Source organism: Aquarana catesbeiana, linkage group LG01, assembly GCF_042186555.1.
Source record: "Aquarana catesbeiana isolate 2022-GZ linkage group LG01, ASM4218655v1, whole genome shotgun sequence".
NCBI classification, from domain to species: Eukaryota; Metazoa; Chordata; class Amphibia; order Anura; family Ranidae; genus Aquarana; species Aquarana catesbeiana.
This window is the reverse complement of record NC_133324.1, coordinates 286,981,989-287,207,036: the sequence shown is the minus strand read 5'-3', so window position 1 is coordinate 287,207,036 and position 225,048 is coordinate 286,981,989. Positions and strand designations below refer to the sequence as shown.

Below are 225,048 nucleotides of genomic sequence, written 5' to 3'. Positions count from 1 at the left end.
GGGGATGACAAGTCCGTCTCTGCACACTGTGCAGGGACGGACCCGTCAGAGAGACCGCTCTTCCCTATGGGGGGATTGCATGATTACGGACCGCCTATCCGTTTTCATCCGATCTGCCAGACAGATGGAAAATAGGACATCCATTTGTCTGGATTTAGCAGATCAGATCGTGGCGGATCGGTTGTCAGCAGGCATGTTACTGCTGACATCCGTCACTCCATAGAGATGTATGGATCGACAGTTCAGATCCGCCTGAAAAAACTGACAGGCGGATCTTAACGTTCCGCACATGTGAATGGGGCCTAATATATATATATATATTTAAAGTAAGATTGGTTTACAGTGAAACCAAAATCCATCCAAACACCAGAAAATAGTAAACCTAAAGATATAAGTGAACCAAAGACCCGGTGACAAAATACCAAACTAAACAACCTGAGTAAACAGAGTAACAGAAAGCCTAACTAGAGAACTACTATATATAATATACACAAATGGGGAGCACAAGCAGGGTAAAACTGGAGGTGCAGGGAACATATAGGAAGGGGGAAGCAAAACTGGGATCAGGAACAAAGGGGAGTAAGAACAAGGCAGCAGGGTTCAGGGTATAGGTACAAGGCAAAGCGCATGATCAAGAGGAGGAAAAAAGATAACTGGCTAGCAGTATCTGACAGCAAAGCAAAATACTGGAATGAGAGGGAAATGTACAGCAAAAACTACATGTCCTCCCAGAATCAGGTGCAAACTGATTACTGGGATCTGCTGGCTGCTGGGAGACAACCACTGGTGGACACCGGAACTACAACCTTCTGCCCTGGGAAGCACAGTTCCACCAGCAAGGTGATCCAGGTCCTGACAAAGGATCCTAACTACCACTGGATGCCTTTTCATCCTTCATACAGTGCCTTGAAAAAGTATTGAAATTTTCCACATTTTGTCATGTTACAACCAAAATGTAAATGGATTTTATGTGATAGACTAACATAAAGTGGCACATAATTGTGAAATGGAAGGAAAATTATAAATGGTTTTCAAATATTTTTACTAATATGTGAAAAGCGTGGTGTGCATTTGTATTCAGCCCTTTGTAGAACCACCTTTCGCTGCAATTACAGCTGCAAGTCTTTTTGGGTATGTCTCTACCAGCTTTGCACAATCTAGCCACTTAAAGCAGAGTTCCACCCTAAAGTGGAACTTCCGCTCATCGGATTCCTCCCCCCCCCCTCCGGTGCCTCAATTGGCACCTTTCAGGGGGGAGGGGGGTGCAAATACCTGTATAATACAGGTATCTGCACCCACTTCCGGGAATAGCTAGCCGCAAATGCCCGCCCACCCCCCTTGTGTTCTGGGAAATACACAGTTCCCACAACACAACTGGGACCAGTGTAGACGCGCAGAGCGACTCGCGCATGCGCAGTAGGGAACCGGGCAGTGAAGCCGCAACGCTTCACTTCCTGATTCCCTGACCGAGGATGGCGGTGGGGGCAGCCGCGAGACGATCGATCGGCTTCGGCTGCCAACATCGCTGGACCCTGGGACAGGTAAGTGTCCATTTATTAAAAGTCAGCAGCTGCAGTATTTGTAGCTGCTGGCTTTTAATATTTTTTGTTTGAGGGGACCTCCTCTTTAAGGACTAGACTCGTTTTGGATTTTAGGTGTTTACATGTTTAAAACAGTTTTTTTGCTAGAAAATTACTTAGAACCCCCAAACATTATATATTGTTTTTTTCTAACGCCCTAGAGAATAAAATGGCAGTCAATGCAATACTTTTTTTTTGCACCGTATTTACACAGCGGTCTTATAAGGGCACTTTTTTTTGGAAAAAATTCACCTTTTTGAATAAAAAAATAAGACAACAGTAAAGTTAGCCCAATTTTTTTTTATACTGTGAAATATAGTGTTACGCCAAGTAAATTGATACCCAACATGTCACGCTTCAAAATTGCGCCCGCTTGTGGAATGGCGTCAAACTTTTACCCTTAAAAATCTCCATAGGCAACGTTTTAAAAAATTCTACAGGTTGCATGTTTTGCATTACAGAGGACTAGAATTATTGCTCTTGCTCTACCGGTCACGGCGACACCTCACATGTGTGGTTTGACCACCGTTTTCATATGCGGGTGCTACTCACGTATGCGTTTGCTTCTGCGTGCGAGCTCGTCGGGACAGGGCGCTTTAAAAAATGTTTTTTTTTTCTTATTTATTTTACTTTATTTTTTTTATTTTTTCACTGTTTTTTAAGAAAAAAAAAAATTTGGATCACTTTTATTCCTATTACAAGGAATGTAAACATCCCTTGTAATAGAAAAAAAGCATGACAGGTCCTCTTAAATATGAGATCTGGGGTCAAAAAGTCCTCAGATCTCATATTTGGACTTTAATGCAAAAAAAAAAAAAAAAAGTAGTTTGAAAAAATGACAAAAAAAAAATGTGCCTTTAAGTCAAATGGGCGTTATGATGTCGCTTCCGCCCTCCTATGTTATGGAGACAGGTGGGGGCCATCTTAGCCTCACTCGTCTCCATACCCAGGAAGAGACAGGTCCCGATCGCCTCCGCCACTACCGACGGCTCCGGTAAGAGGCGGAGGGTGCGGGAGAGCGGCGGGAGGTGGGTGGCACCTCTCCCGCCGCTGATAATGGTGATCTCGCGGTGAATCCGCCACAGAGACCACCATTATCGTACACAGAACCACCGGCCCTAAAGATGGATACCTCGGTTGTGGCAGCAGCTTACCGAGATATCCATCTTCAAAGAAATGACGTATATATACAGTGGCCGGTCGGTAAGTGGCTAGAGAGTGAAATTTTGAAATTTTTGCCTATTCTTCTTTGCAAAATAGCTCAAAGTCTGTCAGATTGGATGGAGAGCATCTGTGAACAGTAATTTTCAAGTCTTGCCACAGATTCTTAATTGGATTTAGGTCTGGACTTTGACTGGCCCATTCTAACACATGAATATGCTCTGATCTAAACCATTCCATTGTAGCTCTGGCTGTATGTTTAGGATTGTTGTCCTGCTGGAAGGTGAACCTCCACCCCAGTCTCAAGTCTTTTTTGTGTAAACTTTGTTTATTACATTCAGTCACAGCTTTACAAACAGTAACGACATGTGCTTAACGGTGACAAACATTTTATCATTTCATTGGTAATAAAAGAAAAGGCAACATATAGAAACGGAGGTAGGTATGGCATTAAGAAGGTTACTTTAGTATTGGGGGCGTATGACCCTAGTGCTTCTGTCAACCATTTAACTGTAGCAGGCTCAAGGTTTCAGCCATCAACTGCATAGCGGCCGACTGGGCATGCTGTCCCTCTTCATGCTAGCTTCTTGCCCCATGTCGACCTCGGCCACTGGAGGGGGGCCCTGGGCTGACCCGGACCCCGCCCAGCCCAGGCTCCGCACCAAAGGAGGGGGTAACCAAGACCTCCATCTAACCTCCTCCAGCTCCCCACCCATGTCCAGGCTGCCGCCCGGGCCCACCCAGAGCCCCAGTGGGGGGGCATAACATTACCATTATTCATTAGGTGACTCTTATTCTAGCAGTAAGCCTTTGCTGTGCCAAACTATCTTATTAATCTTAGGGAACCTTTTATCAGGCCTTCAAACGGTATAACCTGTTAGCAATAAATAACTAATGAGGGGGTAAAGGGGAGAAAGAAAGTGAAAGTGAATATAGAGGGGAGATGGGGGAACAGAGAGAGTAGGATAGAGGGGAGAGGTCATAATCTCACCTTACGCTTATGAGGGTCCTCGGAGCCCAAACCGGACAGCCAGCCTCCAGGTAGTCGTGTCTTTCATCAGAACGTGAGTATGCAATGCTCGCAGTCTGCGCTCTGATCTAGGGGGAATGTATTTAGCTACTGTCGACGACAGTTACGGTGGCCCAGAGCTGGTTCTGCTAGTTTTAACAGCATCACGTCTAGGCTAGAAGGTACCTGGATGAGATCAGAAAAGTGATCTGTCCATAAGGACCACGTGGCAGTAAGCTTATCTCTATTGCCCTTACATGTTGCAATCCATTCCTCCGCTTCTCTGATCTCATTCAGTTTGCGTATCCATTCCTCCCTGCTCAGTACCTGTGCCTTCTTTCAGTAAATAGGAAGCAGCCTCTTGGCTGCATTCAGCAGGTAGGGTAGTGCGTTCTTTTTATAGCGACTTATTGGTATGGGAGGAATGTGCAAGAGGAAATGGATCGGGGAGAGGGGGACGTCTATCCCTAGAACTTCTTTAACCTGTTCCTTAACATCTTGCCAAAAAGGTGCAATCAGTGGGCAATCCCAGCACAGGTGTAACAGGGTTCCCCCGGCCTCTGCATCCCAGCCAACATGATTTGGAGCTGTTAGGGTACATCCATGCCAAATCCGCAGGGACTCTATACTGTCTGAAGTCTTTTGCAGACTCTAACAGATTTTCTTCTAAGATTGCCCTGTATTTGGCTCCATCCATGTTCCCATCAACTCTGACCAGCTTCCCTGTCCCTGCTGAAGAAAAACATCCCCACAGCATGATGCTGCCACCACCATGTTTTACAGTGGGGATGATGCATTCAGGGTGATGAGCAGTGTTTGTTTTCCACCACACAGCCTTTTGCTTTTAGGCCAAAAAGTTCAATTTTGATCTCATCTGACCAAAGCACCTTCTTCCACATGTTTGCTGTGTCCCCCACATGGCTTCTCGCAAACTGCAAATGGGACTTCTTATGGCTTTCTTTCAACAATGGCTTTCTTCTTGCCACTCTTCCATAAAGGTCAGATTTGTGAAGTGCACAACTGATAATTGTCCTGTGGACAGAGTCTCCCACCTGAGCTGTGGATCTTTGTAGCTCCTCCATAGTTACCATGGGCCTCTTGGCTGCTTCTCTGATTAATGCTCTCCTTGCTCGGCCTGTCAGTCTAGGTGGACGGCCATGTCTTGGTAGGTTTGCAATTGTGCCATAGGCTTTCCATTTTCGGATGATGGATTGAACAGTGCCTCGTGAGATGTTCAAAGCTTGGGATACTTTTTATAACCTAACCCTACTCTAAACTTCACCACAACTTTATCCCTGATCTGTCTGGTGTGTTCCTTGGCCTTCAGTATGCTGTTTGTTCACTAAGGTTCTCTAACACAGTGGTCATCAACCCTGTCTTCAGGGCCCACTAACAGGCCAGGTTTGCAAGATATCTGAAATACATCACAGGTGATATCATTTGCTCCTCAGTGATTGCAGTATTCTAGTCTGCATCTCCCCAAAGTAATACATAAAACCTGGCCTGTTAGTGGGCCCTGAGGACAGGGTTGATGACCACTGCTCTAACAAACCTTCGAGGGCTTCACAGGACAGCTGTATTTATACTGAGATTAAATTACACACAGGTGGACTCTTTTTACTAATTAGGTGACTTCTGAAGGCAATTGGTTCCACCAGATTTTAGTTAGGGGTATCAGAGTAAAGGGGACTAAATAGAAGTGCACGCTACACTTTTCAGATATTTATTTGTAAAAAGTTTTGAAAACCATTTATCATTTTCCTTCCACTTCACAATTATGTGCCACTTTGCATTGGTCTATCACATGCTGTAAAATCCCAATAAAGTACATTTACATTTTTGACTGTAACATGACAAAATGTGGAACATTTCAAGGGGTGTGAATACTTTTTCAAGGCACTGTATATGCCTACGTGGGCTTTCCAACAGACTGTTGGAAGTGCCCTTTTCTTTCTTTTTCTTGGTTGCTTCTATTCTGTACTGCTTAGTGCCATCATTAGAGAACATTCACACAGTGCTAAAATGTCATAATTCCTCAAAGTCCAAGAACGTGCATTTGCCAGTTATCAGTACTGGCTGTCGGTAATAATTGCACATTGACACACACCAGGCAAGTAAGGTCATTTTCGGGATATGCTTGACTGGTGATCAGTGTTATTATGTTGAATAAAAATTTGGTATGTATAGAGTTAAATGATTTGAGGCTAGTTCCCTGATTCTATTGTGTGGTACTATGTCAATGCCATGTGCTAAGGAACCAATAATCCAAAGACCAGCCTTTTTGATTCTGTCGTAAACATGAGTACTGCGTGTGGGCATATCCAAAAAAATAGAACATTTTTGCCGCTCCCAATGTGACATCCGTGCAGATTCACAGCCCTGAGCGCATCTGGAGTGCATTTGATGCTTTGCACCTGCACGGCTGTCACAGAGGGAGAAGCAGCTGTGTCTCTGCAGGCGCTGCATTCCAATTGACAGCTAGGGGACTGCCTGCACAAGGATACACGGAACACCTGTGCACCCCAATGCTGGTATACATGACCCTCACATGGAGCACAGATGCATACGCCTTGTGTGAATGAGGCCTAAATATTTAGATTCTAAGATACAAACTGCTGCCAGCAAGTCTTCTTTTTGAGTTGATTCAAAGATGGCAGCTGAGGAGGGCCTGTTACCCATTTGGTCTTCTGATTTCTACCACTTGCTGCACTATGTTTCATCTAATGTTTTTTTTGCTTCTCAGTTGTAATCATACTAGAATGCATGAATACTAGTGACGTTTTCTTTTTAATATTTGTGGATGTGCATGGACCAGCTTACGTTGACCTGGAGAATGCAAGACCTTTAATATTACCAGTGTAGCACAATCTAAGAATGTGACAAGGAAATTAAGTGAAACAGGTTTTATTACTTTAACCACATTTAATTATATGTATACATATAATTAGAAAGGTAAATTGATACATAATTATATACTGTACTTATATAAATAATGTAAAGTAGTCTAATGTATGTAATGACTATATATTATACAATAATATAAATATTTAAAAATATGAACGAGTGGAAAGAACTAATTAATACTTAATGTGAACTGTGCTATACACTGTGTCAGGGGATTTGCTAAAATGGTACTTATTTGGCAGAAAGGCACCATACAATATATTCCCTTTAATGTATTATTGGTCCCAGATTTTATTTTATTTTTTCAGGTATACAGTTTAGCTTTACTTCAGCCTAAAACAAAACACAAAGTTCTGCTTTCTTCAGCAAGTATGTCAGAGTCCAATGCAGTTGACTTTCGCTTAGGCTGGCCATACTTTATACAATTTTCTTGTTCAATTTTCCTTTAGATTTAACAAATCCATGTAATATGAGGTCATACCTAATCACTTTCTATTTGTATGCAATCAGGCAGAGCCATGCACTACATAGTTAAAGGTACTTGTAAAGGAAATTGAAGAAGAAAATTGCATAATGTATGACCAGCTTTAGCCTCAATAATTCCCAGTCTGGTGGATAAACTCTCCAAGTGCTTCTCGCACAGCAAAACAGTGTGTCAGTTTATCATCCAAACTAACAGCACAGCCCACTTCCTGTGAGGCTTCCCAGCTCTTTTAACAAGTCTGGTATTCTGGCACGTGGACTTGTTGACTGGGCAGCCCAGTTGCTGGCCCACCTAACTTTCTTCTGCAGCTCAAACTCTAGGTCCAACAGAGGAATCCAATGATCAGCTTGACCAGGCTCCCCTTGAGCCCACAATTTACAGCAAAATCCACATTCTGGGTGACGTGCCACCCATCCACCATTTTGTGTGCCATATTAGCCTAGACTATGTCACATACACTAGGTCATTGGATCATTTCACTGTAACTTTCCAAAATTTTTACCCAACATCCCCAAATCCCCTAGAAATGGAGCATCAGCGGTGATCTGTTGCTGTTCAGTTAACTCCAGTAACACATCTAGAGGAAACTTGTCAGTATTAGGAAAGTTTACTCCTGGCATCTGTACTTTTGAAGTATGTATGAAAGGTTCAAGAGAAAGCATAGCAGACATATCATTCGCATTACTGCTGTTCCCCCTGGCAGGGGACACCACATTTCTGACACGTTACACTCTTGGCAGTTTGGTAGATTCCCCACCTGGGTCAGCTTCAGACAATGTACTTGTTATCTTGGGAAAATGATCCTTCCAAACGCTCAGTTTCTCTGGACAACACAAAGGAGGCACCCTCCCACAATCTTCTAAACAAATGTAATTCGTTCCAGTTATTACTTTTTGTAACAGGCCATGGATCACATTATGGGTCACTTCCCCAACAGCCATTTCCAGAGTCACCTGGAGCGGTGGATTAGCTTTAACTGTTGCAATAAATACAGACAACCCTGATACTATGGATTTGCAAGTTTTTAGGTTTACCAGGCCTGCCTTGACCAAAGTGACTACACTGCCAGGGTCCAAAAGCACCAAAGAAAACTTCAGGTCAGGCTGCAATCCATGGGTTCCTCCAGGGTTTGACAAGAGGAAGTGAAGTCACCTGACTCACTGCAGTGCAAACAGTTCACGTAGGGTCAAGACCAGTTATTAGCCTCTGCAAACCCCCAGTGGGGAGCCGTTTCTGGCCCTGTACAGGTAAACTGCTGTTTGTGGAAACAAAGAAGAATGGCGGCACGGTAAAAGTAGTAGTAGAAGTAGAAGTAAAATCAAAAGGATTTATTGAAAGTCCATAAAATCAAGCGAACATGACAAACATCAATCCAAAAAAGGTGCACAGTGGACACGTTTCACACAGACGTGCTTACTCATCAGTGATGTCATCTCTCCCCGCTGGATCCCACAGCCTGAGTCTATCACAATACATAAAAAATGTAATATGTATTAACATAAATAATATAATACATCCTATATAATAATATACAGTAAATACAAACAAAAAAAAGATAAGAAATAAGAATTGACAACTCAAAACAATTAATCTTTAAAGTGGTTCTAAAGCCTAACATTGTTTACCTTAATGCATTCCTCACTCGATCCAGTGATGTACCCGTCTGTAGAGGCTCTCTATTCTTCTCTTTTTACAGACTTTGCTGAGGCAGCGGGATCCATTGACTACCACTGCTGTCTGTCAAATCCTGTGACAAGGGAGTGGGGCCGAGCTGCGCTGACTGCGTCTATGGATGCAGGCAGTGTGGCTCAGGATCGAATCTGCAGATGTGTCACCATAGGAAGTGGCTTCCTATGGTGGCACACAGTGAAGAGAAGGAGCCAGGAGCGCTAGCAGGGGACCCGAGAAGAGGAGGATCGGGGGTGATGTGTGCAATTCCATTGCACAGACCAGATAATTACAAACCTGTTATTAAAAAAATAAAAATAAAATAATAACTTTAAAGAAATCATAATTCTCCACAAATAATCTATACACCACCACTACTTAATGGTCTTGTAATTTATTGCTCATAAAATTGTGTTTTAAGGCCTCCTTGTAACATCCTACATGAGCTCCTAAACCTCTCCTTTTCCCTTTCATTTCCATTTGGAATGAGCAGTGCACGTTAGTTGCAGTCATGTGCACTGCTCTATGCATGTTACACATCCCTTAGTCCATAGTCCCTAGTCCATCTTGGGAGTGAGAAGGAGGGCATCTATGTTCCTACATACAGTGGTACCATGGAGAATGAATGTAACCACCCCCTAACATGAAGTCTATCACAGGGAGAGCGCAAAAGAAGGTACTTTTTTTTAGATAAGAATACAGTGGATATAAAAAGTCTCCACACCCCCCTGTTAAAATGTCAGGTTTCTGTGATGTAAAAAAATAAGACAAAGATAAATCATTTCAGAACTTTTTCCACCTTTTAATGTGACCTATAAACTGTACAACTCAGTTGAACAACAAACTGAAATATTTTAGGTGGAGAAAAGTAAAAATAAAACAATAAGGTTGCATAAGTGTGCACACCCTTAAACTAATACTCTGTTGAAGCACCTTTTGATTTTATTACAGCACTCAGTCTTTTTGGGTATGAGTCTATCAGCATGGCACATCTTGACTTGGCAATATTTGCCCACTCTTCTTTGCAAAAACACTCCAAATCTGTCAGATTGCGAGGACATCTCCTGTGTACAGCCCTCTTTAGATCAGCCCACAGATTTTCAATCGGATTCAGGTCTGGGCCCTGGCTGGGCCATTCCAAAACTTTAATCATTTTCTGGTGAAGCCATTCCTTTGTTGATTTGGATGTATGCTTTGGTTCATTGTCATGCTGAAAGATGAAGTTCCTCTTCATGTTCAGCTTTCTAGCAGAAGCCTGAAGGTTTTGTGCCAATATTGGTATTTGGAACTGTTCATAATTCCCTCTACCTTGAATAAGACCCCTGTTCCAGCTAGTGAAAAACAGCCCCAAAGCATGATGCTGCTACCACTATGCATCATTGTGGGTTTGGTGTTCTTTTGGTGACGTGCAGTGTTGTTTTTTCGCCAAACATATCTTTTGGAATTATGGCCAAAACATGCGTTTTTGCAAAATTTAGCCGGGCTCGGATGTTTTTCTTCATAAGAAAAGGCTTCCGTCTTGCCACCCTACCCCATAGCCCAGACACATGAAGAATACGGGAGATTGTTGTCACATGTACCACACAGCCAGTACTTGCCACATATTCCTGCACCTCCTTTAATGTTGTTGTAGGCCTCTTGGCAGCCTTCCCGACCAGTTTTCTTCTGGTCTTTTCATTAATTTTGGAGGGACGTCCAGTTCTTAGTAAAGTCACTGCTGTGCTATATTTTCTCCACTTGATGACTGTCTTTACTGTGTTCCATGGTATATCTAATGTCTTGGAAATGATTTTTTACCCTTCTCCTGAGAGATACTTTTTAACAATGAGATTCCTCTAATGCTTTGGAAGCTCTCTGCGAACTATGGCTTTTGCTGTAGGATGCGACTAGTTAAATGCCAGGAAAGATTTACTAGAACAGTTGAACTTTATTTGGGGTTAATAAGAGGCACTTTAAATGATGGCAGGTGTGTACTGACTCCTATTTAACATGAGTTTGAATGTGATTGCTTAATTCTGAACACAGCTACATCCCCACTTATAACAGGGTGTGCACACCTATGCAACCACATTTTTTTTTTTTTTTTTTACTTCTCCATCCTAAAAGATTTCAGTTTGTTTTTAAATTGAGTTGTACAGTTTATAGGTCACATTAAAAAGTACAAAAAGTTCTGAAATAGTTTATCTTTGTCTAATTTTTTTGCACAGAAACCTGGCATTTTAACAGGGGTGTGTAGACTTTTTATATCCACTGTATATACATGAATAAAATTCTTTTTTTTTTTTTTAAACCAGAGTTTAATGTCACTTTCAAGATACACTGATTGCATTTGCTGGGAGGTAAAAAAAGGACACATATAAAAGCTTCTTCTGTTTGGCATATGCTCATAATCTAATCTACTCAATAGTTTCAATACACGTGACCACAAAAATCTTTCCTCATCAGCCAATTCTATGAATATGCTCCACCCAGCTAGCAGAAGCTGTATGCAGGATTCTAGTTGCTTTTCAAAGATAACAGTCCTATCCCATTCAGTGGTTAAAGAATAACTCTAGTAATGGATATGTTATATATAGTTGCATTGTTCCAGCATGTAATGATGTATATGACGTACCTGGCCACTCCTCCTGGAAGCTAGAAATCACAGGCACCATTTAGAGAGTGCTTTGCATCCTCTGAATAAATGCAAAGGGTTCTCTGACTGAATGAGATGGAGATTGTGATGGCATCGCCCCGCTTCTCCACCTCATTCAAACAGAGAACACTTTGCATTCATTCAGAAAATGCAAAGCATTCTCCGAATGGTGCCCATGCCAAATGGCTAACCTCCTGTGTTCACAATGAAGAATAAATGCTCAACACGGCACACAGAAACAAGTGGAGCTCACTGAATTAGTGGTGCTTATTTATCTACAATGAATTACAGATTCTAGGGCAATCGGCCAGGTATTGTATATAGGAAATTACATTAATCCAAGCTGGACTAATGTAATTACAGTGCCTTGAAAAAGTATTCATACGTCTTGAAATTTTCCACATTTTGTCATGTTACAACCAAAAACGTAAATGTATTTTATTGGGATTTTATGTGATAGATCAACACAAAGTGGCACATAATTGTAAAGTGGAGGGAAAATGATAAATGGTTTTCAAATTTTTTTACAAATATATGTGAAAAGCGTGGCGTGAATTTGTATTCAGCCCCCCTGAGTCAATACTTTGTAAAACCACCTTTTGCTGCAATTCCAGCTGCAAGTCTTTTTAAGGATGTCTCTACCAGCTTTGCACATCTAGAGAGTGACATTTGTGCCCATTCTTCTTTGCAAAATAGCTATAGCTCTGTCAGATAGGATGAAGAGAATCTGTGAACAGCAATTTTCAAGTCTTGCCACAGATTCTCAATTGGATTTAGGTCTGGAGACTTCTGTGTTTACAAGGAACAGCTTTACCTTCAGCGGCTCCCAAATCTAACAGATTCCTGGAGCCATGTGGGGCATGGTGGGGACAGATCTCCAGAATATTAAGAGAAAAAATTATCTCCATGCAAATACACAGGTAGTAAAGCTGCCTACACAGGGTGGCTGTGTTGGGGTTACAAACTCAGTACACCCCTAAACCACAGGGTGGCTGTGCTGGGGTTACAAACTCAGTGCACCCTTAAACCCTGCACTCCGTACACAGCACACCCCTGGACCCTAAACTCTGTACGTAACGCCCTCCTGAACTCTGCACATAGTGCACTCCTGAACTCTGGACGTAAGGGAATCCTGAACTCTGCATGCAATGCATTCTGTACATAGCGTAGTCCTGAACCTTGCACTCTGTACGTAGTGCACCCCAGATACAACCGGCCCTTTAAGGGCAACCATATTACTGATGCACCCCGCAATGAAATTAAGTTTGACACCCCTGACCTAAATCATTCCATTGTAGCTCTGGCTGTATGTACACGCTATGTGTGGCAGAAAACTAACACTGCACATCACCCTGAACACACCATCCCCACTGTGAAACATGGCATCATGTTGTGGGGATGCTTTGCTTCAGCAGGGACAGGTAAGCTGGTCAGAATTGATGGGAAGATGGATGGAGCCAAATACAGGACAATCTTAGAAGAAAACCTGTTAGAGGCTGCAGAAGACTTGAGACTGGGATGAAGGTTCACCTTCCAGCAGGACAATGGCCCTGAACATACAGCCAGAGCTACAATGGAATGGTTCAGATCAAAACATATTCATGTGTTAGAATGGCCCAGTCAAAGTCCAGACCTAAATCCAATTGAGAATCTATGGCAAGACTTGAAAATTGCTGTTCACAGATGCTTTCCGTCCAATCTGACAGAGCTTGAGCTATTTTGCAAAGAAAAATGGGCAAAACGGCACTCTCTAGATGTGCAAAGCTGGTAGAGACATCCCCAAAACGACTTGCAGCTGTAATTGCAGCGAAAGTTGGTTATACAAAGTATTGACTCAGGGGCTGAATACAAATGCACACCACACTTTTCACATATTTATAAATAAAAAAATTTGCAAACCATTTATCATTTTCCCTTAACTTCACAATTATGTGCCACTTTGTGTTGGTCTGTCACATAAAATCCCAATAAAATACATTTACGTTTTTGGTTGTAACATGACAAAATGTGGAAAATTTCAAGGGGTATAAATACTTTTTCAAGGCACTGTAAGCCTCTGCAGTACGGTCCACTACAGTCCATTGGACATTGGCTGCTAGAGCTTGTGCCAACTAATCTCTCAGAAGAAGTTGTCCAGATAGCCCAGAATGGGTACTCCCCATGACTGAAGCAAAGAAAGCACATGGGCTAACACCGTGGTAAATACCCAAGGTGCAGTGGGTCTTGTCCTCTCCTCTGTGTGAATGAGTAACATAATCCCTCTTGTTACTTATTCACAAAAAGGGTGAGTAATAAAGAAAAGCAAAGACACCATGAAATAGTGCTTTATTATGAAAAAAATATGTATATATAAAAAATAAACATTACCCCCCCATGTAAATATATTGTCATTCACGATGAACAGCACCCCACTGCCTCTCCTGTCAAAAATGTCAGCCTCTCTGTGGTTCCTGAAAGGTAACCATGGTGCCAGGGAATCGGGGTGATGTCAATGATCATTTATGGTCCATATTTGGTTAATGATGTCACTTGGGGTCCCAGCTGTATCAAGAGAATTGCATGCACAGCCGTGTAAAAAGATATAGTTGGTATACCTGCACATAGTAAGAGCTATACACAAGTCAACACGCGTACACTAATGTGCACGTACATTAGTGTGGATGAGCGTGCATGTTGGGCACGGACGTTTTGGCACCTAGTGGCCTATTTAAAGCTGTACAGGAGTTTAGAAGATCGATGAGTGGTAGTCAGCTTCTCTGACCTGTGACCAGAACCTGTGCTTGCATTTGTGTTCTGACCCGGCTTCGTATTGACTCCGCATGATCCCGATTTGCCATTGTTGACCCTGGCTTGTGACCCCGATCTTGACTTCTGCCTTCCCATTAGTTATCTTTTCTGCTCGTGTGATACTGACCTAGTCCTGACTCTGCTTCTGCTTTCTGATTCTTCACTTCTGCTGCCTGGTTGTTGCTGACTCCTGTCTGCCTGATAATGCTTCAAGATCCTGTGTCTGCAAGCTTCTAGATTGCCTTCTCCATGGATTCCAGCCCTATCAGTGGGGGCCCGTCCATAGGGGGCACCCGGGCACCGCCCCCGCCCCCCACCCCCTCTACACAGTCACAAAAAAAAAATTTTAAACTGGCCCTTTAAAAAATGAAAAAAATTTTAAAAATTAAAAAAAAAAGGTCCATAAGTGCACTGTGTTCGGGCGCCGGATGCAGAGCACTATGGGAAGCGCCACGTCTATGTAATCACGAGATTGCAGACGCAACGCTTCATTTGCAGGGTTTTAACCCGCCTTGTGGCGCGATCCATCGCAGTAATGCATGGTGAGCCCACAGGTACAACACCCGGCCCCAAGTCCTTTTCTCACTATCCATTGCCTTTGTCCAAAAATGTACTTCTGTACTTTCTCTGTGCTGTACATGTTATAATTGTACATTATTTTGCCTTTTGCATGTTATTGCTTATATGTGTATGATTAATATCTATCTAGTATATTTATGTAGTATATCAGTCACTGCTTCACTTTGGTTTATCTAATTTTATATTAATTTTATATTAACCTATCATCTGTCTGGCTTTATCTATCTATCTATCTATCTATCTATCTATCTATCTATCTATCTATCTATCTATCTATCTATCTATCTATCTATCTATCTATCTATCTATCTATCTATCTAATCTATCTATCTATCTATCTATCTCACCCAGTTTCTGTCTGTCTGTCTATCTCTCCCACCCAGTGTCTATCTATCTGTAGGCCTTATTGCGGGCGAGGCCCCGGGGGGGGGGGGGTATGGGGTTGGTTGGGGCTTTGTTTGCCCCCCCCAAAAAATGGAGCACCAGCCGCCACTGAGCCCTATGCTCAATACTTCTCCTGCACTGCCCAGAGCGTCTTCTGGACAGGATCTTCTACAAGCACCCGTGCCACTCTGTGCCATGTTATACCCTATCATCAACCCCAGGGATAATGGGACAGGGGGTTAAGGGAAGCCCTCTTGCCCACTATGCCACTACCAGGTACAACAGGCTGGCTTGTTTTTCAATGTGAAACAAGCTGGCAGGCAGGATGCTGTCAGTTAGTGGAGGTAGTGACTAATCGAATAACATCTAGCTGCAGCAGCTGGAGGTTCTGACTTTTAGGCAAACTGGGCTAATGTTTTAGGCTACAGTCGAGGATTTTTTGTCATTTGGGTTGTGGTTGGCATGTTCTCGAAAATAGCACATTTTATTCTTCTCACAGCTCTTCCCTCTATCACAGCTGTAGCATCAATCTTTGCTCATTAAATTTTCACACTGCCTGGCTTGCCATCTCATATCTCAGACAGGGGAGTCCAGTTCACATCCTCGTTTTGGAAGGTGTTCTATAAATCTTTAAACATGTTTCCTCACTTTTTACATGCGTATCATCTTTAAACTAATGGTCAAGCAGGGAGATCAAACCCAACGCTGGAACCGTTTCTCAACTCTCTCATTTCCATCCACTATGACAATTGGGTCTCTCTTCTGCCTTGGGCTGGGTTCACCCATAATATTCTTGTAAATTCATGTTCCTGAGACTCTCCATTCTATGTGGTCTATGGTAAACACTCTCAAGTACCAGCACCCTTAGTCCCAGTTCTAGCCACCATGCAGGTGTCCTTCAATGCAATCTGGTCCCAAGTCCAGAGATGCCTCCTTGATGCTGCCTCCTAGAAAAAACAATTGCTGACTGTCAGATTCTCTTTCCCAATTTTAGTAGTCTCTCCTCATGCTGATTCTTTCCAGGAATACAAAAAACAGTGAATCCTTGATTTCAACATCTCAAGGGGCAAGCTGTATTATCTCTTGGATTGGAAAAGTTATGAACCAGAGGAATGTTCTTGGACCACTGCCTGAGATGTTTTGGCTCCTCACCTTGTATGAAAATGTATTCGCCAGTTCCCTTTGAAACCATGTCCTCAATGTCTAGTTTGCTATTGATGTCTAGTTTGCTATTGTCATGTCTGCTACAGTCCAGTCCTCTACAGTAAAGTCTACTACAGTCCAGTCAACTATAGTCAATTCCGCTACCGTCCAGTCTGCTAAAGTCTACTCTGCTACAGTCCAAATTCCTTCTAGTCTGCTCTTAGGCTTTCCAGGCACCAACCTACCTCAGCTTTTGTATCTGGTATTTCACCTGTATGTAGGTAGCTGCTTGAGAGGGTCCATGGTGGACAAGTGCTTTTTAGGCTCTATTCCCATTAGCGCGACTCCAAAGTTGTGTGATTTTGAATGCAACTTTACTCTTTCTGGCACTCAAGTCACAAGAAAGTTGCATCCAAGTAGTTCAGGAACCTTTTCTAAGTTCTAAATTTAATTTGCAAAGATTGTAACGGGTGCCATTGAAATCAATGGGCTGTGAACTGTCATGGTATTTATGTGTCTAAAGTCCCATGAGAAGTTGCACTAGTGGGAAGGGAGCCTAATGCCGCGTACACATGAGCGGACTTTACGGCAGACTTTGCCCGGCGGACTTTTCGACGGACTTTACGATGGACTTCCCGAATGAACGGACATGCCTACACACGATCAACCAAAGTCCGACGGATTCGTACGTGATGACGTACGGCCGGACTAAAAGAAGGAAGTTCATAGCCAGTAGCCAATAGCTGCCTTGGTTTTTGTCCGTCGGACTAGCATACAGACGAGCCGACTTTTCGACCGGACTCGAGTCTATTTCAAATCTAATGCCGCGTACACACGAGTGGACTTTCCGGCATACTTGGTCCGCCAGACAATACGATCGTGTTTAGGCTTCTGACGGAAAGATTTAAAACATGTTTCAAATCTAGGTCCGGCGGACTTTTGGGGAATAAAAGTCCGCCGGACCTAGATTTGAAACATGTTTTAAATCTTTCCGTCAGACTCAGTTCCTGACGGAAAGTCCGTTCGTCTGTATGCTGGTCCGACGGAAAGCCCGCTCGTCTGTATGCTGGTCCGACGGACCAGATACGACGCAAGGGCAGGGTATTGCATTTCGCGCTCGCTGCAATGGGAAAAACAAATTTTCCTATTGCGGCGAGCGCGGGGCATACCAGGCCCTTAGGTCTGGTATGGATTTTAAAGGGAACCCCCTACGCCGAAAAAACGGCATGGGGTCCCCCCTAAAATCCATACCAGACCCCGATCCGAGCACACAGCCCGGCCGGTCAGGAAAGGGGGTGGGGACGAGCGAGCGCCCCCCTCTTGAACCGTACCCGGTCACATGCCCTCAACATGGGGGGTGGGTGCTTTGGGGGGGCCCTGCGGGGCCCCCCCACCCCAAAGCACCTTGTCCCCATGTTGATGAGGACAAGGGCCTCTTCCCGACAACCCTGGCCGTTGGTTGTCGGGGTCTGCGGGCGGGGGGCTTATCGGAATCCAGGAGCCCCCTATAATAAGAGGGCCCCCCACCCTATGTGAATGAGTATGGGGTACATGGTACCCCTACCCACTTACCTAGAGAAAAAGTGTCAATAATAAAACACACTACACAGGTTTTTTAAATAATTTATTAGACAGCTCCGGGCGGTCTTCCTCCGGCTTCGGGGGTCTTCCTCCGGCTTCGGGGGTCCCTCCGATTCCTCTTCTCCCGGCGTCCGGTTGGTTCTTCTCCGCTCTCTCTGGCCTCTTCTCCCAGTGTTCCAGTTCTTCTGCCGGCTCCTCTGCTGTCTTCATGCCGCTCTTTTGCCAGCGGAGGCCCGGACTTCTGGCTTCTTGTCTTCTTGGCTTCTTCCCTCTTCTCGTCTCCAGATGTTGACACGACGGTCTCTCCGGCTGGACTGCTCTCTGAGCGCTCCGCTGTGACTTATATAGGCGGAGACCCCGCCCCCTTATGCTGTCACAGTCCCTGGGCATGCTGGGACTGTGACGTTTTAGGGGGCGTGGTCACCAGGTGATGTTGACCAGGCCCTTCAAGTCTGGTATGGATATTAAGGGGAACCCCGGCCAAAATTTTTTTAAAAATGGCGTGGGGTCCCCCTCAAAATCTATACCAGACCCTTCAGGTCTGGTATGGATTTTAAGGGGAACCCCATGCCAAAATTTAAAAAAAAAATGTCATGGGGTCTTCCCAAAAATCCATACCAGACCCTTAACTGAGCACGCAACCTGGCAGGCCGCAGGAAAAGAGGGGGGACGAGAGAGCGCCCCCCCTCCTGAACTGTACCAGGCCACATGCCCTCAACATTGGGAGGGTGCTTTGGGGTAGCCCCCCAAAACAGCTTGTCCCCATGTTGATGGGGACAAGGGTCTCATCCCCACAACCCTTGCCCGGTGGTTGTGGGGGTCTGCGGGCGGGGGGCTTATCGGAATCTGGAAGCCCACTTTAACAAGGGGACCCCCAGATCCTGGCCCTCCCCCCTGTGTGAAATGGAAGGGGGGTACAAAAGTACCCCTACCATTTCACAAAAAAAGTGTCAAAAATGTTAAAAATGACAAGAGACAGTTTTTGACAATTCCTTTATTTAAATGCTTCTTCTTTCTTCTATCTTCTTTCTTCTATCTTCTATCTTCTAATTTCCTTCGGTTTCTTCCTCTGGTTCTTCTGGTTCTTCCCCCGGTGTTCTCGTCCAGCATCTTCCTCCACGGCGCCAGCATCTTCTTCCATTCTTCTTCTCGGGCCGCTCCGCATCCACCATGATGGGAGGCTCCCGCTGTGTGCCGCAGAAGAAGATGCAAGAAAAAACCGAAGGAAGATAGAAGATAGAAGAAAGAAGATAGAAGAAAGAAGAAGCATTTAAATAAAGGAATTGTCAAAAACTGTCTCTTGTCATTTTTAACATTTTTGACACTTTTTTTGTGAAATGGTAGGTACCCCCTTACCATTTCACACAGGGGGGAGGGCCGGGATCTGGGGGTCCCCTTGTTAAAGGGGGCTTCCAGATTCCGATAAGCCCCCCGTCCGCAGATCCCCACAACCACCGGGCAAGGGTTGTGGGGATGAGGCCCTTGTCCCCATCAACATGGGGACAAGGTGTTTTGGGGGACTACCCCAAAGCACCCTCCCAATGTTGAGGGCATGTGGCCTGGTACGGTTCAGGAGGGGGGCGCTCTCTCATCCCCCCCTCTTTTCCTGCGGCCTGCCAGGTTGCGTGCTCGGATAAGGGTCTGGTATGGATTTTTGGGGGGACCCCACTCCATTTTTTTTTTAAATTTTGGCACGGGGTTCCTACCAGACCTGATATAGATGGTCTGGTATAGATTTTGAGGGGGACACCACGCCATTTTTTTTTTTGGCCGGGGTTCCCCTTAATATCCATACCAGACCTGAAGGGCCTGATATGGAATTTAAGGGGACCCCCCACGTCATTTTTTTTTTTTAAATTTTGTCTGGGGTTCCCCTTAATATCCATACCAGACCTGAAGGGCCTGGTATGGAATTTAGGGGGACCCCCCACGTCATTTTTATTTCTAAATTTTGGTTCAGGGTTCCCCTGTGGGGAATTCCCATGCCATTTTTATCAATGAACTTTTATGTGTATTGTCGGGCCGGCAATTCATTAATAGCCGCAAGTAGTTTTAAATTACTTTTTTCTCTTTTGAAATGTCATTTTGCTGTCAGACTGTTCTAAACACGGTACAAAATTCAAAGGAATATTACACTTTTATTGTTTCACTTTAAGCATTATTAAAATCACTTCTCCAGAAAAAACGGCCGTTTTTGAAACTTTTTTTTGCATTGATCCATGTCCCCTGTGGCAGGACCCAGGTCCCCAAACACTTTTTATGACAATAACTTGCATATAAGCCTTTAAAATTAGCACTTTTGATTACTCATGTTCATGTCCCATAGACTTTAACGGTGTTCGCGTGTTCGAACAAATTTTTTGCCTGTTTGCATGTTCTGGTGCGAACCGAACAGGGGGGTGTTTGGATCATCCCTAATGTTAAACATATAATACTAGAAACAGTGCTGGAGGAAGATGGTAGATGGTAGATGTTTCAAGATTGGTGGAAGAAACATCAACAGTCTTCAATATGGTAATGACATTATTCTAATAGCTAAAAGTGTATGTAAACTCTAAAAGTACATTTGTCTTATTTTCTCGCTATTCGTTTGCTAAATATTCAATTGAAAGCGTTTTGTTTTATCTGTTCATCTAGACAGAAATCTTATGAGCTGATAACTTCCTGTGTCTGCTTCTGCACTCCAGAAAAGACCCCAAATCTCTCCTTTGCACTTAAAAGTATTCAGATCGCTAAAATCAGCAATTCTGAATACTGTAATTTTTTTTAACCCGAGTGTTGGCTCGGGTCTCCTGGCTAACAACTGAGCAGCTTTTTAGCTGCATCGGTTGGTATCACTAAAAAGCCAATGACTGTCTCTAAAAAACAGTACCGGGGTGATGCCTGCAGCTGCAGGCATCACCCTGGTTTAACCCCTTCAAGCTATGAACACAAATTTGTGTATGGTCGGCGCGAAGGGGTTAATAACACTTACAGTGAGGGAAAAAAGTATTTGCTCCTCTGCTGATTTTGGACCTTTGCCCACTGACAAAGAAATGATCAGTCTATAATTTTAATGGTAGGTTTATTTTAACAGTGAGAGATAGAATAACAACAAAAATATCCAGAAAAACGCATTTCAAAAAAATTATAACTTGATTGCATTTTAATGAGTGAAATAAGTATTTGATTCCCTATCAATCAGCAATATTCCTGGCTCCCAGGTGTCTTCTATACAGGTAACGAGCTGAGATTAGGAGCACTTGATTGCATTTTAATGAGTGAAATAAGTATTTGACCCTTTTGCAAAACATGACCTAGTACTTGGTGGCGAAACCCTTGTTGGTAATCACAGAGGTCAGACCTTTCTTGTAGTTGGCCACCGGGTTTACACACATCTCAGGGGGGGATTTTGTCCCACTCCTCTTTGCAAATCCTCTCCTGATCTTTGGTAACTTGAACCTTCAGCTCCCTCCACATATTTTCTATGGGATTAAGGTCTGGACACTGGTTAGGCCACTCCAGGACCTTAATGTGCTTCTTCTTTAGCCACTCCTTTGTTGCCTTGGCTGTGTTTTTTGGGCCATTGTAATGCCGGAATACCCATCCATGACCCATTTTCAGTGCTCTGGCTGAGGGAAGGAGGTTCTCACCCAAGATGTGACGGTACATGGCCCTGTCCATCGTCACTTTGATGCAGTGAAGTTTTCCTGTCCCCTTAGCAGAAAAACACCCCAAAGCATAATATTTCTACCTCCATGTTTGACGGTGGGGATGCTGTTCTTTGGGTCATAGGCAGCATTCCTAGTCTTCCGAACACGGCGAGTTGAGTTGATGCCAAAGAGCTTGATTTTGGTCTCATCTGACCACAACACATTCACCCAGTTCTCCTCTAAATCATTCAGATGTTCATTACCAAACTCCGGGCCTGTACATTACCAGACAGGCCTGTACATGTGCCTTCTTGAGCAGGCGGGCCTTGCGGGCACTGCAGGATTTCAGTCATTCACGACGTAGTATGTAACCAATTGTTTTCTTGATGACTATGATCCCAGCTGCCTTGAGATCATTGACAAGATTCTCCCGTGTACTTCTGGGCTGATTCCTCACCATTCTCATGATCATTGCAACTCCACGAGATGAGATCTTGCATGGAGCCCCAGACCGAGGGAGATTGACAGTTATTTTGTGTTTATTCCATTTGCGAATAATCGCACCAACTGTTGTCACCTTCTCACCAAACTGCCTGGCGATGGTCTTGTAGCCCATTCCAGCCTTGTGTAGGTCCACAATCTTGTCCCTGACATCCTTGGACAGCTCTTTGGTCTTGGTCATGATGGAGAGATTGGAATCTGATTGATTGATTGTTTGCTTCTGTGGACAGGTGTCTTTTATACAGGTAACAAGCTGAGATTAGGAGCGAGTGCTCCTAATCTGAGCACGTTACCTGTATAGAAGACACCTGGGAGCCAGAAATCTTGCTGATTAATAGGGGATCAAATACTTATTTCAATCATTAAAATGCAAATCAATTTATAACTTTTTTGAAATATGTTTTTCTGGATATTTTTGTTGTTATTCTGTCTCTCGCTATTAAAATAAACCTACCATTAAAATTATAGACTGATCATTTCTTTGTCAGTGGGCAAACGTACAAAATCAGTAGGGGATCAAATACTTTTTTCCCCCACTGTATGCGGTAGTTAGTATTTACTTACACTTTAAAAAAGTAGCACAGACTGGCACTTGAGAGCCCATTCACACAGGGACGACTTGTCAGGCGACCTAGTCGCCTGACAAGTCGCCTCCCGTTCTGTGCTATGGAACTGTTCTAAGGGGAGCGACGCAAGTCGCTCCGACTTAAAAAAAGGTTCCTGTACGACTTCGGGGGCGACTTGGGGCGACTTGCATAGACTTCTATACAGAAGGCTGAGGCGACCTGCAAGTCGTGTTGCCCCTGTGTGAATGGGGTCTAAGGGAGTAAGGATAAAAGACCTAAAAAGATCTTCAAAGGTACTGATGTGTCTATAAAAGCAAAAATCTGAATTGCTCAGGCTATAGTATTTTCTGTCACTCACTAAGAATATCACAGACAGCGAAGAAAGCGAACTGAGCCCAACCTTTCACTAGAAGCTCAGATTACTAAACTAAAGCTGTCTTATTTTGGATATTATGAGAAAAATCAGCTCATTGAAAAAGCAGGATTATGATTTGAAAAGTTGAAAAAAAAATAATACAGCCAACAATAAAGTGGATAAATACAGGCATAGAAAATATGAGCATGCCATTGTAAACACTGAAGACCTAAATAGAACACACATAATTCTAGTGAAACACCAACCATGTGGTGGTGATCAAGCACGGACATAGACTTGGTGAGACTTAAAGAAACAGTACATTAGTCCAGCTTTGACTTTGTGTAACTATACATATACCATAACCGTGGGATCCCTCTATCTCCTAGATTGTAAGCTCTAACGAGCAGGGCCCTCTGATTCCTCCTGTATTGAATTGTATTGTACTTGTACTGTCTGCCCTAATGTTGTAAAGCGCTGCGTAAACTGTCAGAGCTATATAAATCCTGTATAATAATAATAATAATAAATAATAGAAGCTGGAAATCACTGTGGCTACCCTGGCCACTCAGCAGAGAACCTGGAAGCTAGTGGAGATAAACTTGAGGGTACCCTGCATCCTGTAGAACAGGGGTCTCCAAATTTTCTAAACAAAGGGCCAGTTTATTGTGCTTCAGACTTTAGGGGGGGCTGGACTGTGGTCATTGGGAGTAGAAAATGTTTTGGCATCAATGGGAGTAAACATTGTTCCATCTTTGGTATTAGGGGAACTATCAGTGCCCCATCGTTGGTGTCAGTGGGGGGAATAGTGCGCCTTCAATGGGAGTAAACATTGTTTCATCTTTGGTATTAGGGGAACTATCAGTGCCCCATCGTTGGTGTCAGTGGGAGGAATAGTGCGCCTTCATTAGTGTCAGTGTGAGAATTAGTGCCCCATCATTGGTGTTAGTGGGAGAAATAGTGCCCCATCATTGCTGTCAGTGGGAGAAATAGTGCCTTATCATTTCTGTCAGTGGGAAGAATAGTGCCCCATCATTGGTGTTGGTGGATGGAATAGTGCCTCATCATTGGTTTCAGTGGGAGGAATAGTGCCTTATCATTGGTGTCAGAGGGAAGAATAGTACCCCATCATTGGTGTTGTTGGAAGGAATAGAGCCCTATCGTTAGTTTCAGTGGAAGGAATAGTGTACCATTGTTGATGTCAGTGGAAGGAATAGTAGCCCTTTGCGCCATTGCACTCCCACATAAGAATAAGTAGGGGCCATTTACTAAGCTACTGAACTAAAAAAAAAAATAGGAAAAAGGCTTTTTTTTTTTTTTTTTTTTTACATTAATATGTAATGATGATAATACATTCAGATAATTTGTGCAATGGCACTACAGCCAATTGAGTTTACAGCTTTTTGTTTTTTTTTGCTTTTTTTTTTATATCTTAAAGTTGAACTTCTGTTGTAGTAGTGGGTGTGTGAAAAGCAGCATACAATTGACATACAATTTAATATATGCAAAGGACCCATTTAGGTCCTGTTTTACTATACTTAGATCTTCAAGCTTATACAAAGCTCTGAACCATTCTTTTCAGTGCTATAATTTGCATTGTTCTGTGTTTCAGCAAAGAAGAGCAGGGGTCACAAGATGTAAATGTGTAAGTAGGCAGCTGGGTGGGGGACACAAGCAGATTAAGGTGCCTTTCACATGGGCTTCTGTCAGTCCATTTTTTATTCCTCTATTTGTACATGAAAAACAGACAGTATTGTATTCCAGTGGGCATGTGAAGGTATACTTATGACCATCAGTATACATCCATGCCTATAAATAAAAACATTAATTAATTCATTAATTAATTTTGGGTCTTACATGGGCGATTCCATGCATAATAAATAAAATCAATCTGCACTAGGTCCAAATAAAAAATAAGCCTAACTTATAGGGTAAAGCTGCTGCTATACAATTGTGATACAAATTGTGCCACAGATGGAAAAAACCCTAAAAGCAGCTTTAAACCCACCTAAACATAAAGTGTCACAAAATAAAAATAGTTTTTAAACACTCCAAATATATAAATAGCTATAAATGCACATATAGATACAAATATTCAATATAAAGCATATAACGTGCTGAAAATTTCTGTGCAAGTGAAATATAGAGACCAAAATAAGTGCATATAGACAACGACAGTTCATGCGTTGACACACTGTGTGGGAGTGACGTCATCGCGGCCCTGACCACTCACACAGACGGAGCCTGTCCTGGATAAAGCACCTCCGTTCCCGGATGTTACCACCAAAAGGAAAGATACAGGTCCATATTGAAATATGTAAAAACTCTTGCTTTATTAAAAAAAAAAAATGGCCGTTTCATATACATATAAAAAGTTTAAGGCTCATAGCTACCGCAAACCACTATTCCCATAATAGCAGGTTGGTCATAGACACTGGGCTTCGGCTGGCATGCAAGCGTGAGGACGTCAAGTCATAGCCAGGCCCGATGTCGGAAATGACATTGATGGGCGAATAGGTGCATACACAAAATTCCAGTGGCAGTTGGAAAAAGCATCTTTCTGTGATTCCAAATGACCTAACATCAATGGATCCTTACGCCTCGTACACACGATCAGATAATGGTACGACTTATCGTTCACATTTTGTTGCATAATACTAACATCGAATTCAACAGTGGATTTTGCGCTCTACGAAATGTACGTTTTTTTTTTCGTACTATTCTGGAAAACCTTCCTGTTTGTGTAGCTTCATATCGGAAATGATGTCAAATACGTGTGACCCCTGTGTCTGCCACGCCTTTTGGCTATTTTCGTTCGTATTGTAGAGGCATATTCCTGTACATTGTGATAGACTGCAAATAATTTTCTGTTGGTATGTTGGAGCATTTTCCCATGGGAGAACGTAAACATGGTTTACATCCTCCCATCTCCTTCTGGGTTATTTTCGTGTTTACGATCATGTGTGGTGTTTGCCTATCGATCTTTAGCAGACGCATACTGTACCGATTTAACAATTGTCTGTGCTATCGCCCGAGCAAGGTTTTTGTGTTTGTCACTTCGGATATTGTTGGACGGTCTGTTGTGATCGTCTGTGGAAAGCTGTGTACTAATGATCAGACTATCGTGCGATCAATCTAAAAGCGATTTTTATCATCCAATTATCTGATCGTGTGTACGAGGGCATAAGGCCCCAAACACGCTATACAACTTTTGTTGTCTGATTTCCTTTTAGCCTTTTATTTATTATTATTTATTTACCAAAACCATGCAGTGCAAGGGCCTGTCTGATTGCACACAAATTGAAACTCTTAAAGTGTAAGTTCACCATTACAGAAAAATCTATAAGGTGAACTTACACCACAGGACCCCCTTCTCACCCCCGCCCCCAGTCCCGCTGACCTGGAGCGCGACGATCACCCACTAGGAGACATCGGGTCGCTGCCTCACCGGTCCAGGGCTTAGAAATCCCCCGCAGCTTAAATTCCAAAACGTGCGTCGTTAGGAGATACGTTTAGGAGCATTCTAATTGGTTGGCACCGACCAATCAGAACCCGCATAGCCTGTCCTGTCACCGCAGGTGAAGAGGAGAAAGCCGCAGGGATTTCAAACCCCCAGACCGGTACAGCGGCGATGTGATCTGTCAGTTCGAGGGGTCGCTGGACTCCAGGTTAGTGGAATCGGGTGCAATGGGAAAGGGGTCCAGTGTAAGTTCATCTTACAGATTTTCTGTAAAGGTGAACTTACACTTTAAGGTTTGACCTCATATTATATGGTTTTGGTAAATCTGAGGAAAAAAATCTACAGAAAATTGTATAGTGTGTATCCAGCTTTATGCTAGCCATACACCAGTAAAAAAATGGTTTAAATGCGTTTTCGATAAACGGATTCATGGTCGCGGGAGCAAACAATATTGCCATCATGTAATGACTGAATTTCAAAGACCCATTTCACACTGAGGCGCTTTTCAGGCATTTTAGCGCTAAAAATAGCGCCTGTAAAATGCCTCTCGTGCCTCCCCAGAGTGAAATCGCCTGAGTGCTTTCACACTGGGGCGGTGCGCTTTCAGGACGGGAAAAAAAGTCCTGCAAGCAGCATCTTTGGGGCGGTTTGGGAGCGCTGTATAAACGCCCTGACCATTGAAATGAATGGGCAACGGCACAACACTGGCACTTATAACCCTTTCTTTGGGTTCTAGCGGGGGTTAAAAGCACCCCGCTAGCGGCCGAAAAGCTCCACTAAAGCTTTACCGCTAACGCACCCCTGCCCCAGTGTAAACGTAGCCTAAGCATAAATCGTTCAATGGACATAAATTAATCCATTTCCTGTTTGATTTCTTTTGCTTCTTGGTCACATACGCGCAGTGTATTAAAAGGCGAGAAACACATTAACCTTTCAATTTATCGTTCGTTCGGCTGACGTGTTTAACAGGCGAGAAACACATTAACCTTTCAATTTATCGTTCATTTGCCAGACGGTTTCCAGACTTTTCCTTTGATTTTGTGGCTCAAAAACATCACAACCGATTTTTCGATTTGTGCCCATTAACTGAACAAAAAAAACGAATGAACTGTAGTAGTGACAGACTTTTCATCTAGTGTACAGCACCATTAGAATGCACGTGTTACATTTTTGCAAAATCTGTCTGCGCCATTCTTTCTGAATTCCAGGGTATGCGTCATAGGCGTGCGCACAGGGTGGGCACACCCTAATGTGTGTCTGGAGATCTGCTGTAAGATGCTGCAAGTGACTGTATAGGGAGCTGCCTGTGAGACAGTTTCCCATTGAGCAGTCAGGGAGGCATGTAAGAGCTGCTTAGTGCTTTAAACTGTAATGTAATGTCGCTGCTTGCAGATAGGAGCTGTCAAAACTTGGGGCTGATGTCGGGGGTGGGCGGGACCAAACAGCTAGCCTATCAAACACGCTGATGTCGAGGGCTGGGTGGGCCGCTCCGTGTATGTGGCTCCGCCCCCTTTCTATCAGCTATTAAACACCAGCCAATGATTGGGCTGCTTAAGAAAGGGGGCGGAGCCATATACATGGAGCAGCCCGCCCAGCCCCTATTCCTTTTGCTGGTGTTTGATAGCTGATAGAAAGGGGCAGAGCCACATACACGGAGCGGCCCGCCCAGCCCCTATCCCGTTGGCTTGTGTTTGATAGGCTAGCTGTTCGGTCCTACCCACCCCCGACATCAGCTCCGAGTTCTGACAGCTCTTCTCTGTAAGCAGTGACATTACATTACAGTTTCACAAACTGACCGGATCTTACATGCCTAGCTGACTGCTCAATGTGAAACTTCCCTTCTCCTACATCAGTACCAATCGGTGCCGCCTATTAATGCCCATCAGTACCACTTATCATTGTCAACCAATGCCACCTATCAGTGCCGCCAATCAGCGCCACCTGTCAGTGCCAATCAGTGCCCACCAGTGCCACCTGTCAGTGCCCACCAGTGCCACCAGTCAGTGCCAATCAGTGCCCACCAGTGCCACATGTCAGTGCCCACCAGTGCCACCTGTCAGTGCCAATCATTGCTCATCAGTGCCACCTGTCAGTGCCAATTAGTGCCCACCAGTGCCACCTGTCAGTGCCAATTAGTGCCCACCAGTGCCACCTGTCAGTGCCAACCAATGCCACCTATCAGAGACAATCCGTGCCACCTGTCAGTGCCAATCAGTGCTGCCAGTCAATGCCACCTATCAGTGCCAATCAGTGCCCAACAGTGCTTCCAATCAGTGCCACCTATCAGTGCCCATCAGTGCTGTCTATCAGTGCCCATCAGTGCTGCCTATCAGTACCCATCAGTTTTGCCTATCAGTGCCAATCCGTGCTGCCTATCAGTGCCCACCTGTGCTGCCAATCAGTGAAGCCTATTAGTGCCAATCAGTGCTGCCTATCAGTGCCAATCAGTGCTTCCAATCAGTGACAATCGGTGCTGCCTATCAGTGCTTCCAATCAGTGCCACTTATCAGTGCCCATCAGTGTTGCCTATCAGTGCCCATCAGTGCTGCCAATCAGTGTTGCCTAGCAGTGCCATCTATCAGTGACAATCAGTGCCTATCGGTGCAGCCTATCAGTGCCCATTAGTGCTGCCAATCAATGCCCATCAGTGCCACCTATCAGTGCTGCATATCAGTGCCGTCCATCAGTGCTGCCTATCAATGCCAATCAGTGCCACCTATCAGTGCCACCATGCAGTGCCTATTAGTGCTGCCAATCAGTGCTGCTTATCAGTGCCCATGAGTGCTGCCAATCAGTGTCACCTATCAGTGCCAATCAGTGCTGCCTATCAGTGCCCATGAGTGCTGCCTATCAGTGCTTCCAATCAGTGCCCATCAGTTCACTGCGTGCAGGGATAGGCAGTTGAACTCAGCAGCTAGGCACATTGTCTATGGGGGCCGGCCTGGTGGGGCACAACTGAAATCCGTCTGTTTATTAATGCCACATACCGATCTTTATTATAATAGGTAATCACCACACTACTATTTACAATAAACACCTGGAGGTAAAATAAAAACGTTTCAGTAAAAGGCCTGCCGCTAAGCACTGTTATGTGTTCCCACACCACAAAATAAAAAGTGCAGCGCTAACTTACTAATCAATAACTTAAAGTGGAGGTACACCACAAAAAAAATATCGCACCAAAAAATCCCTAAAAAATTGGAGGAAAGAAAAAAAATAAAGTTTAAACTCACCCGAAATGGCTGTTGCTAGACAGTCTTCCTAATCTGCCTCTTCCTACGCCGCGGTGATGTTCTGTCTTCTCCTCCCCGCGTTGTCTTCTGGGGAATGGGGCGCGGTGTGTTATGGGAACTGTGTATGTCCCACAACACATCGCGTCCCATTCACAAAGCGCTGCGCGACTCGCGCATACGCAGTAGGAAACGGGCAGTGAAGCCGTAAGGCTGCACTGCCTGTTTCCCTTAGTTAGGATGGCGGTGCCGAGACCCGAGAGCCCAGGGACAGGTCGGCCTCGGGCGGCGGACATCGCTGGCACCCAGGACAGGTAAGTTTACTTATTTAAAGTCAGCAGCTACAGTGTTTGTAGCTGCTGACTTTCAAAAAAAAATTTTCCTGGCCGGAACCCCGCTTTAACAATAATGGTGGAATCCTCTAATGTATGGAAATCTCAATAATCCTCAATATTACCACAGTACCGGTCTCTGTGATATGTAATGTCACATATAATACACATCACACTGAAAATAAGACATAAAAAATGAAACTTAGCAGGGATGGTGGAAACCCCTCCTATAGATATTTGCCATACAGATTAACTACAAGTGCAATAATTCCAGTGATATGTGATTTCACATGTAATACACATCAAATGATAATAAGACATCTTTTTTTTTTTTACTTAGCAGGGATGGTGGAAACCCCTCTACAGATAATTGCAATACAAATTAACTTCAAGTGCAACAACTTTTTATTTGGGAGGTTCACATCATTATAGCACTCTGGATTTTTTATTGTTTAGATTGTTACACTTAGTTTTATGTTTTAGTTACTATTATAATGTGAATTTTTGCGCTTAAAGTTAATTTTCAACCACCCTTCCTCATCCATGTCTTTATGGACCTTGCTTTGTGCACTGGTGTGCAGTCATGTTAGAACAGGAAGGGGCCATCCACAAACTGTTCCCACAAAGTTGGGAGCATGAAATTGTCCAAAATGTCTTGGTATGCTGATGTCTTAGGTGTTCCCTTCACTGGAACTAAGGGGCCAAGCCCAACACCTGAAAAACAACCCCACACCATAATCCTCCCTCCACCAAATGATTTGGACCAGTGACCAAAGCAAGGTCCATAAAGACATGGATGAGCGAGTTTGGGGTGGAGGAACTTGACAGGCCTTCACATTAAAGTGGAGACTGCGAGCCAAGCCTTCTCATCCAACATCAGTGTCTGACCTCACAAATGCTCTTCTGGAAGAATGGTCAAACATTCCCATAGACACTCCTAAACTTTGTGGACAGCCTTCCCAGAAGAGTTGAAGCTGTTATAACTGCAATGGGTGGGCCAACTCAATATTCAACCCTACAGACTAATGCTGGCCATACACTATACGAAAAATCGGCCGAAAAATCGTTCGTATAGACACTTCGTTCGTTTTTCGGCAAGTTAATGGGCACAAATCGATAATCGTTTGTGACGTTTTTGTGGGAAAAAAACGAACGGGAAGTTTGGAAAATTTCTGCCGAACGTACGATAAATTGCAAGGTTAATGTGTTTCCCGTCCGAACTGTCTGCACTAGGTATATGTAAAAAAACGAACAAAAAATTATTTATTCATGTCCACTGAACAATTTATCGGTCATTATATGATGGCACGATCGTTTGCGGTCACGGTCGAACGTTTGTTTTTCGAAAATGGGTTCGGCCGATTTTCTGTATAGTGTATGGCCAGCATAAGACTGGGATACCATTAAAGTTCATGTGTGTGTAAAGGCAGGCGTCCCAATACTTCTGGTAATACAGTGTATATGTGTATATATATATATATATATATATATATATATATATATATATATATATATATATACATACGCATGTGTGTTTGAGCTTTGGGGTGCACACCCTAATGCAATAGGCTGCGCACGCCTATGGTATGCGTTGATTTGAATGCAATAAAAAAGTGTATAAAAACACGACACATTTTCAAAAAAACGCATACCACTTTTTCTAATGCACAGGTAATATATTGTATGCCAAAAATCAATTCGTTCTTTCTACAATGGACAAAATCATAGTCGTGAAGACCCGTGCGTTCCGCTCAAACTGAACACAGGGGGAACGCTCTACATTGTGGAAATTGACTTGACAGACGCGCAGGCGCAATGAACGCATCACGGCTACTCCGTGGGCGGAGACAATGTACGGTCGCTGGAGCCTCTGACGCGCATGCGTTGTGTGGTTCTTGCCGTTCTCTCTTGCTCGGAGCCCGTGAGCTCCGGAACCGGAAGTTTTCCCGGGATCTTCCCGACCTGGAGTGCAGCTGGCGGCTCGGGAATAGAAGATATGTACAATGTGGGTATGCTGTGTGTAGAGGAATCAGTGTGCTTGTTGTCACTTCTCTGATGTATACAGTATGTGTGTGTACTGATGTCTGTGATAGGAGCCAGCACCTTCCCTGCCAGTGGCTCCTCTCCATGTACCGTTGGATGTTGTTGCGATGGCAGCACCCATTGGCATGCCAGGCTCTGCTGTCATCTCATAGGAGTTCTGTTCTATGTTATAAGAACACAGCTCATTTTGTTAATAGAAGTTGGCTGTTATGTTTTCTTGTATTTGTTGTTTTGTGTATTTTCTATTTCATTGAGATGATGATATCAATATCTTGTTATTGATCTGTGCGATTTCTAATCGATTTCATCCCACTGACATATGCGTAGTAGTTAAATCCCATCATATCCTCTAACTGGTTGATATGGGAAACAAAAATATACTTGCGTCTTTCTGATACTTTGTGCCGGAATGCAAAATAAATGGGTTTTTGTGGTTGTCCTTCCATGAATGGCATGGCATACATCCCGTCCCTTCGCTAGTCCTGATTACGTTCTATTCAACGCTCTTCAGTTTCAGAATTTCCATGCTGTCTGCTCAATCTGGTGTAGGAGTAAATGCGATTTCTAGTGGGAGTTTGCCGAATCAGCCAGATGATCATAAAAAGATGAGCTTTTTATTTGAAATGAATGTCTGTTAGTAAATTTGATTTAAGATACAACACAATCTCCTCCATAAACTAGGAGTAGTAAGCTCTTCTGTAGTCTAGACCAGAGGTCTCCAAACTATGACCCTCCAGTTGTTCAGGAACTACAATCCCCATCATGCCTAGTCATGTCTGTGAATGTCAGAGTTTTACAATGCCTCATGGGACGTGTAGTTCAGCAACACCTGGGGGGGAGGAGGGGCATAGTTTGGCAATCCCTGGTATAGACAGTGAGGCACCTTACACGCGGGGCTGTCCAGCTGCCGTGTTTTCTTCCCAGGGTATTAGTGAGCCCCAGGAGGAAAGGGTGTAACATCCAGCCCTGCAGCCACTCAAAGTCTATGGCAGACTGGGCTGAAGGCTGTTCCAAGTGGGACTTGTATTTAGGGACCTTATGTGTTCTAGGAGGAAGGTCCGGAACACAGGTCAGGTAGCTCTTTATTGGAGAAGAGACGTGCTATGTCTCTTCTGCAGTAATAGAGAGTGATAGGTGTCCCAGAAGCCGCACATCAAGTCAAACCCTGCTGTGTGATGGTGAATGGCCAGGCCACACTCCCAACACATTTCACCCTGCCCACCAGAGCTTACTCATGGGGATAGACTGAAATGTGTAGGTGGCATGGCCTGGCGGGCGTCCAGGCTGAGACTGCCATTCACCATCACACAGCAGACCTGATGTGGGGCTTCTGGGACACCTATCGCTCTCTACTAAGGATGAGCTCAGGTTTGTTCGCACAGCCCACGTGCCGAGCCCGCCAGGAAGTTGGCACTGCGCTAATCACAGGCAGTGAGACATTTCCCGATCTCTGCAGCTGCGCATCGGGACAGTGTCTCACTGCTTGTGATTAGCGCTCCGCAATGCCGACTTCCTGGCGGGCTCTGCACATGTTGAACACGCCTGAGCTCATCCTTACTCTCTACCATTGCCTGGAGCATAGGCGAGCTCCCTTTCCAGCCAGCACTCACAGCGGTGTGCACAGGACTTAATTCCCATAAAGCCTGAGTAGTTCACACACGTACCTTGGTTCTTCTGCAAAAACACACACACTTAGGCTCTGTTTCCACTACTGCAAGTTGTTGTGCGACTTGATACATGTCAAGTCGCATGACACATGTCAAGTCGCATGACAAGTCAAAACCCATGTATTTCAATGGCCCCGTTCTAATTGGTGCGACTCCAAAAAAGGTTCTTGCACTACTTTGGTGCGACTTGTTCTCGCTTGGCTTTCACTGGTCGCATGACAGCGCAACACAAATCGCAAAGCAAAGTCGCAGTGTAAATCGTGCGACTTTGGGGACGCAATAGGGAAACATAGCCTTATCTGCCTGCTCACAGTCTTCTGATCAATGTACACCAAGCTGTGCAATGTAGGGTGATGTCATCCTTTTCCAGTCAAGGTTCCTAAAACCCAACAGCTACAAATAGCCTGAGGAGAAGATGACAGCGGCTGGTGAGGGGTGTAACCATCACCTCACTGGAAAGTTAGGGGGGGGGGGTAAGTATTTTAGTTCCACTTTAAACGTGATGGCTGCATTGCTTTTTTGTTTAAACTTGTTTTTCTGTTTTCTTTTCACCTGGTGATCTGGCCAATAAGTCTGTTATTTTTCAACCTGCTTTAACAGACCAAGCTGTCCAATAAAAATGGCAGTTGGGATATTGAGACAAAACGGAGAGGGGTGCTTATAGTGGTCAGCTTTGAATAGTTTATGTAAAACCCTAATCCCAAAAGGAAAAAAAGACTTATAAAATGTAATATATTACAGCCTGCCAGCCTTAAGATGTGTTGGGGGAATTCATTTCTTTTAGTTTCACCTGGTGATTGTGCATCTTTTCTGTCCAACTTCTGTTTACTTGCTGTGCTGTATCTGGAGGCGCAGTGTTGTCACTCTAGGGCAGAAAGTGTGCCAAGCTAGACATACACACATAGATTTTTCTTGTTCATCCTTTGGCTGAAAAATAGAAATCCAATAAGCTCCAAGGAGCAGAGCCTCTGATTCCTCCTGAATTGTATTGTAACTGTAATGTCTGCCCTCATGTTTAAGGATGAGCTCAGACGTGTTCGCAAGCCGCACGTGCAGAGCCCTCCAGAAAGTCGGCACTGCACAGCACTAATCACAAGCAGTGAGACATTGTCCTGATGCACGCCTGCAGAGATCGGAAATGTCTCACTGCTTGTGATTAGCGCTGTGCAGTGCCGACTTCCTGGCGGGCTCTGCACGTGCGGCTTGCGCACACGTCTGAGCTCATCCTTACTCATGTTGTAAAGCACTGTACAAACTGTTGTAGCTATATAAATCTTGTATAATATTAATAATAGTTTACCCCATCCACACTAAATAGCCTGGACAGAAGAATCTTCTCTTGCTATCCGTTGTATTCTGACAGCTGGCTCCCACAGCTGTCTGAATATCCAGGAGGTTCGATCCCCCATACAGACTTGTGGCCGGGAGTCTGTGCATTGTGCCCATGATACACTGGTCACAGCTGCATTGTTCTGCGGGCTTCCAAAATGTAATAAATGCACTTTTTTTATTGTATTAAATTGCATTTTGTTAAATTCCTTGGAAAGGTTGACTATGCCTTTAAGAACCTGGAAACAAATCTTCAGTGCCAGTTCATTATATCGAGTACTATACTATCATATACCAGGAATTTCAGAGCATCATTTTCATAGGTTTGTAAAATAAATGTTTTCTTAGCTTTGCTACCTACTATGTGTGTTTTCCTTTGTATTGTGATAAATAATGACCTGAAGTGCTAAGATGTAAATACAGTATTTTGTGTATCATTATCACAGTGATCAGCGTGTGGTGTGTCAGACTCCGGGGGCATTATACCGATCTTGAATGCAGACGCAGTTGTTTGATTTTGGAAAGCTTTGTTGAGATGGGGGCTGGAAGGTCTCAAATGCTTTGTTAGGGTGGGGGTGGGATATCAGGTGGAGCTTGTAACATTAGGGGCACACAGAGCTAATGTATGATTGAGTGCTGGTATTGTACTCAGCAATTCTGTATACCATTTCACCCCCAAAGTTGGGGGGTACCCAGAGGTGTCAGAAATATGTGCCGAGCATCCTCTTCTAGAAAACACTGCAACCTCCTTCCATATGACTTCTTTGGTTCCAGAGATGGTGGAGCCGATCACTTATGTGTTTGGGACTGGCTAGGATTTCCTGCACTAGACTCAATGTGGTTTCTTGTGAACAGCAAAAGCAATGAGAGGCTGACAGCGAAGGCTGTTTGCATGTAATCAGATTTTCACCGATTTACCTGTAGATGATTTACCCAGGAGGCAAAAAGTCTGCTCATCCACAGGTAATTGCTGAATATCTGATTACATGTGGAAAATGGCTGCCTCTGCCTCTTGTTGCTTTATAAGGGGCTGTTCACAGGAAACTTCATTAAAGCCTCATATACACAATGAGATTATCGGGCGAATGATCATTGAAAATGAAGAGGTTACTTAACTTACCAAAATTCTCTTACAACAGAATACAACTTCGGAAGTGTTGTAATGCGCAGTAATGTATTTGCTTCCGAGCATACATGGTCTTGCTTTTCTGTTTTTTTTTTGTTTTTTTTTTAAAGACGAAATCTGTACTGATTAAACAAAAATGATACAATCTGGTATCGTACGAGAAGATCTTTCGTGTTTGTCCCGTCAAATCATTTTAGATCGGCTCTCAAAATTATTGTACGATCGCTTCGAAAGCTGTGTTTTTTTTCTTCCGATTTTCTGATCGCATGCACTAGGCTTAAGGCTCCTGAATCCCACAGGAAATTGTAGTCGGCCTCGAACGCATGGTGAATGAGATCTGTATTGTCGCACAATAAAGTGATATTAACGAGGTTGTAAACCGAAAAAAATCCCCCCCCCCCCAAAAAAAAAGTCCCTGCAAGACAAAAGCATAATGAGCTAGTATGCATGGCATACTAGCTCATTATGGATTACTTACCTTAGAACGAAGCTGTTGCAATGGTCCCCGCGCACTGCTGTCACGGCCAACATCTTTCCCAGAGTTTCTTCTGGGTTTGCGGGCTCCGGCGCTGTGATTGGCTGGAGCCGCGATGATGTCGAGCATACGCACGGAAGCCTCCGTTCACGGAACTAGCTCGGAAGGATCCGTTCTTTCAGCGCGCATGCACTAGTGATGTCACTGACTGCATGCACTGGAAATCTCATAAACTGTACAGGTTTAGGAGATATTTTCACTAACTATAGGTAAGCCTATAATAAGGCTTACCTATTGGTAAATGTCTGCAGAGGCAGTTTGCTTCCTCTTTAAAGGCTCATATTATTTTTTTTTTTTAAATAAGAAACATGTTATACTTACCTACTCTGAGCAATGGGCCCACTGGGTTGAACGAAAATAAAAAACCACTGCCTGTGTGTACCAGGCATTACATTCAGCATTGATTTCTAGTTGTGTCACATCAAGGTATTTTCTCACCTTAATCTCACCAAGAGGGAAACCCAAATGACCTTCTTTAGCCTCCTAGTGTAGCTGTAGAAGCTGTCTGAGTTTGGTGTCATGGTATTTTGTCTGTGAAATGACTTAGCTACATTCCAGCATGGAGCCACAATTCTAACCTCAGACAGTTAATTGGGGGAGGAGAGAGCTCCACTAACAAATAGATCCCATTTCAAATAATTTGTCCCACAGTCTCAAGTGAAACGGATATGACTCTTTTGTGGGAACGATTTCACGTCTATGGACCTGAGGACCTTCTTCATTTTAGTACCTGTTCCTGAAGCTCTGTACACAGTGGAATATTGAAATTCTTTTGGTCTTCTCTTGTAAACTATGACTGATGGAATTAGGGAGTAGGTGGTTTTTCGGTCATCTAGCTGTAGACGACACCTTGGTCACAGGTAGCTTGGTGGGTGGCCCAGAAGCACCTCAGATTCATGTATCTAAGATGAAAAACCTTGGCATGTATGATTTCTCATACAGATAAAGATTGACTGAGAAGCGCAGGCTCATGGTGATCACAATCTTCATAAAATTGGGGGAGGGGATCTGGTTTGTTCAACACAGATTAACGATTTCCTCCAGTACTTGAGGAACTGCAAGGGGAATGATGATTTTCCAACAGGAAGGCAGTACGTTTCCATGTACTAGAGCCCATATACATGTAGACTTGTGTCACTTGTGCAGACCTACGTTTCCATGTACTAGAGCCCATATATGTGTAGACTTGTGTCACTTTTGCAGACCTACGTTTCCATGTACTAGAGCCCATATACATGTAGACTTGTGTCACTTGTGCAGACCTACGTTTCCATGTACTAGAGCCCGTATATATGTAGACTTGTGTCACTTTTGCAGACCTACGTTTCCATGTACTAGAGCCCATATATGTGTAGACTTGTGTCACTTGTGCAGACCTACGTTTCCATGTACTAGAGCCCATATATGTGTAGACTTGTGTCACTTGTGCAGACCTACGTTTCCATGTACTAGAGCCCATATATGTGTAGACTTGTGTCACTTGTGCAGACCTACGTCTCCATGTACTAGAGCCCATATATGTGTAGACTTGTGTCACTTGTGCAGACCTACGTTGCCATGTACTAGAGCCCATATATGTGTAGACTTGTGTCACTTGTGCAGACCTACGTCTCCATGTACTAGAGCCCATATATGTGTAGACTTGTGTCACTTGTGCAGACCTACGTTTCCATGTACTAGAGCCCATATATGTGTAGACTTGTGTCACTTGTGCAGACCTACGTTTCCATGTACTAGAGCCCATATATGTGTAGACTTGTGTCACTTGTGCAGACCTACGTTGCCATGTACTAGAGCCCATATATGTGTAGACTTGTGTCACTTGTGCAGACCTACGTCTCCATGTACTAGAGCCCATATATGTGTAGACTTGTGTCACTTGTGCAGACCTACGTCTCCATGTACTAGAGCCCATATACATGTAGACTTGTGTCACTTGTGCAGACCTACGTCTCCATGTACTAGAGCCCATATACGTGTAGACTTGTGTCACTTGTGCAGACCTACGTTGCCATGTACTAGAGCCCATATACGTGTAGACTTGTGTCACTTGTGCAGACCTACGTTGCCATGTACTAGAGCCCATATATGTGTAGACTTGTGTCACTTGTGCAGACCTACGTTGCCATGTACTAGAGCCCATATATGTGTAGACTTGTGCCACTTGCGCAGACCACAGAAGGTTTCTTACCTTAACACAGAGAATGCCTTAAGGTAAAAAATCCTTCCAGCTTTACAACCACTTTAACACTTTTCAGCTGATGTATATGTGAAGTCCAGATTGAGAAATTGTATTGATTTATTTGCATCCCCTGAGGGCAGGGACTGGTGTAAATGTACATTATGTAAAGTGCTGTGTTAATTGTTGGTGCTATATAAATATCGGTAGTAGTAATAATAATAATTAATAATAAAAATTGTGTTTTTGTATGGTGGTGACATATTGTGCAGTGCACTGAAGAGTACTTCAGAGAGGCATTCCCATTGGGGTAACTTGCTCTAATTCCAGTGCAGGTTCCCGCATCTCATCTCAAACTACTCCCTGCGAACCGCTGCGGGTGTCAATGTAAAGTTAATGACACCCCCAGATCAGTTTGCAGATAACAGCATGAAATGTCAAATGGTACAGGAATTGGATCGCATGGGTGTACACGCCCATGCGATCCGATTCCAGTGCAGACCAAAAAAAAAGGGTCCTACACCATTTTGATGCAAATACGATGCGATTTCAGCCATACAGTTTGTATGGCTGAATTTGCATTGCACAGACATCGCATAATATGTGCACAGCGAATGTCTGTGATCGCACCAGTGTGTACCCAGCCTGAAGTAGAACTACACTGCATCTAAGCACCACAAACCAAAACACTATTTAATATATGTTTAAATCATTTTTAAAGCAGAGTTCCACCCAAAAGTGGAACTTTGCTCGTTGGAGGGAGGACAGGATACCTGTCTAATACAGGTATCATATTCCCACTTCCGGGAGTTTCAGTTGCGGGTATTGACATCACCGCGGGGCCCCCTCCTCCTTCCCCCGCCGCCGGGCCAGTAGAAGAGAGGAGCGCAGCCTCGTGCATGTGCAGTAGGGTTCCCAGCGTGAAGCCGCAAGGCTTCACTACCGGGTTCCCTAATTCGCAGTGCAGGTGGCATGCACCCGACAGCGGATGGAAACATCAGCTGCGGTGCTGACATCCCTGGACTGTAAGTGTCCTATTATTAAAAGTCAACAGCTACAGTATGTGCAGCTGCTGGCTTCTAATTTTTGCAGCGGTGGGCGGACCTCCACTTTAATATTTAAAGCAAACGCCCCCATCCATCAATGTCTCCATGCTTTATTTTGCTGAGAAATCACTTTGAAAACACCCCCTAGCATTTCTAGCCCTGACCAGCTTGAGTAAGGGCAGATGATTCATGTAGCATTTACTTCCAGGAATCCATCTGCCCTTAGCTCAGGCAAAAGGGTGTACTTAGCTGAGAAAACCCCTCCTTCCCTCCTGAAGACACCTGGGATGTATGACATCATTTGCCTAGGCCTGGAAACCAAAAAGTAACTGAAGAAATGTAAAAGAAAAAAGTTTTAAACGAGTAAGTATTAGGGGTCGACTGATTATCGGGACGGCCAATATTCACTTTTTTTGAAGCATCGGTATCGGTCACAAACTTACTGATTGTTACTGATATTGCTTCAAGGGGTTGTACCGGGGTGATACATACAGCTGCAGGCATCATCCCAGTACTGCTCTTTAGAGCGGATGGTCGGCTTTCTTGTAATAACAACCAATGAGGCTCAGCACTTATTACAAGCAGTGGGAAGGGACATCCCCTCCCTCCACTCTGCTTGGGAGGCCCGAACGACCAGCCGGCATGTTCGCTGGCTGGTCGAAGACCCGAACAAAGCAAATCGGCTTTGTTCGGGTCTCGTAACCCGGAAGGGACGTCATGACATCCCTTCTGGATTACTGGCATCCTAAAGGCACCAGTTTTAAAAAATAGAAAGTATTCAAAAATGCCGATCTTGACGTTTTGAATACTTTCAAGTGCAGATGAGGGGTTTGGGGTCTTATAGAACCCAGGTCCCTCCATAAAGAGTACCTGTTCTGCCTTTTACTGTCACAAGGGATGTTTCCAATCCTTGTGAAAGTAATAACAGTGATAAAAAAAAAAAAAATTAAAAGAACAGTATAAAAAGTTTAACCACCTCAATACAGGGCACTTTCACCCCCTTCCTGCCCAAGCCATTTTTCAGCGCTGTCGCAATTTGAATGACAATTGCACGGTCTTGTTACACTGCATCCTAATGACATTTTTATCATTTTTTCCCCACAAATAGAGCTTTCTTTTGGTGGTATTTGATCACCTCTGCGGTTTTTATTTATTGCGCTATAAACAAAAGAAGAGGGACAATTTTGAAAAAACACAATATTTTTTACTTTTTGCTATAATAAATATCCAATTTTTTTTTTTTTTTAACATTTTTTCCTCAGTTTAGGCCGATATGTATTCTTCTACATATTTTTGGTAAAAAAAATTGTGATAAGCGTATATTGATTGGTTTGCGCAAAAGTTATAGCGTCTACAAAATAGGTGATAGATTTATAGCATTTTCATTTATTTATTTTTTACTAGTAATGGCAGCGATCTGCGATTTTTATTGCGACTGCGATATTGCGGCGGACATATCGGACACTTTTGACACATTTTTGGGACCATTCACATTTATACAGCGATCAATGCTATAAAATTGCATTGATTACTGTGTAAATGTGACTGGCAGGGAAGGGGTTAACCACTAGGGGGCGATCGAGGGGTTAATGTATGACCTAGGGAGGTGATTCTAACTGTGGGGGGAGGGGATTGACTGGGGGAGGTGACCGATCGTTGTCCCTATGTACAAGGGACACGCCATCGGTCTCCTGTCCTCTCTGACAGGACGTGGATCTGTGTTTACATGCACAGATCCACGGTCCTGCTCTGTTACCCGGCGGACATCGCGGCCGCCGGGCACGCGCACCGGGTCCCGAGCGACGCAGCGGGCACGCGCGCGCGCCGGCGCGCGTCCCCTAGTGGCTCGGGAGGGCGATCACGTGATATGACGTCCGCCCAGAACAAGAGAAGCCTCGTCCCGCCGTCATATGACGGTGGCCGGTGGCTTAGTGGTTAAATCTACAGAATATCGGCACCTGATATTGGCTATCGGGATGAAAGGCAGCCGAAAAATCGCCTACTGAGCCGCCGGTGGTTACTGTCAGAATATTTGAACAGCGGCTGCACCTGAATGGCTAGGAGGGAGGAGGCCGTCAGGGCCACTCAAGAGGCAAATTTTGTCTGGCTCATCAGGAACCGGCTGAATTTCGCACAATGTATGGCCACCTTAAGGTTTTTGTAAAAGTAAGAAGACTTTTTTTTTTTTTCTGGTTTATAATATAAATGCTTATAATGCAGAGGTATAAATGGCAGGTTTGAGAAAAAAAAAACAACAAAGTAATCAAAGGCTTAAATGTTTTTTAATAGCTGTATGTGAGCCATCGGTACATGTTAATGGGCAGTTGTGTGTGTAAAGCATTGCGGATGCTGGGGTTTATTTTTATTGAGGTGTGCCTATTATTGTATAAGGCCGTAAGGTAACATGTTGTGTGAGCTCTGTGACTTGCTGCACACAATAATCCCTCTGTTGTCTTTGTCATTTATTACTGCCAATGTTTTTGTAGCTCTTTGAAGTGGCTTGTGGAGAACAAACCTCCCCCCACGCAGTCTTATGGCGGCAGGCACATTTCCTATCGGCTCAATCCCCTGTGGACACCTACTTGTACTTAGAAAAAATCAGGCTCTCCTTCCCCCACAGTGTAAAGATCAGCAGACAGATGTGTGTTATGTTGACTTCCAGCACACAAACCCATATAGACAGCTGTGTTGTACGATCACAAGGACGTTGCCTCTTCACCCAGCAGGTGACTTGACCACTCCTGATCCTTTTTTTTTTTTTTAAAGCATGTACCTATGCATTTTACTGCTTTGTCTCTATTCTTCTGTTTTTTTTTTTTTTATTTAACACAATACAGCAAATAGTTGGCTGTGATTCCATCCCTTGTTTGTGTTCTGGTGTGCTTTGTCTATTGGGATTTTTTCATGCGTATCTGTTCCTTTATTATGTGCGTGCAAAGGGATCGCTTGTTTGAGCCATTCACATCTATACACCATGTCACTGTTCTAGGCACTGTCCAACCAAAACCGTTTTCTCTACATAGCGTGAGGGAGGTTATAACCACTGTCAGGGTTTTCTTGCTGTCCATGCCCCTGTTGATTGGATTTTCTCCTTCACTTCCTGTTTTCTCTGTCATCTGTACAGGGAATCAGGGGAAATCTCTCCAGTAAGGATACAGATAGTAATTACACACAATCTGACACCCTTCTCCACTTTTCTAAAACGTATTTTATTTGTATTCAAGTTGGCAAGATATCCTCTCATGTTCTGTTCTGGCTGAGCAGAAATCTCCCAGATGGGGATTCAAATAGCAATGATAACCTTACTGCGTTGTTTTTCCAATTTTATAAAAAAAAAGTTTATGCGGAGTTTGACTTTTCAAACCATTGGTCTCCAAAAAAAAGCCGGATGTAGCCCTTTACTTGTCTTTTATCCAGCTCTTCGGTTACTATTCCACTCATTGATACAAGGCAATATTTCCTCCTAGTGGCACCTTTCTTTCCACCGATACCAACAGTGTGGCATAATTCCTCTCATTGATGACAACATTGGGGTCCTATTACTTCCACTGACACCAACAATAAACTAAATTTCCTTCCACTTTGATGCAGTGTGCGTCGTATGGTCTGGGCACTGACAGGCTGACCCCCCCATCCCTTCAACCTCTGAAGCAGCACTCATATGTCTATTTCCCAAAGACAACCTCTGGATATGACGCTGAGCACGTGCACTCAACTTCTTTGGTTGACCATGGTGAGGCCTGTTCTGGGTGGAATCTGTCCTGTTAAACCTCTGTATGGTCTTGGCTACCGTGCTGCAGCTCAGTTTCAGGGTCTTGGCAATCTTCTTATAGTCTAGGCCAGTGATGGTGAACCTTGGCACCCCAGATGTTTTGGAACTACATTTCCCATGATGCTCAACTACACTGAAGAGTGCATGAGCAACAATTCTTTTTTTGAGATACTATAAGTGGTGGAAAACTATTCCCCCCACTGACACCAAAAATGGAGCACTATTCCCCCCCACTGATACCAACAAAGGGACACAAATATCAACCAAACCGCTCTCTTGGGTCTTCCTAAGACCTTCTGCTCTCTAGCTCTCTTGTCACCTCCTCCCATGCTGGCCTCCAGGACTTCTCCCGAGCTTCTCCCATCCTTTGGGAGACTATATCCTAATATATTCATCTTTAGAGGATCCCTGAAAACCCTTCTCTTTAAAGAAGCCTGTCCTGCTTCTAATACACTGTGTTTTTACTTTCTCTATCAGATCATCACTTGACCCTCCCTCTTAGATTGTAAGCTCTAATGAGCAGGGCCCTCTGATTCCTTTTGTACCAAATTGTATTAAAACTGTAATGTCTGCCTTTATTTTGTAAAGTGCCATGTTTAGGCAAATTATCGAACTTGGCAGAATGTCGAACCCACATCACTTCCTGTGACGGGCATCAGTTGTTTCGCTAAACTGTGCATGCACAGCGTGTCATCGCTGGCCTTAGCGCTGACGTCGGAACATTGAGGAGTTTGCATGTCAAATTCCTCGACCAACGATATAGCTCATAAGCACATAAATACACTAACGCTTGTGAAATGCACTAACGTCTGCTTACATTTACAGTTATTTAACCACTTTAGCTCCGGAAGGTTTTACCCCCTTAATGACCAGGCCATTTTTTGCGATATGGGACTGCTTTGCTTTAACTGACAATTGCGCGGTTGTGCAATGCTGTATTCAAGCAAAATTGAGGCCTTTTCATTCCCACAAATAGAGCTTTCTTTTGGTGGTATTTGATCACCTCTTTGGTTTTTATTTTTTGCACTATAAACAAAAAAAGACAGACACATTTGAAAAAAAAAATTATATTTTTTACTTTTTGCTATAATAAATATCCAAAAAAAAATGTAGAAAAAAACAAATTTCTTCCTCAGTTTAGGCCAATATGTATTCTTCTACATATTTTTGGTAAAAATCTCAATAAGCGTATATTGGTTGGTTTGCGCAAAAGTTATAGCGTCTACCAAATGGGGGGTAGATTTATTGCATTTTTATTATAATTTTTAAAAAAATTTTTTATTTAATAGTAATGGCGGCGATCAGCGATTTTTTAGCGGGTTTTCGGCGGACAGATTGGACACTTTTGACACTTTTTTTGGAACCAGTGACATTTATTTAGCGATTGGTGCTAAAAATAGCCACTGATTACTGTATAAATGACACTGGCAGGGAAGGAGTTAACACTAGGCGATCAAGGGGTTAAATGTGTTCACTAGGGAGTTATTTCTAAAGGGGGGGGGGGGTGGACTGACTGGGAGTAGAGAGATTGCCATCCTTATCACTAGGAACAGCAGATCTTTCTCTACCTCCCTGTCAGAACAGGGATCAGTTTGTTTACACTGACAGATCCCCATTCTGGCTCTCTCTGGAGCAATCGCGGTTGGCAGGCAGGCATCGCAGCCACGCCTTGCGGGCCCTCTTTAGCCTTTAAAGGGACCGCCATACCGGTACAGCGATTTGCATAGCCGAGCCATTCTGCCGAAGTATAACTGTGGCGGCTGGTCGGCAAGCAGTTAAAGTAGAACTAAACCCTTCTATCCTTTGCAGCCTAGGAAGCTGCCATCTCGGCCTCTGCTTGATCTGCAGTTGCCATGGTGCTGCAGTGGTTTTGCACAGAGTGGTCCCGAACCTCCTCTTCTGAGGTCCCCTATCGACTCTCTGCTCCTCCTCTTTGGTTTCTCCACCTCCATAGCAAGCCGTGTGCTGTGGGATCACTTGTGCAGGTGCACTCCCAAGCTGGGCTGTGTACATCCTTAGACCTATGGCTCTCGCTGCTGTCTGAGTCTCCTGAGAGACCAGGAGGAGGGGAGAGAAGAGATGGAGCCAGGCACAGCACTGGATCAATAGAGGACTCAGCAAGTGGTAAAACATTTTCACCTTAATACAGGGAATGCAGCTTTTAAAAACACTTTAAGTGCACTTATCATTCTTGCTCTCTCCCCAAATGCATACTTAGCAATCTAGCCCACAGCCTCTGCGGACGGTTTTTAACTCCGCTGCCAGTGTTTAGAATGCAAGTCTCTCTGCTTCGATCAAACTCTTCATCAAGTTAGTGGCATCCTATGGGTGGACTAGGGCAGTGACATGTATGCAGTGCTGGCAGTTTGGCTGAGCATGCTAGGCATCGTTTGGTTCAGAAGAGGGGCAGCAGCTATTGGACTTTTTTTGTGGGAGACAAGGCCAGAGAGCAAAACCTGCTTTTATTTTTTTGTAAACAAGGGTTACTTCATACTCTAATGAATGGCGCTGCCTTGCACATACAGTGTAGATCCGTAGTGGAGTTTAGCTCCCAACATGCTTAGAATTGTGTAGATGGGAATTGCTTATAGTGGTTTGCATGGTAGCTTCACCATAGATGTGCTGTCACAGAGGAGGAAGAGAGAGGTGAGGTATCCCTGGTAAGGTAAGTAGTATAGTGGAGTTGGGGGGGGGGGGGGGGGGGCTGGGGGCTTTGCAGAAACAGTGGCCTGCAGGTATGTGCAGTCCAATGAGAGCAATAAACAAATGGCCAAAATTTTAAATAAGCTCACCTTTAAAAAAAAAAAAAGAATGCAAAAAGATGTGCATTTATATATATATATATATATATATATATATATATATATATATATATATATATATATATTTTTTTTTTTTTTTTAGGGAGCCCGTAAAGCATTGCACCCATGATTGGCAGTTCGTGGGTGCAGTGCAGGGCTCTTGCAGACTCTGTGTGTAAGCTGTTTGGTGGTACATCATACAGCAAAGCAGTTACACACTAACAGGAGGCATCAGTGAACTACCACAGCGCCCAGATAGTTCATTGAGAACTACAAGCCGACAGCCGCTAAGTCTGCTGGACCTTGTAGTATTCTATTCACAAAACTCTGTGAATGAATGACGTGGATTATTAACATGTTGTTATATGTTACCCTGAATATGGGTATAACATGTTGCAAAAGGTGAACTTATCCTTGAGGCTGCATTCACACCTGAGCGTTTTCAGCTCATAAAATGCCCAACAAGCAGAATCCCATTCATTTCAATGGCACCTTTTCACATCAGAGCGTTTTGTCACCTGAAGCAAAACGCCTGAAAAATGCCTTAAGCTTAAAAAAGAACATGAGCTTCTTTTGGGGCAGATTACAGGCATTTTTCAGTTTTTTTACATTGGTGACCTAAACAAAATTGTGGCTAAAACGTGCAGTTTTGAAACGCTCAGGTGTGAATGCAGCCTAATGGATACAGCCGATGCCAAATAAATTTGCATTCTAATTTTCTGCTTGGAATAGTTTCAGAAGGCAGGTTATTATAGGGTTAACAAGTACAGCACACTGTTTGGCACCTGAAACGTGTTTTTTTTTTTTTTTTTTTTTTTTCTCGATGACCCAATTTTTTATAAAGCTTGGACACTGTCACATTCGTTTTGGTGCTCTCAGTGGATTGTATATATGTGGATTCTCAACTCTGTTTTTTTTTTTTTGCCCGTTTCTAGGGGTTGCCCCCATTTTGCAGAATGCTGCAATAGCAGAGCCAGTGTGCCAAGTGATAATTCAACTGACCCATCAAATCTCTCCTTTAGCCCCTTTTACTTGTCTGGACTTTACCCTGCATGGAGCAAGGTTTCTAACAACTAAAAATGGTATTAAACTTGAAAGCAAACATTTATCATATTGCAGCTTACCTATTCTTAAATGAGATGGCTTCATTCATTTTCTTTTTTAGGCTTTTTTTTCCTTTTTTTTCACCTGGTGATCCTGCTAGTAAATCTGTTGTTTTTCAACTGAACAAGTGGTCCTGAAATTAGCGATTAGAGTGTTGAGACAAACCATATACTACTGTCTGGGGTGCTTACAGTGATCAGTTTTTATTTATTCATTTAAAACCTTTATCCGAAAAGAAAAAAAAACTGCTGTTAGTGCAGTGAGCTGGAGTTTTGATTAAACGTGTTATCTAAATCTGCTAGTACATCTAATACATCCCTCCCCCAGATTGACAATGCTGCTGTCTAAAGGTGCCCCCCGTGCTCATTCATCCAGAGTTGGGGGGCACTCTAATAGGTGTGTTACTGACCAGATCACAAAGTGAAAACAGAGGGGGAAAACAGTCTAATGCCGCATACACACGATCGGGATTTTGGTTGGAAAAAGATATGATAGCTTTTCTGACAGAATTCCACTCAAGCTTGCCTTGCATACACGCGGTCACACAAAAGTTCGCTGAACTTTTGACCGTCAAGAACACGGTGACGTACAACCCTACGACGAGCCGAGAAAATGAAGTTCAATGCTTCTGAGCACGTGTTGAATTGTTTCCGAGCATGCATAGGAATTTTGCGCGTCGGTACTGCTACAGACGATCACATTTTCGGATAGGAACTTTTTCCGACCGAAAAATTGAGAACATGCTCCCAATCTTTTGCTGGCTGGAATTCGGCCAGCAAAAGTCTGATGGAGCATACACACGGTCGTATTTTCCGACCAAAAGCTCTCATCGGTCTTTTGCTGATCATGTGTACGCGGCATAAGAAAAGAAAACGAATGCAGCCACTACATCTAACGATTGGTAAGCTGCAAAATCTTACATTTTTGTTTTGGGTTTAATACTGCTTTATTTTGTGCTAAATTTAAAGTAGAACTAAAGTTTTTAGTTCATTTTGTATAGGGTAAGGGAGGGTTCTTTCCATGTGTGTCTTGTTGGGGAGAATTCCCTTCACTTCTTGTCCCTTGGCCTAAACAGGAAGTGAAAGGAAATCTTGGCAAAGCAAGGGAATCCCTGGTTTTTACCAGGGTAACTAGAACTAGTGTCCCCATTGGAAGATTTCCCATCTATTATTATTCTGGGGACAACGCAAAACGCAGGATTTTCTTTTACTTTCGATGATAACGGTAAACAGGACAAATAGGGTGAATTTTCTCGAACAGGGACACAGACAGTAATAGGAACATGACAGGGGGTCTGTTCCCTCTCTACTCTATCCAAAACTAAAAGGCAAAACTTTTTTTTTTTTTTACTTCTTGCAGTTAAGAAAAGGCAGTGATAAATACCAAGCATATTAGGCTGGTAATTGGATGATGTCTTTCAACATATAGTGTACGCCTTCTGTTATCAAAGAAAACATCTTCTTGTGTACTCTATGTGAGTAATAATGGTTTGCTTAAAATAAAGTTTGCTCTGTGTATTTGTTTTAATAGCTTTGCGTGGGTAATGTTTGTCCAGCTAGAATTTCTGCTCTGCACTGCACTACATCAGGAAAAATGGCTGCAAGAAAGGTAAATAAAAGGGACGAAAAAAAAAAAAAAGTTGCCTTCCCACTTTTTCTGTGGTCACCACCACCCAGAGCATGCTCCTTCTTCTCCAGTGTCTTATGGAGAAAAGTCTAGATGGCTAACGGTCTTTGGTTTGTAGGGCAATGGTGTTCTACAATCACATTAGGGTGTTCTGCAAGCTTTGAGTGGATTTTTTATATATTGTTTTTGCTCTCGGTTGTTTTGTACATTAGCCATGGGAGCCAGTTAGCTTGGATTTTGTTGTCTCCATCTTGCAGGGACACATATCTTCCATTTCACAGATGTGGTTTAGTTCCATTATCCAGTCTCTGATTGGGAAAAACAGTTTGTTCTAGAAATTGCAACATTGATTATGTTTATAAGTAGAGATTGTTTGTATTTAAAAAAAAAAAAAGAAGAAGAAAAGGATTGGGTCTTCTAGTAGTGCATAGTTACTAAATTCTGGTATATTTGGATAATAGGCATCCGTAATTATTTAATTTGTTTCAATTTGCATATGTAAACCCAAAATCTGTGTTTTGGTATGTTTTGGCATCACTGTCCCAATACAATTTTTCTTTTTGTTAATCTGTTGCAAAGTTTCTTATCTGGAAATTCTGTCAGTGAACAACACTTCTGTTCGAGGCTGCCAACTCTAGAGGCTGGTACACACTGTCTGAATATTGCCCACTTCAGCAGAAACCGGCCAACATTCAGCCCGTGTGTACAGCAGCCTGGTCAGCTTTTATCGAATGGGCATGCTACAAAACCAGCATCCAATCTGTGCTTGCAGCCAATGGCTGGATTAAAAAAACTCCCTTTGTGTACATGGCATAAGCTACTACCTCACAATAAGCAGTAGAATTGTCCGGCTGCCGTGCAAGCCACTTGGCCATTGAGTCCCATATCAGGTATGCATATGACAACAAAGGAGGACACATGGCAGACTCACAACTCTGCTTTCAAGAAGTACTGTTGCTGCAAGAATGTCCAGGTAAGAAACTTGGTCACAGATTTACAAAAAGTCATTTACGAAACGTACTGTTTGAAGACTCTGGTCATTTGATGTGGGTCCCTGATATAGTTATCTAAACCTCAATAGAAATTCCCATCTATCAGCTATCAATAATTGATGTGCCTGTGTATTGCCTACAGTTTTCCAGTTCTGGTAGTTATTGGGGTGTATTCCTGGCTGAAAAGATATTATCGGAAAGGCAAAAGCAGTGATGACCAGAAAGACGTAGACCTGTTTGTGTGATTTATTTATTTATTTTTTTTAAATAGACTTTCATGGGACTCGTGTACCTTTTTGTCTCTGGCCTCGGGAGAGACCGCATAGAAATCTATGGGGCTGTAATGCTCCGGTTTGGCTAGGAGAGAGAAAAATGATGGCTCTGGGTTTAAACAGTCCCCAGAGGATGCAACCTTGGATCTCGATAAGTGCACATCTGTGGAGGGGGAGGATGGGATGGGATGGGGTCAGTGAGGTGAGTGCAAAGGGGGAAGAAAGGACAAGAGTAGTTTTGTTGTAAAGCCTAAGTTTACTCAAAGTATGCCTCCCATTCCGCTCAGCTCTTCTATTCATATAATCTGTAATTACTGCTGCTATGAATGAATTGTAATCTATGTATAGAGGATGGGCTGATGATTGCTCACTCCATTCATAGATCATGCTTCAGTCATAGAAGCTGTAGTACTGGCTTCTATGAATAGAAGAGCTGGCCAGAAAGGGCTTACATTGTCGGCCACTATTAAGTCCAGTGAATCCAACTCCAGAGTATTTGTCTTGATCTTTGGGAATGAATAACTTGACATTAAAGAAATCCAGCAAAAAAAGGAGAGGAATTGAGATTTGGGACTTTAAATGAGGACATAGCCTGGTAGGGTCAAATTCCTCCATCCCTGTCAATGTTGAAAAGGGGGGGGGGGTGTAAGAGGGGGGGATCGGGACTTTAAATGGAGCATGCGGGTGCGAATAAGTAGATGAGTAAATAAGTAAGTTGGGTATTTAATAATTCCTAAACAAAGTATATTATGGTAATAATATATCAAGGTCCAATTTGATTCATACTTGGTATAAAACAATTACAGTACAGAATTATGCCAGTATGATCTGGGGCCTCTCTAATCCCCAGCATTAAGGGTAAACCAATTATTACAATAGAGTGATACATAGTCCAATGCCTCACTGATCCCTATCATTGAATAAGTCGATAAACTATAACCATCCTATGAGGAATTGATATAAATACCCATGAAACCTATTGTCAAGGTAATATGCATAAAATATTTGTAAACGTTATAGTTAAAAAAACACAGCATCTATAGCTCAACCTGTTTCATGCCTGGGGCCAGTCTTCAGGAGCCAGGCACGTGATGTAGATCAAGGGTAGATAAAATATAATTGTATAGTTTCCCAAAAAGTGAGGCATTGTTAATAAATGACAACAATGGGATGGATATAAAATTCCCCAGAGGTGTGTTGCTTACAGGGTGTGATGATGGTACGGTGCTGAGGGCCATGAATCACCCAGGGATCCCCCCTTTTTTCCCCCCTTTTCAACATCAAAGAAATCTTGTTGCTTTGCATCTCTAATTCACACTTGAGTGTTTTTGTAGATTGAAGCTTAAGGCTTCATACTCACGAGGCGGATCCGCTGCCATGGAGTCCGCCTCTGTCTGTCAGCTCAGCGGGAGATCTGTCCGTTGATCTCTGCTGAGCCGGCGGATGACAGGTCCCTCTCTGCTCACTGAGCGGGGAGGGGCTTGTCAAGCGCCGCTGGTTTCTATGGAGAGATCGGACGAAAACGGACAGCATGTCCGTTTTTTTAATCAGATCTCACCCAATCCGATCTGAACGTAGAGGCATCCGTCTGCTTTTAGAGGATTGGACCGGGTGGGATGTCAGCGGACATGTCACTGCTGACATCCGTCGCTCCATAGACTAGCATGGAGCGCCCGTTCAGGTCCGCCGACAATACTGACAGGCGGACCTGAACGGTCCAACAGTGTGAAAGGGGCCTAAAGGTCCAAAATGCTCAACAACCAAAATACCATGATTTGTAAATTGTGCCAAGTTCAGAAAGGTGGGAGCACATGCATAAATGCCTGAAAATGAGCATTTTAAAAGACTAAACCACTTACTCCACCTCTCAGTAACCAGCTTTCCATTGGTAACAAAACAAAAGCGCTGAAGACTAAATATATCCGTAAAACACTCCAAAATAGCTTGTTCTCACACTTGTGTGTGAATGCCTCCACAGTTTCAATGTTTACCTAAAGCCGACCATACATGGATAAAAACTCAGCCGGACCGGCCTAATTTTGATCCATGTATGGGCTAGCTTGGATCATTCAGGTTTTTCCCTAACGATCTGTGCTGCCGGCTATAGCCAGCAACACTGATCACTGAATTGTATTGAGCCTTCCCTGCTGGAAGAACACAATAGTGCTTTGGGAAGGATTCCCTCATCACCAAGTGTGTTGATGGGGGATTCGGCACTTTTATTTATTTATTTTTTTGTTTGTTTAACCCCCTGGTTGAAAAAGAAAATATATAATATATGGCCTGCCTAAGACTGCAGATGTAAAAAGAAAACCCCTCTTAGATACACAGACTACTTGGAGCCTTGTGAAGGCTTTTACTCTTACTTTTTCCCCAACTCACATTGGCTTACTAGTTTGCTTATAAGAAACAACGAAGTTCCATCCCTATAATAAGGGAACCTATATTGAGAGGATATGGCTGTTACTAGTTCTGGCTGTCATGCTGAGCCAGTTTCGGAATCACTGACCTGGAACAAGTATGCTTTTCACAACCTTTTTCTTCTCTGACTTTCTAATCTTCATGCTGGTATTAGGACCTTCACTCAGAAAACATCAGGTCCAGAGACAGCCAAGAAACTAGTTCGTATCCCTAGTAGGAATGGCAGCCCCCCTGTATTTCTGTTAGCACAGCTTTCATTTAAAGTGGCTGTTTCTTTTTCCTTGATTGTGTGACTGTACAGTTATGTAATGTACATTTCACCATCCAGCACACATAGCTCAAAAAGCCATGTAACTGTGGTGGCACTGCCACAAATGAAAAGAAAAAAAAGCCAGCACTTTACAAGATGTGTCTGCTTACTTTGCCTAAAAGATTTCTGGCACTGCTTTTTGGATTTATGTTATGGATTGCTGGCCCTTCTTCCATGTGAATTTGTCTTCACTTTCACCTTTCCTCTTTGCCAGAGCCGTGTCCAGCCCAGGACCTGTGTACATGGGCATTTATAGTTTGCTTTGGGCACTTGCTTCAGAAGCACTTTTTAATGAATGTGGAACTCGTTGAATTTTTGGTTAGGATTTTCTAGAGCAGTGATGGTGAACCTTGACACCCCAGATGTTTTAGAACTACATTTCCCAGGATGCTCATGCACTCTGTAGTGTAGTTGAGCATCATGGGAAATGTAGTTTCAAAACATCTGGGGTGCCAAGGTTCACCATCACTAATGCTATGTACCCTTGTGTTTTTGTATTGCTCCTTACCAATCATTGTAAATGCATCCCATGCTGTTCCAGACTTATCTTGATTGCAAGCCATTTTCCTTACTTGCTTCTACAGCTGTAACATCCATGATTGCATTAAAGGGGCGCCTGTGGGTGTCAGAATACCCAAACAGTGCCTGCATTTGCCGCATGCAGGTACGTTTAAAAGGCCAATTGTGGTTAATTTGGATAGTATTTATTTATTACAGGTACTTCCACTCACCGGTCACGTTATTAGGTACACCTGTTCAAATGCTTGGTAACACAAATTGCTAATCAGCCAATCACATGGCAGCAACTCAAATGCATTTGGGCATCTAGACGTGGTGAAGACGACTTGGTAAAGTTCAAACCGATTTTCACGCACAACCATCTCTAGGGTTTACAGAGAATGGTCCGAAAAAAGAAAATATCCAGTGAGTGGCAGTTGTGTGGACGAAAATGCCTTGTTGATGTCAGAGATCAAAAGCAGACTGATTCTAGATGATAGAAAGGCAACAGTAACTTGAATAACCACTCGTTACAACCAAGGTATGCAGAATACTATCTCTGAATGCACAACACATTAAACCTTGAAGCAGATGGGCTACAGCCCCTCCTGTCAGCTAAGAACGGGTAACTGAGTCTACACACAACAAAAAATATTTAGCCCACTGAACTTTTGAAGTGTTACACCTTAAACCTAATATATAAAAAATATGAAAAAATTATTGACAGACATTTATAAACAACATACAATGCAATTTTTTTTTCGATGAACATCAATAAATGAATAATATTTCACTTGAAATGCGTATGAAGAACTTTTCCATGGAACCTATAACCTAAAGCGGTGTCTTTTTTCAACCTCACCTACTATGTAACTATATATACCATAGAAATAACCACCATCAATCTGGACCCACAGTGCTATTAGTCTCGACGTGTTTCGTGAGGAAAACCTTGCTTCTTCAGGAGAGGCACAGGAGAGTATAATTAGTAGCAAAGTACTGGCCAACTCGCACCATCATGGTGGTTGGGCTGCATGGTAGATATGGAGCTGGTATATGACCATATATATAGTAAAGAAAAACCAAAAAGAAGAAATTTCCAAGTGGTCCACTATTCTTCCCCCGTGAGATATGAAGGGGCGGAGAGGTGTAGAAAAAGTGATAAGCTCACAAACAGGAACCCTGGTAATGGATGTCGAATCCAGCAAGAGATAAGGATACGCCACACACCTTTGGAGGAAGACAAACAAAAGTGCTCAGTGGTCTGTTCACATGGCAAATGAAGCTGAGTCTACAATTCACACAGGTTCACCAAAATTGGACAATAGAAGATTGAGAAAACGTTGCCTGGTCTGATGAGTCCCAATTTCAGCTGCGACATTCAGATGGTAGGGTCAGAATTCAGCGTAAACATGAAAACATGGATCCATCCTGCCTTGTACCAACAGTTCAGGCTGGTGGTGGTGTAATGGTGTGGGGGATATTTTCTTGGCACACTTTGGGTCCCTTAGTACCAATTGAGCGTTGTTTAAATGCCACGACCTACCTGAGTATTGTTGCTGACCATGTCCATCCTGTACCTAATAAAGTGGCCAGTGAGTGTATATAGCGCTGTCATTTTACGCAGCGCTTTACATATATATTGTATAATCACATCAGTCCCTGAACCTCAAGGAGCTTACACGCTAAGGTTCCTAATTCGCATCCATACATACACATACTAGGGTGGTGTGGGAGGAAACCCACGCAGGCACAGGGAGAACATGCAAACTCCACACAGGTAGCCAAATGGGTGGGATTCAGAATGAATGGCATGTCTTATTGACTTATCATCCTAAAGTGATTTTTGCTGGCCAGCTAGTATAAGAGTCCCTAAAGCCTAGTAGGCATGATGAGGTTATCGGATGAATGATCGTCAGTTTTTTTTTTTTGGATGCTAATCTCCATATCTAAAATGTATAGGTTACTAAAAATCGGAAGTGATGTAATGTGTTGTAGTGTATTTGTATTGTATTTTTGGAGGAAAACTGTACTAATTAACCCTTTCATGCCTAAGCCTATTTCTGACATTTGCATTAAAATCTGTATTTTTTGCTAGAAATTTACTTAGAACCCCCAAACATTATATATATATATATATATATATATATATATATATATATATGTATATGTACAGTGGCTTGCGAAAGTATTCGGCCCCCTTGAACTTTTCAACCTTTTGCCACATTTCAGGCTTCAAACATAAAGATATAACATTTTTATTTTTTGTGAAGAATCGCCAACAAGTGGGACACAATTGTGAAGTGGAACGAAATCTTTTGGATTTTTGAAACTTTAACTAATAAAAAAATGAAAAGTGGGGCGTGCAAAATTATTCGGCCCCCTTGCGTTAATACTTTGTAGAGCCACCTTTTGCTGCGATTACAGCTGCAAGTCGCTTGGGGTATGTCTCTATCAGTTTTGCACATCGAGAGACTGAAATTCTTGCCCATTCTTCCTTGCAAAACAGCTCGAGCTCAGTGAGGTTGGATGGAGAGCGTTTGTGAACAGCAGTTTTCAGCTCTTTCCACAGATTCTCGATTGGATTCAGGTCTAGACTTTGACTTGGCCATTCTAACTCCTGGATACGATTATTTGTGAACCATTCCTTTGTAGATTTTGCTGTATGTTTGGGATCATTGTCTTGTTGGAAGATAAATCTCCGTCCCAGTTTCAGGTCTTTTGCAGACTCCAACAGGTTTTCATCCAGAATGGTCCTGTATTTGGCTGCATCCATCTTCCCCTCAATTTTAACCATCTTCCCTGTCCCTGCTGAAGAAAAGCAGGCCCAAACCATGATGCTGCCACCACCATGTTTCACGGTGGGGATGGTGTGTTGAGTGTGATGAGCTGTGTTGCTTTTACGCCAAACATATCGTTTTGCACTGTGGCCAAAAAGTTCGATTTTGGTTTCATCGGACCAGAGCACCTTCTTCCACATGTTTGGTGTGTCTCCCAGGTGGCTTGTGGCAAACTTTAGACAAGACTTTTTATGGATATCTTTGAGAAATGGCTTTCTTCTTGCCACTCTTCCATAAAGGCCAGATTTGTGCAGTGTACGACTGATTGTTGTCCTATGGACAGACTCTCCCACCTCAGCTGTAGTTCTCTGCAGTTCATCCAGAGTGATCATGGCCCTCTTGGCTGCATCTCTGATCAGTCTTCTCCTTGTCTGAGCTGAAAGTTTAGAGGGACAGCCAGGTCTTGGTAGATTTGCAGTGGTCTGATACTCCTTCCATTTCAAAATGATCGCTTGCACAGTGCTCCTTGGGATGTTTAAAGCTTGGGAAATCTTTTTGTATCCAAATCCGGCTTTAAACTTCTCCACAACAGTATTACGGACCTGCCTGGTGTGTTCCTTGGTCTTCATGATGCTTTCTGCCCTTTCGGCTGGGTTCACACTGCTGCGGTGGCAGACATCGTATGTGATTCGCAGCGCACTGCTGTTCACATCACATGCGATGTCTGTGCTGTGCGATATCAGCCATACAGATAGTATGGCTGATATCGCACCGCATTCGGTCCAAACTCGCACAGGACCCTTTTTTTAGTTCGGACCAGAATCGGATCGCATGGGTGTTCACACCTATGCGATCCGAAAATGTCCGAATTGTCAGTTCGCAGTGCGATATGTGGGCTGAACTGGGGGTGTCATTAACATTGTATGACACTCCCCAGCAGTTCGCATATGGCAGTGTGAACTGCCGTGCGAGTTGGTGCGATGCGGGAACCCGCAGTAAATTCGCTGCGTTCCCGCACTGCAGCAGTGTGAACCCAGCCTTCAACAGAACCCTGAGACTATCACAGAGCAGGTGCATTTATACAGAGACTTGATTACACACAGGTGGATTCTATTTATCACCATCAGTCATTTAGGACAACATTGGATCATTCAGAGATCCTCGCTGAACTTCTGGAGTGAGTTTGCTGCACTGAAAGTAAAGGGGCCGAATAATTTTGCACGCACCACTTTTCAGTTTTTTAATTGCTAAAAAAGTTTAAAATATCCAATAGATTTCGTTCCACTTCACAATTGTGTCCCACTTGTTGGTGATTCTTCACAAAAAATTCAAATTTTATATCTTTATGTTTGAAGCCTGAAATGTGGCAAAAGGTTGAAAAGTTCAAGGGGGCCGAATACTTTCGCAAGCCACTGTATGTAGGTGTGTGTATGTATATGTGTGTGTGTATATATATATATATATATATATATATATATATATATATATATATAATGTGTGTGTGTGTGTGTGTGTGTGTGTGTATGTATGTGTGTATATATTTTTTTTTTTTTAGCAGAGACCCTAGAGAATAAAATGGCGATTGCAATATTTTATGTCACGAGGTATTTGCGCAGCGGTCTTTCAAATGCAATTTTTTGGGAAAAAACACACTTTCACGAATTAAAAAAATAAATAAATAAACATTTAAGTTAGCCAAATTTTTTTGTATAATGTGAAAGATGATGTTACGCCAAGTAAATAGATACCTAACATGTCATGCTTTGAAATTGTGCACACTGGTGGAATGGCGACAAACTACGATACCGCATCAGTTGTTATCACTAAAAAGCCAACCGCTGGCTTTAAAAATTAGTACCGGGGTGATGCATGCAGCTACAGGCTTCAGCACATTTTAACCCCTTCAAGTAGGGTTGTCCAGATACCGATACTAGTATCGGTATCGGGACAGATACTGAGCATTTGCGCGAGTACTTGTGCTTGCACAAATGCTCCCGATGCCTTATCCGATACCTGGTCGGCGGGTGGAGTCAGCGTGTGGACAGAGAGGGCGGGCGGAGTCAGCCTGTGTAATGATACACATTACAAGGGGGTGTGTGTGAAGGGGGCGTGTCTTCTGCTGCCCTATACCTCGCTGTGACAGAGATTAAAGCTGAGTTTACTTTCACTTTCCTATCTCCTCCGGAGATCCAGGTACAAAACTACAGAGAGAGATCAGGGAGAGAGAGACATACGAGAGACATCAGAGAGAGAGAGAGATCAGAGAAAAAAGGGAGATAACAGAGAGCCGTCGGTGGCTGAACATCCCGACGCCCATCTTGGTATACCCTGCACTCGGCTGTAGTAAGCCAGCAGCAGACATCTTGTTACACCCAGCTCATATAGTTCGAGCTGGGTGTAACAAGATGTCTGCTGCTGCTTACTGCAGCAGGGTGCACCAACATGGGTGTCGCAGCACAGCATTTCAAAAATAAATCCTCTCCTCATGTCATTTATTGCTGCATTTCGGTGCCAGCCACTTGTCGGTGCCACCTATCAGTGCCATCTATCAGTGCCCATAAGTGCTGTCTATCAGTGAAACCCACCTGTCAGTGCCACCTATCGGTGCAAGCCACCTGTCAGTGCCCATAAGTGCTGCCTATCAGTGCCACCTATCTGTGCCAGCCACCTGTCAGTGCTCATAAGTGCCATCTATCAGTGCCACCTGTCAGTCCCCATCAGTCAGTGCTAGCCATCAGTCAGTGCCACCTATCAGTGCCCATCAGTCTGTCAACTGTCACATGACACAAAAAAAGTAAACAAAAATCAGACAATCTGGTATTGTACGAGAAAAATTTTCGTGTTTGTCCCTTTGGAAAATTTTGAATGACAGCTGTGTACTAACGATCAGAATTTTGTACGATCGCTTAGAAAGCGCTATTTTTTGTACGATATTCTGATCATGTCTATGGGGCTTAAGACCCCAGCATGAAGCATGAGACCATTTGCCAAATATTCCAGTATGTGAAACAAACTTAAGTCTTCGGTCACACTGAATGCGACGTTGAAATCGTGCGACTTCACTTGAAGCCGCATGATTTCAAAGTCAGATGTCAATGCAATACATGTGTGACTTATAAGACATCTATGCGACCTCATGCACAGATGTCTATGCAAGTTGCACTTGAGCTTGCAAAAAGTTGCAGGAACTACTTTCAAATAGAGTTGCGCCGATTTGACCGTTTCCATTACGGACAATAGGGTACGACTTCTCATGTGATTTGAAACGATCAGATCGCTTGCGAAGTCGCACTATTGTGACCAGGACTTACTATAGATCTGTTCATTGGTTGTGTACCGTGGAGGTGAAATTCTTCAGCGTTGGGCGATCTGTGATTCTGATAAAAGACAGAATTATGTTTTGTTTTTGTTTTTTTTGTTTTTTTTAGGCTGTACAGCATTTTCTTTTTTGTTGGCTGATAAAAACAACTGATACCAGACATCAGAACAGGCTGATTCCAGTTTTCCCTGGTTGGAAAGAATCAGTAAATGTGTGGTCTAGAAATGGAAGTAAAAGAGCTCTAGGAACAACGATGTGTGTTTTTTTTTTTTTTTTTTTTTTTTTTTTTTATGCTTGTGTTTTTTTTTTTACAGCCATCATACATAACGGTCTGTCTGTGCTGCCCAGATGTTCATAAATATATTTACTATTGGATGGCTGCTGTAGATGGGGGAGACCAGGATCCCTCTTTTGTCTGTCATTTCCAAGGAATTCCAAATATTAGGGACGTTTAATGCCTGTCAGGATCCCTGCAGTCTTATGGTAGATTCCAAATAAGGAAGATATGACCATGCAATGTGAGCAGGAGCCTCGGCATCATGTGCGTGGTTTAAACTTCAATCCCGTTACCTTTTTGACCCTTCCGATGTGGTTACACGGCCGATGACGTGCCATATTGAAAGCGTTTACTGATGCGAGTGTTGTGGCGTTCTATTGGATCGCTGTGATTATTTGAAAGGTGAGAGGGAGGGGAGTCGATGGTGAATTTATCCTGTAGTCTTCTAGTGGAGTGGTATCAGACATAGTCCAGAACAGCCTGTCTACATGTGTTCTCCGAAGAGCAACCAGCCTAACAGCAGGTACTCAATGCATTTTCCTTGTGTTTTATGTCTGGATACAGTATATGCCGATTCATATAGAGGGCAAGACTAGTGGTACAGATAGAATAGTATATGTTGTCTTCTTTCAGACGTAGCTGTCATTTATAGTACATGAATGTAAATTGTCCTAAAGTAACCAAAAGGGGCTGCCATTGCTGACCTCCTCCTGAAAATAGTAGCTGGCTGATTGTTAGTTTAACTTCAGTTACTTTTAAGTCCCTGACCTGAACTAAATGTGCACATCAGTAAGGGCTCTTTAACACGGACGCCTGAAAACACCACGTTTTTAGACATTCAGGCGTTTTTATTTTACTGATGTAAATGCAGCCCCTTCTTTCTAATGGGTCTGTACACATAGGCATGTAAACATGCACTGCATATAGATCAGTAAAAAAAAAAAAAAATTACAAAAATCGCCATTGCTGAACAGTATTATTTGCACATAGGGTACACCTCAGGAAAACCTAGAAGAATTTTTATGTGCGTGTTTTTACGCAGGAATTTTCTGCCAGGAATCTGGGGTTCATATGTTAGCCCTATGTGCAAGTACCCTAAAAAATGTCTTATCTGCATACCTGATCCCTGTAAATGACTGAAAGTGTTTATGCATGACAGCCAGGCAACTAGTTTTTTTCATAAAGCAAGATCAGCAATGACTCCTTTATGGCAGCTAAAGCTTGAAAATAAACCATCCCAGATTAGATCCTTTTTTTTTTGTATTATTTATTTAACCAAAAACTTGCACACTGGAGACAAAACATTGATCATATAGATACCAAGCCATGAGCCGTAACAGAGCGTCAAATATAAGTGTCAATTGCAGTCAAATGTACAAAAAAAGGCAGTACCCTCCCGTCTATCAGACAAATCAGGCACTCAGAGTATGCCACAAATAGAGGAACAGGCCTAAAAACAGAAAAATTGGGGGAGTCACCAATATTCAAGTAGATTTTCCAAGTTTAGATTGGCCACACAAAGTCAGGCTGTCCTTAGATCAGACATGTTAGATGACCTGAACGTATTGGTGACCATGTATTGGGAGGCTGTACCTTTTATGTCTGCTAAGGACGTTTAATTTACGTCATTGCCTATATCCTAAGTGGCCAATGATGTATAGTGAACGACATGCTGTCATGTTGCCAGCTTTATCGCCAACTCAACAGAGATGAAACTATTTTTCATTTTTTTTAGACCTTCATCTACCTGTTGCTTTTTACAAAAAGAACATCATGCAATATTTTATACCTGCAGCACCCTACTCAAGCAAAGATAAATAAGGACTATTGCAATGTATTAAATTATGTGTCAGCATCATTCTCACGAGGCGGATCTGCTGCCTCGGAGTCCGCCTCTTTCCGCCAGCTCAGCGCGAGATCTCTCCGCGGATAATTTTTTTGCGTTCCAAAAAAGCCTCTAAACTCAACTGCCCAGAAATGACTATAAACGACTCTGTGTACATGTACTGATAAGATAACATAGAGGAGAAGTTGAAAAAAAATGCCCAACTGCTCCTAAACGTCTGTTTACCATCAGCAGTGTACACGAGGCCTTAGGGTGGTCATAACTAAACATTGCAAGTTTTTATTAGAAATTTCCATTATGACTACTGGACCTCTTCTAATCTCCTAGGGGCAATAACTAGCACCTAGCATTGTGGGTTTGATCCTTTCTCTGGTTACATGATCTCTCTCTTTGTGATTCTCAAGCAAATATCAAGCTGTCTATAGCCATCCCTATGGTCCTATTCGGGCAGGTGTTTGAAAAGAGGCACTCATTCTCTACCTCACCCAAGTACTTCTCCTAAAAACTAAAAAGTGGGTCCTGAGCCAAAGTGTTTGCTGCCTTGGCATCATATTGAATTGACCTTTTAAAGGTTTCATGCAGCTTCCATAGTAGATCACGCCATTCCCATTTGCCGTTACACAGCTTCCACTGACAAAAGACCAATCCAAGGATCGCTGCCTCAAAGTTCTGTAGGTGCTGGATGTGCTTGCAAGGTGGGAGTTGGTCCTAGTGCATTGAGCTTAGCAGTGCCATCAACAGAAGGTTGCCTCCAGGAACAGTGGCTTTATGAAATAACTTTATAACTAGTAATATTAACTATTTGTCACTGCTAATCCTATTCGGAAAATACTAAATTGAAACCCAAGAGAGTTTATTGGCTATTTGCATAAGAAGCTCAAACTGCCTGGTTGTTGTGGATTTTAAAACTTTCCATACAAATACATAGGATGACTTGTACGTGTTTGTTTCTATGTTAGTTACAATGTTCTGTGTAGAAGCATCAATCTGTGTAATGATGATATCTCTTTTATCTGTAGTTTGGCATAGATCCATGAATACTATGCAGCTCTAATTAGCTGCATGTAGACAACAGGGAGCCTTGTAAATGTTTTGTAATCTGGCAGGCCACAACAGAGCTCTAGATGTTTTTATAAGGAGCAGTTGATGATGGGCCTGCATATATATATTTTTTAAACTGCCTCCTCAACAGCTTATCAGATCTATATTAAATCTTCGTTAGTAATGGCAGTCAATGTATCTGAATACACAGAAAGATCAAGGTATATCTGAATTGTAACGTGTATATTTCTGCAGCCATGGTATAGGCCTGTGTTTTAAAATTGTTTCACTGCATTCTGCAAGATGTTTTTTACAGGTACTTTTATAGTGCTGACTATATACACATCGCTTTACATGTATATTGTACATTCACATCAGTCCCTGCCCTCAAGGAGTTTATAATCTAAGGTCCCTAACTCACATTCATACACATAATAGGGTCAATTAACCTACCAGAATGTCTTTGGAGGGTGGGAGGAAACTGGAGTACCCGAAGAAAATCCATATGGTACAGGGAAAACTTGCAAACTCCAGGCAGATAGTGCTGTAGATGGGAATCAAACCGATGACCCTAGTACTGCTAGGCAGAAGTGCTAACCACTGTGCTGCCCGTAAAGAATGGGTCCCAGTGAAACGCATTGATTAGTATCTTGTAGTCTGCTTTATATACAGTATACCTAATCTAATACAGTATATACAGTCTGTGTGTTTGATATACAGTGTGTGTATGTGTACAGATACTCCTGAAGTCCCTAAAGAAGTTAAGCCAAATCGGAAAGGCACAGAATTTTATGGCTTATGAAAAATACTTTACCTTCTGTATCCACTCTTAGGCATGGCTTTTACATGTAAAGCTTTGTAGAGAAATAGTTTCCTAATAAATTGGACTTCTACTGAAATAATAAATTTACACTGTTAAAGGGGTTGTAAAGGTTCAGGGTTTAAAAAACAAAAACATATGTTTATATCTCATACTTATCTCCACTGTGCAGTTGGTTTTGCACAGAGTTGCCCGATCCTCCACTTCTGGGGTCCCTCAGCGGCGCTCCTGGCTCCTCCTCTTCTTGATTGCCCCGTCAAAGAAGCGCTCTCCTTCGTGGACACCCATTCAGGCATGCTCCCGTGTCCTGCTTCTCTGTCTATTCACATAGAAAGCAGGACTTGGCCCCGCCCCCCTGGTGCCCACGTCATTGGATTTGATTGACAGCAGCGGGAGCCAATGGCTGCGCTGTTATCAATCTATTCAATCAGAACACGAGACATCAGCCGGAGCTGGTGTGATCGTTCCCGTTGTGGTAAACCCAGGGCTCAGGTAAGTATAACGGGGCTCGGGGGGCTGCTGAGTGACAGAAGGTTTTTCATAGAATGCATTAAGGTGAAAAAAACACGAGGGTTTACAACCCCTTTTAATATTCTTGCTGGTATGGATAAATTGTTTCAGTATTTCCCCCTTTTCTGGGATAAATGCTTCTGTAAGCTCTTTGAATGCTGAAGGAAAGTATTTGTGTGTAGATGTCTGATGCTTCCTTTTGAAGATCCTCTTCCCAAATGCCTGGGTTTTTAATCGTGATCAGACATCAGGGAGTCTGAAGTGCCGTTTTTCCAGGAAAAATGTTTCACCCTTTTTAATCTCAACACGACTATTAACTTTTTATTATAGGTCCTCTTCATTATGTCTCAATCATTTTTCATAGTATTTCTAATCCAATATTCTGATAATTATGGTAACCACTCATCAAATATTAATCTAGTATTCTAGTCATCTAGCATCATGATGTATTTGCAACTTGGCACATTAAAGCTGAACTCCAAATATGGAATTTATTGCCTAGTTACGTTGGTCCTGCTTGGATTGGTGTAAGTATGCATATGCCATACCTGTAGGATCCCTGCAGAAGCAGGTAATCACTGTAGTAGCTACTGCTGCCTCAGTGATCTCTGCTATCTTCTGAGTCACTCAGTACAGGACCTGGGAAGACAGCAGTGGTCACATCTGTAACATCTCTAAAATTCGCCCCTTTAAGCTGATGAAACCACCAACTACTCATTCACTTCCTTCATATCTCTCGCAATTGTCTATTGCAACTTCCTTCTCATAGGCCTATCTCTCCACAAGCTATCCCCTCCTCAATCTATCATGAATGCTGCTGCCAGGCTCATCTACCTTTAGCAACAACTCAGTGTCTGCCACCCCTCTCTGCCAATCCCTCCACTGGCTTCTGATTGCCCAGACAATACAATTTGAAATACTAACCGCAACATACAAAGCCTTCTACAACTCTGCCCCGAGCTACATCACCAATCTTGTCTCAAAACCTCACCCAAACCGTCCTCTCTGCTCCTTCTTAGACCTCCTGCCCTCTTGTCTTTTCCTCCCATTCTCATCTCCAGGTCTTCTTCGGAGCCTCTCCCATCCTTTTGAAACTCTCTACCCCAATCTGTCTGGCTATTTCCTCCTCTGGCCACCTTTTTTAGGTGATACCTAAAAACTCGTAACAACCGAATATTTAATTCTTCCATCAGCTCATCACCCACAATTATCCTTTTTGTACCACTTGCCCCACCCTGTTAGATTGTTAGGCAAGTTATGAGCAGGACCCTTTTAAAGTGGTTGTAAAGGCAGAAGGTTTTTTTTTTTTATCTTGATGCTTTCTATGCATCAAGATAAAAGCCTTCTGTGTGCATCAGCCCCCCTAATACTTACCTAAGCCACATCTTGATCCAGCGATGTTGTAGGATTGTCTCGGCAGCCCGGGACTCCGCTCCTCGTTGACTGAGACAGCAGCGCAGTGCCAAAGTCAGTCAGCCAATGAGGAAAGAAAGGGGGCAGGGCCGGGGCGTGGCTCGGTGTCTGAATGGACACAGGGAGCTGTGGCTCAGCATGGCACTCGACAGGAAGGAGGGGCTTGGAGCACCAAAGAAGGACCTGAGAAGAGGAGGATCTGGGCTGCTCTGTGCAAATCCACTGCAACAGAGCAGGTAAGTATGACAGGTTTGTTATTTCTAATTAAAAAAAAAACAACACTTTACAATCACTTTAACCTTCTTGTATTTTATTCTATTGCAACTTTATTTTCTCCTTTTACATTTCTACTGTTGCCACTATATAAATCCTGAATAATAATAATGACTATAACAAAATAAGCCATACCTGGAATTCAGCTTTAATTAAACTGCCTGGGGATTTTGCTCATTGGTACCTTTTTTTTTCTTTTGGGATTCTGTAGCTTATTTGATCCTTGAACAGAAAATTGAAGGGTTGAAATTAAAACAAATAGGATCAAGAGATAGCTACAGTTTCTTATGTCTGAAATCTGTTGGGCTGTTTTCTTACAAATTGTAGTTAAAGAACATACATCTGCATGGATGGGACCTTTTCCTTTGCTAAGCAGAAAATCGGTTACATATATAATGGCAATCATAGTGATTGTAAATGGCGATCAAAGTGATTGTAAAGCTTTTTTTTTTTTTTTTTTCTATTTTTTTTTTTTTTAATAAATATGTTATACTTGCCTGCTGTGTGCAATGGTTTTGCATAGAGCAGCCCCAAACTTCCTATTCTGCAGTGTTAATTTCATCAAATATTTTCGTCATAATTTTCTTCGACTCCATGTTTTCAGTGACGAAAACTAAATGAAAATAAAATTCGAATTAAGTCAATTGACAAAAACTATGGTGAAATTCAATTCCAATTTTCATCAAATGAAAATGGAATGAAAATGTGAAGGAGGGACATTTACCCACCTGAACTTCCGCCTGTCAGCTAAAGCCTCAGCCCCCTGACAAACTATTGACTGAGAGAGACAGGCTCCCTCTGTCTGCCTGCTGCCTGGAAGTTCTGGAACAATGCCCTGCAAACCACATGGTGAGTGTTTCCCTTCCCAGCAAGGAGCAGTGCTTAGCACTGAGTAAAAGAACAGCCACCCCAGACTGTCCAGTTCTCTGCCCTGTGCAATCCCTCACTCCTATTTACGTTCCCATGTCCACTATCACGTTATTCGATTTTTACTCCAGAAGTATATAATAAGTTTGGAAATTCTAGAGAAATGCTTAAATAATGCATTACAATTTAACTTAACCCATTAGATTTAAGTCGACTAAAATGTACTGGACATTTTAGTTGACTAAAATGTACTGGAAATTTTAGTCGACTAAAATGCTCTGGAGATTTTAGTAGACTAAAATATGGCTAAAACATGTCTAAAACAAAATCAAAATTTGGTGTCAAAATTAACACTGCTCTTCTGTGGTCCCCCGCTGTTGCTCCTGGCTCCTCTCCTCTGCTGAAATCCCTATAGAGGCACTCGATCCCGACCCGGGCTGTTTGTGTCTATTCAGACACATAGCCCAGCTCGGCCCCGCCCCCGCTCTCTGCTCACAGGGTTGACTGACAGGAGCAGGAGCCAATGGCTCCCACTGATCTCAGCCAAGCCTGTGAGTCTGGGGTCAAGGGAGGAGAGCTGTGAAAAGCACTCAACTTAGAGGTTTTAAAAGAAGGAGACTCTGCATCCAACTCAGAGAGTTCACAGGTTTGAAGAGCTACCAGATCTTCTTGGTTTCCCTGGCTCCTCATAAGTCTACATGCTATGCAGGCTGATCTCTATGAATATTCCAGTAGTAAAATTGACTGACATACGTAAGAACCTGCAGTAATTCGTGTTGTAAGTAAGGGTAGATTAGGAACATTGACAATATTTATTTTGTTGAATTTAATATTATTCTTCCTCCTACACAGATTCAGCTGTAAATGCATCACAAACAGGGCTCCCAGGATGAGGAAAGCAAACAGGAGTGCAGGCTCCGTCCCCAAAGTACCTGCAACAAATAAACCACAAGGCACCGAAAGGGCAAAATCCGAGAGCAACGCACCTACTTCATCCAAGATAACTCGCCCAGGATCTTCTTTATCAAAGGTAAAAGAACAAGCTTTGCTCATGCTATGAGAATGCCTATGTACCAGAATGGGCACAGATTAAAATGTTTAGTGAAGATTCATTAGTTTTATATGGATCCTGCAATGACTGTTACCTATAACTGACAGGGCTCCTATTCTCTAACTCTAGAAACCAGTGCTAATTCTGGGGCAGGTATAGGACTATGCTTGATGCTTCCGAAGCATGCTCTGCCCTTCCACCATCATACCTTCCATGAATTGGACAACCTCCATCACTGTTTGGGAACTTTTAACTGTGACCCATTATGGCCTTTTAGATTACTCTTCTTCTTAGCTTGATGCATAACCAATCAGATACACATTTGCTAGGCAGGTATGATTCTGATTGGTGGATGTAAGGAATTTTTTTGTACTGATGGTTTATTCCATCCTTTCTGTATATGAGAGTTAGGCTTCGTGTACACTACAGCTCCTAAACTTGAGTTTAGGAGCTTTTGGTGTTTTTTTGCCAAAGCTCCTAAACTCGACTCCATAAAAGCCTATGTGTCCATGTACACATATAGTCTTTTAGGATTGTTTAGGAGCTGCTGTAGTTATGGGGGTTCAAACTTCCTCTTCTGAATGCAAAACTCGTTTAGGATAGGAATGTTTTGATCACTGGCTGCAAAACGGGGCAAAATCGCGCCACGAATTTGCTGCGTTTTCCCACGGCCTCGGTTATAATAGGCTATGTGTACATGAAGCCTAATGGGGCGTACACACGGTCAGACTTTTCGGCTACAAAAGTCCGACAGCCTGTCCGACAAACTTTTGGCGGACTTGCGGCGGACTTTCTAACGAACGGACTTGCCTACATACGATCACACAAAAGTCCGACGGATTCGTACGTGATGACGTACACCGGACTAAAATAAGGAAGTTGATAGCCAGTAGCCAATAGCTGCCCTAGCATGGGTTTTTGTCCATCGGACTAGCATACAGACGAGCGGATTTCTGGGTCCGGCGGAGTTTTGACGTAAAGATTTGAAGCATGTTCCAAATCTAAAGTCCGTCAGATTTGCGACTGGAAAAGTCCACTGAAAGTCCGGAGAAGCCCACACATGATCGGATTGTCCGCCAGATTTGGTCCGTCGGCGTCCGTCGGACTTTTGTAGCCGAAAAGTCCGACCGTGTGTACGCACCATAAGTCAGGCAGTGGGCATCAGTGGTTGTATTTGTACTATCTCTGTTCTTCCCTTGGCTACAGTAGAGATCCAATGCTGCAACTGGGGAGATAGAAAACTGCTGTTTTGCCACATAGTGGTCCTGTAGTATTCACAATGGGACCATTAATAACAGACAGCATTATGGTTCCTTCATTTCAAAGGAAGATATTCCAGAACTAACGTAAAAGTTACGTACTGAAAGCCATTAATGTAAGTTTAACTTTAGTTGTGCAAAACAATGAATACAAAGAAAATAGTGTCTTCTTAATATTCACCTTGTTTTCAGCACTTTGGTAAAACAGCATTGGTAACCCATAACATGTGAAATAAATTTAAGCCTCTTGCACTCAGTCACCTAAGGCAGTAGAACGTATAATTTGCGTGTATTTTTCCACCTGGGAGCCTCAGCTGCTGTGTACAGCTGCACATATTAATGCATCTGTATGCAGGAATTTAATACTCCTGTACCTCCGTAAGTATGTATATGGACGCACGCCCCCTGGACGTAGACTATCTCCATCCTGGGGCTTTCATCTATAGGTGTATGTACACAAGTACCAACATATTCACAGGTACAGCTGCATCCTGTAATTGATTTCTGTGAGCAGCTGTACGCAGCAGCTGTGGTTCCTGGGTGGGGAAATATGCTCACATTTTATGTCATTTGGCCCCACGTACCTGTAGCCTTTAGTTAGTAACAACGATGAACACTGAATAGCCTGAAGATTGGTTCACCTCTGTTTGGATTCATGTTTTTTGAGAAATGTATTCTAAGCACTGCAGGTGTGTAAGCTGATGCTGACTACTAGCTCAGAGGATGCTGCAAGCAACATCAAAAGTATCTGCAACTGAAATCTGATTCATACCCCAGCTGCCTGGGGACCACTCATAGACATTTCAGCAGCTGGTAGAATTCGCAGTCTAGTAAACATGTAAAATCTATAATGGATAAAATCCCGGTTTGTCTACGTACATTCTCTTGATTGGTATTAGGTGGTGACATGATTATGTGTTTATTCAATCCCCCCACCTCTGAATTTATTCACAACAATCATATTCTCAAAGACAATCAAAAGAGAATCCTCTTCAAGCAGTGCTTTTCTCACATACACTCACTTTCCAGATGATGTTGACCTCATGTTGGTATAGGATCAATATGTACTTCAGATAGTTGTTTAAGTGGGTTTTCCCCTTCCACAAAGCGATCCCTGTTCCCCGGTATGGTCCCGCCTTCTCCTCTGTAGCTCTCACCAGCTTGGATATCTGCTTTGGTGCCTGAGTTGCACAGATGGATTTCCAGTGTTACATAGAAAATACAGAAAGGGCACACAGGTGGTTCCACTACTGCAGTGATGGCAAACCTTGGCACCCCAGATGTTTTGGAACTACATCTCCCATGATGCTCATGCACTCTGCAGTATAGTTGAGCTTCATGGGAAATGTAGTTCCAAAACATCTGGTGTGCCAAAATTCGCCATCACTGCGCTAGTGCATTGAATCCTTTAGATTTCACTGTGCTAATGCAGTGCTATGCGCGCCTTTATGTTTTTTCTATATAACATTGGAAATGCACCTGTATGACTGAGACAGGAGAGCTGGTATGCTACTGGGAAATGGCTGTTGCCTCGTAGATGGGTAAAGTCTTCATAAACCACAGAAGCACATATTACCCATCATACTAACTTGAAGCCAACACCATCTGGTAAGTGACCCTTTGTGCACACTCAAAAGGGAGGAAAATGCAGAGAATATTTTAAGAAAGTGCTGCTTCTGTATTTGAAAAGTGTTGTGCTAGTTTGTGAAACAGCAGGCAAAATATTCCAGCTTTATTTTATTGTAGCTGACATTCTGTATGGTAAAAACATATATGTTTCTGCACTGCCTATTCAAACCAAATTCAATCTGCAGTGAATTGGTGTAAAATTAAACATATGACAAAAATTAGAAACTGCAGCGCTACAATAACATCTCCTATACAATAAAACATAAACATTAATCAGAATATTGTTCAAACTAAACACATTTAAAGAGTGCTAAACAATAAAAGGCCAGAAACTGAACAAGTCTATTCAATTTCTTCCCATTAACTGTCAACCAGTGAAGGCCTCAGAAACCTTAGTGATCCACCATTATAAAATGAGCTCCCTTAAAAAGGTTTCCAACCAACTGGAGAAAGCGCTCACCTTAAAGAGGAACTGCAGTCTGCTCACATAATTTGTAATAAAAATATCTTTGCCATTCTGAAGTTTCCGTGCAACCACTTTGCATATTATTTTATATATACTGTGATTCTGAGATTGCTGTAGAAATTTCCCTCCACTAAGTCTGGCTGCATCCATTTTAACTGTGGGCAGCTGAAGTTGCTGCCTGTTCACTTCCTGGATTTACACAAACCTCCAGCTCTGCAGCTCTCATTGACCCTCTTAAGACTCATCCCCCTCCCTTCCTGGCAAACTCTCAGGAGAGAGAGAGCTGTGCATAATGTCATACGCCTAGGCCTTTTTACCAGACAAGAAACAGGAAGTGGGCTGTATAAGGTATTTACTGGCAGAAAAAAAATGTTTTACTATCCAAAGTTAAAATGACAAGGGCAGAAGATTTAATAGATTAAAGATAAGACTGAAGTTCCGCTTTAAAGCAGAGTTCCACTTAAAAAAAAAAAAACTGTCAAAGTTGCCTATTTTCTAAACCGAACTGTCAAGCCATCAAATGGCTGGTGTTGTAACTGATCACGTGTGGTACCCAGACAACTGTAACTCACAGAGGCTAAAGATGGCAGTTTCCACCATCTAGGAGGGTTTAGTTCTGCTTTAACAGGCTACCGACAGTGAGGCTAAATAGGGCATCCGTGCCTTCTACTTGCAGCTAATCACCAGAGCCCCATGCATCTAGGCCAAATGCCCAGTGTGGATGGGATTTTACTCTTTTATTCAACAAACATTCAAATGAATCCACTTACACAGCAAGAGTGCTTCACAGCACTAGTGAAATGAGGCTTAAAGTGGAGCTTATCCCAGCCGTTTTCACCTCCTGTCTTCTGTCCCTGGTGCTGGCAACTATTGGCACCTAGATGTGACAGCTTGCGGCTTTACAGCCAGATGCCGACTGTGCATACACAAGCTGCGCATTGTGAATGGTCCCGCAGTCTTCTGGGATCTGTGACGTGTCTCAGAAGACTGAGGGGAGGGAGAGGGGGAGAACTTCCACTCTGATCGCCTATGCCAGGGGTATTGAATTAAAATCCATGAATTTAAATGAATATGAATTTATTGTCCGCCATTATTGGCACCTTTAGTGCAAGAAAAATGCATCCCCTTAAATTCTATGTATGTCTTCATACTAGTCCGTTGTGCTTCTGTTGTGGTGTTCAAAAATGCAGCAAGCAAGATTTTTTCAGTTAAAAAAAAAAAAAAAACGTACCAAAAACACACCTCCCGTTGAAATGCATTAAAAACTCAGCAATAACACATCAATACCGCACCCATGTTACATTTTTGATGCAGTTTTTCGAGTTACATGACCTATGAAAAATACACCATAAGCACAGTAAAATCGTGGCAAAATTGCGTGCGTTTTCTACACCATTATCGGCACCTTTTTCTTTATCGGCCAAATGCTGAAAAAAAAAAATTTTTGGATGCAATTTCAGTGCATCTAGGTAGGACTGTCATTTGGTCCATTTACAGACCGAAAGTGATGCTTGGCCTGGGCCGCTGGAGCAGAAGTGGGAGCAGGTACCAAAACCTCCCCAAAAGTGCATAAACAGGAGTAGAGGCCTAAAAGCAGCAGATCTCCCAACCCCTCCTGGGGGCTTTAACAGCTTAACTTCCTTGCTTCACAAAAGCCAGGCCTGTCACACTCCAGGATCATTGTGTGGTACACACCATAGCTCAACCAGACACATTCTGTCAATCAAGACTTTGCCAAAGACACCTTGGGGTTGATTTACTTAGGCAAACAGTCTGTGCATTTTTAGTGTTCTGCAAGTGAAGTTACGCTAGATCTGAGGGAAAGCTCTGCTGATTTCCATCAGCCATTCATGTGCAAGCATGTTCCCCTCAGATCTCGAGCAACTGCATAGATTATTTGCCAAAATCAACCCCCTTGTTCACTTCTTGGACTTTTTTCACTTATTGTTTTGCACCATTTAATTAATGTGGTTTCCACGATATTTTAGGTAATCTTTTTTTTTTTTAAATATCTATTTCTTATAGTATAGGATATTGTAGTGCTGCAGTTTCTAATTATTGTTAGATTACATTCTCTCATGCTATTTTTATGGTCCTCCTTAACAGCTTTTTGGCTCACGTCAACCTTGTTAACTTTCCCCCACTTCTCTGGTATGTATTCTATAAACTTCCACCTGCACACCCCCTTCCCATGAGATATGTTTTTTTTTTCAGCAAGGTTTTTTTTTCCAGTAAGGTGTTTTTTTTTTTTTTTTTTTTATATATATTATTTCAAATAATTTACAACGCATGAAGTTTCTTGGTAACATAGAACAACTTGCATTGTTATCATTTTTAAGAAAATTTCTTATTTGCTCCAAACCTTTTATGGGCACTGTTTTGTACAATTGTGTACCTAATGCACGTTTTACAATTTCTTTTGTGTTCCTGCACGGTAGACAAGCCACTAGATGGTGCTCCTGCCTTTGTTTTTGTTTTTTGGCTGTTGTAAAATTCGTCAGAGAATTTTGTATGGCTGAATATGCGTGCATACATACATCTATACAAATTCCTGGAACAGATAGCTAATGCACTTGAGACTTTTGTAAATGGAACCACATGCTCTTTAGCTTTGCTATGTTGGCTGCTGATTTGGTATGGTTGCAAGAAAGATTGCAATAAACTTCTTTTTTGTATTGTATTAGTTTGAGTGCTGTATGTCTTTCTTTGATATCCTGTGTGTATATGTTTGTGTGTGTGTGTAGATAGATATATATCTATACCATATCATCAAAAGTATTGGGACACCTGCCTTTACACACACATGAAATTTAAGGGCATCCCAGTCTTGGTCCATAGGGTTTAATTTTGAGTTGGCCCACCCTTTGCCGCTATAACAGCTTCAACTCTTCTGGGAAAGCTGTCCACAAGGTTACGGAGTGTCTATGGGAATGTTGCTGTCCACAAGCTTGAGGAGTGTGTCTATGGGAATGTTGCTGTCCACAAGGTTTAGGAGTGTGTCTATGGGAATGTTTGACCATTCTTCCAGAAGCGCATTTGTGAGGTCAGGCACTGATTTTGGACGAGAAGGTCTGGCTCGCAGTCTCCGCTCTAATTCATCCCAAAGGTGTTCTGTCGGGTTGAGATTGGGACTCTGTCAAGTTCCTCCACCCCAAACTCGCTCATCCATGTGTTTATGGACCTTGCTTTGAGTACTGGTGTGCAGTCATGTTGGAACAGGAATGGGCCATCCCCAAACTGTTCCCATAAAGTTGGGAGCTTGAAATTGTCCAAAATGTCTTGAAATGCTGATGCCTTAAGAGTCCCCTTCACTGGAACTAAGGGGCCAAGCCCAACCCCTGAACAACCCCACACCATATTTCCCCCTCCAGCAAATTATTTGGACCAGTGAGCAAAGCAAGGTCCATAAAAACATGGATGAGCGAGTTTGGGGTGGAGGAACTTGACTAGCCTGAAGAGAGTCCTGACCTTAACCTGATAAAACACCTTTGAGATGCAAGTCAGGCCTTCTCATCCAACATCGGTGCCTGACCTCATAAATGCGCTTCTGGAAGAATGGTCAAACATTCCCATAGACACTCCTAAACCTTGTAGACAGCCTTCCCAGAAGAGTTGAAGCTGTTATAGCTGCAAAGGGTGGGCCAACTCAATTTTGAACCCTACGGACTAAGACTGGGATGCCATTAAAGTTCATGTGTGCGCAAAGACAGGCGTCCCAATACTTTTGACAATATAGTACATTTATAAAGTATTTAGACCCCGCTTTTTTCAATTTTGTTATGTTGCAGCCTCATACTACAGTTATTTCAATTCCTTTTTTTTTTTTCTCTCATTAATCTACACTCAGTATTCCATAATGACAAATTGAAAACAGGATTTTTGAATTGTCTGTGAATTTATTAAAAAGAAAAAACTGAAATATCACATGTATGTAAGTATTCAGACTCTTTACTCCGTATTTTGTTGAAGCACCTTTGGCAGCAATTACAGCCTCAAGTCTTTTTGGGTGTGACTCGTCAAGCTTTACACACTGGGATTGGGGGATTTTCTGTCATTCTTTGCAAATCCTCTCAAGCTCAGTCAAGTTGGATGGGGACAGACATTTTTAGGTCCCCCCCAGCGATGTTCAATAGAGTTCAAGTCAGGGCTCTGGCTGAGCCACTCTAGAACGTTCACAGAGTTGTCCCTAAGCCACACCTCTGTTGTCTTGGCTGTGGAGGATATCTCTGTACTTTGCTCCATTCTGCTTTCCCTCAACCCTGACCAGTCTCCCAGTCTCTGCTGCTGAAAAACACCCCACAGCCTGATGCTGCCGCCACCATGCTTCACTGTTGGGATGATATTGGGCAGGTGATGAGCGGTGCCTGATTTCCTCCAGAAATAGTGATTTGAATTGAGGTCCAACAGTTCTTGGTTTCATCGGACCAGAGAATCTTGTTCCTTACAGTCAGAAGGGTCCTTCAGGTGTTTTTTGTTTCTAAATTCCAAGTGGGCTTTTATGTGTTTTGCACTGAGGATAGGCTTCCGTCTAGCTACTCTGCCATAAAGCCCATATTGCTGGAGGGCTGCAGTGATAGTTGTCCTTTGGAACTTTGTCCTATCTCCACACAGGATCTCTGGAACTCAGTCAGGTTGACCATCACTTCTTACTAAGGCCCTTCTCCCCTGATTGCTAAGTTTAGCTGGACGACCAGCTCTTGGAAGAGAATATGGAGGCCACTGTGCTCTTTAGATACTTCAGTGCAGCAGAATTTTTTTGTTGCCTTCCCCAGATCTGTGCCCTGTAGTAATACTGTCTCTGAGCTCTGCAGGCAGTTCCTTTGACCTCATGACTTTTGTTCTGATACAGTATGTATTGTCAGCTGTGAGGCCATTTATAGAGAGATTTGTGCTTTTCCAAATCATGTCCAATCAGTTTCATTTAACCACTTAAGGACAGGTTTTTACAATACGGCACTGCATTACTTTAACCGACAATTGCGCGGGCCTGCGATGCTGTACCCACAAATAGAGCATTCTTTTGGTGGTACTTGATCACCTCTGCGTTTTTTTTATTTTTTAAACTATAAACAAAAAAAAGACCATTTAAAAAAAAAAAAAAAAAAAAAAAAAAATATTTTTCACTTTCTGCTATAATACATATCCCCCCCCCCAAAAAAAATCTCAATAAGCGTATATTGATTGGTTTGGGAAAAGTTATAGCATCTACAAAATAGGGGATAGAGTTATGGCATTTTTATTTTTTTACTTGTGATGGCGGTGATCAGCAATTTTTAGCAGGACTGCGACATTGCGCCCGACAGATCCTGACACTTTTGACACTTTTTTTGAGACCAGTGACAAAATATCCACTGATCACTGTTTAAATGACACTTGCAGGGAAGGAGTTAACACTAGGGGGCAATCAAGGGATTAAGTGTGTCCTAGGGAGGTGTTTCTAAAGCCTCGCACACACGATCAGATTGTTGGCAGGGGATTGCCTGTTGACAGACTGTTGGCCTAAAATCTGACCGTTAGTACGCTCCTTTTGACAATTGTTGTCCAACTTTCTGCCAACAAATGTTGAATGACATGCTAGTAAATTTTCGGCGGACAAGGGTCTGTTGTCAGATTTTCTGATGGTAAGTACACAAGTCCGACACACATGTCGAAAGTACAAACATGCATGCTCGGAAGCAATGCTCACCAAACCCGACATTAGCAGAAGGGGCCCAGAAGTTGGCGCTTGAGCTGAAATTCCTTGTAGTACATCACTACGTTCGTGTTTGTTGGTGGACAATTGTGTACTGTTAGTATGCAAGACAAGTTCCTGGCACACGCCCTTTGGACAAAAATCAGATGCTCGGTTGACCAACAATCTGATCGTGTGTTCGAGGCTTTACTGTAGAGGGAGTGGATTGACTGGGAGTACAGAGAGAGAGCCGTTCCTGATCACTAGGAACAGACGATCTCACTGTACTCTCCTGTCAGAATGGGGATCTGCTTTGTTTACATTGGCAGATCCCCGTTCTGCCTCTCTGAGGAGCGCAATCGCGGGTGGCTGACGGACATTGCGGCTGCTGGACCCACGCATTGGTTCCCCCCGCTGTGCAGTATCTCGTGCACGAAACGACGTACAGGTATGTCATTTCGCGCAATTGGACTGCCCTGGCGCAGTATATATGCGGTGGGCGATCCTTAACCACTTACAGACCGGAAGGTTTTTGCTTAATGACCAGGCTATTTTCTGCAATACTTCACTGCATTGTTTTAACTGAAAATTGCGTGGTCGTGCGACGCTGTACCCAAACAAAATTGACGTCCTTTTTTTCCCACAAATAGAGCTTTCTTTTGGTGGTATTTGATCACCTCTGCGGTTTTTTAATTTTTGTGCTATAAACGAAAAAAAGAGCGACAATTCTGAAAAAAAATATATATAATATCCCCAAAAATGTTTTTAAAAAACAAATTTCTTCATCAGTTTAGGTCAATATATATTCTTCTACATATTTTTGGTTAAAAAAAAAAATCACATTCAGCGTATATATTGGTTTGCGCAAAAATTATAGCGTCTACAACAAACTGTGGGAAAGATTTATGGCATTTTTTTTAAATATTATTATTATTTTTTTTTTTTTTTTTTACTAGTAATGGTGGTGATTTGCGATTTTTTTAGCGGTATTGCGACATTGCGGTGGACAGGTCAGACACTTCTGACACATTTTTGGGACCATTGACATTTATACAGCAATCAGCGCTATAAATATGCAGGTAAATGTCACTGGTAGGGAAGGGGTTAACACTAGGGGGCGATCAAGGGGTTAAGTATGTCCCCCAGTTAGTGTTTCTTACTGTGAGGGGATGGGACTGACTGGGGGAGGAGACATATCACTGTTCCTACTTAGTAGGAACAAACGATCTGTTTCCTCTCCCCTGACTGAACAGGGAATTGTGTGTTTACACACACAGATCCCCCTTCTGGCTCTCTTGCCCGCAATCGCGGGTGGCCGGCGGTGATCGCGCCCGCCTGGCACTCGCATCTGGTCCCCTGCAGTGCAGCGCGCGCCCCTGGGGATCTTAAAGGAAGCGACGTGCCCATACGCAGTTTTGCAGGAACGTGCCACTTTGCTGACGTATATCGGCGTGAGCTGGTCGGCAAGTGGTTAACAGAGGATGTCTCAAATCGAGCTGTAGAAATCTCTCAGCAACGATCAAGAGAAATGGGAGGCACCTGAGCTAATTTCAAGTGTTGTTGCAAAGGGTCTGAATACTTATGTCAATGCGATATTGCAGTTTTTTTCTTTTTCATACATGTTAAACATTTCTAAAATCTTGTTCTCACTTTGTCTTTATGGGGTACTGAATGTAGATTATTAAAAAAGAAAAAAAAAAGAATTTAAAAAAAAAGAATTTAACTGTAGCATCGGGCTGCAACATAACATTGAAAAAAAAGTGAACGCTGTCTCAATACTTTATGAATGCTGTGTGTTTGTGTATGTGTATGTGTGTGTGTGTGTGTATATAATATATATAATGTGTGTGTAGACACACTACATTTCCTAATTGTACAGTATAGGACACAGGCTTCTTCAAATCATTACAGCTGGTTTGTATGCAGCTAATAGATCTTTTTTTATCTATTGGAAGAAGTCTACCTTATTTTAGGGAAGTTTTTTTCTTTCTTACGGAATGATTTCTTGGATGGGTTTCTTAAGGTTGCCTACACCAGCTAAGACCTTCCTGGTGCATGTGCTGGTTGAGCCTGTCCTATGTAGAGTTTGGCTTCATCCAGAGATATTTTTTTCATTGTGAAAAGATAATCAATTATTCTGATTCTGTTTGCTGTCGACAATTCAGGTTTGGAAAATTGGCCAGCAGAAATGCTCACTTGTCAGGGTCTGAATCAGGGGAAATAGGTTCTCCATCAGGAGGTCTTTTAAACCCTTTGCCACAGGTGGGGAACATCGGGATTGGATCTCCTGACATCTAGATTCAACAACAAACTAGCCATATTTGTCACCAGGTCCAGAAGCTTCTGATCTTCACATTGGGTGCTCTGCTGATGGTTTGGGATCTGTTCAACCTCCTGTCCCAAGGGCCAGCGTTCCATCTTACATCTCAGTTGCTGGCTTTGCAGCATGCATGTTGAAGCCACAGTCCTGAGGGGCAGGAGCCTTGTCCATACCCTTTTGAAGGCTAAGAAGTCGACTTCTCATGAAGTCTATCATCACACCTATGGGCCTATTTGTTTTTTAGGGACTTTCATCCTAGAAAATTCGTTCTGGACCAAAAATTGGCCCCGAGTGCAATTATGGGACAAATCTCGCCCTTGTCTGTTCTGTTTGAGATCGTTGGCCTCTCACTCTTTAGTTAAGGCCTTTGTTCTGGGGTATCTCACATCTCTCCCCCATTTGTTCCCCTTGTATCTCTTTGGGTTCCCAGTCTGGTTCTCTCGACTCTTCAGAATCGGCCCTTCTAGCATCTCAGGGATATTCCTTTGTCTGACCTTACCCCTACCTCAGAAAGGGGATTCTGTGAGTTATCGGCCTTGTCCTGTAAGGAGTCCTTCTTAGTGTTGGACAAGGTTGTCTTGAGGCCTAAAGCCTCCTTTCTCCTGAAGTTGTCCCTGTCTAATGCCCCGTACACACGATCCGAAAATCATACGAAAAATGCCACATTCGAATCGATCGGACGATAATCGGATCGTTAGTACAGAGCTTTCGAGACAGCGATCAGGACAGTTCATCCGATATTATTCTATCGGACATGCACGGAAATTTTTTTCATACGATACCAGATCGTACGATTTTTGTTTCATCAGTACACCTATCATTCGAAAATGCAATACAAATGCATTACAACACATGACATCACTTCCGAATTTTTATGCTGTCGTACGGGAATTTTCGTGACTTTAGTAAACTCATCAGATTCGACGTGAGATCAGCATGCAAAAAAAAAACGATCATTTCTCCGATAATCGGATCGTGTGTATGGGGCATTAATGTCTCTTAATGTGGTGCTTTCAGCTACTGTCTGTTTTAGGAAATTGGATTGATGTTTTGTTCTTCCTGAGGGTCTCCCTTTCTCTCATTCCACCCTTGTTAGGTGAATCAGACACATTATCATTATGACCTATAGTCTGGAGGATCGGGTACCTAACTTTCCTGTTCAAAACCCATTTTTCTAGGTCTGTTAGTGCTTCATGGGCGTTTAAGCATCAGACATCTGTTTCCGAGGTGTGCAACCTGGGCTTTTGTTCACGCATTTAAGTTTTACTGGGTGGATGTTCAAGCCTCTTCTGAGGCAACTTTCAGGCGCAAGGTGATCGCTGAGTCTGTCGATCCCTTTTTAATCTGTTTGTTATGTAAGCCCTTTTTGCTGTGTTGCCCACCCCTCAGTTGGACTTCATTTGGATGTCCCAGATGTAGTCTTAAAGAAGCCTGTATCCACTCCTGTACAATCATGAGAATTATTTTTATTTATTTATCAGTAAAAATTAGTTATAATTAGTTATAGGGTGATGTCTCTGCAACCTTTTTTTTGCCAGTGTCCAATCACTTGAAGGTAGCTGCATGTAACCCAATAATAATCATTGTAAATAGCCTGTGTGCTGTACTCCGAGAACAGAATTTACTGGTAAGTCAATATGCTATTTTTTTTTTTTTTAATTTTAAACTGGGTTCCTTCTTCAGTACATTTTCACATTTTAAGCTTTATGTAAACACTGTATAGGTTTTGCAGATATATTTTAAATTTTATTTATATTCTTTCTTTTTCTTTCCTTGATTGATTTGCCTGTAAAAATGCTCATTGTCAGTTGGGGTTCTTTCTTTGGTTTCTGAGCTGCTAAGTTGACAGCCCCACCACCTCCCTTTACTTCTTCGAGTATTGCATGGCTTGCCACAGAGGCCCTGTTCACATCAGTGTGCACCATTCACCCTGCACCACTGTGACAGAAGGTATAACCAATTAAGCAGTATGCATGTCTCTTGGTAGAAGTCAACAAAAGGTATCAGTAAAATGCCTTTCACTGCACTCCCACAATCTGTTGTAAATCGCATGAGCATGTGTGCATTGACATCTACTGTAACAATGCATGCTGCTTAATGCTAAATTTTTAAGCATGACAGAGCAAGCAAAGCTCAAAAAGTAGGATGATCTCGGCCAGTCCCTGCTGAACCGGCTGAGATTCCAACCATCTATGGCCGTCTTTAGTGATCTTACCATAATCCACTTGGGTTTTACATCTACCGTAGTAGAAAAATAAATTAATATCCAAACCTAACAGCAAAAAAATCTAATATATTGCAGCTTACAATTTTTTAGATGAGGTGGTTGTATTAATTTTCATTTTTCAGGCTACATACATTTTTTGGAAAAAATGCCTGTTGATCCTGATGGGAATCCAGGGTCCATGGAGCTGTGCACTGAACTGAAATCCCAAACAGTGTTATCAGTGTTCCTCTGTGAACTGCAAACCAACTCCACCTATGTAAAGGTTATGAGGAGAGGGGAAGGTGTTTGTAGGTCAAGTAAGAAGAGTAGTCTAGGGTTACAGTGCTGCTCCTCCATAGATACAGTACAGTGAGTGAGTGTTGTCACGCTAGCACAGGACAGGAAACCTGTTACAATGAGGGGGAAAAAGTATTTCACCCCTGCTGATTTTGTACGTTTGCCCACTGACAAAGAAATGATCAGTCTATCATTTTAATGGTAGGTTTATTTTAACAGTGAGAGACAGAATAACAACAAAAATATCCAGAAAACCGCAGTTATAAATCAATTAGTCAAAGTTATAAATTGATTAGTATTTTAATGAGTGAAATAAGTATTTGATTCCCTATCAATCAGCAATATTCCTGGCTCCCAGGTGTCTTCTATACAGGTAACGAGCTGAGATTAGGAGCACTCTCTTAAAGGAAAGGTATAAAAGACACCTGTCCTCAGAAGCAATCAATCAGATTCCAATCTCTCTCCACCATGGCCAAGACCAAAGAGCTGTCCAAAGATGTCAGAGACAAGATTGTAGACCTACACAAGGCTAGAATGGGCTATAAGACCATAGCCAAGCAGCTTGGTGAGTGGGTGACAACAGTTGGTGCAATTATTCGCAAATGGAAGAAACACAAAATAACTGTCAACCTCCCTCGGTCTGGGGCTCTCTGCTCCATGCAAGAAAACAATTGGTAACACACTACACTGTGAAGGACTGAAATCCTGCAGCGCCCGCAAAGGTCACCCTGCTCAAGAAAGCACACGTACAGGCCCGTCTGAAGTTTACTAATGAGCATATGAATGATTTAGAGGAGAACTGGGTGAAAGTGTGGTGGTCAGATGAGACCAAAATCAAGCTCTTTGGTATCAACTCAACTCGCAGTGTTTGGAGGAGGAGGAGGAATGCTTCCTATGACCCCAAGACCATCCCCACTGTCAAACATGGAGGTGGAAACATTATGCTTTGGGGGTGTTTTTCTGCTAAGGGGACAGGACAACTTCACCGCATCAAAGGGAAGATGGATGGGGCCATGTATCATCAAATCTTGGGTGAGAACCTCTCCTTCCCTCAGCCAAGAAAAATGGGTCGTTGATGGGTACTCCAGCATGGCAATGACCCAAAACACACGGCCGAGGCAACAAAGGAGCACATTAAGGTCCTGGAGTGGTCTAGCCAGTCTCCAGAAAATATGTGGAGGGAGCTGAAGGTTTGAGTTACCAAACGTCAGAATCTAAAGCTTAATAACTTGGAGAGGATCTGCAAAGAGGAGTGGGACAAAATTCCTCCTGAGATGTGTGCAAACCTGGTGGCCAACTACAAGAAACATCTGACCTCTGAGATTGCCAAGGGTTTTGCCACCAAGTAATAAGTTATGTTTTGAGAAGGGTCAAATACTTATTTCACTCATTAAAATGCAGATCAATTTATAACTTCTTTGAAATGCGTTTTTTTGGATTTTTTTGTTCTGTGTCTCTCACTGTTAAAATAAACCTACCATTAAAATTATAGACGGATCATTTCTTTGTCAGTGGTCAAATTTACAAAATCGGCAGAGGATCAAGTACTTTTCTCCCTCACTGTATTGGCACGATCACAGGTGAAAAGAAAAGGGAAAGAGAGCCTGAAATGCAACTATTACATCTAACTACTGATGAGCTGCAGTATGTTAGAGTTTTGGGTTATTCTGCAGGATTTATATAGCACAACAGTTTGCTCAGCGCTTTACGACGTGAGGGCAGACAGTACAGTTAGGCCTCATGTATGTTGCTGTTGCTAAACGGATGTTTAGGAGCAGTTGGGCATTTTTTCCAACTGCTCCTGAACTCTCCTCTATCTTATCTTATCGGTACATGTACACATGGTTGTTTATAGTCGTTTCTAGGCAGTTGAGTTTAGAGGCCTTTTTTGGAAAGCAAAAAAATGAGTTCAGACGCTCAGTTTAGAGGCATTTCAAGCTCCAAAAACTTCTAAACGTGGCTAAACGTGGTAACTCGCGTTTAGGCTGGTTTCGTTTACAGACTTTTTTTATTTTTGGTTGTTTAAAAAAAAAAAAAAAAAAATTATATATATATATATATATATATATATATATATATATATATTTTTTTTTTCAAACGCTTCTAAACGCGGCAAAACGGACGGTTTAAACGTGGGTTACTATCTGTCAAGTTAAATCGTTCAGGAGAGGTTGTAAAAACGTCCCGTGTACATAAGCCTTTACAATACAATTCAATACAAGAGGAATCGGAGGGCCCTGCTCGTTAGAGCTTAGAAAAAACTGAGAAAGTGGGATTGTGTGTGCTGAAATCCTGAATAATAATAATCCCTGAGGAGTAGAATTGGACAAGTCCTTACCAGAGTAAGGTTTAGAAATCTGGCATTCTTTATAGTAATACAGTAATGCTTACCAGTTTATTATCTGTTTTTAGGCTAAGAGTAATGATGATCTCCTGTCTGGAATGGCTGGTGTACCACCCACAAGCAACAGTGTAAAAGTGAAGAAAATCAGTGCTGCAACGAACCCGAGTTCTGGGACAACAATGAGTGGAACAGATGGAAGGGCCAAAAGCAGTGCAGGTAAAAAATATATACATGCTGAAATCATAGTGGTTTGCTCAGACCCTGATTACCTATGAATTGACTTCAGTTTTAACAGGCAATTTACAGCATTCAGAGCAGTAGAGAATTAGACCCTGTAATGTTGTTTAATTAATTAGTGCAAGTTGTTACAGATCAGCCAAACTCCTATTACCATAGTAAATGGTTGTAGTGGTTCTGTTAGAACTTTGTTATGGTAAAACTAACCATACTTTTAAATTGTGCTCCAATCCTTATTTGGGCACATGACACAGGCAGCAAGCAAATAGCTAAATCTGTTTGAATAATCAACACCCCTGCCAAGCATGCGAATTAGGTGCAGTGAAAAGTCACAAGTTTTACACAGCCATTATTTTTCTTTCCACCAAAATAACCATCTCTGCACCAAGGTCTGCTTGATTTATGTGCAGATTAGGCATAAAGTAGTAATACCGGTGGACTAGTAGTATGAGTTTATGTAGGACAAAATGTCAGCGCAGGTTGAGTGCATGCTTTATGTTTGCAGACTTTAAAGTAAACCTGTGCCCAGACTATTGACCGTAAATTATTTACATATTCTGACCTTTCTAGCTGCTTGTACTCTGTTCTGATATTTGAGATATTATTACATCAAAGACTGTAAAGAAAGGTATGTTTACTTTAGAAGGCTGGCAAGCTGTCATGTTTCTGCTCTTCAGAGAAAAGAAGGGAGGAGTTGTGATTTCAGTGCTTCTGTTGAAAGCTGTGACGATGAATCTATGCACAATGCATATTGCTACAGAGGTGAATGGGGGCTTGTTTTAAAGTACTTATACTGCCTGTTAGGAATATGTAAATACTGTACATAGTCTGAGCACAGTTTCACTTAAATATGCTAATTCATTTTGTACAATTTTGTTAAACTTTAGTGTGTGTCGTTTGTGCTTTTCATTTAGTATTGCTATGTTTGTCTGCTCCACACAGGTAGTAACTCCATCAGTAAAAAAAGTGGCTCATCTGGGCCGAAGGAAGCAGGATCTTCTCGAGAAAGGGTCAGAGACCGATCTCGTCTAAATGCTAGCAAAAAACCACAAGGATCTGGTGTTAACACAGGAGAAGTGACTGCCTCAGTTAAGAGATCTCGAGCTCGTGCAGAGTCAGATGTTCTTCGTATGAGTAAATCCAAATCAGATAACCAGATCAGTGATCGTGTTGCTCTTGAAGCCAAGGTGAAGGACCTGCTTAGTCTGGCCAAAAACAAAGATTCTGAGATTTTGCTTCTTCGTACTGAATTAAGAGACATCAAAGCACAGCTAGGTCATGACATCTCTGACAAGAGTCCTGAGGATCCTCCTGTAATGCAGTTACAAGAGCAGAACGCTGTAGTGCGGGAAGAACTGCAGCAGTTGAAAAGTGAGAACAGAATGCTTAAGGATCGACTAAATGCATTGGGCTTTTCATTGGGTCAACAAGTTGATGTTACAGAGAAGCTTTACTGTTACCAATCCATGGATATGGCTGCTGGCAGCCACAGTGACTGTGGAGGAGGCACATTGGCTTCATCAGTGGAGGGCTCTGCTCCTGGTTCTATGGAGGACCTCTTGAGCCAGGATGAGAGCACCCTGACTGGTGAGAGGAGAAGTAGTTCTATGGATAATTTAGATAGTGAATGCAGCGAGGTTTACCAGCCACTTACCTCTAGTGATGATGCTTTGGATGCCCCATCTTCATCGTCTGAATCAGAAGGCCTACCAAGCACTGAACGATCGCGAAAAGGTAGCAGTGGCAATGTGAGTGAGGTGTCAGTGGCTTGTCTAACAGAGCGGATTCACCAAATGGAGGAAAACCAACATAGCACTGCTGAGGAGCTGCAAGCTACTCTTCAGGAGCTGGCTGACTTGCAGCAGATCACACAGGAGCTAAATAGTGAAAATGAACGGCTGGGTGAAGAGAAGGTCATCTTGATGGACTCTCTTTGCCAACAGAGTGACAAGTTGGAACTGTTCAGCCGCCAGTTGGAGTATGCACGAGCACTTCTTGATGAGCACCATGTACAGTACTCCTTGGATGATGACCTCAAAAGTAGCCGTTACTTGGAACTCGAGCAGAGATATATGGAATTGGTAGACAGCAGTCGCTTTGAGCGAGAGCAGTTGTTGGGTGTCCAGCAACACTTGAGCAACACTCTTAAGATGGCAGAGCAAGATAACAAGGATGCTCAGGATGTGATTCGTGCACTTAAGGAGCGAAACCACCACATGGAGCGCATTGCTGAAGCTGAGCAACATGCAAAGCAAGCATTGGCAGCCACTCTAGAGGAGTATAAAGCATCCCTCAATGCCGAACAGGCTGAATGTACACGTCTTAAGTCCCAGTTAGAGCAGGAGAAACAACGAGTTGCAGAGCTATACTCTATTCACAGCTCTGATGATGCATCTCACATCCAGAACCTCCTGGAAAGTGTACGTTCCGATAAAGAAAAGGCAGAAACTCTGGCAGGGAACTTGCAGGAGGAGTTGTTGCATGTACAGAATGATCTCAGACGTATGCAAGATGCCTTTGACAAGGTAAGAATGTTGATGCTGGGTGGTATAAACGTTTTATAATGTTACATTTTCTATGAAATGGATAGGTGCCTTTACCTGTTCTCGATGTAAAGTGTTTTATTTTGTTAAGATGCGCTGTAGTACTTATTTGGCATTTGCTCCTGACCTTTTCTTATCAACTTCTTTAGCTGGAAGATGAATATAGAGCATTTCGTGAAGAAGCACAAAAGCAGGTGTCAGAACTAACACTGGCACTTGATAAGGTGAGGGGTGAATTGGAGGAAAAGGAGACAGAACGCAGTGACATGAAGGAGACCATTTTTGAACTGGAAGATGAAGTAGAGCAGCACAGAGCTGTGAAGCTACATGACAACCTCATCATATCAGATCTGGAGAGTAAGTTGTTTTTGCTTGCAAATTTGAAATTATTTCCATCCACATGGTCATTCCCATTCAATCTTAAAGTGATTGTAAACCTTTGTTTTGTTTAAAGCAGAACTCTGGGATTTTCAAAAAATCCCCCATTAGTACAACCCCCCCCCCCCACACACACACACACGCGCACGCACACAAAACACTAAACTGTTATTACGTTTGTGAAATTTCTTACTGTTTAAGAGATATGACTGATTTAATTTTCAGGAAGTCAGTTTTCTGATTTAAAAAATGCATCATCTTTTCTGGCAGTGATTGCAACATATCCTCTTCTCTCTCTCTAACTGTGATCAGACTACATTTCCCATGAATCCTTGGGATGGGAGTGAATGTGGGAGGTACACTAGGCTTGTACATGTAAATCTGAACTCACCCATTTCAACATAAATCATACCCCTCATTCTACAGCCAGAAAGCCATACATAACACACGGTATGATAGGTTACAGCCTTATAAATACAAAGCATTTTAATATAAATGCGTATTAATATAATATTTAATGCATTTAATATAAATGCAAACCAGTGCAGCTTATCAGGGTCCACCAGTGCAGCATGTCAGGGACCAGTGCCGCTTGTCAGGGACCACCATGTGGCCTCCATGTCAGTGACCACCATGTCAGGGACCACCATGTCAGGGACCACCAGTGCAGAGCGGGATTATCAGTAATCAGTTGTATGACACAGCGGGGATCTCCCGCGGTGTCAGGTATAGTATATGAGAATGCCGCTCGCTGATGCCCCGCCCCCCGCCGTTGTTATGATTGACAGCGCACTGTGCCAATAACGGCGGGGGATGGGAGATCAGCGGCGTTCTCGTATACTATATCTGACAGTGGGAGATCCAAAAATACAACTGATTACTGATGCTAATCCCGCTCTACACGGAGATAGCAGGCGGGGGGGGGGGTTGCTGGCAGAGAGTAGGAGGGAGGAGAAAGGGGAAGGAGGACACCTCCTCCATGAGTGGCACAGACCGCTTTACAAAGGACAGAACTGGGCGTGTCAGACCGCTGGCTTTGCTTAGCTTAGCAGAGGGATAGCAGCCAGCGGTCTTACAAACAGAAAGTCAGCAGGCAACAACAGTTTTTCAGCAAGTTCAGCAGCAAATTACAGAGGAACTACAGAGCTCAGAAGAACATGGATGGCAAACTTGGTGAAGGTAGGAGATCAGCAACAAGGACATGGAAAAAAAATTTGTCCGGAGTTCTGCTTTAAATAACAAATGCGTCATACTTGCCTCCTCTGTGTATGGGTTTTGCACAGAGTGGCCCCGATCCTCCTTTTCTAGGGTCCCCCCGGCAGCACTCCTGGCTCCTCCTCTTCTCGAGTGCCCCCACAGAGAGACGCTTTCCATGGGGGCACTCATGCGGGCATGCTCCCGAGTCCCGCTGCTGCATCCATTGACACAGACAGCAGGACCATGAGGGTTTACAACCTCTTTCACCTTTGTAAAAAAATTAGCAAAATCTTGATGCTTTCTTTTACTGTAGATGTCAACCAAAGAATTATATTTTGTCTTTAAAAACGCAAGTGCATCTTCCGTTTTTTAAAGCTGAACTCCAGGCAAACCGCTAAATACACAGATAAAAATTATATGGGAGCAGTCAAAGTTTTTCTTTTTCTGTCAATCCAGTTTTAAAATTTACACAGCTCTTCCATACAACATGGACTTGTCTGGCAGGGCAGGAGACTCAACCTGGCCATTTACTGAGCGAGCTTCAACCAGGTTCAAAAGAACTGGTCCAAAGTGGGTGGCCCCATCGGCTCATCTCTTTGTCACCCTGCTCTTTCTTCCTATCAGGCTAGTCTCTTGTTAGCACATTAGTACTGTGCTATACAGGTGATTTTGAGAGGCTGAAACCGGGTGAAATTCAGTTTATTGTGCTTCGTCCAAAAAATAATTACAGTTCACACTGATGCGGTGTGGAATTCGAAGCAATTTCTGTGCACAGCGCATCACAATCTCACTGCATTCATGCGAACCGCTGTGGGTGTCAGTGTTAAGTTAAGGGTACCCCATTATCGGTTTGCAAGACGCAGTGCTATTGGCTGAATCAGTTTGCATGGGTGTGAACAGGTGCCTGCACCTTTCGTGCAGGTGCGGTGCGACTTGAGACAAACAAAATCAATGGGCTCAAATTACACTGCAAAAAAATCTATGCCTGTCTGAGTCGCATGCAGTTTCCCGCTCTGCAATAGTGTGAACTGGGACTTAATTATATATAAATTACAGAACTGCATTCATTTTAATCTTTTATCTGCCCGGAGTTCAGCCTACATCTTTACAATTTTAAGGTGTCCATGGCAAAGTTTCTTTAAGGAGTTTTCACGAGTTCAAGTCTGCCCAAAATTTTCAGATGCTGTGCCTTGCAGGCCCTGAATAATTAAAACTGACACAAGAACACTTAGGGTTTGATTTATTAAAATTGGAGAGTGCAAAATCTGGTGCAGCTCTGCACAGAAACCAATCGGCTTCCAGGTTTTTTTACCAATTACCAAGCTGAAGGTACAACCTGATTGGCTATCATGCAGAGCTGCACCAAATTTTGCACTCTCCAGTTTTAGTAAATCAACCCCTAATAAAGCAGAGAAATGTGTCTTTCATAAAGATTCCCTGGCAATCAATCGCACCCATTGAATACACTTGCACAAGGATGGTTCTCCATCAGATACTATGAAAGTTTCACTGTCTATGCTTTATAAGTAGATCCAAGTGACTTGCACTGTAATTTATCAAGCTCACCACCAGGTAGCACTGTGGTTGTGTGTTGAGCATGCAGTTCCCAGTTTGGAAGTAATTGATTTGCAAATACATGTAAAAAAACAAACTGCAAAGTAATTTGTGTTTTTTAGTATAATTTAACCGGTAAGGGAAATTAACAAAAATAGGAGTGAAAAGCCATGTAACATGAGTTCATAAAGCCATGGCCCACATCTGTGTTATACTGCAGTCTGGGTCTTTTTAAAAATGAAAGCAGCAGCATTATGTGACATGAAACGTGTTGTAATATTTGGGTGCAGTCATTGCCCTACTATAGAATAGTCTCCCAATATCCGCTCTACACATATACTTTACTGTCTCATGTTTTAGGTAATCGTTTCAGCAGCATTTGTATAACTGCTTCCATATTGTGATGCACCTATTGAAATACTGGTTATTCATATATCACTGTCTCAAACCTTGTTGAGCAAAAATCCGAGATGTTTCCAGTGATGTTGTGCCAGTAATTGCCTCAGTATCTTGGTGTCAGTTACAGTATGTCTGATTGATGTCTGATTTATCTTCAGAAAAAGTAAGACAACATTTTGTTATTTTTATGGGATCAGAGGCTGAAAACTCATGTTCAAATGTAATGATAAATAAATACAAACAGACTATAAACTTGGATAAAAATGGCTGTGGTCCTTTATTATTGGCATAATAATAAATACCAATTAGCTTACTAAAATCATACCAAAACAATAATAGTTCAGCCATCAAAGCTCAAACTATATTCAAACCATTAATACCAATAGTTCAGCCATTAAAGCTCGAACTATCTATCTATCTATATATATATATATATATATATATATATATAGATATATCTATATCTATATATATATATATATATATATATATCTATATATATATATATATATATATAGATATATATATATATATATCTATATATATATATATATATCTATATATATATATATATACAGTATATATAACATTAATATACCAATACCCCTTACAGCAGAAGGGACCAGCCACATAACAAGAACCACGACATAGGGAGGGGGGAGGGATGCTTCTTCTTGAAGTGCTGCCGTTGGTCTGACGACCGTTAAACATCTCCTTTCTTCTTACTGGTTCTTCTAGTCACCTGACCTTTCTTAGAAACTTCCAGAAATTTTTTTTTTTTTTTTTTTTAAATAAAGTTTATTGATAACGGTTAAGTGATCAATATATTAATTTACAATAACTGCTGTTTGTTTCAGTCCCTGTTCCCATAGGCAGGGGACGCTAATGAGCTTCTCCTGCCTTTCATTCCATACGCTATAGGGTACAAAAAGTATGTATGCATACGGTTTACCTAAATTTCAGATATACTTTTAGTTTAAAGTGGTTGTAAACCCTTACATATACCCAGTGAAGTGACTGGCCTCAGGATACACAGAGATGAAACATTCCTCTTATAGAAGTTGTATCTGTCTATCTGCAGTCTGCTCTTCTCTACATCCATTTAAAGTGCTGAATTTATAAGCCTGTGTGAGAGTTCAGAAACAAGGTGGCACAGAGATGAAGGCACACACTGCAGAGTTCAGCGAGGAAGGCTGTGAGAGTTGATTGGTGGGAAGACACCCCCCCCCCCATCCCCCTTCACACAGCACACAGGAACAGAGCTGAGGCTGCCAATCAGATGGAGCTCCCACCCCTGTCACCATTTTTCTCTTGGTGTCAGGAAAAATTATCAGAAGTGTTTCATGCTGATAGCAGAGGAACAAAGCAGCAGACAGAAATGACACTTAGAGCTTTTAATTTAGACACACTACAGAGGGATATGCTTTGTTCATATTTCATGTTGAGTTTTACTACCACTTCAATTTTTTGTGTTTAGCTTGGCAATGTAGTGTCTTTACCTGTAACAGAATGCTAATTTGAGTAGGGTGAGCTTTAATTAGGTTGCATTAGTGCTACCAAGGACCACACTTCCCAAAATGGAATTTAGATATTATGAGGTTTATTTTTTTTTTAATTGGATCATTTGAGCTAAAAGGCTATAGCATCAGTGATCAGTGTAATAAAGTAATAACTATGTTAATACCCCCCTGCATCTAAAGTACTAATAGAATAACAGACTTCTGTCTGTTTAAGACTTTGTGGCTTATCCCGAGTCAGACAGCATTTACACCTTTTGCGGAACCGGAGACGTGTTCTCACTGACATATGCTGTGATCTCTTCTATAGAGCTAAATGACCATTTCCCTACTTGTACGTTGCCAGTTAACTCATTTAAAATCTGTGGAATATTTCCCCATCTCAGTTGTAGGCTGCACCAACCTTTCTAAAGATGATGTGGGTGCCCCAATTTTTGTATTTTCTACCAACTCCCTTGTATAGATTGCCCTTAAATACTTTATTAAAAACATCTTTAGGGGTCTAATCTAGAGACAACAACCCCCTAGAATGAGATTTGAACTACTACAATACCTCTATGCTTTATTTCAGCCCAACTTCAACACATGACTGGTTGGGAAAGGTGCAGTCCCTCTACTTTCTCCTTTATTATCCTTTTATCCTATCCATACTTCAGAACATGAGCCCATTGATAGCCAGGAAGTCCACTTCTTATAGCAAATTACAATCTCAATGTCCCACAGTGTTCCTGATGAGAAAAGTCCAGTTGACTGCTAAGAGCCTGTTAGAGATTATTGGCTATACCAGGTTCACACCCATAATGAAATCTGTGGGATAGATCCACATATGCTTCCTAATGAACATATAGGTAGTGCTATGTATGTTTAAACATGGTCTAGCTGAAGTGAAGTCTGTTATTCTGTTTGTGGCTTTGTTGAAAGTGTAAATTAAATGAAGGTTCAGGGGCCCTTCAGGGCCAGATCACTCCAGAACGAGGTGCATGATAGACACAATCCGCGTGCTTTTCTTGCACCGCGTTCCAGACGCAAGGCAATTGAGGTCTGCAGCGGTGTCAATGTTACCGACACTCCAAATGCAGGTCACAAATGCAGTGCATTTCCCTGCACTGGATTGCATGGTACACTAGTACTATGTGATCCAGTTGCTGTGCGTTTTCTACTAAAGTACTGCATTTACCCCAGGGCTGAGTCCATTGGTGATGGATAGGTTGCTTATAGGGTGAACCATGTTTACCGGATGGGTTGGGTTTGTTTGTTTTTTTATGTTCTTATTAATAGTATTGAGATATATGGATGCTCATTATATGTTTGGTCTTGGTTGAAAAATAATTATATTGTTTGTTAATGGAAGTGGAGAATGGAGTCTTGTACATATGTGCTTGATAATTTAATAGGCTGTTATAGCCTCTGTAAGAAGCTGTCTTGGAAGACTTGTATACTTGTTTGAAATATCTTGTATGCAAACTTTCTCTTTTCAATAAAAGCCATTTGATTAAAAAATAAAAAAAAGTATTGCATTCACTACTTTTGGTGCAGTTTGACTTGATTTCAGCCATTTCAGATGAATGGATCGCATATGAATCATACAGCAATGCACAGCATGAAAAGATGCTTTTTACCTTGCCCATTTAGGACAAAGTAAGTGTCTTTGCAAAGGATTTTCCTGGTGCTTGTTCACTCCCGGGCATGGAGGAGCACGTGACCTGCTCCCATATGACAGTTCTAGGGTCTAGCAGCCAATCACTAAGTCTGAGCACTGTCACATGACTTGGCAGCTGACACTGAGGATTTTTGTGCCAACTTTGATGGAGGAAGGAGCATTGGAGAAGCACTGGCAAGGTGAGTGTCAGTGGGTTGGGTGCGGGGATCCTTTGCAAAGACACTGAACTTTGCCCTGAATATGCAAGGTGACAGCATCTCTTTAACATGACTTGTAGAACGCGTGCAAAAATATATATCTGTAAATACTGTATTAATTATCAATGTGACAAATGTCCTCTTTGCACTAAACAAAAAAAAAAAAAGACTGGAGTGAAGCTTTAATTTACTGTAGGCCAAATGTATATTCACTTATCTCTTCAAAAGGCCATTGTCCTAATTACAGTGTTCCTGAAGCAGGGCGACAGCAGCTTATAATGACATAGTTACGAACGGTCTTTAGGTGACATCCTGTCCTGTACGTGCCACTTGTCTTAAGCTCATCTGTCTCCGTGACTAAAACAATAAGGTTGCAGCTTTAGCAACACTTGTCATCGGGCAGAAATGTTACCCAGAGGAGGTGTCAAGTCATGTTCCACATGTAGCTATTAGTGTAAATCTGAACATTTTCTACTTCCTTTTACACCTTTGTCTATATACATCTATCCCCAGGGTTTTAACTTTAGAAAAACATTAGCTCACTATAAGTGGATCACATGTACCATTGAAAATTAATTTACTGTTATGTGCATCCCCTACTTACTGTTTTTCCCTTTACCATACAGATACTGTAAAAAAGCTGCAGGATCAGAAACATGACATGGAGCGTGAAATAAAAATACTGAACCGGAAGTTGAGGGTAAGGACACCAGGCACTGCATTGTGATTGATGGCTAAAGGATCCATAAATATTGGCTACATGTGGCTGGATACTCCTGATTATTCGGCATTTCACTATCAGTGTACTTGAACACACAGACTTTTAGAGGAGTTTAGAAGCTGCAGTGTTTGGTGCAGGGGTCTCAAACTGGTGGCCCTCCAGCTGTTGGGAAACTACAAGTCCCATGAGGCATTGCAAGGCTAACCGTTACAAGCATGACTCCCACAGGCAGAGGCACAATGGGACTTGTAGTTTTGCAGCAGCTGGAGGGCTGCCAGTTTGAGACCCCTGGTTTAGAGGCATTCAAAGCTCCCCTTTCCTAAACACATAAGAATTATGTTCAGGAGAGGAGCTTTTGGGCATAAAAAGCACCAAATGAGGCTAAACGTGCCTAAATGCTAGGCACGTTTATTTCAATGGCCAGAATAAATGAAATGCCCAATGAAAAAAATAAAGCCTAAACGCGTTTGCAAAAATGCAGATTAGGTGTGTGGTTTTTTTTTTTTTGTTTTTTTTTTTTAATCTCAGATATTCTCCTATCAGGAGAAACAGTGTTTACAGTAAACCAGCGTTCTGGGTGGACGTCATATGACGGCCCTCCATAACGATCGATCTCGCGCGCCCGTGGGGTCGCGCATCATGGCGATTGTTGATCTCGGTAAAGAGCCTCTGACGGAGGCTCTTTACCACATGACCAGCCGTGTCCAATCACAGCTGATCACGATGTAAACAGGAAGAGCCGTTGATCGGCTTTTCCTCACTCACGTCTGACAGTCGCGAGTAGAGGAGAGCCGATCGGCTGCTCTCCTGACGGGGGTGGGGGGTCTGTTCTGATTGTTTATCAGCACAGCCCCCCCCTCGGATGCCCAGGACCACCAGGATGCCGCCAGGACCACCAGGGATGGCCACCACACTGGACCACCAGGTATGCCACCCTAGACCACCAAGGAAATGCCAATCAGTGCCCAGGCAGCTGCCAATCAGTGCCCATCCCAATACATGCCAGTGCCATTAGTGATGCCTATCAGTGCAATCTATCACTGCCCAGCAATGCCGCCTATCAGTGCCCATCAGAGCAGCCTATCAGTGCCGCCCATTGGTGCCACCTCATCAGTTCCACCTTATCAGAGCCCATCAGTGAAGGAGAAAACTTACTTATTTACAAAATTTTATAACTAAAACAAAAGAAACCTTTTTTTAAAAAAAATTTTAGGTCTTTTTTTTATTTGTTTAGAAAAAAATAAAAACCGCAGAGGTGATCAAATACCGCCAAAAGAAAGCTCTATTTGTGGGAACAAAATGATAAAAATTCTGTTTGAGTACAGTGTAGCATGACCGCGCAATTGTCGTCATTTAAACAGCGACAAGCTGAAAGCTGAAAATTGGCTTGGGCAGGAAGGGGGTGTAAATGCCTGGTATTGAAGTTGTTAATGGCCAGAGCAATTCTTTGTTTTATCAATGTCAGATTGTACTTTGATATTTATTCTACTGCTCCAGATATTAGTGTGAACTTTGGCATTATTTTTTGCTCAGTAGACTTATCTTCTGGTTTAATATGTGATCATCTATGAGCATAATTACATTTGTTATAAAGGGAAAAAAAATCATGAAAATGTAAAGATTTAAAGCGGTAGTAAACTCGGATAAAGAAACAACATTTAAGCAATATTTAAATTCCCCTAGTTATTTGCAATCTCCAAGTCATAAATAGTATGCTTAAAAACGTTTTACTGTCATAAACAAGTCGTTTCTAAACACTCCCGCTTGCTGTTTGACGCCGCCATTTCAACTCCTGTCTTCCGCGTCTGTTTAGCACTGTATTTCTGCCCTCAGTAGGTTTCCCTGTCCATAATCTCACGTATGCGCGTTGCTCCCGGTTTCCAAGCCTCGTTTTTGTTTCAGCTCACTATGAAAACATAGTTCAGCGAATCGGAGAAAATCTTGTTTCTGCCTCACTCAGAGTATCGTGGCTGATGGCAACAGAAGGAAAAGACGCTATTCTGATTGAATCCAGATGATGCTTTTTTCAGGGCTGCCAAGTGACACCCAGATCATTTGGTTATATGAGTGAGCATTGTCTATTGGACCTTTTGTTTTACACTGCACTCCTAATTGTTTTTTGGGTTTTTTTTTGATGATTGTCACAGGAGGAATCTGCTGAATGGCGACAGTTCCAGGCTGATTTGCAAACTGCTGTTGTAATTGCTAATGACATAAAGTCTGAAGCGCAGGAAGAAATTGGAGAACTTAAACGGCGACTACACGAAGCACTGGAAAAGAATGAAAAACTTACCAAGGAACTGGAGAATGCCGCATCTCGCAAGTAAGAAACACTAGTAGCATATGATCATAATAATTTTATAGTATAGTAACCTCTAAGAAAATTCATCATGTGTATATCTGCTTTTCTATTTATGCCCCTTTAGACAAGAGGAGGAGCGTGGTCGTGTCTATAATTACATGAATGCCGTGGAGAGAGATCTTGCTGCCTTGAGACAAGGAATGGGTCTTAGTCGAAGGTCTTCCACCTCTTCTGAGCCCACACCCACTGTTAAGACTCTTATCAAATCCTTTGATAATGCATCCTCTCCAGGTAATATTACCGATGCAATAAATATAACTGTCAGGTTCCATTTTCCATCTGTGTCCCAACGGGGTGATTTCCATTCAGTTCCCAACTTATACCTGCAAGTGAGGAAGTGAGAGAAATCCACTAGAATAGTGTTACCACTTGACGATATTTCCTGCTGTCCTATTCTGGTGACCACTAAAAATTTGGGATTTTCTTTCAGTGATAATGGTCATCAGGATAAAAAGGGGGACACAGACAGCAATAAAAAAAACCTTTTGGGTATTCTTATCCCACTCCAGTCTATCTGAAACAAAAAAATTGCATTCAGCTACTCTTTAAAGAGGAGCTACAGTCTCATAAGCAAAATTATAATAAAAACCTTATCGTGATGGGTTCTGATTTGCATCATCCACTTTGGATATTGCTTTACATGTCCACATACAATTTACTTACTAAATCAGTAATTATTCATTTTCTCCCTGGATTCCTGCTATGGCCATGGAAGATGTGGGCAACTGAAGCCGGCTTGCATTCATTTCTGTGTAGCTGGCTACCCAGCATGCATTTCCTGGTCTCACTCCAGGGTAGTAATGACACTGCGAGGTGCACTTAGTTGTTATAAAGTTGTTATAGCAATGGCAGCATCAACGAATGTTCCCGCCCTATTTTGGCAACCTTATTACAGCAGGGAACATGGAAGGAAGCAAGATAGGCAAGTGCGGTTATGGAAAGGATAAAGCCCTGCAATACTTTGCAGCCAGTCTCCTGATGAACGTGCCCGCACAGTATTCCAATAAATGCTCCCATGATGCTCTTCTTCAAAAATAGCGCCTAACCTCTCCCAATCTTGTTATCTCTAGGCAAGAAATAATGCAATAGTAGATGCCTGAAGACTCCTGGTATTGATAGCTTAGATATCCCAGGGGTCAATAAGGCAGGCTGATTACGTAGGTCACCTAGATGGCCGTGACTGGAAGTCCAGATGAACGCTATTAAAAAAAAAAACAAATAAAAGAAAAAGGTACTTTCTGACAACATTTACACCAAAAAATATCAACACTATGGGTGGACATCAAAATAAGTCGAAAAAAATGAGTGAAACTCTGCTTTAAGCAAATTTAGGTCATAACTCTCTCAAAACACTACAGAAAATGTTATTCTTTGTTTTATAGCTCCTGCTCCCGCAGCAGCAGTGGCAACAGCTGCAGCAGCAACCACCATTCCCCGCACACCTCTGAGCCCCAGCCCTATGAAGACACCGCCTGCCGCCGCTGTGTCTCCCATGCAGGTATCTACCAAACTGATATTTGGTTTGTATGTTTATTTTAATGTTATGTGTATTTATTGACTGTTCATGTATTTGGTTAACTAGTTTTCTAGCAAAAAAATGTTTTGTTTTTTTACATGTAGGAGAGGAATGTCAGAATTGGCTCTGACTGGAAGTGGTTAAAAAACAATAAAGTTCCAATAAGGGACTTGGCTATGCAAAGTAAATGTCTAAAAAAAAAAAAATGGCAGCATACACCTTGAGATGTTGCTATTTTCTAGGCTCTCTGATTATGGAGAATAGGCACATTTGAGAGATCGGACACAGGAAGTGCAAAGTCTAGGGCTTTAGCATGGATAAGGATATTAAAGTCTTCCTTCCTTACCAAACCTGTTGTACAGACATTTCCTTTAGCATCAAGCAGGGTTTTGCTCAAAAACATGCCAGCAGTAAGAACTGAAGGTTTGCCGTTTATATAGGGAACTGTTGTGTTCTACATTGTGTCTTCTGTACTGCCAGATATCCCTTCCCTTGTTTTTTTTTTCCCAAACAAGTTGGGAATTTAAAGATTTTCTTGATTTCATTGATTTAAATATTTTCATTTGTACTTGGCTATGCATTTGCAGTCTGGCCTCTAAATTGTTGTTCATTTTGTAGTCTAAATTATTTTGACGAAAACTAAACAAAAATGAAATTAGAATTAAGTCAATTGACGAAAATTTTGACGAAAACCAATTCCAATTTTAATTTAGTCAACTAAAATCTAATGGGTTTAGTTGAAATGTAATGCATTATTTAAGCATTTCCAAACTCATTATATACTCCTGGAGTAAAAATCTAATAACATGGTATTATTTATGGTATTAAGGTTTGAAACTGCACTATAGACACAAATTTAGCTCTTGTGATATTTAACGTCTTTATAAATAAAACCAAGTTTCATAAACAAACAAAAATATTGCATTATGACAAACAGAAGTGCAGCTTTAAAATATATTATAAAAAAAAACCCTGTAAACTCTATTGGCTGTAATGCCAGGCTGCAAGTGAGGATGGGGAAGTAAATGGGTGCATTATACATTGGGAATGGAAAGTAAATGGGAGTGAGGGAGTGCACAGGGCAGGGTGCATTATACTTTGGGGATGGGTAAGTAAATGGGAGTGAGGGAGTGCACAGGGCAGGGTGCATTATACTTTGGGGATGGGTAAGTAAATGGGAGTGAGGGAGTGCACAGGGCAGGGTGCATTATACTTTGGGGATGGGTAAGTAAATGGGAGTGAGGGAGTGCACACGGCAGGGTGCATTATACTTTGGGGATGGGTAAGTAAATGGGAGTGAGAGAGTGCATTATACTTTGGGGATGGGAAGGTGACCTGTAAGTGGGGATGGGGAAGTAAATGGGAGTGAGGGAGTGCACAGGGCAGGGAAATGGTCTGGGAAGGCTGTATTTTACACAGTGCTAAGCAGGGGAGGGGAAACACTCACCATGTTACATCTAGACAGAACTCCCAGGCAGACAGATGGAGCTTGCATCTCTCAGCCAATACAGCTTGCCGATAGAGTCAGGGGGCTGGGGCTTTAACAGACAGACCGAGCTCCAAGGAAAGTGGAAGTTAAATGGGTACTAGAGATTTTAGTCAACTAAAATAAGGCTAAAACTAAAATTCATAAATAAAATGAAATTCAGATGACAAAAATGGGACTAAATCTAAAATGGCATTTTAGTTAAAGGACTATGAATTAATCAAAATTTGACACTGCTCTGAATGGCCATTTTTGCAAAGGATCCTTGTGCGTGTTTATGCCTGCAAAGCTTGGAAGGGTGAGCTCAGTTTGTCTTATAGATATTTCCCCTCTCTACCATTCGAGTCTCAGCAGGAAGTGAACGGAAATCTCTGTAAAGTAAGAGGAAATCTACTCTTGTATAGATGCCTCCGAAGATTACCCCTCACCCTCCTGTTCCAGTGATTAAAATAAAAGTTTGAGTTTTCCCCATCAATTTGTGTTCTGTAGATGGTGAGTCTTCCCAGTGGACACCGACAACAGTAAATACGTGACAGGAGTTTTAGCACTTCCATACAAAAAAGGAGAAAAGTTATAGCTTTAGATATTTTATTAGCACTTGTTCTGGGTGATGTGTTCTCTGAGACTCTTTTGACATTTAGTTGTCTATTTATGGTTTCACTTAAGATTCACATAACTTTCACCCAAGATTCTCACATTTTCTGATTGTTCACGTGGAAGATATGCGAATCCTGGGTGTAAGTTATGGGAATCTGGTGTGAAAACATTCAAAAATAGACCCCTTAATTTGTTTGTGTCACTAGCACTCCTTTTAGGGAAAAATATCACAAGATCTTCATAAATGACAGCCTGTATTATGTTTTATATTACATTATCTACATTATCTATACAGACATGTTGCAAAACATAGCTCTCACGGTACATATTCTCTATCCATGTAGAGACATTCCATTAGTGGACCTATATCTTCTACTAAATCATTGCCAGGGTTGTCCGAAAAGAGACCAAGTTATGCTGAAATACCTGTACAAGGTACGTAGCCAGGAAAGTTTGAGCACTGTGTTGCACCATGCAATTTGGTCTCTGGGTGCATTGTAATAGAAGTCTGCACTAATAATCTCTCTCTTTTTTTTTTTTTTGCAGAGCATTTGTTAAGAACTACTGCTGGCAGCAGAACAGCAACAGCTTTACCTCGGGTCCCAACCATAGACAGCACAAAATCCATCTCTGGTAAAGTTATTGCTATGGTTATCATCATTTTGAAACTTCCTTTTAAATGACAGGGGAATACACCAAACATTCACTGCAGGTGAATCTGTTACTGTGATTTAAAACCTATTACCCAGAAGGATACATCTCCATTGAATGTTTGGTGAATGTCACATTTGATGCTTTGTAATATGTGCCTTAGTTTTTTTTTTGTTTGTTTTTATTTATTTATTTTTATTACAGGTGTTTAATTTATACAGCACTTTACATACTGAACATTTACATGAGTCCCTGCCCTCAAGGAGCTTACAATCTAAGGTCTTTATCTCACAAACACATACTAGGGCCAATATACATGGTACCTGGCCAGATAACTAACCATCATGTCTTTGGAGTGTGGGTGGAAACCAGAGTGTCCAAAGGGAACCCATACAAGCAGAGAGAGAACATGCAAACTCCATGCAGATGGTGCCCTGAACGGGATATGATGTCAAACTATTGTATATGTATGTTTTGCTACTTGTATGCAACCGTTGCTTTACAAATAAGCATTTTCTATAGCTAAAGAGTATTGCACAGGCACAACCATCTCCTCCCAGGCAGGCTAACAATCTAAAGTTTGACTGCTTCCCATTGAAACTGAGATGGTCATTAAAGCTGTGTGCTAGCAGTGTACCATGTGCATTGCAGAACATGTACAGTGGGGTAAATAATTATTTGATCCCTTGCAGATTTTGTAAGTTTGCCCGCTTACAAAGAAATGAAGGGTCTATAATTTTTATCATAGGTGTAGTTTAAATGATAGAGACCGAATATAAACCAAAAATCCAGAAAAAAAACACTTACAACAAATGCTATAAATTAAGTTGCAGCTCAGTGGATAAAATAAGTATGTGATCCCCAAGCAAAACACGACTTAGTACTTGGTGGAGAAACCCTTGTTGGTAAGCACAGAGGTAAGACGTTTCTTGTAGCTGGTTACCAGGTTTGCACACATCTCAGGAGGGATTTTGGTCCACCCTTCTTTACAGATCTTCTTACAACCCTTAAGGTTTCTTGGCTGTCACTTGGCAACTCCGTTTCAGCTCCATCCATAAATTTTCTATAGGTTTAAGGTCTGGTGACTGGCTAGACCACTCCATGGCCTTAATGTGCTTCTTGAGCCACTCCTTTGTTGCCTTGGCAATATGTTTTGGGTCATTGTCATGTGGGAAGATCCAACCATGAACCATCTTCAGTGTTCTGGCTGATGGAAGAAGGGTCTCATCCAAGATTTTACAATACATGGCCCCGTCCATTGGCTCCTCAATGCAGCAAAGTCAGCCTGTTCCTTGGGGGAAAATTTTGATGATGAACCACCATTTTGTGCTTTGTGCAGGCTCCTTACTTCTGTGTGGAGACTAAGTAATGTGTTTAAATAGCGAAAGCATTGAACATTGTGTGTGTGAACAAAATCGCAGTGTTGTACTGAGGAAAATAACTTGTTAACAAAATATGTTTCAAACAAAAATGTGGATGAATAATACGAAAATTGGGATGTTTAGGGCCCAACTTTTGTTTTTAGCCTCTGAAACCCAATTGTTGTTTGATTTGTGCTACAGTCTCTGGCGGTTGTTTACCAATAGAATTTAATAATCCTAGCTGTATTCCTGTACATGATTTTACCCAGACATGGTGTGGATTATTCTATTTAAACGTTTAGTCATAAATATAAAGTGTTAATTCTGTAAGTAAAACACCGCAATCCTATATCACATATTGTTGCATAAATAAATGACAAAGTGCAAATAGTGCTTAAAAATCAAGAAAGTGCTGGTATAATCTTTGTTGGTTAAAAAGTGACTTGTGCTTAGATAAAGTAAAGTGACTTGTGTGAAAAAAAACAGTGCTTATTGGAAAAGAAAATTTCGTTTGTTTCAAAAGTCTTTTTATATGGTTCAAAGGGATAAATCCTCTTTGGAAGACAATATTGTATAGGAAACTTCTTATCCAGGTGCTGGCTTGGTGATGGTGCTTCTTAAACATGCTCTTATTATGCTTGCACTCACCGGATAACCTTACCCCTGCAGGGGTGCGAGCAGTCACAGTATTTGCCACTGTGTAGCAACCCTGGATATCTCCTGTCTGTGCTTTAAGTGTTGTTTACCGATTTATATGCATTCATTATAAAAGAGAGAGGGAATGTCCATAGTGTAAAACCGTATGGAAAAGCTTTATTGTAACATAAGTAAAAGTTCGTACTCACATTTTACAACAATTGGGTTTCAGAGGCTAAAAACAAAAGTTGGGCCCTAAACATCCCAATTTTCGTATTATTCATCCACATTTTTGCTTTGAAACATATTTTGTTAACAAGTTATTTTCCTCAGCACAACACTGAGATTTTGTTCACACACACAATGTTCAATGCTTTCGCTATTTAAACACATTACTTAGTCTCCACACAGAAGTAAGGAGACTGCACAAAGCACAAAACGGTGGTTCATCATCAAAATTTACCCCACTAGAGCAGCGCCATATCTACACCTGCTTTCTATATACACTCCACCTAGGTGGAATTGTATCTGTAGAGGCAGCAGCTCTATAACTCAGTAGTACCCATATCCACTGCACGGATCTATCTCACACATTTCAGCCTGTTCCTTTAGCAGAGAAACAGCCCCAAAGTTGCATATTTCCACCTCTGTGCTTGGTGTTTTTAGGGTCATAGTCCACATTTTTTTTCCTCCAAACACGGCGGGTGGAGTCAAAGCCAAATTTTGGTCTCATCTGACCACAGCACTTTCTCCCAGTCCTTCTCTGAATCATTTAGATGTTCATTGGCATGACTGTACATGTGCCTTCTTGAGGAGGGGGACTCGCTGTGTTTGGAGGAAGAAAATGCTGACTATGACCCTAGGAACACCATCCCTACAGTCAAGCATGGAGGGGGAAACATTATGCTTTGAGGTTGTTTCTCTGGTAAAGGTACAGGCCAACTTTGCTGCATTGAGGGGCCAGTAGCCAGGGCCATGTATTGTAAAATCTTGGATGAGAACCTTCTTCCCTTAGCCAGAACACTGAAATGGGTCATTGATGGGTCTTCCAGCATGACAATGACCCAAAACATACTGTTAAGACAACAAAGGTGTGGCTCAAGAAGAAGCACATTAAGGTCATGGAGTGGCCTGGCCAGTCTCCAGACCTTAACCCTATAGAAAACTTATGGAGGGAGCTGAAACTTTGAATTGCCAAGCAACAGCCAAGAAACCTTAAAGTGGTGTTCTGGCCGAAATTATACTTTTTAAATAAAAATACCCCTATAATACACAAGCTTAATGTATTCTAGTAAAGTTAGTCTGTAAACTAAGGTCTGTTTTGTTAGTTTATAGCAGTAGTTTGTTATTTTATAAACTTACAGCAGGCCGTGGCCATTTTAAGTGTGGGCATCTGAAGCCAGACTGTATTTCTTCCTGGATCTCATCCTTGCAGTCCAGCACAAGCAGTGTAATAGGTTTCAGGTCAGGTTTCCATAGAACGGCAGTGTCAGAGGAAGTTGCCGCCCCTTCCCAGAAGGCATTGCAAACAGGAAATGATGCGATGGGCCATGGCCAGGGAGGAGGAAGTGAAAAATGAATACAGCAGATATACAGTAGGTGTTGAGAAAAAAAATGTAAAAATATCCAATTCGTTTACAGTGCACAGTTTAGTGAGGGATGCTGAAGAGTTGTAAAAGTGGGTGGAACTCCACTTTAAGGAGTTAGAGAAGATCTGTAAAGAAGAGTGGACCAAAATCCCTCCTGAGATGTGTGCAAACCTGGCCACTAACTACAAGTACTAAGTCATGGGGATCAAATACTTATTTTACTCACTGAACTACAACTCAATTTACAACATTTGTATTATGTGTTTTTTCTAGATTTTTGGTTGATATTCTGTCTCACCATTAAAAATACACCTATGATAAAAATTATAGACCCTTTATTTCTTTGTAAGTGGGAAAATGTACAAAATCTACGGGGGATCAAATAATTATTTTCCCCACTGTATGTGTGTGAATGAGCACTGTATCTCCAAAATACACTAAACTGCAATGTATAGATGTAAACCAGCCACATAGAAATGAATGGAGTTTCTGCTTTCAGTGCATTAAAATGCATGGGTTTTGCTTCATCAAATGGACAAGTGTGAATAGGCCCTAAGGCCTAAAGAATACATTGCTGCAGTGAGTCATTTTGGTGAAAGTGTACATTTCAGCTTGCACTATAAAGTTCTACAAACGGTGGACTTCTTTCTGTAAAGCTAAGGATACATTACTAAACATCTGAAATAAAACTACACACAGTAAGTTTTTTTTGTTTTTTTTTTGTTTTTTAATGCAGCCCACTGGGTAACAAAAAAAAAAGCCATTGGCTGCAAGTGCTGATCGGATGCCAAATTGGCTGCTGGTTTTCCAGCATGCTTGTTCGATAGAAGAGGAGCTATACACGTGGGCCGAAAGTCAGCCTGTAACTGCTGAAGTGACCGTTTTTAGTTGATTTTCAGCCCAGATTTACCTAGATTTTTTGTGCAAAAAATGGTGTGCTGTTCCCTTAAATGTTGATATAACGTGATAATTAATATGTGAATCACCAAAACAAGTGGGTATGCAAGAATAAAGTGCAAGTCCACAGATGAATAACAAACATATAATATTGAATCAAAAATATTAATAAATCATTAAACTCAAAGTCCATAGGATCCACTTATATCGCATATAAAAAAAAGGTAAACAGTCCAATGCAAATGTGTCAAATAAAGTGCTCAGTGCTAATGGACAAACATCCACTTTAAATGGTGCTCCAAAAAAAATGCCTCTTACCAGATTGTACAGATCTTGATTCCAGAGATCAAACAAGCCTGCATATAGTCTCCACATTAGAAGATTCAATAGTAAGGTGTTGCTGCCGTGATGTTATCACTGCTGGAAATGGACTCAAACATCCCCCGCAAGTGGCCACTCACCAAAATGGCATATATGAAGGTAAACAGGAAGAGAAACTCATAGCATAAACCAGTAAGATGTTTTTATTAAAAATAAACAGTTGCACTTACGGCGAGGCTGAAATCGCAAGCGGTATATCGAAAAACATGTCCAGCCACGATGACGTCACGTGTATTCTCCGTCCGAAGCGTTTCACCAAAAATACAGTCTTTTGGGATTGGAGGATAGTCCAGTGCTCTTTCAGTCTCACAAGACACCATTTTGGGGGTAACACATCAGGCGGAGAATACGCGTGACGTCATCGTGGCTAGACCATGGGTGACACTGCGGCCGGTCTGTTTTTCGCTATACCGCTTGTGATTTCAGCCTCACTGTAAGTGGATCCTATGGATTTGAGTTTAATGATTTTTTTAAATACTTTTTATTCAATATTATGTTTTTTAAATCATTTGTACACTTGCACTTTATTCTTGTATACCCACTTGTTTTGGTGATTCACATAATGATTATCACATGTTATATCAACATTTAAAGGAGCAGCGCACCATTTTTTTACACATTTTCAGCAGTCTAATATTCAGATTTATTGGGTTGCAGCAGTTCTCAATATTGGCTAAGCGCAATACTTTTTTTTTTTTTCTTTTGGTTTTAATATCTAGCTTTTACTTATATTTACCTTAATAAACCTATTTTTGATAAATGAAGGAAAAAATATAAATAAAACTATTATACATTTACTTTGAAGTTTTATGTTGTTAATAACTTTGCATTGAAGACCGGCAGAATTCCTTTATAACATACCCATAGGAAATTAGTATTAAAGTGTCACTAAACCCACATCATAAAAAAAACTTTCAATAAATGGTGTGTTACATGCTGTTCATACCCACTCGCTCTGAGATTAATTTTCTGTATTCTGCAAAGAAACTTGTTGATCCTGCTGTTCTCTATCTCCCCCTTCTGTCCAAGTCCTCAATGCAGTTGGGGATTTTGCAGAGCAGTGTTGGCAGCTCTGCACATGCTCAGTTTTCAGTGAGTTTCTATGCTGAGCATTTCCTCTCTATCACATCTGAGCAGCCCATGTGACTATAGAATCACACATCCCTCCTCCTTCATGCCCACTAACCATCTAAACACAATGGGGATGGGACATTGCATTAGAATGATGGAGGCTTCACCTCCCTCTTAGTCTAAGACAGGGATATGCAATTAGCGGATCCTCCAGCTGTTGCAAAACTACAAGTCCCATCATGCCTCTGCCTCTAAGTATCATGCTTGTGGCTGTCAGAGCCTTGCTATGCCTAATGGGACTTGTAGTTCTCCAACAGCTGGAGGTCCGCTAATTGCATATCCCTGGTCTAAGACATCAGCTGAAGGGGCATGACAAAGCCTGTGGCTGGCAGAAATCCGCCCACACCATTTTATTGCCAAAAAATAAAGATTTGATTTCAAATATATATTTGTATGATCGTTTAAAACAGTTTAATGATATTATTCTTTATTTTGACTCTGTATTCCAAAGGCTGTTTTTGACCAGCAGCAGAGGACTAGAGGTTCCTCCTACTTATGTTTCCCTGCAGACTGGCTAGGAAAGATCTGGGTCATGTGATAGTTGCATATCGATTAGGAAAAACATGCTTAGATATTTCTTTTAGTAAAATAAATAAAGTGCCATCAGTCACATACAGAAATTCAAAAATAGAAGGGACAATGTTAATTAACCACTTAAGGACTAAGCCTCTTTTTGAAACTTGTTGTTTACAAGTTTAAAATCATTTTTTTTTTGCTAGAAAATTGCTTATAACCCCCAAACATTAAATATTTTTTCAGACACCCTGGAGAATAAAATGGCGGTCGTTGCATTACTTTGTCACACAGTATTTGTGCTATTACCCTTTTTTGACTTAAAAAATAAGACAACAGTAAAGTTAACCCAATTTTTTTTTATATTTTGAAAGATAATATTACGCCGAGTAAATTGATACCCAGCATGTCGTGCTTCAAAATTGCACCCGCTCGTGGAATGGCGACAAACTTCTACCCTTAAGAATTATTGCTCTCACTCGAATGTCTTTTTTTTTTTTTTTTTTTTTTAAAGGGGGAAAATTTTTTTTTCCCCCTTTAAGACCTTTGGGGGGGCCATCTTTCCCTCACTCGGCTCCATGTCTCAGATGAGGAAGGACGTCCTCGTCTCCGCTGCTACCGACGGCTTTGGTAAGCGGTGGAGATGACCGGAACGCTGCGGGAGGATAAAAGTGATCTCGTGGCGAATCCGCCGCGGAGACCACTTTTATCTGAAAGCCAGCCGCTCGCCGTTGTTGAAAATACCAGGGTTATGGCAGCTAGCTGCTGCCATAACAACGATATTTAGCGTTAAAGTATCGACGTCCAATGACGGTGATTTTGCGCTAAGTGGTTAAACAGTATGTATTTAGTATCACTTTAAGGTTACTTCAATACATTTGAAGGTTTCAATTAAATAAAGGCAGTAACAGAGTTCACTATGTGTTAATGTAAAGAGAGTGCCTAATTTGCTGTAGGGAAATTATTCTTTCCAGTAACAATTGTCTGTAGAAGTTATGTAAGTAGCTTGCAAAGGAATGCTTCGGTATGTGTTCCTTGCTACATTAACCTACTTTACTAATGCATTTGTTTGCCTTCACCTTTTGTTTTGTGTCTGTCTTTTTTTTTTTTTTTACTTCCTGTGCTGAGAATAGAAACAATATTTCATAGGAAGTATCTAACCTGAACTTCCACCGGGATTTCCTGTGCTTGTTTGAGGTCTCATGAGGTGGATACAGAATAGAATTTGGATAATAATTGGTATGCTGTGAAAGTTGTTAGTTGGTATTCATCCAAGCCTTATTGTTGTAGTAAAAGAAAGCATTTTAAAATACATTCAGTACTGTCATTTCTGCACGTCTGTCATCTTTCGTTTATACTGTGGTCATCAAATTATTAGCCAAATTTGTATGAGAGAAATTGTATCATGTGCCCACATTGTTCTCTTGGTGCCATTATCTGACACTTAAAGCTGTTTCCTTTTATGCACTGTCTGTAAAGTTATTTTTGTCCTTTTTCTAGTGTCACGCCGTAGCAGCGAGGAACTGAAACGTGACATCAGTGTTCCAGATGGGAGTTCTGCTTCTCCTTTGATGTCAATGACTTCACCCTCATCACAGCTATCCCTCACCTCTTCCTCCCCTACCGCATCTGTCACACCAACTGCACGGAATCGAATCAGGTAAAAGTGTGACATGAAATAAAAAGAAAAGTTTGCGCTTAGTATAAATATTGTATCCAGAGCTGCATTCCCAACTGTGTGAATACATGTTGATAAATAATTTATATATACTTGGATTACGAGCATAATTGGTACCTTGGTTTACGAGCATAATTTGTTCCAGAAGAATGCTTGTAATCCAAAGCACTCGGAGAGGCTCGGAAACACTGGGTAACCCAGTGGCTCAGAGTGTCACCAGCGCCCCTGCACCTCTGGCCAAATGCGGTACTGCACACCACAGAGGCTTGAATCCTGCTCATTTTGCGCGACAAGGCTCGCAAAACGAGTCATGATTTTTAAAATATAATAGCTTGTATTGCGAAACGCTCGTTAACCACGTTACTCACAATCTGAGGTATTACTGTACAAATAATAACTGCGCATCCAAATAACTCACATAAAATGTATAAATATGATGAAAACAAAATGAAAAATTTCCAAAAACCCAGATAATAAAATCAAGCATTCCACAACAGTGAGTCCATCACAAAATACAAACACCTTGTGCCCACCACTGCAAATACAAGCCTCTTAACTAATTGTATTAATCTCTTGTGAGAGATCAATACAGCATGTTGCAAGCATTGTTCAATGGCGGTCTGATGTGGACTATCGCTGAGCGCCTGGAATAGTCTGTTTCCAAAATGCTGTATTGAGCTCTCACAAGGGATTAATACAATTCGGTAAGAGGCTTGTATTTGCAGTGGTGGGCACAAGGTGTTTGTATCCATTTATCCCAAGAATTGTTCACTTCATCGGTGGATGGTTGGAATTCCTCATGTAAATGTTTGCTTGATGGACTCACTGTTGTTCAATGTTTGACTCAAGATATTATTATCTGGGTTTTTACACACTTAAAGTAATTGTAAGGGCTCATTTAAAAAAATAAAAATAACAAACATGTTATACTTGCCTCCTCTGTGCAGTTGGTTTTGCACAGAGCAGCCTGGATCCTCCTCTTCTCGGGTCCCTCTTTGCTGCTCATAGCCCCTCCCTCCTTTGAGTGCCCCTCAGCCATCAGCTTGCTACAGGGGGCACCCAAGCCGAGTCAGAGCTCAGTGTATGTATTCAGACACGGAGCCCTGACCTTGCCCCGTCCCATCTCTCCCCTGATTGGCTGACTGACTTTGATTGACAGCTGCGGGAGCCCATGGCATCGCTGCTCTGTCTCAGTCAATCAGAAGAAGTGTCCTGGATGGCTGAGGGGTTGTGGACATCGCTGGAGAGAGAAGGGGCTCAGGTAGGTAATTAGGAGGGGCTGCTACACACAGAGGGTTTTTATCTTAATGCAAGAGATTTTCTCTTCCTGTTCAGCACTCCAGTGGATTTTTTGACATACAGCCAAGACAGCTGATTGGAGGAAAGGCACACACTCCCACTCCACATTGGCAAAGGAAGGAAGTAATGTGCAGGGCTGTGCTGTAAGAAGGCAAGCTTTTTACTAATCCTATTTATAGCAACCTCCCACAACACAAATTTCAGGCTACTTTTATCTTGTGTGATGGATAACTTGTCAGAAGTTATCTGGCTGATAACAGAGCTCCAAGCAGGAGAAAGCCACAGGTGCTTTGGAGAGAGGTAAGAAAACACTACAGATATATGTGCCCAGCTCAAATTTCATGAATTGGGTTTTCATCCATTTTAATATTGTTTTCATCACATTTATATGTTATTTGTGTATGTAAAAGTATGACATAGCAGCAAACAGGCTTGTCGATGATTAATTCATTTAAAGCTAAACTCTAGGCTGGTATAAAAGACCAGTAGTTATCTTGGACACATTCCATCTTGGAGGGGGTTGTGACTGGGGTATCTGCTTGTTCACAAGAGAGTTGCCCATTCTGCTTGATCCAGTTTCCACTGACATCTGCCTGTACACAGCAGCACCAACATTTAAACACTCGCTCTGTGCAATGTGCTCTGTGTTGTGACTGGCCAGAGAAAATTTATTTGGGATTCTACTCCCCACACTACCCCTCTTTCTTAGTTTTTTGGCACCATATTGTAAAATGTGCTGTCTCTGCACTCCCTCACTGCTTGTGGCTGTGTCTCTGCAGCCTCCTATTCCTCCTCTCATGTGGGGCTGTATCTCTGCAGCCTCCTATTCCTCCTCTCATGTGTGGCTGTGTCTCTGCAGCCTCCTATTCCTCCTCTCATGTGGGGCTGTGTCTCTGCAGTCTCCTATTCCTCCTCTCATGTGGGGCTGTGTCTCTGCAGCCTCCTATTCCTCCTCTCATGTGGGGCTGTGACTCTGCAGCCTCCTATTCCTCCTCTCATGTGGGGCTGTGTCTCTGCAGCCTCCTATTCCTCCTCTCATGTGGGGCTGTGTCTCTGCAGCCTCCTATGCCTTCCTTCTGATGTGAGGCTGTGTCTCTGCAGCCTCCTGTTCCTCCCCTCTCCCTTCCTTCTCATGTGGGGCTATGTTTTTGCAGCCCCCTATTTCTTCCTTCTCATGTGGGGCTATGTTTTTGCAGCCTCCTATTTCTCCCCTCTCATGTGAGGCTGTTTCTCTGCAGCCTCCTATTTCTCCCCTCTGATGTGAGGCTGTGTCTCTGCAGTCTCCTATTCCTCTCCTCTGATGTAAGGCTGTGTCTCTGCAGCCTCGTACTGCCTTTACTACCCTGTGTAACTTTGTAGACTTATATTTTTCAATATGCTGGACATTTCTGCTGCATAAAACATGACTATACTTTTTATTAGGGAAAGGGTGATCCACTGTTGTCGTAAAGGGTATGTGACAGTGCTGTTATGTGCAAAACATTATTTTAAGCTTTTAGCCTGTTAAAAGATGTGTGCATACCAGGTTTATCAAACCTCCATGGCCCCTAACTGTCCAATGCCTATTCCTAAACTTGCACTTTTGTGCTGCACATGTGATTAGTTATGAGACCAACCATTTGATGGCTTGACAGTTTGGCTGAGAGAAGACGTCAGTACACTGGCAACTCTGCCAGTTCTTCCCAGGAGGCATGCCTTGAATATAACTGTTTTGGAAAACAGTTACATTTGTGGGTTGACTTCCTCTTAAAAAATGATGCTTATACAACTGTAGACATGGAAGTGAGTCAGCTTTAGGTTCTTTCCAGTCCTTTTCCCTCCAGTAAAATGTGTTTAACCTCTAGCTATTTGAATATGTCTAATATGTCCAAAGTCTGAAGAAGTGAAAAGAAGCTCATAGCTGCAGTATCGGCTGGAAACTTGTTTCAGATTTATGCATCAGGCGCCTGGCTTTTATGTAAAACTGATCTGGGCGTCTAACATTCTCTCTGTGATTCCCGGGCTCTCCCGCTCCTCTCGGGACCAAAACAGACACTTGTCAGGATGACGAGCGGTGGGAGATGTGTAGACATCCTTTACCTGATCTCCTTTGCCAATTGTGAACCCCCGACACACTCAGCCTTGAATATTTCCAGGTTCAAATCGGTCAAGATCCCTGCTGAAAATCAGGTGCACAGTGGATCAAGTAGAGGACTGTGCTTGACTCACCGGAGCAAAAAAGCTGGGGAGACATTAGGGGTCTTGTAACTCTAACAACATACCCCTGAACTAGTCCACAACCCTAAAAAAAAAGCTACAGCGCATCCTTCCTTATGGATACATACAAATAGGTGTAATAGACATGGAGAGATACGCAACCTCCTGGGGTAAGCGAAAAGTTCAAGGACTCTAATCATCTGCTTCAGTGGGTTCCTCCATCCACCTTGACCATATATGATGAAACCTTTTTTTTTTCTGCACGTGTTCCTAGGTATCTCAGTAGAGAGGCCAGTTTGAATGAATAAGATATTTCCAGAATTAAAGGGAGAGGGGAACTTGATTTTTTTCCAACGCATGGCTTTTCGAGTTTAGAAAAGGGACAGTCCCAGGAATGTTCTCTTCCTTACATTGGGAGCAATGTTTTCCACTAAGCCACACCCCTGGCTCCAGGGGGAGGTGGGTTGACCTGAGCTACATCATTAATTATGCCCAACACTCCAGCCCAAAACTGGGAGAAAGATGGACTGGTCCAGAAGACATGAAATAAATACACAGAGTGGTCACATCTCCAGCAGAAGACAGAGCAGGAATTAGTCTATATAATCTATGGGTGCAACAGACCATTGGCCCAGAGTACACAGCGACTTTTCCGGTTTATGTTCAGATATGGCTTCTTCTTTGCATGATAGAGCTTTATTTTGCATTTTTGAATGGCACTGTGATCTGTGTTCACAGACAGGGATTTTTGGAAGTATTCCTTAGCCCATGCAGTGATGTCCTTCACAGAATCATGCCTGTCTTTAATGCAGTGTTGTGTATACAGTGTATGTATGTGTTTGCATGTGTGTATTTATATATACCTATATGAACTTTAATGGCATACCAGTTAATTGGTTATCCTTTAATTGGCAACAGGTCAATTTCACAGGTTTCCTGTGAATGAATAGACTACAAGTATCCTCATCCATTGAGGCTGACGGCTTGTAGTTCTCAATGACTTTTGAGGGCACTGGTGAGCGCTTTGGTAGTTAATCGATTCTTCCTGCTCTCCAGTACGGGCAGACGGCTATCCTGAGAGTCTGCAGGACTGATGCTCTGCAGCCTCCTTGGGGAAAAAAATAATACATTTACATTTTTTTACCATCAAAAAAGGTGAACTTGGCTTTTAACCTAACTAGTTGCAAAATGTTCTTCCAGCTCTTCCTTATTAGTACCACTTACATTGCCAGCTTTTTGTTGCCCTGTCCCAACTTTTTTTTTAAATGTGTTATTGCCATCAATTTCTATTAAACCCTAGATCTCTCCTCTGACCTCCATAGCATCTGATCAAACATAGATTGGTTTAATCAAAAGCTGCACAAGGCAGTAATGGCTTCTCAGCAAACTAAAACCAAAGTAATTAAATACTTTTTTTTTTTCTAGTTTCTGGTGTCACAGAAGAGGGGGTGGATACTTTTTTTTTTCTAGTTTCTGGTGTCACAGAAGAGGGGGTGGATGCTTTTGTTCCTCCTGCCACTCTTCCCAGGGAATGCACATCGTTATCAGGCTCCGTGATTGGTCTAGACAGCCCAGAAAAGGGGGCCCTGTATAGCCGCTCGGATCACTTACCTGATAGGGCTGGGTAAGAAAGAAAAGATACCCAGATTATGTAGCCTTAACCATGATCCTGGTATAACCACCCCAATACGAGGCAGTATATATACATACAGAGGTATTTAGGTGGTTAAAGCTCAACTGAACTTTCAGTTGAAATCTGCTAAATACATTCTAGGTACATCAAACAAAAGATGTGAAAAGTCTTACAATTCATTTTCTTTAGAAAGCAGCCACAGCCTAGTGTAAAAGAACCTTCTGTCAACATGGCGCAGAGCAGGACCTTTGCTTGCTGTGTGAAAGCCGTGATCTTTCTGCTGAGGTCTTTACTGATTGCAGAGGTTTATTACATATATATATCATACAGCCAGTAGACACTTATGCCCCGTACACACGGTCGGATTTTCCGATGGAAAATGTCCGATCGGAGCGTGTCGTCGGAAACTCCGACCGTGTGTGGGCTCCATCGGACATTTTCCATCGGATTTTCCGACACACAAAGTTGGAGAGCAGGAGATAAAATTTTCCGACAACAAAATCCGTTGTCGGAAATTCCGATCATGTGTACACAAATCCGACAGACAAAGTGCCACGCATGCTCAGAATAAATAAAGAGATGAAAGCTATTGGCCACTGCCCCGTTTATAGTCCCGACGTAGGTGTTTTACGTCACCGCATTTAGAACGATCGGATTTTCCGACAACTTTGTGTGACCGTGTGTATGCAAGACAAGTTTGAGCCAACATCCGTCGGAAAAAATCCTAGGATTTTGTTGTCGGAATGTCCGAACAAAGTCCGACTGTGTGTACGGGGAATTAGTGTTACTAAACCCACAACAGTAAAATCTGTCTGTATATGCAGAATAGCATGCTTGTTCTACTCACTGTGGAACTGTGGGTTAATCCTCTTTATTGTGTAAAAAGGCTCTTTGATCCTGTATGCACAGATCCTCCCCCTCCTGGAGGGTCTCCCTTGGCAAGGCCAAATAAGAAAGTCAGAGTAGTAAAGCTGCACATGCTCAGTTTGGTCTCTATTGCTGAAGAGAATATTTCCTTGTTGAACTGAGCTTTTCAGGTCACATGATATTGACATCACACGTGTGGGTGTGTATACAGATCCTAAATGACAGCCCCGTACCTGCCTCCTCCTACATGCCCAGTAACTAAAAAAGAACACAGTGGGTGGGATGTCACATCTTGATTCATGGATGATCTGCCTCCCATAACGGCATGAGGACACAGGGTATAGTGGAAATCTCCTCCTACCTGAACACTCAGCACTTGGGCAAACCCTGCAGTTTATCACGTGACCATGGTATACAGATCAGCCAAAAAGGTATATACCGGCAGTATTTTAACCACTTGCCGACGGCTGGACGTCCAAGGACATCCTGGGCTTTGTGGTGGTATATCTGAATGATGCCTGAAGCTACAGGCGTCATTCAGATATCAGCGTTTTCAGCCAGCGATTTCCTACACCATAAGAATGATCTAGCTGCTGGTCAGCTGCTAGATCGTTCTTACGGGCGGCGAGAAGGGACGCCTCCGCCGCCCTCCAGTTCCTCTACCGACTTGTGCAATCATCGAGTCATAGAATGGATCCGCCGGCCCCGGATGTCCACCATAGAGATTTCCGGCGGACCAGATGGTCGCCGGAGTCTCTATGATCGTCAGAGGCCGGGCGTGATGTTATGACGTCACGCCCGGCCTCTGCATTCAAAAAAATGGCACCGCCTCAGCTGGGAAGCCGTGATTGTTCTTTTTTTATTTTAGGCTTTCCAGCCTAGAGCTGAGATGTGGGGTCTTATTGACCCCATATCTCACTGTAAAGAGGTCCTGTCATGCCATATTCCTATTACAAGGGATGTTTCCTTGTAATAGGAATAGAAGTGATCAAAACATATTTTTTTTAAAAAAGTGTCAAATTAGAAAATTTTAAGTAAAATTAACAATTAAAACAAAAAAATTTTAAAGTGCCCCTGTCCCCGCATGCAGAAGCGAACGCATACATAACTCCCGCCCACATATGAAACTGGTATTAAAACCACACATGTGAGGTGTCACTGCGAACGTTAGAGTGAGAGCAATAATTCTAGCCCTAGACCTCCTCTGTAACTCAAAACATGTAACCAGTAAAAATTTTTAAAGCGTCGCCTATGGGGATTTTTAAGTACCGAAGTTTGGCGCCATTCCACGAGCATGTGCAATTTTGAAGCTTGACATGTTAGGTTTCTATTTACTTGGTGGAACTTCATCTTTCACATTATGCAAAAAAATTGGGCTATCTTAACTGTTTTTTTTTTTTTAAAGCATGAAACAGTTTTCTTTCCAAAAAAAACACTGCGCAAATTTTATTTTAAAAAGATAAAAAGTTGCAATGACCGCCATTGTATTCTCTAGGGTCTCTGCTAAAAAAAATATATACTGTTTGGGGGTTCTATGTAATTTAAAAAAAAAATGATGATTTTTACATGTAGGAGAGAAATGTCAGAATTGGCCTGGTGGGCAAGTGGTTAATGTAAAAAGATTTATAAGCTGTGGGCACTGCAGGGGGGCGGATGAATTATTTTCATATTACTGGGTTTAATAACACTTTAAACTGCACCAGTGGTATGTTGCACACTTTAATAATGAACACAGGTCAAGAGGCTCAGCTCCCAGAGCTAGTTGAATTCTCTAGGAGGCACTTGTTTATTTGATGCTGGCTCTTTATTTTTTGATCTATGACTTCATAATGCTGGGCTGCAAGAACAACAGGTTGTTCCTTCTGTATTCTCTTGTACAAAGGATTTTATTGAACATACAGATCGACTGGATAATACAAAAACAAGGATGGACACATCATATATACACATTTGCATAAACTTCAGGTGTCAAAAATATTAGTCCGAGACACAAGGGTTTGCACAAGCTCCTGAGAATTCAGGGGCAAACTTATGAGGTCAGCAAATCCTGATGGTGTGGTAACACGCTAGACTTCACTTGTGTGTAGGTGGTTTTGCAGAACCTTTATGTAGCACATGTGTCGAGAGAAAATGTAAAACATAGCATTTCAATAAGAAAACAAAAGGAGAAAAAATAAAGAAATAACTGATGAGCGTTCCTAAAGATTCCTTCTGTATTCTCATGCACTCTTATTTACTATCCCATGTACAGAAAAAAAAAGATGGTCAGAAAAAAAGATGGTCTTCATTCCCCATATGTTTTGTTGTTACCAGCTTTAAAATGTTACAGCTGTTAATTTACTTAACCTAAGCAAACATTTTCATATTTTAGGGAGGAAAGAAAAGACCCCTTAGCAGCCCTTGCAAGAGAATATGGTGGCTCCAAGAGGAATGCTTTACTAAAGTGGTGTCAGAAGAAGACTGAGGGATACCTGGTAAGCATGGAATTGTGAAACAAATGCTACTGCCTTGTGGACTATTTATACAGCCTTTGAATATAAACCCAATTGGCACTGCAGGAATTATTACAATGAAAGCTGTAGCGTGTTTTATGCGTGCATATTTTGATTTATTGTAATGTTTGCCTTAAAGTAATTTTTGGTTTAAATTTCACTTTTATGGCAGTAAAGAGATATAAACAAGCTCATGGAGAGTTAAATATATAGGGCATAAACCACAAAAACATTATTCCAGTGGCTTCTAGCAGTCAGCATCCACTGGGCACCAAATTAGTGTTCTTCAAAAGAAAGTTACCTGCATCAAGGGCTTCAAGAAATTGTACAAGTTTATGGCTTCGATACTAGCTGTGAACTTGTGTTTACATCCTTCAACAGGCTTTTGGCTATTAACAACTTGAGCTCTGGAAGATTTTACCCCCTTCTTAACCAGGCCATGTTTTGCTTTTTAGCACTGTGCTACTTTAACTGGTAATTGCGTGGTCATGCAACGCTGTACCCAGACATTTTTTTTAACAGAAATAGAGCTTTCTTTTAGTGGTATTTGATCACCACTAGATTTTTTACTTTTTGCAAAATACACAAAAAAAGACTGAATATTTTGGGAAAAAAAAGATTTTTAATAATAAAAAAAAAAAATCCAATTTCTTCATAAATTTCAGCAAAAATGTATTCTGCTGTATTCTTTAATAAAAGAAAATCCCAATAGGTATATATTGATTGGTTTGCATGAAAGCAATATAGGACCTACAAATGATGAGATTGAGATATATATATATATATATATATATATAGATATATATATATATATGTATATATATATATATCTATATATATATATATATATAGATATATATATATATATCTATATATATATATTTATGAATTTTTATTTTATACTACGAATAGCGGTGATCAGCGACTTATAATGGAACTGAGATAGTGGGGGGGGGGGGGATCTGACGCTGGGGGAACTAACTGCCAGTGACATTAATACAGTGATATACTAGGGTTGCACCGATGCTGAGCATTTGCACGAGTACTTGTACTCGTGCAAATGCTCTGATGCTTATAGCGGAGCTCCACCCAAAAGTGGAACTTCCACTTATACTCTTCCTCCCCCCCACCGGTGCCGCATTAGCCACCTTTCAGGGGGGAGAGGGGAACAGGGACCTGTTTTTGACAGGTCCCCTTCCCCACTTCAGGAGACAGGGGGCGTGGCCCAATCTCCCGACATTCTGCCCCCTCCAATCAAGCACAGCATGATTCGCGCATGCACAGTAGAGAACCAGCTATGAAGCTGAAAGACTTCACTGCCGGGCTCCATTACTAGGAATGGCGGCAGCAGTACGCGGGAGTTGATCCGAAGATCGGCTGGGGTGACGACATTGCGGCTCCCTGGACAGGTAAGTGCCCTAATATTAAAAGTCAGCAGCTGCAGTATTTGTAGCTGCTGACTTTTCATTTTTTTCACCCAGACTGGACCTTCTCTTTTAATCCAATACCTAAACGAAGAGGCGATGCTCCCGGAAGTCAGTGGGCAGAGAAGGGAGTTGCCAGCAAGCTGGCAGTGTCAGGTAAGCTGGCCAGGGCGCACGCAGCCGCTATGTTCCAAATCCCAAGACAAATGCCAGTTGTTCCGTCAGAATCGGTGACCCGTAAGATTTGTTAACGGAAGTGACGTTCCGTCAGGACACCGCGACACCCATCTTGGTACACCCTGCACTCGGCCGCTGTAAGCCTGCAGTCAGAAGGCGGCAACAGACATCTTGTTACACCCAGCCCATTCACTATATGTGAAACCCGGAATTTGTCTTGGGAGAAAACAAACAACAACAATATAAAACTATTATTTAAGTTACAATGAGGTCAATCCGTGCCCATTAAATATGACAATTGCCAATCGGTGCTGCCTTTCAGTGCAGCTAAAGTATAAAAAAAATTAGTGGTCATAAATACCATCAAGAGTAAGCTCTATTGCAATTTTAGTAAACCCTTTTTAAAATTGTACTTAATTTAATCTTACACTACAAGGGGCAGACAAGCACCATATGTGATAGTAATTTTGCTGATGACAGGTCCTCATTGTGGAGACATCAGGGGTCTATTATACTCCTAATGTCTCTCCTATACTTTCCCGATCTGCACAGGCCAGGAGTTGACCTTTGGAACTGCGTACTCAGAGCATGAGCTTCTTTGGGTTAATTCCTTACAGGGTAACAGATGTTCCTCGATCTCTCCCTGTTTTCATCCTTACAGGGATTTGTTTTTTTGGTCCTAGCATTTTAAAGTGGATGTAAACCCTCACATATACCCAGTGAAGTGAACAGCCTCAGTTGATACACAGAGATGAAACAAATCTCCCTATATAGGTTTTACATGTATATCTGCTGTCTTTATCTTTCTATATTCTTTAGAAAGTGAACATCGTGTTTGACTCTGGGCATACACTGTGTGTGAGCTGATTGGAGGAAAAGCACACCCCCCCCTCCACATAGGCAGAGGAATGAAGAAACGTAGAGCTGTACTGTGAATAGACCAGCTCTCTGCTAATCTATCTCTATGCACCCACCCCAACCCAAATTTCCAGCTTCTTTTATATTCTGTGTCTGAGAAGTTGTCAGAAGTGATCACGCTGATAACAGACGAATGAAGCAGCAGAAAGACATGGGACTTGGGCCTCTTTCACACTACTGCGACTTCACCACGATTTTGCCGCAATTTCAGGGAATGCACCTCAACTCGCATCAAAATCAGACCAAAGTATTACAGGGACTACTTTGAAGTCGGTGCGGCTTGAAGTTGCACAGATATCAATGGTATTCGTTGGAAATCATGGGGTATGACTTGTCATGCGACTTTGCAGTTCCAAGTCGCAAGACAAGTCGCACTGATGTGAAAGGGGCCTAAAGGCTTTGGAGAGAGATAAGAAAACACTACAGATATGTGCCCAGGTCAGATTACATGAATTGGGTTTACATCCACTTTAAGGTAAACATATAATCCATTTCAAGCTTCTAAACATTAAAGTTCTGCCTAGAGCAGACTTCACAGAATGCCTGCAGTTTTGTTAGCCACAAGCACTTTATTTGCCGCTCTCTGATCTAGTGTCACTTTGTTACTTGGTCCTGACATTTTCTCTGCCTATAAACATTGCGGTGGCCAGTAGAGGCATTCAGAGTAATGGCATTTGCTGGGGTTAATGAAATTTAATCATTAAGTCAGGGCAAGTCCCCAATACCGACGTGAAACTAAATCTGAGAGGGGCACAACAAAGACAGCAGACCTGGATATTTTCCAGTATTTACCCATGCATTGCTGTGGTGAGAACAGGCTGCACTGACATATGAGGATTCTTTAACTATCATGCAGTTTGCTCACATTAGAAAATGCTTCAGACTGTTTGGAATCACATGGAGTGTAAATGAGCCACTATGCTAATAACATTCATGTGTATCTCTAAATAACTTTAAATGTAATCTATAGATTCCTTTTTAAACGTGGATCTGACCCTGAACAGGTGTAAGCAGATTGTTAGGCTGGTTAATTAGGTCCTGGGTTATTAAGCAGCACTCTCCCTCTCCCGGGAGCGGATGAAGGATAGTAACCGGGATACATGTAGCTCCATCTGTCCACGACCAGGAAGGAATTAACAAATGCTCTTTGCATACACAGATGGTGGGTAGGTAACTCTTGCTATTTATGCTTCTCATTGCTTTTGCACTAAAACAGTTATTTCAAGAGTGGCATTTTTTTCCTGCCATCTTTATGTGAGCAGTGAGATATGACTAACCTCATATATTTTAAAAACGGATGTCAACAGGCTTATAAAATATCCCATAGCAGTTGTAAAAATATTCCAACATACTAATAGAGATTAATTTCACTACCTTAAAGGAGAAGTGTAGCCAATGCTCTTTTGGCCATACTTCTCCTATGAATCACAGGAGTGCAATTAGTTCTGCACTCCTGTGACTCAGTGGGGTTTAGCCTGCTGTCAACTGATGTCACAGAGCCTTTCCAGGCTCTGTAGGAATCTTGACAATGTCAGGATCCACTCAGATGCCTGACCAGCAGCTGGTTCAGTCTCTCAGCGAGCCATTGGGAGGTTGAGCCAGCCTCTCCCACCCTTCCTCAGCCCAGCACTCCAGTTTGCTCTGGAGGGGCAGAGCAGACCCGGTTCACCATTTCTTTGCTTGCTGAAGACTGAGAACTTAGCGATCAACAGCTTTTGATAGCTCAGCTCTTGGTGTAGAGGCGGTGGGGGACAGATGCAGCATAGGATTGTTGCTGCATCCACCTGAGTATGAATGTTTTTTTTTTTATATATATATTTTTTTTCTGATTTCTGTACTTCCCTTTTAACTTTTTTGCTGGCTTGAAAATATTTGGTAATTTTTGCAGTGTAAAGGTTCAATTTCTAAACTTTCGACTGCCTTGTACACAGTACTTACAATGTTCTGGGAGCAGATTGCCTTTTTCTTCTTCTTTTTTTTTAACTGTTTTTGTTTTTTTTTGTTTTTTTTTATTTATTTTCCTTTTTTTTTTACCTTTTTAAGGTACTTTAATTGTAAAAATACAAATGACAATAAAAATAACACTTCTGCTGTGTGCAGAATCCTGTTGTTTTGTGTAAAACTGATGAGGCCTAAAAGCAGTGGAGCACAATAGTGGTTTTATTCATACTGTTTTGTCAAGTGATTGCTGGCCAGTCAGAGTATTCTATAGCCAGGAATTACAAAATCTTCTGCACTTAAAGCAGTTGTAAACCGTGGCTGGTAAGGTAAAAAAAAAAAAAGAACCACCTGTAACACAAATGTTTAATATGCTAGTATGCATCGCATTATGGAATACTTGCCTTAGAACGAAGCCCCCCGAGGCGCGCTGTCACCGCTGAGAGGGCTGACATCCGCCCCTGGTCTTTCTTTCAGGTCCGCGTGCTCTGGCTGTGTGATTGGCCGGACCGGAACCGTCACTCGGTTTCGTCAGGAAGCTCTGAAGTTCTGGCAAGGTATGCCAGACCTTCAGAACATATGCACCTGTGATGTCACTGGCTGCTAGAGATATAGGCTTGGACATGTTCGGGAACCCACCTGCCCGATCCTGCCCCACCAGGAAGCCGACACTGCACACGGCTAATCACAGGCAGAGAGACTTTTCCCGATCTGTGCAGCTGTGGACCAGGAAATGCCTCCCTGCCTGTGATTAGCAGTGTGCAGTGAATAGAGAATGGTGTTACCAGTTCTAGGGTCAGCTACTACATCCACATCCTGAATTGTAAAATGTGTGTATTGGAAAAACCCATCAAATAGGTCTTTCAAGGATGTAAGGCAGACACTGAGGTGAGCACACAATTTTGGATAAAAATAATTTATTGGTTAGAAATTGTAAAATCACATACAAAAATAATCATAATATGATCCCCAGCATAGCATGGTTTACAAGTAGCAATACGTGTTCCACATGCTCGAAAACCATTGATGTGAGTAGAATCATCCCACGTATTTCGCAAAGTAATATCTTTGCTTCTTCAGGGAATTTCACATTCTATCTAATTGTCATTGAATCAAAAGAGATACGATTATTGTTACGCTATGCTAATTATACAATACATCCATAAAAGCATTAATTTATTTATATGCTGTATAACTCGTATTACAAACGTGCTCACCAACTACATCGGTATGCAGAAACATGCGCTCCCATAGGCTCAACATACAGAAAGTTACCCTCCGATCAATGGTCCTTGATAATAAAACCAGGACCTTGTCAAGTGAATACTGTATCATGTAATGATAGACATAGCGCAAAGGATATCTGGTACAAATTACTGTGAAGTAGAGAGAGTATGCATATTCTATCACTATTGCACTTTACAAAAAACATGACAGATTGCAAGCACAAATTGCCACATATGTACTTACTTCCTATTGCCCCTATTCAGAATATGGTATGGGGGCAAAAAAGATGACTGGGTACATGAGTGCACCCGAGGAGCTGAATCATTCAGATCAAATGTGACAAGCCCCTAAGGAAATGTGGTGTGCAGTGTCTGCTTCCTGGCGTTATCGGGCAGGTGGGACCTTGAACACCGCCAAACCCATTCCTACTGGCTACATGCAAGGTGAATATCTCCTAAACCGTGCATGTTTAGGAGATATTCATTTTACCTGCAGGTAAGCCTTATTCTAGGCTTACCATTGGGTAAAAATCACAAAGCAGGCTTTACTACCGCTTTACGCTGGCCATACAGGGTTATTTTTTACATTGAGCCAGCGGACTGAAAAAAAAAAAAAAAACCACAAAAATTAAGTGGATGGAGGAATCCCCCGCCTGGACATTGTATTCTGACAGTGGCACTCATTGCTGTTAAATTACGTTGATCTGCAGCCGCTGATCGAGAAACATTTTCCATCATGTCCCTTCTACAGAAGTCAATCTAATAGCTTTCTTCTATCAAGCTAGGATGATCACACACCAATCAAAATTTGGCTAGTGCTTACTGAACTGGCCAAATTTCAATCAGTGTGTAGCCAGCTTTGGGCTGTCAAGCAGCCTGATCCCTGAACTAGGAGCACACGCAGGAATGTGCATCATGTGATACAGGCAGTAGGTGTACTGTCTCTGTTGATGAAGGTGTAGTGAAGGTGGCTTTAATGCTTGTATCAAAAAAGATCAGAGTGTTTTGATGTGATCTGTTTAAATGTTTGCTGAATTACTTTGCAGTCAACACTGTTTTAATGATTAGGTTTACGCTGTAGCTGTAAAAGGAGGTTTAGTGACAGATTTGATGTACAGGCTGTACTGAATTCATATGACTGTTAGGAGTTATGTTTGGAAGGTTTTGACAAAGAATGCACCAAGATGTGATTTGTAGTCCTGTGAAGTATTTGTTGCTGTGCAGGAAGACATTGGTTTCTTTTCAGCTTAAAGCTCTGACTGTGGATTTTGTATTGCGGGCCTCTTATGCAGGGGAAGATGCTTGTGATGATTAGCAAGATCATAAAAACAGGTAAAACCTTTGTGGTAGAGGTCATGTGACTTCCTGAGGCGGAATAAAGGCATTGTGTAAAAGAAGCATAGAGCTTGATAGGCATCTTCCTGTTCAGTTGCATGTTGTACTAGACTGGAGGTAAAACCTTTACATTTAAGCCAGGTACACACTACAGTTTTTGGTTGCACACAAAAAAACTGACCGGTCGGAGCCGCTTTACTACCCATGCAAGGTTAGTTCAGCGATCTCCCCCACTGAGCTGTTGTGTTTTGACAGGGGGATGGACCCCCCTCCAGAGCACTCTGATCAGTGCTCTCCGCCATTGGTGGAGAGCACTGATTAGGATTCAGTCTGCTGCTGGTTTTCCAGACTGGCATATACATGGACCGAATGACGGACGTTTTTCTTTTGAACCGGCTGTTGTCTCCCCACGTTCGGCCTGTGTGTACAGGGCTTAGGATACAAGTTGTCATTTGGTGAGAACAGAGCCATTTAAGCGAGATGGTAGCATCCAGTTTCATGCCCGTTTTAGTTTTTGAGTAAACAAGAAATCCTTGACAGCTGGATACATGGATCGAAAATCGGCCGGTTCAGCAGGGGCCAGCCGAATTCTAATCTGTGTGCAGCCCTCCTGGTTCGACAGATGCCGAGCGTTAGAATGGGCAATTTTTGAAAGTTGGTTTTCTCCTGAAAAGGTTTTCACCCCTCCTCTAATTCTTGCCAAGCTCAATCCAGTGGAAAAAGAATTTACTAAAAAGCGTTCTCTTTCGGTAGTGGACTCTGCTGTCTTAGTCTTAAACTGACTTCTTTCTGTACCCTTAAAAGATTTTCCTTCATAAATTCTGCAGACAAAAATTTTTAAATGCTTTTTAACAGCTATTTACACTCGCAGGCCCAGCCCTGCAACCAGCTATTGTTGCATTCTCAATTTTTCAAGCTGCAGCTAATTGGAATAGGACCATGAACGCTCAACAGGATCCTATTATTCAAGATAGAACGCTAGCAAAACATTTACAAACAGTGCCTCCAGTTTTAATTTTCGATGTTGATGCCCTAGAACATGTCATGCCAAAAATTTCCAGAATTCCTCTCATTACTGTCCATATGCGCAGAATCTAAAAGCTTGGGCTGCTGAAGCTGCCTGTAAAGGTCTCCACACGAGTATGCTCTTTGAAGTAGGACATCTCTTTGGTGAGGCACTTGACTAAGGAGAAAATGTCCACCTTCCACAGTGAAAGGCTCCAAACTTCCCCAATGCTTCTGTTCAGCCAAGAAATGAATTCCCTAGCTTGTTGGACTACCAATCCAGCACTTGAAATGGAAAAGTCCTTTCCCCTACCTTCATGGTTGATAGACGGATGTCAGCCTCACAGGCTGGGGTGGTGTGTTTCCATTTCTCACAGTTTGGGGAACCCAGTCACCCAGGGAAGAAAAGATCCCCATCCCCATCAACATCTTGGATTTCATAGCAATAAAATTGGCTGTACACCACTGAACTCTCCCTTTCTCCAGAGACAGTCAGGGTGTGCTGCAGTTTTGGACTTGCGTCCAAAACCCTCCTTTATCCCTAAGGTGGTATCAGCCTTCCACCTTGAAGAAAACATTGTTCTACCTACTTTGTGCCCTGCTCCCAAGCATCCGTATAAAATTGCTGTCCAATTTTTGGACAGAGTCACAGCTGACATAGTCCATCTGAAAGCCACAGCCCCTATATGAAAAATAGACACTGCGTACAGCATCTCGTAAAGGACATCCTACCTCCAAATCCACTATTGCCTGGTGGATCAATGTCAGAGCTCATACTCAAAATTTGATGGTACCTCCTGTACCCTTACATGCTCGTTCCACTAGCTTGGTGGGGGTTTCCAGGGCATTCCACCATCAGGTGCCTTTTTTTTAACCTCGTAAGGCCACTACCTGGTCTTTACACATTCTCCAGGTTCTACCAGACAAATGCCCTAACCTGCGGATGCAGCTTCGCCCCCCCCCCAAGGTTCCTTCAGTGGCATTACAAGTTAGGGCTTTGAGGGGGGTTTTCTGTGGTGTTGGGCCTTTTGGCGGGATTATATTTACCTTGCTGTTGCCTTTCCTTTGATTCATTGCTTGTAAACACCCCATAGTCTGAGAAAATACAGCCTTTCTCCTGTACTATACAATTAAAGTAAAAGGAATTTTGACTTGCCTGTAATTGTTTGTTATCTTGGAATACAGTACAAGACACATTTCCCTCTGTTTCTGTGTTACTCTTCTACAACACTTCTGTGTTACACTGCTTGCTAAAAAATCCAAGGTCTCACGGAATGGGGTAGGGTTATAGGGATATGCCCAAGGGGGCATGTCCAAAAAATGTGCCAGTTTCCAATAGCAGCCTATAACCCAGGGTCTAAAAATATCTAGCTTGTGCCCTGCAGTGTACTCCAAGATACGAAATTTACAGGCAAGTCCAAATGCCTTTTTTTTTTTTTGGTTGGTGTTAGATACATTTTTTCAAAATGTATAAGCTGCGCTACCTTAAAGGAGTTGTAAAGGCAGAAGGTTTTGTTATCTTAAAGTGGAGTTCCACCCACTTTTACAACTCTTCAGCATCCCTCACTAAATTGTGCACTGTAAACAAATTGGATATTTTTAATTTTTTTTTCTCAGCACTTACTGTATATCTGCTGTATTCATTTTTCACTTCCTCCTCCCTGGCCGTGGCCCATCGCATCATTTCCTGTTTGCAATGCCTTCTGGGAAGGGCCAGTAACTTCCTCTGAAACTGCCGTTGCTATGGAAACCTGACCTTAAACCTATTACACTGCTTGTGCTGCACTGAGCATGTGTGAGATCTGCAAGGATGAGATCCAGGAAGAAATACTGTCTGGCTTCAGATGCCCACACTTAAGATGGCCACGGCCTGCTGTAAGTTTATAAAATAACAAACTACCGCTGTAAACTAACAAAACAGACCTTAGTTTACAGACTAACTTTACTAGAATACATTAAGCTTGTGTATTAAAGGGGTATTTTTATTTAAAAAGTAGCATTTCGGCCGGAACACCACTTTAATGCATTTTATGCATTAAGCAGCCTCCCCAGCACCCCCTAATTGCTTACCTGAGCCCCATATCTCTCCAGCGATGTCTGGGACGATCCTGATTGGCTGAGACACAGCAGCGGGGCCATTGGCTCCTGTGGCTGTAAATCAGTCAGTCAGCCAATCAGGGGAGAGAGGGGGCAGACCAGGTCGGGGCTCCATGTCTGAATGGACAGACAGAGTTGTGATTCGGCTCCAGTGCCCCCATAGGAAGCTGCTGAATGTGGGGGCACTCCATAGGAGGGAGGGGCCAGAAGCAGCAAAGGGGAACCCAAGAAGAAGCGTATCCGGGCTGCTCTGTGCAAAACCAACTACACATAAGAGGTATAACATGTTTGTTTTTGTTTTTTAAATGAGCCTTTACAATCACTTTCATATCCACAATGTGCAAACTATGTAGGAAGCTGCTGCTAAAATATGTGATCCCACAAACAATGTACAAAATAATAGCAGTTAGCTGTGCTTATCACTATAGTGATCACATCCATGTTTAAATACATAAATAAGCAAAGTGCTAGCAGTTCATAAACAAAGTGTTAGTAATTCATAGAAAATGCTGACGGTTCATAAAAGTGCCAATAGTGCTGAAACTGTAGTGCTCCAATTACTTGACCAAATAGGGTGCTGTGCTCTGTGCTGAAAGCATCAAACATTCTTGTCACTACTCTCGTGCTCTCCTAGAACCAAACTCACCACAAGTTGTTGACCTCCTGAGTTTAATAGGAAATGAGTACAGCGCTGCCCCAATAATCGTGTGAGAAAAAAGGTTACACAGTAAGCAGCTGACACTACCTCTTAGACAAAGGAAAATAAAATTAGGAACCATATACAGTGTAGCGCTATGAGTGTAAATATAATGAAAATACTAACAAAATAAACTGGGCCTATACCATTACTGGGGGGCCACAACAAACAATTCATCAAATTCAAAATTGCATGTAGAAATCTGAATACAGTACAAATTAAACAAAGTGCCACGTACTATCAAAATAAATTGATATAGTGTGAAAACAATGTGAAGAAATATGGAAGTGCTAAAAAGTGAAACAAAATTGTTTTTTATGACAAAAATGTTCAAAAATGCTAAAGATTATAATCTGAATGGAATTCAACACCCACCACCCAAAAAAGTCTCTGAAAATTAAATAATAGAAACAATGGTGAAGAACTTTCGCCAAGTGAGTAGATGAAACACCAGGTAGATGAAACTTCTAAATGAGTGTCGGGACCACCACCAAAGCATCAGAGGGGGCTTACCGGAACCAGGTGACTTGAAAAGACATACGTCTTACAAGTCCCAGAAAGCTTGTATAGCCACCAAGGCTGGCAGGATGGATCCTCAAATGTTCTTGACTTCCAATGGGGGAGGGGAGAGGAGAAAGGGTAGAAATCCTGTCGTAACCTCAAACGTCCAGACTCATCAACAGGCCAACCGGATAGAATTACATACAACTGCAATCAACATGTGGCCTGGAGCTTGACCAAAAAAAGAACATGAATAAGCAAAGTGCTAGCAGTTCATAAACAAAGTGTTAGTAATTCATAGAAAATGCTGACGGTTCATAAAAGTGCCAATAGTGCTGAAACTGTAGTGCTCCAATTACTTGACCAAATAGGGTGCTGTGCTCTGTGCTGAAAGCATCAAACATTCTTGTCACTACTCTCGTGCTCTCCTAGAACCAAACTCACCACAAGTTGTTGACCTCCTGAGTTTACATTAAGGTAAACTCTCTTAATAGCTTTGGTCTGCCCCTCTTTGTAGGTCACCGTCCACAATACCACATTACGCCATACAAAAAACCAGAAGAGATTTCATTGTGAAATGCCGTTTATTTAAACATCCCCAATAAAATAAAATAGGTGTGCACTCACAATATTTAGTGCCTCCCCTGGCACTCGGAACAGTCTGTCTTCAATTGATAAGAGAATCCACCTAGCGGAAGTGAGGTAGTGCCGTATGTCTGCGCCCCTGTGCGTTTCGTCATTAGGACGCCTCCTGATGATGTCCTGGTGACAAAGCATTGGGGTGCAGACGTAGGTCGCTTCCGCTAGGCGGAATGCACCCTGGCTCCGATGCACATTGGTGGGACAGAGCAGCTGCGATTCTCTATTCATTGAAGGTAGACTGTTCTGAGTGCCAGGGGAGGCACTAAACATTGTGAGTACACACCTATTTTATTTTATTTTATTGGGGATGTTTAAATAAGTGGTATTATGCAATGAAATCTCTTTGGTTTTTTTGTATGAAGTATTGGGGTACTGTGGTTAGTGACTAAGGATGAGCTCAGGCGTGTTTGCAACTCCACGTGCCCGCCAGGAAGCTGATACTCCGCAGCACTAATCACAGGCAGTGAGACATTTCCCGATCTGTGTAGCCGCGGATCGGGAAATGTCTCACTGCCTGTGATTTGCGCTGCGTGGTGTCATCTTCCTGGCGGGCGGGAGCACGTGGAGTTGCGAACACGCCTGAGCCCATCCTTTTTGGTGACCTACATAGAGGGGCAGACCAGAGCCATTAAGCAGTTTTTGACCTACCTCAGTGTAAACTCAGGTGGTTAACAACTTGTGGTGAGTTTGGTTCTAGGAGAGCACGGGAGTGGTGACAGCACATGAAGATTGTTTGCTGCTTTCAGCACAGAGCACAGCACCCTATTTGGTCAAACTACAATTTCAGCACTATTGGCACGTTTATGAACTAGCATTTTCTATGAGTTATTAACACTTTGTTTATGAACTGCTAGCACTTTGCTTATTTATTTATTTGATCAAGGATGAGATCACCCTAGTGGGATAGCGCAGCTAACTACTATTTTGTTAGATAAATCTTGCTTCATGTTTTCAGTTTTGGAAGAAAGTTTGCAGGGCAAAGATGAAGGTACCAGATTCATTTCTTCAGAATTGTCTTCTAACGTGAGGTGACAGACAGAGAGAGGGAGCACAGGGGAGATATGTAGGGACTTTACAGTCATAATTAAACATCAACAATTTTTTAAAAAGCCAAATCGTTTGGCAGCAGGATAGGTGAACATAGGGACCAACTGGGACAGCTGTCTCCTCTGACACCATATTACAGCAAGAAACATACAACTTTGAGTTGTTGTCATTTTCTGTTTGCTTTTTTCTATTGTAGCACTAACGGTGGAGCTGCTGGTTTAAGCGGGTCTGTTACCTTCACTTTGCTTCCCTCTGTTTCACCGGCACCGGGTCTAGGGGTTCTGTTGAGTTTACTGCTGGACGACACACGCACCAACACTGAAGTACATTTTCAATGCTTTATTGAACAGTCAAACTTTAGGAAGTAGCAGGAAAGAGACCGAAAAGGAAACCTTCAGGAGAAACTCAAATATCTAATTGCAAAATCTTAGCGACAAATGTCCCGGTAGAATTCAGATAATTATGTGGAATGCACTCCCCTCATGGGACACACTCCTTGCTCGTCTGGATAGGCCTCTCTCACCGGTCTAGCAGCCAGCACGAATCTAAAGTCTCTGCCACAGACTCATTTGGGGGGGTAAATCTGCACGATCTTCTGCCACAGGATGTATCAGATCTTCTGCAGTGAACAGTCAGTCACAGTGCCTGAACCTTTAAGCCAAACCAGCAACACTATGCTGTATGGTTACTTCTTTTGGATACGTCCTCCAGCCGAGTCACCAGGCCCCTCTATAGACCAGCACGCTGCGTGATCTCTCCAAGACGGGTCCTCCCCTGGGATCTCCTCGGCTGTCCAGCTTCGTCACTCAGGACCGACAGCTCAGGACCATTCCTCGGCCGCGGTGGTAGGCCCCAGACAAGCCTCTGGACCCACCCCTGCGCCGTAGCATCGTGGGCCTCCCGATCGGAGGACCACGAGGTAGCTCCTTAACGCATACCTGTCGGCCAGGAGGGCCAGCAGGTAGCTGCAAAAAAAAACCTTAGAACATGGCGTCTGTCCCATAAATACCCCCTTCCCAGAATGCAACTCGGAGAACCACCTCCACCGAGCTTGTCTCCGAGACAGAGGAGCATCTATATACTTCGACACGTTGCCCTTCCAACACTGACTAATGGTAACAGCAACACCCACCGGTCAGCATGGAAGCACACACAACATCAGCCAAGCTGGAACAGAGGCAAACTTTTAACCTTCCTAACACACAATTTACCTAATCTGCGGTAGATTGTAAATCTACCAGCGCTACACTATAAAAGCAGATAGGTCTTTACATCAGTATTATTGATGACAGCAGATACAGAGGAACTGAAACGCAGGCAAAAAAAACATGAAAACAATAAAAAACTGAAATGTAACAAAAAAAATATGGGCAGGCTCGATGAACAACTTGTTTTTTTTATGCCTTCAATCTTGTTTCTATATTTCTTTTCTATAACATTTTTTGTTTTTATTTTTAAACTAGATTTTGAGCTTAAAAATTATTTTCAGGTACTGGAGTTCAGGGTATGTTGGCCAAATACATTGACAACCACTGGTTTAAATGGCGGAAGAAAGATTAAAAGCTGATTGAAAGCTTCCAAATTTGCTAGCATAGAAGTGTTCCAATGAGCATTCTTACTGCAAAACCTATAATAGTCCTGAAGAACAAAGGTCTTCCCTTTTTGTTTCCATGATAGACTGGAGCAAGTCTATTCATGCCCATTGCTTGCTCACCCCTGTGACCTTTGTGAACTTACTGGTTTGTACGTGTGAAAAGCAAATCCTGTACATGAGTTGTTTTCATTAGAATGCTTTAAAGTCTGCCGAAGGATGAGTGGTATGCATTTCAGGTGCAAGGTATCCCAAACTTCTAGAAAACCTCATTGAAAGGGTCAGCTGTTACCTTTTATAGTCTTTGTTCCTTCAATTAATCATCCCTCTTCAGTTACTTCCATAACTGTTTTCCTGATCTATAGGATGCAGGGTGCCATCAATTTTATTTTCTAACTATCAATTTATAAGAAAAATAAGCTGAACTAAATCCATTAATTTAACAGTTTGCCAAAAGAACGCTCACGTTAGGTTCAGAAAATGTCAATAAATCTTTAATCAACAAGCATACCAGTAATGTTCTGTGCAGTGTTTTAGTTTATAGTTTGCCATCTAATGCATTCACAATATGTGCTACATTCAAGTCATGTCTCTGATGATAACTGTCACAGCTACCAGTGTGCCTGCCTAGGTTAGCTCTCAACCAATTTTAGGCCTTCAAATGGCTGATGCCATAGATGGCTGTGTGTGCAATACCATCGCAACTGCAGATCTAAATAGAGGCTGACTGCACCAACCTCGACAGGTAGGAGAATAGATGGGTTTAGTTCTACTGTAAAACATAAAAGGAGGTTTCAGCACTGATAAAGTCTGTTTTTTCCAACAGCGTTATTTAACCCAAAAAATGTATTCTATTGCGGCATATTATTCCATAAATGTGCTTGCTGCATTTATTTTCTTATTTAGACTTTTAATTTATATGAAAGGGGTAAAAGCTTACAAAAAGGATAATAATGCACCTACGACAGCTAATAAATTGCAATATCATAAATTGATGTTTGTGGGTTTAATACCCCTTTAGGCCCCATTCACATTTATGAAAGGGACCGTTTGTGATTACTTGTGGGGGGACTCAGTGGGCTTCCCTGCAATTAGCTGCAAACAGGAAGCCCCATTGAAAGCAAAAGTAGCTTGACAGCTGTCACAGCTATTCAATTATGCTTAGGGCCCTTTCACACAGGTGCCTCTGTGAAGCGGAATCGGCTTGCTCAGCTTGCTGAATTCTAATACAGAATATACCAGGTACAATTTAATCACCAAAGAGCATATTTTAGCTTAAGCACCTGATCCAGTGCTAACTATACAGCTGTTGACTGCCCTCTATTAGGCCTCATGTACACTGCTGCTGGTAAACGGACGTTTAGGAGCAGTTGGGCGTTTTTTTTTTCAGCTGCCCCTGAACTCTCTTCTATGTTATCTTATCAGTACATATACACAGGGTCGTTTCTAGGCAGTTTAGAAGCATTTTTTGGAAGGCAAAAAAATGCGTGCAGGATGGACGTTCAGAGGCATTTGAAATGCCTGTAACAGCTTGTAAAAGCGGTAACTCGCGTTTAGCCACGTTTCGTACGTTTACATACGTTTTTTATTTTTGGCTATTTGAAAAAAAAAAGATTCTAAACGCAAACGCGGCAAAATGTAACTAAACGTGGCATGTAAATGTGGCAAAATGGACAGTCGGTTACTATCAGGTTAAACCGTTCAGGAGAGGTTGTAAAAACGTCCCGTATACATGAAGACTAAGGCTTCATGCACACTGGGCTTAAAAAAAAGTCTGTTCTCTTTGGAGTAAAAAAACGCTCTCATAGAGCATTTTTTTTGTACAAAGTTTAGATGAGTTTAGGAGAGTTTTAAGTTTTTTTTTCTATCAGTGAGCTCCAATCAGAAACGCGAATCAGAAGGGTTTTTTTTCTGCCTCTAAATGTTGATCTCAAAATACGCCTCTAAACATCCTAATGTGCATTGACACATAGGATAACATTGAGTTGCTTCTATAGGCAATGTTTTTTACGCCAGTGTGCATGGAGCCTTAGGAGCAGTTGGGCATTTTTTTCAGCTGCTCCTGAACTCTCCTCTATGTTATCAGTACATGTACACAGGGTCGTTTATAATTGTTTCTAGGCAGTTGAGTTTAGAAGCAGTTTTTGGAACGCAAAAAAATGCGTTCAGGACGGATGTTCAGGGGCATTTGAAATGCCTGTAACAGCTTGTAAATGCTGCGAAACATGGTAACTTTAGCGTTTAGCAGCATTTCGTTTACAGACGTTTTTCATTTTAACAAAAAAAAATATTTAAAAAAAAAAAAAACGCTTCTAGGCGCAAACACGGCTAAATGGATGATTTTAGACGTCGGTTTCTAGCTGTCAAGGAAGGTTAAACAACGTCCGATGTACGTGAAGCCTTACACTACTAATCTGGAACTGAGGTTACCTAGTATTTGTAGGAGGAGGAGTAATTTGTTGGAGGGGTTGATGAGAGCTGGGAGCGGGTATCGCTATGTGATGAGCAGTTTCTCCCTGCAGCACAAACGGTCCTTCAGCAAGGTATCGTGGTGTAGCTTTGTCAACCTCTCCTGCCTCACAAGTGACCCATAAAGCCAATAGTGTATAAATTGAACTTTCTGCTGGACTAATGAAGTGACAACTAGACAATTTGGTTAGGGTACCTATAAGAAGGGTCCAATATAATTATGAAGGATAGAGGAAAGATCTGTATGGCTTTGGAAAAATGTGGGGATATTTTTAGTATGTTTTATTATACTGTATAGTGAAAAGATGTTTTTGAAGAATTTGTCTGGTAGTGAATAAATAATATGTAATCACTGGTTCTTATTTGTACAGTTCAGGACACAAGACTTTAGTTTTAACCACCTTCAGGTGATTTGAGACTGGCAAAAAAAAAAAAAAAAGCCGCAGGGACATTCTGTATAAAAAAAACCCTCCCACTCCCAGCTAACCTCAATTTGTTTTTAGTGTCTGTCCTTTGGTGATGGACATGGGCTTTTCAGCATCTGGTATCTGTTTACCACATTTGCAAGGCTGCCACCTGGTCTAAACTCCAGGGAAAGGAAATATTCTCCCTTGCAGTAGGACTGCCCCCCACACTGCAAGGGTTAAATGCTTGTTTGGGTCTAGGGGGGCACCAAAAACAGGTCTACTAACCAATCCTCTGCTCCCGCAGGCTTCCACTAGGCTGTATGACCGGTCCCTACAGCCTTTTTCTTCCCTCTGTTCCGGTGGTCACAGGTCTTCTGACATCATCAAGTACAATACAGATCCCATAGTCCCTGGATCAAAAGCAAGGACGACAAAGGACAGTCTACTCAGAGCTCAATTTTGTTCTTGCAGCAGATGAAAGCTGTACTGCTGTGGAACTCAGCTGATGCTACTACAGTATGATACAATGCACACAGCAGCCACATCACTTAGGAATGGAACCTGTTAAAACTTTCTTGGCCCAAACATACTATTTAACAACCTCAACACCCAGCACTGTACCCAAATTAAATTGTATCATTTTTTGAAACAGATAAAGCTTTCTTTTCGTGGTATTTAGTCACCGCTGGGTTTTAAAATCTTTTCCTATATAAACGAAAAAATTACAAAAATTGTGAAAAAAAAAAAGTTATTCTGTTATAAAGTTTTGCAAATAAATCTTTTTTTTTTCATAAATTTAGGGCAAGATGTTATTCTGCTACATTTCTTTGGTAATAATCAAAATCAGTATAATATTTATTCTGTGTGAACAGTCTAGAGTCTACAATTTATGGCATACAGATGTGTGTGTGTGTGTGTATATATATCTATATATAGATATATCTATCTATCTAACTATCTATCTATCTATAGATATATACACAGTATCTCACAAAAGTGAGTGACAACACTGAAGAAAGGACACTTTGCTACAATGTAAAGTAGTGAGTGTACAGCTTGTATAACAGTGTAAATTTGCTGTTTCCTCAAAATAACTCAACACACAGCCTTAATGTCTAAACCGCTGGCAACAAAAGTGAGTACACCCCTAAGTTTAAATGTCCAAATTGGGCCCAAAGTATCAATATTGTGTGGCCACTATTATTTTCCAGCACTGCCTTAACCCTCTTGGGCATGGAGATCACCAGAGTTTCACAGGTTGCCACTGGAGTCCTCTTCCACTCCTCCATGACGACATCACGGAGCTGGTGGATGTTGGAGACCTTGCACTCCTACGCCTTCCGTTTGAGATGCTCAAGAGGGTTTAGGTCTAGAGAGATGCTTGGCCAGTCCATCACCTTTATCCTCAGCTTCTTTAGCAAGGCAGTGGTCATCTTGGAGGTGTGTTTGGGGTCGTTATCATGTTGGAATACTGCCCTGCGACCCAGTTTTTGAACGGAGGGGATCATACTTGGCTTCAGTATGTCACAGTACATGTTGGCATTCATGGTTCCCTTAATGAACTGTAGCTCCCCAGTGCCGGCAGCACTCATGCAGCCCCAGACCATGACACTCCCACCACCTTTCTTGACTGTAGGCAAGACACATTTGTCTTTGTACTCCTCATCTGGTTCCCACCACACACGATTGACACCACCTAAACCAAATAAGTTTATCTTGGTCGCATCAGACCACAGGACATGGTTCCAGTAATCCATGTCCTTAGTCTGCTTGTCTTCAGCAAACTGTTTGCAGGCTTCCTTGTGCATCATCTTTAGAAGAGGCTTCCTTCTGGGACGACAGCCATGCAGACCAATTTGATGGTGTGCGGCGTATGGTCTGAGCACTGACAGGCTGACCCCCACCCCTTCAACCTCTGCAGCAATGCTGGCAGCACTCATATGTCTATTTCCCAAAGACAACCTCTGGATATGATGCTGAGCACGTGCACTCAACTTCTTTGGTTGACCATGGTGAGGCCTGTTTTGAGTGGAACCTGTCTTGGTAAACTGCTGTATGGTCTTGGCCACCGTGCTGCAGCTCAATTTCAGGGTCTTGGCATTCTTATTATAGCCTAGGCCATCTTTATGTAGAGCAACAATTCTTTTTTTCAGATCCTCAGAGTTATTTGCCATGAGGTGCCATGTTGAACTTCCAGTGACCAGTATGAGAGAGTGAGAGCGATAACACCAAATTTAACACACCTGTTCCCTATTTACACCTGAGACCTTGTAACACTACTAACACTGAGTCACATGACACCGGGGAGGGAAAATGGCTAATTGGGCCCAATTTGGACATTTTCACTTAGTGGTGTACTCACTTGTTGCCAGTGGTTTTGACATTAATGGCTGTGTGTTGAGTTATTTTGAGAAGACAGCAAATTTACACTGTTATACAAACTGTACTTTCACTGCTTTACATTGTAGCAAAGTAATTTCTTCAGTGTTGTCACATGAAAAGATATAATAAAATATTTACAAAAATTTGAGGGGTGTACTCACTTTTTCACTTTTGTGAGATACTGTATGTTTGTGTGTATATGTATGTGTGTGTGTATATAATATATATATATATATATATATATATATATATATATGTGTATGTATGTATACTTTTGGAAAATCAATTAGTTCTGATGTTCTGACTGCCTATCTCATATCTGGAGCCCCTAATATTCCAGAACAGTAAAGATATCTCCCCCCACCCCCAAGCGACCCCTTTTTGGAAAGTAGGCAATCTAATGTATTTAGTAAGAGACATGATGAGTTTTCTGTTTCACTTATTTTTTATTGGTTTTAAAGAACAGTAACAATACGGTGGACAGAACAGCGGACGCAGCTGCCACGTAGGAAGTAATGATGTAGCATGTGGAATAAAGGTGATAGTAAAAAAGGACAAAAAACAAAAATTGGTACATGACAATGAGTCAAAGTGCAATTCCTTCCACACATCCAGAGTAATGAATATCCAAGTAGATAATATCAACAGCTTAGTTAGCATTAGTTAGCAGTTATAAGAACTCACGGTTTCCAAGATTTCTCAGATGCTGGGAGGGAGTCTGAGCCGAGTGCGATCATTTTTTGAGTAACATAGTTGAGTCAAAGCTACAACTTTGGACGGATTAGATGCCATCACCTTTTTGCAATGTCCCGTGATAATGAGTTTTGCAGTAAGCAGTATATTGGCTACTGTTATGCGATAAGAGGGTGGAAAAGCCTCTATCCCTATGTTTAATATTGCTAATGCAGGATTTGGGGAGGGCGTTAGAATGCCCAAGACATGTGAAAGGATTTGGAAAATCTTTTGCCAGAAGCTGCACAGATTTTTACAGGACCAAAAGATATGCAGTATGTTTCCCGTGTGGCCTCAGCCCTGCCAGCAGAGGGAGGAATAGGTGAAGGAAAACTGTGCTAACTGATGGGAAGTAGGATACCATTGTGTTACTGTTTTTTGGGCAACCTCCCAGTGAGTGCATGGTAAGTTTTTTGAGGTTATATAATTTTTGTCCCAAATTTTTGGAAAAGGAAGAAATTTAATACATTTTTTTTTTTTGCTATTTTTATGTTTTTTCTCACACACAGCATAGACATACTTAGAATTACACCCCAAACATATTCAGCTGTGCCTCCCAAGTATGGGAAGACTTTTTCATAGCCTAGCCACATGTATGGGCTCAATTTCCAAGAAGCACCATAAGGTGTTGTAGGCAGATAAACTTACACATTTAATTTCTGCACTACCTATCACATTTTGGGAGCCCTGGAGCACCCGGAGAGTAGAAACACTTACAGTGACCCCATTTTAGAAAGCAGACACTCCAAGGTATCTTCGGAAAGACATAATCATCATTTCTTACCACAAGTTTTTGTAAAATGCATGGAGGAAAATGCAAATGTATTCTTTTTTTTTTTACACAAAGTTGTCAATTAAGATATTTCTAACACACAGCACAGGCATACTTAGAAATATACCCCAAAACACATTCTGCTACTCCTATGTATGTCAATACCACATGTGTGAGCCTTTTATACAGCCTAGCCACAAAGAGAGGCCCAAAGTCCAAGGAGCACCTTCAGGCTATCTAGGGGCATAAATTACACTATAATTATGATCAGGGCCACTGTAATTGGTATGGCGGTGATTAGAGGACAATGACTGTTGTGACAGTAATCAGGGGCAATGGGAATGGTGTGGCGGTGATTACGGACAATAATAACTGGTGTGGTGGTGACCAGGAACACTGTAACCGATGTGGCATGATTAGAGACAATATGACTGGTGTGGCAGTGATCAGGGACACACTGATTTGTACGGCGTTGATTAGGGGCATAAATTACACTATAATAATGATCGGGGACACTGTAATTGGTGTGGCAGTGATTAGGGGCAATAATGACTAGTGTGGTGATGATCAGGGACACTGTAACTGGTGTGGTGGTGATTAAGGACACTGTAATTGATGTGGCGGTGATTAAAGACAATATCAGGGATACTGATTGGTACGGCGTTGATTAGGGTCACTTTTTTTGTTTTAAAATACAGTGGGTATAGAAAATAATTACCCCCTCCCCCTTTTTTTTAATTATCATTTTGTTGCTTTGCAGCCTGAAATGAAGACACACAGTTTTTGTTTTATCCAGCTGTATTTACTCGGTGCAACTTATAACATCCAAGTAAAGGATACAACACCAACATATCAGCAAAAAATTAAAAAAAATTCTAAAACAGAATCACTGAGTTGGTTTTCTCCTTCGACCACTGTGTGGTCATTTTTGCTGTGTGCTTTGAGTCATTGTCATGTTAAAAGGTAAACCACCTTCCCATTGACAACTTTCTGGCAGAGGCAGTAGATTTTCCTCGAGACTTTGATGGTATTTTGCCCCATCCATTTCTCCTTCTATCCTGATAAGTGCTCCAATCCCTGCTGAAAAAAAAAATACCCCCATAACCTTCATGCTTTACTGTAGGAATGGTGTCGTTTTGATGGTAAGCTGTTTTGAATTTCCGCCAGACGTATCGTTTGGTGTTGAGGCCAAATAATTACATTTTAGTCTCATCTGACTATAACGCCTTTTTCCAGGTGGCCTCAGAATTTTCAAGGTGCATTTTGGCAAAGCTCCCATGCAAGCCACATTTGCAAAGCATTTGTGATATTGTCACATGCACACAGTGATCACTCTTTGTAATAAATTCCTGCCACTGCTTCAGATATGCTGTAGGCCTCTTGTAGCCTTTCTCCCCAGTTTCTTCCTGGCTCTTTCATGCAGTTTGGAGCGACGTCCTGATCCAGGGAGGGTCTCTGTTGTACCAAATACCTTCCACTTCTTAAAATTAGACTTCACTGTGCTTCTAGGCATTGATTCATACATGGTCGAATTTTGAAATAATTTTTTTTTTTTGAAAATCAGAACTTTTGTGCATTTTGTGATCCGATGGTGCCACCATTGATTTCAAAATTCAACCAACCAAGCCTTCAATTTCACCTCCTGTTGCTACAGAAAATAATTTTCGTGGATGGGTATCTTCTTTTCTATTCAGGAATTTTCTTTTCTTGTACATGCACATTTCTTTTTTTGATTAAATTTCTCGCACGATTCTCCCATCATTGGTTAGAAAATCATTAGTTTTTCAAAAAATTTCCAACATGTCCGATTACTCAAATTCGATGGCCACACGAAAATTGCCTATTGCTGCAGCCCTTTAATGGTGTGAAATTCAAACAAAAATTTTAGATAAGATTTTCGAAAGAAAATTATTTCAAAATTCGACCCTTAGTCTTTAAAATGTATTTGTATCCATCTCCTGACTTGTGCCTGTCCACAACTTTATCCCAGAGATCTTTTGACAGTGCCTTGCCACCCATAGATGTCTGTTTGCTTCAGCTGCACTATCAGATACTGAAAAGCTCCAGGAAAGCTCTTTTCATGCTGAGCTAATCAAAATGACCACAACTGATCACAGTTGAAAGTCAAATGGCTTTTTGTGCCATTGAAAGGGTGTTTAGCTACACCTGATTGAGTTTACAGGTAGTTTTTAGGAGGGAGGTGATCCCTTTTGCAACTCAGTAATTCTGTGTTTTGTTTTTTTCCTGACATTGTTTTATATATCTTTTACTTGGATGTTATAAGTTGCACTAAGTAAATACGTTTGGATAAAACAAAAATGGTGTCTGTCTTCATTTCAAGCTGCAAAGCAACAACATATGATTCTTTTAAAGGGGGCAATTCTCTTCTATACCCACTGTGTGTGTGGGTATGTGTATGTGTGTATATATATATATGTGTATGTGTGTGTATATATATATATATATATATATATATATATATATACATACATACACACAGTGGGGATGGAAAGTATTCAGACCCCCTTAAATTTTTCACTCTTTGTTATATTGCAGCCATTTGCTAAAATCATTTAAGTTCATTTTTTTCCCTCATTAATGTACACACAGCACCCCATATTGACAGAAAAACTCAGAATTGTTGACATTTTTGCAGATTTATTAAAAAAGAAAAACTGATCACATGATCCTAAGTATTCAAACCCTTTGCTCAGTATTTAGTAGAAGCACCGTTTTGATCGAATACAGCCATGAGTCTTTTTGGGAAAGATGCAACAAGTTTTTCACACCTGGATTTGGGCATCCTCTGCCATTCCTCCTTGCAGATCCTCTCCAGTTCTGTCAGGTTGGATGGTAAACGTTGGTGGACAGCCATTTTTAAGTCTCTCCAGAGATGCTCAATTGGGTTTAAGTCAGGGCTCTGGCTGGGCCATTCAATAACAGTCATGGAGTTGTTGTGAAGCCACTCCTTCATTATTTTAGCTGTGTGCTTAGGGTCATTGTCTTGTTGGAAGGTAAACCTTCGGCCCAGTCTGAGGTCCTGAGCACTCTGGAGAAGGTTTTCATCCAAGATATCCCTGTACTTGGCCGCATTAATCTTTCCCTCGATTGCAACCAGTCGTCCCCCTGCAGCTGAAAAACACCCCCACAGCATGATGCTGCCACCACCATGCTTCACTGTTGGGACTGTATTGGACAGGTGATGAGCAGTGCCTGGCTTTCTCCACACATACCGCTTAGAATTAAGGCCAAAAAGTTCTGTCTTGGTCTCATCAGACCAAATAATTTTATTTCTCACCATTTTGGAGTCCTTCAGGTGTTTTTTTAGCAAACTCCATGAGGGCTTTAATGTGTCCAGGCCTCCGTCAGGCCACTTTGCCATAAGGCCCCGACTGGTGGAGGGCTGCAGTGATGGTTGACTTTCTACAACTTCTTCCCATCTCCCGACTGCATCTTTGGAGTTCAGCCACAGTGATCTTTGGGTTCTTCTTTACCTCTCTCGCCAAGGCTCTTCTCCCCCGATAGTTCAGTTTGGCCGGACGGCCAGCTCTAGGAAGGGTTCTAGTCGTCCCAAACCTCCTCCATTTAAGGATTATGGAGGCCACTGTGCTCTTAGGAACCTTAAGTGCAGCAGAAATTTTTTTGTAACCTTGGCCAGATCTGTGCCTTGTCACAATTATGTCTCTGAGCTCTCCAGGCAGTTCCATTTGACCTCATGATTCTCATTTGCTCGGACATGCACTGTGAGCTGTAAGGTCTTATATAGACAAGTGTGTGGCTTTCCTAATCAAGTCCAATTAGTATAATCAAACACAGCTGGACTCAAATGAAGGTGTAGAACCATCTCAAGGATGATCCAAAGAAATTGACAGCACCTGAGTTCAATATATGAGTGTCACAGCAAAGGGTTTGAATACTTAGGACCATGTGATATTTCAGTTTTTCTTTTTTAATAAATCTGCAAAAATGTCAACAATTCTGTGTTTTTCTGTCAATATGGGCTGCTGTGTGTACATTAATGAGGAAAAAAAATGAACTTAAATGATTTTAGCAAATGGCTGCAATATAACAAAGAGTGAAAAATTTAAAGGGGTCTGAATACTTTCCGTCCACACTGTGTGTGTGTATATATGTGTGTGTATATGTATATATATATATATATATATATATATATATATATATATATATATTATTACTGTGCAAAAGTTTTAGGCCCAGTGTGAAAAAATGCTGTGAAGTGTTAATAGTTTCTTTATCAGTTAACAAAATGGAAAGTAAATGAACAGAAGAGAAATCCAAATCAAATTAATGTTTGGCATTTACACCCTTTGCCTTCAAAACAGCATAATTTCTTTCAGGTACACTTGCACATGTTTTTGAAGGAACTTGGCAGGTAGGTTGTTCCAAACATCTTGGAGATCTAACCACAGATTTTCTGTGGATGTGGGCTGCCTCAAATCCTTCTGCCTCTTCATGTAATCCAAGACCGACTCAAAGATGTTAGGATCAGGGCTCTGTGGAGGCCAAATCATCAGCTCCTTGCTCTTCTTCACACTGAAGATAGTTCTTAAACATAATGGCTGTATGTTTGGGGGCGTTTTCCTGCTGCAGAATACAGTTGGGGGAAATAACACACCTCCACGATGGATAAGTATCTGCCTGTATTTCTTAGCATTGAGGACACCATTGATCCTGAATAAATCTCCAACCCTATTTACAGAAATGCACCCCAAACTTGCAAGGAATCTCCACCATGCTTCACTGTTGCCTGCAAACACTCATTATTGTACTGTTTTCTAGCCCTTCAGTGAACAAACTGCCTCCTGCTAGAGCCAGATATTTCAAATTTTGATTTATCAGTCCAGAGCACCTGCTGCCATTTTTCTGCACCCCAATTTCTATGTTGCACAGTAGTGTGCATGTATATATATTTATAGAAAGACAGACTGTACTACTCTGGGAGGAGGAGGGGGGGGGGTCAGGATTTAATGATTTATCTTTTTGATTGTGATTGCTTGTTACAGTCATGAGCAATTAGTAAAAGCCTGTGTAAAGGTTTCATTCATGAGACCATGAGGTTGACTTACTAAAGGAAAATCCACTGTGCACTTGGAAGTGCAGTCACTGTAGATCTGAGGGAAAGATCTGCTGATTTCTATCATCCAATCATGTGCAAGCAAAAATGCTGTTTTTTTATTTTCCTTGCATGTCCCCCTTAGATCTACAGTGACTGCACTTCCAAGTGCACTTGCAGTGCACAGTGAGCTTGCCTTTAGTAAATTAACCCCCATGTGTGCTACTGGGATGCTGTGATTGGTCACCGCTATTACATGGTACGTGGCCGCTGTGATTGGGTCTGGTACACATCACAGAGCTTACACAATAGTAAACAATGACATCATTGTTTACTACTGTTCATGTGCTCACTGTGATTGGTCACAGTGATCACATGGTACCAGGGCCGCTCACAGCCACCTGGTACAGCGATCGGTGATCAGCTGTGTTCGGTGGACCCTGCGGGTCACAGATCCCAGCTGCTGCACACTCTTGAGAGCATGCACGAGCATGCGATGTGGGACAGGAGGCACTTAAAGTATATATATCATGGAATTTAGGGGGGGGTTTTTTCCCAAATTTTTTATTTTGAGTTTTATAAAAGGTTTCAGTACAAATTGTGCTTCATAGAACCAAACAAGCCATCAATCACAATTAAGATGGAGGCAAGAGGGTAGAGGTCTATATCTACATCAGCAATGGACAGACTCCTATGTATGTCCAGGTCTATTTCGCAAATAATGCATAAACATCAGTGCAGTACATGGGACCTTACAACAGCAGAGGGTTCACTCCACGCACTGGCAATAAATCTGGAACAGGGGACCCCATCTTAGGCCCCTTTCACATGATCGGTTTGGACGGCGGACCTGAACGGGCGCTCCATGTTAGCCTATGGAGTGACGGATGTCAGCGGAGACATGTCCGCTGACGTCCGATCCGCAATAAGCAGAGTGATGGCCTTCGTCCGGATCCGTTTCTATCGGATCCGGTGAGTTCTGATGAAAACGGACATGCTGTCTGTTTTCATCCGATCCCTCCATAGGCAGCAGCGGCGCCTGACAAGCCCCTCCCCACTCAGTGAGCAGAGAAGGACCTGTCATCCGCCGACTCAGTGGAGATCAACGGAGAGATCTCCCGCTGAGCCGGCGGACTCTGTGGAAGCGGAGTCCGCCTCATGTGAATGAGGCCTTACCCGGAAGATTATTTCCAAGCTAGTAAGCCTGTAGATGTAAGTGTAGCAATTTAGACCAGAATTTACTGGGTACTGTGTAAGTTCGCCTTACTGATTTTTCTGTAAAGGTGAATTTACACTTTAAGTTAGTATAGCAGTTCCACTTTACAGAGCAGTTATATGAATAGTTTAAATGAAAATCATACCACACTATAGGGTGTATCTGTGTTACTTTCTGTCATTATTTTCTTTCCACTGCTGCTTGATATCATTTCTATTTTGTCATTTTAAAACCTAATAAAAATGCAGTTATGGGTTAACAAATCTTTATTCTCTAGAGATTCCATTCTGTGGCCAATAAATAGTGTCTGTAGGCTCCTTTGTCTGCTTTTTAAGGTCATACCCTCTGCTTGTCTCTTCAGTTAAGTGTTGGTTACTGAAATGTTGGGCTGGGACTCTACAGCCAAGCAGGCAGGCTATGGCTACTGTGTGTGTATCAGTGTGTGCGCGTCTCCGCACGTACAGCTGTATGAGAGGCAGGAAGTAAATTCTTTATTATTATTGCTATTATTTTAGAATCTTCCCAGAAATGAATTTGACCCAGGGACGGGTGGGGGAAGAGAAGATGCATGGCAGTAGGAGGGAACTTCCTGCTCATTTTAAGGAGACTGCTTTGCTTTGTGTTAGCACACATAGATAACCTTAGGGACTTGCATCATAGAGAAGTACCCTGTTCAATCTACTCCTATCAGCAGGCATAATGATATAGACTAGAGCAACAAATATCTTTTTTTTTTTATTATTCTGCTGCGCTTTGTGTGCTCGAGTGCCTCACTGATTTACAAAAAGCCAAGTGTAACAACAATCAAAAATAAAACAAAAACAGAATACAAAGAGTGTATATGGAACACTATCCTATATGTGTGCGGCTCACAACCAACCAAGATGGACCGCGCAGGCGTACATCGCTGATCAGGTCATACACCCCAATGAGTCATAACCTCCCCATGTACACCTCAGAAGGGCAAAGCACAAGAGAAATTATTACTATAATCTAGGAGTATCAGGCATCAAAGCCGTAGGGTTGTCTTTTATCCAATTTGATCATACTTTGTCGAATTTCTTAGGACATCCTCTGTTGTAGTACGTGTCTCTTTATAATTGTAAGGCAGTGTTTACTAGTTGTTGCCAATGCGCTACAGTTGGTGGGGCTTTTTTTTTTCCAGGCTGTAGTTATGGTCTTTCTGGCATAGAAAAGAAGAAGCCCCAACAACGTTCACTCAGCCACTGTGTGGGCAAGTTCCTCAACAAGACCCAGCAGGCCTACACGTGGGGAGGGTAAAAAAGTTACACCGGTAATTGTAGGAGGAATAAATACTTTAAAGAAGAATTATGACCATAAGTTGAAAATTGTTCAGATCCATACGGTAGTTCTGATTAAAAATTACATTTTTATTTTAGTCTGTGCTGGCTGTAGATCCACCCCAGTCTCAAGCCCAGTTTATGGGCATTCCCATAGGGAGAGTTGCAGCCATTGTTATTCAGCTTTTAATCTTGCAGTGTGTGACTCCTTTGCCATCTTTCTTATAAAGAAAAGACACCTATGTATCGAAATAAATAAGGCTGAAAGGCTTCCTTTTAATTATAGAAGTCTACACCCAGGCCCAGTCACCAGCAATTCAAAGGAGAGAAATTGCAATACTAACTGTAAGCTTGTGTTGTTCTGAATGACCATGCTGGAGAGGAGCATTGTCATTTACAAAAACACAAGCCCTCAACAATGTATGCCAGTTACTACTTTAGCCTCTCCCCAGAATGGCAAGTGGGTGGTTTTTGGCTCAGTTGCTTGACAGCGACTAGAGGTTGTTTGTGGGCTTGTGTTTTTGTGAATGTGCTTATCTGTACCATGGTCATTCACAACAATGCAAGCCAACATTTACTACTGCAGTCTCTTCGCCAAAATCTCAGGTGTCTGGTGAGTGGATCTGGGCTTGGTCTTTCTCTTCAGTGCAAAGATGTACACCTCATTTGCCTTATATCACGTCTCAACAGTTCCTTAGGCTGGGTTCACATTGGTACCCCACGGATGTTGTAGGACTGTCATCCTACTTTGCCCTTCTACATCTGTGCTACATCTGTCCTACATCGGTCCTACTTCCATCCAACTTGCATGAACAAGATAAGATTTTGCTCCGACTTTGAGATAGAGGTACCACTTTAACTTTGACCAATCAAAACAATCCCAGAGCGACATAAATTCACTTTACTGCTGCTGTAATCACCATGTCAGATGTCACAAGTCGGACGGTTAGGACAAGGATCCTACTTTGATCCGACTTCAATGATATTCAATGGGCTGAAGTAGGACCAAAGTCAGAACTTAAGTAGTGCAGGAACCTTTTTCAAAATCGGACTCACTTGTGTCGGACCAGTTAAGACGGCTCTCATAGGGAACAATTGATTTACACATGTCATGTGACATGTGCTCCCAAAGTCGGAGCGTATGTCCTACCAGTGTGAACCCAGCCTACAGATTGGACAATGTAATTGCACTAAGCTACTAAGAGCTCCCTCTAGAGGCTTTCTATAGTTAAAACAATAACAAAAATATGCAAAAGCAAATTTATAAAATTGTGAAAGTTATATGAAAAAAAAAAAGACTACTATGCACCGAAATATTTTACCCTAACACTTTCACTGCCAGTCTCTGTTCTCCACTTTTAACCTTGGGTGGACAGACCATTGTTGCTATTTTCCTTTTTTTTTTCTTTTAATCATAATTTTTTACAACAGCTTTGACAGTTTGTAGAATACCCCCAAGCCATACAGTATCTGAGAGCATAGGAACCTTATGCTGCGTACACACGAGCGGACTTTTCAGCATCAAAGGTCCGACGGTCTTTTCAACGGGGTTACGACGGACTTTCGAACGACCGGACTTGCCCACACACGAACGGACTAAAGTCCGTTCGAAAGTCCGTTGGTTTGAACGTGATGACGTACGAAGGGACTAGAATAAGGAAGTTCATAGCCAGTAGCCGCCCTTGCGTCCTTTTTTGTCCGTCGGATTAGCATACAGACGAACGGATTTTTCGACCGGACTCGAGTTCGTTGAAAAGATTTGAAACATGTTCCAAATCTAAAGTGCGTCTGATTTTCGACAGAAAAAGTCAGCTGAAGGTCCGATGAAGCCCACACATGGTCAGATTGTCCGACGAATTCGTTCCGTCGGACCAGTCTGGTCGAAAAGTCCGCCTGTGTGTACGCGGCTTTAGAGTAAAAAGATGGTGCTGCTGATTTTGTACACCCCTCTATAGTTGTGCGCAAATGTTTATCAAAAACACAACATACCTTACAAATTTTGTACAAATCTAAAAGATAAATAATAAATATCTATATGTTTTTAAATTTGTGGGGTTTTTTTGCAAAATGGTGAAATTCAAAAGTAAGCAAATAAACGTTTTACTCTAAAAATCTGCAGCTTGGCTTCACACCAATGCCTTCTTGAGGTAATGCCTGATGGTGCAGTGCTGTGTGTATGCTGAGTTGGTGTGCATTGCCATAAAACAATCCAGGCATACATCTTGTACATTACAACACACAGCAGTGCATTGTTGCAACATCCTGCTATGCAAAGAGTAAATAAATATATATAAAAAGAAACGCACTGCAATATTTTTAACAATGCACTGCAGGGCATGTGGAAAAAAGGCACCAAGCAAATGTGCGTTAATGCACACCTACTGGTATGAACAGGCCTTTATTGTGTTGGTGCACCACACTTCATCAACACACAAAATGTGTATTACCACATTGTGTGTTGTGTGTGCTCAGATTTTTTTTATTGTCTGCTACTGATCACAGCTATTCGTGAGAAAAGTCACAATCGGCATCCAGAGCCTGGCAGGATAATGCTGAACTTGAGGCAGCAAATAGCCTATCTAATGATCCCTCCCTTATTCTGTTAAAATCATTTTATTTCCTGACTTTTTCTTGCTTAGATTAGAAATATATTAAAGACATTTTCAAGCTTCTAAATCCTTTAATGCCATTATTCGTTTTCAAAAGAAGTATCCCTAGCAAGAGCTTGTGGGAGAGGTTGGCAGGGCACTAGATGACCCCACCCCCTTATATGTCCACATATGGCATTATAAGGAAACAGGGTCATTCGATGATGCCACCGAATGGCCCTGGCAAGTGGGGGGAGCAGTCATGTTCAGGCAATGGATTTTTTCTTTTATTTTTTCTGTAACCAGCTCCCAACCAACCGGAGCCAATGCGAGTGCTCGGCAGGCACGATGACCGCCGGGCATCCGCGATCGCTCGTGACAGAGTGAGAACCGGGATCTGTGTGTGTAAACACAAATCCCGGATCTCTCAGGGGAGAGAAGAGAGATTGTGTGTTCTTACTAAGTAGGAACTAAGATCTCTCTCCTCCCCTAGTCAGTCCCATCCCCCCCCCCCCCCACAGTTAGAATACACCTAGTTAACCCCTTGATCGCCCCCTAGTGTCAACCCCTTCCCTGCCAGTGACATTTATACAGTAATCTGTGCATTTTTATAGCATTGATCGCTGTATAAATGTCACTGGTCCCAAAAAATGTGTCCGATTTGTCCGCCGCAATATCGCTGTCCCGATAAAAATCGCTGATCGCCGCCATTACTAGTAAAAAAAAAAATAATAATAATAAAAATGCTATAAATCTATCCCCTATTTTGTAAACGCTATAACTTTTGCGCAAACCAATCAATATACGCTTATTGCGATTTATTTTTTTTTTTAACAAAGATATGTAGAAGAATACATATCAGCCTAAACTGAGGAAAAAATTTCTTTTTTTTTTCTTTTTTAAAATGGGGATATTTATTATAGCAAAAAGTAAAACATTGTGTTTTTTTCAAAATTGTCGCTCTTCTTTTGTTTATAGCGCAAAAAATAACCACAAAGGTGATCAAATACCACCAAAAGAAAGCTCTATTTGTGGGGAAAAAAAGGATGTAAACTTTGTTTGGATACAACGTTGCACGACCGCGCAATTGTCAGTTAAAGCGACGCAAGCGCCGTATCGCAAAAAATGGCCTGATCAGGAAGGCGGTAAATTCTTCCGGGGCTGAAGTGGTTAATAGAGGACTTGTCAAAAACTGTGTCGTGTGTTTATTTACACTAGTCATTTTTTGGGAATGAGTAGTTATTCACTTGGAAGGGTGGCTTGTTAAAGGGGACTTTCAGATTCCAATAAGCCCGAAATCACCAACATGGTGACTTTGGCGATTTGACGAAAATTGAGGGCATGTGACCTCGTATGATTTGGGAAGGGGAGGGGAGTGTGGCTGCACACTCGTCCACCCGTGTGAAAGGGGCCCTAGGGTTTGTTCACATGTGTATTGATTATGAAGAACGAAGCAATGCTCATTAACCCCCCGTAGCATTTGTGTTTATGATGTGTTTTCATTGTGTTTATGAAACGTTGAAAACGCTTCAAGCTTTATAAATGCCTATGGAAGTGTTGCTTTTCTAATGGGAAGTGCTTAAAGGGGAAGTGATGTAGAGAAACTTAACTGCTGTTAGGTGTGTTTAGGTTGTGGTGTGATAGCAGACATTTTTGTAAATTCTCTGCAACATGGATTTTTGTATACTTTGATCTCATTGACACTTGGCCACTTGGTCCAGCTCAACTTTGTTGACACAAAAAGCTTTTGCTATTAGCAGTAATACTCACTGCCAGTAATTTTGGCTGGCTTGATGTTTTTGCCTGCACATGGAAGCAAATGGTGTTACCACACAGCTGCTTTGTATAACCAGATAGTGAATGGAGCTGTTCTGTCCTAGTTCTCTATTATTTCCCAGTGCATGCTGGGATACGGTTATGCATCAAAGTGCATTATGCTGCGTTAGTGCGTTGCGGTGCCATTCATTTTAAATGGCAGCCCTAAACAATAAAGAAATGCACCTGCATTGCAGCATACTGTGAAGCGTATTGCTATACTACTGTTCTCAGAGGTGTGCTGCATTGCTTAAAAAAAAGGGTCATGTGCAGTTTGAGGTGAAATGGCAGCTCGTTCAAAATTAATGGACTCCCTCAACACAATACATGTTATTTGACATACAATGTAACATACAATATTGCACTGCAAAGGGGTGAAACCAGTGTAAGTTTAGGTTTATTTAAATGTCACACAACCCATGCAGAGGAAATGTATACACTCTTTCTGCCCATACATGAAAGGATCTGTTGATTCGTAAAAGAATAATCAGACACAGAGTTGAATTTGACATCTGCCTTCACTCAGTTGCATCTACTGAAGTCCATTGAGAGTCAGGCAATTCCCCTTTACTATGCCACAGGTGCCCGAGTGCCTCCCTCCATTCTCTTTTTTTTTAGCCTAGTGATTGTGGTGAAAATTCACTTTGCAAAGAATACCAAATCACATATGGGAATGGAAGTCAGCAAAACCTAAAGCTGAACTCCAGCTTTTGGCACATTTTACATAGTTTGTTTGGGCCAGCTTGGCCCAGCCAAACTATGTCCCTCACTAACGTGAGGCTGCTGGATGTTTGGTAAAAACTGTGTGTAGCTGAGGTTACATACAGCATACTGCGCTGTGTTCCAGGTTCGAGTCGAGACTTCTGTCTCAGACCTGGAACACGATAGAGTCTGGTCGGCGTTCAGCCATTCAGAGAAAGCGATGTATTATAGCAATGAATACAAAGCTTCCTCTGTTTGGCTGAGAGGTGGGCTAATGATGTCACAACCACTGACTCAGTCAATCAGAGGAAGCTTTGTATTCATTGCTAGAATACATTGCTTTCTCTGAATGGCTGAGCGCCGATCACATAGACTCTTGTGTTCCGATTATGAGACGGGAAGTCTCAGCTCGAACCCGGAACAGTGCGGTATGCTGTATGTAACCTCAGCTAGAGCCAGTTTATACAGCACATCCAGCGGCCTCACATGTTAGTGAGGGACATAGTTTATTTGGACCAGCTGAGTTCAGCTTTACCCATCTTTCACTAAGCTCTGGGGAAAGTTTTCTTTTAAAGTTACCAGCTTATTTGCCTTTAGGACATCAGCCCCATAGTGTTTAACCACTTCCCGCCCGCCCTATAGCGGATTGACATCTGGGAAGTGGTTCCATTATCCTGACTGGGCGTCATATGACGTCCAGCAGGATAACATGCCGCCGCGCGCCCCCGGGGGCGCGCATCGCGGCGATCGGTGGAGCGGTGTGTCAGCCTGACACACCGCTCCACCGATCTTGGTAAAGAGCCTCCGGCGGAGGCTCTTTACCACGTGATCAGCCGTGTCCAATCACGGCTGATCACGCTGTCAATGGGAAGAGCCGTTGATCGTCTTTTCCTGACTCGCGTCTGACAGACGCGAGTAGAGGAGAGCCGATCGGCGGTTCTCCTGACGGGGGGTCTGCGCTGATTGTTTATCAGTGCAGCCCCCCTCAGAGCACCACACTGGACCACCAGGGATTGCCACTAGGACCACCAGGGAAGGGGCAACATGTGGATGGCCAGGTATGTACCCCATGGCCATCCACATGTGCCCAATCTGTGCCAATCAGTGCCCACAAATGGGCACTGATTGGCACCATTATGTTCCAGATCTGCCCAGCAATGCCCCCAATATGTTTTATCAGTGCCACCTGTCAATGCCCATCAGTGCCCACCTATCAGTGCCACCCATAAGTACCCATCAGTGCCACCCATATGTACCAATCAATGCCACCTATGAGTGCCCATCTTTGCCACCTATGAGTGCCCATCAGTGCCGCATACCAGTGCCACCTATCAGTGCCCATCATCAGTGCCACCTCATTGGTGCCACCTCATCGGTGCCCATCAGTGCAGCCATATCAGTGCCCATCATTGAAGGAGAAAACTTACTTATTTACAAAAAATTTTAACAGAAACAAAGAAAAACTTGTTTCAGAGATGATCAAATACCACCAAAAGAAAGCTCAATTTGTGGGAACAAAATGATAAAAAATTTGTTTGGGTACAGTGTAGCATGACCGCGCAATTGTCATTCAAATTGCGACAGCGCTGAAAGCTGAAGATTGGCCTGGGCGGGAAGGTGTCTAAGTGCCTTGTATTGAAGTGTTTAAAAGTCATCTTGTTTCAAGTATTGCTACTTTGCACTCTGCTAGTTCTTCCTGATGATCCTAAGCATCGGGCTATGGGCTGAGGAACAATAATATTGGGATTGCAGGAGGAAAGGGGTTAAAAGAACTGAATTAGAATGTATTCATTTGATTTGCCTATAGCTCTATGTAATAATTTATTAGGTACAGAGTTGTATTTGTGTACCTTTTTATATCTGACTAGAGTATACCTTTAAAGGATAAGTTCACCTTTTGGAGCATGTTACATGTTCCACCTGTATGCTGTTCCAGCAGCTGCAGCCTCTCCACCCCCTCCTAGTGACAGCGAGCGGGCATCTTCTCTGGGCACCCGCTGTCACTGTTTAGAAATAACACGGCCGTATCATTCATTCACAGATTTCAGTGAATTGAAAACTACAAGTACCAACAGCCTTAGCGGCTGTCGACTTGTAGTTTCTCCATGAACTACCATGGCGCTGTTGAACACTCTGGTAGTTCATTGTTTCTTCCTGTTAGTGTGTATCTGCTTGCCCATACGAGGTACAAGCAGACAGATACACTGACAAATCTGCAGGAGTCCTACATGGCACCCGCAGTGCTTTGCAGGCTCCTATAAAAAATTTAAAAAATAAATGCACTGGTGTGCATTTATTTATTTTTGAAAAGGTGAACCTATCCTTTAAGATTGTTTCTGTCTTCTTTTACATATTACCTGAGTGTTCTTAAACTGTTTTCCGTTGTTTTAGAATATCGACATCACAAACTTCAGTAGCAGTTGGAATGATGGTCTGGCTTTCTGCGCTTTACTGCACACATATCTTCCTGCCCACATTCCATACCAGGAGCTGAGCAATCAGGACAAGGTAACACATAACTGCTTGTTATTACATTTTCATTAATACAAAGCAATGCACATGCTTTTGATTGCTCTGCACTCAGAAAATTACAGATTTGTTAATGTATTTTTTCCTTTCTTGTTTTCTTTTTTTACAGAGGAGAAATTTCACATTGGCCTTTCAAGCAGCTGAAAGTGTAGGCATCAAGTCTACCCTGGTAAGCTTAGTAACAGCTTCATTGTATAATTTATACATTTTTAAACAATACTTGTTTTTTGTGCAGAATCATAAATTTGCCGATATTTACCAATTGCAGGACATTAATGAGATGGTACGAACAGAGCGACCGGATTGGCAGTGTCTCATGACATATGTTACATCAATTTACAAATACTTTGAAACCTGAACATCTGTCATGCCTGGTGTGCCATAACCTCCTTCATCTGGAAAATTGAGGAATACACTTCCTTGTGTGAGGAATACACTTCCTTGTGTGATGAATGGAACAGCCCTGTAATATGAAGAACTTTGTAGTGTTTTCACTGCCCAACGTCTTCTACGGATACACCAGTCTGTACTGGGATATACAACTTTATACATGAGTGAAGGATCATCCCCATCTTTTCCAGTGCCCTTTGCACGGCACAGGCATTGTACAGATAATTTCAGCTTACAACTCAGGCTGCAGCTTGTGCCAAGGCAGTAGAAGTGACGTGGGCAAATCGTTTTTTTTGGTCATGTTTTCCTAGTGCCTTAGCAATGTGTGCACCTTACAGCTGCTCCGACCACTCGTCACAAATTGATATCCACCAAAGCACATGGTGTGCCAACATCCTAGCTGCTGCCTTCTGGATCCTGATTGTCTTTTTTTTTTTCTTTGTGCCTGTAACACTAAGTGTTAATACATGTGAATGTTGAGCTACATGTGTCTGTCGGTGTGTCCTTCAGTCCTTTGCCTTCATAGCAGAAAACCGACAGATATCAAATTGCTGCATGTGAATCTGCAGAGTAACCATAGCCAAGGTTAATCCCAAATTGAGTATTTTATATTACTTCAAGAGACTTTGTTGACAAACTTTCACAAGATGTCTGTCAGGTTTGGGTGGCAATTCCTTTTTAAAGCTGTCCCTAATTCTCTATAAAATGCACAGACTCTACCAGAATGTTGTGTTGGCTTTCTGAGCATAATAGACCATTTTTACTAACTGTATAAAATCAGACTGCACAAGGACATTTAAGCAGAGTCTTTTCATGGTCCGCTTGGGATGTGTTGGCCTAAGATCAATACATTCTGCTTTTTGTTTATGGCAGTTGTCTAATATTGCTTCTAAATGTGATTTCATACAATGAAAACAACATTTCTGTTTAATTAGCAGTATAGTGAGCGGACAGGCCAAGATAATAGGGATTCTGCATTTTTATAGGAAACATTTGTACTCTGCACTGGATTTATCTTATTTCAAAGGGCCAGTGCAGAATTCACAACCAGACAGTCAGAGTTGACAAGTGTCTGAATTGAAAAAAGGGACCAAAATTGGAGAATTGGCTTTGAATTGGTATCTGATTCTTTGATCAAGGTGGTTAAAATCCATTTACAAATTCACCTCATGTCAACAGAATATACCACATATGTATCACATTGCCTGCCTCTCCTCACTGTGGTTACATACTTGCAGCTATGAATGTTATTCTTTGATTCTTGGCACTGAGGGTTAAATCTTATTCCCAGACTTCTCATTGCCAGACTCAGAGGTATGATATTAGGTCAAATATATAGGGCATTCATTGTTAAATACCATTTACAGTGACTTACAACACTATAGACAGTTTATTTTATATTGTAAAAAAAATGTCAAGCTAATTTATTGTTTTGCTATATTTCTTAATGTCTCCGAACAACTGTAGGTTAACAGTTTGCCAAAAAAAGGGTTTTTTGTTTTTTTTTGTTTGTTTTTTGTTCTTTACATGCCTTTCAGAATGAGCATTAAGATCTGTTCATGTGTTTTAATAAAATTGTTCTGCTGTTATTAAATATAAAATCGGAAACTCCACGTAGAGGTATTTTTTTCAATTATTGGTGAGTAAACAAAAGTTTCTTCTGATTAGGGGAATGGTTCACAGAATATAGGACATCTATGAATGGCCATGGGGAGGAGGGGCAGATTGGAAGACATTAGAGCTTCTGTGTGTGAGAGCCACGACTTTCATATCCGCAGTGGCCAGTGGTACAGTGAACCAACATATAAAAAAGTGTGTGTATTTCTATGGACAGGGAAGGCACACACCTTTATCAGGGGTACATTTGTATAAACCAATAACTGAAAAAATCCCTCTGCCTGGAGTTCCATTCAATGGTGTACCTGTCAAACATGCACAGTGGAGGTGTCTAAACCAGCCTAAACTTGTAAGCTGTTCTTTGGGCTGGGCCAGTACGCTGCTAGTTGCTAGTAAATTGATAAACTATTATCACTGCTTCCATGATGGCCCAATGATTGTGATTGAAAAAAATATTAATTTCTTCACCCAGTATCTTTGCAATTATTGGGCGCACACATCCAAGAATGAAATCATCTTGCAACAGTGCTGCATTGAATAGATTGCAGGGAATCCTTGGCACAAGTGGTGCTGTCCATGCTAGTTCACAGGTACCTGGTAGGTTAAGTGTTAATTTTTAGTCGTATTGCTCTTCAAGGAAGGCACCTTATATCTAAAGTGATTAATTGACAATAACAAAATGGTTTCCTTCTTCCTTTAGTGATAAATTAATTTAGAATGAATATTAAGTGCAGGCCTTCCTAGCAAGCGAATGCGGCATGAGGCCTCTTAGATCTGACAGGTTGCCCAGTACTGGCCTATGTCCCCACTAATACTGACCAACCTCACAAAATGACTGCCACCTCTTTGCATATGGGGCAGGTACACTTTAAATGTTACATATTTTAATAAACTGCCTTCAGACTGGCAGACCTTTCTAGCGGTCAGACTTTGCATTGATAACTCTAAAGCTTTAACCACATCCTGTGAGTGGATCCCCAATCCAGTACAATGCAGTTACAGAACGTACATACAATTCTCTGCAGGCCTGTCTGCTAGCAAGGTGTTAATGGCAGTCTTATTATTTTAATAATGTTATATAAATATATATATATATAATACATATGTTATACCTAAACATGCATTGGCTTTGCGATGCAAAAGGGCATTTCTGAAATAAAAGTAAGCTTTACATATTTTTTTTTTTTTTTTGTGCTGGTTTCTTGGTTAAAGTAAAGTACTGATTAATAAATCATGACTAATTAAGGTACAACTAAAGCTGCAATCAAGGTACATACATAACTCCATTCTTTAACGCTCTAACAAGTCAATATCTAGGCAATCTATGCAGTTTTAAGTTGTAAATAAATGTAAAGTTATTGTCGCACATGCCTAAAGCTGAACTCTAAAGCTAAATACACAGATCAAATACAATCCCAATTCCAAAAAAGTTGGGATGCTGTGTAAAAATGTACAAAAAGAAAATAAACAAAATACAATGATTTGAAAATCCTATGAACCCATATTTTATTCACAGTAGAAAATAGAAAGCATATCAAATGTTTAAACTGAGAAAATATATAATTTTAAGAAAAAGGTCATTTTGAAATTGATGGCAGCAACACGTCTTATAAATGTTGAGGAGGGCAACAAAAAGCTGGTTAGTGGTCCTAACAAGGAAGAGCTGGAAGAACCAAATTAGGTTAATTGGCAACAGGTATATAACTTTATATATAAAAACTTGATACAAAAAGAGCATATTAGATAGAGAATCAGAGTGTCCCAAAGGTAAAGATCGGCAGAGGTTCTGTGAAAAGCTGCATCTAAAAATTGGCGAAAAATTTCAGAATAATGTTTTGCAGTGTAAAATTGCAAAGACTTTAAATATATCATCCTCTATAGCACATAATATCAAAGGATTCCAAGAATCTGGAGAAATCTCTGTGCACAGAGGTCAAGGCCAAACCTCAATATTGGATGCCCATGATCTTCGGACCCTCAGACGGCACCGTTAAAAACAGGCATGATTCTGTCTGCATGGGCTCAGGAATACTTCCAGTCTGGGCAGTTTGCTGTGCCATCCAAAAATGCAAGTTAACCACTTCTGGACCGCCCACAGTCGTTAGACGTCAGTACTTTGAAGGAGGATACCGTTGTTATGGCAGCAGCTACCATAACCCCGGTATCCTCGTCTTCAGTGGGCGGTCCGGTTTAGGATAAAAGTGGTCTCTGCGGCGGATTCGATGCAAGATCACTCTTATTGGCGGCGGGGGAGGGCGATCCGCCGCTTTTTAGAGCCGTCAACAGCTGCGGAGGTAATCGCGTCTATCCCCTGCCTGGGTATGAAAACGAGTGAGGGGAAGATGACCCCCACCCGTCTTCATATCACTGCAGGGCGGAAGCGACGTCAAAACGTCACTTCCACCCATAGCTCTTAAAGGATTTTTTTTTTTTCATTTTTTTTCAATGACAATTTTTTTTTTTTTATTGCATTTTAATGTAAATATGAGATCTGAGGTCTTTTTGACCCCAGATCTCATATTTAAGAGGTTCTGTTATGCTTTTTTCTATCACAAGGAATGTTTACATTCCTTGTAATAGGAATAAAAGTGACATGTTTTTTTTTTTTTAAACAGTGTAAAAATGTAAAAACAAAAGGTAGAATAAATAGGAAAAAAAAATTTTTTTAAACGCGCCCCATCCCGACGAGCTCGCATGCAGAAGCGAACGCATACGTGAGTAGCGGCCGCATATGAAAATGGTGTTCAAACCACACATGTGAGGTATCGCCACGATTGGTAGAGCAATGTTGGGTATCAATTTACTCGGCGTAACATTATCTTTCACAATATAAAAAAAATTGGGCTAACTTTACTGTTGTCTTATTTTTTTAATTAAAAAAAGTGTATTTTTTCAAAAAAAAAGTGCGATTGTAAAACCGCTGCACAAATATGGTGTGACAAAGTATTGCAACGACCGCCATTTTATTCTCTAGGGTGTTAGAAAAAAAATGTATAATGTTTGAGGGTTGTAAGTAATTTTCTAGCAAAAAAAAAACAGTTTTTAACTTGTAAACAACAAATCTCAGAAAGAAGCTCGGTCCTTAAATGGTTAAATCTCTGTAATGCAAAGAAGAAGCCATATCTGAGCATGATCCAGAAATGCCACTGTCTCCTCTGAGCCAAAGCTCATTTAAAATGTAACAAAGAGAATGTTCTGTGGTAAGACTAATCGAAATTTGATGTTCTTTTTGGCAGCCATGGGTGGACTAAAGAGAAGAGGGACCTTTTGGCTTATCGGAGCTCAGTACATAAGCCTGCATCTCTGATGGTATGGAGGTACATTAGTGTGTATGGAATGGGCAGCTTGCACATCTGGAAAGGTACCACTAATTTTGAAATATATATCCAGATTTGAAAGCAGCATATGCTCCTATCCATATAATGTCCTTCAGGGAAGGCCTTGCATATTTCAGCAGGACAATGCTGAACCGCATACTGCATCTATTAACAGCTTGGCTTCATAGTAGAATAGTCTGGGTGCTTAACTGGCCTGCCTGCAGTCTAGACCTTTTAATGGGACAACATTCCTCTGCCAACACTCCAGCACATTAGTAGTGTGTGCAAGTTTTTACTCTGCAAACTTTTTGTTGCCCTGTCCAAACTTTTTTGAGAAGTGTTGTTGCAATCAATTTCAAAATTACCCTATTTTTTTTTTTTATAATGGTACATTTTTCATTTGAAATGTTTAAATATCGGTTATAAAATATGGGTTTCAGTGCCGGTTCACACTTCTGCGATGTGGGAACCCTGTGAATCCACTGAGGGTTCCCGCATTGCACCCGACTCGCACAGCAGTTCACACTGCCATAAACATTAATGACACCCCTATTTTTTTTGCAGTGCGGTGCGAATCACATGCAATCTCGCAGAGATCAGGGCTTGCCAAATTTGCTTAGAATCTAGGAGCCAGCTGAAAAAGTTAGGAGCCAGTTTTTTAAATTAGCTGCCCAGTGCCCAGAACTGCATGTCCAGGGCGTCGGGCAATAAGAATTGCTCACCCCTGATGCCAAGTGAAAAAAGACAAAATGTTATAAGATTTTGGAAATAAGTTATTTTTCTCCTTCACTGATGTGCGCTGATAGGCTGCACTAATGGGCACTGATGAGGCGGCACTGATAGGCAAACAATTGCCATGCTCAAAAAGGAATGTAACACAGTTTTACGCTAAAGTAGCTCTTAACACAAGCAAAGTACTTTAACTTCTTTTTAGAGCATTCAGAGTTGCAGCTTAACAATTTGTAAACATTATTTTAAAGAAAAGAAATAAACAGTTCACAAAATATTTACAGAAAAGATGTTACAAAAGAAGACACAAACCACGGTAAAATATATTCGATTAAAAGTGAAAAACTAAAAGTTCGCCCGGTTTCCATTAAGAGCCCATTTCGCTTGCAGGGTATGTCCATTCTGGTATATTAGAGTCACTGGTACTTCATATTCCTTCATAATCTCATTGGTAAATTGAGCACTTTGAGCTGCTGGGGCAGCCATCTTTTTTTGTCCCCTCAATGGGTGTTGCATAACAGCACCACTCAATCAAAAGGTCCAAAGGGTATGATGTAGGTGTGCTGGGGTGTTTTGTTATGCTCTGGCAGACAGACCCTTAATGCCAACTACCCAAAATACATGTGTAGGATTCTGCTGCCCTCTACTGTCTCAGTATTTGTAAGTGGCTGTGCTGCAAGTTATTTATGTACATCACTTGCGGCCTCTGTGGGGTTGGGTTAAAAACCCCAGAAGATGGAAGTGGAGAGATGCAGAGAACTACTGTATTTTCACCAAGACCAGAACAGAGACTAATCGTTAAGCATTCCTATGTTCTAATAGTTTAATTTCAGCTTTTCATAGCTTCTTGAGTGTGTATCTAAATCATGGGTCTTCAAACTATGGCCCTTCAGTTGTTCAGGAACTACAATTCCCATCATGCCTAGTCATGTCTGTGAATGTCAGAGTTTTACAATGCCTCATGGGATGTGTAGTTCTGCAACAGCTGGAGGGCCGTAGTTTGAAGATCCCTGATCTAAATCCTTGTGACAGACTTATCTCTGTCCTATTGTTAATCATTTACATGCACAGTGCCAGAGAGCTGAGTCTGCGCTACTGTATGTATGTATGTAGTGGTTACCTTCCAGTATATTAGTAGGTAAATGTGTTTATTGCAGTAGAGATTATATGAAGCCCCTGTTATTCTAGTTAACCTTGTCCCTTCTGGTCTGGGATTCTATAGCTAGCGCAGGGCTTGATATCCAGAATAAGAGCCAGAATAAGACCTCAGACCGCCACTTCTGGTGGTTACAGGTCTGGTTGGATGTCATATTAGAAACTACTAGGGAATAAAGCGCAGAGTAGACAGGCTGACTCTGAGTTCCCGTGCCACACCACTGTGTCTGCGTGTTAGAATCTGCAATCCAGGCTGGAGGGTCTCCCCGTGACCTCAAATCTTTAGGCCTCTGACACCAAGACGAATGCCCCATTGAGAGGAGCCTTTGCAACTAGGTTTTACTGCAACATTCAACTGGAGGTATCGCTATTAATAACTATATATATACCTAGATATATGTGCACAATTCCACCAAGACTCACATCAGTCCCTTTGCTAATAATACTTGTTTGCACATTAGATTCATGTACTATTATTAATCTTTTCTTATACTGGTGTTCCTCTATATACTTATGGTTAATGTTATATGCTGCTCCCAATCACCTTGATTAGATTACTGGTTAATTTCCCATGAAAGGATTCCTTTCTGTTCAGAGGCCCCTGTCCTGGGTGGAGGCACTGCCAACTTTTATTGTCAAACCCACTCTTCCTCTTAGCAAAAGTTTTGGTTCGTTTATTTAACTAAAGGTTTATCCAAACAATATCCTGTTTAGGGAGGGCCATTTGTCATAACCCCCCACCTTAAAAGAGGACAAGATTTCACAGTCCGTTAATCAACATTTGTTGAATATCAAGCATGGTATATTTCTGATGTATACAAAAATCGAATACAATACTCCGCGCTGCCTGAAATATTAGCAGCTAACACAACAAACAGAAATTTTGCTCAAATCATCAAGTGTAGCGCTTAGTGCCAAACTAAGTTACCGCGGTTATATTATAAACATGAATTAAATCAATATACAAACCACAGTAAACTTATATGCATAAATATAAATGACACGTGATAAAAGAATATGTGAAAAGAAATCAAAAACAAATAAATTAAATTAAGTGATGAAGTCTATAGGAGTCTTCAAAGATCCACAATGTGCAGTGATTAATAACAGTCCATATTGAGGAGAGATGATCTTGATCACCGTACTTAAAACCAATGTGGTAGATGGAAAATAAGAACACCAATGTGATGATGCCATCACCAGGATAAGTGCAGGCTTACCAGAGAGTTTGAACTCAAGAGAACGTACGTTCTATGAGTCAAACAAGCTTGTATTGTCAGCCGACAATGGGGGTGAAACCTTGGGGGTCCTCAGTAATTGGAGCCTGGAGTTTCTTAGACCTTCATGGAAGAACCGTATTTGTGAAGTGATAAAAAAGGGCTTTGTATAAAATCTTGGCGGCAGTGGAGTCCTGCCGACGCGTTTCGTCTCAGACTTCGTCTGCTCTATTTCTGATGTATGTTTTGTCTGTGTCTCATTAGCTTTCTGGCCCTTGTGAAATATAGTAGCTGTGTTTGGTGTCTAACTAAATGGTATCTTCCACAATTTGTTTTTCTTTTTTTCTACAGGTACAGTTTTCCCACAACATAGGCCAAATCCAACCTGCTGCAAGAGTTTATCTGGCTTGTAGCTAGAGTCATTGGCCTCTCATGAAGGTCTTCAGGTTAGCCAATGTTCTCTCTTTTTACCCAACATCCACAGCCCCCCTCCAGTCTCAATCCCAGGTCCCCCAGCTGCACCGTCATTCCTTACTAGGACCTCCAGCATCCGAACAACCAGTCGTTGCTTGCTCCATCACTCACAGGAGGGAACAGCACTTTCTTTGTCCAGACTTGCTCTACAGCTACAGCCATGCTCTTGGGCTGCCCAGGCTCCTTGCCAGCTGGAATGGGTGGACTCTGATGGCTACTTTTATATAAGGGGGCTCGAGTTTATCTGGAATTATTTGGGGGTTTTTTTGTTTTTTAAAAAGTTCTTTCTTTGTTCTGAATCATATCATGTGGATTACAAAAAAAGAAAGCAGTTACAAAAAAGTAAAATAAATTCATCACTTTAAACTGTATTCATATAATATTGTTTTTTTTTGTGGCCCATGAATATCTGTAAAATATGCAGTTTGATCATGTCACCATCGCTCCACCTGAGCTCCCCAAATCCTCTATCTGCCCCACTATAACCGCATGGCCCAGCTCTCCACTATGACATTCCCTGGTGATCCGCACGCAGACCATAGACTTAGTGCTGGGCACCAGGGAGCTGCCTCCTGCTAAGGGCTTGATTACTTCTGCCTCCCTGATGTGCCTGCATGTGGATTCACCACATGCAAGCTACATGCCTGTCGCCATGTGCCCCCCTATCCTATCTCAGGAGGCACAGCGCAATCCCACTGATCCCTTGGGTTGCTTGGAGTCAGGATCACACCCAGTTCCGAAGATAAATAGTAGAGTAACACCCGGGTGCAAACTGTCTCCCTGTTCTCTCTCCCCCTCACTCTGCTAATATGGTTTGTGTGGTCCTGAGCTGCAGCCAGACCCCCCTTAACAGGACCCAGTGGATTACAGAAGACCTCTGCTTGGCCTGCTACCTTCTTCTGGCTCTACCTAGATGCCCACGCCTGTATACTCTTCGCTGTTGACTGGTGAGTATCTTAACCCCTGCTGTGCCAGAGTTCTGCCCATACTTGCTTAGTGCCCAGTCCTGTGCTTCTGGGCTTAGAGTTATACAAAGCCCACAACATTGAAATCAGTCTTGATATGCAGTAATCATGCTTGTTATACTCACTGTGGAATCTAAAAAGGTTAATCCTCTGCATTGTGTAAAAAGGCTGTTTGATCCTGTCTGCTCTACTCCTCCTTCCACAGTCCCCAATCTATCTCCTAAAAGAACAGAGCCTTGAGGAAGCGTTTTTCTTGGGAGAGTGCATGTGATCAGCGTGGGGCCAATCAGCACTGTCCAGATAGAGGGTCAGGGGTCCTGCAGCATCATAGGACAGTCAGAGGAGACTGAAAAATCCACCTACAAGCTTTAACCAGACACTGATAGAAGTTGCAAGACTGCTGTAACTGCTGATTAGAAAGGGTAGTTAGCAGTTTATATTTACTAAAACTATTGCCTTTCCATGTTCTGTGTACTGTGAGAGACCAGATATAGTGAATGCAGGGTCTGGGTTTAGTAACACTTTAACCCCTGCAGGGCCGGGCCCTTGTCCATCCTTGCTGTGTGCTCAGATTGTTGCCCTGTTCTATGGACTTAACCCCTGCTGTGCTGGACCCCTGTCCACCCTTTCTGTGTCCTCGAATTCTTGCCCTATGTGAAGGACTTAACCCCTGCTGTGCCAGATAACTGCCCACCCTTGCTGGGCGCCCAGACTACTGCCTTGTGCTGTGAACTTAACCTTGCTGTACCAATTTGCTCACTCTTTGCAAACCCCAATTGTTCAATAGAGTCCTGCGATCACTTCTGCTATCTGCTTGTGTTCTGTCCTGCCCACACCTCTGTCACAAACCATCTTACTGAAAAGTTTAAAAACCCCTGTGCTACATGAATGTGACAACTTTTTTACCATGCTAACTCCAGTGGTGACTTGTACTTACAAGTAAGGTAAGCTTATAATAAAATCTACTTGTAGGTACCAGGGATATCTCTTAAATGTGCACTGTTTCTGCAGCTGGTGACATCACCGACGCATGTGCTCTGAACTGGGTATGTAGTCCTTTCAGAGCTCTATGCTGCGGCCGTGCGGGTGTGACTTCCTAGCAATGTTGCCACACCCCCTCCTGAAGTGAAGTTTACTGGTAGGATGCCAAAATTTACAAACGGCACCAAATTTTTTTGCTGGTAAAAATCATGGTATTTAATGACGGAGGCACATTTTTTACTGACACTGCAAAAAAGTACCTATAATGACAGTTTTCAGTTCTAAACAGTGCAAATATCAATATTTATACTATAAACACATAGCTAGTGCTGTTAGCAATGTGTTTAAGTTAAACAAGTCAAAAACCATATTTCTCCATTGACATGAAGGTCAGGTTACTATAACCCAGCCAGCACAGAGTTCCCCCTTACATCAGAGTCTGCAGGGATCCCCCTTACAGTGAAAGGGAACTCTTATGTAAAGGGGAATGCTGCAGATCATGATCTAAGGGAGGACTCTGATGTAAGGGAGGCTCTGGTGACTAGAGACCACCTTCCGCAGAGTGAATACACTAAGGTAAGGGGGGGTTACTAATATAGGGGGAACCTTTATATCAGTGCCCCCTTACGTTATTGTATTCACTCTCCCCTTACATCAGCAACCCCCCCGACTGGCCTGCCGGCACTGTCACTGACTTCCTCTCAAGTGCACCGTGTAGGGCTCAGTCAGAAGGCTCCAGCTTCGCGGCACTGGTTTTACCCTATAGTGTACTCTCCACAGTCCACACATCTGACTCCTCCTATGACCCCCATCCCGGCGGCGCTCTCCTCTCCAGACTCCGCCATCAGAGACTGCAGACATGATAAAAGATAAGAGATGGTCAGAGGCTGCAGACATGATACAGGAGGTTGACAGAGGCTGCGGACGTGATACAGGAGGTGGACAGAGGCTGCTGACGTGATACAGGAGGTGGACAGAGGCTGCTGACGTGATACAGGAGGTGGACAGAGGCTGCGGACGTGATACAGGAGGTGGACAGAGGCTCCGGACATGTTACCAGAGGTGGACAGAGGCTGCGCACATGGTAAAGTCTTCCTCACCCCCTCACAGTAGCTTTCTCCTCCTGTCCACCTTTACCTCTCCACATCAGTGTGTCCTCCTCCTGTGCCGCTTTCACCTCTTCACAGTGCAGCAAATCAGTGTCCTCCTCTGTCCCCTACACAGCTTCACCTCCCCACAGTAATATGCTCCTCTGCCCCCTTTTTTGCTATCCCTCCACACATAGTCAGTGTCACTTTCCTCACCCCTCCTCGGCTCCTCTTCTGCTGACTTCTGTGGCGAATGCACTAGGCGCTGCCGTGGCACCGCCAAGAGAGAGTGGACTGGCTAATATTGAAAAATTGCACCAGGCGGCGTCATTATGTTACTGCGCATGCGCCGCCTGGCCGAGCGTGTACAAGCCTTCCCGAGTCCGGCCGGATTTGGAATGGTCTTAAATTTAAGGGCTGCCGGGCTGCCCATAACTTAATGGGCGGTTGGCAACACTGCTTCATAGCGGCTTGACCATTCAAATGACCAGAGCCTGCGAACCTCATAAGAAGACTCTCAGTAGTGACAGCGCGCTGCTGGAGGGCTTTGTTTTAAGGTAGGTCTTTCATAATGTGCTAGCACATTATGCCCTTAATTTGCAGGGGAATTTTTTTTTTTTTTTCTTCCAGAGTTTACTACTACTTTAATGCATGAAGTTTGGCTCTGAACATTCAGACTCACAGATGTGTCTTGCTTTAATCTGTGGCGTCAGACTATTTACTACAGGGTCATTTTTGGTAGGACTCTTTGGGGGTCTTTTTGTGTTTGACACCTCTGAATTCCATCTAATAATTTTGCGTCTTTGTCAATTGTGTCTTAAGCTGGACTGTTTTTTCTTTTGGCAAATGTATGGCATAGCCCTAGTTCACACCGGTGTGATTTGTCATGCGATTTGAACTCACACCTCATTGTTGGCAATGGAACGTTCAAATTGCCGCCACTCATGTCGCAGCGACTGTGAAAAAGGTTCCCGCACTACTTTTTTCCAATTTCAGTGTGACTTGCATAGACTTCTGTTAACTGAAGTCGCAAGCAGCAATAAAATTGTGGAAATTGCACTTAACTGCGGCTTTGAAATCGTGGCTTTTAAATCTGTTGTTGTTACTTTTTTTGCGAATTATGGAGAAAATAAGCTTGGCATTGTGCTCAATATGACTCCTGCCTTCTATCCAAATGGTTTGGGGTTTTTCGGACCCCAGTAGCAAGGGAAGGGTTGACTTAAACAGATTATCACAGCTTGGAGTCAGGACCTGGCAATATCAAAGGTGTGAAGGCTGTGGCTGGGTCTCTTGCACACTCACCTGGCCCTAGGTGATCCGGCCTTGATCACAGGAGCCATAGTACAGTATGTATAACTATGCTTTATTGTATGCTGTGCCTGCTCAATTATAGGGCATATGTAAGCCTCAGCTCACAAAACATAACTTACAAGGTATTTTCATTACTGTGCATTATTTGCTTATTTTAACAATCAATCTTAACTTCCCCAGTTTGGTAAAGGCTTTATTACATGGATTAGCTGAATTTACTGCATGAACATTATATTGGCGGTTGCAGTATTGTGTATGTAAAAGATTATTGCAGGGGTTTTTGCGTGTGCTAGAACACATCTGTCTTTTGGCTGGCAATTACGTTTTTGAGATTTATACTACAAAGAGCAGAAAACAGCCATCTGAGTTTCTGATAAAATTGCAACTTATGAGATGATTCATGGGAGATAAATGCTTTCAAAATTTAACTGTAATTTTATGTGGGAAAAAAATCGATTCCACACCCTTCAGATATTTGTGAAATAAACATTGTAATGAGAGAGTTATCATCAGATAAATAATAAATGCATTTAGAAAAACCACATTCAACTTGGTGAATTAACACTACAGTGGTGGCAGGTAGTGTGAAGTTGTGCTCCTGTTTGTGTACCAGGCACAGGAATAATGTACATCTAAAAGTAACAGAGCTGGTTTTATTAATTGTATACAGAAAGAAATTAGAAATTATATGTCCATTAAAATGTAATAAATGTCATCTTCAGAACCCTAAACCTGTATTTCTTTGAAAAGGAGGGCGAAAAAAATAAAAAATGAATATAGCATGGTCCAGCATGCTCCAATGGGGTACTGTTTATGCCTCTTCCTGATCCCCAAAGCCAATCTTATAAATCCCTGCATCAATATTCTAAAACGTTTCATGTAAATATTAGTAGTCGTCTATATTTTGTAGATCTAGAATCACATCCAGCCGGGATAATGTTTTTTGTTTTCTACCCATGTGCTACTATTATCCATTTAATGTACCCCAGCCCTCAAGACCATTTACTGGATCATAACTACGAACAAGCAAACCTGTCTTGAGAGATTTGAATGTTGCCATTGCAGAGTTGCCTGGCTTTTAAAGCAGACCCTTACCCCTTTCACACAAAAATCACATCAACATTCAGCTCTGCATGCTGATATGAAACCATCCTATGTTCATTGGTTAAACGAATGACTGTTTTTCCCCACTTCCTGGTTTCTTGAGGCACTGGTGATGTACAGTGCATCTGGAAAGCATTCATAGCACTTCTCTTTTTCCACATTTTGTTATGTTACAACCTTATTTCAAATGGATTAAATTCATTATTTTCCTCAAAATTCTACAAACAATACCCCATAATGACAACGTGAAAAAAGTTTGTTTGAATTATTTGCAAATTAATTAAAAATAAAAAATGAAAAAAAATCACATATTCAGAGCCTTTGCCTTGACACTTAAAATTGAGCTCAGGTGCATCCTGTTTCCACTGATCATCCTTGAGATGTTTCTACAACTTGATTGGAGTACACCTGTAGTAAATTCAATTGATTGGACATAATTTGTAAAGGCACATACCTGTCTATATTAGGTGCCACAGTTAACAGTGCATGTCGGAGCACAAACCAAGCTATGAAGTTTTAAGAATTGTCTGTAGACCTCAGAGACAGGCATGTATCGAGGCACAGATCTGGGGAAGGGTGCAGAAAAATGTCTGGAGCATTGAAGGTCCCAGTGGCCTCCATCATCCGTAAATGGAAGAAGTTTGGAACCACCAGGACTCTTCCTAGAGCGGGCTGCCCGGCCAAACTGAGCGATCAAGGGAGAAGGGCTGTAGTCGGCGAGGTGACCAAGAACTCAATGGTCACTCTCCAGCATTTCTCTGTGGAGAGAGGAGAACCTTCCAGGAGAACAACCATCTCTGCAGCACTCCACCAATCAGGCCTGTATGGTAGAGTGGCCAGACGAAAGCCACTCCTCAGTAAAAGGCACACGACAGCCTGCCTGGAGTTTGCCAAAAAGCACCTGAAGGACTCTCGGACCATGAGAAACAAAATTCTCTTGTCTGATGAAACAAAGATTGAACTGTTTGGCCTGAATGGCAATGGCTGGAGGAAACAAGGCACCACTCATCACCTGCCCAATACCATCCCTACAGTGAAGCATGGTGATGCCAGCATCATGCTGTGGGGACGTTTTTTCAGCGGCAGGAACTGAGAGACTAGTCCGGATCAAGGGAAAAATTAATGCAGCAATATACAGAGACATCTTTGATGAAAACCTACTCCAGAGAACTTTGGACCTCAGACTGGGGCGAACGTTAATCTCCCAACAGGACAATGACTCTAAGCACACAGCCAAGATAACAAAGGAGTGGCTACGGGATAACTCTGTGAATGTCCTTAATTGTCCCAGCCAGAGCCCAGATTTGAACTCGATTGAACATCTCTGGAGAAATCTGAAAATGGCTGTGCACCAACGCTCCCCACCCATCCTGATGAAGCTTGAGAGGTCCTGCAAAGAAGAATGCGAGAAATTGCCCAAAAATAGGTGTGCCAAGCTTGTAGCATCATACTCAAAAAAACTTGAGGCTGTAATTGGTGCCAAAGGTGCTTCAACAAAGTATTGAGCAATGGCTGTGAATACTTTGATTTTCATTTTTAATAAATTTGCAGATTTCAAACAAACATCTTTCATGTTGTCATTATGAGGTATTATTTGTAGAAAATAATGAATTTAATCAATTTTGGAATAAGGCTGTAGCATAACAAGATGTGGAAAAAGTGAAGCGCTGTAAATACTTTCCAGATGCACTGTAACCAGGGTCTCACATATGCATCCTAGGAAGGCTACATCATCAGTGTCTTCCCTCTCAGATGCACTGTGACATATTCCAGGAGGCAGACCCAGACTTCCAGGAAGTAAAGGGAGATGGATTCATCTGCACTGAGTGAAAGTGGGACACCATGAGACGAATGGAGAAGAAAAAAATAAGGTATGCAAAGAATAAAAAGCCTGCAATTATCTACTTGTAGATTGCCATCACTAAACATTTCTTAAGGTTCCTTTGTTAAGATAAACTTGAAGTTCCTCTTTATGATCTGTTGACTTTAATACTTTGAGTCATTGACCTGGAAACATATACAGAACAGAAGTGTTACAGAAAAATTGGAACATCTACATTCTTGTTCTGAGACAGTAGCTCAAAGCTAAAGTGTTTACATGACAACCAAGCAGCTAGAATCTTCAGAAACAAAGGTTAACAATGGCAGCCTCCGTGGTTCAAAGTGGATCTCCAGACTTACCACCACTCACCCCTTCCCCTACTGTCCTCTAACTAATCCCTAAAATAGAAAGAGTATCTATTCTAATGCCCTTTACCTCTTCTCTCTTTCTCTGTTTACAAGTGGTGGGGATCTTCTTCGAGTGTACATTGACATTGACTGTGTGACATGGACACTTCCTATTTGGTCAAGAGATGGGCTTTAAATTAAGAATATAAAACAAAAGTTTAAAATAAATCCTTCCAATACTATGAAGAGCACATATACTGCTTCTAAATATTAACATAAGAAGGTGTTTGCATAAAGTGACTTTAAAGAGTTTAAATGAAGCCACACCTGTAAAAGAAGACTGAATGTTCATCATTCCTGTTGCCCATGCAGCGGAATGCCACTCTGCTGAATCCACAGAAATGCCAATACTTCCGAGACTGGTTGCCTCCTGGGCCTCCTGCTGATCTCACTGGCTCCCTCTGCTGACCGCCACGTTACTACTGTATACAGAATGGGTGGAAGACAGAGGGAGGAACCAAGGAGATCCACACTCTTGGAACGGGTTGGTGCAGACTTTAGCAGTATATTTCCCAGGATTTTTTGAGGCACCTGGAAAGTAATTACAGACTTCTTTTACAGATATGGATTTATTTAAATTATTTACTCTAGCAACAGGGCCACTTTAGGATGAATATAAAATGAACACATGAAGCTTAATACATATTGTACAACATGTGGTTCTCCTGCATTAAGCTGGAATCTGCAGTGCATCCTCATGTATGGCCCTCTTATGTATTTCAAGACTAAACAATATACTGCATTTTGCATAAAAACTGAACAGTGCTGTGTATTTCTCCCAAAGCAAGGCTCTTTGCTCAGTAGGTGTTTCAGAGCTGCTTGAGTTTATTTGGTCATGAGCCAAAATGAGGGATGCATTTTCTGTTTGGATCCAAGAGCTGCTTTGCTCAAATGCATGTTCGAACAGCTATTTTTTTTCCATGTGTATAGTTAATGAACTGAGTTATGCAATCATAGGGTGGGAAATATTTTCTAAATTCTTTGACATCACAACTCTAATTGCGTACAGCATAAGAAAGTGTTGGGCGGGATATGGTTACTGATGTTTTATTTCTTTCTGTGCTTTCACATCTGGTGCACCAAGATGGTGTTGGTGATATTAGAGTGCAGTGTGTGTGACTGCCCTTCACCAAGCTTAACAATAGTCAGTGGCTGACTGCTGAACTCTGTTCTGTGTGCATTACTTATATAACAGGTCTACCCATTTCTCACCCTGTTTGTTATCTTGCTTTATGCAAACATCCTATTTAGCAATGGAAAAATCAAGTGCTGGTTTCATTGTGAGCATGCTTTTATTGCTGCTAACCCATGTAAAGAGGTTTTGTTTAATAGTGTGATTAAGTGGATGATTAAACAAATTGTCTAAAATAATTTTATTCCATTAATACAAGTAATGGTTTTTAAAATGATTTAAGAGCTGTCTATATGGCAAAAAGTATGCATACACCCTTCAAATTTATGAACTTGGGTGTTTCCAGCAAGGGGGCTGTTAATACTACAACACAGTACATTTTGGACAACTGTGTGTTTCCAATCTTGTGTCAAGCGTCCATTTACTATTCCAGCATGACTTGCACAGAGCAAGAGTTGACAATTTTAGTATGGAGAAACAGTTGCCTGTATAGAACGCAGACCTCAACCTATTAAACACCCTTTGGGTGAATTGGACTGCAAGCCAAGTCTTCTCATCCAGCATCGGTAACTGACCTTGCAAATGCTCTTTTGGCTCAAAGGGGCACACATTCCCCTTGGCACACTCTAAAATCTTGTAAAAAGCCTTCCCAGAAGAGCAGAGGCTGTTTATAGCTGCATGACAAAGGGGCATCTCCATATTAATGCCCATGGTTTAGAATGGGATACCCAAAAAGCAGATAGAGGTGAGATGGTTGGGTTACACACATTTTGTTACTATAGCTATATAGTATACACGTTAGTGGTTGGAAAGTAAAATTATTTGAGATTTTTATTGGTCAGCTGAAAGTTTGGCAGCTTACGGGGTATGAAGAGACCTCTAGGATATCAGGTAAAATTCAACTAGGTGCCAAAAAAACAGGAGCACTGAACTAGATTTTTATTTTCATTCCTGTACATGCAAATAAGGCAAGTGCAGTTAAAGTGTAAATAAGGCAAGTGCAGTTAAAGTGTAAATAAGGCAAGTGCAGTTAAAGTGTTATAGAAGGTCAGTGCAGAGAGCCACAGTTGGTTTATAAAATGACAGAAGTATTTATGTAGCTCTACATTAAAGTTTTCTTACAATAATAAACATTCAGTGTCTGTGTGTATACTAGTATATCATTAGTAAATTATTCCTTTTTATTGTGATTTTTTTTTCTGCATTTCAGATGTTTTTTCTGCTTTTTTGTATGAGGAAGTAACTGTGCACGCACCTATCCCTGCACGGTAAGGTTGCACACCTACATAAGAGTGAACACTCATTCTTACAAATGCCAATTTCTGACTGGTTCTCTTTAAACAACAAGAATAGCTTGCGTCATCACAGGCGCCAAATGTTGTTTGTGTCTCAGTAACTAAAATGAGCCTTTCAAGTATCCTAACCCCCCAGTTCATGGGATTGTAAATGTCGTTTTAATTCTGTATCTGAACTGCATCAAATTATAATAAAAAGGGTAATTGGCTTTTTAAGTTCTACTATAACACCCCATGGGAGATGCTGGAGCATCTTTGTTCTTGCTATATATAGACTTTCTTTTAAAACTGACAAATGTTTTTCTTTTAGATATTTGAAATAAATGTTTCACTTATGAAACTACAGCCAGAGGGCAAATTGTAGTGGATGAACAAAAAAAACGTGGGTTCAATATTCTTCATCAGATAATTTACATATATATCTGAACAACCAACGTCTTCGCTTTTTTTTCCCTCAAATTTGTCTTCAACGTTGTTTCCAGACAAGTGATGTACAAGTACAAGCTTTTATTGGAGCACCCATTACTCTTTGCTGCAATAGGCTAGCTGCTTTACATTACTAGCGTAATGTAAAGCTGCTTCAACCTAAACCACTCAATCCATCACTTAAATTTAGGGCTGCGAAAATTAATGATTAATTCCTTGATTAATCCTTAATTTTTTTTGATCGATCAAAATTTTTTTGATCGGTAGGCTGCCTGCCCTGGGGCCGCTTTGGGCCAAGCTGTGGCTGCAGTGCAGTGCTCTGCTCCCTCCTTCTCCACTATATGTCATACACAGTCTGCGGGCATCTCCTGCTCTGTGTCTCGGAGCTGAGTGTGAAAACTTTGGCCGCACTTTGAAAAAAGTCCCGCCCTCTTCATAGATCAGCTCATGTGATAGACGCAGTGTTCTGTCTATCACACGAGTTGATCTAGGAGGAGGGTGGGACTTTTTTCACAGCGCGGCCAAAGTTTTCACACTCAGCTCCAAGACACACAGCAGGAGATGCCTGCAGACTGTGTAATCCAGGCAAAGGAACTGACTACAGTGAGGCTGCGATTATGGGCACGGTGAGACTGCATTATGGGCACGGTGAGGCTGTGATTATGGGCACGGTGAGGCTCTGATTTTGGACACGGTGAGACTGCATTATGGGAACGGTGAGGCTGCGATTATGGGCACGGTAAGTCTGAGATTATGGGCACGGTGAGGCTGCGATTATGGGCACGGTGAGGCTGAGTTTATGACGTGTGACGTCCTAGCCATGCTATGTCCGGCTTCGGCCGTTGCCATAACAACGGTGCTAAATCAGCTAAAAGTAGTTGGATCTGTATGTGCGTTATAATTAATCAAAATTAATCGATTAAAAAAAAATCGATTAATCGAACGCGAAAATTTTAATCAGTAACAGCCCTACTTTAATTAGAAAGAAATGTCTGGAGTTGCACTGTAAAAAATGGAAATATAACAAAGTGGACAAAAGCCTATAAGGAAACTAAAATATGAGCAATATATTTTTGGGATGTGAATTTACTGAACACACTAGGCTAAAACTAGGAGCCTAATAGGGTAGGCCAGGGTCGCCTAAGTTGTTTTTTTTTTGGCCAGGCCCCCTACCCATATCTCTAATTTTTGTCATGGAACTGTGGCGACATATGTGGTTTTGACGGCACGATATTTCCTTGATAGTCTGGATGATTTTCTTTCTTGGCCATCCTTTTGCGCACACATGGTTGTAAAAAGCCTTAGATCACCATCTGACACTTCTAAATTGCTGTTCTGTAAGTTTTTTATTTCCTATATACTATTACAGTATCGGACTGTTGTCATTCTTTTTTTTTTTTTTTTTTTTTTTTTACAAAATTGTTTTTTAATTTGTTTTGATAGAAAGTAGTTTACAGGTTCAGATAGTACAAATGCATCCATAAACAAATCTCTTTTACAAAATATAAAAAAAAAAAAGTGCAATATCCCAACGGGGGCCAACTGTTATAGTTATACATCATATTTACCAAATTCCTCAACGGAGGAATGAAGTATACCACTGGTCACATAAGAGTAATGAGTGTGGACCTCATAGGGCACCACAACCTAAAATCACAATGCTATATACAGCAGGGATATTTCCATGAACACAACATCCACACCATACATGCACCCATCTATACTCATTCACACAAAAAGGCAAGCCTTGTCCCACCCCGCCTCCACCACACCGTCCCTCCAGGTACACAAACGACCCACCAGCCAAAGGTTACAGCCTCCCCTAGACGTCAAAAAAACAAAAAAAAAACAAACATCAAGGGGAGGCCGGATATAGTTATTGTTGTGAGAGCGGAGTGTCCTTCCAAAAGGAGTCTGCTATATCAAGCCAGGGCTGCCAGATCTTAGCAAATTTTTTTGGGCAGGCCCTATCCTTATAAACCAGTTTAAAAATTGGTATAACTTTATTCATCATACAATACAAAACTTCAATATCTGGGGCAGTTGCATTCTTCCATTGCATCAAAATTAATTTTCTGGCATAAAACAGTATTATACGGACAAGAGTTCGAGTATGAGTCCTGTGTATGAAATCGTTCAGCACACCCAATAGTCCAACCTCCGGGGTGCAGGGCACCTTTATTTGTAGTGTGTTTTCAAAAAAGGAAAATAAGTCCCTCCAAAAGGTGGACAGGACAGGGCAGGACCAAAACATATGCATGTATCCAGCTTCTGAGAAGCCACACCTAACACAGGAGGCTGCAGAGTCATATCCCATACGGGCCAGCCTAGCAGGAGTGTAATGCATCTGATGTATACATTTATATTGTACATATTGGTCATTTGATCCAATAAGGTCCAGAAAGCATACCTCTGAGGCCTCCTCCCACCCCTCCTCTGACAACCCGGGAATTTCCTTTTCCCATTTCCGCTGAGCAATCTGAAAGGGTTTAACCCCCGCCACTTGAAGGCGAGAATATATAGTAGTAACAATTTTCCCAATATCGGGATATGACAATAGCACCTCTAGAGGTGATTCAGTGAGCTCCAGGGACAAACCAGAAAATTGTGCCCTGATGGCATGGCGCAGTGAAATATACCTAAAATAAAACCTGTTTGTTACACCACACTTAGCCTTCAGATCCGCAAATGAGAAAAAAGTCGTTTGAGTAGATCTGAGAGACGTGGGTAATACCAAGTCTTATTCACCACTGAGAATCTGGATGGCCCAGGAGCTCTGGAAAGTTAGGATTATGCCATAGAGGAGCATTGGGGGACACCCCTATCTGGTTAATGATTACTTTATTACCCTCATGCCAGGCCAGCCAGCCCACCTCAATCGGCGAGCCCTTAGAACAACGTCGAGGCATGGACCTGTGTAATGTGTCCACTAGTGAGGCCCTTGGGCCGTTAAGAGCGTTCAATAGAGCGGTGGAGCAGGAAGAGGAGGCCTCCAGAAACCAGTCATAGACATAGGCAAGCTGTGATGCTGGACTGTTGTCATTCTTACTTTGTGCTTGGGGAGCAAAATTTGTACAATGTGTACTGCTATTCTCAGTGCATATTTAGTTTTTGTATTGCTTTATTTCTCTTGTCATACTGGAAAACCTTAATAAAATAAGAACTAGGGGCCTTGGCAGTAGTAAAAATACCATAGAAATCATTGCCAGATTTTATTTTCATAGTATAAAGTTATAGTGCACATGTAGCATACGTGTATCTTAAAAACAAGATGGTCTGAGAATCTGGCTTTTCTTCAGATTGACAGTACTTTGCAGAACTAGCTGATAAAAATGAAATCTCGCAGGTGTACTAGCCCAGTGCTGTTGTTTATACCCTGTGATGGTAAAAGTGAGTTCCAACCACAATCACCATCCACATGTTCTTTTAGAAATGAGCCAGAACAGGTTTGTTTAAGTCTTAATGTTGTGTTTATATGCCCATGTTTTGTTGAGACTACCACCACTGCATACAGCTTTTTACAGACCATCTCATGTTACCCCCACTACTATCGCCCTGAGGCTGAGCAAATCCTAATTATTTAGAGAGCATTCCATTCTCTCCAGCCTATCCACACGTGTTTGACCTGCGCTGTTGGCTACAATTCCTGTTGCTCTTCTTTCATCTTTTGGATGCACTTTAAGAACACTTTAGTGGGGGCGTGGCTTGACTATGGAGGAGTGAGGACGTGCATCTCCTCAGCTCCGTACCCACCGCCACTTAATCACGAGCACAGAGGGAAGATATCACCCCCGGAAATGCAAAGAATATGTCCCAGGTGGGCACTCCCCCAGCAGTTGAAGGCGGATGGGACCCGGCAGGAGCAGCTGGACGCTTTCTTTGGTGGGACCTGCGGACCAGGACATTAGGCCTCCAAGATGGCCCCAATGCCGAAGGCTACCAAAGCTGCAAAGGTTGCACAGTGAGCCGCGGCCCAGCAGCAGCAACTCTTGGGAGTCCCAGATCCCTTCTCCGAGGTTGGTGAGTGATTCTGCCCCTCCAGCCTCCCCGGGATCCTCTGCCTCACATGATAGGGGCTCTGACATGGCAGACTTCTTAGGAGATGAGGACATAAAACGCCATATCTGGTCCCTCCCCACCTGGGATGATTTAGAGAAATTTTCTACCAGGGTTAAGAAGGCCTTTAAGGAAGACATAACCCAGCTCAAAACTGATACTAATCAATTGGGGGTCAGGGTGGAAAATTTGGAACAGAGACTTGATGAGGCCCTGCCTGCCTGCCATCTCTATGCTCCAGGACAGATGCAACACCCAGGATCAGAAAATTGAGACTTTGTGTCAGTTGGATGACTTTAAGAACCACAGCAGGCGGGCAAATATCCGCATTCGCAGCCTGCCGGAAGCCACGGCTCCTAAAGATATTGTCCCTACTCTGGAAGACGTATTCAGGGAAATCTTAGGATTGCCTGCTACAACGCCCATTGAGATTGATCGTGTCCACCTTCCCAAGATGTGGACAATCCTAGAGATGTAATTTGTAAGCTTTACAAATATACGCTAAAGGATCGGATCATGCAAAAAATGTGTGGGAAACCGTACTTTGATGGGGCGCACCTTTTCTTCTACCAGGACATTTCCAGGTGCACCCTCATGCAGCACAGAGCCCTCCGCCCCCTGCTAGAAGCTATCCGAAAAGCAGACCTGCCTTACCGCTGGGGATTTCCCTTCTACCTGCAGGTGACCAAAGATGGCAGACAAGTTACTCTAGGCACCAAGGATGACCTCCCATGCTTCCTGGCCACCCTGGGACTCGAGCCAGTCGACTTTCCGGACTGGAGGGGACCGCAGGAATACCCCCTTGTTCAACTCCCTCAACCCTGGCTCCCAGCCAACCACAGAAGTTGCACGAGAGACCGCAGACATCCGCCCTCTGCCTCTCCTTTAGTTCATGCATCCCCAAGGGACTAAAAGGACACTCTCCGACACTTCTCTCCCTGTATCTGTTTGTACCTCTTACATTTTTTTTTCGTTTTCTAGTTTTTTGCTCTCTGAGAGAGGTCTAGGCCCTCAGAGGCCGCCCCTTGCTTTGGGCGGAGATATGGATTCCTTTGAGTGACTCCCTAGTGGAACACATGATTCTACCAGTTTAATGGACAATGATCTCCCCTGTTGACTTTTGGAGATGGCCTGGGGCTCTGGTCCCTGTCTGTCACTCTCCTTAGTGGCTGACCTAACTTAAAACAGAAACCCTCAGTTACGCAAAAGTTTTCCCCCCCCCTTGTCAACAGACAAACAGCCGAGGGGCGGTGGTAGACTGGAGCTGAACCTCACAACCTACCCTCTCATGTTGGTCCACATCCCCCATGTAGGCCGTACCTTACTAGGTATATTTCCTTTTTGGGAAATGGGGTCAAGTTCCGGGGGCTTCCCCCTAGCGAGGTTGAGCCCGGCGCCCACCCCCCAGGTATTTCATGATGTGTTATTGTTACCATTGACATGTTATGTTTTTTATGCCTGTTCTGATGTTTCTCACCGTTTTTTCTTCTTTCTCCCTCGTTTCCTTTCTCTTACTCCATACCTCTTTACAGGAACTGCCTCCTGCTCCACCTCTCATGCTGCACCTGCCATCGTAACACAAGACTCACCTGTCCCACAGATTACCTATGGCGTCACTTATGGTAACTTCCTATAATGTATGTGGTCTCTGTTCTCCATGCAAGCGTAGCAAGTTGTGGTGGGGACTGAAGTGGTTAGGGGTCCAGGTGGTTTTCTTGCAGAAGACACACTTCACCCCCCAGTCGGTGCCCAAGCTGCCTACTCTCCTGTATAACCAATGGTTCTTGAGCAACTCGCCGGTAGCAAAATCCAGAGGCACGGCTATTACCATACACAAGTCTTGCCCCTTCCAAGTCACAGGGAGCAGAGTGGATCCTCAGGGTCAGTACATCTTCTTAAAGGGGACTATTGCAGGACAGAAGTTCACATTTGCTATGATTTACGCCCCCAATTCCAACGAACTTACCTTTATAGACAAAACTCTAGATAGCCTAGCGGATTTCAGAGAGGGCTCCCTGATCATGGGGGGGCCACTTTAATGTTATCCCAGACCCACTGCTTGACATGTCACACCGGCGTTCCTCCCACTCCCATGCCTTCCTTGAACATTTCCGCAGATCCCTACAGACTCACCGCCTGATAGACAGCTGGCGAGTGCTTCACCCCTTAGACAGCGATTACAGCTACTACTCAGAGGTGCATAATGTATACACCCGTATAGATCTTCTCTGTGTAGACCATCTGACTCTAGAGCTGTTGCAGGCTTCGTCCATTGGGAATATAACTATTTCTGACCCGCCCCAGTGACGAACACACTAGCTTTGTCGTGGCGACTAAATTAATCCCTGTTGGACGATGCGGCGGTGGTCTCTGGAGTCACGAATGTTCTGACCCATTACTTCAAAGAGAATACTACGGAGGGTATGAGTAAGGGGATCATCTAGGAGGGTCATAAGGCAGTGTTGAGGGGCGAACTGATCTCTTTGAGCTCCAAGCTCAAGAAAGCCCATCAAGCTGATTTCAACAGGGTACTTCAGGCCCTCCAAGAGGCGGAACTTCAACTTAAACATAACGGTGACCAAGAGGCCCTGACGAAACTGAATTGAGAGAACTATTCCTAAGTTTATTAGATCATCAGGCACGTAAACAATTATGATACATGTCGCATAAATATTATGAGCACGGCAATAAATGTGGCCGAATGCTGGCCCGAGCTCTCAGGAAGAAACGCGCGCTGATGTATGTACATAAGTTGCGCCTATCCTCTGATAAACTCTCGGTCAGGTCCTCTCAAATTGCCTTGCCTTGGTTTTCGTGATTATTATGCTACCCTTTATAACTTGGACTTTGACCAGACCCCAGATGCTCAGGCAGCGAAACTGACTGCCATTCAAGCTTACATGACCGCTTCTGGCCTTCCCCCGTTGACTGACGAGCAGTGCTCTACCTTGGAGTCCCCCATTACCCCTACTGAGATAGAGTCAATGGTGAAGACCTTGCCTAATGGGAAGAGTCCTGGCCCTGACAGGTTCAGCAAGGCTTACTACAGATCATTCCTACCCCTGCTGTCAGAGTCGATGTGTGGTTACTTCAATTCTATAGCAGAGGGCACTGCGATCCCCACAGAGGCACTATTGGCTCATATGTCAGTGATCCCCAAAGACGGGAAGGACCCCACTATGCCCCAAGGTTACCGACCCATATCCCCCCTAATGTGATATTAAGATTTTAGCGAAAATCCTTGTGACCAGACTGAAACATCTGGTCCCACTTATTGTTCACCCTAACCAGACATGGTTCATTGCGGGTCGAAAGGCTAGGGACAACTCCTCAGGGCAATACATCTTATCCATTAGGCACGCACCTCCCTGGACTCCCCCCCACCTGATCTTGTCCACCGACGTGGAGAAAGTGTTTGACCGGATCAACTGGACATACATACGTGCAGTGCTAGAGACCCTGGGACTAAGAACGCATATGCTGACATGGCTCATGGCCTTGTATTCGGATCCGAGTGCTCAGGTCAAGGTCAATGGATTCGTCTCCCCCTGATCTTCTAACCTGATGCTCTGACATTTTGGGACACTTTATAACTTTAAAATTAATTACACAAAATCTGAGATTCCTATTCAGCTACCCCCCTCCCTTGCTAGCATGTTACAAGCAGCCTTCCCATTCACATGGGCTAAATCATCCCTGAAATATTTGGGCATTCAGCTGACTGATAGATTCGACACCTTATATGCAGCCAATTACCCCCCCTTGATGGCAATAGTGAAAAAAGATTTAGCTCGCTGGACTAAGACAGCCTTCATCTGGTTGGGGTGAATCAACATTGTAAAAATGAATATCCTCCCATGAATACTGTTTTACATGCAGATGATACCTGTGTCCTTGCCTAGAGGTTTTTTTTACCCAAATGTCCATGCTAATGAGCTTTGTCTGGAAAAATCGGAGGCCGAGAGTTGCGCTTAGAGTGCTGAGCTGCCTAAGAGTAGCAGGAGGTCTAGGCCTACCAGACATCCACACTCAATGTAAACTCTGGGTCTTCCTGGAGAAATACATGGTGGGCAGAAACCTGTCCTACGCTCCGTGGCTGGTTCGGGATTATAGGGGGTTATTGGGCTTTATCTCCCCATTGACAACCCAGGCTTTAGCAGCCTGGGATCGCCTCAACACTAAACTGGCCCTGGCACCCCCTGTGTCCCCACTGGCCCCATTATGGGGGGGGAGGGGGTTCTGTGGTTCCCTCCTGGGGAACAGGTGTCATTTTTCTGCCCCAGGGTGGATGATACCAATGCCAGCTGTGGTAAATTATTGCCTCTCGAAACCCTACGGGACCGGCACAGGAGTTTCCCATTGGACTTCTGGCAGTATAGGCAACTTCACCACTTTTTTAAGACTCTCCATACAAGATATCTTTGCCCTTACGCCCTTTGAACGCCTCTTTATAGCGAAAGAACCGATCCCACATATGGTCTCCGAACTCTACCATCTGGCTCTGCCACTTCCGCAGTTAAGCCCCCATACATCAGGTCCTGGGAACGAGACTTGGGGCTAGTTTTGTCCTACCTTTACCAATTTACCCGGTCCAGCTCTATCGACTTCAAAACCCAGGAAACGAACTATAAGGTTCTGTCGCGTTGGTACCGTGTACCAGAGAACTTGGCACAAATTTATCCATCCACTTCGGACCGGTGCTGGAGAAGTTGTGGTCACGGGTACATTCCTGCACACTTGGTGGGATTGTCTGGTGATTAGACCCTATTGGGAGGACATTTTGTCCCAGATTAAGGACATTATGGTCCTGGCGTCCCTCTCTCCCAGGTTCATTTCCATCTGCACATTCCTCCGATGCCAGTTAGCCAATATAGGAGAAGTGTATTGCCTCACTTATTGAATGCAGCTAAGCGGCTGCTCCCCATACACTGGAAACAAACACAAATCCCTGGCAGGGAGGAATGGAGGAGAAAGGTGAATTAAATAAGGGAAGCAGGTGGACAGGATCGCCACCCGCAGGGGTACCCGGGACGCTTCTCCAGCAATTGGTCAGCTTGGATAACATATGTCTCCGACCCAGGACAAATGTCCTCTAGCTTGGACGTGGCCCTACTGGAACTGGCAGAGCCATCCCTTAAGCGACGACCCCACAAGTGAGAACAGAGACCTAATCTAGCCGCCTGAGGTGGAGGGAAATAATCTTTCTCTTTCAGTTACTCATCATATTTTGCTGTGGCATCAGAGGTGGACCGTGAGAGGTGGTGTTGGACGCGAGATTCCAGGTATGTTCCAGTTATCCTGTCTTCCTTTTCCTGCTCCCTATACTTTTTCTTACTTTTACCTCTAATTACTCTGACCAATGGTTGCTTATTTGTTTATATATCTGGTGGTGAGTGGCGTGTGGACGTACCAGCTGGACCGGCAACCTGGAGAGCTTGTTACCATGAAACAGCCCGGCTCACCTGGGGGGATGGCATAGTTTTGCTACCATTCACCTCACTCCCTGTAAGGGAGGGTGCCCGGCCGCCACCCTGTTACATGATTGCTAAGCCTTTCACACTTCTAGTGGTACTACCTATTCTAATTATGTTGTTTGTTTTACATGTTTTATACTTTGAAATATATGACTCGTACAACATTTGGTGCTTATGCCAATGGCACTGCTTATTGAGATGTAACGCCTTGTCTTTCACAAAGAAAGATTTTACAAAAAAAAAAGAACATTTGTTTAGTGTGCATCTTAAGCTTGATCAGATTTTCACCCTTTCACTTAACCACCAAATGGATCACATGTGTGTAACTCTGACCAAGATAAATCATTGGCACCAATTCTACATTGCAAGTTTGTTCTCTTCCTCATAGTGTCTGCTTATTCTGCATAAATAAATAAATATTAACCAACCAAATATCCAGAAATGGGCATAAAACTACTGACATAAAGCCTAACTTGAGGAGGAACAGAAGATATTTTGGAAATGTTCAGGTCCTGCTGTGATGAGGAATTTCTGGCTGATGAGTTGAATATTAGAGTGTCAAATACTATTCCAACTAATCGTTAGAACCGGTTTTATATACTGTATACAGCTGGCTTTATTCCAAAGCATAGAATAATTTCCAAATGATCAAACTATTGAAAAAAGTGGTGTAACAATAATTTAACTCGGAGGAGAACACATCAGAAGAGACCAATGTGAAATATGAAAAACAAATTCACCTTCTGGTCTCTTTCTTGTGTAATGTCAGTCTCTCAAAATTAGAAGGGGGATTTGTGCACAAAAAAAAGATAAAACAACACAGCAGGAAGCTTATATTTATTTATAGGTTTTATTTTGTCTTTCAGCAGGGCATGTAGAACAGTACACCAAACCGTAACTATCAAGAACAACACACATCACAAATTGGTAGACAGAAAAGTTACACGGAGGAAACACTTTAACAGTAATATAACAACATAAATACAATGCTAGTGCATATGCATTAAAAGTGGTAAGTTATCGCCCCTCAAAAATCTCCCCTGAGACCAAACAAATAACTGACTCTGCCATGCTCAGAAAGAGATATTTTTAATAAAGAAATTTGAGAAATGAGGGGTCCGGGGGGGGCTGGAAAGGAGCATGGGGAAAAGGACTGAGAGGAGGTTTTGAATGGATAAAGAGTAGTTGGAAGCCGTTTTAGAAGTCTGAGGCCAGGAACGCACTTTTGTGAAACCCTACAAAGGCTCATGAGTTCCTTACTGAGGTGATGCCTAAGTGAATTATTCAGACAGGTAGCATAGTCATGTGAGTACTGGAAATCGTGCCAATAATACCACGTTTTAATAAATGAACCCTCTTTACGTTTACAGCAGGAAGCTTTATTGGTATTAAAACAGACCAACACTAGCCTACTAAATCTATACCACCATGGTAAACTAGAAATAGTACACAGGGTAAATGCACTCTCTGTTCTGCCAACACCAATACTCTGGGATCCCACTGGCAATGAGATATAGCTAAAGCATAGGTATCGGTCACATGGTCTAAATTTGGTTATATTTTCTTATTACTCTCCAAGTCCTACTCCATAATTACCATGGTTCATATACACTGTGTAGTGATCATAGGTGTGTGCATCCTCTTGCATTAGGGTGTGCACAGCAAAGCTCAAATACATATGCATGTGTATATGTACTGATGGTGTCAGTAGGGCAGTGGACAGTGTCATTAGTTCTATTTTATTTTTAAATCAATTAATGTATTTTGTAACATTTTTTTTGGGGATGAAATATCAGTGGTCTAAACAGGGGGGAATATGTACCACACAAGGCGATTAGGGCGTGCCCAGGCACACCTGGCACATCCTGTGCGCACGCCTATGGTAGTGATGATGGCCAGCAGGATATGGTAAGGGTCCATTGTGCTTCTCTGGGCTTCTGGTGTCTCCCTGTGCCTTTAAAGAGGACTTTGCTCCCTCCGGGTATATGTTATCTTAATTTATCCATTGCTATACAGTATATACCCCAACATGGAGGTTCTCATAGATTGGGGTTAAGACCTCACTTGACGAGGAACTGCGGCTTTCACATACGTGTGTAAATGTTGTGCAACTAAAACCCTTTATCTCAAATTGTTAGAGAGTGTAGTTTTGTTTTTTCTGTTTTTTTTTTTTTTTTGCTGGCTAACTGTTAGGTGTGCTTGGAAATACATTTTGTTTTGTTCGCTGTGTGCACAGCACCCTACTCTAAAACCCAGTTATACTGTAACTTCAGGTGGTTTCCTTTTTTGTTTAGCATGATAGCTAACTAGCCTAAAGCCTCATACACACTACTACTATTTTTTCTTTTTTTTTCGTTCAACCCAGCAATGTTAGAACAGCGATTTCCCCTGCTGTGCTGTTGTGTTCTGACAGGGACAGCCCCCCACCAAAACACCAAGGTCAGCGCTCTCAGCCGACTGAGAGCGCTGATCGGGAGCTGGTCAGCAGACCTTTTTTGGTCATGACACTTCAAAAAGGTCGGTTCTGTCGGACCGACTCCTGTACACACGGGCCAAATGTTGGCCGGGTTCTATTGAACCGGCCGATGCCGCACAACATTTGACTCGTGTGTATCAGGCTTAAAACAACTGTATGCACTTTGAAAATAAATGGCTCTATAATATAAGGTTATATCTGTGAACAAGGTTGGCCCAGGGAATTAAAAGAATGGTTTACATGTCCTCTAATCTAAATAAGAATAAGCCTAAAATTTCTGGAATTTGTGATGGAAGTGTGACATATAGATACATTTTGCTTTAGGCTGGGTTCACACTTATGTGAATTGGATGCGGATTTCCCTGCATCCAATTTGCATGACAAGAGAGTGTGACCGGCTCTCAATGGAGCCGGTCTGCATTTGGAAAGGGTCCTCTGCGTCTTTGGCTCTGAGTCGGGTGCAAATTCCTGCAGAAATTCGGACCTGATTCGCACCTGAATTGGTGAACAGGGACGCATCGAACCCCATGCTGTGAACCACAGCATGTGTGAACCCAGCCTTAAGAAGGCTCAGTGCTTCAAAAGGGGTTTGAAAGCTTGATATTTAGACCATTAGAGCTAAACACAGAACTGGTTTATTGTTTTGAGTAAACTGGCACTGGCCTTGCCAAGGAGGAACAGTTCTGAAAAAAAAAAATTTTCAGATGAATTTTTCTTATTAAGTATTTATGACGAGGCACTAAAATTCCCAATCCTATCATTATCAACCTATTTTTTTGTATTTGCCCTCATGTCAGTAGGTGGCTCAAAGCTGACTATCAGTGACTGCTGCAGACATAGAATTGAGGTTGTGTGCCTCACTGTACATACAGTATCTCACAAAAGTGAGTACACCCCTCACATTTTTGTAAATATTTTATTATATCTTTTCATGTGACAACACTGAAGAAATGACACTTTGCTACAATGTAAAGTAGTGAGTGTACAACTTGTATAACAGTGTAAATTTGCTGTCCCCTCAAAATAACTCACAGCTATTAATGTCTAAACTGCTTGCAACAAAAGTGAGTACACCCCTAAGTGAAAATGTCCAAATTGGGCCCAAAGTGTCAATATTTTGTGTGGCCACCATTATTTTCCAGCACTGCCTTAACCCTCTTGGGCATGGAGTTCACCAGAGCTTCACAGGTTGCCACTGGAGTCCTCTTCCACTCCTCCATGACGACATCATGAAGCTGGTGGATGTAAGAGACCTTGAGCTCCTCCACCTTCCATTTGAGGATGCCCCACAGATGCTCAATAGGGTTTAGGTCTGGCGACATACTTGGCCAGTCCATCATCCTTTACCCTCGGCTTCTTTAGCAGGACAGTGGTCGTCTTGGAGGTGTGTTTGGGGTTGTTATCATGTTGCAATACTGCCCTGCGGCCCAGTCTCCGAAGGGAGAGGATCGTGCTCTGCTTCAGTATGTCACAGTACATGTTGGCATTCATGGTTTCCTCAATGAACTGTAGCTCCCCAGTGCCGGCAGCAATCATGGAAGAGCAGGGATTGGGGTTTTATTCAAACCTTTTCACTGTACCAAAACCAAATGGAGATGTCAGACCCATTCTAGATCTCAAAGATCTAAACCGGTTTTTGAATATCCGCTCTTTTCGCATGGAGTCAATCCGATCAGTAGTCTCCATCCTACAAGGAGGAGAACTTTTGGCATCAATCGACATCAAGGATGCATACCACCATGTGCCGATTTTCCCTGCTCACCAGGAATATCTATGATTCGAGGTAGAAAATCTTCATTTTCAGTTTGTAGCTCTGCCTTTCAGTCTAGCTACTGCACCTCGAGTGTTTACAAAGGTCCTGGCCCCTCCTCTAGCCAGATTAAGGGCCCAAGGTATAACAATGATAGCGTACCTAGATGATCTGCTCTTGATAGACCAGTCGGTAGCCCGCTTAGACCAAAGTATGGTCACCACAGTCAACTACCTGGAATACCTAGGTTAGATTCTCAACCTAGAGAAATCTTTCTTAAAACCATCAAGGAGATTGGAATACTTGGGTCAGATCATAGATACAGCTCAGAAGAGGATATTCTTACCCCAGGCGAAGATCAGTGCCATAAGGGAGCTGATTCAGATAGTCAAGGCAAAGAAGAATCCTTCTATTCGACTTTGCATGAGGTTGTTGGGAAAGATGGTGGCTTCATTCGAAGCCGTTCCTTATGCTCAGTTTCATTCGAGACTGCTGCAAAACAGTATCCTATTGGCTTGGAACAAAAAGGTCCAAGCTCTAGATTTCCCAATGTGTTTGTCTCCAAAGGTGCACCAGAGCCTCAGTTGGTGGTTGATAACCAAGAATTTGCAGAAGGGAAAATCCTTCCTACCTGTTACCTGGATGATGGTAACAACAGATGCCAGCCTTTCGGGTTGGGCAGCAGTCCTGGAAGAGGCGACTGTCCAAGGGAAATGGTCCAGATCAGAAATGACTTTGCACTATAATATTCTAGAGATTCGGGCAGCGTGCTTGGCCCTGAGCACCTGGACATTCAGGTTATGGAATTGTCCTATCAGTATCCAATCTGCCAATGCCACAGCAGTGGCCTATATCAATCACCAAGGGGGCACGAGAGAGGTGAATCATATCCTAACTTGGGCAGAAAACAATATACCTTGCCTATCGGCAGTCTTCATTCCAGGAATACAGAATTGGCAGACGGACTACTTGAGTCGCCAGCAGTTGTTCCCGGGAGAATGGTCTCTTTACCCGATATCTTCCTGACGATATGTCAAAGATGGGGGATTCCGGACGTAGATCTGTTTGCGTCCAGGTTCAACAAAAAGATCGACAACTTTTTGTCAAGAACAAAAGTTCCGCTAGCTTGCGGAACAAATGCCTTGGTATTCCTGTGGAATCAGTTTTCACTGATTTATGCATTCCCTCCTGTTCTGCTGCTTCCATGACTTCTTCACAGGATCAAGCAGGAAGGGAAGTCGGCCATTCTTGTGGCCCAGGAGATCTTGGTATGCAGAGATCATAAAGATGGCGGTAGGGGACCCATGGACCCTACCATCACGTCCAGACCTTCTCTCGCAAGGTCCGGTATTCCATCCTACCTTACAAACGCTAAATTTAATAGTCTGGCTATTGAGACCCACATTCTGAAGAAGCGTGGGCTGTCAGGTTCAGTGGTATCTACCTTGGTTAATGCAAGGAAGCCGGCCTCCGGAATCATATATTATAGAGTCTGGAAGTCATATGTCTCCTGGTGTGAATCCAGGGGTTAGCACCCCAGGAAGTATGTCATAGGTGGAATTCTTGACTTTCTGCAAATGGGGTTAGAAATGAAGCTGGCCTTGAGTACTATCAAAGGTCTCGGCCTTATCGATATTATTTCAGCGACCACTTGCTTTGCATTCTTTTTTTCGTAGCTTTATTCAGGGTGTAACGCGGCTTAATCCTCCGGTTAGGTCACCCCAGAACCCGTAGGACTTGAATTTAGTTCTGTCAGCGTTCCAGAAACAGCCTTTTGAGCCTATACAACGTATTCCCTTGGTCCTTTTGACAGGGAAACTAGTTTTTTCTGGTAGCCATATCTTCTGCAGGAAGGGTATCAGAGTTGGCTGTTCTTTCTTGTAAAGAGCCATATTTAATTATTCATAAGGATAAAGTAGTATTGCGTCCTCATCCTAACTTTCTACCGAAGGTAGTGTCAAGTTTTCATTTAAACCAGGATGTTGTTCTACCATCATTTTTTCCAGAACCCAGTTCTACGGAAGAAAAGCCACTACATTCTCTTGATGTGGTGAGAGCAGTCAAGGTCTACTTGAAGGCAACTCCTCAGATTCGAAAAACGGATGTTTTGTTTGTATTTCCTAAAGGTCTTAAAAGAGGGCAGGTATTTCTAAATGGATTTGACAAGTAATTGTTCAAGCTTATGGTTTAAAGAGGAAGATTCCACCTTTTCAAAACAAAGTGCACTGCACAAGGGCTGTTAGTGCTTCGTGGGCAGTGCATCACCAAGCCTTCATGGCTCAAATCTGCAAGGTCGCAACTTGTTTTTTAATCCATACATTTACCAGATTCTATCAGGTGGATGTAAAAAGTCACAAGGATATCGCCTTTGGGCGCAGTGTGCTGCAGGCAGCAGTATAAGTCCTCTGATCTCATGGTGCCCTACTTTTGTTGTGTCTCCCTCCCTTCAGTTGGCATTGCTCTGGGACATCCCATATAGTAATTACTATGGCTCTGTGTCCCGTGATGTACAATTAAGAAAATAGGATTTATATAACAGCTTGCCTGTAAAATCCTTTTCTTTGAAGTACATCACGGGACACAGAGGTCTCTCCCCTCTTTCTGGTATACACGTGTATTGCTTTGCTACAAAAACTGAGGTACTCCCAGTAGTGGGAGGGGTTATATATTGAGTGGACTTCCTGTCTTAGGGTGTGCCAGTGTCCTTCACCTGAAGGTGGCCTATAAACCACATAGTAATTACTATGGCTCTGTGTCCCGTGATGTACTTCAACGAAAAGGATTTTACAGGTAAGCTTTTATAAAAATCCTATTCTTCAGATCCTCTGAGAGTTCTTTGCCATGAGGTGCCATGTTGAACTTCCAGTGACCAGTATGAGAGAGTGAGAGCAATAGCACCAAATTTAACACACCTGCTCTCCATTCACACCTGAGACATTGTAACACTAATAAGTCACATGACACCAGGGAGGGAAAATGGCTAATTGGGCCCAATTTGGACATTTTCACTTAGGGGTGTACTCACTTTTGTTGCCAGCAGTTTAGACATTAATGGCTGTGTGTTGAGTTATTTTGAGGGGACAGCAAATTTACACTGTTATACAAGCTGTACACTCATTACTTTTACATTTTAGAAAAGTGTCATTTCTTCAGTGTTGTCACATGAAAAACTATAAAAAATATTTACAAAAATGTGGGGGTGTACTAACTTTTGTGAGATACTGTGTACTGTTATGTGTACACAACACTACTAAAGTGCAAGTGATTAGTGACCTTAAGTCCACGTATTGTTTAATATTGTTCAATATAATGAATCCATAGGACCTCAGCGTTTTGAAGCAAATTTTCTGAAGCGCAGATTATCAAGATTCTCACCATATTCAATGGTGCCTGTTCACACCTGAGCATCGTGTGGCTTGAAGCTTAAAAAAGACAAAAGCTTCTTTGGGGCAGAGCCGCACATTTTTGGTTCTGCAGCACCAGTAAATGTGCAATTTCTTGTCTCCTCTCCTCCTAGCTTGTCCTGGAAAATTGTATGTTAGTGAAAATAAAAAAAAGTATCATGAACAGTACTCAGATGTCTCTGTCACAAGTGGACTAATACGGCTACAGTCACCTCCTGCTAGTAACTGGCTTTCCATTGGCTAAAACAAAAAATCCTCAGGCCTGAAAAACACATGTACAAAAAAGATACAATCGCCTGAATTTGCTCACACTCCAGTGTGAATGAGACTAAAATAATGAGTGCTATCAGATTGTTTTGTGGGCTAATTGAATTTGGGAATTGAATTCATAATACATTACAAGAACGGAAGTACTGCTCTTATCTGTCTCATTATGTATTGTTTTTAAAAGACATCTGTAAGCCAGCTAATCATGTGACCTATCTGAAATTTTAGACATTTTAAAATGCATCGGACTAAGAACATAATGTTTTACATCCTAGAGAACAGCAACAAACACATGTAACCCTTGGCAAATAATGTTGTCTCAGAGTGAGGACGTGACTGTACAGTGGACAGGCTACTGACATGTGACACCCAACAAAAATCTCCTGCAAAGAAAAAAAGTTCTGTGTTTCATTTTAAATTTAGGTGCCATTTCTTTCGAAGAAATCTATACATTTGTTTCCTTTCTGCTTTGGTGGCCAAGCTAGCACTGCATTTTGGCCCAGAATATTTGGTTACATCTTGCAATAGGGTAGAACTTCATTGGGGCAACCAAAGATAGTAGGCTGTAATTCGATGCAGTTTTGTAGACTGAAGCCACAGGAGGAAGCAAGGCAGTGGCGGTGCGTCCATTAAGGGCACATGGGCGCCACCCCCTCTGTCACGCCACCCCCCAGCATGAATCTATCCATGGCTGCTGTAGCCACCCCCCTATTTAGGCCTCTTTTCGGATGTAATAGGCTTCAAAAAAGGTGGACTCGGAGTGCAGAGCTTTTTGCTCGGAGTCCACCCAAGTGTGTTAGAAAAGCAAATGAATATTTGCTTTTCTAACACTGAACCACCTCTCCGCCAATCAGGAAGCGCAGGTCTAATACCCTTCAACTGATCGGCTGAAGGCACAGGCATCCCTATTGGATGCCTAGCGGAACGGAAGAAGAGATGCACGGGAACCATGGAGGACACAGGAGCCGTCGCCTGACCCGCTGCATGTCCCACAGCTCGCCGCCATCACCCACTGCCTGACCTGCCACCAAAATGGGGGTAAGTGCCAGTCAGACAGCGGGCGGGGGAGATCACAGTAGCTGCATATCATGGCCACAGAGGCTGCATTTTATGGGCACAGTGGCTGCATATGAAGGGCACAGAGGCTGCATATTATGGGCACAGTGGCTGCATATCCAAATAAATGTTTACTGTACAAAAGAAGGTCTGTTGGCATGGACATAGGGTGAGTACATGGACTGAAAACTGGCTACAAGGGCAAGTTCAGAGGGTGGTGATAAATGGGGAGCACACAGAATGGTCAGGGGTGGGTAGTGGGGTCCCCCGGGGTTCTGTGCTGGAGCCAATCCTATTTATTTTGTTCATAAATGACCTGGAGGATGGGGTAAACAGTTCAATATCTATATTTGCAGATGATACCAAGCTAAGCCGGGCAATAACTTCTCCACAGGATGTGGAAACCTTGCAAAAAGATCTGAACAAATTAATGGGGTGGGCAACTACATGGCAAATGAGGTCTAATGTATAAAAATGTAAAATAATGCATTTGGGTGGCAAAATGATTAATGCAATCTATACACTGGGGGGTGATCCTCTGGGGGAATCTAGGATGGAAAAGGACCTGGGGGTCCTAGTAGATGATAGGCTCAGCAATGGCATGCAAGGCCAAGCTGCTGCTAACAAAGCAGATAGAATATTGGCATGTATTAGGCCCCTTTCACACTGAGGCGTTTTTCAGGCGTTTTAGCGCTAAAATTACCACCTAAATACCGCATGAAAAACGCCCCCCCATGTATTTCAGTGTAACCTTTCACACTGAGGCGTTGTGCTGGCTGTGCGTTGGAAAAAATCCTGCAAACAGCTTTTTTGGAGCATCTTTGGGGCGCATAAAATAGCGCTGTAAAAACGTCTATCCCAATTGAAATGAATGGGAAACGCGGTAAAACCGCAGTAGTACTGCTTTAAAAACGCCCAGAAACTGTGAGGAAGATCACATGACCGCATGGTCACATGGTTAGGTTTGCTGACACTAACGCTTAAAAAACGCTATAAAAGCGCGATTAAAACGCATGGGCGCTAGCACTATTTTTACCGCTAACGCGGTAAAAACGCTGCAAGAGCGCGGTAATCGTTTTTACCTCTGTTTTGCAACGCCTCAGTGTGAAAGTAGCCTAAAAAAGGGATTAACTCCAGAGATAAAACGATAATTCTCCCGCTCTACAAGACTCTGGTCCAGCCGCACCTAGAGTATGTTGTCCAGTTCTGGGCACCAGTCCTCAGGAAGGATGTACTGGAAATGGAGCGAATACAAAGAAGGGCAACAAAGCTAATAAAGGGTCTGGAGGATATTAGTTATGAAGAAAGGTTGCAAGCACTGAACTTATTCTCTCTGGAGAAGAGATGCTTGAGAGGGGATATGATTTCAATTTACAAATACCGTACTGGTGACCCCACAATAGGGATAAAACTTTTTCGCGGAAGGGAGTTTAACAAGACATGTGGCCACTAATTACATTTAGAAGAAAAGAGGTTTACCCTTAAACTACGTAGAGGGTTCTTTACTGTAATGCTCCGTACACACGGTCGGATTTTCCGATGGAAAATGTCCGATCGGAGCGTGTTGTCGGAAATTCCGACCGTGTGTGGGCTCCATCGGACATTTTCCATCGGATTTTCCGACACACAAAGTTGGAGAGCAGGAGATAAAATTTTCCGACAACAAAATCCGTTGTCGGAAATTCCGATCGTGTGTACACAAATCTGACGGACAAAGTGCCAGGCATGCTCAGAATAAATAAAGAGATGAAAGCTATTGGCCACTGCCCCGTTTATAGTCCCGACGTACGTGTTTTACGTCACCGCGTTCAGAACGATCGGATTTTCCGACAACTTTGTGTGACCGTGTGTATGCAAGACAAGTTTGAGCCAACATCCGTCGGAAAAAATCCTAGGATTTTGTTGTCGGAATGTCCGAACAAAGTCCGACCGTGTGTACGGGGCATAAGAGCGGCAAGTATGTGGAATTCCCTTCCACAGGTGGTGGTCTCAGCGGGGGGGGGGCATCGATGGTTTCAAAAAATATTAGATAAGCACCTGAACAACCACAACATACAGGGATATACAATGTAATACTAACATATAATCACACACATAGGTTGGACTTGATGGACTTGTGTCTTTTTTCAACCTCACCTAATATGTAACTATATATGGGCACTGAGGCTGCATTTGATGGGCACAGTGGTTGAATATGATGGGCACAGTGGCTGCATTTGATGGGCACAGAGGTTGAATATGATGGGCACAGTGGCTGCATTTGATGGGCACAGAGGTTGAATATGATGGGCACAGTGGCTGCATTTGATGGGCACAGAGGCTGCATTTGATGGGCACAGTGGCTGCATTTGATGGGCACAGAGGTTGAATATGATGGGCACAGTGGCTGCATTTGATGGGCACAGAGGCTGCATTTGATGGGCACAGAGGTTGAATATGATGGGCACAGTGGCTGCATTTGATGGGCAATAGTGGCTGCATTTTATGGGGCACAGTGGCTGCATCTTATGGGCACAGTGGCTGCAATTGATGGCACAGTGAGGCTGCAATTGATGTTTTTTTATCACTATTTTTCAGAATTTTTCAGTTTGTTTGCGCCCCCCCCCCCCCCCCAAACACACACACACACACACAAAAAAATAAACATTTGAGCACCAGTCGCCACTGAAGCAATGTCTCCCCGTAAAGAAAATATATAATACACACTGAGACTTCTAAGTTTTACAGGCTGTTTTGCAGTCTATTTGTAAACTAGAACAGGGGTTTACCAAGCATCATTTTTGTAGATTGTGATTATATACCTTTGAAATATGTTGAAAACAGTTGTTTCAGGGGACATGGCCCTTTGCCAATGTGGATTGTTGTAATATGTTTTTCCTTTTGTACTTATGCAGTTATAATACATGACTTTCTGCCTTTATACTACATGCGATCCATATTGTGGATGTTGCGTATTGTTTTAAATAATGCTGGAATCTCTTTATATTTGTTTGTGAAAAACTTCCATAAAAAAATATTGAAACAAAGTATTTACTTGTCTCTCCCATTGTCCACACTATGATAAACTGTACTGATACTGCTTGAAGTATGTTTAGAAACTGGCACTTCTGGAAGTATCGACCTAGTCCCATTCTGCACTTAGTGGTTCCTTGCACCATCCCCCTATATCACTATTGTGTCAAAGTAACAGGTTCCTTTTTATAGCCCACCTCCTCTGATACTAATACTTTCCGCTCATTTCCTTGCCACCCTGTTTGCCTGGCACAGTCCCAAGTAGGAAAACCAATTTAGGCATGTTGGAGCTTACACAGCCCTAAGGACCATTTCCCCACCCTCATGTGAAAGTGCTTGGGTCAGGAGATTAGCTGCTAAGGTGCCGAGCACTGCATAGTGGGAGGAAAGGGACAAAAAATCCCAAGCTCACTGTACCCAAACGTATATCCAATGGCTTCAGCTGCCGCACAGAGCATTGGTGGAACACAAAGAACATACTATATTAGTAGCCGTTACTTTGCCCTAATTGAAAACAGTGACAGGATTACTTTATAGCGACACTGTCGCTAGGAAGAAAACAATTTGGAGAGAGACACGCTGTTAAAGAAAATCTTTACTGCTCTATCAATACAGCTCCCATAGAGTCAAAAATTTTACTTTTCTCCCACCAAAGAGGCAGGAATTCAACATCTTCTGCAGGTTATCTCTGTTTGAATGTCCTATCCTAGCACCAGGCACTCCTTAAGGAAGACTAAAAGGCCAATTCCACCTTTTAGACCATGTTACACCCATATTTAGCATAAAACATGGTGCCAAGCAGACCCCAACTCCCACCCCCAAAACACACACCCGTGACTGCGTAAATGGATTATGCTCCCCTGCAGCAGCTGTCACTTTTGGATCTTGCATTAACGTGTGGGGTTCCATCCACGCAACCACATAATTCATTTACAGAAATCTGTAAATGAACTACAAGTTTCGTCTGCTACCACGGCAATGGAACTCAAGTTCAATAAGCGGCGCACTCATAGTCCATTGACACCTCCTCCAGCTATAAAGCTGACCATTGAGGGACCGGCTGAATTTTGATCCATCTATAGCTGTTCCCAAACCAGAGAAGTCGTAATAACAATTAGCTTCTCTCCAACGGGAGTATTGGAAATATTTACTTCAATCAGTGCTGCAACCATCAGCTGTAGCGCTGGTCAGTGTATTGTGACAGTGGAGGATAATCTGCTGTCAGAATACAATAGCGCAGCAGGGGAGATTCCTCCATCCACCTCAATTGTGTAGATGGGGAAATACGTTTCATCTATGGCCAGCCCGCTCCTCTGCAGACATATGTGCATTTATTATTATTTTGATTTGTTTTTATTGTTTTTTTTTTTTTTTTTGCAAAAGGTGGACTTAGCCTTTGAGCGGATATCCCTTTTTTTCTGAACACTTCTGTATAACTGGGCAAGCACATATAATGCAAATCTGTACCCCCATTTGCACAAAGTTCTTCATTGCAGCTCCGGCACACATGACTTGCTGGGTCCCAATTCTCACGCTACAGATGTGAAATGTTCCAATCTTAGTTATGTCAGCTATTCCAAATACTGCCTGTGTGGATCAGGATGAGTTGTGTTTATTTGTGTCTGTGCTATAAGGAAATAAACCCATTGTTGCCACTATACTATGCGAGTTCTCATAGAAATGTTTTATTGGTCTTGATCATCTAATAGATTCTCAACAATACAAGATAATTAATGTATGTATAGATATAAAATATCAGGTTGTACTCGGATGAATAGCATATCCTTTCACGTTAATATGACAAGAGGCTGTAATTTATTTTCCCCTTTGCATTATTATATTATTGTTAATTACCATACCTGCAACTCTCTACATAAAAAGCTTTAGGATGATATGAGATTGGCTTTCATTCTTCAAAATCAGATTAGGTGAGTGATTTATAGATACCACTGTTAACCACTGAAGCCCCGGACAATTTGGCTGGTCAAAGACCAGACCACTTTTTGTGATTCGGCACTGCGTCGCTTTAACTGACAACTGCGCGGTCGTGCGACGTGACTCCCAAACAAAATTGATGTGCTTTTTTTCCCACAAATAGAGCTTTCTTTTGGTGGTATTTGATTACCTTATTTTTTACTTTTTGCTACAATAAATATCCCCACATACGTATTCTACATATTTTTGTAGATCGGAATAGGCGTATATTGATTGGTTTGCGCAAAAGTTATAATGTCTACAAAATAGGGGATAGTTTTTATGGCTTTTTTATTATTCTTTTTTTTTTTTACTAGTAATGGCAGCGATCTGTGATTTTTTTTATCAGGACTGCGACATTATGGCGGACACATCGGACAATTTTGACACATTTTTGGGACCATTGGCATTTTTACAGCGATCAGTGCAATTAAAAATGCATTGATTACTGTAAAAATGTCACTGGCAGTGAAGGGGTTAACCACTAGGGGGCAGTGAAGGGGTTAAGTGTATCCTAGTATGAGTTCTAACTGAAGGGGGTAGGGGACTGTGCAGGGGATATGACAGATCGTCTGTTCATACTCTGTATGAACAGACGATCTGTCTGTTCTCCCCTCAGAGAACCAGAAACTGTGTGTTTACACACACAGATCCCGGTTCTCTGTGTGCCCCGAGCGATCGCGGGAGCTCGGTGGTGATCGCGACCACTGGGCACTCGCATCGGCTCCGTGGGCGAGCAGGGGGCATGCGCTCGTGCGTCCCCTAGTGGCCGTCTATGGTACCAATGTACCATGACGGCGATTCGCGCAGCCGAGCCATGTTGCCGCAGTATAACTGTGGCGGCTGGTCGGCATGCGGTTAATTTTGACGTCAAATTTTGATCTAGTTTTAGTCATAGTCTTTTGACTAAAATGCCATTTTAGTTTTAATCGTATTTTGGTCATCTGAATGGTTTTAGTTTTAGTCGACTAAAATCTCCAGTACCCACCTGAACTTTTGCTTTCCTCTGAGCTCTATTGGTCTGTTAAAGCCCCGACCCCCTGACTCTATCGGCAAGCTGTATTGGCTGAGAAACACAGGATCCCACTGTCTGCCTGCTGCCTGGGAGTTCTGGAACAATGCCCTGCAAACCACAGAAGAGGAACTTCTCTGTTGGATTTGTGTCTGTCTGGATGTTACGTGGTGAGTGTTTCCCCTCCCAGCAAGGTAGCAGTGTGTAAAATACAGCCTTCCCAGACCAGTTCCCTGCCCTGTGCACTCCCTCACTCCCATTTACTTCCCCATCCCCAATTGCAGGTCACCTTCCCATCCCCAAAGTATAATGCACCCTGCCGTGTGCACTCCCTCACTCCCATTTACTTTCCATTCCCAAAGTATAATGCACCCTGTCCTGTGCACGCCCTCACTCCCATTTACTTCCCCATCCCCACTTGCAGGTCACCTTCCCATCCCCCCCCAAAAAATTAAAAAATAAAAGGGACAATGTAAAAATAAAAAGTAAAATAAATTAAAGCGCCCCGTCCCTCCCTGCTTGCGCGCAGAAGCAAATGCATATGTGAACGGTGTTCAAACCACACATGTGAGGTATAGCCACAATCGTTAGGGTTAGGGCAATAATTCTAGCACCAGACCTCCTCTGAAATGCTAAATAGGCAACCTGTAAACATTTTAAAGCGCCGCCTATGGAGATTTTTAAGTACTGTAGTTTGTCGCTGTTCCACAAGTGTGCGCAATTTGAAAGCGTGACATGTTGGGTATCTGTTTACTCAGCGTGACCTCATATTTTACATTATACAAAAAAAATTGGGTTAACTTTACTGTTTTACATTAATTCAAAAAAATTGTGTTTAAAAGACCGCTGCACAAATACGGTGTGACATAAAATATTGCAACAATCGGCATTTTATTTTCTAGGGTCGCTCTTAAAAAAATATATATATTGTTTGGGGGTTCTAAGTAGATTTCAAATTTAAACCAGTAAACTAAAAGTTCCAGAAACGGATTGGTCTTTGCATTACAATTTAACTAAACCTATTTGATTTTAGTCAACTAAAATGTACTAAAGATTTTAGTTGACTAATTAAAAAATTGGAATTGATTTTTGTCATAGGTTTCATTAATTGACTTAATTCTAATTTTATTTTTGTTTAGTTTTTGTCACTGGAAACACGCAGCTGACAAAAACTATGATGAAATTAGCACTGATAGCTAAATATGCAAATCAGGCTGAGAAACAAAGCTATATGAACCATTATATTCAAGCTAACATTTAAACATCATAAATACTATGGCTATGGGATTTTTTTACATTTTTGATGGGGTTTTGCATGATTAGTTGGAAACCTCTTCTGCTGATAGACAGCATGTGTCTCATTGGACCTGCTGGCTCAGGAAACATGGGACTGAGTTGTCCTTTGTCATCTACCAGATGTAGGGGTTTTCCATTTTTCTTGTTGGAGATGGGAAACTGCAATAGATAAAATTATCTTCATTGTTAACAATCTCTAGACATCTGTTACTGTATATTGTAATCACAAGATTCCCATGCCTGGCCTAGAACTACTACTGCTTTGTAGAAGGATTGTTATGGGTGACAATGCTCTCCTAATGTGGATAATGTCTGGCATTGCTCAGTGGCAATGCCCATGGATACATGGGCGTTCCAGCTTGATGATTCCCCCACTTACTCTAGTAGTAGTAAATCGTAAGGGGGGGGGGTCTCCTGAAAGTGCACTAACACACCCAGACAGGTGACATTTGATTGTGCTTTTGTTTAACCGTAAGATTTTACACCCTTTATTACCAGGGCATTTTTTTTCTATTCGGCATTGCGCAACTTTAACTGGCAATTTCGCAATCATGCAACACTGTATGCACATCATTTTTTTATCATTTTTTTCACACAAATAGAGCTTTCGTTTGGTAGTAATTGATCACCACTGGGTTTTTTATTTTTTGCGATATAAACAAAAAATACAGAAAATGAATTTTCTGCTATAGAACATATCCAATAACAAATTACATTGTTTTTATTTCTACATGAAATTAGGCCAAAATGTATTCTTCTACATATCTTTGGGAAAAAAATCACAATAACTGTATATTATTTGGTTTGCGTGAAACTTTTAGGGTCTGGTATAGATACTGTAATTTATTTATTTATTTGTTTTTTTCACTAGTAATGGCGATAATCAGCGACTTATAGAGTGATAGTGTAGCGGACAATCTGACACTAGCTGATGCTGGCTGGGGGGTACCTTCAATGACGCTGACAATAATAGTGACACTAATACAGTGATTAGTGCCTAATACTATACACTACCACTGTACTACTGACACTGGCTGGGAGGCGGTTAAATGTGTATCTAATCATGTTTACTGTGTGTGTTAGGTGCTGCTTTTACTAAGTGACCTTTTTTCCCCTGCTTTCCAGGGAATAAAAAAACAGCAAGGTCACTGTTCTGAGCTCTGTGTTGTTTACAACACAGAGCTCCCTTCTCTGAATGACAGAGCCGATCAGTGGGTGCTGGCAACCATTCATTGGCTGGCACCTGCTGATTGTCTTGTGGTTTTAATTAGGTAAGTGATTTTAATAACATGCTTTCTCTGTATTCCTCTAATCGTAGCCCAAAACAGCAGCCAAAACAGTCAACACACTACTCTGACCATGCTTTGTTGTCCAATTGGAGGACAAGGTTTCTACCATGATGCCCCATTTAGAGCCACTTGACTGCACAAAGGAACCACAACTATTCCTTTATAGTATTACAAATAGAACCTGCATAACAAATGACAAGTTTTCTTTAAAGCTAAAGAAAAATCAAATCGCCTGGCAGATGGGGCTGCGCTGTGTTACAGAGCTGTGTAAATCTCATAGCTGGATAGCCAGAAATACATATCCTTTTAGGTAAACCAGCTTCCATGCAAGTATTTCTTCTGTGTGTTTAGTGATTTGCTTTCAGCTTTATGTCACTAATTTACCCTAATTATGAACTTATGGCTAGTTCACACTGGATTTATTACATGCATCTTCAAACAAATTTTAGCTTTACCTCGCTAATTTACCCTAAGTATGCATTAAGGCCTAGTTTACACTGGATTATATGCTTTTCAAACAGCAGAATCCATAGATAAAATGACTTGTTTTTTTTTAGTAGGACCTATTCAGACTAAGGTGCTGTATTGATCCTTATTTTGACACTCACATCAACTGGATGAAATCTTGAACACAGGGTTGATTTACTAAAATTGGAGAGTGTAAAATCTAGTTCAGCTGTGCATGGTAGCCAATCAGCTTTTAACTTCAGCTTGTTGACAAAAAAAACCTGGAAGCTGATTGGCTACCAGGCACAGCCACACCCGATTTTGCTCTCTCCAGTTTTTTTCAGTTGAAACTGTTTCTTTTATTGAACAAAAAGAAAATATACAGTGGGGACGGAAAGTCAGACCCCCTTAAATTTTTCACTCTTTGTTATATTGCAGCCATTTGCTAAAATCATTTAAGTTCATTTTTTTTCCTCATTAATGTACACACAGCACCCCATATTGACAGAAAAACACAGAATTGTTGACATTTTTGCAGATTTAGTAAAAAAGAAAAACTGAAATATCACATGGTCCTAAGTATTCAGACCCTTTGCTGTGACACTCATATATTTAACTCAGGTGCTGCCCATTTCTTCTGATCATCCTTGAGATGGTTCTACACCTTCATTTGAGTCCAGCTGTGTTTGATTATACTGATTGGACTTGATTAGGAAAGCCACACACCTGTCTATATAAGACCTTACAGCTCACAGTGCATGTCAGAGCAAATGAGAATCATGAGGTCAAAGGAACTGCCTGAAGAGCTCAGAGACAGAATTGTGGCAAGGCACAGATCTGGCCAAGGTTACAAAAAAATTTCTGCTTCACTTAAGGTTCCTAAGAGCACAGTGGCCTCCATAATCCTTAAATGGAAGACGTTTGGGACTATTTTAGCAAATGGCTGCAATATAACAAAGAATGAAAAATTTAAGGGGTTCTGAATACTTTCCGTCCCCACTGTACATATATAAAAAATGCATACCAAATGTCCGATATCTTAGACAATAATATAGGCAACTATCACACATAGACATCCCGTGATGTTTCAGACATAAGCATGAGACACTTTTTGACATTTAAGCTATAGCAGGTTATACAACTTTCAAGGTACATTATACTCTTATAGTCTCTCCTCCCAATTTCTCCACACAATGTTAGTAGGGGCATCGGAAGTCCGGAGGTTTATAGTGTAGCAACACTCAGCTGCAGATTTCAGGGGTCTGTAGTCACCTATCCTAGATCTTATTGTATTTTGAAGGGTATCCTCAACGCGAGTATACAAGTTTTTTTATAGGGCAGCTTGTTATTCACTTCTACTATCCAGTCAGTGAGCTCCGGTGGGTAAGGCCTCATCCATAGCCTGGCTATGACTTTTCTCGCAGAAAAGAGGGTTTCATTTAAGAAGATTTTAGTAAATTTATCCATATCCAGTTCTGGGAAAATACTCAGAAGGCACAGCTTGGGGTGTAGTGTCAGGGGGTGGAACCCATGGTATCATGCAGAACTGCACTATTTGTGTCCAGAATCCCTGAACTCTTGGGCAGTTCCAGATTAGGTGATAGAATGTACCTGTTTCTTGATTGCACTTTGGGCAATTAGTGGATTGATCTTGTTTATATTTAGAAATTCTTAGTGGTGTGAGGTATGATCGGTGCAGTATAAAGATCTGAGTCAATCGATCAGAGAGTTTTGGTAAAACTAGTTTGCAGGTGTCTAAGGCTTCACTTCACTCCTCATCCTCCGTGGATCCTACATTCCCCTCCCATCTAGTCTTCAATGCATAAGCTGATGTAGAAGCCTGAGGGAATGACAGCATGTTATAAAAGTGATAAATCAGTTTTTTGGGGTCAGGGATTTTAATCACTTCCATTAGAGGATTATTATCTAGAGAAGGGTTGCCAGAGGGGAATTGTGTTCTAAAGGCATGACGGATTTGTAGGTACCTGAAAAACATTCGGTTTGGTAGCATAAATTCGGATTTCAGTCTGTCGAAAGTCTTTAGGTCCCCATTTTGTGTAATGTGAGACAAATAAAATATTCCCCTGGAGCTCCACAGCTCGGGGTCTGGGATCGAATATAATTCTGGGAGAGCCGTATTACGCCACAGAGGAGTCAAGTCATGAGCTTGTGGTATTTTGAGCTTGTCCGATACAATATCCCATACCCGTCTGAATCGGTAAAGCAAGGATTTGTGGTCGCCCGCCCCCTCTCTGCACCCCTTATTCCTCCCGTTATTGCAACGAAGGAATCTATGGTTGAACATGACCATTTAGGACACAGAAAGATCAGGAACACAGGTTTGTCGAGACAGCTCTGTCAATTTTGTCTATGTGAAATAGTTGCGACATTTGAGTAGCTAAATAGTATGTGTTGAAGTCTGGTAAAGCCATTCCGGCAAGGTCAGTGGGATTTTTTAATTTGCTCCAAGGAAGTTTGTCTACTATTACCCCATATGAATGGTTTAAGTATTGCTTCCATAGATTTGAAATGCCTAAGCACTAAGTACACTGGTGAGTGCCATATCATATATAATATTTTGGGCAATATTACCATTTTCACGAGATTTATTAATTCCATTACTCCTAGAGGGAGTCGGGCCCAAATTTGAGTTTTCTGTTTAAGCATCTTAAAGAGTGGTATTATATTACGTGGGACGTAGTCAGCTGGGTCTCGAGTGGTTTGTATTTTGATTCAATCTACTCTCTGTAAAGGTAACATGGCTCGATCTTTTGGTGATGGGAAGGTGTCAAGAGGGAGTATTTGGGATTTATCCTAATTGATCCAAAGACCTGAGAAGGAACCAAAATGTTCTATCAAGGCCAGAGCTGTGGGTAGGGAATCAACTAAGTCGTCTAGGGCATCGTGTACCTCTAGTAAGAGGGATATGTTCAGAGGACCACTCATTTTGCCAATACCCTAGCAACTGGAGCCTGATATAGTAGTTGAACCCATTTTATAAATCTAGGCCACATTTTCCCAGGCAGGCCCATAGATAACGCCACTCGACCGAGTCGCACGTCTTGGCCGTGTCCAAGGCTACAATCACCCTGGATCCTGGATTTTCATGGGATGTCTGAAGATTTATAAATAATCGTCTGAGAATGAATGAGGTATTCCTGCCTAGCATGAAGCCTGACTGGTCTTTGTGTACCAAAGATAAAATGACTTTATTGAGGCGGATGGCTAGGACTTTTGCCAAAATCTTGACATCCACCTGGATATGGGGCGATATGATTCTGGGGTCTCGGGTCCTTGCCAGGTTTGGGGATTAATACTATCAATGCTTCTCTCACGGAGGCGGGTAAATTTGAGTCTTCATATAGCGAGTTATACAGCAAGAGAAGCTTTGGAACAAGGAGTTTCGAGGATGTTGAATAGAATTCTATAGGTAAGCCCATCCGATCCCAGTGACTAAGATCTGGGGAATTCAGCTCAGTAAGTTGAGGAAAATGTATCTCAGAAAGGAATGATTCCATTGAGGAAGCGTCATCTGAGACTGAGGTTGTGTATAGCGTGGCGAAGAAGTTCCTAACAATTGTCTTCACCTGGCTAGGCTCTGTCACCAGTCCATTCCCAGGAGAGTGGAGTGAAATCACCACGGGTGGCCTGCTCTCTCCAGTTTTAGTAAGTCAACCCCATTATGTATAAACACACCGCATTTTAATGGGTTAATTTCTTGTGTGAATCCAGCCGAAAGGCTGGTGCACGCAATTATTTTTATCCTCACTCACTGACAAACATGGAGAGCTGGGACACCAATGTGGTGTGAAGGAGGACTTGCACAAAGTACGCATCCCTCTCTACAAGAGTGGATCTCTTGTTCCCACGGCCATAGTATCTTCTATGACCCTTGATTACTTTTCAGTTCAGTTATGAATTGTTGGTTTGGACTTTCAATCTAAAAATCCTGGGCATGTAGTCAGTTTGTGTGGGCTGTTTCTCCTCACTTATGTTTTAATAAAATAGCAGTATTCATTGGAGCTTATGTACTTGGCCCTCAATATTGTAATGTGCTGGCACTGGTGCCAGTAGATAAACAGTGTTGTTCCAATGGGAGTTACAAACTTTGTTCATGTACACAAATATAGCCTCCTGTACTTCATATGAGTGAGATGCTTCCTAATTCCCATCAAGTGTGGCTCCCATGAACCAAAAAAACTAAATTAAAATGTTTAAAATGTAGCTTTTAGCCTCTTATGATTTTTGAAGCAAATTGTGTCAGTTGTGTAGAATGATAGCATATTTTTGGGGGCTTTTTCCTGTAGGTACTTAGCTGATGACTGCAATTGCAGGACGGAATTCTAAAAAAACATGAAAGATGTAATAGTTCTGGTTAGTATTGTTCTTCCTCGGATATGGATGGATACACGCAGTTTGAAGTATGTAGACGAATCTCCTTCTGTCTTGTATTACTGATGACAAGTGAGTAGCTAAGCATCTAAGCTGTCATTTAGCTCATTACTACCTGTCATTTATGATGGTTTGGATGAAGTATTTCAAATCCATTCACATATTGTTTATCTTTAAGCTGATCTAACCCTAGATAGGTGTGGACCAAACCATTTAAATTCCAAAACAATGCTGAAATCATTAAATCTATATGTAGTACTTTTCTTTAATTTGGATATAGCATGGAAGAGTTAAAGCTGTAGTAAACCCATAATAAAAATAGGCAGTCTAAATCATAATGTGCTAGTATGCATCGCACACTAATGCCCCGTACACACGGTCGGACATTGAGCGGACATTCCGACAACAAAATCCTAGGATTTTTTCCGACGGATGTTGGCTCAAACTTGTCTTGCATACACACGGTCACACAAAGTTGTCGGAAAATCCGATCATTATGAACACGGTGACGTAAAACACGTACGTCGGGACTATAAACGGGGCAGTAGCCAATAGCTTTCATCTCTTTATTTATTCTGAGCATGTGTGGCACTTTGTGCGTCGGATTTGTGTACACACGATCGGAAATTTCGACAACGGATTTTGTTGTCGGAAAATTTTATAGCCTGCTCTCAAACTTTGTGTGTCGGAAAATCCGATGGAAAATGTGTGATGGAGCCTACACAAGGTCGGAATTTCCGCCAACAAGGTCCTATCACACATTTTCCGTCGGAAAATCTGACCGTGTGTAAGGGGCATAACACATTATGACAGACTTACCTGAAAATGAAGCCCTCCAGCGGTGTGCTGTCACCGCTAAAGGCGCTTTTATATTCACCCGGTCTTCTTTCTGGGTTCGCGGGCTTCAGCGATATTTAACCACTTCTGGATCAGCCGCCGCAGTTTTACATCTTTGAAGAGTAGTGCCGTTGTTATGGTAGCAGCTAGCTACCATAACCCCGGTATCCTCTTCTTCAGCGGGCGGTCCGCTTCAAGATAAAAGTAGTCTCTGCGGTGGATTCGCCGCTAGATCACTTTTATCGGCGGCGGGAGAGGGCCCGCCGCTCTCCGGTGCCCTCTGCCGCTTACCGGAGCCGCTAGTGGCGGAGGCAATTGGATCCTCTCCCTAGCCTGACATAGAGACGAGTGAGGGAAAGATGGCTCCTACCCGTCTCCATATCATTGCAGGGCGGAAGCAAAGTCAAAACCTCACTTCCACCCAATGCTCTTAAAGAGACATTTTATTTTTTTTAAATGACATAAAAATGAATTTTTTTTTTTATTGCATTTTAGTGCAAATATGAGATCTGAGTTCTCTTTGACCCCAGATCTCATATTTAAGAGGTCCTGTCATGCTTTTTTTCTATTACAAGGGATGTTTGCATTCCTTGTATTAGGAATAAAAGTGACCCATTTTTTTTTTAAAAAAAGAACACTGTAAAATTAAAAAAAAAAAAGGAAAATAAATAAGAAAAAAAAAAAAATTTTAAACGTGCCCCGCCCTGCCAAGCTCGCATGCAGAAGCGAATGCATACGTGAGCAGCGCCCGCATATGAAAACAATGTTCAAACCAAACACGTGAGGTATCGCCGCGATCGTTAGAGCGAGAGCAATAATTTTAGCCCTAGACCTCCTCTGTAACTCAAAACATGCAACCTGTTGAATTTGTTAAATGTCACCTATGGAGATTTTTAAGGGTAAAAGTTTGACGCCATTCCACGAGTGGGCGCAAATTTGAAGCGTGACAAGTTGGTTATCAGTTTACTCGGTGTAACATTATATTTCACATTGTTACAATGTGCGGCATATGGTCTGAGCACTGACAGGCTGACCCCCCACCCTTTCAACCTCTGCAGCAATGCTGGCGGCACTCATACATCTATTTCCCATAGACAACCTCTGGATATGACGCTGAGCACATGCACTGCACTCAACTTCTTTGGTCGACCATGTCAAGGCATGTTCTGCTTGGAACATGTCCTGTTAAACCACTGTATGGTCTTGGCCACCATGTTGCAGCTCAGTTTCAGGGTCTTGGCAATCTTCTTATAGCCTAGGCCATCTTTATGTAGAGCAGTGATTCTCAACCTGGGGGTCGGGACCCCCTCGGGGGTCAAATGACAATTTGCCAGGGGTCACCAAATCCTGGGCTGTTCCTGATGCCCGAGCCACTCTCCCAGCCTTTTCACAGCCGCCCAGAATGGCTGTCCCTGGAGCCTGTGGCCGCCCAGCTGGGCTGTTCCTGGAACCGCGGCCACCCACTCAGCCTCTTCACAGCCGCCCATTCAGTTCACAGCATGGCTGGGGGGCAGAGACTAGAAGTCAGCTGACTGGTGAAGAATGTGAAGTGGGAGGGGATAGGAAGGGGCCCTATCTCCTGATTTCGGCATAGGTGTCACTGCTGCGAGACACCACAAAGTCAGAGACACAGTGAAGCCGGAGACACAGTGAGTAACACTACCTGTGATTATAGTTGCCATTAAAAGTTCCCACTACAGTTCTCAGATCAGCAGATGACCTTGATCAAGAGCACCTAAGTTGGCTGATCAGAACCCCTGCCAGCACTGCCACTCATCCCACTCCCCCCACCAAGTAGTAAGAGAAGGAATAAAAATAGAGAATACATGGAAGGGAGATGAAAAGAGGGGGAGGAACAAAGAAAAAGGGAGAGAAAGAATAAGAGAAAGAACAAGAAAGACGGCTAGAGAGAGGGATGGGGGGGGGGGGGACAAGAAGTTAGGATAGCTAGAGATAAAAGGGAAAGAAAGGAGAACAAAGAGAAAGAGTGGTACATCCTAAAACGTACCATAAGTGGGTTAGAGGCGCAAATTACTTTTCTTGCCTTGGGAGCTGACAACCCACGCTACGAAAATAATTTTACTATTAGGGGTCCCCACAACTTAGGAAATTTTATCAAGGGGTCCTACCACTGATGTAGAGCAACAGTTCTTTTTTTTTTTTTTTTTTAGGTCCTCAGAAAGTTCTTTGCCATGTTAAACTTCCAGTGACCAGTATGAGAGAGTGAGAGCGATAACACCAAATTTAACACACCTGCTCCCCATTCACACCTGAGACCTGGTAATACTAATGAGTCACATGACATCAGGGAGGGAAAATGGCTAATTGGGCTCAATTTGGACATTTTTACTTAGGGGTGTACTCACTTTTGTTGCCAGCGGTTTAGACATTAATGGCTGTATTTTGAGTTATTTTGAGGAGACAGCAAATTTACACTGTTATACAAGCTGTACACTCACTACTTTACATTGTAGCAAAGTGTCATTTCTTCAGTGTTGTCACATGAAAAGATATAATAAAATATTTACAAAAATGTGAGGGGTGTACTCACTTTTGTGAGATACTGTATGTGACGGTATCAGTTTCAGTATCGGAGCATTTGCACGAGTACAAGTACGGGAGGTCTCACAGCCAGCAGTTGAATGGGGCCAGGGGTGAGTCATCAGTTGGTAGGAAAATGGCGGCCGCCAGCATCTTAGCAACCATGAGCCCTGTGCAGAAACACAACACATACGTGCCCCACTCTGAGCATTGGTGTCTTGCTGTATACCTGTTCAGAGTTGGTCTTCGTTTCCTAATCTGTGAATTGAAAGTAAAACTTTTAGAATCTTTTGCAGCCATAAGGAGGCCAGTGCTGGTACCGAAATTGTTGCAAAGGCTTACCTGTATTAGGTGAAGGTAGTTTTATAGGGACCTACTGCCATAAAGGGTTTTAACAGGTTTACATAATTCCTCAGCATGCATTATTTTAAAATCAAAAGCTGTCTTATTTTTATAAAATATATCAGTAATATAAGTATTAAGTATTTAACTTTATTCCATAATACTTACAATGAAGTAATTCATAGCATCCAATCACTATGCATCTTGTACTGGTCTGATTTCAGCAAAGTGAATTCTGATTGGTTGCAGCACGTAAAAATTATAAGAACTCTTTATAGAAATATCTTCTGTTCATCTAAATGAAGATACAAGAGAAAAGTCCCTCTCCCTCATAATGCCAACCACAGGTTTTGAATTTAAAATAAAAAAATGTTAAGGCTGATTATCATGCTAATGAAAATCTGAATTCACAATTAGTCCAGTGTCTAGGCCAATGGCTTTTCCACCAAACAGGTCTTCACATTCCCTACAACCTGTATAAAACCTGTATAGAGGTGTAGTGGGGGATCTGGTAGAGTGATACAAATTCCAAGTATTTACAGTAAAACCTTTTTTTGCGAGCATAATTCATTCCAGAAACATGCTTGTAATCCAAAGCACTTGTATATCAAAGCATTTTTTTTACATGGTATAAAAGAGAAGAGAGGCACCTCTAAGTGTAGCAATAAGTTGCTAAATGTTGTACCTTCATTAAATGTAACCATATTGCTACACTTAGAGGCTCCTCTCTTCTTTTTTATACTCAGTTGTGACATGACGCTACTCTTATATCAAGACATCTCTTGTATATCAAGTCAAAATGTATTAAAACATTTTGCTTGTCTTGCAAAACGCTCTCAAACCAAGGTTTTACTGTATATACAGTTTCTTTTGCTAAAATTGCCAATAGGCATTATAGAACATTTACCACCTACAGCAAATTTAGAGAACACCCCTGAGCCCAAAGGTTCCTGATACCTAGTGACTGAGCTGGCATAGGGGATTGATTTCAGGAAGGATTGCTACTGTTCTCCCATGACAGACTGGCCCCTGCCTTGCATCCCTTCCACTTATCATAGGCTAAAACATGCAAGTCCTCTAAGTGAATGTCACGTGGTTAGGTTGAAAAGACACAAGTCCATCTAGTTCAACGAATAAAAGTGAAAACAAAATACAATCATACAATCCCCTATACACAATCCTATACCCACAGTTGATCCAGAGGAAGGCAAAAATCGCTAACAAAGCACGTAGGTCTGCGAGTACCTGTGTATTGTCATGTTGAGTACCTGTGTATTGTCTTGTTGAGTACCTGTGTATTGTTGAGTATTAGCGTCAGGAAGCTAGTTGTTAGGTAATTTGGACAGGGTATAATCCCCAATCCTTATTAAATTAATAGGTACGATGCCAGGCGGGTGTGGAGAGGCAACTCGTTATACATCTTGCCGCATGTATGCGTTCCTTGATCATTCGATCATGGGTGAATACTGCTGTGCAAAATGTAAGCACATTGTTTCCCTGGAAGCCCAGGTTCTGAATCTGGGGAAGCAACTGTCAGCACTAAGAAGTCCCTCCATACTAAAAGAAAGCCAGGAATGTACATGACAGGTGCTGGCAGGGGCCTGCACAGAGGCGGATGGAGACAAAGAGGTGCAGGCACTAGGAAAGAGTAGATGGGTGACAGTCAGGAAGAGTAGAGGGGGAAGTGCCAGGGAGGCCAATCCAGGGCTGGAGCATCGCAATAAGTACGCTCCATTGTGTGGAATTGGTGAAACCAGTCAGGGACCAGCACTGCTGGAGCTGAGGGACTCTCCTAGCTGCCAGGGGAAGAACTCCTCCAGTGAAAGTGGGGGGTAAGCGAAGAGAAAGGAAAGACAGATTCTGGTGGTAGGGGACTTGTGACAGAACCCACTGTCACTGTGTGTTTTGGAAGGGACTGTGGGCTGGCCTTCTACCCACGGACTATGGCCCAGAAGAGACTGAGAGACTTGGGGACAAAATGGCATTGAGATAATGTAATGTAATGCTACATCCCTTCTCCTCCACCCTGAGTCTGCAGGCTGCGGGTGCGTCTGGAGGACAGGAGACACAGGTCTGGCGGAGGTGCCCAGCAGAGGTATCCGAGATCCCTCACAGGACTCAGTTCTTAGAAGGACAGAGAGGCCAATCTGTAACAAAGACCTGAAGCGCCGAACTGTATGTTGTCTACCGGGCGCTCAGGTTCGGCACATCACGGATCTTGTGGATAGATTACTGGGAGGGGTTGGGGAAAACCCGGCTGTCATGGTGCATGTTGGTACCAATGACAAAGTCAGAGGCAGATAGAGTATCCTAAAGAACGATTTTAGGGACGTGGGAGCTAAATTGAGGAAAAGGACCTCCAAGGTAGTATTCTCAGGAATACTACCGGTACATCAAGCCACACTAGAAAGGCAGAGGGAGATTAGGGAAGTAAACAAGTGGCTGAAGAGCTGGTGTAGTAAGGAGGGGTTTGGGTTCCTGGAGGACTGGGCCGACTTCTCAGTCGATAACCAGTACTATAGAAGGGATGGACTGCACCTAAATGAGGAGGGTGCAGATCAGCTGGGAATGAAGATGACCAAAAAGTTAGAGGGGTTTTTAAACTAGGCGACGGGGGGGAGAGTCCAGAGGTAGAGCTAGTCAGCGCGGAACATATTCCAGAGGGTAGTATTGGGGACATTAGTGATAGCAAGTCCTAGTTGCAATCTCGGAACCCCCAATAAGAGGATAACATGCGACCGGTCTAAACTACGTGGCATGTCCACCAATGCCAGGAGCCTGGCGGACAAGATGGGTGAACCAGAGATACTGTTGTACGAGGAGGATTTGGATTTTGTGGGAATTTCAGAGACCTGGTTCAACGGCTCTCATGATTGGCTGGCAACCATTCAAGGGTATACCCTTTATCGCAAGAATAGAGAGGGTAAAAAAGGGGGAGGGGTATGCCTATATAGCATAAATAATCTACAAGTGAATGTGAGAGATGACATCACTAAGGGAGCTAGGGAGGAGGTGGAATCCTTATGGGTAGAGCTTCAAAGGGATGAAGCTAAGGAGAAAATAATACTGGGAGTAGGCTATAGCCCCCCTAACCTGAGGGAGGAAGGGGAGACAGATCTCCTATCACAAATTGGATTAGCAGCAAGGATGGGAAGTGTTATCATAATGGGTATTTTAATTATCCAGACATAGACTGGGCGGAGGGAACCATGTATTCATCTAAGGCTCGCCAGTTCCTAAATGTCTTGCAGGACAATTTTATGGGTCAGATGGTAGATGCACCAACTAGAAATAAAGCGTTACTGGATCTACTGATTAACAATAATACAGACCTGATCATGGATGTGGAAATACGGGGCAATTTAGGTAACGGCGATCACAGGTCAATTGGCTTCAGTATAAATCACACAAATAGGAAACATAAGCTGAATACAAAGACACTGAATTTCAAAAGGGCCAACTTCCCTAAACTACGAACCTTGCTAGAAGGCATACATTGGGATAAAATCTTAGGAACAAAGAACACGGAGGAGAGATGGGATTGCTTTAAGAGGATATTAAATAAGGGCATTAGCCAATGCATCCCATTGGGTAATACTTTTAAAAGAGCGAACAAAAGTCCTAGATAGCTTAACTGCAATGTAAAAATGCATATAAAAGCAAAGGAGAAAGCCTTAAAAAAATACAAGGTTGAGGGATCATCATCAGCATTCAGACTTTATAAAGAATGCAACAAGAAATGTAAGGGTGCAATAAGGACGGCTACGATAGAACATGAAAGACACATAGCGGAGGAGTGAAAAAAAAATCCCAAGAAATTCTTTAAGTATGTAAACAGTAAAAATGGGAGGACAGACCATATTGGCCCCATAAAGAATGAGGAAGGACATCTGGTTACAAAGGATGGGGAGATGGCAAAGGTATTGAAGTTATTCTTCTCCTCAGTCTTCACGAGGGAATCGGGGAGCTTCAGTAACCAAAACTGCAATGTTTATCCTCATGACACATCACAGAAAGCACCTCCATGGTTAACAGAGGACAGAATTAAAATTAGGCTTGCAAAACATAACATTAATAAATCACCAGGACCAGATGGCTTGCACCCGAGAGTACTTGGGGAACTCAGTCAAGTAATTGCCAGACAATTGTTCCTAATTTTTATTGACAGTCTACTGACTGGAATGGTACCAGCTGATTGGAGAAAAGCCAATGTAGCACCAATATTTTAAAAAGGGCCCAAAATGCATTCCTGGGAATTACAGACCAGTTAGCCTAACATCAATAGTATGTAAACTCTTGGAGGGGACGATAAGGGACTGTATACAAGATTTTAGTAATGAGAAGTGTATCATTAGCAGTAATCAGCATGGATTAATGAAGAATCGTTCTTGCCAAACCAATCTATTAACCTTCTATGAGGAGGCGAGTTGCCATCTAGATAAAGGAAGGCCCGTAGACGTGGTGTATCTGGATTTTGCAAAAGCATTTAAAACAGTTCCCCATAAATGTTTACTGTACAGAATAAGGTTCGTTGGCATGGATCATAGGGTGAGTACATAGATTAAAAACTGGCTACAAGGGCGAGTTCAGAGGATGGTGATAAATGGGGAGTACTTGGAATGGTCAGGCGTGGGTAGTGGGGTCCCCCAGGGTTCTGTGCAGGGACCAATCCTGTTTAATTTGTTCATAAACGACCTGGAGGTTGGGGTAAACCGTTCAATCTCTGTATTTGCAGACAATACTAAGCTAAGCAGGGCAATAACTTCTCCGCAGTATGTGGAAACCTTGCAAAAAAATTTGAACAAATGAATGGGGTGGGCAACTACATGGCAAACGAGGTTTAATGTAGAAAAATGTAAAAAAATGCATTTGGTTGGCAAAAATATGAATGCAATCTATACACTGGGGGGAGAACCTCTGGGGGAATCTAGGATGGAAAAGGACCTGGGGGTCCTAGTAGATGATAGGCTCAGCAATGGCATGCAATGCCAAGCTGCTGCTAACAAAGCAAACAGAAAATTGGCATGCATTAAAAAGGGGATTAATTCCAGAGATAAAACGATAATTCTCCCACTCTACAAGACTCTGGTCCGGCCGCACCTAGAGTATGTTGTCCAGTTCTGGGCACCAGTCCTCAGGAAGGATGTACTGGAAATGGAGCAAGTACAAAGAAGGGCAACACAGCTAATAAAGGGTCTGGAGGATATTAGATATGAGGAAAGGTTGCGAGCACTGAACTTATTATCTCTGGAGAAGAGACGCTTGAGAGGGGATATGATTTCAATTTACAAATACCATACTGGTGACCCCACAATAGGGATAAAACTTTTTCGCGGAAGGGAGATTAACAAGACTGGCCACTCATTAAAATTAGAATTAAAGTTAGAAGAAAAGAGGTTTAACCTTAAACTACTTAAAGGGTTATTTACTGTAAGAGCAGCAAGGATGGCAGCATCAATAGTTTCAAGAAACTATTAGATAAGCACCTGAACGACCACAACATACAGGGATATACAATGTAATACTGACATATAATCACACACATAGGTTGGACTTGATGGACTTGTGTCTTTTTTCAACCTCACCTACTATGTAACTATGATCCAATTTACTCCAGCAGGGAAAAAATTCCTTCCTGATCCCCCGAGAGACAATCGTATATACCCTGGATCAACTTTACTCATAAATGTTAGTATCCAGTTATTATGTACAATGTTTAGAAATAGATAGTTAATACTTTTAGTAGATGCCCAGATCAAGAATGGGTTGTAGGCTGCTATAGACACAGTAAAACACAATAAGACATCCTTTTTGTTTTAGGTCAAGGAATCTATGTTGGATTTCCTGATCTGTTCAAATAACAGATGAGCAATGGAGCAGAGATGAGGGGTTTAGACAAACTTTATATATACATTTTTTTTTTGGTTTGACTTATGTAGGGAATTGTTAAAACTGTTTTCTTTTTTTTGTGGTGTCTATGTCTCACTTGGGAAAAAATTACCTTCACCTGTCCTTTACACACAGCAACAAGTAGGAGGAAATCTCTCCAAAATAAGGGAAACCTATCTTAATTGTCACAGGAATAAGTGTCCTCATTGAACATCATCCATCTATTCCCGTTGTGAGGACCACTCCACATTTTGGATTTTCCCTCACTTTTAGTCCTGGTGACAATGGTTACCAGGGCTCATGGAGTGGCAGTGGTGTAACAATGGCAGCTTATGTGGCTGCTATGGGGGACTAGGGTAGAAGGGGGCTCCATTAGGGTGGCTGTTAACAGAAAATCAAACTGTTAGGTTTCAAATATAGAAGTCAGATCCCAGGACTATCATTAGTCCTGGACTAGTCTGTGCAGGAAAAAGCATTGTCTTAATTGTCTTAGCAGTGTAGATTTATTCCCCTTTAAACTTCTGCTGCAGACAGAAATGAACCCTGCATGCCTAATGCAGTCACAAATCCCAGTGTTTTTCATTAGCTAAAACTTAATAGGACAGTGGGTTACATAATAGTTTATATAATCATTATTTTTATTGCAAGTATTATAAGTTTACAAATGCGGCAGTGCTTGCAACCCCTCTGAGAAGCAATCCGTAGTAGACTGATTTTCAGAAGCGTTTGACAAGCTATGAAGAGTTGCTGTATATGTGGCTGTAAACATACAGTTCCTTGAAAAAGTATTCACACCCCTTGAGATTTTCCACATTTTGTCATGTTACAACCAAAAATGTAAATGTATTTTATTGGGATTTTAAATCATAGACTAACACAAAGTGGCACATAATTGTGAAGTGGAAGGAAAATGATAAATGGTTTTCAAATGATTTTACAAATAAATGAGTGAAAAGTGTGGTGTGCATTTGTATTCAGCCCCTCGGAGTCAATACTTTGTAGAATCGCCTTTCGCTGCAATTACAGCTGCAAGTCTTTTTGGGGATGTCTCTACCAGCTTTGCACATCTAGAGAGTGACATTTTTGCACATTCTTCTTTGCAAAATAGCTCAAGCTCTGTCAGATTGGACGGAGAGCATCTGTGAACAGCAAGTTTCAAGTCTTGCCACAGATTCTCTATTGGATTTAGGTCTGGACTTTGACTGGGCCTTTCTAACACATGAATATTCTTTGATGTAAACCAATCCATTGTAGATCTGGATGTATGTTTCAGGGTTTTTGTCCTGCTGGAAGGTGAACCTCCACCCTAGTCTCAAGTCTTTTGCAGACTAACAGGCTTTCTTTGCCCTGTATTTGGCTTCATCCATATTCCTATCAACTCTGACCAGCTTCCCTGTTCCTACTGAAGAAAAGGCTCCCCACAACATGATGCTGCCACCACCATGTTTCATGGTGGGGATGGTGTGTTCAGGGTGATGTGCAGTGTTAGTTTTCTGCCACACATAGCATTTTGCTTTTAGGCCAAAAAGTTTAATTTTGTCTCATCTGACCAGAGCCCCTTCTTCCACATGTTTGCTGTGTCCCCCACATGGCTTCTCATGAACTGCAAACGGGACTTCTTATAGCTTTCTTTCAACAATGGCTTTCTCCTTACCACTCTTCCATAAAAGCCAAATTTGTGGAGTGCACGACTAATAGTTGTCCTGTGGACAGATTCTCCCACCTGAGCTGTGGATCTCTGCAGCTCCTCCAGAGTTACCATGGGCCTCATGGCTGCTTCTCTGATTAATGCTCTCCTTGCCCGGCTTGTCAGTTTAGGTGGACTGCCATGTCTTGGTAGGTTTGCAGTTGTGCCATACTCTTTCCATTTTCGGATGATGGTTTGAACAGTGCTCTGTGAGATGTTTAAAGCTTGCAATATTTTTATATAACCTAACCCTCCATTAAACGTCTCCACAACTGTATCCCGGACCTGTCTGGTTTGTTCCTTGGCCTTCATGATGCTGTTTGTTCACTTCGGCTCTCTATAGCAAACCTCTGAGGGCTTCACAGAACAGCTGTATTTATACTAAGATTAAATTGCACACAGGTGGGCTCTATTTACTAATTAGGTGACTTCTGTATGTAATTGGTTTCACTAGATATTAGTTAGGGGTATCAGAGTAAAGGGGGCTGAATACAAATGCACGCCACACTTTTCAGAATTTTTTTTTTTTTAAATGTTGAGAACCATTTATCATTTTTCTTTCATTCACAATTATGTCCCACTTTGTGTTGGTCTATTACATAAAATCCCAATAAATTACATTTACATTTTTGGTTGTAACATGACAAAATGTGGAAAACTGCAAGGGGTATACTTTTTTTATACTTTTTCAAGGCACTGCACTTCAAAGAAAAGGCTGCTTGATTTATTTTGCCAGTATATATCCTTTATTTAGAACTTAGTTAGAATCAATTCTAAGAATCAATGGGGTGGCAAAAATCATGCATAAAATGCAGAATAATGAAAGCTGCACAAACATGGACTCTTGACAGCAATGACTCAGAGTAATATATGTCTTGTGGAGAGTCAGCTTGGGGCAGGGTTAAGAAGGGGTTAATTGAAGAGGGCAGGTACCGTGTATAAGTCGAGTTTTTCAGCACTTTTTTTTGTGCTGAAAGTGCCCCCCTCTATACTGGAGTGAAGCACTTTTCTGCAGCAAAAAATTTCATTTTCCAAACCGAATTTGGGGCCCTGTATCTCAGGGCCACTTGGAGCTAGAAACCCCAAATTTGGTGTGCAAACTCAGTGGAGCTGGTACCAGAACATATCCAAAGATGGAGTTCCTAGCACTAAGTGACCCCGAGATACGGGGCCCCAAACCCGGTTCGGAAAATGTCATTCTCTGCTACAGAAAAGTGCTTGACATTTTCTGAACCGATTTTTGGGGGCCACTTGGTGCTAGAAACCCCAGCTTTGGATATTTTATGGTGCTAGTTCCACTGGGTTTGCACACCAAATTTGGGGTTCTTAGCACTAAGTGGCCCCAAGATACGGGGCCCCAAATTCGGTCAACTGTGTCCATCTGCAGCAATGTCATTTTGGGACCCTTTGGGTTCAGAGACTCCAAATTTTGGCTGCAGCTAGGGGGCATCTAGGAACCCTTAACTACCGAGTTTGAAGTTTGGGGGACCTATGGCTGCAAATGGGCACAGTGAGGCATGCAAATGGGCACAGTGAGGCTGCAAATGGGCATTGTTGACCCTCTTTTCCACTTACAGTAGCTGTGCATTTCTCACCCTCGTCTTATACTCGGGTCAATAAGTTTTTCCCATTTTTTTGTGGTAAATTAGGGCCTCGACTTATACTCGGAACGACTTATACGCGAGTATATACGGTACTTCCCCTTCAGACCTGCTTATTGCCAGATGAGTTGAAAATGTTAGAGAGGAGAAGTGTGTTTGGAGAGAGATGGCTGTTGAGCTATCAGAGCTCAGAGGAGCTTGAAGCTGGAAGGACCCTTGTTGCCTATAACTTGATCCTGCTGGGTGAGCTTGCCTGAACTGGGATTTTGCTATGTTATATGCTGTGGCTGGGATGCTGAACATGATTTAAAAGGACTGTCTTATACTGCTAAGAAGAGTTTTTTTGTGTTGTTTGAACTGCCTATAAAGAAAAAGCCTGTCAATTACCTGTAAAGCCTTTTAAGTTGACTGAACTGTCTCACAGCTGCTTGTTAACTCCTCGGATCCTGACAATTGGTGGAGCTATGCATTGGGCAGTTTGAGGGGGTACAGGCCAATCCCATGTCCTGGGTGAAAGCTGCACAGGCTGTGAAGTCTTCAGAACAAGCCATGGAGGAGCTAATTAAACAATTAGCAATGGCTAAGGAAACAAACCGCTTACTGGCTGAACAGCTAGCAGGACTGAAAAAGGCTGTGACCCAGCAGGCTGAAATAATGAAAGGTGAACCCGCTATAAAGAGTGACCCCTGGAAGGCAGTGCAGCGGACTATGCAAAAGATGACAGCCACAGATAACGTGGAAGCTTATATGGCAATGTTTGAAAGGATTGCAACAAGGGAAGGTCTCCCTGAGAAAGACTGGGTGGATGTGCTGGCTCCTTTCCTGACTGCAGATCCTCAACAGGCCTATTGTGATTTGGCCTCTTAATCAGCACGGGACTATAAACTGCTTAAGGCAGAAATAATAGCCAGGCTAGGAGTGACTGTGGCTCTAAGGGCAAACTGTGTTCATAAATGGCGCTTTGACAGAACTAAGCCTGCCCGTGCGCAACTGTATCGTCTACTGCACCTGTTCCAGGATTGGCTGAAACCAGAGGAGAAGACCACCACTCAGATTGTAGAGCGAGTTGCACTGGATCACTTTTTGCATGGTCTTCCTAAGGAGCTGCACCGATGGGTGGCTCAGTCCAAGCCTGAGTCCCTGGATGAGATGGCTGCTGCTGTCGAGCGCTACAGATGTACAGAAAGTGTCCAGGAGAGTCCCTCTATTACCAGAGAGCTGGCCCATTCCAAGAAAGTGTGTTCCAGTGCGAAGATGGCACCGGTTGAACGCATGGTGTCTGCTCGGGTGCCTGACACTCCCGATAGGGGCACCCTAACGTCAAACCCTCCTGAGAGTCGGCAGAGAGAACGGCAACCCCGTGAGGTTCGCTGTTGGTACTGCCAACAACTGGGTCATATGGCGGCCCAGTGTCCAAGGCGGGAGGAGACAATGGAATGTGACATGGCTCTATGTTTGCTTTTGCCACTGGTCCTATGAACAATCTAAGCCCACTTGAGAGTGTGTTGCGGGTTAATGGCAGGAGGTTGTAGCACTTCTTGACTCGGGGAGTGGGGTTACCCTGCTCCGATTGGACAGGTTTCGGGGAAATTTTATACCCAGGAAAAAGACTGGAGTGGTCTCTGTACATGGGGTTGTCGAGGACTATCCAATGGCCCATGTAACCCTGTTCACAACCGCAGGAACTGCTACACTGAGAGTTGGGGTGATCCCGGGCTTACCCCATGATTTGCTAATTGGGCAAGACTGCCCCCCTATTTTGGGACTTGTGTGAACAAAAGGTCAAAGGTTCAGGGTCCGCCCCTAAAAAGGAGAAATCCCCATGTGAAGTGTTAAATACTGTGTTGCAGGAGGTAAACGGTAAAGAAATCTGTCAGATGTGTGTACCTGCAGGAGCTGACCTAGACCCCCTGGAGGTGTTTGTAGGATTGGAGGCAGAGAGTTCTCCCTCTGGGCCTGACTTGTCATATCTTGGGGGTTCCTGAAGTGATTTTTTTGGTGCTCAGAGGAAGAACTCCCCTTTGATCCCCGCCAGGGAACAGGTCACATTGTTGAGTGGTGAGCTACTGCATCATACTCTATGCTACAGGGTAGCCAAAAATCGCAAAGTGCTTAAACGTGGGCATAAGCCATTAGCGAGGACCCAGAGGGGGATTGCCAACTGGTCTGCCAGGGTCAGAGAGTCTAAACCTGGGGATCAAGTGCTAGTGGTTGAGCCTACTGTGGAGAGCAGGTGTCTCACCAAGGGACAGGTACCCTCTGAGATAGTAGAAAAGGTTGACGCTGCTCTCAGTGGTAACGAAGGTAGAATCTGTGCTGGTGACTTTTTACACCTGATGCTACCAGACGACCACATTGAGGACTGCCTGGCTGAATTAGAAAACATGGCATAGTTTAAAAGGCGGCCCAGAAGCCGCTGGGCTAAATTGGTGCAACCGCTCCTCACAGAGGAGTACCAGGAAGTGTACCGCCTAATGGAAACTGATAAAAATGACTACGATAGGTTTACAGCAGAAATCCGGTCTAGAAATGATGTGGATTCAGAGTAGGAAGGGGGAATAGACCTGGGTGCCTGCATTGTGTTATAAATTGTCCAACCCCGGCCCTGGAACAGGGGGGGGATATGCTGAGAGTCAGCCTGGGGCAGGGTTAAGAAGGGGTTAATTGAAGAGAGCAGGTACTTCCCCTTCAGACCTGCTTATTGCCAGGTGAGTTGAAAATGTCAGAGAGGAGAAGTGTGTTTGGAGAGAGATGGCTGTTGAGCTATCAGAGCTGAGAGGAGCTTGAAGCTGGAAGGACCCTTGTTGCCTATGACTTGATCTTACTGGGTGAGCTTGCCTGAACTGGGACTTTGCTATGTTATATGCTGTGGCTGGGATGCTGAGCATGATTTAACCACCTCAATACAGGGCACTTTCACCCCCTTCCTGCCCAAGCCATTTTTCAGTTTTCAGCGCTGTCGCACTTTGAATTACAATTGCGCGGTCATGTTACACTACACCTTAATGACATTTTTATCATTTTTTCCCCACAAATAGAGCTTTCTTTTGGTGGTATTTGATCACATCTGTGGTTTTTATTTATTGCGCTATAAACAAAAGAAGAGGGACAATTTTGAAAAAACACAATATTTTTTACTTTTTGCTATAATAAATATCCAATTTTTTTTTCCCTCAGTTTAGGCCGATATGTATTCTACATATTTTTGTTAAAAAAAAATCGCGATAAGCGTATATTGATTGGTTTGCGCAAAAGTTATAGCGTCTACAAAATAGGGGATAGATTTATAGCATTTTTATTTATTTATTTTTTACTAGTAATGGCGGCGATCTGAGATTTTTATTGTGACTGCGATATTGCAGCGGACATATCAGACACTTTTGACACATTTTTGGGGCCATTCACATTTGTACAGCGATCCGTGCTATAAAAATGCATTGATTACTGTGTAAATGTGACTGGCAGGGAAGGGGTTAACACTAGGGGGCGATCGATGGGTTAATGTGTGTCCTAGGGAGGTGATTCTAACTGTGGGGGGAGGGGACTGACTGGGGGAGGTGACCGATCGGTGTCCCTATGTACAAGGGACACACCATCGGTCTCCTCTCCTCTCCTCTGACAGGACGTGGATCGGTGTTTACATACACAGATCCACGGTCCTGCTCTGTTACCCGGCAATCGCGGGTGCCCGGCGGACATCGCGACCGCCGGGCACGCGCACTGGGTCCCGAGTGACGCAGCGGGCACGCGCGCGCGCACCCCTAGTGGCTCGGGAGGGCGATCACGTCATATGACGTTCGCCCAGAACAACAGCTGCCTCGTCCCGCCGTCATATGACGGTAGGTGGTAGCTTAGTGGTTAAAAGGACTGTCTTATACTGCTAAGAAGCGTTTTTTTTGTGTTGTTTGAACTGCCTATAAAGACAAAACCTGCCAATTTTCTGTTGCATTTTACTGAAAGCCTTTTCATTTGACTGAACTGTCTCACAGCTGCTTGTTAACCCCTCGGATCCTGACAGTCTTTATAAGATTCTATAACAACAGCCAACCGGAGCCTAGCTGAGAATGACTAATTCATTAAGACAGTGTAGAACACAAACAGCTACTTGTTATTCTCCTCATAAACAGCGTCTCTCAAAGAGAAATCCAGGGTAGCTTTGGTATCACAGGGGAAGAGCTGGAGGGATCCAAACCCCATGGACAAAGCTTCACCCAACTGAGAGGGGAGTACTCTGGTTGCATTAGGAGAGGTGCTCTCCACAATAGTTGGGTATTTTGGATAAGTAGTGTACTAGGCTCCTGCCTGGCTGCCCACACATCAGTTCCAACAGTGGAGGGTCTCTTCCCTGAGCTGAGGGAGAAGAACTGAAGAATTTATACTCCTTGGCCATGTGGGAGATGCAGTTTTAACCCTGCGTCTGAGCATGGTGAGTAAATGGCCACTTCACTACAGTGTACAGTATGTATTGGATTATCCTGCCATATAATTATCAACTTAGATAACAGTTGTGTACAGTGGAAAATCTCGTGATCACAGATTCAATAAAGTCTCATACACACCACTAGTTTTTTTTTTTCGTTCAACCCAGCAGGTTGAAGAAAAAAAAAAACTGACAGTTTAGATCAGTACCCTTGTACTAACAAAATAATAATATTAGCTGATGCTTATAAAGGGGGAACTTTGGAGACAAACTTCTGTAAAGGACTGAAGATTGATGTCTCTGATTGTTTTTTTTAAGTTTGGACATAAACACCACAAATTCCTATAAGCACAATACTAAAAATTATGTAAGGTGAGTGCCACTCCCCAAGCGAATGCGCCAGTTTACAAAGATCCAAAAATATTTTGTAGAAAATATTTTTTGCTAAAAAAATCCTTATGCAAGCTACAATTAATGTATACACAGTTTACACACAGTCAAGAGTTGAAATAAATAAAATAGATGGTGTGTATATATATATATATATACACAGTAAATAGCTGCAGGCAAACTCTTGTAAACAAATACTCTTCAATGTAGCAGCATATCATAATTAATGGCAAAGGGAAATTTTTATTATGTCTTTGTGTTTTGCTGTTAGTCTCATTTCCTTCCTTTCTGGTTATGCAGTACCACTGTGACAATATGGGAGCTTAACAGAACGTGTAATCCACCCCCACTTTATCAATACAAAAAGCTGGCTGAACATAAACTTTAATGCAAACCTTCTCATTTGGGTCAATTAGAGCAGGAATTTGTAACCTTTTTCTGTTTACAGATGGATTGTCAAATATCTCCCCATACCCCCTTCACCAGACTGCTTAAATCCTCATGAAAATCATTCCTATCAAGTACCAGTATAACTGGAAAATATGTCAAAAGCTTTCTTTTATGCTGTCCATACACTACATGAAAAAATAATTCAAAAATCTGTCATTTGGACCGCTCGTTAGTTTTTTGTCGAGTTAATGGGCACAAATAGAAAATAGTTTTTGACTTTTCAGAGCCAAAAAATTAAAGGAATAAGTTGGGAAAATTCTGCCTAACAATAATTTGAAAGGTTAACGTGTGTTATATTTGAACAATATATTGATCGAAATGTGGTCATTACATGATAGCACTATTGTTTGCTCTCATGGCCGAGTGTTCGTTTTTGAAAATGAGTTCCAACAAATTTTTGTATAGTGTTTGGCCAATAATAAAGGGGTTGTAAAGGTAAAAATTTTTTCACCTTAATGCATTCTATGCATTAAGGTGAAAAAACTTCTGACAATACCGCCGCCCCCAGCCCCCCCCGTTTTACTTACCTGACGCCTCGAAAGTCAGCTTCTCGTTCCCGACAGCTATTCCTCCGCTCACCCTGGCCGCTGATTGGCTACAGTGGATGGATTGGAAGCAGCGCAGCCATTGGCTCGCGCTGCTGTCAATCACATCCAATGACGCGGCGCGCTGGGGGGCGGGGCCGAGTGATACAGTGAGCAGCTATAGCCGCCGGCTGTATCACGGGAGCGCGCCCTCAAGCACTAACCACCATGCGAGGGAGCTCGCATTAAGGTGGTTAATGGTTGCGGGGAGGAGCTGAAACAGCCGCCGAGGGACCCCAGAAGACCAGGTTCGGGGCCACTCTGTGCAGAACGAGCTGCACAGTGAAGGTAAGTATAACATGTTTGTTATTTAAAAAAAAAAAAAATTTACCTTTACAGCCCCTTAACTTTACTTTTTGATGCCTAGAAACAGAACAGCAGGAAGAAAATCTCAAGGATCTTTATTGAATTTGTTTATAAAAAAGGACCTGTGACAAGTCACGATCTCCACCTTGTCCAATTAGAGAACACTGCATTAATTGAGAACATTCATAGGGGTAGATTTACTAAAACTGGAGCACTCCGAATCTGGTGCAGTTGTGCATGGTAGCCAATCAGCTTCTAACCTCAGCTTGTTCAATTAAGCTTTGGCAATAAA

At 42.4% G+C, this 225,048-nt stretch overlaps 1 protein-coding gene across 3 annotated transcripts; it reads left to right on the top strand.

The window, feature by feature from the left end:
• The first annotated feature begins 31,838 nt into the window (after positions 1-31,838).
• SPECC1L (sperm antigen with calponin homology and coiled-coil domains 1 like) lies at positions 31,839-157,556 on the top strand. 3 transcript variants are annotated; one of them, XM_073629239.1, is made up of 16 exons: positions 31,839-31,996; positions 67,711-67,888; positions 84,170-84,317; positions 85,281-86,863; positions 87,031-87,238; positions 94,410-94,483; positions 96,652-96,827; positions 96,931-97,097; positions 98,249-98,364; positions 100,810-100,900; positions 101,012-101,098; positions 109,125-109,284; positions 117,669-117,771; positions 154,237-154,353; positions 154,484-154,543; positions 154,643-157,556. In XM_073629239.1, the coding sequence occupies exons 2-16, from the start codon at positions 67,748-67,750 to the stop codon at positions 154,730-154,732; spliced, it is 3,321 nt and encodes a 1,106-aa protein (XP_073485340.1). In that variant the 5' UTR covers positions 31,839-31,996; positions 67,711-67,747; the 3' UTR covers positions 154,733-157,556. The 3 variants fall into 3 exon arrangements, with proteins under 3 accessions (XP_073485340.1, XP_073485339.1, XP_073485341.1); XM_073629238.1 differs by lacking the exon at positions 31,839-31,996 and adding an exon at positions 60,595-60,611; XM_073629240.1 differs by lacking the exons at positions 31,839-31,996; positions 154,237-154,353; positions 154,484-154,543; positions 154,643-157,556 and adding exons at positions 60,595-60,611; positions 135,568-135,938.
• The last annotated feature ends 67,492 nt before the right edge of the window (positions 157,557-225,048 follow it).

Excerpts from the sequence above, each read along its gene's own strand:
- SPECC1L (XM_073629239.1), top strand. The coding sequence starts at position 67,748 with ATGAGGAAAGCAAACAGGAGTGCAGGCTCCGTCCCCAAAGTACCTGCA. Across the intron at positions 67,889-84,169 it reads CAGGATCTTCTTTATCAAAG|GCTAAGAGTAATGATGATCT; the intron begins GTAAAAGAACAA and ends ATCTGTTTTTAG. Across the intron at positions 84,318-85,280 it reads AAGGGCCAAAAGCAGTGCAG|GTAGTAACTCCATCAGTAAA; the intron begins GTAAAAAATATA and ends TGCTCCACACAG.